This window comes from Nipponia nippon, unplaced genomic scaffold (assembly GCF_047370975.1).
Source record: "Nipponia nippon isolate SJK-2023a ecotype South Korea unplaced genomic scaffold, ASM4737097v1 scaffold_30, whole genome shotgun sequence".
NCBI classification, from domain to species: domain Eukaryota; kingdom Metazoa; phylum Chordata; class Aves; order Pelecaniformes; family Threskiornithidae; genus Nipponia; species Nipponia nippon.
Window position 1 is genome coordinate 4,099,440 of NW_028262348.1, and position 246,276 is coordinate 4,345,715.

General features: G+C 48.3%; 7 protein-coding genes across 27 annotated transcripts; 2 read left to right on the top strand and 5 right to left on the bottom strand.

The window, feature by feature from the left end:
• Positions 1 to 6,545: 6,545 nt before the first annotated feature.
• On the bottom strand, positions 6,546 to 15,011 carry SPRING1 (SREBF pathway regulator in golgi 1). 4 transcript variants are annotated; one of them, XR_015707248.1, is made up of 6 exons: positions 14,750 to 15,011; positions 13,996 to 14,152; positions 12,548 to 12,699; positions 11,915 to 12,028; positions 10,652 to 10,868; positions 6,546 to 8,878 (listed from the first exon to the last, which is right to left on the bottom strand). XR_015707248.1 is itself a non-coding variant. In XM_087768829.1 (5 exons), exons 1-5 carry the CDS (start codon positions 14,858 to 14,860, stop codon positions 8,873 to 8,875), a joined length of 540 nt encoding a protein of 179 aa, XP_087624955.1. In that variant the 5' UTR covers positions 14,861 to 15,011; the 3' UTR covers positions 6,546 to 8,872. The 4 variants fall into 4 exon arrangements, 3 of the variants coding, with proteins under 3 accessions (XP_087624955.1, XP_009460979.2, XP_087624954.1); XM_087768829.1 differs by lacking the exon at positions 10,652 to 10,868; XM_009462704.2 differs by having other exon boundaries at positions 6,546 to 10,868.
• Positions 15,012 to 15,074: 63 nt separating this feature from the next.
• On the top strand, positions 15,075 to 57,392 carry RNFT2 (ring finger protein, transmembrane 2). 6 transcript variants are annotated; one of them, XM_087768824.1, is made up of 12 exons: positions 15,075 to 15,189; positions 15,679 to 15,864; positions 18,078 to 18,290; positions 18,512 to 18,570; positions 21,465 to 21,943; positions 23,121 to 23,197; positions 24,770 to 24,870; positions 27,503 to 27,656; positions 38,942 to 39,091; positions 44,723 to 44,788; positions 45,831 to 45,932; positions 47,704 to 52,547. In XM_087768824.1, exons 4-12 carry the CDS (start codon positions 18,524 to 18,526, stop codon positions 48,085 to 48,087), a joined length of 1,560 nt encoding a protein of 519 aa, XP_087624950.1. In that variant the 5' UTR covers positions 15,075 to 15,189; positions 15,679 to 15,864; positions 18,078 to 18,290; positions 18,512 to 18,523; the 3' UTR covers positions 48,088 to 52,547. The 6 variants fall into 6 exon arrangements, with proteins under 6 accessions (XP_087624950.1, XP_087624951.1, XP_087624948.1 ...); XM_087768825.1 differs by having other exon boundaries at positions 18,078 to 18,570; positions 52,405 to 57,392; XM_087768822.1 differs by having other exon boundaries at positions 18,078 to 18,570.
• Positions 57,393 to 66,131: 8,739 nt separating this feature from the next.
• On the bottom strand, positions 66,132 to 66,395 carry HRK (harakiri, BCL2 interacting protein). The gene has a single exon (XM_087768604.1). The coding sequence runs from the start codon at positions 66,393 to 66,395 to the stop codon at positions 66,132 to 66,134; it is 264 nt and encodes an 87-aa protein (XP_087624730.1).
• Positions 66,396 to 69,637: 3,242 nt separating this feature from the next.
• On the top strand, positions 69,638 to 121,816 carry FBXW8 (F-box and WD repeat domain containing 8). Of its 6 annotated transcripts, XM_087768817.1 has the most exons (13): positions 69,644 to 69,982; positions 72,824 to 72,928; positions 79,679 to 79,843; positions 80,429 to 80,517; positions 94,385 to 94,542; positions 102,330 to 102,526; positions 104,045 to 104,254; positions 105,211 to 105,277; positions 108,848 to 108,957; positions 114,536 to 114,663; positions 118,202 to 118,375; positions 120,125 to 120,241; positions 120,952 to 121,816. In XM_087768817.1, the coding sequence occupies exons 1-13, from the start codon at positions 69,692 to 69,694 to the stop codon at positions 121,094 to 121,096; spliced, it is 1,956 nt and encodes a 651-aa protein (XP_087624943.1). In that variant the 5' UTR covers positions 69,644 to 69,691; the 3' UTR covers positions 121,097 to 121,816. The 6 variants fall into 6 exon arrangements, 5 of the variants coding, with proteins under 5 accessions (XP_087624947.1, XP_087624944.1, XP_087624943.1 ...); XR_015707245.1 differs by lacking the exon at positions 120,952 to 121,816 and having other exon boundaries at positions 69,639 to 69,982; positions 118,260 to 118,375; positions 120,125 to 120,146; XM_087768818.1 differs by lacking the exon at positions 118,202 to 118,375 and having other exon boundaries at positions 69,640 to 69,982.
• A 6,571-nt stretch (positions 121,817 to 128,387) lies between these two features.
• On the bottom strand, positions 128,388 to 135,963 carry TESC (tescalcin). Of its 2 annotated transcripts, none has more exons than XM_087768769.1 (8): positions 135,309 to 135,963; positions 131,119 to 131,188; positions 130,010 to 130,090; positions 129,624 to 129,763; positions 129,475 to 129,536; positions 129,297 to 129,404; positions 128,793 to 128,840; positions 128,388 to 128,710 (listed from the first exon to the last, which is right to left on the bottom strand). In XM_087768769.1, the coding sequence occupies exons 1-8, from the start codon at positions 135,364 to 135,366 to the stop codon at positions 128,426 to 128,428; spliced, it is 852 nt and encodes a 283-aa protein (XP_087624895.1). In that variant the 5' UTR covers positions 135,367 to 135,963; the 3' UTR covers positions 128,388 to 128,425. The 2 variants fall into 2 exon arrangements, with proteins under 2 accessions (XP_087624895.1, XP_087624894.1); XM_087768768.1 differs by having other exon boundaries at positions 128,388 to 128,667; positions 135,309 to 135,528.
• A 3,306-nt stretch (positions 135,964 to 139,269) lies between these two features.
• FBXO21 (F-box protein 21) lies at positions 139,270 to 160,004 on the bottom strand. Of its 6 annotated transcripts, none has more exons than XR_015707224.1 (13): positions 159,668 to 160,002; positions 156,706 to 156,841; positions 154,872 to 154,966; positions 152,615 to 152,736; positions 150,707 to 150,853; positions 149,703 to 149,836; positions 149,335 to 149,471; positions 148,368 to 148,544; positions 147,481 to 147,613; positions 145,108 to 145,298; positions 143,940 to 144,124; positions 140,709 to 140,958; positions 139,270 to 139,860 (listed from the first exon to the last, which is right to left on the bottom strand). XR_015707224.1 is itself a non-coding variant. In XM_087768763.1 (12 exons), exons 1-12 carry the CDS (start codon positions 159,901 to 159,903, stop codon positions 140,780 to 140,782), a joined length of 1,872 nt encoding a protein of 623 aa, XP_087624889.1. In that variant the 5' UTR covers positions 159,904 to 160,001; the 3' UTR covers positions 139,270 to 140,779. The 6 variants fall into 6 exon arrangements, 4 of the variants coding, with proteins under 4 accessions (XP_087624889.1, XP_087624890.1, XP_087624891.1 ...); XR_015707223.1 differs by having other exon boundaries at positions 140,390 to 140,958; positions 159,668 to 160,001; XM_087768763.1 differs by having other exon boundaries at positions 139,270 to 140,958; positions 159,668 to 160,001.
• A 1,595-nt stretch (positions 160,005 to 161,599) lies between these two features.
• On the bottom strand, positions 161,600 to 220,622 carry NOS1 (nitric oxide synthase 1). Of its 2 annotated transcripts, XM_087768760.1 has the most exons (29): positions 220,462 to 220,622; positions 208,642 to 209,785; positions 198,872 to 199,004; positions 193,173 to 193,310; positions 192,560 to 192,705; positions 192,161 to 192,323; positions 190,810 to 190,901; positions 190,096 to 190,237; positions 189,221 to 189,360; positions 188,610 to 188,784; positions 187,398 to 187,499; positions 186,422 to 186,616; positions 185,184 to 185,269; positions 182,105 to 182,249; positions 181,568 to 181,672; positions 181,071 to 181,129; positions 178,058 to 178,174; positions 177,655 to 177,829; positions 177,093 to 177,231; positions 176,229 to 176,307; positions 175,487 to 175,680; positions 174,677 to 174,846; positions 174,208 to 174,418; positions 173,363 to 173,450; positions 172,945 to 173,066; positions 172,246 to 172,394; positions 171,410 to 171,604; positions 170,319 to 170,437; positions 161,600 to 169,303 (listed from the first exon to the last, which is right to left on the bottom strand). In XM_087768760.1, exons 2-29 carry the CDS (start codon positions 209,367 to 209,369, stop codon positions 169,288 to 169,290), a joined length of 4,323 nt encoding a protein of 1,440 aa, XP_087624886.1. In that variant the 5' UTR covers positions 209,370 to 209,785; positions 220,462 to 220,622; the 3' UTR covers positions 161,600 to 169,287. The 2 variants fall into 2 exon arrangements, with proteins under 2 accessions (XP_087624886.1, XP_087624887.1); XM_087768761.1 differs by lacking the exon at positions 161,600 to 169,303 and having other exon boundaries at positions 170,315 to 170,437.
• Between the last annotated feature and the right edge of the window lie 25,654 nt (positions 220,623 to 246,276).

Consider the following 246,276-nt stretch of genomic DNA (forward strand, 5'->3'; position numbering starts at 1 on the left):
GGCCAGTGGTATTTTTTAGTAAGATGTATCTTCATATTTTTGAAGACAAAGGAGGTTTGTTTGTTCACAACGTTGTGTGGAGTGAACATTTTTTTTTTTTAAATAAAAGCTCTTTAAAATATGCGCAAATTTTTAGCAAGAATCATTTTGGACCTCTTCAACTACACCAGGCTCAGTCTAGTTTCATACATGAAGAGCTAACATTTAAGGACAACATCAAACCATAAGGTTGATTCAGAGGATGTATTCCTTTTAGTCAATATTACTATCTTCCGAGTTAACCTGTGTTGCTACAGCAAACAGCGGCCTCAGACAGGACTGCGGCCATATCATGGTAGCTACTTGTACGAAGATTCAGTAAAAAGAGAATTCCTATTCTCTAACCTTTCACTAACAAACAAACAAAAAACCTCACAGACAAAGGACCTCTACTGATATGGCTTCCCTAGCAGTGACCAGTAGCAAAATGACAGCTCTTATTTTAAATCCAATTTCTGATCAGTGAAAGATCTCATGAGCCTCCTTGCTTGGCACGTGCATCATGTACATTTGTTGTATCTCATTAACCTTGCTTATCTAAAATACATTTCTTCTTTCAGCTCAAAGCCTTGTTGTGTCTTCTATAAAGAATTTCCACCTCTTTCTCAATGCTTCATCTCTTTTATAGGTGTGATTACTGTTACTCTTGATAACGTCTCAAACTTCCCTACCATACCCCCTAGGACCTCCAAGTACTTTACAGATAATTTATTGTGAGAGTCAGATATGAGAAACCCTTTCCAGAACCAGCAGCAACACAGAAATTCGGGTCGTAAAGGAACTCTGTAGCAGACCAGTACATAGATCAGTGTTTAACCAATATCATTTGTCCTTGTTAATGTTGTATAATGTATTTGGATTCTTTTGCATCATCAGCTCTTAATAACAAAAGGCTTTATTTAACACTAAATTTGGTAGGTAGCTAGGTGGGGGTCAGGAAAAAAGCTAGCTAGCTTGCTTTTAAGTAGATCCACATGCATCTCCTTTTCATCATTAGAATAAATTTCCAGAGAGGTGAGCAGAGGTTTAGCTGCATGACTCTCATTAATGTTAACTTTATTTCAGTAATGAGGTGAAAGTACAATCACCGGAGCTAATATCATCAGAGTGATGAGACAAAAGTCTGCTGCTGTAAATACTGCCGAAGAAGATGACATTGACAATACTGATAGGTAAGGAAAAATAGGTGTCAGTAGCAAAATGATGCAGTGAGGGTAAAGACCTTGCCTTTAGGTATAGTAGTAAAACTTAAAACTGACAGGAACTGTTGCACTGACGTGGATGCACTGCCACTGGTCAGAGGACTGTCTGGCGAGATACTGAGCACACCAATACTCAGCTTTGCTAGTTCCTAGCAAAAACTGAGGAAGCAGGGGGCTAACAGTTCTGTGCCCTTAAAAGTCATTTAGGAAAGATAAGGAGGATCAACGTAGTAGCAAAAAAGTAATGTTGAGATAAAAGAAAACAGCAGGTATAGAAAATCAAAAGCTATTGGTGACAGCCCCAGAAGACAATCCCAGTAATATGCAAGAACGCCAGTAAAATGTGAGAGCCATCATGCCATTGCATTCCATTACTTTAGCTAATAGAATGAGCTGAACAGAAGAAGGCTGAGAAGAATTTTATAGTAATTAGCAAACCTGTTAGTGCCCATTTTTCTTCTGCACAACACACGAACAAAAGAAAAGCAGACACAGCTATTAAGGGAAGCTGACAGGAAGGAAAAATGGGAAGAAAGACAATGAGTTGGGTACCTCTGCAGAAATAAAAACAATAATTACATTTTTTTATTATAAAACCAGTATATGGGGATTTTTAGCTCTGCACTAAAAAAATACACTGCAATACTGTACTAAATATATAGCACATAATCATCCACATCCAAGTACCACTAGTAGAGAATGAACAGAGGAAACATAATGTATACATCCACTCCATATAATTCTTGCAACATTCAGTACCTCTGCAAGCAGCTCAGTATAACTTTATCCAGATACCATAAACATAGGGTTGGTTTTTTTTAAATCATGTGGAACTGATCCATTGCAAGCTGTTTGTACTGAATCCATTATTTTAACCTTATACCTATAAATGAAGTGTATTTATAATGACATGAACAAGATGTGCCCTTTTCACTTGATTTCAGTATCTTGCTGACCCTTTGAAGACTGGAGCAGAATTGCTCTGAAATTGCTGATGCTCAGCAGCAAAACTAGGTGGTAAGCCCTCTCACTTCTTGGATTAAGACAAAGCATATTTGGTTTTGCCACCCCAGCTTGCTGCATCGTCCTAGTCATTGTTATTGCAGATATCCAACCATAGCAAGAAGAGCCCTGATCAATATGTCTTTGTTGTGTAGACCTGAATTAACTACATCTCACTTTCCTTTGACAGCGACACAGATCACATGCAGCTGCTGCTTCCACTATGAGAAACACGAATTCTGGAAAGCATATTCATTATCTGGCTGTTAAAAGCAACGGAGCATGCAAGCCTCACCCTGCCTGGGTTACCTGAGAAATCAACATCTCCGTTTGATTAAATGACTGCCGGCTAGTCACGTTCTCACTCTAACCTTGATGCGGCAGGACTGTGACAAGTGCATATAGTGTAACATCACAAAATGTTTCACTGATGCTCATAAATAGATAGCTTAATTTGTTTTAATAGCCTGGTCCCTTGCAGCATTTCCACTGCAAACTCTGGTTTTGAGGACAGAATATATCAGCTATTTATATGGAACCTACCTGAAAGCCACCTGGCAGGAAGCCAGGGAGAATCCTGGTGAGGTCCAAAGCTCTCAGCCTTAACCCAACTTACAGCACTTAAATTCCAAAGGAATGCCACCCCCCACCACCACCATTTTCTTAGTTTTAGGACTCAGGACCAGAAAAATTGACTTTATAAAAATTACAGCTCCTTAACAGGTCTTCTGTAGCTGAGTATTACCTGTGTACCAAAAACAACCTGAATGAATTTCCATCTTATATACAGAAGCAACTAAGTCCTTATATGGTAAAGTTTGATTTTTATTTCACTTGTCTTGCAGAAATAACGGGGCTGTCAGTCACCAGCTCCCACAATGTTTTCATGAGTCTCATAATATTTGTTGCCTTTTTTCCAGTTGCAGCTGCTGGAGTAAGGTGGCCACATAAAAACCTCAGTTTTTACACCAGAAAGAAAAATGAAAACCCTACAGTTGTAGAGAGGAACTCAGAACCTTGAAACTTCATTAGTCCATCTTCAGATGATAAACAAGCACAGTTCTCACTTATTTTTAAATTTATTATGGTGTTAGGAGTGGACCTGGCTTGCGATTGCTGAACACTTAAGAGTTAGAACTCAGCATTCAACACCGCTGTTTGGGCTCATGTATCACCAGTAAATCATCTCATTTCCAACAGCAAAGCTTTTATAAATAGGAATATGCATGATACAGATAGAACCCAGCTTGAATTTACAAACTAGCAGGACAGGAAAAAAGCATGTTGAACACTGAGAACCAGTCTTCCTAGGTGTTACTAAGCAAAGGAGGAGATCATTGTTTATATATTATTTTAGAATTATTTTTCAGCATAGGACTCAGCTTCCATACAGTGAGATGAAGGTTCATGAGCGCAACTCATCCGGGCTCATTTTAAGGTAATAACAAAATCTTAAGTAACTACTCAAAAAAGAAAGAAGCTTAACTGATGCTGGTACTATTTTTGCATTACAACAAATTCTCAATGTAAACTTTTCACAATGAAAGATTGAGATCAGATAGCACATACACCTTTCTTTTTCATATGTCATATTTCTCCTGCAAGGAAGTCTCATCTGCTGTAGGCAGCAAGCTAGGATATCACAATTAGGAGAAATACGTTCTTTGGCAACCTAGAGGTGTTCCTAAGTTTCAAATAGATTTAGAACTGTTGTCACTGAACAAGTAAATGTATACTTATCAAAGCAAAACCCATATATTTGAGATGCATTACCTAGTGGGATCCAGGCCTAAGATCTGAGCTCTTAGGGACAAATGCAACATAAATGGGAAAATTCATACTCTGCTTCCTAGCCCAGCCGACAGCACAGGCGCTGCGAAACACTAGCTTTCTCTCCTGAAACTTTGGATGGGTATGCCTTTTAACACGCACTGCAACCATGACAGTATGAAATTTTGCATAAATACTCAAAGCAAAGGTGGACTGAGACACTGGAAAGCTACAGCTAGCACCAGATTGAAGTGGGGGTGAAGAGAAATTGAAAGGGGAGAAAAGAGTAGAGAGATGCCCTCTTATCCCAAAAGCAAGGGGGAGTGCTACACTACCTCTCTCTACTTAGAAAAGCAACATTTCCTCTAGGAGGGAGAATCAATGCTATCCTATTTCAGCTTTCAGTAACTAAAGCTGAGACAGATCCAAGGCAGAGCAGGGGAAGGGAGAAAATATACAGGGGCCTAAGGATAGCAAAGGAGGAGAAAGAAAAAAGAGCAACCAGAGCAGTCAGTGAGCTGAGAGAAGAAAAATGAAAGCAGGTTTAGGGGTGGCAGGAGGTTAAAAAGCAGAACCACAAGGCTCCGCGGCGAGAGGCTGGGAAAAGGGAGGAGAAGAGGGCTGTGAGGGGCTGAGCCGCCCCACACGGCAACCGGCCGCAGCCTCCCAGTGCCGGGGCACAGCGGGGAGGTTAAGACATAATTACATGTTAAAATAGAGCCTTATGCATGTTTGCTTTAACAAAAAACAAAACAAAAAAACCAAACCAAAACCAAACCCGCAGCAGGCTCGTTCAGCTGTAGTCAGTCAGGGGGAGCTTCTCAGCGAGTGTCAACAAAACTAGTGCTGAAACAAAGCAGCCCCTCGGCGTCGACACGCGTTAGAGCAGCGCCGAGGCGCCTCGCCGTGAGACCGCAACTGCCGAGACGCTGCCTTACCTCGTTTTTCCCTGTCAGAGCCACCACCGAGGAGCCACCGGGCGGCACCGCCCCGCAGCGGAGGAGAGGACGCTCCAGCCGAAGGCCGCGGTCGGTGACACGGTTATGGCGCTCCGTGAAGGGCAGGAGACTGGTCTGAGAGCCACGATGCCCCGTCCTGTCCGAGAGCCTCGTCCCGGGGCCCGGTTCGTTACCACAGCGGCCGCCTCAGCTCACGGTTCCCCTCTTCGCCCCGGGCCGGGCAACTGGGGGGGGGGGGGGGGGGGGGGGCGGGGGGGGAAAAAGGCGGCAAACGGGGCCGACTGGGGCGGCAGCGCAGCGGCTCACCGGGCGCGCTGCAGCCAGCCCTCCTCAGCCAGCCTCGGCCCGCAGGAGCCCCGGCCTCGACCGCAGAGCCGTCCCTTCACACCTCCAGAGCCTGACTGGGAGGGAGGAGCCTTTTTCACTGCGTTGCCAGAGCACAGCTCCCCTGTGGCGTGAGGAGAGCCGCCATGACGGACCAGCACATCGCAGCAGTCGGGCAAATCTCTCCAATTTTCCCCCCTGCTGTGAGGGTCAGGGATTTTTATTATTATTTTGGTACAACAGTTGTCAATCAGGTTGCCCCAGTACCGTGGCTGTTTTCCCACATTAGCACCCATGCCTGCCCAACAGGTTGAAAACCCAGGCAGCCCTCACAGGTGAGTTTATTTTGTGGGTTCGGTGGGCAGGCCGAAGGTGCAGCAGTAATTCCAGAGAGACCCTCCACACATTTTCCTGGAGCGATGTAATGACTTGTGTTCTGTACTTGTAGGTTTGCCTGCCTTTTGCCCAGTGAAATTCAGCTCTAAGGGCCATCTGCCAGCCTGGCTCCACGGGGAGGAGACCAGCTTTTATCCCAATGCTGTGGTAACCTCTGCTGGCTGATCCTCATTGTTACATCGGTTGAGATACGCTCCTAGAGGTAAGCTTGTAGGCTGACACAAATTAAGCAGCTAAAAAGACGTCAGAAGAGGTATATAACATTTGCTTACTCATACTTTTGTACAAGTATTTGGTTCTACAGACGATTGGGATTTTTTAGTTTAATGTGTATTTTTAAGGCATCAGCAATTTAGATAAATTAGGACCCTGTTCATCCATGTATGAACATGTTTTTTTGCTTAGATAGCACAACTTTTATTACTAAAACTGTAGTTTGCAAATAATCTACATTTTTCAGTTTGAAGATGTGGACACAGCATAGCCAGTGTCATCTTACACAGCTGACAGATGCCTTTTTATGCATATGACAATGTCAATAGCTTAGGATGCTGGAGTGATTGGGCACCTATGAGTTATACATAACCAACTTCTTCAAATAGTGATTTATATTTGTGTGTGCATGTGTGTAAGACAGGTATTATTCATATGAATAGGTACATTAAAGGCTCCAGGTGAGGCCATGGTCAGAAGTAGTAGGAACTACAAATGTAGAGTTGTCTCCTTGCTCTGAGGAGTTTAAAATCTAAAAAAATTTTGTGCAGGACAGGAACAGAATGCAGACAATTGACACGATTCCTATGGGAGTGCCTTACTCTGTAGGTGCATGCAGAGAGACAGAAAACATACTGCATAAGTGAGAGCTGGATTTTATTGGAAGCTTCCATTAAAATGGCAAGAAATCAGGTGCTAATCCTCATTTCAACCATTAATAGTAGAAACAAATTAATTGTAATCTCACAGGTGAACTAACACCTACCTCCCATTCCATTTGCAACTATAGCTTGTGGTCTTCCATCCCCTTAATTGAAATACATACTAGAAAAGCTTCTACAAGCCAAGCTTTTCAGCCAGAATTAATTTCTTACTTTTCTCTACTCTGCAACTTTGCGTTATTTCACCATAAGCGAAACAGCAGACCACCACAACAAACGTGCTTCAATCCGAAAGCATCTTGAGAATTCTTGCTTAAGACCTATACGTCTAATCTACTAAGAACCATGATTTCTAACAAAAATCTGTGGCCCTATGACTGCCTCAAAAATGGAAAACATCATGTAGACAATATGCATGTTGCTACAAGTCAGACCTTATTTGACCAAAGATATTAGATAGAACTGCCTGTTTAATTAGACACGGATCAAAAAATGAAGAACTCAGTACTTTCCCATCATTCCCTGCAGGTTTTGATGTCGGCATTTTTCCCCCCTTTGCATATAGTTAGCTGTTTGCCTCAGGTTGTAAAGAAATGCAGAGGATTTTTAATAGAGCACCAATAATTTGCTGAACTCCATAGTCTGTGAAACTTGCTGAGTTAGAGAATTCCTTTTCACCTCCTCCCCCACCTCTACTTAATTAGAATAACTGAAGAACAAATATCACACTGTGGTGCTAGGTTAAAGGAACTAGTGTGTTTGCAGTTTAAGTGACTAGCACAAGACAGAACAAATCCTAAAGCTCAAGCCTGTGCAGCTAAATGACAAGGGAAGTCAAAGAAGTGTTTGCTTTTTAAAAGCATATCAGAACAAAGACTCATGTTTAGGATTTGCTGTGCTTAGTGCTTTATATTCCAAAATTGACTACTAACGTAGTTTGGTAGAAAGTTCTCCAAATGGTTAGAGCCTGGACGCTTACGGGAGATAGAGTGAAGAATTGCAATTACAATGAGTTACTGAGAATGCAGAAACCATGATCAAAACTCATCAGCTGTTTAGTGTTGGCCTCAAGCTAGACGTTTGCTTTTGCCTTTTCAGAACTCCATCCTATCACAATAAGAATTTTTATCTGATATACTATCCCAATGGCACAGTACAGCAGGTTCTTTCAAGGCCAATGGCTCAAGTTTAAATTCAGCCAAGATGGCAATTACTGCTTTGCCCTTCTGCCATAGATTACTCTTTCCAAATTGGTACAGCCAAATAATATACCTGTTCCTCATTAGATGTCAGCTGGTACCATTTTTCACTAGCATTAATATTCTTGTAAAGTACAGAAATCGAGGAGTAGACAACCCATTCAGTTATCCCCAGCAGTGACCTCAGTGCAGATAAGCAGAGCTGGTCGCTCCATCAAAGGCTCTCATTAAATCTGCTGCCAAACACAAGTCAACAACCTGAGTCTCTTAGCTGACAAACAGAAAGGAGACGTCCGACAGCCACTGACAACCGCAGTCACCAGGCTTTTTTACAAGAGGGATGGACATCACTTAAACCACACAGAAGTATTACCAGGAAGCACAGATTTGATATGTCTCACCATATCTTCACAACATGAAGCAATCAATCAGTTGCATTCCTTTCCCTGCTCAATCCACTTTTGCAAAGGGCCAGATCTTTCTGTGCACCACAGAGAAGCACACTCTTTCCTTAGACTGAAATGAAATAGATTTCCTGTTTGCCTCTACTTGCTTGTCCTTATTACGCATATCGAAGTTAGCGTCCCTCTCTGCTCCGCTGCATTCTTCCAACTTACATTTTGGTACAGTTGCCTTGTAGTTCAAGGAAAGACATGACAACAGGCAGTATTTTGGAACACAGATAATTTTTTAATGATTTAACATATAGTATAGACACTAGTTGAACAGCTCAACAACCAGGGAGGGAGGATGCCATTTCTGTCCCACTGAATGGACAATGGTCATAATGCAGTTCTGATCACATCCCGTTTTTCTAGAAAAGAAGGGGGCCAAGAATTCCCACTAATGTTGTGTGAATTAGGTTTGTTCTTATGATTTCTTACAATTACTGCTTCAAGCGGTGGTATCACCTGCTAAGGAATTAATACCAAGTTGGAAAAGAAAGCAAGAGCAAGCCATCAGTATCCTGATCTCAGCCGTCGTGGTGCGAAGACATGAAGTGCTGGAATACATCTCAGCAGGAATGATATAACAGACCAACCTGATGGCCTTCCCTGAGGAAAACATGAAGTTATGAAGTGCTGGAACAGGGGTGAAGAATCTGTTTAACACTGAAAACAGAAATAACCTCTGTTACCCTCTGAAGACAGCATTTCACACTGCAGTTTCACACTGTATCATGCCTGCTGCAGCAAGTTGCCATAGGATGGCAGCAAAGGGGAGACAGATTTTCAGCTGGATAAACTGCTAACGCTAAAGCTTTTAAGCTTTTGGAGAAACAAGATTTTCAAGAGAATCTGCTGATGGAATCATTATCTCACTTGATGACTTCTGGGAAAGAACAATGAAAACAATGCAAGTGGATTTTATCAGATGGCTGGCAACACTACTTCTTGTTTTCTATCATAGGTAATTGCAGTAGAAATTCTACAGATCTTTTGCACCAGGATAGTCCACCACTGTGTTTGGGTTTTGGGTTTTTGTGGGTTGGGGTTTTTTTGTTTGTTTGTTTTTTGTTGTGGTTTTTTTTTTTTTTTAAAGCCTATGTAGATTGTTTTATTTCAGTCAGGGAATAGGAAATATGAGTTTAAATAAGCATACACAAAGTCAAAATCATGGAGGAGATGGACGGGGTAAAAACAAGAGAAATGAGGCTCTGCATATAGAAAAGAACCACCCAATTTTGTCTAGCGCTTGGACTTCACCCAGTGACTTGTAGAAGGGGAGCACAAATTTAGTCAGCATTTTACAGGTTGTCTATCCATCTTTTCTGTGTTGAGTGGCCTTAAGAAGGAGACAGTTTAAATTGCAACTTTAGAGAGCTAGGAGAAATTGTGGGAGAACCAACCCGGTGCTAGTGTCATTCTGATCAGACAGGAATTCCAGAGTAGCAAGTGCGTGAAACAGCAAATCAAAAACATCATGACTGTTTAACTGAACTCATGCAACACAGTTGTCCTCGGCGGAGGGCTTGCCCCATGTTCTGACATTCTAATTACTTCATGCACAAGGACATCATTAAACTGAAATCCTAGAACAACTCCACCCTTTTGCCTCCTGCACAACCAGGAGTGAAGTACATTCAAATTACCAAGGCCTGAACAAGTTCAAGCAAACAAATCTTCAGTGCTCCCTGTCAGAAAGTGGACTAGCAGACAGCTCCTTACAAGACAGACTCCTCTTCGAGGAAACTGTTGCAGAGTAACAAAGAAAGTGTTTACAGACAATAAACATCCCATCCTAGGCAGATCCCTGCTCTTCTCCTGTACCGTGGGACTTCGACAGAATAACAACTCCATTGGAGTTCTGAATGCTTTAAACTCACCAAGAGGAACATAAGCACTATAGTGACGAATCCCAGTACAATTCCTTTAGAGTAAGGAGGACAAAAACCAACCAATTTTAGTCAAGATCTAAAAATATCCTTTCTACCTGACATAACAAAACAGGGACTGAAAGGCATCAACAACCTATGCAAAGCATCAATACTTCCAGCTAGCAATCCATATAAAATGAATAAATAATTCGTAATTACATATGTAGCGTACACCATGCACGTCAAGAAGTGCTCCAGAGAGAAGCACAACAGGCATGCTTTACCCTCTAAAAGCAAAAGTCCTCCAATTAATTACTGTCATTCTGGAAAGGCTCTGGACTGCAGAGACACAACTGAATCTCCGTGTACAGCTGCAAAACTACATTAGGTATTTTTCCTATGATGTTTTATAGCCTAAATTGACTCCACGCACCCCAAAATTTGAAGGAAGTATTCAAAGAATGTACTAGTACTCTAGTACAGTACTAGTACCTAGTACTCTAAAGCAGGTGCATAACAAACTGAAGAAAGCAAGATTCAATCCCAGAGAACTTAAATCCCTGCTTACACTGTACACCTCTGGGTTTGTCCCCAGAAATAAGCCATTTACACTGAGGCTCCTGTAAAGCAGCAGCTGTTGTCTTGCTCTTTTGGATTCTAGTCTCCAGTTCCTTCCCCTCGTTGCTTAGATCATGCAGCTTTCAAACAGGCAGAAGCTCTGGGGGATATTCACCATAGCAGTATTTTGCAATTGGATCTCTATAGGTGTTTTCATGCTGCACACTCTGTCAGGAAGAGGAGGAGAAGCTTTAACAATACACACATATTGAAACAATACATCCCTTCACTGAGGGCCAAAACCCAGAGCATTTCTATGTATGCAAAAAATTTCCCAAGTTCTTCTACACGTTAGAATATCATCTGGAGTCAAACAACACGGCACTCCCAACATATGAAAGACAGTTGCTTTATTATAGCACTTTATGTTGAACCATACCCAGAACCTTCTATTCAGGAGACTACCCAAGTAGGTGAGAACAGATTCAACATTCCAAAAAAAATTATATATGCTTAAGCAGTATCGTCAAATGTCCTAAGCAAGCAAGACATAATAAAGTTGCTACTTGAGATGTGTGCATTTTTCTTGATAAAGCTAGAGTTCAGATACTATGGGTTAAAAAAACAACAACAAAAAAAACCGCACAACCAACTTTGGAGACATTTGGAATTATGTTCTTTGTTTGCAATCCATCCCTATTGCTATATTAAATACTCAAGCTGTGCGACATCTCCAACAGCACTTTCTAAGAGGGACAATACTTGCTTAGACCAAAACTTCTAATAAAATCACATGGGTAACAGCAGTTCACCTCTGTTCTTAAAAAGCAAAAAAATGACAACATACTTTTTCAGTTACTATGCAGATGATTGTCAGCATATGGTAAGTCTAAAAATGTACCATAAAGTAAATAGCATTCTGAAGCTACTGGAAACAACTCTCCCTATTCTCATCCTTACAAGATCTCCCCCAGAACTCATCCAAGATCTTCACCGGTCATTGAACTCAGCTGGTCTTTTTTTAGTTTAAGTACCTCTTTCTCTAAACTCATTCTGCTCTAAATATGCACTTTGCCCTTCATTTACTGCTGATGTTATTATTTCACCTTACAAATCAGAGGATTGCCTTCAGATCAGCTTCAGCACTTACGAAAATGCTCATGTGCATGCAAGCACAACAGACCAGCCATTCAGAGGACCAAGCCCCGTTTTCCAAGGGTGTTTTTTGGGTATTTTTCCATTTTTGAGCCCTGGACATGTACTTGTGTCTTACCTGTGATGAAGTCCTACATTTCGCCAGACACAACTCAAAGCGATCTTCCACTGCCATGAAGAGGTTTTGGAAAGCAATAGCTGCCCGGTTCAAGAAACGTTCCAGAAGATGTTGCTAAAGTGGTTAGCAAAAAAGAAGACAAAAACACAAACACCATACTTCAACAAGGAGTAATCAAAGCCCACCTTAACCTACACAACCCAAGTATCAGAGGAGTAGTAAGCAACTCCACTTAGAACTTCTAGCAAGCACTGAAAGGTTAATGCATCACGGAACCCCAGAAGTAGGAGGAGAATCTAGAGAAGCTAACAGAATACAGCAAAGTGCTAATTGCAAAACTGATACTGGCTGGAATAGCTTTTCTGCATCATTTCCCTTTCAGCAAATGCAATTCCCCTGAAGTTGAAACATTTTACAAGGCCCCCAGTATTGGAAATACTCAAAGGTGGGCAGGATAGATTTTTTTTTTTTTTTGAAGCTTTATTTACAGCTTGCCATATGGTCCTTGCAGGCTTTCCTCATCCTGCCAAGAAAAGGCACTGTCCCCTCTAAGGGAAAAGCTCCTCACAAACAAGCACTTTAAGCCACAGAGGAACCTGAGAACACCCAAAAAGGAGGAGAAAGTCTATGCACCTTGTTGGGCTGCAGGCAACAGGAAACGCAGTACTCGTACACGCTGCAGCAGCCATTGGGAAGGCAGCTGTCACAGCTGTACAGCTTTGTACTGGGCACGTTGACATTACAACAGCCATTTACCAGTAGGTCCTTTCTCTCACAGATGTAGCCTGAAAAACAAAAACGGTAGTAACAACAGGCAAAACGTACTCCTTTCTGTGTTCTATAGAAATGCTATAATAAGAATCACATGACTTAAGAACAGGTTTATTTATCATTTAGTAGATTCCGATCCCCCTCCATCTGGCTGAAGTCCTAACTAGCAATTCTTTGAAATAACACTTGAACATAGAGCTGAGTTTTACTACAACCTGGTGTTATCTGTACAACTATTATGTACCTACTCTAATATGCTGTACGTACCGTATCAGCCTTTAAATGCGGAATATTCAAGTTCTGATTTCTTTTTGGCGTAATTCATTGTTGTGATTGGAAGGGGAAAGCTGATCGGTGATGAATTTCTCCAGTTCATAGAGAAAGCTATGACATATGCTCTTTCAACTGGTCTATGTCTGGGTAACTCTCTTTATAGTTCAATATGAAGAGACTTATATTTATCCACACAGGATAACTGTAATATTAATTGTTGAGAGGAATCCTTAATAGTGTAGAACCACAGTGTACGTCCCTATGGAAACTGTACTACCACAGTGTTAGACTGTGAAAGATATCCGTGATTTTAGAGACCTTAGTGAATCAGCAGTAAGCGTAATTCAGGCAGCGCTACATTTAATATTGATGCAAAGCAGAGAAGATGTGGTGGTTTTTCTACAGCCTTGATTTCTGGTCAAGAAAGATCCAGTGCCTGTACAACAAGCATACTGGGGAAGCCTATGTGCATGGCAGGAAAGGCTCCATACACTTAAAACAAGTGGCTAATTTGAGAACCTGCAAGAGAGATCCTTGGGTTTACAAGGGTCAGATGAGCTTGTTAACTGTGACTGAGCACCGATTATCCCAGTCCTGAGCTGCCTCCATACAAGGCCCATCAGGTTTCCCCAATTACTCTCCCTGACAGCAGGAATATGCTGCAGGGAGATACAAACAGCTCTGCAAGCAACCAGACTCAATTGAGCAGGACTCGGTATTTGAGTTCTGTGCAAAGGTAACTGGGGTTCTTTGAATCTAAGGTGGTCCTGGAAACAGTACAGCCGCACTCCTATGGTACCGTGCCTGAGCCGCGTCCAGCTGGACCCAGGCCTGCTGCGCACAGAATCAGATCAGCAGCGGCTGTAGCCACGGCAAAATTAATCCAGTCTGAGGCTAAAATGCCAAGAGCTGAGGCTCTGCAGTAAGAATGCCTTAATTAAGAGCAGTTGTTACTTGGAAGTGCCATCAACGATCAGACAGGCAAAGCAGCACTCAACACTGCAATACGCAGAATAAATTCTTAGTATCAAGTATACCCAGTTCGTCTGTAATGAGGAGCTTCCCCTGCACAGAATTCCTGCACTGGTTACTCAGCTGACTGCTGTTTCCCGAACTGAACTTCACCTTCCACATGATCGGCTGCTCGTGCTCTTGCACTTGGAGGAGATTCCGATCTCTCACTGTCCTTTCTTCCTGCAAGGAAAACAGCATTGCAACCCAACATACAAGTTCCTTCTGCCATCCCAATCCATGTGCTTTTCCCACAGTTAGAAGCTCCTAGCAGTTGTAAATTCAAGTGTCAGCGGAGTAAGCAACACATTACGTGGAGTACCTTACTTTTTGCTGTACGCAGCATGAAAGCAACATAATCCGGTAAAACGGGGGTATGCGAGTTCACCACAGGATCGGCTAACACAGCCGAACGCGGTTACTACAGCCACAAAAGTAGCATATATTGTATTAAGTAACCACAGGGACACGTATTTCTCTTTAGTAAGTTCTGTGCCAGGGAATTACAGTGCACAAGAGATATTACAACTGAACAATCAAGTCCCTTTGAGATTTTTTTTTCCAGCTTTGGTTCAAAACACTATTGCTGTCAAATACAATATCAGGCATGGCTTTTTTTAACTCTCGTCTTTATTTAATAATTATAATGTAACTCTTACGGCAACACAGCCCAGGAGTTCAGTGACAGCACTTGAGGAACAAAAGTTCCCCTGGGCTGGGGGATTTTTTTACCCCGCTCCGCAGCGTGCCGGGGCCGGGGGCTGCGGGGCGGGCACTGACCTGCTTGAAGGTGCTGGTGAGGAAGTAGACGAGGGAGAGCCCGAAGACGACGCCGAGGACCCAGCGCTTCCTCAGCAGCCGCCGCCACAGCACCGCTCCCCAGGGCACCATGGCGGCGGGGCGGGCGGCCCGGCCCCGGGGCCGCGGGCTGGGCCCTCAGCCCCCCGCCGCCGCGCTCGCCTGCCGCAGGGAGGGAGAGGAACGGCGGGGGCAACGCTGATCCGGGACCGGCATCACCGGCTCGGGAGGGAGCGACCGCGGAGAGCCTCGGCGCGGCTGCCCCCGGCGCTGCCGCCGGGCCCGGCCTCCCGCCCAGGGAGCGCGGCCTAAGCGCTTCCGCCGGCCGCGGGGCGGAGGAGGCGGGAGCCACGGATGTGCGTGCGCTGAGGGGGTGCGGCCGCGCCGGGCGAGGGCGGTGCCGGGCACCGCGGCCCGCACGGGTAGGTAACGGGGGGCCGCGGCCTCCGGGGCCGCGCCGGGCCGGGCCGGGCTTGCTGCTCCCTAGACCCGGCTGGCTCCCGCCCCGCTGGGGCGTTTGGCCACATACTCCAGCGGGAATCTCCTTCCCCGACCTAACTGGAAAAAAAAGGCCTCACCTGTGTCTGTGTGTATACATATATATGTGTGTATGTATATAACTGCATTTATAGATATAGATCTGTTTATATGTGCGTGTATATATAAATACATTTATGTATAGATTTATTTATTACACGCACGCGCGTGTGTGTATACACCACAAAGGCAGAGTACAGCCCAGCAGGGCTGCACGTGCCAATCCCAGAGGAAAACGGCTGTGCTGGATCCTGCACGCATGCAGGGGTTGAAGCAGCAAGGGTTCCTGCTCCTCTCTGTCTCTTCCAAGGAGATGGAGAGGTGAAACTCACTGTGCTATGGTGAAAATGACTCTATGCATGTGCTTCTTACAGATGCGCCTGTTTGAGCACTGTGATCCAGGTGCCTTACAATCATCCAGCTGGAAGGACCTATGATGATTTTGAAATTTGGACCATCTTGGATTATCTGAAGGACTCCATGTATGAGATGTCTGCACCCTCTTGAGCTTCCCTCTCTCCCACCGCAGCACCTGGCCTCTGGTTAAACCTGTTGTTCAGGTACTGTTAAAAAATGTCCAAGTGTTGCAAGATGAAAGCCCCTAATCCAGAAAAGGCAGGACCAATCAATATTGAAGCTGAGCGCCTTTTGGAACAAAGTCCATTTAAATTCTATCTGATCTTAAATCTGTAGGACTCTGGGCAGAACAGATAATTATATTTCACGAAATCCTGCATCTTCAGTACTTAGCATTCATGTCACTGTCCCCTTCGCGGCTGATGCCAAAAGAAAAACTGTCTCCCCATAGAGCTGCATGTCATTTTGGAATGTGATTTCACCCCACATTACACTCTAGTAGACTTCTAAAAGAGAGTGAAGGATTTTCCAAGTTTCAGGCTTGTCTCTACACTGACTCTAGCTCTCAGCATGGGAAGATGGACAGATTTCTTTATAAGCAATGAGCCCGAAGTTGTTCACAGGTAGGACAGCTCTGCCTGCGTGGGTCAGCCTGTCTTGGCCTTTTCATCATATCTTAATTGCTGTTTCGGTTAAACAGAGGATGAAAGTATATATTAAGTCGACAGAGATACTGTCAGGTTAGGATTAAATAACATTTACTGCAGAGAAAGCATAAAAGATTCCTGGAGTACTAAATGTTGTTACTACAAATGCAGCTTTAAAAAATCTGGGAAAAAAAAAACTTTAATATGTATTTTTTACTGTATAAAACTTACAGATCCTTATAAGACGAATTTTGGCCCTGAAAACACAACATAAATTGAAACATATAGCTAGAGATTAAAAAACTGCTGGGAGTTACAAGACCAAAATTTGTAGTTAAGAGAGCGTTGGTAACTTAGGGTATCAAAAAACTTTGGTTAGAATTAGATTTCTGGTACTCGTGATGGCTTCCTGCGCCCCTTCCATAAAATGGTTAAAAGCTGTGTTTTTCCTGCCATATATGATTATGCCAAATTTTATTTACATAGATATGTGCATATCTATATTAACTGTGAAGGGAATGTCCAAAGTTGGCATCTCATATTAAAACCTCCATGTTCTCTGTCAGTGATGACTCAAATCCAGTGTTGTCTCAGTTCAGCCCACTTGATGGGGTTCTTCAAGACTGGGATTACAAACCAAGAGTCTTTCTCTTTTTTGTAAATGTTAACATTTGTTTTTCTCGTCTTGTTACAAGTTCAGTAGTTACCTGTGTGATTTAATTGAAATACCCTTTCTTCTTTCACTGTTTTGTAGCTTATCTTCAGGGCTGGGCAAACTACATGTACTTGTAATGCAGGTGTACATGGTAAACACAGCTGTCTGTTTATGCACTGTGAACTGCATGATTTGGGCTTTATTAAGGGATAAAATTCTAATTTAATGCAATTTTGCATGTGCTCGTGGGTCACTGAAAGTAAAGAATATGAATGAAAAGATGAAAATATTGGGGAAAAAAAAATATTCCGTATTTTCTACTTCGCAGCTTCCATACCTCTGCTTATGGACAGCTAGAAAATGTTCTCAGAGCCATTGTGCCTTTACAGAATACAGATATAGGGCTACACATTTATTTACATATGTTCATGCAGTATGAAATGTTATAAATAATGTTATAAATTTTGATATGCAAAAGTATTTAGAGCGTTTTACATTTTATTCAGTAGCTATTGTAGTCTAGGGCTGAGTAGGATCAGACTTCAATATTTAAAGGATGTCTCTAAATCTTCTATGAAATGCCTGTGGGAACCTAGACAAATCACTTGCAAAAATAGCCCATTCCTCAGGTTTTATATAACTAATATGACATGAAACAGTGTAATACTATTTGCCAGGTACTCTACTGTGCCTTGGTGATGATGATTCTGTGTTCTTCTTTGCTTTTGAATTAACTTTATTTTAAAAAAGTGTAATGTGTTTGAGGTTGTTCCCGTAAAATTAGACACTTGAAAGCAGAGATTTAAATAAGTAAATAAAGAACTTATCTCCTTGTTCTAGAAAAAGTTCCTGAAGTTAATACAATTTCAATGCCTTTTCATTTCCCACTCCAGACCTTCTTTTATTTATGCTGACAATTCCAGAATGAGTGGAGCAGGAACATGTGATCTTTTGCATATGTGCATATTATTTATGACCATTGTGCAGAGTTTGCTAATGGCATTTTTGTGGTTTAAAAGGAATGGGTTGCTTATTTAAAAGACTACTGTCATGACCTGATTGTATTTTTTCATTAAAAATGCTTATACATTTTCTTTTTTTTCCTCCCTCTCAGTTTTGCTTTACAGAGCAAGTTTCTTCAGAAGAGGAAGAAGGGATTTCATTTCCAGAGAGTGTATGTCGATTCACGTGTCACATTGAGAGCTACTTTGTTAGTTGTCCTCAAGTTCTTTATCAGAACATGTCATCGCACGGCTGTATACCCCTTGTGACTGCCACATACTGCAAAAGGCGATCTGACTAGTTCCTGCCCTGCTTGGAGACCTGTGTATGTGTGCTTCCATTTGCCAGTTGAAAGTTGGTTCTTCGCAAGCGTGCTAAGAAACAAATGCAGGCTTGAGGCGCTCTTTCAGAGAAGCAAATGATTTATGCCAGCCATGTCACTAGCTGAATGGGTTTCACAGCCCTCCAACTCTGTGGGCCTTTGTTAGTAGTCACACCGCGACTTGTTGACCTGCAACGTTAATGTTGAGCGTGTTGTGTTTTAAGGTTTTGAGGAAAATGCAGAGACGGCATAGCAGCAACACTGACAGCGTTCCTCCTGAAAGGTAAATCTTTTTCCGTCTTTTTGCCTCCATTTTTCTCTCCAGAAGGGAATGGTCTGATTTAAGCGTATGGTGTGTTTTACAAGATGAAAGCTCAAAAGTGAGAAAGGCATATACTTCCTGTGCAAGTAGTGTGGCCAGGCTTTCTGCTCGAGTTCAGAGAGATTAGAGACAGATTTACTTTTCTCCTTCCTGTCAGTTATTGCCTCCTACCAACTTTCTATTCCCTGCCAGTTGCAGGGGGGTTGGACTAGATGACCTTTAAAGGTCCCTTCCATCTCAAAGCATTCTATGATTCTACAGTGTTTCTTATTTCATGATCCAGTATGGCACTTAAGGAGACAGTTGGCTTAGCATAGGCAGGACGTTTTGGAGCTCTAGAAGCGCGATTCGTGGCGCAGTCCTGTGGGGATCCTGGGTGCTATCAATCTGAAAGGATCAGTCTGTATGAACAGAGGCTATTTATACTTCTGTTATTAAGATGTTTTAAAAGTCTGCTGGTCTGAAGCTCCCAACTCCTATGACTTAGTATTTTATAAAGATTTTGGGTGATCCTTTACATCGTCCCAGAATCTGTATCTAGCTTCATATATGTGAATATTTAGAAGTAGAATACCTCTAATTCACTTCTGTAATTATAACATCAGCAAGGGAGGCTTGCCACTGTTGTTGTTCGGGTACTAAATATTCCCTTGTGCTTTCCCAGGGTTAGAGCTTGACTCTTTCTTTTTTTCTAAAGAAGAAACTAATGTAATTACTCTAAGACAAAGATGGAACTAACGAATTTCATTGCTCTGGCTGAGCTGAGATTGTAAGTGAAAGATCGTGATCACAAGCAGTCACTAAGTATTTCTTAGTGGTTTTGCAGGTAGAGATGAAGCTTGATGTCATGACCACTTCTAGCATGGTACCATTCTTGATTTCAGGGGAAAAGAAAGCCATCTTCAACTTTTTCTGCATGATGCTGCCCAAGCCTCAGTGCAGTCTGTGGGTTTTACATCAGCAGGCAAGCCTGGGGCTTGAGAAACACATAAGATGTTGTGTGGGTCCTCTCATCTGCATTGTAGAGCTCTCTGAGTCTGTACAGACTTGTAAGGCACTTTGGGATCTGTTGGAGTGGTTAAAATATGTTCAGGATAGGTGTCTATTATTGAGTGCAAAAGATAAGCAGAGTAACGTCAATTAGTTTTTATAAATGCTTCTGTTTTTTAACAGGGTAAATAGGTATTGACAGTAACATAGGCTGAAGGTTTTCTGACTGTAGAATGAAATGCTGTTGCCACTGGTCGTCACTTTTGTTAACTTCAGCAGACTCTCAGTTCCATCCTTGTTTATTTGTTTTTAAACATGTCCCTGATTAATTCCTTCCTGCTGAAAGCAGAGTCTTGTATCCTGGTAGTATTGTTCCAGACAATACTTGTGTCTTTATCTGTAACACTGGGTTCTACCCAATTTGTTTGTTCTGTTCCCGGACATAAGTACTTACACATTATGTCCCTGTCTTCTGTATACATCCCTGGATTGTAAAGTTAGGTGTAAAATCCAAGATCTGGTTGATGAATATTTTGAACCAAGAAGAGGTGTGCAATATCTTGTTGACTTGATTCCTTGTTGGAGCCTGTGGAGAGACACTGGGAATGGGGTGTAGCTGTAGAAAGCCTTATTAGGAGTTTACTTAGTGGGAAGGTATGCCCTGAGAGGTTTGAAGCTATCTCCAGAGTGAGATGAAAGGCAGTGCTCTGTGCCCTGTAAGATGCCTGGGGAGGCTTTTGAACCCATGGGAGAGAGAGGGTTAAGGGCCCTGTATGTGCTGCATGTGCTGTCTCAGCTTGTGACCACTATTTCTAAAGTTAGAAATCTCCAAGGATTAAAATCAAGAGAGACTGAAGCTCTGCAACATGCCTTATTTGTGGGCTTTGCCTCTTGCTGAGCTTTATTTATTCTTTACTCTCCTTTTGCAAGTTAGAGATGTATTTGCTGTCTGCCAAGCGTTTACTACCTAATGATTGTTCTACTTGTTACCTGTATTGTTCCCTGTCATCTAAACTTTACATGTGTTCATTTCAGTACCACAGAACTGAGTTCAGGCGAAGAAAGCATATTTTCTTTTGGTTCTAGGATGAAGATATTAAGACTTGCTTTTTGGAATCTGGCTATAATCTAACAAGCTCAGGAGGGAATCAGTGCCAGATCTAATTCTGTCCAGTGCCCAGTAATTTGAGTACATCCATGCCCAATTTGCTGAGAATATCAAAATAAAATAATTTCTCTTGACCCATGAGCACATCCTTCACTTATAATATTTGTTGGGCCAGGGACACACAAGCAGCTCTCAACGCTTCTCTTCCCCAGTTGACTCTGTCTCTTGTTTGTGTTATTCATCAGTAGGCAAGTAGTGATCATCCCTAAAGAGAGACAGAAGATTTTGGGGGTAGGTCATTTCTTTGAGTTAGCTTGATTAATTTGGTTGTATATAATGTGACCTGTCTTGGTTGCACTGTGTAAAGTTACATGTTTTTTTGTATGTTTTTCTTTAAATATTAAACTCATTATAGAAGATATTGAATTTGGTATCGGATGGGTTATTTCTTTGGTTTCTCCAAAAGTAAAGGGGGTGTTTGGGAACTCTGTTCCTTAGATGAAGGAACTGGTGCATTTTCATGAGTTCTTTAGAATTACTCTGATCTTAGGAGTCTGATTACTGACCTCTAGTTCTGCAACTGAGACTTTCCAACAGCAAAAAGAGTGAAAAACGTCTGTCATCTGGAGATCTGTGTATTCTGATAGTGTGTGAGGAACTCTTAAATGACTACAGTCAGGATTGGGCTAAAAGACTGAGAAGTTCTGTTGCACTCGTTTTTGTTTAATCACTTTTTTCTAATCTCCATCCACTGCAGAAACCGGAGCCAAACAGTCAGTTCTGAAACCAGCGTGGATGAAAGTGGAGTTTTTGAAAGTCTGAAGGCCGAAGCTTCCTCGCCACAACAGCTGTTCTCAGGCCTGGCAGGTATCCCGTCGGGCACCATCACAGCCACGCCATTCCAGTCAGGTTTGGTTCTGGGCTCTTCAGCAGGAGGTGGGGAAGTATTCATTCAGATGCCAGCCCCAAGGGAGGAAGGGACCAGTCGTACTGAAGGAGCCCCATTTCACCACCGGCAGTCGTCCCATCATTTCCACCATGGCCATCACCGGGGTTCATCGCTACTGCACATGGCAGGAGGGGACCGCCACGGGCATGCTGAGGAAGGCAGTGACGAACAAGCTGGAACTCCAGCCCCAGCTCTTTCAGAGTTAAAAGCTGTGATCGGTTGGCTGCAGAAGGGACTTCCCTTCATCTTGATCCTCCTGGCTAAACTTTGTTTCCAGCATAAGCTTGGTAAGCATCTATCCTTCTTGGATTGTAACTGTACTAGAGGGTGGTTAGTAAGCTTTATCATGCTGTGGTGTCTGATACCTTTATCCACGTGACAGTGTCTAGAGGTAGTCTAGCATGAAGGGGACATATTCAAAAGCATGGCATAATGCATTTGATAAATTCATCCTTTCAGTCCAAGCTGTTTTCATCTCTGTCAGTCCCATCTGTTTCCTGTCCTGACCTGTGGGAGATCAGTTCTGTACCTTTTCCTAATCTCTCCTTGACGTTCCTGTAGGGGCTGCGGATGTTACCAAGGCTTCTCCCTCAGACCTCTCTCTAGGAGAGATGGGGAGAGCTTACATTAGTGATTAGCAAAAGCCTCTGTATAGTACAGAAGGGCTCAGAGGGATGAGACACTTGTATAGCTAGAAGGATGGCAGTTGTGAAATCAAGCCAAACAGCATCAACAGTTACACATTGCAGTCCTGATCTTCAGAGTTCCCTAAGAAATATGTCTATCCAGGTTTCTTTAACAGTACCTGAATTTTTCAGCCCATCAGTGGTCATGTAAAATCTATTCATCTAATCCTCCTCTTGCTACAAAATTGTATGTGTGGCATGTCTGAGGATGCTTACTCCTTCTGGGAGTAGTATGCTGAGATTATTATCCCAGGGAAGCCAGTAATGCTTGAGTTTAGTCCACTTACAGCTCTGTCAGTATTCCCAAAACCAGGAATTGATTCATGTCTGCAACATCTTGCTCTTTGGACCTGGTATCCTGTATGGTTTTGATAGTGTGTCCTGTCCTCCATGAGCTGCTGAACTGCTATTGTAATGCTGTCATCTAGCTGTGTTCTGTTTGCACAGTGCAGCCACAATTTGCAGCACTTCTTTTCTCCTTCAGCACAGAACCTGATGTTAGAACAGAGTGTTTGTATGGGGCTGGGTGGCAAGTGCTCACTGCAGTACCTTCACTTCCATTTAGCTTGAATTTGAACTTTATATGAGCTCAGACTGCCCTGTTTTAGTCACCTGTTTTAATAGGTGACTAAATAGTCACAGTCATTTTGATTCCCAGTGCATCCAGAATATCACCCAGTAATTTTTTTTCTAAGTTTGAGATGCTGACATCAAATGGCTTAGGACTGAAGATCCTCCTACCCCGCCGTATATACTTTGACAGTGTCTTTCCCTGCAGGGATTGCTGTGTGCATTGGAATGGCCAGCACATTCGCATATGCCAACTCTACACTCCGAGAACAGGTTGCTCTGAAGGTGAGTACAGCATCTTATCTTCCCAAGCAACATTGCTCCTTGTATACAAAACAATGTCTATGTTGAACCTTCTTTTGCAGTGTAGGGATGAATGCCATTATATGGATACAGAAGAAGATCTCAGAAGAAGAGTATCGTGCTGTAATCCTTACTTCCTCTTCCTGCTTCTCCCCATTGATGCTCTCCCACAGTTTCCATCCTGCTCTTTTGTGAAAGCGTGGCATAGTAAAACGAAGAGAGGAAAAGTCAGGGATTTTGTAATCTGCTTCTGGTTCTGCCACTGACTGGCAGTGCATCTTGAAGCACTTCTCTGCACCTTTCCCTATTATGTACAGCAGAGGTGCTGAAACCTATTTCACTAGTTAATGATGACATTTAATTTATTTGCATTTAGATAATGTTTTGAGATGTTCAGCTGAAGGATTTTGTAGATGTATTGCTTGTTAGTATCTTTATAATGCTTTGTTGATAATATTCTTAGAATATAAATAAAGCAGCAGATCTTTTGGGGTATTATGAACTTCAGTGTCAGCAGAATACTTCAACAGGACTAAATGCACAAGACTAGAATTGCTTTTTTGTAAAACTGACATGGGTGGCACAAGCGTATACTTATATCTACCAGCAGCAGTGGAATAAATGTGATACGATGCTGAATGAAGAGATAAATTGCACAATCGTGTAATAAATTGCTGTTGCCTTGCACTTTGCACCTCTGCCTTTCCAGCAGTGTGCCCATTAATCCGCCTGCTTTAAATCTCAACCTAACATCCCTGGCTGTTGAATAGCTACAAAGAGCTATTTTCTTAATAAATCAGCTCACAAGAAAAATGCTGGGTTTTTTTTTCCTCCCAGGAGTAAAATTTACTCACCAAAATTACACTGGGCCAAGACCCAGGACAAGGTCTTCTGCCACCCAGCTTCTTTCTATAATGTTCCTTGTCTTTTGAAATGCAAAATTTTTACTTCTTTTGATGTTTAATTATTTTTTCAGTCAAAAATGCATGTTCTAGAACCTCAATGCATTCAGATAACATTCATATCTGCTGCATGTAGTGATGGGTTTACGTTATATTTGATTTAGCTAAGCCTTCTTGTAAGTGACTTTGACTCTATTTCTAAAACACCCCTTTCATGAAGTGTCATTCCAGACAGGTGGCAGCTCAGAATTATAGTATAATATATGGAACTGACTTTTTTTTTTTAGCCTGCTTGTCAAACTGCATTTTAAATATCAGGAGAGTTTAGATGTCCCAAGAAAGATCCCAACTTTGAAAATTGTGTTCTGCAAGTAAGGCTGTCATTTTCACCAGTGTATTTCCATTAATTTCTCTGAAGTTACTTTATTTGAAAAGGTTAGGTGAGTGAGAGCCATTTCTGCTTGTGTTTATATATGTCTTTACCTAGCAGCCTATTTCTTAGTCCTATGTAAATAAACTGATTACTGAACACTTAGTTGCATATTTGTGTCCCCTGGGTTAGTCTTGCATTTTTCAGCAGTCGAAGGCTCAGCACAACCCTTAAGACTTTGAATTTATCTATCTATCTTCTCTGCTTCTTTTTCTTGCTCAGGAGAAGAGATCAGTGTTGGTTGTCTTCTGGATCCTGGCCTTTCTTACTGGAAACACCTTGTACTTGCTTTACACATTCAGCTCTCAGCAGCTGTACAACAGGTGGGCAAAACTTACACTGTACATGATGGAAGCAGGTGATAATTGCCAGGGAGGAAAAGAGGGAAGCCCACTTTTCCCCACACTTTGGGATGAAGTGTGCGTACTTAAGGTATCTGCTGTCTTTGTTACATCTTTGTAATACCTTTCGGTGGAGGAAAATAATGTGTGCGTCGCTTCTACCAGTGGACTATGCTCCTATCAATAAATGACATAACCAGGGTCTAAATGGGCCAGGGTGTGATGATATAGTACAGTGCTGCTGCTTGAAACATGTACGCTTGCAATTTTCTTATGTATCAAAGCAGGGTGGGTACTTTTTTATCGTGGGACTTCTGAATTTCTGTTTTTACCACTGCGACTGAACATAAAGGGCAGGTGTTGGAAGCAGATAAGAAACTGACCCACGGATTTTCCTCTTCCTGTAATGTTTTCTCTTCAGTCTATCAAGCTTTGAGTCCATTACAGGAGATAAACTGGAGATGAAATAGTAGTGTTTTACTTCAGTGTCCTCAGGGCTTGGAGGCATTTGGATCTGGGGTAATTAAGATTAGCCTGCACTTCCAAATTCTGACTAAAGTAGTTCTCAAATACAGAAAAGTTAGTATCCATGGATTTGGTTCAGTACTATCCGTTCTTATTATAAAGCAGGGATTAAATGACAGGTAGGAAACAAAGATACAGAACTTAAGCAAGGGGATGTTAGCAGAGTAGATAGCAAGAAACGGAGCAATATCAAACCTAGTTACTTGAGAAAGTAGTTTTGATATTAGTAGCTAAAACCATATGAATTATCTTCCCAATGACAATTTTATTTCTCCCACTGAAGGGGACTTAGAACTTCAGATTGAAAATAAAATGTGTGTAACATGCGTCAGTTGGGTTATGGCAGGATGGCTCTTGGGTATGTTTTTTCTGTCATTTATTTAATTGCTTCCCTGCTTCTTCTCACCAATGCTGTCTGTGCAGTGGAAGAGTCAAGGTCTGCCCACAACCCTGGTAGCCTTTGGAATTGCCCCTAATGTATTTGGGTTTCGTAGTTGGAAAGCTGTGTATGTAAATGCTTCTAGAAAGGGGGAGAGATGAGAAGGCTTGTATGTGTGGGTCCGAATGAGAGATGGCAAGCCAGGGGATACTCTGTATAGCGCTTGTGGGAGGGAATGGAAGACAAGGAACAGGTATGGCAGAAAGGTGTGAAAGCATGAAGAAGAAATTTGTTTGCAACACAGGGAAACAGCGTGTCTCTAAGAAGAAGGTTAAATGCATGAATGGGACTAGTTTAAAATAAAGGATAAATCATCTAAAATAAAAGGGTTTCAGCAACTTGGGGACATCCTACACGCTGTTCAGGGCGTGGTTTATTAACGGTGAACAGACTGGGCAACAGCTTCACTGAAAAGCCCGATTCCTGCGAGTGTTGTAGTGGTGCTTGGTGTGTCATGCTTGGACTAGTGTATCAGTTGCTTGCTGTGTGGGGACCTGTGACTATTCATGAGGCAGGCCTGTGAAATTAGAAATAGGTGCTTCGGTTTTGTTTCTTTCTGGCTTATTTTTCATTTCCTGATTTATTTACTTTTTGCTTGTTTCTAGTGCATGTATAGTAGTTAAGTCTCTGATTCTGTTTCTGTTTTTAGGGTGTAATTTTACCTGTTGTGCTGTGCCAATGTTGTGAGTATTTTAAATTCATGTTCAGGCTTTTCATTCTGGGTTGGTTATTTTACTTTTGCTTTTTTTTGGTTAAGTTTTTGCTTTCTACCATGAGGTTTTAGTAGATAAATATCCTGAAGAGGAATCCTGGTTTTTCAGTGTGAGTAGGGTCCAGTCCTCATTGCTGCTCAGGTCAGTAGCTCCTGCCCATTGCTAGATGAAGTACTGCTGTCCTGGACTCCCCTTCTTTAAAGAGCAAATGTTCTGCTCTGTCAATAACATAACAAAAAGGGGCACTACCTTTTTGGATCTTTGGTTCAGGTAAGAGTTGCTAATTAACAAAGCCCAGCTCTTGGTCTGCTTCAGACAGTGGCAAGCCACTGTCAGCATGACACACCTGAAGTTCTGACCTTTCTGCCATGTCTGATACAGTGCTTCCTTTGTCACCAGTTTGTTTCACATGCACAGGTAGCTTTAGAGACTGCTGCCTCTGCAGTAGTTCTACCTGTGGCAAGCCAGCCTCAGAGGAGCAAGACATAGTGGTCTTGACTTGGCCATGACTTCCCCAAGGAATCATAACTACTAATGACTTGGACTTCAAAGGATAAGCTTTTGCAGTCATATCTGATAGAGCAAGCCTGTGGACTAAGGGCACTGTCATTAGACCAAAGGCTCTTTTACAGTGTGAATTGCAGGTTATGGAGATCCCAATCTTCCAGAACAGATTTTGTACATGTTGGGTCCTGTTTTCTGATAGTGGGCAAACCCGCTGACCTCAGTAGAAATGGGCAAGAACAGACAAAGTCAAGAGGCCCAGAGGAACCACGGGACTAATTTGCATGTCTTATTCCTATTGCCCTTGAGAACTTCAGTGAAGTTCAGTGGAGTTCCTAGGCTTTCTCTGGCCAGCAGTGGATACAGCTGGTATCAAGAAGCTTAAGTGAAGTTCTTTTCATTGGTATTTGAGCCTTGTTGTCATGCCTTTCAGCCTTATATTTCTGAAACCCAACCTTGAGAGGCTGGACTTCTTCGACCTGATGTGGATTGTGGGGATTGCAGACTTTGTACTGAAGTACCTCACCATCGCGCTGAAATGCCTAATTGTTGCCCTGCCTAAGATCATCCTAGCTGTCAAGTCAAAGGTAAGAGTCTCTTTTCTTCTTGATATATGGATGTTTGTCTTTGATAATCGGATACTTTACAACATGTTTGCCGCATGAAATGTGGGTGGAAGAGTAAAAATAATAAAATCTCTGATAAAACTTTGGAAGGAAGTCAGCGAGGTAATGAGTTTTGGGTTTTGAGCCATCACAGACCTGAGCAAGGGTTTGGTAATGCCAGCAAGTAGCTGAAGTCCAGAGAGAGAGATGTAAGCATTGCTTGAGAAGGAATAGGTACTAGCAGTGGGATAACTGCTTTTCTGGTTGACTTTGTTCTAAGTTTTGTTTTCTGAGTAATCTCTGTAAATAGATATTTCTGAAGCACAAATGTCTTCATTTAATGGAAAGAAATTGCAAGTACTTGTCTCTTTGGCTTTCCACTGGCGTCAAAGAAGTAACAGTATTAAATTGAAGCTACTGATGCCACAAAAGACAGCGCCAGTTCTAACCATGGGTGAAGAAATGTTTTAACTAAATGGTTAACATACTTAAATGTTTATAAAATCATATGTGGACTAGGCCTAACTTTAGAAACTTTCTCACGACATTCTCTCTTTTGAAATACCTTTTCATATTTTTTTACTCTTACAGATCTGTCATGCTGCCCCTTCCTCCACTTAGGAGGGTCTGCATTTCAGTGGCAAATGTAGCAATGTGTATTATTTGCATTTGGTAAAAAAACTTTCTGGCAGCTGTTGGGATGAAAGGCACTATATAGATGCCAGATATTATCATTAATTGCTGAAAGTCTCAGGCAGGGCACTTAAGAGGATATCTAAACTGGGAATAGTTTTGCTTACAAATGACATGGGTGGCAAGGGAGTTGAGCAGTTTGTTCCTGCACAGCAGGGCTATTCGAGATGGTTATTAATTTATTTCTGGCAATTGTCCAGCTCTTTTTTTCCCTTCTTCTTCTATTATTATTATTTTATTTTGAGAGATTAATGTGCTAGGTCAGAGCATAATCCAGCCTGGGGAGGGAGGGAAAAGCGATGTGAATAGTCTTCCCAAGATAAATTGCAGTGTTGGAAAAGGTTCACAGCCTTTGCTTGCTTGTCTGAGAGCTATCCCAAGTACTCATTAATCCTTGTCGGGAGAGAAGAAAGAGAAGGGGTCTTTATTTGCAGCTACAGTGGGAGGCTGGTAAGATCACATCTGTCAAGGGCCTATAATGACTCAGAGCACAGATGCTTCATTTTTAATACCTTTTTCTGGATAGCAATATTTCTCACTTTTTTTAAGTCTCTTTTTGTCTTAGGATGTTGTTGATGGTCTCACTGTCCCTTGACATCTGAGACTGCTGTTACCTACCACTATGGATCTGGATTTATTTTTATCCCCCTCTCTACACTGCATCCATTAAGCCAACCAGGGATGAGATCTGGTGTAACAAATTAAGCAAGATCAAACTGGGATGGGAGAGCTCCAAGACAACCCCAGGATGCCATAGAAATTGTAATTGGTAACCACATAGCTGAGCTCTTTCCCTGAGCCTGGTGACCCAGATTACTTCCACAGGCCAGTTCAATGCTACGCATTTTATTTTTCAGATGAGTTTTTTTTAAATGGAAGCTCTTTCTGAGTTAGAACAGTTCTATTGCACTTTAGGCACATTAACTTTGACCAAATTCTTATCAAGTTATTTGCTATCTTAATACTTGCCAGAAACAACGTTATTCTCTTCCTCCCCATATGCTTATAGTAGTGTTCCTGCTTGAAGCCTTTCTTGTAGTTTATGAGTTTCTGGGTGGCTGTCACTTAATGGTAGCAGGTAGCAAGCTGCTGGAGAAATATAAGTTAAATTCACAGAGTAGAGCTAGAAGATTTTTTCAAAATATACATACTGAGAATTTTTCTGCCAATGTAACTAGTCAGAACAGCAGCCTCCAGCTCCCTATAATATAGGGCCTGAAGTGGAGATTGTTGCACTGTCAGGGACAGAGTTCAGCACAGCTGTGAATGGGATAGAGGTATTTAATCTTGAGCTTCCTTGCAGTACCTTCTGGCTGGCAGTCAGTAATAGATGATAAAACTTGCCCATGGATGGCATAGCAGGGACTTTGATCATTCTGCACCCAACCTCTGAGCAGGACCTTCAGATTTTCCTCATTTTGGAAGTTCAGAGGCACTTCCAAAGCTAGTCTGGCTTTTCATGCTGCTCCTTGAGATTCTAGTCTTCTCTGAATACTATGTGGTTTTCACTGATGCATGCGTAGCCTTTCTAGTACGAGGCATCTCCTCTGAATGTCCTTCTTTTAAGTCTCTAACCTCTTCATATCCATTGTGATTGGAGCAAGATCAGATTCTTTTCTTTTTCTTCTACATATCAAAGTCTTCATATCTTCCCTCAGTCTTCTCTGTAGACTGAACAACACCAATTTTTTGAGTCTTTTCTCAGAGATCATTCATTCCAGATTTTATTATTCTCTTCTGGACTGTCTTCAGTCCCCACTGTTTTCCACGCCATTTCTCCAGTCTGTCCAGATGAGTTTGGATTATAATCCTTCTTTCCAGTGTGTTTACAGCCTTTCCCAGTTTAGTGTCAGCTGCACATTTGATAAGCCTACTTTGTTCCATCAAGATCACTAATGAAAATAGTTAATAGTACTAAACTCTGCTTGCCTCAGATGCTTCTTTTCATTTTGACAGTAAACACATGAAAAATTTGGGCTAGAGCACTCAGTTCTTGCAGTCTAAGGTACCTGGATCATGTATTCCTAGTATGGCCCCATCACAGGAAGGGCAGCATTTGGTTTAAGATGACATCATAGAATCGTTAAGGTTGGAAAAGACCCTTAAGATCATCGAGTCCAACCTACCACTACCAAGTCCACCACTAAACCATGTCCTCGAGCACCGCATCTAACCGGCTTTTAAATACCTCCAGGGATGGAGACTCAACCCCTTCCCTGGGCAGCCTGTGCCAGTGCCTGACAACCCTTTCGGTGAAGAAGTTTTTCCTACTATCCAACCTAAACCTCCCCTGGCGCAGCTTGAGGCCATTTCCTCTTGTCCTATCGCTTGTTACTAGGGAGAAGAGACTGACCCCCACCTCGCTACAGCCTCCTTTTAGGTAGTTGTAGAGAGCAATAAGGTCTCCCCTCAGCCTCCTCTTCTCCAGGCTGAACAACCCCAGCTCCCCCAGCCGCTCCTCACAAGACTTGTGCTCCAGACCCTTCACCAACTTCGTTGCCCTTCTCTGGCCACGCTCCAGCCCCTCGATGTCCTTCTTGGGGTGAGGGGCCCAACACTGAACACAGTACCCGAGGTGCGGCCTCACCAGTGCCGAGTACAGGGGCACTATCACCTCCCTGGTCCTGCTGGCCACACTATTCCTGATACAAGCCAAGATGCCATTGGCCCTCTTGGCCACCTGAGCACACTGCTGGCTCATGTTCAGCCAGTTGTTGACCAGCACCCCCAGGTCCTTTACCGCCAGGCAGCTCTCCAGCCACTCCTCCCCAAGCCTGTAGCATTGCATGAGGTTGTTGTGACCCAAGTGCAGGACCCAGTACTGAGCCTTGTGACATCAAGAACCATCTTGGATTTATAGCATCAGTTCATGCTCTAATAACTGAGAAAAGGCAAACTAAAATTGAAATGCAGAAAAAGAGGTTTGCCTTTGCAACCTGAATAGAGAGAAGAGTGAACATGATGAGTGCTTGAAGTGTGAAGCATGAAGACTACTATATTATGGGGGTACAACTAGCCGGAGTTCTCCAAGCTTGAATACCTCAGAAACAGAATATCTCTGCAAGCAACCCCTCCAAAGAATGAGGGAAGATTGAAAATTTGACAAAATAGTCCCAGAACTTTCCCAGGTTCCAAACCAGCCTGGAAAACAGAGGTGCCAAGAGAGGCTGGAAGGCAGGGAAAGAAGAGCTTGCAAATCGGGGAGAAAACCAGAAAATGGAAGGTATCCCCAACATCAGACTCCAGTCTTGCACCTCTGCAATCAGCGGGAGTTTGCGGGAGAAGGAGCCTACCTGTGGCTAAAGATGTCCCCTCCTCCCCCATGAGCTGTAATGGGCACATCAAGCTGAGTACAAGTTTTAATAGCAGCTGGGCTCATAATTTCTTTGGAAGGGGGGCTTGGCTCCCACCCTGCATGCTGAAGGCTCTCCATTAAAAAAGGCAAATAAGATCATTTGGTTCAATATAAAATGAATTAAAGTAAATTAAACTGCAGGAGCCATGTGGCCTGCAGAGCCCTGCATTGTTGTACACACATAAATGGCAGCTTTTCATTTTCACTGCTAAGGAATGACAGCTTGAGGGGGGTGGAATTAAAAATAAGGAAATAAATAATAAAAAGACACAGTTGCCAAAGATTTCGTTTAGGAAATCCCAGGTGCCTGCAAGTCTTCCATCCCCTCCTCATGCTGTTGTCAGCAATCTAGGCTGATATCCTGGAGAATGGAGTGGAGCATGGGGGGGAACAGGGAGAAAGAAAACCAAACCGAAAGGACTGTAAGAAACTGGTATCCCAGGTTCTTTTATATATAGATATATATATATATGTCTTAATGGCTGGTATATAAGAAAGGCCCTAAGTAAGAATTCTTTTTGCATGCTCAGTACAGATGTGCAGCCAAGTTACAAGGGGCTGCATTTCCAGAAGACTGAAAATTCAAAAGGAAAGCACTAACGTTTGTTTGTTGAAAACATAGTATGAAACTACTATTGAATAAATACTTGTCAGTTTTGTTTGAAAGCTGGATCTAGACATTGCAAATGAGTTTTGTGGCAAGACTGGCGTTACTCATTTGAAGTTTTTTCTTCATGCTGTTCAAATGGTGTCAGGGGCAAATGTACAAATACTAGTCCACACTAGCACTGTGGACTCCTCATTTCATCTTTGAAAATGTTTGCTTGGGGGTTTTTTTGGTTGGATGATTTTTTTGGTGCTTTTTTTTTTAAAGTACCATCTCATCAAATCTGGTTGGAGAAAACGTGGCCTGTATGTGGCAGCCATTCTTTACACAGTTTTGCACTTGGACTTTGGACCAGATACCGTTTTCAGGTGCATACCATGCTTCCTAGCAGAGATGGCTACAACTCTGCCATGTAAACTGGCACGTTAAGGCTTCCGTATTCCTTCTGAAGCTGCACCTTGGACATGAAAGAAATATCAGAATGTCTTTTGCATGAAGCAGTATTATTTGGATCATTCAGCTGAAGCAAACTATCTTAAGGCAATGTATTACAGTGTCAGCTGATCAGTGATAACTGTGTATTCTGTGAGTCTGAAGCTAGCAAGATTTGATTTTGAGTAGCCCCAGTGCTCTTCCATGTTCTAATGGAGCACAAGCATGTCCACAGTTGCTTTGGTTATCATGTCACCACCTGTTTCTGTCTCTGTGCACAGCCACATATAATGAAGCAGTTTGTAAGGAAAATGAGCACTTACCTTACAATGATTAGAATTGTTCTGCAACCTGCCTCCATCTTGTGTCAGAGCTCAGCTCCATGGGATACCATGGGCCAAAATCCTGGTGCCCAGCCTTTCTCACTGGGCAGACTGACCCTTCCTCGATCACATGAGTAGCTGCACAAATGACTTGCATGTGCAGAAGTTTTATCCTCCTTGAGCAACAAGCTCTTCTTGCACTAGGCATTCATGTCAAATAACCCATGACGTAGAACAAAGTCCATCTTTCTGCATCGGGGGAAAGAAGGCAAGCTGGAGGAGTTCGCTGCTGCCAAAGCACTTTCTCTAGGCCACAGCCTCTTCCAGAAGGCTCACATTAGGAGTGAAGGTGCCAGAGGGAAGTTGTGTTAATTGGTGATGGCAGGAGGCCTTCTAATGTCGCTGCAGCTTCTCTTTCATCATGGGACCAGATATTTATCAATCATTTAACATGAATTTTGTGTACATTTTTTTTTGTCCTGAGAAAAACAGGGTCTCTCGGAGCATTTGAGTCTTCTAGATGCTGATCAAAAAATACAGAAGCATTAAAACAAGCACTGGGAGCAGGCACATACGTGATGTGTTACAAAAAATATCTGGGTAAAGATCTTCGTGTTCCTTGTCTGTGCTCTCTTGTACTGCACGATATGCAAGTTAATCCTGGTCTTCTCTAATAGTATGGCTAAAGTGGTGTTTCCAGATAGGTGATAGCCTATCCTCTCATTACCCTCTCCTTGATGATCTTGAATGCTGTTTGGGGGAACTGATGCAGAAATAGATTCACTCTTCTTGGACAACAGTCTGAGCTTTGATCCTCTAGAGCCACAGGAACTACATGATGGTTCTGCAGAGACTTTTCCCTATTGCAGCCTGGGACAGATGCAGTGTCCCAGAGCCAGAAACGTGGGATTTATTACTTATGAAAGAAAAAGACTCACTAAAGCATAAGACTAGGTACTGAGGAACTGGGACTCTTTCTGTCCCTCTCCTTAACACACTTTGAAAGTCACTGCTACTAAACTTTTTAAAGGAATCATTGCTCTTTGGTGCCTTCCAAGTTTAACTTTCCAGTTTAAGATAGCCAAGATGTGACTTTCAGAAGGGCTGTGCACTAACTAAAAATCTCATTTTTCCCTCTAGTCCCACCTTGGAATTACTCCTCATTAGTCTTGGATGGATTTTCACCAGCATCCTCTGTGCCACAACCCTGTTTACTGCTCCTACCCAACACTTTCTTATATTGGCAATAGGACCTGAAATCTCAGCAGAGCCTGCTCTCCTCTGATCCAAATTGCCAGCAGGTCTCAAAAGTTTTTTCTAGCATCTTCCTGTTTCAGAATATGTCCTAATGCTGCTGGCAACAGAACAAGTGAGACTTGGAACTTCCCTTGAGTGCTAATCACAACTTACAGTTGCCTCATTGCAACTTCTCTCACTTCTCTTACATCCCATTTTAATTCCGCTGGGTAAAACCTTAGCATGCCTTTCTGTTTCCTTCTGCGGAGGCACACATGCACACTTATGCAAAGCCTTATGTCAAAAGAGACCACAAAGTCAGTGCTCGGGTAGGCTATGTGGGAATTAGCATTGCTTCTGCAGCTGTAATTTGCCCCCTTTGGTGTGTATATATTGTGATTCAATTTTTAATTATGTGATTCCATGTTATCTTTCTGTAAGACTTCTTCCATCCATCAGCAGTGTATGCTGTACCCCACGGATGAAGCAAGGTGAGGTATTGAAAGAAGCTGTTGTAGAAATTGGAAAGTGCATAGAGAACGAAGAGACCATTGGAAGAAGAAGAATGTTCTACAAGTTAAAGTTGAATGCTACACGGGAGAATTAAATTCCATCCTTTTCATTGCCAAATAATTTCTCTGTGATTCTAGAAAAGCCCTGTACAGCTGCAAACTGAAGTCAGTGGTCTAGCTTTTAATGGTAATGTGGGCGATAAAATTAAGTGCTTTATAAAAAGTCTAATCCCAGACATCTCAACTTGGACACCAAAACAACCTTACCTTAACCTTAGTCTTTCCGTGTCTCATGTTTTCATTTAGAAAATGCAGAGAATAGCTGTCCCTTATGTCAGCCAGCAATGTGAAAATAAGGTGTTTTTATAAAATCTTTTACTGTAGTGGTGATGTCATAAAAAGACTGAAGAAATTTTGGTAGTTTTCTGCTCTGAGGAGTGCTCGAATAGCATGAAGTGATAGGATGCAAATCTGCTATTAGAGTAATGAGGGTATAACAAAATACTAAAGTCACGTGCTTAATGAGTACCCTCACCCTCTGTGAAACAATAGTATGTGTTCGCATCATTAGACTGTACAACACTGCATGGACAGAAGGAAAATTGCAATTGTATGAAAATCCTGCATTCTGCTCTTCCAAAATAACTGCTTGATTTAAAGTATAAAAGTGGTCTTTCTCTGTGGTGAGGGAGGTAGAGGAAAATGGAGGGTTATACTCGAGTCATTGACTTAGTTTTTAACAAAACAGTCTGGAAAAAAAAAGGAATCAAAATTTCACCATGTGGTATCACAAGGCTCATGAGCAGAGTTGCTATAATTAGATCCACAGCACAGTCCGCTGCCACTCGTGCTAATGAAGTGTTTGATAACAGTAGTAGTAGGCTGTCAGCTTTTACAGTAACTGACCCTACAGAGGAAGCAGGGTGAGCACTGTACTTCTTACATTTTAGTCAGGCTTAACTCCAGCCTGTTGCGAGGGTTTGATGAGAGCAGAGCAGGGACTCTTTTCTGGTATCTGGCTCTACGCTAACCAGGAGCTGTAATTTCAGGTAATACCCTATTTAATCTCTGCAGTCCAGCAAGGTGATATGCTTGCTCTGGAAGGCTGGCTCCTGCACAGTCCAGTCATGCATTGGGGCTGGCTCACAGGCTCACCAAAAATAGCTTGCACTGATCTTAGAGAGCTGTTCAATCTCTATAGAGTCTATTCAACAGAAGATTCCCAGATTCACATGGATTTTTATGAAACAGGAAAAGTCACCTAAGAGGCAGGCCTTGCCTTATTTCAAGCTAGTGCTCCAAGTCAGATGCACAGGAGAAATAATTGTATTTGTGCTTAATGTAACACACAGTTCTTCCTAATCTTGATGAGAAATAGCTGAAATACTTCAGGTTAGTTTTCAGGCAAAATCCAGCTTGAGACAAAGATTTGGCTTTGAAAACTTCAACCTAGATAGCCAAGATATAACAAATCTGAAAAGCAGAAGACAGAAAGGTATATTGAGTGTACTTACAAGTGATGGGTGCCGCCTGCAATAAGTTACTGCTATCAGAAGGCTAAATTTTGCTGCTGAAATTATAGGGAACAACCCTTGTTTTCTAAGCTTCTGGCTCAGAAGGAAGACTCCACTTCTGCTGCAGCCCTTTGTAGAATTACTTCTGATTTTTTAGGCACTTTTCCTAGTTTAGAAAAGGGCTGGTGTGTTGTACTGAGGACCGAGATGCCTGACAAGACTGACATTTCTGTAAGCATTTATTGTAGCACTAGTTCTCTTTTAAAAGATGCTCAGCTGTCCTTGTATTGCTTCCCTCCTCCTAGCTGTAATCACTCTAAGCTTCTCTCTTAAATGGTCAAGTGGGTGGTGTTCATGGGCTGGATGGAGAAATGCATCCATTTAAAACTTAACTGCACTCTTGTGAGGGTGTTAACAAGTATCTAGCTGCTAAGATACCCTGATACCCTGCAGTTGCCATTGAAGATTGAAGATTGGCATTAGGTAAAGGAATTGTGAAAGCTTTGTAAAGGGTGGAGATTTTGTGGTTAGAAAATTGAAATTTGTCACTTGCTGCATGTTCATTTTATAGCCATGCTTTCCCACTTCCAATTCCTGGGTGGGACCTCTAGGGCTGCCTGTGACCCATCTTTTCTTACGTCTTGCTGGGGGCTCTAGTGTTTTTAGTGCCTCAAAAGCTTCTGTTGTAGATGACTTTCAGCTCTGATGCCCCGAATGCTGATTCCAGAAGTTCCATCTGATGCAATGAGAAAGTAAGCAGTGACCTGTCCCAGCCCAGCCTGCTAGGGAAGCAAGGCTAAATAAAACAAGATGAGTGTGAGCCTGGTGGGAGGAACAAGTCAGAGAAAGCAAACAGTTTGCTGCCTTTAGCTTGCTGGTAGCTTTCATCAGAGCTGGCTGAGGAGGGGGAGGAGGAGAACTGCCTGTGTGAAGGGAAGGAAGTGACAGCGTAGTCATTAGCAGACTGCGACCCTCTGTCACAGGGGCTCCTGAAATAAACGATGATTGTATTGAAGCATGAGGCTGGATAGAGACCTCTGTGCTAATTTAATAAATTGCTTGCATTTAGGACCCCAGATTGTTGCTGTTACATTTTTGCTATGTGATGCCACCTGGGATTAGCAAGGAGGAGGGGAGGGGGGGAGAGGAAGAAAGCAGCCCAGGTCCGTTAGCAACCGCTGGTGTGACCTCACTCCTTGTCCCAGGGGGGATATGAGATCATGAGAATGCCAGAGCTCTCTGAAGGATTCGATTTGTTCAGTACAGCAGGATGGCCTGCCGAGTGATCTCATCTGAGACCCTAGGGAAGGGCGCTAGCTGCTGCTAGCCTCGTTGACTGCGGAGGACTTAATCCCCACTCCAAATCTCACCAATTAACGATTGACCTGTGATGACATCACTGATGACAAAGCTAACTGGGACAACACAGCAAAATTCCAGGGGAATTTCCCCCTTCTCCATAATCTTATCAAATAAAAGAATTTTGACATGTCAAAAACAAAGCTTTCAGTCCAGATGTCATTGCAGATTAAGCATAGTTCTGGCTCACAGCTTGCCCTGACCTAGTGCCCTGTCACCAGTTCTCCCTTTTAAACAGTGTGGGACAGGACATAAACAGGTCCTCATTAAGATGGGGGGACCCTAAATTAGATAGCCTTATTTAGCCAGCTTCTTAGCCCTAGTCTTAGGTGCTTTAAAACAGAAATCACGTGGCAAGAAAAATCCATTTCAGTTGTTGCACCTCATAGTTGTAGTAATCCAGGAGGGCATTTATGTTACCTTGCAGGTGTCCTTCAAGGAAGGAAAGCTTTCTAATTGGAGTAAACACCAGAAAGGCAAGGACAGCTTTGGTGAAGGTTTACAAAGAATGCTGCCCATTCTTTGAGTCTCTTTTGAGAGAGAAGTGTTTCAACCAGCATGCTTCCCCCCTCCTCCCCCTTTCTTTCTTAAGGTCCTCAGGAAGATTAGGTATCTGAGTTTAAAATGCCTTGAGGGTTTTTTTTCAGAGCTAGTCTTTTTATCTGTGTACTGTACAGGATCCAACACACACCTGAGTGGAAGGATGCTAGCAAATAGGTAATTAATTTGATTTCTTGGGATCATCTAGAAAGTTGTCAGGAGGACTAATGTCACCTTATATTTAAATCTCTGTACCTTCAGAAGGGGGTATAGGATCAAAGCAGCTTACCTTGTATTCCTTTTCTCATTATTAATAGTATCTACAATTTACATCATATTCATCTCTGTAAGTCTGAACCTCTGCTGTTGGCGCTCTGTAGCATTGCACAGATATGCAATAAGGTGTATATCCATAACCTGCTCTAAGAGTTTAAGATTCAAAAGTGTAGAATAGCTGGATAAATGACAGAGCAAGAGGAACACTAAGAAACAATGAAGTGATAGTTATCCTTTCTAGGCGCCAAGTTAAATGGCTGCAAGAAAGCAGCATCTCATGAATACCGGTCTTCGCACCATTTAACAGAGTGTGTAGGTGGACAGTGAACACAATTCCTATAAGGTTCAAGCCCTGCACCTGTTAAGTGCTCTTCTTTTGACTTCCTGATAGTAATCACGTATCGCTTGTTTGTTTTACAGGGAAAGTTTTACCTGGTTATTGAGGAGCTGAGCCAGCTGTTTCGCTCCCTTGTCCCCATCCAGCTATGGTATAAATACATCATGGGAGATGATCCGTCCAGCAGCTACTTCCTAGGTGGGATCCTGATCATCCTGTATAGCCTCTGCAAGGCAAGTACCACCTCATTAATAACCTCTATGAGAACTGTAGCAAGAGCAGAGAAAGAAACACAGCTGAGAGGAAAAAAATAACCTTTTGATTGTTGCTGTTGCTACCCAGGAAGGGAAGCTGCAGCAGCTGGGGACACCATGTGTTTTAGTTGCCAAAAGCATTTTGCTTCACCAGTGTGTGGGCATTAGAAGATCTGTGACTGCTTATGTAGTGTTGCATCAGGCTGATGAAGTCATTGCTGCTTTCTAATACCTCTCTATAAAGGCTAGGGGAGAATGGGAGTGGAGTCTTGGGGAACCAGTACTGGGAGAGAGGTTAGTGTCTCCAGGCTTCTAAATGCAACACTGAAAGGAAGGTTGCAGACAGTTAAATGTTTCTTAAGAGCACAAAGTCTGCCTGCACAATTGGAAATGGTGTGACTTATTTAGAAAAGTCCCAAGTCTGAAGTCTAGAAAGAGTTGTATTTCTAATTGTGTGTATTGAACCCTGCCTAGGGGCAGAGCAGTAGCTGAAGCAAACAATGATACACCTGTGTTATCCATCCCTCTGAGAAAGGCCAAGGGAGTCAAGCTTGCTGCAGCCCTGATGCTTGTCTCTGCCTAGGAGAAAGGGGCTAATGGCTTTGCAGAAGCAGACTGAAAAACAGGAGAGAATATATCTAAGCTGAAAACAGCTCAAAGGGATTAATGGATTGGTGAGCAATACAACGTCATACTATAGGTCTTATGCAAGATGTGGCTGCAGTTGCAGCTGTATGTTGTATAGGAATGGGGCAATGCAACCCTTGCTGTCAAGGAATTTACAATTTTTGTAGGCAAGATAGGCAGAGGAGGTCATGGGAAGTGAAATGACTTGGTCACAGCAGGTCTGTGATCAAGCCAGAAACAGAGCAAACAGTGCCAGAATAGAAAGCACACGAGACCAGTGTAGTTCCCTGCACACCCACCCATTCTCTCAGCTATGTGTTTCCTGCTCTTTACCCTGTGCTGTGGGAGAGGATTGTTGTCCCTTTCAAAGATGTCATTGTCTGGATCCCCTCTAGACAACAGTATCCAACCCTTCCTCACCCTTCTGCCTTGTCAGGTATACAGATCACAGGTCAGGTCAGGTATACAGATCACAATTACAAGGACAGATTTCAGGTGATCTTTCTGGTGTCCCTCCTTGCAAAAGTTACTCAACAGGGGATGCTTACCTGCAGTTCTACATGCCATTTCTTATATCTGGAGAAGTCATCATAGTGTGAAGCAGCAGTGGGGGCCATCTGCTCCTTGAAGAAAGGGGAGCCAAGCACAGAAACACAGCTGGCAGGGCAAGGGCCTCACCAGCCAGGGCCCAGCCCCACAGCACCCAAACAAGACAAGCAGAGCAGGCCTGGAGGTGACAGCCAGGTTCAAAGAGTCCAGATCTTCAGGGGGTGAGGCAGGTGCAAGATAAAGCCAGAATATCAATCCACAGGTCAGGATCAGGTCTGGTGAAGGCAGCCAGGGTCAGACACAGTCCAACAATTGCAGCACATAGCCATAGTGATGAGGCAGGCTCAAGGTGGGGGTGGGAGGTTGCTCCATGTGCTGGGGTGTCCAGATCAGTGGGACCTGTAGCTAGGCTGTGGTGGGTTGACCCTGGCTGGATACCAGGTACCCACCAAAGCCACTCTATCACTCCTCCTCCTCAGCAGGAACAAGGAGATAAAATATAACAAAAAGCTCGTGGGTTGAGATAAGGGCAGGGAGATCATTCACCAATTACTGTCACAGGCAAAAGAGACCTGACTTGGGGAAGTTAGTTTAATTTATTACTAATCAAATCAGAGAAGGGTAATGAGAAATAAAACCAAATCTTAAAACACCTTCCCCACACCCCTCCCTTCTTCCCAGGCTCAACTTTACTCCTTTATCTCCTCCCTGTCCAGTGGCACGAGGGGACAGGGAATGGGGGTTGCTGCCAGTTCATCACACGCTGTCTCTGCCGCTCCTTCCTCCTCAGGGGGAGGGCTCCTCACACTCTTCCCTTGCTCCAGCATGGGCTCCCTCCCAGGGCAGACAGTCCTCCACAAACTTCTCCAACATGAGTCCTTCCCACAGGCTGCAGTTCTTCACGAACTGCTCCAGTGTGGCTCCCTGCCACAGGGTGCAGTCCTTCAGGAACAGACTACTCCAGCATGGGTCCCTTGTGGGGTCAGAAGTCCTGCCAGCAAACCTGCTCCAGCCTGGGCTGGACGTCCACAGGTCCTGCCAGGAGCCTGCTCCAGCACAGGCTTCCCATGGGGTCACAGCCTCCTTCAGGCATCCACCTGCTCTGGTGTAGGGTTATCCACAGGCTGCAGGTGGATATCTGCTCAACTGTGGACCTCCATGGGCTGCAGGGGGACAGCCTGCCTCACCATGGTCTTCCCCACAGGCTGCAGGGGATTCTCTGCTCCAGCACCTGGAGCACCTCCTCCCCCTTCTTCTTCACTGACCTTGGTGTCTGCAGGGTTGTTGCTCTCACATATTCTCACTCCTCTCTCCAGCTGCAGTTGCTGTTGCACAGTAACTTTTTCCCCTTCTTAAATACGTTATCCCAGAGGTGCTACCACCATTGCTGATAGGCTTGGCCTTGGCCAGCAGCGGGTTCATCTTGGAGCCAGCTGGCATTGGCTCTATCAAACACAGGGGAAGCTTCGAGCAGCTTCTCACAGAAGCCACCCCTGTAGCCCCTCATTACCAAAACCTTGCCACACAAACCCAATATGTAGGCACAGGTATAGCTATGGCTTGAAACTAGCACTTGCACAGCACAGCTCAAACATGAACTGAAGCCTCCAAGGCTGAGCTTAAATAGAGCTCCTGGGCCCATGGGCAGGGATTGTGGGTGGAGACCCCAGCTGAGGCTCATCAGGGCCATGAAGGCCTATTAATGCACTTAGGGCCCTGACACATAGCTGCAAGCAGTTTGTTATGGGCTAGCTTGATGTTTCTCTACTATGGAGCCTTTATAGGTGGTGGTGCGATAATCTAGATCGGAAAAGCAACCTTATTTTGAAAAGTTCTGCTGATCTGTTATTTAGAAGCTCCATGAGGAGAGAAGGACAGCTATTTACTAGCCTTGACTATAACTTAGGACCAGGACTGGGGTTCACTTGTGTGAAAGTGCATTGGCTACAACCTATACCTTTAACATGCATGTTTCTTCCTTTAATTCATCTAGTTCATCAGAGGGAATGGATGGATAGGCCAGCTGAAGGGTGATAGGTCCAGGAATATGTCCCAGGTCATTGTGTGGCAGCTACTTAGTACCGCAGATGTGGCCAGGTTAGGATTAGACCTCTGCACGCTAGAGACATTGCTTGGAAGTGAAAGAAGAGTGGGAGCACACTCTTCCAATAGAGATCATGAAACACTAGGTGCGTGCATCCCATTTACAATCACAAGAGTTGCAGGTCTAATTCCTTGCCTGAGACACTGAAAATATACCCAAAGGAGTCCACATTAGCAAAGCCACAAACCACATTAGAAAAACCACAGAAGCCAATTTGGCACTCAGACCTTCTGTGCTCCTGGCAAAAATCCAGGGCTCAGCTAGGGTTGCATCCCCTTTCCCTACACAAAGGGCAGGCTCGACTTTCAGAAGGTTGTGTATAGTGCAGCTGATGGGAGCTGTCTTGGTGTCTCTGTCTGGACTGTGTAAACATGAAGCTCTGATTTTGACAAAGAAATCCCAGGTGTTCATCAGTAAGGGCATCCAGGTCTTATTTTTTCCCTATCCTGAACAGAAGTGCTCACTGTCTGTGAACCCAATTGTTGCACTCCTGTTGCTAGAAAGATGACTGATGCAACGTAGACTTCAGTGCATGGGGTGAAAAATAGATGCTACAGAAACTACTGAAACATGCGCCTTTTGGGGGTACAGGAAACTCCAGAGGAAAAAAAATTGAAGGGGGGAAATGGACTGGGAGAAGAGGAGACATCAGAGCCAGAGCAAAGGCATTAGAAGTCACACTGTAAGCAACGCAACCAGAAAAAGCTGTGAATTGGACTGTGGGAAAGAGCTGATCCCTACCCTTGTTAGAAGATAAAAAGTGTGTAGTAGTCAGCAGCCTCAAGTGCTAGCTGCTGACTGGAAGCATTACTGGAAGGACCCTGGGAGCCTTTTTACGTGCTGACTGGAAGCATTATTGGTGCCTTCATTTGATTCCGCATCTATTGCACGATGATCTCATTGGCATTCCCTGCAGTGAGCCCACTTAATCATGCTAACCAAAAAAAAAAAAATAGAAAGCCAACTCCAGGCATTCTGGTGCCTTTGTACTGCTAGTCCACTACAGCTCTGCATATTCTGCATCACATCTTCCCCTGCCCTCCTAGCCGCTTCTCACTCAGACAGGTTAGAAATGGAAAGGTCCTGTTACGTCATCTGGCCCTTCTCCCAGCTAATGCAGGGCTGTTCTTTGCACAATAATTTCTTCATATCTTGTCTAGTTCATAGTGTTTTTTTCCCTGTGTTCTGCCAGCAGATAGGGAAGATGAAGCTGGCATACTGGATTAGGTTTTCAAGCTGTTTTCCCTTTTATTATGTCTTCACTTTAAGAATGCTGAGTGTCTCCTCTCTTGCTCAGCCCCTTGATATTTGTAGGGAGTTTATCTTCTTTTCTCCCCACTTTTGTACTGCTCAGCCAAGCTGTAAATATTTATGTCTTTTACTCTGTTTTCAGAAATCATTTTCTGCAGGCTCATTTTCTGCCCTTCTCTGAACTGCTTTTAGTCTTTAATGAGGAGCCCAGAATGAGCGCTGCTCTCCAGATGCAGTTACATCATGTTTGCTGGGCAGTGGAGGGAGGGGGGAAGAAAAGGACCTGGTGTTGCCCCTGCTGTTGGCCATCTTTGGGCGTCTGCAAAGTACCAAGGTGCTGGAAACTCGCTCCCTTCCTGGCATTTGAAGTTTCTCACTCTTTAGGTGGATGGGAGCAACTCAACCTCAGTCCTGCTTCTCATTCCTCAGGCCATTCTTCTCTTGATAGCATTTAATCACTGCACTCCACTAAATCACTTTGCAGCAGGACAGGCAATTCCCACTCCTTCTTTCATACTATCAGCTGGGCCTTGAAGTGTCAACCTGTGTGGCAGAGCCACGCAGCCCTGGAAATCCCCCTTTTCCCCAGAGGCTGACGAAAGCAGTTTTCTGCCTCTTCCATGTGAAAAGACTGCTCTTCCTTCCTTCTTTCTCAAGCTAGTTGCAGTGTTTTCTAAGCTCACTTCTCGGCTTTTCAGGTGCTCAGTTCTCAGGGTGGGAATGGGTCCATTTTAGCCCTTTCCTACCTAGTGGAGCTGGGCAATTTACCCTACCACAACCCCCTGATGTCTGCTCCTCTTTCTGTCCTGTAATGCCCCTAATTGCAGTTCATTGTTACCAGATCTTTTTTAGCTACCCTTCTGCACTGTCAGTGCACATTTATTACATATTTCATGACCACTATGTAATCTTTTTTGACCGCTGTTTCTTAGGTTTTTTGTTCCCTCCAAGTATCCATTTGAAGAAACTGTGCCACATGTTTCCTGAGTTTCTGGGCTGCACACACGCGTGCGCAGGCACGCACACACATACACAAATGTTTTGTGAAAAGTATCTAAAATGGAATGTCTTGATTGCAGTCTTTTGACATCTGTGGTCGTGTGGGAAGTGTCCGGAAGGCGCTGAAGGTCCTTTGCACCCCGCAGGTAAGCAGTCATTTGTATTAGAGCAGTTTCACAGGAGGAACCTTGTTACTATGGAATGATGGAGTTGAAAATTGCTGTATCAGGATCACAGAATAAAACAATTTGTTGTCCCATGGCTGGATAAGCTGGTATCTCTTGTCAGGGATGTTAGGAACCTTTTCTGATATCTGCCCTGTCCCAGGTATGGTAGGAGATTGTTGCTAGTCTGGCCTCTTTTGTCTGATTGGAAGCCCTGTGTAATATGGATTAACCCAATGAGGACAAAACTGCAAGAAGCTGACAAAACTTTGTAGTGCAGAGTGTGAGAAAGACTTAAATAGAAGTATATAGTGCCTGATGTGCAGTGACGTTAAAAGAGATCCTGTAGTGCACAGAAATTATCCCGGGCATCGCATTGTACAGTACTGATATTTAGACCTGTTGCAGTGAAATACTGTGACTTATATTTTAAAATGGTAAGATCAAAGACTGTAGAGGAAAGAAACATAACATCATAGAAGTTTGTTAGAGCTTGCCTTGCTTATTCCGTGGGCTTGGGCCGGTCATTTTTCCTCAGCATGTTTCCATTTCCCCTATTACTGTTACAATAGCAGAAGCAACCTTTACCTTCCACATATTTAAAAAGAAAAGTGGGAAGCCTGTGGGTGCTGCTGCTGTTATTCTTTCTTCTATTGTCTAACTTGCTAATAATAATACCTCCCACTATCTAAACACCTCTGCAAATGATGCTGAATTAATCCTTTCGGCTCCCTGTTGAGCTCATTAAATTTCATTATCATTGCTCCACAAGTGGAGGCACTAAAAGATGGAGTCAGCTCGAGGGGAAAACAAAACAGAGAACACAGAGCTCCAGACTCCTTGTGTTCTGTGTGCCGGTGCCCAAATCTCACTTCCCCACACACAGTGACATAACACTGGTGTCCTTCCCAGGTCGTGCAGGGAATCTGGGTGTGAAAAATAGTGTCTGTGTATGCTTAGCCACAAACCAGATTATCTTCTAACCCTTTGACGTTGGGATTTTTTTTCCACCTCTCCCTAACAGACCTATGGAGTTCGTGCTACCAGCCAGCAGTGCAGTGAGGCAGGTGACATCTGTGCCATTTGCCAAGCAGAATTCAGGGAACCTTTGATCCTTATGTGCCAGGTAAGACCCCAAGATTCCCACGTCAGGTTCCCTCATTGGCATTCATTTTGTTAACTTCTGCAGCTGGGGAGAGGCACAGTTCACCTGACTACTTCTAAAATCATTTGCTGGGTCTTGATCTAGGTCCTAGTGGATGTTTATTGCCCTCTTCCTGATAGCCAGTGATTCACGATAGCTAAGCCACTCTTTAGGGGCTGATCATAGCTGTTGAGATGGAAAAGACCAGCCTTGTCATCCAGGGACTGCCAGTTGGCAGTCCAGACCTTGGATCTAGAATGCAAGACATTTTTATCTGACCCTTGGGGAGACTGGCTAGTCGATAGGCCAACCGAATTATGAGCAAGTGCTATGAGAGGGGCACAGATCCAGAATCAGCCTGATAGGATGCATGAAGACTGGTGCAGCACCATGTAATCGTGGTCTGGCCCCTGAACACCTGGCCGTAAATAAAATAATAAGCAGTTCTGCATATAGAAGTTGGGCACCGCTGCCACTACATGGGAATTGTCCTGTTTCTCATTTGGTAAACACCGGCAAAACCTAGAGCTTAAGAATGGCACGCTGAGTAGTGCAGTGGTCCTAATCTGGTGCTAGTGAAACCCTTCAAACACACCATGCTGCCGGGGGTTCTGTTAATATCTCAGAGGCCAGCTGAAGGTGTTGCCTTGTGGCAAGACTGGTGATGCTTCCCCAAGATTTTTTTACAAGTTGCTTGTAACTCGGTCAAGCTTTTTCTGTTGGGGTTGAAATTCTGCATCCTGGAGGCTGTCTCTGGCTGATGCGTGCAGGAAAACCTTAGGCAGAATGATTCAGCTGTTTCTGGGAACGGCATCGGTGGGATATATGCTGTCTCGTGATATCAAAATAAAGCTTAAGAGTCTTTTTCTGAAGAGCCTTAACATTCCCACGCTTTGTAACAGGGTTATCAAATTAAAGCAAGTAGGTCACCTGTGCATCAATAGTGCCTCTTACTATTCCTGTGAACATCTGTGCAGATGTTATCAAGCTGTGAGCCCCAGAGCAGCTATCTTTGCACGTGCTTACCAGAGTTGAGATTTTGGTGAGCAACATTTCTGCTGACTCCCCATGCGTTGAGGAGGTCTCAGCTTCTTAAGGCTTCTCATACTCCCTTCTAGCCCTAGTCCTGCTCTTCCAGTCTGGGCTCGATGGGGTTGTGTGCTGGGCCGCCGTCCCTCCTGATCTCTGTTTGTACCCAAGGCAGGCTGGAGGGAGAATCCTGTTGTGGCTCAGTGTAGAAATGAGAGAAGATAAGGAGTGAAAACTGACATTTATAGAGAACGGGAAACTGGGACTGTGAAGCGGCTGACTAGGACTGGGTGATGTGAGCAGAAAAAAGCAAGTGCAGTAAGGAGTAGGGGGAAGAAAGGGGGGCGTTTGAGCTAAGGGAAGACTTGTAAAATAACCCAGGGAATTGAGGATGGAAACATGGTAGAGACAACCCTCTCAACGACTTCGTTAGCCCAAATGTCGCAGGCCTTTTTAATATTTCTTTCTATTGCTATATTAAGAAACAGAGTAATATATCATTAGCTTTGACGAACTGATGTATTAGTAACGCCGGGATTTATTTTTCATATCATGTGAGTACTGCTAATCAGCTGCACTGTCCACCTGAACTTGAGCTGTTACTTGCTCCCGTGAGCGTGCACACTTAGTGACAAGACTGGCCCTCCTGCCCGCATCCTGATGCTGCCCTTCTGTCTCCACAGCATGTGTTTTGTGAAGAATGCCTCTGCCTCTGGTTTGACAGGGAGAAGACCTGTCCTCTTTGTCGTTCTGTCACAGTAGAAACCCTGCGTTGCTGGAAGGATGGCACCACCTCTGCTCATTTCCAGGTGTATTAAAACCAATACATACCGACAAATGGAATAACATGTGCGGAGAGAAGAAAAAGCTGGAAAATCTGGTGATCCCATGCCCCTATTTAGTTGCCTGTGGATTTGTTGTCTTAGTTTTTCTTCCAGCTCTGTCTCTCCAGGAGCCAACAGAACAATTGTTACTAGCCAGAAACTTTATCCTCAAAGGCAGGTTTATGTTATGGCAAACTCCATGGCTAAGCTACAGCCGAGATTTTTTCTTGAACGTACATGGTTATAAACTACCTGGGATGTTTCCTTTTTTTCTGTCCTTTTAGTATAGATAAATATTGTGTGTACAAGGCAAGCATACTGTGAATTGCATGTGTATAACCTGGTATACTGGAAAACAGCTGTCCTCCTCTGGCTCAGCTGTCCTGTCTCTGGCTCAAACCACTGGTGAGATTTTTCACATTAAATGGCCCTAGCTTCCCCGAATCTGTAACCTCACAGAATTACGCTGATGCTGTTATATTACCTTTGAGAACTCTTCCGAAACGGTACTTCAGAACCACGTGCCCAAAGTTTATTTGGGGTTGGAGAAACGTCATTTCCCAGCAGCCGTGTTTTTGCAATTGATTCCACATGTTATCATCTTAATAAAATCTCAAGGAACTTGGGAAAGACCGTGCTAGTGAAGCTGGAAATGACACTTGCTTTTCTTGGGAATGTTTTTCCTCTTTAATTTTCATGATCAGACTTTCTGATTTCCTAGCATATGGGGAGAACAGTGGGAGGCCAGAAGAGATTAAAGTCAAGTTTGATTTGTCTAGGTGAAAAGTTGAGGTCCTAACCAAGAGCCTCCCACAGATTCAGGTGTCTCTGCAATACTCTCCTCAGCACAGCCACTTGAGGCCAGGCTTACTGGCTTTAAAAACCAGCGCCACTCAGCATCCAGAACCCGCCTGGGTCCCAAACCAGAAAAACGTGCTCAGGCAGCCCTGGGCCCATACAGCACTGCTGGTACCAGAAATGCTGGGGCATCAGGATACAGGGCCCCCTGGAGAGACTGGGTTTAGTGAGACTTACGAGCTTGAGGGCAGAATTAGACAGAAGCAGCTGCATTGCTTCAGGAGCCAGCCTGGTTTATACACAAGCTGGATAATCCACCTGTGATGGTGGAGACTTGATTGTAACACCTCCGCTGCAGAAACAGCTCTTCGAGGAGATACCTCGTATTGTTAACAGGAGAATTAACATACTTCATATTGCTGCAATTTCCATCTCTGCTGAGGGTGCTGCAGTGGCACTTCCATACAAATGGAGTTGCTGTTTGTTCGCTGGAGCTTTCTCTTTCGCTAAACAACCTCTGCTTTTTGCTGCACGCCCGGAGAAAGTGCCTCATTAGGTAATTGTGGCATCTTCCATGCTCATTACTGTGGAAATGGCCGTAAGGTTACAATCCCGCTTGAGTGGATAATCAGGAAGAACTGTACCTGGGGGAAATGAGCCTATGTGTATGTACTGACTGCGACCTTCCCCTCCTGCTGTGAAACTCCACAGGGAGAAGAATTAAAGCAAACAGGAGCTAATGGTAACAGGATTAAGGCTCAACATTTCTTTGGAAATAATAGTTCAGTATGGCTAGAGGAGAAATGATGAGAGGCAGAGCCTGAGCAGGGAAGATAGTCCAAATCTGGCTTGAGAGATACAGGGGAGTAAAGGAGGAAAAGCTTTACTTTCCAAAACAAAGTGATTTGATTCTTGTCAAATGGATCCCATGAAAGTGGAGAGCTAAGCCGAGGAATCCAGTGGCTATCTCCAGTGGGAACAGCCTTTTGGGGAAAGAGTTCAGTAAGGAAGGAAGCAAGGTTTCCAATGAGCATAAAAATGTTGTTATGTACGATAGTCTGGTATATTCACCAAGAAAAGGGAAAATTACTGATTCTGTGGGCAGGCAATTCATGAAAGGTTTCAGCGTCAGTCTTCAGTGCAATGCCAATGTCGCGGTTTAACCCCAGCCGGCAACTAAGCCCCACCCAGCCACTCGCTCACTCCCCCGCCGTGGGATGGGGGAGAGAATTGGAAGGGTAAAAGGAAGAAAACTCGTGAGTTGAGATAAGAACAGTTTAATAATTGAAGTAGAATAAAATAGAACAGTTAAATAGGTAAAGCAAAAGCTGCGCACGCAAGCAAAGCAAAGCAAGGAATTCATTCCCTCCTTCCCATGGGCAGGCAGGTGTTCGGCCATCCCCAGGGAAGCCGGGCTCCATCACGCCTAACGGTGACTTGGGAAGACAAACGCCATCACGCCCAATGTCCCCCCCTTCCTTCTTCTTCCCCCAGTTTATATACTGGGCATGACGTCATACGGTGTGGGATAGCCCTGGGGCCAGTCTGGGTCAGCTGTCCTGGCTGTGCCCCCTCCCGCCCCCCGCCCCCGCCCCGTGCACCCCGCGGAGCAGGGGAAGCTGGAAAGTCCTTGACTGGTGTGAGCACTACTTAGCAACTATTTAGCAACAGCTTAGCACTACTCAGCAAGAACCAAACCATCAGTGTGTTACCAACATCATTCTCATCCTAAACCCAAAACACAGCACTCTCCCAGCTACTAAGAAGAAAATTAACTCTATCCTAGCTGAAACCAGGACAGCCAATTAATTAAAGGCTTGGTGGTATCTGCTTACAAAACATTTGAAAAGCCACTTCTAATTCTGATTTTTTTTCTAACTGCTCATGGAAAATGTGTTTGGAGAAGTGTATGAAAAGGTCAGTATCAGCCTGACACTACAGATAGCATCTGATACACTGTTTCAACATTACTATTTTTAATTTGGTGATGAGGAAGGCAAGCAATCAAAGGGAAAGTATGGGGGATCTTTTTTGCCATCCTTACAGTCTTTCTTTACTTCTTTTTTTCTTTACTGAATGATCTTTCCCCGTTGTCAGTGTAAGAAAGAGAGGCCTATCATCATCATACACTTTGCTACAGCCCAAGGACTCGGGAAGATCACGCAGTAAGACTTCATACTGGCACAGAGTGGAAGAATCGCCACGTGCCTCGGATGTTTTTAGTACCCACCTAAGAACCCCTGCACCAGCATCATGATTTTCTAAAGACCTTCTAATGATTTATTTTTCTTTCGCTTCATCTCAGCGATCCCTTCGTGATTTTTGCTTTCCCTCACTATTACAAGGCAGCGTTCTCGTCCCTGTGCAGAAGCCTGGCTCCTCTGGTGACGTGCTTCAGTGGTATCTGACACCTGCGCGCAGGTAACCCGTGGCAATTCTCCCTTGTCTCAACAGAAATCCAGGGAGGTGGTTGGTTGGGTAACGTTTGAGGCAGAAGGCTGCTCTTGCTATCAGATACCTCAGTGACAAAATGCAGCACCGCCATCTGGATGTCAGGCCTTCGCTGTGGGAAGAGCCGGTACCTGAGAGGACAGGGGTGCCCGAGGCTCGGTGGGCCATCCAGCGCTCCACTTCTCTGTTCAAATTAATTAGAGCTAAATAGAAGGTGAAATTTTATGCTGTGGATATTTATTCTACTGGAAGCATAAGAAAGATCAGCTTAATTCCTGCAAGATAAAGAATTTACTACAGGCCACTACTACAGAGCTGTTAAACGAACACAGCATCCTTCAGTCCCTGTTCTTCTGGGCTGGATGCTGTGGAAGAAACAGCTCCGTGCTGTTAGCAGTCTGTCAAAGCCTCCCTCCTCGGGTACGTTAGGGTGCTGGTTTTGTGAGGCAGGACGGTTCTACCCTCTCCTAGAACACGACATACGGACCAGAAAACGTAGAGGGGAAGCTTCCGTTCTAATGACAACTGATGAGAAACTTCTGTTGATGTCCATGGGAAAACAGCTAGGGTTGTGGAAGGAAATTGTTCTCTCAAATTTCAGAGAGGAAATAAAAAAACTGGAGCCTTTTTTCGCCATTGAACAGTTGTTTTTCTTTTTTTTAATAAAGTCATTATAAATATGTACAAAGAGTCTCAGCATATGAAATTCCTTTTACAAAAGAGAGAAGCCACATCCAACCATAAACAGGAGCCTTCGTGAACTCGAGTCAGCAGTGAGCACAGGCTTTGCTCTTGCTTTGGTGAGGGTGGAAACTTGCACAGTGACTCTGCAAGAGTTTACATCCAAATAGTAACGCATCAGTAATGTGCATGGAATTGTGCATTCACCACATCGCATCTGTTTTATTCTGTTAGCAATGCATCTGGGAGCAGACTGGAAAATTTGCAAATGTCCTAAGGACTAAAAATGATGGGAAGATTTTTTTTCTTGTGATAAACTGTGGTCTTCAAATTGATCGGAAAGGTTACGCTGTGAATACCCATGAAAACTAAATCCCATTGTAGCTGGTTTTGCTCTCTACTTAGGTGGCATCTGTAACGAATAACGGCTGTAACTAATAATGGCAGTTCAATACCCAGATGCTTTCAGTGAATATTTGTCAAGCTCCAAAGTCACTTTCTGTAAATATTAAAAAACTTGTGACATTCAAGTACTCAAGTATTCGTGCAGAGTGAACACTGAAGAAGTCTGATCGGAGTTACATGAAAATTCACTCCTGCATTCAAATAAATATTGTCAGAAAAAAATATTCGCTTGTTTTGTATTTTGTAGTTTTAAATTTCTCTTGCAGATGGGGAAGGGAAATTCTGCAGCTTTGGCTGGAACAGTCAGCTTTTTCCCACAACTGCTAAGGGCAGAGCTGTTGTTCGGAAGACCTGAGTTTGGGAGCGCGTTTGGGGTATCCGCCGACGGAGATTCGTGCTACGCAGATGGCGCGTGAGTCAAGCCAGCAGGATTGGCAGAGGGAAGAAGCACCGAAGTGTCGCAGGCTGGCGACAGGGATGCGTACCTGTCCGGTGGGCAAAGACAGCCTTTGAACGAAAAGGCCTTGCACATTCAGACCAGGACCGAATGAGAAGACCAAGGTAGGAGCAGCGTGCGAGGATTCCTCCCCGCCGTTCAGACTAGCTGATACACTCGTGTTTTCCTAACAAAGATCAAGTCCCACGGTATTGAGACTTCCCTAGGCTTTTGGATTTTGAATTAACACGGCCAGTGCCTCCTAACCTTTTGTACTAAGAGAGATGAGCAAGTTTAGCTCAGCAGACAGCAAGCAGTGCCTGGCCAAGTGTTCTACAAGAGCGAGGCTAGTTTTGAAGCTTGCATTCAAAAGCAAATTTGCTCTAAGAAAAGTTGTGAAGGTACTGGTCACCTGTTGTGGAGGTAGCATGCAGCCAGGAGGTTTTGACATGGACAAAAAACGTGGGTCCAGGATTTAATTTGGAGCCACAGGTAGTTTGTTATATAGATCTCAGACTTCTGTCAAGATCACGGACGGATGTTTTAAAACCATTTGTAGGAAAACTAAAATTAAATATTAAGGTAGGTGTACTATTCCGTCCTCATCATGAACCATTTTGTAGCTGGTGGTGCAGTTTTTAAAGGGAGGGATCTCCAGTTTGGCTTCCCCGTTCTCCATTGCCCCCCGCCAAAGCGCGATTCTCCTCTGCCTGCTGAACCTGCGAGGAATCCGGAGCCATCGCAGTATTCAACCAAACTGCTTCATCTTACGAGGCAGCCGGGCAAAGCGCCTCATTCCAAGGTGCGGTGGACACAGAAACTGCGCCGGTTTAACCAAATCTGTTTGTAATCCGTTGCGTTGGAAGGCACTGCTGCTGCTTCCGCAGTGGAAGTCAGACCCTTATAATTTTAGCATGATATAGAAACAAAGCAAATTCACAAATCAGATTAAACTGATTTTACAAGTGTTTGTTTCTGATTTAAGTAAATTGCTTTAGTAATGGGCTTAGGTAAATTAGGGTAATTTCTGCATGCCTACATGCTCTAAAACAGAAGCGTGATGGGTTTCTCATTCCTCATCACTGACAGCTCATTGATTTTGGTGATTTGCTGTATGTTTTTATTGGGTGATGCCTCTCCTGGGCACATGAAAGCGTACGACACAGGAGGCATTGCCGTTCCTGTACAACATCGGAGGTAGAACTGGTCCCATTCTGTATTTTTTTACCTACTGAAAATAATTCTAAGAGAGAAGAGGAAGGAATCTGGAATTAATGGGCTAAATTCTGTCCTGGGTGTAACCCAGCTGTCTGCCACCCGTGCTATCCTCGAATTAATTTGGCCAAAGGATTATTTTAACAGGCAGGGGGAGAGAAGCTGATTAGTAGCCCCCACTAGACTGCTTTTTTAACTTGAAATATGAAGTTCCAATATGTGATGGGAGCTATCTTGGTGGAGTGCTGCTTTAAAAATTAATAAAGACTTCCCTCACAGCCACATTATGCGGCGTTCTATATAGACTATGATCTCATAACCTCCTCCTCTGGCTTGCACGCGCACCGTCTGCTGAAACCTAAGATGAGGTCTTTTTTTTTTTCATTTAGAGAGCACTCCCCGGTCTTCACGGAGGCGCAACTGCGAAGCTAATCAAAATCAATGACTTCTTGGCTGCTGTAAAAAAAAAAAAGAGGAGCAAGAGAGAGGAACTGTGCTGGTTTCCTACCCATTAGTACGGTACAGAACCCCCCGCCATCTCACACAGCTGCTGCAATACAGTAAGAACAGCACTAGGGGAGTATACAGCATGCTTGCTTTTCCAATACAAACACCGACCAGGGTCAAATCAGATATTTTAAAAAGGATAAAAACACCCCTTGTCAAAAAATGGAGGCATTCAAGAATAGCAATTATACCAGAAAATGTAAGGCTTTGACAAATACGTACCCTCTAGTAAGTAATTTGATTTATGTACAGGGAATGCTGGCTATAGAGTGCTGGGAAGCTGTTTCTCTAGCAAAGCTTGCTTGACCCAGCAACTGATAGACGAAAGTCTCCAAAACTTAACCCTCGGTTCACACTAAATGTCCAATTTCGCACTACAAAAGTGAAGCAAATCAGGATTAAAGCAGGATTTGGGGTACTGGGCCTGCTCTTGTTTACACTTGGGAAGCACCATAGATGAGGTTGTTGTTTCACGAGAATAACAAGAGGCAGCACGGCTCTTCTAACATTTTTGCTGAATGTTGGGAACCACCACGGGGAGGACTGCTCCCCTGGGAGTTCGGGGGTTTGGGTTTTTTTACGGAAAAGCCTGTCTGCGGTGGGGCAGGACTGAGGGAGCTCAGCCACTCGCTTTGCTGCTGAGGCTGATCACTGATTCAAGGGGCTTTCCCAAGGTGAGGACGCTAGGATAAGGCCAGAACTTTCTTTCCTTTGCCTTTGCTGTGCTGTAGTGTTTCAGGGGAATTGCCTCTTTGGGAAAAACGCTACAAGAAGTCTCAAGGCTGCAGACCCCGACAGCCAGTGTGGCAGGAAAACCAATGGCAGTGCAAACTGTACGCACAGAAGATGCAAGGGAAAACAGAATAATGCACATTCCGGGTAAGAAGTTTATTAAACATTCAGAACTCAGGGGCTAATAATTGTTAAAGGTGAGGAATACGTGGGAGAGCCCTCTCTCTTGCACTGAGAAATGTTAAGCCAGCTCCTAGGCCGGACGGGTTGTCCCAAGGCTGCCTCCGCGTACGTGGGGTACACGCACAGGGTGAGGGAAGATTGTGTGGGGGCGGAGGGAAGACCTCCCGCAGGCTGTGTGTCCTGTACAGCAAATGACGCATTCGGTCTTCCTGATCAATCATTTTCTGTTCAAATTCGACTTGTGCAATACCGTACACACAATTTCACTTCCTCGTTTGAGTGATTTGCAGAAAGTTGTGGTTTTAAGACTATGCCCGATCCAGCAGTCACTAATCCAGCACTTGCAACACTGCTGAAATCAGCTGAGGCTCCTCCTTTTGCTAGAAGAATTATTACTTATTTCAGTAGGAGACTGAGCCGGGAAGGAGTACAGGATGCCGAGTATTACTGAGCATCAGGCCAAAAACGGTAGGCAAATGTTTTATCGGTCCCTGTGGTTCTGAGACCATCCAAACTCTATCAACAGACAAACTACACTTAGCTACACGATCCCTCCCAACACTGCACATGATATAAAGTAGGGCAAGGTTACTCATTAGGAACAATTTGCTCTTTCAGCATAGCCCTTTCTGCTGTTTGTGAATTGACTTGGATCCGTAATACCCACAAATATGTGTGCAGGGGCCCAAAACACATCGGTGAATATTTGATAAAGGGAGAATTTAGCTTTTCGATTGCTTAGAAACATTTCTCCTGCAGTAGTGAAAACTGCAAAGTTTGACTGGGACACGGTGACCGCTCAGCTTGGTCCTTGACTGGGCGAGGGTTAGGAAGTATTTTTAAAAGACAAGGAGCCAAACTTCCTTTGGCAATTGGGTTCTTAACATTCCTTTATGCCTTTGGAAATCGCCCCCTGCTATGAGAGGGACAATTTTCTGGTGCAAATATCCGAAGCTGGGAAAAATGTTTCTAAAAAACTGTGCATAATAATTGCTGTAAATAGCATCTGGAAGGTATCCTGAATCTGACAGGTAGTTTTGGCTGCAAGAAAAAAAGCGCTCAGTACTAGACTGAAAAAAGCCCTTTGACTTCTAAGGACAAGTTCTCCTGTTATCCCCTAGTCCATTGATCAGCCTGGATACAGCGCTCTCCCCTGCTTCGCAGGATTTGAGACTGCTTAAGTCACCATCCAGGAGAACACCCACCTCCGGAGCTGCAGGAGGTTCCGCACTAGCAGACTTTAACACGTACACTGCAGTGAAAAGAGCTGGTGTGTCTTTGCCACCTCAGTGCGTGCTGCTTCCCAAGCTCCGGACCGTCAAAAGAAAAAGAACTGCCCCAAAGAAAATTAGTTTTATAAAGTTCTGGGCTAGATTATTTGTTTTGTCTTAATTTATGCAGAGATTGAAAGAAAGAAAAAAATAGCACCTTCTCAACAAGTTTTTTTTTTTTTTGCTATCTTGTGTATAAATATTAATAACCAAAATAGATTTCTCCTTGTCCCATGTTTCAGAACATCCTCTTGGGGAAACTGTAGCACCACAGAGAGGCAGTTTTGCCCCAGACAAATATTAAATGTAGCACCAGAGAAACTAAAGTCATAAGAAAAGCTTATCTCACCTGGTGCTATAGCGCTTAATATATACACACACAAACGGTCTGTTGTCCAGGCTGCTAAGCACCGGTTCCCCCACCACCACGGCTAGGACATGCCCATTTTGCAGCAAGTTTGCTCTCTCAAGATATTACTTAACTCTGGATGTAGAGCTTATTTTTCATCCTGCTGCACTGAAAGGAACGTTTATGTTGCCGTAAACAAGGTGCAGTGGAGAAGATGCTAGCATGACAGCGAGGACATCACTAATCTTTTGACTCAGACTGCAGGAGCACGAATGCTCAGACCACCATCATCTACAAGGAATGTTGCTTACGTTCTCAACAAGGCATGCACGTTTTAACGTATGCATACAGGAGGGTTTACATTCTTCTATATATAAGCATGTATGTGTCTCTGTTTTGCTGCTGGGCCCTTGAACAGCTCCTTCCGTGCAAATCCTTCTTCACGTTGCCCAAAGCGCTTCCAACATCTTCCACTTCTTTCTTTATCTCCACTCTTCACAGCTGCTGCTCAGGCTCTGGATTCCCTGGAGGAAAAGGGGAAACAATTTTCTCCAAGGGCACAGGGTTTTCTCCAGCCTAAGAAAGCAAAAGAATTGTGTTTGGTTTTAATTATATTGATGCATTGGTTACAATAAAAGCTTCTTTTAAATTTATGCTTGAACCCTCCTGCTAAATTTACTGACAAGAAGAGGTATGTAATTTATGGGGATGCTGGTTTTGTGGTTCAACACAAGAGCTGACGCCTTTATCCCTGTGCTACTGCAGGATTTCTGGTGAGCTCTCGTTTTGCAAGGCTCGTTCTTTTGGGTGCTCCATCTTCATTTACATCACGTTAACAAAAATGTTAACTTTTAGGGAAGGCATTAATTTTGTTACAGGTAGGCAATGGGGTGCATTGGGTATCACAGGAGACTGGGAGAACTCACTCATTCCTGGTTCTGCCACTGATTAGATTTGTGGCCTTGGGCAAACCACTTCTTTCAGTTGTTGCTGTAAAATGAGGGCAGTAATAACTTCTCTGCCTCATAGGCGGGCTGCAAGCCTTAATTAATAAAGTGCTCAGAGAAAGGCACCTATCTAAGTGCAAATTAGCAGGAGCGGTGCCCAAGGGGCATCTACTATGAAATTCCCATTCCCCACATTTATACCTAGGTTTGTTCATACCCGCATCTGCTGGGGCAGATCCCCTCTTTCAGTCTGCGTTGTCTAGCTTGCAGAGACTGTGACAGTGAGCGATCTTATAAAAACCTCAGTGGAGAAATCTCTGCTGGCCCTCTGGATGAGGTGATTTCACCCGGGTGGGAGAAAGGAGGGGGGAGTAGCTGACTATGCAACTGCATCAGCTATGAAGTCAGAGTGTAATTAGGGCTGGCAAACAGCTTTGGGGCGGATTCTGATCGGCGTTACTCTGATGTAAACCCAGAATCACGTCCCTTCCTTCTGTAGGACTGCCCTGCTCATGCCAGTGGGAAGGCACTGCCTCTGAGATGAACTGAAACCTCCACCGTGAGGAAAGCGGGCAAATCCTGGTGCTGCGACGGACTCTGCGTAACCTAGAACGTCTCTGGTTCAGCCTCGTAAGACTTAACCCTATCTGCTTTATCCCAGTTACTGCCAGCTGCTCCAGCTGCTGCTGCGCACAGGATGTGGCAATTACAACCTCTCCCTCCCTCGGTTTACAGCCTTGCTTTCTAGTTTTGAGGAATCTGAAGCAACAGTGAAAATAGCTTAAAGGACTAAAGCCAGAATGAATCATCTAGACTTGAAGCACATTTTCATTTGTCTTGCTGCGATCAAGGCTACCAGCTAGCCACACACTTTCTACGGCTTCTGTATCTGCATGTACACAGACTTTCACACACACACCCGCTCTCTGGAAGTGCTGGAGGTATTTTAAAAGTTTTTTTTGCAAAGCTAATTAGCTTTTTTGGCAAAAGCTAAATAGGAAAGGTGTTCACTACTTGAGAAAGTATGAACACGATAATACTGGCTACACAAAAAGAGCCAACAGAGCACAGACCGTGAATAAACAGCTGTCAGTAAGTAGCCCAGAGGTTGAAACGCGTCCCCGTTCAGCCTCCTGGCCTGCATGCACGGGAGACAGCCGCTCCCGCAGCCCCACGCTCCCACACAGCCCTCCGGGATCTCAGCCTGCGCTTGCACAGCTGCACACGCAGGTCTAGGCCAATGCTGGGCACAGACAGACAGACAGACAGCACCACGGCTTGCTCTAGACTTGGGAAACGTCACAAGGAGGAGATTCTGGGCACCTGCACTTCTCACACAAGATGCGTTTGGAGAGAGGTCTTCAAAATTAACCCCGTCAGCATTGATGAGGTGGGAAAGCAGGGCACAACCCGGGCTGACCGTAGGGTCCTGAGAAGCGGGGCTGGCGATACGGAGGAAGCGCCTGTGATGCGGTTGCTTACACTCAAAGAGGGGAGATATTTACTCAAGTTACGCTGGAATAAAGGCTTCGAGAGTTGATTAAAGGATTTCCTCCAAAGCAAAACCATTTAATCCTTATTTATTATTTGTCCTGTAGTAGCACTTCCAATTGCCAGCTATGAACCCTTGTCCTGCTGTGCCATCTACGGCCTGCAACAGATCATCCTTGGTGTCATTATATTTTACAAACTGTCTCTCTGTGTCACTTAACGTATAGAAAATCTATAAAAACCTGTAAAAGTTGATAAATCCTCGAACGTCTTGAACTCCGAGTGATAAATCTGCTCTGGGGCAGGCAAAGAGCTCAGCACAATGTTTATGCATCTCACAAGCCCGATTCTAAGAGCTTAAATGGCTCTTAAGTTTTGCATCAGCCTCGTGCTGGCCTTCTGCATAAAGGTGAATTTCATGGAAAGAATCAAAAAGAACCCCAGAATCTTGGCCTTCAGCCCATCTTTCAATAAAACAATTTCGAATCTCCTAGGCTGTGTTAAAGCCATTTCTGGGTGCATATTGGCTGCATTGCCAGTATCTGACTCATTAATGGAATATACTTGGAGCCAAATTCTGATCTCATTTACAGCACTGTAAATCCAGGGCAACCCAATTGACTTCAGTGGAGTTACTCCAAATTTCCCACAATAGGCACTCAGCAGATAGATCAAAATTTGGTACTTCGGGTCTGAAAAAGGCTGAGGAAAGCCAAACTACATCCCATTTGTAATCCTGGGGTAGATAGTAAGCTGGAAAGAGTGCCAGCACATCCTCTCTGCAGAGCTGCTGAAGAATTGTTTGTGTGTCATTCGTATAGTGTTGAAACTTTGGGGGGGGATTGTCCGCTACTATCAAAATTTTTCGTTTACATATTAAAAAAAAAGGAATTCTAGCTGACTTCCTATATGAAAAATGCGGTGTCTATTGAAAACACGGATTGAAGTGACAAAGAAAAAAAACACTTGCTTTGAAATTTTTCATGGGAACCAACCTCCCCTCTGGTGACGTATCCCTCTCTTCCTGGTCATTTAGGGAGATGCAGATTCTGCTCAGAAAGTTGCTCTTGTTCATTGCACCTATCAAGCAATAAGGTTGTGAGACGACAAATCATGTTGGCTGATATTTGCAAGACCATCTCAGCCAGCCTCGACACATCCCATTGCTTTTAATAGATGCGGGCATCTCGGCTTCTCAATTACTTTGAACTCTCCAGCCTTAAATCCTACAGTTTTATCGCACAGCTTGCGAAGCTGGTGTTTACCAAAAAAAAAAAAGCAAGCTGCTCTTCTCCGGGATGCTGAGTCGGATGGGCATGAAATGACTCAGGTAGGGGGTCCCTAGTCTCATCTCAGCATTTCTTTGACTAATCTTTATTCGGAGACGGGACACAAAGCCGTGCTTGGGTACCACCTGCACAAAGCCATAGGAGAATCTGAGCTCACGTCCCCTAAAGCAGTTGGCAAAAGGAGTTCTGCTGACGGCTAACGTGTCAGCATGTAACTTCTTGATTTAAATGGATTACACGGGCCATTCAGTTGGCACGTGTTCCACTCCTAATAAACAAAATAACAGTTATTGATATAGTTAAAGAAAAAAAATATTCCAGGGCTTGGATTGCTAAGGGAAAGCTTGAGGCAGGGACAAAATGAGGCGCTCTCGTTTCCTTCCTCACCCAGCAGCAGGTTAATGAGAAAACAAGGGCTGGGCAAGAGCCCTGTCAAATTCCCAAGCAGCCTGCATCCGTGTTCACTCACACTTCATTAGCATCTCTGTGGGAGACGGAAGGGTAACTAGGAAGACCAAAAAACAATTAGGAGGGGGTTTGAGAGGTAAGAGGAACGAAGAGTAGAACTACTAGGGAAGAACTCAGAAGAATGGTGTGTCAGGCAGATCTCAGCACGGGAAGATCAAGGAACCCTGACAGGGTAAAGAAATATGTTGGGGCTCCAATCTTTCCACACAGAAGTGGCCTGCTTGGCCATATTTCCGGAAAGAGGCATTTCTGGACTCCTGTTTATTTTCGAAAACTCTGCTGCTTGTTTATCATGAAAGTTAACGTTGTAGGTTTTCCTTGTACAATTCAACTGTGAAGTTGGGGCAAGGGTGGCAGGGACCTTTGATGGTTTTTAGCAGGATGCTTGCCACTAGGAAGAGCAGGCTCCTTCCTTAGTTATCCAGGAGGATAAACAACAACGCTTGCTTCGTTGTGTCAGGGATGCATATGGGGCACAACACGCTGAATGTCTGTCCGCGTGCGAAACTGCAGCTCACTGCTGAGCTGGTCGGCTTAGTCCTGCGCTAGCTGTACTGCCTCTGGTCCTTAATTTTCTTTCCACTCCTGCACAGCTCAGTGTGACATCTCCAGAAATCTTATCAACCCAATTTTAATACAGATAATTAACTGCACTGAGACTTTGGACAGAGTGGCTCTGCATGAACCTCGCAGCAAACCGTGGGGGGAATTACTGGCAACACAGTGGGCACAGAACCAGGCTGGTGAAGCTGGCAGGGACAAGTAGGGTTTGATTTTAATACACTGCCACTTCTGAACTAATAGAGCGAAATACAAATGACATTGTATGCCAAACTGGCACATGACAACTATACTTCATGCCCTGGCTGGATATTTCAAGGTGATGTCAGATTATATATTATAAAACTGCCATTTGCAAAGCATTCATCCCCAAATCCCAAGCACGGTCCACAGATACAAGAAGCTGGTCACATGCAGCGGCCCTAATCCTGCTTTCACTGGCATCACCTGGGGGCTGTGGGAGCAGGAGAAGTTCCCTGGTACACAGGATTATTCCCTGAGCTGCACTGTTGTGTAAAGCCACAAGGACCTGAGGGAACAACTACCAACCTTCTTCCTCAGAAACAGTACGTACGCTCACAGCAGCCAATGCAAAACGCTATTACCGCTTGAAGAAGCAGGAGGGGAACTCTAGCAGTAAGCCAATCTGAAACGGGCCTTTTCCTCTAACTTCCCTGTTCCTTCTGCAACCACTAGATCACAAGATAAATGCTGACTTGGCAGCGCATTTATTAAGTGTACAAGTTACTCTCTTATGAGCTATTCCATGAAATCCCAAGATCACAAGTGCTCCGAGCCTGGACTTTCCGTCTCATTGAAGAACAATATTATCACTGCAGAGGGTCTCTGAGGACAGCGGGAAAATACCTATTTTGTTCTGAAATACTCCGCTGAGTTAATAAAACACTGCTGTCTTACCACGTCTCTAAGTCTAACCCAGCTCACTGCACTATCACTCGGGCTCTGAGGTACTGCAGATAATCAGATACCTCCACTGGTGGGAGCAAATTACTATTCAGGAAGAATAGAAAAGATTCTTAATGGCAAAAATAACACAGAAACTGAGGCGTAGATGGGACATTTAATTATTCTGGGGTTACACTGTACTTTCATCTGCAGCTTGGTCACTTGTGCCCTAGAAGATTGCCAGCAGTCGGACAGGTCAGTCTGTGGTGCATAGGGGCAACCAGGAGACTGTTACTAGCGTGTTATTCTCCCACATCTGGCCTCTTTATCCCTGAAACCGCTTCACATCACACACAAGGATCTTCTCTTCAGAGACTTACATTGGTATTTGTGCCCACGAAGCCCCAGAGCATTTGAAGGCAGCTCAGCACGTCCTGTCTGCAGCAGCCTTTGAAGCTGCGAGGAAGGACTGTGCATGCTGAAGGAGCTCGCCTCGGTTGTGTTGAGGATAATGCTTTGCTTTTGTATAGTGTCTTTATCAAAGCAATTTATAAGCAACTGGTTATTGTTGGACCTGAAATGCAGAAAACCAGATGGAGGTGAGGGCTCCACAGAGTCAACAGCAGAAGAGATTGGGAAAAAAAAAATACTATCTGCCTGACCAAAGCTATGCGAACCTTCACAAAAACTGCACATCCAAACAGCTTTTGCCTCGTGGGATTGCCAGGAAGTCTGGGCCGAGCGTGGGCACGGGTCCACGGGGCCAGTGAACAGGGTCTCTCTGCCAGCCCTTCTCACCTGCCACCTTCTCTGCACGGGATGAAGTCCCAGGTTGGGCAGAGAGGAATTTCCCCAGGCTTGTTAGAAAGAAAAGCACACTTGAGACACTAGATAAGGGAGATCACTGCAGTCCCCCTTGGATTTCAACTTTTTGTGAGCTCAGAATGGCAAGCAAGTCAGACAGGTGGGTTTCCTTCCAAACACTAGAATCAAACTTGCCACGAACTGATGGGAAGGGAAAGAAGATCTCTAAGCTCTGCTCCTGACCACAGTCCCACGTCTCTAACCCCTGCCCCTCACCACTGACACTCTCCGAGGGCTTTGCTGGGCACAGCTCTGCAGTCACCGTCCTGGATGATTCCACAGAAATTGAGGCTTTGATTCATCAAAAAAACCAGTTTTGTTCTGGTTTTGTTTCCAAAGAAAGGTTTCCAAAGGTAACCAGCTGAACCTGCTGACAGACGCAGCGGTTGTGGCACAGACAGATGACAACAATGCCCCCCCATACACCAGTGCATACACACACGCGCAGTGCAAACACACATACCTGCTGGAAAACCTTACTTCTAAACTCTTTCGAAAACCATACTTTTCCCCACGCTATACAGAAGTATCCAACTGTACTTCACGCACCTAAAAAGCAGGCAAGACGGTTTGCGATACAAGACCCGATTCCTGACAGCCAAGGTCTGGCCCAAGGGTTGCAAACAGCCCAGTTAAGCTGAAATTGTACGAGGTGAGCCCAGCATTGGTGGCATTTTTCAACTGCTTTATTTTAAGCTCTGGTCTAAACCCTATGCGAGATGGTGGGATATGAGTGTACGCTGCAAGTTAGACATGCGCTTAAGGTCTTCCCTGAATACAGACAGACATTGGGGGACATTCACAGATATAATTTAAAGTGCCCAAAACAGGACACTTTGCTCCTCACGTCTGTGGGGAGAAATCCACGTCCCAAAGAGCACTTCAGAGCAGCCCAGATTCCTGAGGTGACCCCGCATATGCTCAGATATTGCCCCAGGCTGGAGCCTTACGTTTTAAGGTACTTGGGACAATTACCACCCCCCCTTACAAGGGCTGGGAGCAGCTTTCCTCCCCAAGTCTTGATCCCTGTGAGATCCCTGGCGCTCCCAGGGCTGAGGGCGCAGAGCTGTCCCCACCAGCCCAGGAGGTGTCACTGGGATGACAACAAGGTTTACAGGACCAGGTGTGTCCCATGTCCCTGCTGCTGGTTTGCTCAGTGGCTCTGGAGCACAGTGGGGGCTCTAGGAACCAGCAGTAACTGGGCTTGGATGCTTTTCCCTGGCTGGTGACTTGGGACCCCCCTTGGGGAAAGCCTCCGGCACCGGGCAACGCATTATCCAAAACACAGAGCCAGGCATGGCCAGCCAAAGTCCCAGGCTGTCCTGCTGGACGGTCCTGTGGTGACATCCTACCACCCAGGGACCTCAGCGATGGGTGCCCCGCAGCACCCGTGGGTTCCAAGCCTACTGGGGGATGGCAGGACACAGGGGAAGCTCCTCCACTCACAAGAGGGCTGGAGGCTTGGCAGGCACAGGTATATGGGGCAAGCATCCTCCACCTCCCACGGCCAGCAGTCGGGGCAACACAGGACCCGCTCCCATCCCCCTGAGTTGCCCTGCGCTGCTGCTGCTGGCCCACTGGGGCCAACAGGCTCACTCAGCGCGGGCACGGAGCTGAAACTGCCCCATGAGAGCACGGATGACCCAGGCGGAGGGGAAGCACAGGGCTGGAGGCAGTGGAAGTTTGGGGAAGGGCAAAGGGGTCGTTTGAGGAGTCCTGGGAAAGGGGAGAGGGGAGAGAGGAGAGGAGAGAGAGGAGAGGAGAGAGGAGAGAGAGGAGAGAGAGGAGAGAGAGGAGAGAGAGAAGAGAGGAGAGGAGAGGAGGAGAGGAGAGAGGAGAGGAGAGGAGAGGAGAGAGGAGAGGAGAGGAGAGAGGAGAGGAGAGGAGAGGAGAGGAGAGGAGAGGAGAGAGGAGAGAGGAGAGGAGAGGAGAGGAGAGGAGAGGAGAGGAGAGGAGAGGAGAGGAGAGGAGAGGAGAGGAGAGGAGAGGAGAGGAGAGGAGAGGAGAGGAGAGGAGAGGAGAGGAGAGGAGAGGAGAGGAGAGGAGAGGAGAGGAGAGGAGAGGAGAGGAGAGGAGAGGAGAGGAGAGGAGAGGAGAGGAGAGGAGAGGAGAGGAGAGGAGAGGAGAGGAGAGGAGAGGAGAGGAGAGGAGAGGAGAGGAGAGGAGAGGAGAGGAGAGGAGAGGAGAGGAGAGGAGAGGAGAGGAGAGGAGAGGAGAGGAGAGGAGAGGAGAGGAGAGGAGAGGAGAGGAGAGGAGAGGAGAGGAGAGGAGAGGAGAGGAGAGGAGAGGAGAGGAGAGGAGAGGAGAGGAGAGGAGAGGAGGAGAGGAGAGGAGAGGAGAGGAGAGGAGAGGAGAGGAGAGGAGAGGAGAGGAGAGGAGAGGAGAGGAGAGGAGAGAGGTCGGTGTGATGTTAGCGCCGGTACCCGCAGCCCGGGGCTCCGTGCGCTGCCGCCATCAGCCGCCGCAGCCCAGCGGGTACCGCGGACAGCGCGCTCCGCCGGGCCGGGCCCCCCGGCCGGAGCCGGGCCGTACCGAGCCGGCCCCCCGGGGCGGGCCCTGCCGGGCCACTGCACACCGGGCCGCGGCGCACCGTGCCGGACCGACCCCTGCCCCGTCGTGCCGCACCGGGCGGCACCGTGCCCCGCCGCGCCGAGCCCCGCCGGCCGCCCAGCCCTCCCCGTCCCCGTCCCCGTCCCCGCCGCCGCCTCGCCCGGCGCCGTGCCGACCTGTTGCGCGTCCCGCCTGCTCCCCGCTCCGGCCAGCGCCCCTCTCGCCTAGAGGCTCCTCCTGCGGATCAGCCAGGCCAGCGCGGCCGCGGGCGTGAGGGCGCACAGCAGGCACACCACGGCGGCCAGGCGGCGGCCGGCCGAGGGGCCGCGGCCCCGCGCCTTGCGCCGCGCCGCCCGCTGCTCCAGCTCATCGCCCAGGCGGCGCAGGCGGGCGGCGACCAGGCGGGCGGCGGCCGAGGGCCGTGCGGCGCGGCCGGGGCTGCAGGGGCAGGGCGCGGGGGGGCCGCCGTGCAGCGCGCAGGGGCACATGGCTGCGCCGCCGCTCGCCGCCGAGTGCCGCCGCCTGTGCGGGCGGGCGGGCGGGCCGGGGCGGCGGCGGCGGCGGGCGGGGGACGGGGGGGTTACATCATCCCCCGCGGGGCGGCGCTCGGCCGCGGGGAGCGGGCGGGGGGCGGCGGGGAGCGGGGGGGGCGGCGGGGGGCGCGGGGGAATGGGGGGACAGCGTGCGGTGGGCCTGGGTACCTAGGGATGGCGTGGGAGTTTGGTGGGACAGCGTGGGATGGGGGGGGGCATGGGGGGAATGGGGGGAACAGCGTGTGTGGCAGGACATTTTGTTATCTAGGGATGGCGTGGGAGTTTGGTGGGACAGCGTGGGGATGGAGGGGACTGTGGGGGGGTGCAGGTGACAGTGTGGGATGGGGGGGCATGAGGGGAATGGGGGGGACAGCGTGTGTGGCAGGACATTTTGTTATCTAGGGATGGCGTGGGAGTTTGGTGGGACAGCGTGGGGATGGAGGGGACTGTGGGGGGTGCAGGTGACAGTGTGGGATGGGGGGGCATGAGGGGAATGGGGGGGACAGCGTGTGCATGGTGGGACATGTTGTCTAAGGATGGTGTGGGAGTTTGGTGGGACAGCGTGGGATGGGGGGACTGTGTGGGGATGGAGGGGACTGCGTGGCATGGAGGGGCATGGGGAGAATGGGGGGGACAGCGTGTGGTGGGACTGGGTATCTAGGGATGGCGTGGGAGTTTGGTGGGACAGCGTGCGATGGGGGGGACTGTGGGGATGGAGGGGACAATGTGGGAGGGGGGGCATGGGGGGGACAGCTGTGTGGTGGGACTTGTTATCTAGGGATGGCATGGGAGTTTGGTGGGACAGCGTGGGACGGAGGGGACTGTGTGGGGGGGCAGGTGACAGTGTGGGATGGGGGGGCATGAGGGGAATGGAGGGGACAGCGTGTGCATGGTGGGACATGTTGTCTAAGGATGGTGTGGGAGTTTGGTGGGACAGCGTGGGATGGGGGGACTGTGTGGCGATGGAGGGGACTGCGTGGCATGGAGGGGCATGGGGAGAATGGGGGGGACAGCGTGTGGTGGGACTGGGTATCTAGGGATGGCATGGGAGTTTGCTGGGACAGCGTGGGATGGAGGGACAGTGTGGGGATGGAGGGGACAGTGTGTGTGTGGTGGGACAATTTGTTCTCTTGGGATGGTGTGGCAGCTTGATGGGACAGCATAGGGATGGAGGGCAGAGTGGGATGGAGGGGACAGTGTGGGGCGGAGGGGACAGTGTGGGATGGAGGGGACAGCGTGTGCGTGGTGGGACATTTTGTTGTCTAAGAACGGCATGGGAGTTTGATGGGACAATGTAGGGATGGAGGGACAGCGTGGGGATGGAGGGGACAGTGTGGAGGTGCAGGGGGGGCATGGGGGGAATGGAAGGGACAGCATTTGCGTGGTGGGACATTTTGTTATCTAAGGATGGCGTGGGAGTTTGGTGGGACAGCGTAGGGATGGAGGGACGGCGTGAGGATGCAGGTGACGGTGTGGGATGGAGAGGACAGTGTGGAGATGCGAGGGGGGCAGTGAGGGGATTACACAGAGCTGGAGGGGATTTCATCACCCAAAGCGTTACTAATTCTGATCACATTTCAGGTGGCCGAGGCACGAGTGCGCAGCCCCCAGGCACTTCACCCAGGGGGATGCGGAGCCCCCCCAGCCGTCAGTGCGCAAGAGGAGGGCTGGGACCTCCCAGGCAGGAATCCCCATCACACATCAGCCCTGGCATGGCAGCGGGGGCTCCCTGCAGCTCCCTGTGGGGATGGCATCACCCCAAACCGGCCCATTTCTTTTCCGCCTGGCAGGGAGGCTGCTGCCACCTCCCTGGCAGATCACCCTGGTCTTGCAAAAGGCTCTAAGGAGACCTCCCTGGGGCTCACCTACTTCCCAACCTGTCTCCCCTCCCTGCAGCAGCCCTGCATCCCGCTACAGGGGAAGCTCCTGCTCTTCAGCCCCTCTGTTTGCATGGCTCAGCCTATGCACCCCAGGGAGATCCTCCTCCAAGTTCAAATGATTGATTGTTTTGTAGGGAAAACAAATCTTTTGTGGGGTTTCTACATACAGGAATTGCTCCTCAAAATGAGGTAGTTCAGGTTTTTCCTGGAATCCAAAATGCCTGTTTGTGTTCATTAAGCTGAGTTTTGTAAACTGCACAGGCAGCAACAAGCTGCAACGAGAAAAACCAGCAAGTGCCCGCTGAGGATGCTGAATGGCAGCAGCCGGAGGTGGACGCGAGGGCAGAGGTACATTGGCGCAAGATGCTGCCGAGAGCGAGGGCTGCGCATTTTAGCACATTCACCGGTGCCCAGCGAGGACCAGCTGCTTGACTTAAACATGGATAAGTATCGCTTACCTGTTTTATCTTCCCGAGCGCTCCATGAAAGTTATGCTGGAGACTTGAATACTTGCGGCCTTTCCACTCCTCTGGGCAGCTGGACTGGCTGAAGCAATAGCAGCTCTGTGGGCGTTTCAGCAGTTGGGTTTAGCCATCATTTGAAACGCAGCCTTTAAGCAATAAGGTGGGTTGATACTGGAGAGGTGCGGAGCAAACGTCATCTCCTCCCCAAAGCGCCGTGGAAGCGGCAGCTCTCAGGCTGCGGCGGCTGCAGGAGGCAGGCGGGATTCGGGGCGCAGTGAGCAGCGCAGCACATCTTCCCCAGGAGATGTAATGGCCGTGCTGTGGGGCAGGACCACCCCTGCCTGCAGGCTCCGGTTCAGACTTGGCCAACAAAATGGGTGGAAGAAATGGGCCGACCTGGGCCCGTCACCCGGTGGCAGAGCAACGCACCTCTCTGCCTCCTCTGTCGGCAACGGTCCACTCAGTGGCGTCGCTTCTGCTTTTCCGGGAGCGGCTTTTCCCCCGTGGGGCCGCACGGGTGGCCCTGCCTGGGAGGCAGCTGAGGGCTGCCCAGCAGACAGAGCCCAGGCCCAGGGCGCCCGCACAGGACACCGCCATCGCCCCGGCCCTCGCTCGGCTGCCAGCGGCTTTCCAAGGCCAGGCTGTGGCCGCTGGGCCAGCAGTCTGTTGGGCGAGCAGTCCCCCAGGCCTCCAGCCCGCCCCTGCCGCGCTCGACGATCGCGGGCAGCCCCAGCGCCCACGCCCGCCTCGGGCCCACAACATGGCGGCGGGCGGCCCCTGTCAGCCGGGCCCCGGCCCGCCCCGGCGGCCGTAGGAACCTTCGCGCGGCGGAACGCGCGGGCGCGGGGGGCGGTTTCCGGGCCGGGCCGGCGGGAGGCTGGGCCGGGCCCGGCCCGGCCCCGCCGCCATGGCCGAGGGCTCGGCGGAGCTGGAGCTGTTCCGCCGCCGCTGGCGGGAGGAGCTGGCGGGGGGCGCGAAGCGGCGGCGGCGGGAGGCGGCAGCGGAGCCCGCGGCGGGTCCCGAGAGCCGCCGCAGCGCGGAGCCGAGCGAGCCGGGCTACCTGGCGCTGGCCCGCGGCCTGCTGGACGGCGGCGCCCCGGCCTGCCGCAGCCCGTCGCCCGTCCGCCCGGCCGAGGAGCCCGCGGGGGATGGAGGAGGCGACGGGGACGACCTGCTGGGGCAGCTCATCCGGGACCTGGTAGGGCTGCGCGGAGCCGGGGCCGCGCTCGGCTGGCGGGGCGCCTGCGGCGGCCCTGGCGCTTTGCCCCGGGGTGGGGAGCGGGGCCGGGGCGCGGAAGGGGTCGGCGCGGGGGGAGCTGTGGAGGTTTGTAGCGGTAACGGGAGCGGAGCGCAGGGCCCGTCTGCGCCTGCCTCCGGGATGGGGTGAGAACGGGGGATGCTGAGGGTTCCTGTGAGGTTCTTTATAACCTCACCTTCTGAATGTATTTTATCTTACAAGGATTTAACCCCCAATCCACTTTTCTTTCTCTGAGACGGTATTTTTTTTCTTTTAAAAAAGATTTTGTTGCTTATTCCGGCTATTTGGTGCAGTAATTAAGGATATCCTGCTTTGTGACACAGCAGTGTAGTAGGAAAACAAGTATTAATTCTGTAAGTAAAGGAGTTAATTTGGAAATAGCCTTAAATACAGTTCCAAACCAGATAAAAGTTATTTTGGTAAACCCTCTAAATGCAATAGAGATTTTATTTACAGCGTAGGAAAACTAGGGGGGAAACCCATTTTCTTGCTTCTCACTAACCTAACTGTGACTAATTACTCTTTGCTTAAAAAAATTAAAAGGAACAGATTAAATTTCTGTCTGCAAGGCACAAATTAATCCATTTACAGAATTAGTGCTCCATTAGCACACAGGAGCCCAAATCTGTCTCAGAGGGGACGGTAGTGTTTGAGTTTTGGAGTCATTCCAGTAGACTTTTAGACAGGCTGGTGCTGACTTAACATTACCTCTTCGTTTGCAGCGGTGAGCACTGTGCAAAAGATGAGCTGCGTGCATTTTGGGGATGTAGGAAGGGAAGACCTTGTTCTGTCTCTAATGTTACGGCTGCATTAGAACGGAATTAGTATGGGCCGTTGCTTGTGCTTTGTCGCAAGCTCGTGCTTATGGTTTGATTATAAATACTCTTGCAGATTAGTTTAAAAAAATCTGTATACCTGTTTTCTATTTTTTTTTTTTTTCCCCTTTTCTGTGAGAGAGCTGTCAGTCTTGACTGTTGCATCTGTACTGGCCTGTCTGTAGGCAGTCTGTCCTTCTGATGATGTCTTTGGGTCCATTCAGACAGACCAGGTTCTGCTGGTTGGACATGATTCAACTCCAATTTGGAAGCAATATATTCCTGGTGGTGCTGTGCCTGAGCTCATAAGCCTAGAGCTAATAAGCCTTGCCGAATGGCTCATCTTATTTTTTTGGGCAGCGTGTTGCTCTAAATGGTTATGCGGTTCCTGGATCCAAGCTGGTTCACATCTGGCCAGCTTGAGGTCTATCTGCATGTGGCCATGGCGATGTGCTCTCAGAGTTCCTTTTATTTTTTCTTTTTTTGGTGTCCACTTTGGAAACAGATGCAGTTTAAATCACATGAAAGCAAACAATCTTCTTGCAAATCCACAGCAGGGAGCGGAGCCAGTGGTCCTCACGCAGAGGGGAAGGGAAGGAAAAGGAGCTGTTTGTGCAGGAGAATTGTGGACGAGCAGGAAGGTTGGCCACAGGTCTAGTTCGAGTAACTTTAGAACAAGTGCAAGGTTCCAGTGTTTATAAACCAGTGCTGTTTTGCTAAAAAGACCTAATGGGAACATTGCCCATATTTGTGCTGTCTAAACACTTATCTAGCGTAGAATACCTTTTGCATTAAAAACTTTCACACAATCATAGTTTTCCTGTGTAACTGTACTTTAAATAAACCCAACATTGCCTGGTTTTGCCACTTCATTGGCACTGCAAAGCGTCTGGGTTTAAATGAGCAAGGAGTAGTGGTAGAAGAGACCTTCAAAGAAACAAAGGTCTCGGGGCTAGAGAAGTGCTAGGAGGCAGGGGATGATCCTGATTTGGGGCCTGCCTGACTTTCTGACAGCAAACAATGGAGACAGGTTTTAGCTGAGCAGCTGATTTTGTGCATGGGGATTGATGGAGAGTGGTCAGGTGTTTGGGAGCACCTGGGGGGTACAGAAAGCGGGCAAAAACACTGGAGAGCAAAGCTTCAAATTGGGTGACACAGAAATGGTCAGAATGGGCTGATTTTGCTCGCTCTCTGTTATATAGTATAAAAATTTGGAGTATCCAGACAGAAATGAGGGAGGGGACGACTCTTGATGTGATAACTGCAGGAAGAAGATTTAATAATTATGTAGTTAAAACACACAAAAAACATCTAGGAGAAATGTATATGCTGCATTTAGCTGTTAGATTAAAATGATGGATTCTTTGGTTTTAAATTTTTGGGGAGATGATACTTAATCAGTTAAAGCAGCAACTCTTTCAGCACATTTCATATTAAAGAGGCATTTATACACTGCTAATGAAAGAAACAAACTGTAACATCATCTCCATTCAGTTTGATACCAAAATGTTTGTTCATTTTCCATCATCTGTGTTTGAAATCTTGTAAGTGAAATTGGTAATGGGCATACGTCTTCAAAGTGCTTACTTTTTTGGCCTTTTTGATGCTGAAACCTTAGACAAGCTTTTACTAGAACTTGTGTCTTGCCTTTTTCTGCCCTCTGACTATAGATAAGCCTTACAGTTCTCCTCAATTTGCTTTTTAGCTCCACTTAGCCTTCTAATATTCTTTACCTGATATGACTCGGAGAGAACAAAGAGTAGCTCGGGTGCCTTCATGCCAGCGCGGTCTGTCTGATGTTGTGCCATTATGGGGAGGAGAGGCAGAACTACTTCTGCCTTTTTTTATGGAACTGTGATGGCACTGAGGATACAACGTCCTTTTTTCGTACTATGGTAACTCTTGCTACTACCTAGCTGTGCGTTAAAGAAGCCTAACAAATTATTTTCTCTTTTTTTCTTTTCAGAATGAAATAAATGAGGTTCCTTTCTTTGATATCCAGCTGCCTTATGAACTGGCACTGAAGATATTTCAGTACCTGGGCAAGACTGAATTGGGAAGGTGTGCTCAGGTAAGTGCTGCTGACAGTTTGCTCCTCTGATACCGCGTAGAATTGGCAGAAATATTCAAGAAACAGGCACCTTGGTGCAGGGAAGATGTGTGGTAGCCCTAGTAGCTCAACTGATTGTGATTTTGCTTATTGGAAGTACCTCCAAAGCTGAATTGAAAAAATAATAGTACATGAACTGGATATATAGCTTGCAGTTGAGTAGAGTTAAATAAAACATTCGTGGCTTGGACAAAAGTGGAGCCTTAAAATTTAAAATAAATACTTGCAAAGATCCCTTGATTCAAGTGACTGTATTTAGGAACAAGTGAGCATCTTGCTGCAATATTTAGAACTTAACGCTTTGCAGTGCTAAGGGCATGGCAAAAAAGCTGTTCCCCCCCCGACTTTTCAGTGTGCGACGTGAACCATAGAAGTTGGAGTAGTAGCTTTTTGTCTGTAATAATTTAATGTCAGACTAAATTCTTAAATGACACTGATTTCCTCCCCCCAGCTCTGCCCTGGCAAGAGGTTTATATCTTTCTTTGGTGATACTTAAGATAACGCTTTCACCAGTCTGTACTCAGACATGGCCCATAATTTATGTGTAGTTGTAAACTGCCTGTCTCTTCAAGTAGCTTTACTAACTTAAACACTCACGCACACCTGACTATACTTAGGACTGTTCAGCCCACACTATTGAGCCTCTTTGTCTCCTTTCTTCACACATTGAATGATGAACCTCCTCTCTGAATGAGTCTTCAGAGCAAACTTCATTGGCAAGTGCTGATTACCTTGTGAAATAGAGTAGAATATTGTGGATATTCATTGCAAGCTTCTCCCGTGGCCACTATTTAGTGGCTCAGGCTGGTGTTCCTTAAGCTTTCATGTACGAAGCACATCTAGCAACTTCACAAAAATCCAACCAAAACCATTCTTTGTGTTACATTTGAACTGTATCCTAGACTGTAAGAGAAAGAAATGTTAACATGTAAAAACTGAAAAGTGACAGACAGGGTATAGCTTTGTTGCGAGTGGTAAACTAGACACAAGTATTAGCCAAATGGCACATGCATTGAAGTGAAATTGGGCTTTTAACATTCAGTATGAGCAAGTCATAGTGTTAAATAGCTACAGGTGGTTATGGCTTAAGTCTTTGACTTGCTAATGCCTTTTAGGAGCAAGGACTGTTAGAAGAAAAAGAATTCCTCTTGCAGGGCTTCTGTTGCAGCGGAAAAAATTCTCTAGGATTATTTTTTGGTGCTGTCCAGGAGACTGTGAAGCTTTCAGATGTGCTCGAGTTTCTGTCATTTGAGGTAGAGCTATGTCATTGGTAATGGCCACATCCTATGAAATGGAACAGGATTGCATTTTTGCAGTGGATTACTTTAAAGTTATTCTTACTGTGTCTTTTTTTTCCTCTTAGGCATGATCAGTTTACCTCATGGCATAGTAAAAAGATTGGCTGATGAAGGGCTGCTCCTTTTTTCTGCGCTTGGGCTGCACTTGATTTCTCTCTCGCTCGCTTAGAGTTTTAACTTGAACTTGTTCTCATAAGATGTGTTTAACACTGAGAACATTTTCCACATTTCTCATTCGCTTTCTAAGACTGAGTCTGTTGATCCTACGTGGCAGCTGACAGGTAGCTGAGCAAATGCCCAGTGTTTTACAACGCTTTCTGAATGAGATGAATATCCAATGCTTTTAGTGCAGATCTGGCTTCTTTTTAAGTGTTCAAATAAAAAGCAAAGCAATAAAAATAAATACCATTTTCATTTTTCTCTTGGTGATTTTGTTTTTGAAGGGGGGAAGCCCTCTTCTGTTAAATGGAAAGCCCTGCTGCTTTACGGTGTTATCGTAGAAAGGTTTTTTTATTAAGGCGCCTTGGGATTTTAGTGAAATTGGGCCAGTTAGTGGAACTGGCATCATGAACTATGTGAGTGCCTTTGGAGAAAACCTGTTTGCTTAGTTCTTTATGCCAAATTGGTAACCGACTAACAGTAAAGTAGCCTGACTGCGGAGCCTCTTTGAGATTTAATCACAGCACAGACTGCTCTGGAGAACTTTTAATTTCACCCTGATATTTCTCCCTCCCCCTCTTCCCCACAGCTTTTCTTTGATTTTTCGAATTAGTACTATAAAACGCAAACTATCCGTATGGCACTCGAAATACGAAAGCCATGTGCAGCATGTAAATTAATGATGTCATCAGTTCCTGAGCGCCGGTGGGTTCGCAGTAGTTGTGCGGTATTCAGTAGCATCCAGCAGACCAGTCGCCGTTGATACTCCATGTTTAGAATTCAAAGAGAAAGGTATCCAGGACTTAATGTGTCGGCAGAACAGTCCAGAGTAATGGCAAAATTTTCCCTCTGCTTTGCGCCAGCCCTGTGAGAACTTTTGATTCTGTTCTGACCGTTGAAAGCAATATCTATGCGACGAGCGACTCTCTTGTGGCTTCTGTGATGAGCGGGTTTGAGAACAGTCAGTCCTTCCTCCTGGCTCTGATGTCGAGGGACAAGAAAAACAATCACTTGGGACGCCACAAGTATGACAAATTGAAACGTATCAGAAGTGTTGTTTGGGGCTGATACCGCAGACATCTGCAATGAACTCCACTCATGGCCTGAGGACCTGGCCTTAAAACTCTCAGCTTTGCGATAAGGTGATGTGTCTAATCTATGAACTTCTCCGTATACTTAAGAGTTGTTACTGCGTTCTAGTAAATACCAGAGACTGCATAAACTGCATTTTGTGGTGTGAAATACTTCTTGACAGTATGTACTGAATTCTGGCAATCCTAAGGCAGTCTTATTTCTGAACGGATCGGTGGGGAATTGCCTTCAACGGTTAGCGTTTTCATCTGAGGGATGGTTTAGAAATGTTTACCAACACGACAATTGTGTATGTATCTAGGACAAGGGAGACTGTTTCTAGGAATTTAAGAATGAATTGTCTGGCATAAATCAAGAATTTCAGGTGCTTGCCTCTAGAGCTTCTGGAATTGTCAAGCTGTTAGGCTTTTAGTGTCTAGACATTAAAAAAAAAAAAATCTCCTATATTCTTTGAGCATACTTTTGCATCAGGGTTGTATATAGGTAAAAGTCATCATCCGTCCTCCTCCTAGTTTAGAGAGAGAGCAGAGAAATGGATGGATAAGGTTATACTGGGCTCAGGATGAGGCTTAAAATAACATTATGGCTGTGAATTGAAAAGATGAGCAGCTTCCACCTGGTAAATGTGCATCTGAATGGCTTTGGATTAAATACTGTTTGGCGCTACGTATTGTACTGAATTGAAAGTCCAGATATTTCTAATTGAGGCCCCCTGGCTTCAGCCAATGGACCTTGAATATCTCTTTGTGCGACTAGGGAAGAAAATAAACCTAATGAAACAAAGACAGTTATCAGATGGAGAGGGATGAATAAACCTTCATTAGGATTTGAGCCAGTTGATTTAGACAGGATTAGAAGAAATTTAGGATTTGATGGAAGAGGTGGGGTTTTTTTAGGGTTTTTTTTTTCTGGGGGGAAAAAAAAATCCCCCAAAGGCAAAACCAAATAGCAAAACCTATGTCAGCGAAAGCCTTTGAAGTCCTTCAGAACATTATTACTTGCTGAACTATAAGATATAAAACTGTTCCTGTGTGGAGCTCAGGGGAAACCAAAGTTTCTTTGCTGAGAACAGTTGAGAACTGTAGTAAAAAGAGAATAGGAACACTAAAGACAAAATTGAATTGGGGACTCTAAATCTATAAACAACTCTCTAAGATGTTGTCATTGGTCGTTGTTGGAGTTTCTATGCAGTGTAGATTTGGAAATAATTATGTTCGTAGTTTAGTAAGAGCTTTGCGTGTCTCAGCTACTCTCCAACAAGCAGAATGTATGGGTGCATATAAATAAAGCCGTAATGCTCTGGCTTTCGGGGCCTCACCTGAAACTCTAAGTCAAGCAGATCTAATAAAGCTGACTTCAAGCCAATGGCTGGTTTTAATGCGGCAGCTCACAGTGGTGCTGTAAAGTGAAATGCTTGAGACGCTTTTATTAGAGATTTCTTGCAGCTGAGGCTCGCTCAGTGGGGCTTTTACAAGGGATTGTCATGCCAGTTTTGGTGCATTAAGAAAAGGCTGCGTTAGGGACCCTTTGGAAATTCATGCTTGTAAAGCAGCAGGGTTCGATGTAATTTGATTTAAAAAAAAAAAAAATCATAATAGGATAGAATCTTTATTCTCCTTGAATGTTTGTTCCTGAAAGTTGAAAAGGCAGTCTAAATTTTATGTGGCCCCCCTGCCCCCCCTTTGGTTTTTTTTACTGTCTTTATAAAATGCTTTTAAGACCTTGAAACTAGAAAGGTCTGTGCAATATTGTCTATTTTGGCAAACTCCAAAGGTGCGTGTGTGGGTTTTTTTTCTTCAAGGCAAGGCAAAAGTTGGCATAGCCTGGCTTTGTTTGCTCCTGCTTGCGCGTTGGCCTGTCCCCTCTATGTCAGCAGAAACGTGCTGCTGGGACGGGAGGGGGCAGAGGTGCCGTTACTGTCGACCGGGCTTGGCCGGGGTGCTCAACTCCTGCAGAACAGCTGCTTTTTTGTGTGTGTCAGCAAAAAGCTGGGTGGTTTTTTCTTTTTCTTTTTTTTTTTTTTTTTTTTGAGCAATAATGTATGGATTTATATGACTTTAAAATCAAATTGAGAACAAATTCCCCACTAAACTGTAATGGTTTGAAATTTGTATTGCTTTTTTGCTTTTTTTTTTTTTTTTTTTTTTGCTTTTGAACTTCCTGAGTCTGTCCCTATAGGGACAGGAGCATTAAGCACTACTTTTTTATTACAGGATGATGTATAATGCTAGAGAAGACTCGGTGCTGTTTCTGTCATTTGTAAGGCGGTTATGATTGCCCTATCCAGGTTGTTTTCTTTGTCTGATGATGGAAGGGGATTGTATGTCTGCTAGTTTGAATTGAGGTCTTTTGGTGAATAACTAGAACATTAGCTCTGCTGAACGTGGATATTCCTGTTTGAGAGCTGCTCTTATATGTAGGTATCAAATCTTAAAAACATATTCAGGTTACTTAGTCCACCCCCCTTTTTTCTCTCATGTTAATTTTTTTTTTTCCCTTGGAAGAAACCGGTCATGAGATCTCTTATGATGCAGTTCTTGATTCCTAGTGAGACGTTGGTGTTTGAGAGCAGTAATGACATATGCGTGTCTTTACAGCAAGACCAACAGCAAGGCAGTGTAAACAAGATGGCTAGAAGCTTCATAAAGTTTTCAAGGGGAGATCTGTGCTGTTCACTGCCGAGCATACTGTCCCACTGTTTGGGGACTATATAGTACGCAAGGAGGTTTGGGACCATGTGTGCAAGATGTTCTTGCCCTTACTGTGACCCCAGGAGCCCTGTAAGACACAGGGTCGTGTTTATTGAGTGCTTTCTGGACCTCACCTGCTATCTCCCTGCGATGCGGTGGGTGTTCTGGTTGGGCTGACTGGTCAGTCTTGGCCTGATGCTGCATTTAATACGGCAGACCAAGGCACGCTCTTCCAAGTCATCACATGTAAAATTTTACAGAGCACATTATAAACGCCGAGATTGCTTGACTTATTTAAGGTGGTGTTTTCCTAACCTCGCTGTGAGCCTCACTGCACGCACTGTTGCTCCAATGGCTTGCGTTCTGCAGGGACTTCTATACCAGCCAAAGGGATCTCATACTTTCAATATTCCTCATGATATATCATTTTGTGAAGCTATGCTTTGTATTTGAAAGCTGTGGTTTTAACAAGTCTGAAGCATGGTGTGCACGATAATGATAAAATACAAAGGTGATTAATCTGATAAAATAGAAATAGTTCATCTTCCACCCCACAGTGCCGTGGTGTGTCTGTGTAAACGTGGAACGAATGGCAAGTAAACACGAAGACGTGGTCCTGTGAGAGTTTGTATCAATGGGAGACCTAGATTCTTGGTGTGATCTTGGGACTGAAACGGACATTAGATGCTTAATTCTGAGTTGCTAAAAATGATGTCAGTCTGAAAAGGGGTTTTTTTTAATCTTTTGGAAACAGCGTACAATTGATTATTGCCTTCACCAGCAGCAGTTTTCATGGGTTACATCTGGTTTTTTTTAAATTAAGAATTACAGAGAACAAATGCTACTTAAGTTGGCTCTTACCTCTTGAATCTTTCATTCTGAGCCCACAATTGATTATGATGAAGCTGTTCTCTCCGAAATGGACAGCAACTTGAGGCTACTTGAAAAACTTAATAATTCATTCCTGTTTATGCATACTGTAATACAATAGGTTATAAATCACTAATGTCATACACCTAATCAGGCATTGTCAGTAGGATTTGAGAGATGTGATGATCTGAGAGGTTTTCTTAGCTACAAAAATGAAAATAAATTCATATTTTTGCTCTAAACTTACAATGCTGTCTTAATTGTTTTCTTGCTGCTTTTTCCTTCAAAATTTTCTAATACGTTGACATTTCAGGTTGGCAGTGTGGCCGCTAAACACTGGTATCCATGTTGCATGGCGTCTTAGTGGAGTAGGAACTCGATTATGTTCAGAAGAATGCACAGAAAACAAGCATTTTGTTAAAGGTGGATTTTTTTTTTCCCCCGTACTGTCAGCAGTGTATTTGTTTAGATAAGAACTTAGTCTCAGTGCAGGCCTATATTGGTTTATAGGTGTATATTTCAGGTGTTATTTAAATAATTCTATATGAAATTTAATTTTTGGTTATAACTTTATGCTATATATATAAAAATTTGATTTCTAGGTCAGCAGGACATGGAAAGTACTTGCAGAAGACGAAGTGTTGTGGTACCGGTTGTGCCAACAGGAAGGGTATCTGTTAGATACAAGCATCTCTGATCATTCCTGCTGGAAGCTCGCCCTCAAGGACTGCCGTGTCAGGGAGCGCACTTTGAAAACCAACTGGAAGGTAAAAGGGAATTTCTTTAATGGGATCCAGATGCTGTAGAAAAATGGGAACCTGGTTCAAGCAAGTGGTAGTGAAGAGTTGGTCTTTTGTAGTGCAGCTTCTTTCTGCCATTTAAAAGGGGAAAGCTGCTGAAGGATTTATGAGACTGCTCTAGCTGTAATACTGTTTTTTTTTTTTTCCCAATGACTGATTACTTCTGGGAGCGAGTCTGTTTGCTATGCTACTCCACTGACTTTGGTGAAAGAGAGATGTTTATACTTCAACCACCCCTTGATAATGAGAATCAGCCTTTAAGATGAAGGTTCCTTCCCCTGCTCATTACATATCCTGGCTAAAAGAAAGCTATCTTGTTGTTGTTGTGATAGTTGTTTCTCTACCTAAGGATTATGAAGGATAATGAAGAGCGATAGCTGCTTTCTCCTTCATTTCTGCCTGTAAAAATTCCAGGAGATAAGCATAAAATAGAGGGTCTTCCCTCTCAGCTGCGCTGTCAGTAGCAATAGCAAAGCTTGGAGTTTTCCAAGAAGCAACAAATGAACTTGGTCACTTCATGTACTGCAATTCCAACACCATCTTTCTGTGCAGAACCGCATTGGTGCTGTGAGCCAGCTGCAATATGAGGTGGGAAAAATTCTTTGTGATGTACATTCTTGCGATGGAGTTGTTATTGCTGGGTGAGTATGAGGTTGCTTAATGCTCATTTAATCTTCACTGTTTGAGATCTCATTGTACTGCTTTTTAACAAATTCAGAAGAAGTATCCATTGAAGGCAACAAGAATGAATTTTTCTGACTGCAGTTCCTTTGTGGGTGAGGTATATTGTCCTTAAAGTGACTGATAGTGATGATTATTAACAAGTCACTTCAGCGGTGCAACTTTTTATTGTACTATTCAAAAAGCTATCTCACGTACTTACAGTCCTTGTAAAAACTACAGTACTTTCTGATGAACTGTATCTGTATCTATTGTTTTGCTGTGGAAATACTGTATTAAATATTGTACACGTCTACTGAAAAATGCTCTTTTTATTATTTTTTGCATAAAAATCTCTTGATCACAAGGATATTTTTGTCTTCTGTGGCAAGATAACTTTAGAAGGACTGTTACTTTTCTCCATTGTTATTTAAAAGACAATGTGGGGGGGAAAAAACCACCCACCTAAACCCCAGAGAAACTCAAGCTTCTCTTTTCCTATTATAAAGCTTTGTCAGGACCTTGATTTAATGTTAGCTATTCATTTGGTTTACACTCTTAAATACAACTTTAAGAACCTCCCGCACTCCTGGAAGAGGTGACCATGACTGTCTCAGTAGGTGCAAGGCTTTACTGTATCCTGCTTGAATTTTATGGGTTCAGTAATTAGTAGCCCTCCAGAAGTCATCACACGAGTAAATAAAAATTATATCATCCTGGGGGCAGTCAGAGGACGCTGTCCTTAACATACCAGAGTTCCGTATTTTATGGCAGCACTTCATGTGAGTGGTATGCTTAGGCATTGTGGGATTAGAGAAAACTACTCATAAAATAGTGTAAAATCCACACACTGGTTATGAGAAAGGTGCCTTGAATATATTGCGTGTGGATAACTTATATACATTGAAATGCTTTTGAATGCTGTTGGGCAACTGAGAGCAGAAATCTCAACTAGCAGACGGCAAGAGGGAAAGGGGAATTTTAATCTTTGACAATGAGTTTGCTGGTTGTTTTGTGATTTGTGGGTTTTTCACTTCTGCGTTTGGAGGTCTCCCTTTCTATTCCCTTCCATCCTGTTCATCGACTATTGCTTCTCTTTCTCTGCTTTTCATACAACGTCTTTGCTGCTGTAATCAGTTGCGTTATAGCCATGAAAATGCTTCTGCTGATGAACTGTGTAGTCTGTGACCTCTAGAGGGGCAGTGCCACACAGCGGTTAACCTAAACAGTGGCCGTGGGAAGAGGCTTGAAGAATTTGTGTGGCTGGAGCACCGCAGATCTCGCACTCGCTCCCACCTGACGTTGAGACTTCTTGGGCCACCGATCGGATGCCGCAGCTCCCAGCCTGCTGCGGTCCGCAGCTGGGATCCAGCTCTGCGGATAGCAACCTGACTGCTTTTGTGCCCTGCAGCTTGGGCAGCGTGTTTCCTGGCCTTGGCTAGGGATCTCCACTACTGTATCTGTTCCACTGTATCTAATGAAACCTCCTGTACTATTTTGGGAGCCAGAAACCCCAGTTGTCTCCACGCTGGTGCCAAAGCCTCCAGCTCTTCTTTTTCTTCATTTTCTCCACTGGGTTTATATCCAAACAGGCAGTGTGTAGAAGGTAGGCAGAATAAATTTGATTTCTAAAGAATTAATGAACAAAGGAGATTAATCCTCTATATTAAACTCAAATAGTCCATATTTTAGCTGGATGTATTACAGAAGCCGGGTTTATGCAGTTTCACACAGTCTTTTCGTATTGATTCCCTAGTTCCTCTAGTATCTCTTGATTCTTCTGGTGAGTTTGCCTCAGTTGGCATGGTGAAGGGAGGTGGTGCTCTTAAAGAATTTAGGTTCCTGTAAGGTTCATGAGAATAGGTAAGGAGGTAAGAGACCACAAAGGGAGAAGCTGCACGTGCGTATCCATTAGGAAAAGCAATTTTAAGGGTTTCACTCAAATTTCTTTTCAGTAATTTCCCTTCTCTGAGAAAATGAATTTTAGTAATGAAGTATCTCTTTATGAAGCTGTGAGCATATGTTTGATAAAACAACATGGGGAAATCAGCCTTTACCTCGTCAGTAAATGAAATGCTTAGAATATTAGAACACAAAAATTACATTACTTCCTCTGTCATTTACTACTTGCCCTTCACTCTGCTTTGGTAGCTTTAGATCTCTGAAAGCATCTCTTAAATTGCTGCAAGCAGAAAACTGTTCTGTGAATCTTGCCCAAAAGAAGAAGAATTTGTTGTTCTGCCAGTGATGATCGAAGTCTGCGAGACAGTAGCACGCTGCTCCTCCCCTCAATAATGTCTCGTAGTAAGTAGTAAATATCAAACAAGACAGACAAAGTTATAACCAGAACTTCCGAGGACATTAGCAGATTTTGCAGGGAAATACTTTGTTCATGACATGCATTTGATAAGTATTTAGGATAGGTAGATTGAGGAATTTGTTGGGGTTTTGTTTTGTTTTTTTTAAATCCAAACATAAGCCTCCCCTTTCTCTCCCAGCCTATAGTATTGTACTTAATGGCATTGTGCTTTCAAATTTGTCATAAAAGTGTAATGAATCTGGTGATCAATAGCGAGCTGTTGCATTCTTTCAGTACTGAAGAAGTAATTTAATAGCTGAGGTTAACAGACGTCAATTTTCTTCTCGGTATAAATATCAATTATCTGTTACATCTAATGATTATATCTCTGCTTTCGCAAACACTTATGTGCTTAGCTTTATACGTGAATAATCGTAGATTACAGCGATACTTGCCACGTGCATAAAGCTAAACAGACGTGTAACTTTGCAAGACTTGAGAAGTTGGTGATGATCTTAAAGCTAGTTTTGCATGTGGCGTTTCCCAGGGTTTTCTAAGCAGTTTCTTGTGGCATAATTTACCTTTTTTCTGTAGTCAAGTTGCTGCACTGGAGAAAAATAGGACCACTCTGTTTTTAGCAGGTTTTTTGATGTCTGACTTTGGGGAGCAGCTGCGGCGCTCTGGCTCAGCTCGGTCAGGCCAGCCAGGCATTATTCTCTGTCTTTATAGCTGGAAACTGTGGCAGTGTATAGCAGCTGCTCCCTGGTTTCAGGAGGTTCAACTCAGGATCTTGGGAGATCAGAGAATGGTTATAAAAATTAAAAAAGGGGTGGAGAGAGAGGTTCTCCAGCAGAAATGCTGGGGCTGTTGTGTATTTGGGGTCTTGGAGGAAGGCTGGGAAAAATCTGATTGGATTTGAACCTGTGCTGTGATAGACCATGGTTAGTCAACGTAACATCTGCGGTAGATCTAGCGTGCTTCATTAGACTGCTTCAAACTCTGCTGGAAAGTGCAATAACTTTTATTTTAGTTGCTGTAGAGCTTTTTTTTAAATCTGTCTGAAAATGAAGTTGTACAGGTTGTGAGCAGAGTGACTTACAACAGCAGCTACAAGTACAATACGTAGAGGCATAGTTTGCCTGAACTGGTTCAGGAGCGGATCTCTTTGTTAACTTTGTGTAAGGAAGCAAAGAGAAACTATACAGGGCTAGCTCTCCCGTAGAGAAACGTACCTGTTTTCTTGCACTCTCCTCTATTTTCTCTGCGCTGCTGCCAAAGCTCAAGCCAGAAGATGGCAGAATATCAAGGATTGATTAACTGCAACCTGAGCTGCGAGTTGAAGGTGGCTGCTCGCAGCTCCTCTTTCTCAGAGCGCCTTGCATTTACTGGCTGACATCAGATAATTCAATCTGGCCTGCATGCAGAGCATCTTGTGTTTATCATTAAAATTTCATCCCAGCGGTTACGATGCTTGTTTTCTGGGTCAGACCTTGAATCCCTTTTCATTTGAGACAGCGGTGTTTGTGGTTACCTCACTCCCAATCAATGTTGTATTCGCCAGCCTTTCTACAGTTACATGTCTCGAAGGATCTTCTTTAAAGGGATGTTGTCCTCCCCCCGCCCCCATATTCAATTCAAATGTAGTTTCTACTTTAAGTCGGAGTTTACTTAAAGCAATTATATGTCTGCTTGCTTGGCTTTTACAAATTACTACTAATGATTAGGTTCACTGTACCTAATGCTGTCGCGTGTTTGGTTTCGGTATGGAATGCCTGGATTTCTTCAGCTTCTTTTAATAAAATCTTAAACAAATCTCTTTCTTTTTCCCTTTTTTTCTTTTAAGCAGGCACATGTTCAGACAATAAAATTGCTACTTTTTCTTTTCCTTCTTGGCGGTGTTGACAGCCACACTGATGGGCATTTGTAGTCAGTCAGAGGTGAGGTCCTCCTGGAGATACCGATCTCGGAGCATGCCCCTGGTCCTTGTTTGAACTGTGTTGCATTACGCAGCGGATCCTGTGGCGTAACATGTCCCTAACATGTTGTGAGACTGGTTTGCTGTCTGCCCGGCTCTGTGTGAAATACTTAATTTGTGGCCGTCCTTGAAACCGTGCGGTAAACTTGCCTTGTGTCGGTGGTGATCATCTCACCCCGTAAAACCACACCAAGTCTGCTGTGAGTCAGGGTGATGTTTTATTGTGCATTGTGTTAACTTTTTTATGCTTATGGAAAGGGCGCTGTGGCTTTATTGCTGCTGTTTGTAGCCCTGAAAGCTTCCCAAATGAGTAAAGACCACCCTTCCAAAGACCCAGAAATATAAAGGTATCTGATGCTTTTTCGTTCTTCAGTTTTCTTTGACTGAAGGAGGAGTGGTAGGCTGTTAGTTAAGAGCTTGCATAAATGGGAGATTTAAGGGCATGCCTCTGCTGTGCCACAGACACCGGTCTAGCGGATGCTGCGTGGAGTCCTGCACCCCTTACAGACTCGGCTAGGAATCAGCCCTGGGTTCTTCTCTTTGTATTTTAACTGCAGAGGTTTTCCTCCTTCCCCCAGTGAGTACTATCTTGTTTCCTAGAGATTTTATTTTCTTGAGTTAGGGCTAGTGAGATTCGTGTGCGCCGAGTGCCTCAAATTTGCAGATTAAGACTCCCTCCCTTCTCAGGGTGGAGCACGCCTGGCACGGGTGGTATTTCTCCAAGTGGTGCTTGTAAAGGGAATGAGAAGCAAAAGAAGAACTTTGTGTGGTTAGAGGAATCATCTGTTTTAGAGGTAGTGATACGTTTTGATTCGCTCATGCTGAGAAAGTAAATGCACTGAAATAATTTTCGTATCGTTGTCTTCGTTCTGAAGGAGCCTTACGGGAGTTACAGTTTAAACACTGCAGCACTTTGGAACAATTTGGGCCTTTCAGTTTAAGTCATGGTGAGCAACATACAGAGGTAGAAGTAGCTGCTACTATATGGTAGATTTCTTTGTTCTCTACGATCACCTCCCACTCTGCTTTCCTCTTGCTCAAAGGTGACCTGCAAATGACTTTAAAAAAAAAAAAAATGGGCTTGCCACTCTTTTTAGCTTCATAATGATGTGTGAAACTAGCCCGAAAGGCTTGAAAACACTTTTCTGCACTTTCTGAAACTTCATGTCAACTCTCATCTAATTTGGTTTTTTTGCTATAGGGCTTGTGGGCTATTCTCAAGGTATTTATTATTAGCTCTTGCATCTTAATTCAGTGTGCAGACCTGAGGAAACTAAAATATTAATTAGTAATGAAAATGAATAAAAGTTAACAAACTGAAGTCTTAAACAGCATGAATAAACCCCTGCCTTATTTAATTGCTTAAATTTCCCTTGTATAATGGCACAACTTTGATAGTTTTCTCCCTCCCCTCCCTGTGACTGAGAGCCTGGATGTAAAACAAAGCAGTAAGGCAGAAGGTAAAAATACTTGCTTTTTTCCTTCAACCTTCCCCAAACCCTTTTTGTTCTTTTCACTCATTCTCATCATTGTTAAGAAGTAATAAGTGTCAGACCTTCTTTTTTTTTTTTTTTTTTTTTTTCTCAAGTGAGTCACCTTTAGGAGGGTTGAAAAGAGGATGACATCATGAGTTCAGAGGGGTCGGATGACAAACTACAGGAGTTAGGTAAGGTTGTGTTAAGTGACAAACGCGTTGGCTTCTCTGTCATCTTGTGAAAAAGAGCCTTTCAGGTGAAACCAATAGTAGAAGCTTGATACTGACTCTTTGTGAAAGCTGCTTTTCCAGCCTGCCCAACCATTACGCTATTGGTTTACCTATAGGTTTTGCTGGATGCAGAGGAGCACGCTGCTGCAGGGAGATGTGCTGTGTGCATAGTGATGCCCAGTATTCTGAAGTCACGGTAGTTATTTTTGAGCTTGTAAAGCCTGGTTTTCTGCTGAGGCCAGACAAACCCATCCTTCTTTCTAGTAAACTTCTTGAACACTTCATTTTCGCTGTTTCCACAACCTAAGCAGCCTCTGGGCTGTTGCCATCAGTGCCTAGAGTTCAGGTGATGCTTTTCCTCTCTGCTGTTTGCAGTGTATTGCAGTTTGTGTTCCTTCCAACACGTAAACATATCAATTTACATCATCTTCAAATGGTGTTTTCTTGCCCGTATCTGAAACTGGAGCCATTGGTTTATTTGTTGCATTATGTGTTTGTCCTTTGTGAAATAGTAGGGCTGATGGACCAGATCCTTCCCAAATTGCATCATAATTCCTCTTGAATTCTTTTGAAAAAGGTTTTTTGGTTTGGGTTTTTTTTTTTCCTCTCCAGCCATGGCAGTAGCCTTAGGCAGTACCCACAGTCATACGTTTCCTTGGTCAGATCAGCTGGTTTAATCAATGGGCCTGGGCTGATGCAAGCCGCTGAAACCTTGATCTAAATGATGGGAGGTTCTTGGCCTTAAAAAAGAAATTACTAGAGACAGTTTGGCTTTCTCTAACTTCTGCTTTTGTAAGTGTTCATTAAAATGTTTTGCCTATCATATAACCCTTTGGCTTGTTTCTGTTCCCTTGGTATGACATTTGCATGCATTTAAAATTAATAAGAAAGTGAGGCACGCAGAAGTACTTAGGATGGCGCAATGTTAATTTTGTTACAGAGAACAATGATAAGCTGCAGCACTGCACACTATCTCCAGCAGCTTAACCCGCTTTCTAGAGCTATGATTTCCGAAGCGAGGCCTTAAGAACGAAGGTATAAACTTTCCACAGCTCAGTTTCTGGGAGTGTGGTCCACAGATGGATGTGGGTTGATGAACTGGAAAGTCAGGTTCCCAGCAGAAGAGTTTGGGAACTGAATGCGGGGATGCTCAGAATGTATTTCTGACATGTTAAATCTTAAAGCGGTTCCCGATCCATTTTGGTACAAGTTAGTCACTTGTTTTCACAGCTGCACTCATATATCAAGCAACCCAAAATAATGTTTGGATGGAATCAGGGACATTACTTTTCTACTTCACGTTCTTCTGTCAGTGTTAGGATTGCTTCAAATGCTGGTTTTCGTTTACCCCCATCTGTTTTTTCTTGTATTTTATGGCGTAGATTTCTGCCATGCTATGTAATAGCAGAAAGCTTTCTCTTTTCTGTTCCATTTGTATTTCATTTTTTTTTGTCCTTGTGTTCTATTTATATTCCCTTCTGCCATACAAAGTAGTTATTTACTCCATTGTTGCTACTAGACTCTTTTTCCTGATTCCTTCCCTTAAGGAATCCCTTAGCCAAGCTACCTGTTGGCAAAATCAATGTCTGTAAATAAACTGTAAATGAGAACACAGGAAGGCTTGGGAACTTTTACTTCTGTCATCCAGCCTCACTCTGTGAGGCCTCTAACACTGTGGTAAGCGTATCAAAGCTCTCCGTTATCCCTCACTTAAGAGAAAAGTTGTGGGTCTTAAAGTTGAGTATAAAGACGGTAACAGCATCCATTTAGTTTCAGTATTGTCTGTTGTGATTGAGGTGTCTTCCAACTTGCGGTGTTTTTGATGAAGAGGGTTTTTTTGAAATTGAACACTACGAATTACCACTGTCTTACTTGAGCCTTATAGAGAAGATGAAGCTTAGGAGCAATGTGAACCAATTTACAAAGGCGTTTGGGCTTGGGTTTGCATGTTTAATTGGACCTTATTCTTAAGCTTACGGAGGGGGTCTCTGACTAGATACCTTAATTAACGACATGAAGGACTGGGTAGTTGCTGTTGGTGGAATAAGGATGAAAGGTCTGAGATGCTTGTTGCAGCAAGACAATGCAAAATACTCATTATTTTACTTGCTTATCAACAGGCATCCATTTAAACAGAGCTGTAGCTAGAGATTGTTACTTGAGCAAAATTCCTACTGACTTCAATAAAATGCATTGACATTGTAAGGACTTCATAATAAGATCTTTTGAGTATTAACAGATGGTCACCGACTGCCTGAAACAAAGTTGTTGGGGTTTTTTTGTTTTGTTGATCACCACAGGTATCTGGAAACTGAACAGACTTTGCCTTCTGGAAATCAAACTTGACTGTGAAACAAAGGTTTTTCTTTCTCCTTCCTTTTTGTTTTCTCGCTACAATTCTTTAGAGAAAATATGGAAAATGCAAACTGATTTCTGAAGTGTCTTAGCAAAAGTCTGTGGTGTTCAGACCAACTTAGTGTAGCAAGACTTGCCCTGGAGAGGTGTCCTTGAGGCAGCCTACAAAGTGGACTGATACCAGCATCCTGTTTTAGCAGAAACCCAGCGACGGTCTAGTTGACCCGCTTGTTTGAAGTGAAATTATGCAGTGCCAGCAGTAAGTAAGCCATGAAAGAAAGCAGTTTGTCTTTGCTGCTGCCATGGACTGAATGAGTAGAGTCTCGACTGTTTTGAAAATGTTCCTGTTAACAGTTTTTCTTTTGTGTATTTGTCAGTTTATATATTAGTTGCAGTTGTACTTTGCACAAACACTAATTAGACAGCCATCAACACTCAGGGCCAAAGGCTTACTAACAATGCAACTGTGATAGCAGTGTCTTAATTGGTTGAGTATAATTGTCATTAGGCAACGATAAAGACATCTGGGGCTCTGGAGAGAGATCAGCCTCCCCCTCCTCCTCTTCCCCAAATTTGTTCTGGCTATTGCTATCCAACACAGTTGAGCTTTTTCAGATGAGGTTCTGTGTTTTGACCAGTTTCCTGATGTTTTTCTCCTTATGAAATCGTCTGCCTCTTCAGCACCACTTCATTAGAGCAGTGCCCAGCCTCCATCTCTGCTTCCTCCCACATGTGCTCTGCACTTCACCACCTGCTTCCCAGCCATCGTGGGACATCAGCAGCTTTTCACCCCAGCTCCTTCTACTCCAGTCTTATGCTTTCACTCATGTGAGAGGGCACGAGGAAATCGTTCGTCTCATTGTGACATCGCTGCCAATAAAAAGTAGTTGAAATGCTTTTGATTAGCAACTAGGTATTTTTATTATGGTACGTTTGTAGATACCATATGAATTTAATTTTTTTCAGTTTCTCTATACTATATGCCTATTGTTGCTCCATTTCAGCAAGTTTTTTATGCGTATCTGTAAAGCTTAAGCTTTAATTTGCAGACTGATTTTTACAGATATATACATATCTGTCCAGAATTATAGAACTGGCTTGTCAAGGAGGAGTATAGTTAGAAAAATACAGTTCTTGTCTTTCTTCTGCTGCTACTTCTCATGTGTACGCACTGAAATGTTCAGAAGAACAAGAGCAAAATGAAGTGTAAGTCCGTTAAAGAAGCTGAGTTACTTGGGTGGAGAGTGGCTGTTGAACACTAAGAGAAGGATGACTGTGTCTAGTGACTAGAGAGAGAAGCACGCAGACCCAGAGCTGAAAGCCAGGCACTGCGTGGATGAAACACCTTGGAAGGCATCGGGGCAGGGGATATCTGGAGAGGGGGAAACTTGGGGTTGTAAGCAACAGTCGTTGTTGTCGTTTGCTCCCTGTTGTGCTTGGAAAGCAAGACTTTGAACAGCCTTTCTAAATGAAGTAAATCAGGTATGGTCTCTAATGTGTTTTTGTTTCTTTTTTCTTAGAACTTGAGAACTCAGAATTTGTAGGTTTTGGGGTTGGTGTGGTGTTTTCTGGTTTTGGGTTTGGTGGTTTGTTTTTTTTTTTTTAATTTCTTTTGCTAGTGGCTTATATGACATGTTGGAGTATTTACTTGCCACTGTAATAATCATCTCTTTACACCCACTGGGGAAAAAAGAAGGTTTAGGTTGGATAGTAGGAAAAACTTCTTCACCAAAAGGGCAGTCAGGCACTGGAACGGGCTGCCCAGGGAAGTGGTTGAGTCCCCATCCCTGAAGGTATTTAAAAGACTGGTAGATGTGGTGCTTAGGGACATGGTTTAGTGGTGGACCTGGCAGCGGTAGGTTAATGGTTGGACTTGATGATCTTAAAGGTCTTTTCCAACCTAAACGATTCTATGAATGAGTTTGGAGGACTGTGCTTGTTCTGGGGCAGACGACTTAAATATAGGATTCTTTCATTCAGTAGCTGGTAATCCAAACTAAATTTTCATGGCGAAGTGTAAAAGCTGTTGTGGTAGGAAATGAACAGAAATACTGAAATTATCTAGAAATAGGTTCTGTAAAGTGCAGCGTGTTCTTCTCTTCAGCCACCTATATTGATGTGGCAGATTTGCCAATTATCTGCAATAAAGCAGCCTTTTTATTTTTTTTACAGCAAGGCAATGCTTTAATAGTTTAAAAGCCTTTTGTTGTGGTTACAAATTGAAAGTGTGTTGCTCTTTACAACAGCATTAAAAGCGGGGAGTTGAACCATTAAATTTTTTAGTTCTGAATTGGATTCATCTGTGTTTGAAATTCTTCCAGTTCTGTTCTGGTACAGGCCCAGTGTATGCTGGAAATGGGCATGTGGTGGTGATGGCCAACGGAGCATGTTGTCAGCTGAGGGGATGGTTTATATCTCCCATTTCCCCGTGCTGGTTCCCTGCCCAAACGTAGACCTCCACTTATGTTTCCAGCATGGTCTTGTAACATCTCTCCAAATCCTTTAGGTTTGCCGCACGGGACTGACGTGCTGTCGTGCTGCACTGGGAAGGATGTGAGTGGTGTTGCTGAGTGAGAAATGGGGGTAGGAGGGATACAGGAGGGATGGGGGCAGAGATGCCTTACTGCCCTCCTCCTTCCTCGTCCTGATGGCCGTAAAGCACTTGTCCTGTCTTGCCGTGCACTGGTGGGATTTCTGAACAGACACACGTGAAGGTAGGGTTTGGTGGGCACTTGCAGGGTTCTCCTGGAACAATATAGCGCTCCCCGTTCTCTGTCATGACAGAACTGGAATGAGCGCTATGGCCGGGATCCTCTTAGGGATTGTTCCATACTATCTGTCTGAACCCACGAGAGCATACCTGAGGTACACGTAACAAGCTCTTGTGTACAACAGGTCCTTGCTAGGGGTGGGAGAGCAGCATGGCTTCATGGTATAGAAGTGAAAGCTCTTCAGCATGTACTTATTCGTCACTGGAGAGGAAGGGGGTGAGGATGAGGAGGCTGCAGGGTGGTCTGATGCAGAGCCTACCAAGCAGAGACAGTTCCTGCACTTAACAAGTCCCAGCATAGACACATTAGAATTTGGGTCAAGTTTATTTCAAACTGATAGTCAGAAATGTTTGGTGGTTCTGTTCCAGTTTGAGCTTAGCTGTAGAGGTGGTTCAGGTTCTTCCTCAAGAAGAAAGAGTGGTTCAAACTAAATTTTGACTTCATTGAATTCTCAGAAAAAAATTAAAGCACTTATTGTGATGCTGGATCTTTAATTCCAAGAGTGCAGTCCATGTTTATTTTTTATGGATGGTAGCGTGTCTTTTGCGTTGTATGCTACGTAGAAAAACCAGAAGCAACACGCTCAGAGAATTAAGCCAGCCCCGTGTCTCTTTATTCCTGTCATTCTGTTTTCTTCATCTGTTGGTCTTTCCTTTTACATTCCTAGACTGGAGTATGTGAGAGCGAGTATGTATATGCACTAGGAGGTGATGCTGTTCTTCCTTGCTTATTTGGGGACGAAAATTAATATTCTGTCACGTAGTTCTATCAATTCTGCTAGTATTTTATGTCTCCCTTGAAACATACTTTTCAGGGTTACATAGTGACAAGAGAATTTTGGCTTCCCCCTTGAGAATAATCTGCTACTCTTTGCAGTTAGGACAAGTTTGAAAACGTGTCCCCAGCCAACCCAGGCATAAAGGGAAATGAAAAGCAGCTCAAAATTAAAACGCATCTGAAATGTTATGTGTGTGTCTTGTTGAATGGGACTGCAACAGATCTGTGCAGTTAGCTGTCCCATTGTGTTTTATCTCCAAATTTTAAAATGTATCTGAAATGAGCACTTCTCAGTTTTGTAAACTGAAGATGTTTGTTGTGGGCTACTCTGGACTGCTTGCTTGGTCCAACATGAAACGTTTAGCTTTGCTTTGGGGAAGTTTCTTTCTTGATCTATTCTTTTCCAATTTACAGCAGCACTATTTAAAATGAAAGCAAGATTCACAGAGGGATTTGGGCCTTATTTGTAGAAGGAGGAAAAGGGAGAAGTGCTATCCCACCCTATTCTCTTATTTTCTTCTGTCTTCCCGTGTAAAGCGCTGAAGAGGAAGCCAGGTGACAAGGACCCAGTTCTCCTCTCTTCCCAATTCAGTGCAGAGAATTAATGTGCATCTCTTTCTGCTTAACAGATTTCACCATCCCCTCAGGCACTTTAATTAGTTGTATAAAGCGGAGCATTTTCACTCGGAGATATTGGAAGTAATCTGCTCCAGAGTACCTGTAGTCCCGTTGCATGGTTCTCCCCAAAGACCTGGGTAACCTGAGTCGAAGTCCAACATCTTCTAAGCCTTTATTAAGCACCTCTCTTCACCTCCTTTGTAAATAACTATTTTCTTATTTTCCTCATAAACATACACAGCCAGATTTCTAACCAGTAGACCTTTGAGGCTTTTGAGAATGATTCTTTTGAAATATTTTTCCCCCCCAAACATATAACAACAAAGCTGACGGAGCAGGAAGCACCCTTCATTTTCCAACAGAATCCAAGTCTTGGATATGGCAGAGAAAGACATCTGAGACTGTTTGACAGTGTTAATTGTCACAGTTCTGTCAAAGCTTACTTTATTTGTTGAACAGTTCCAAGTAACCGTTGAACTGTGTTCTTTGACCAGTCATAGAGGGAGCTTCTCCTCTACTTTGCCTGCAGTGTTCTTTTCCTTTAATAATATGTTGTGTTCCACAGCACAGATGGCACAGAGCAGTTTCTGCGTTGCTCGCTGTGTTACAACCTTCCTTCATTCAGATATATTCAGTATTCTCTGAGAAGTTTAGTTCTATTTTTTTTATTTTCTCATTGGCAAACTAGAGTTTGATGTTAAACCATGGTTTTTCTGATGTTTCAGCGAGAGAGCCTTCTGCAAAGAAGGCAGCACTGCCTTAATTCTGAAGACAACGCTTAGTTATACTAATAAATTAATTAGTCTTCAGAGACGTAGGCAAATCTGATCAGTTGATGAGGCATTAAGAAGTTTCTATGAAGAGCAGTGAGCTGGATAGGTGTATGCGCACGCGTGCTTGTAGGTATGTACATAATGCTCTGATTAAACAGCCTTTCCTTGGCACGACCACAGTCACAAATTTTTAAAGACCAAAAGGAAAGAGTTTGAAGTTTTGCCATGCTGTAGTTGAGGTTTGTTACTGATTACCTTTTTTCCCTTGAGCTCGGGCCTCCTTGCATTCTGTATGTAAAGCTAATATCAATACTTGGTAACCTGTGGTAGCTCGGTCATGTCGTTCTTGTGGCTCCAGTATACCTGCCTGTCTTAGACTTGATGCTGCATTCGGTAAATGGGAATAAAACGAGCAAAGTTGATGGGCTTGTACACAGAGTGTGTAAACGGGAGGAGAATCAGGCTAGGAGCTGTAAAAGGCATTGGGCTTTAAGACACTTCTTGTTTCTTCCTCCCTTCTCCTGCAGCTACCTCTTTTCAGATGTTTTGGGGTGAATAATAGCCTTCTTTTCCAGATATACGTCAGGAGAAGTGAGGTTGTGGGACACTCGCACCTGGGACTACACAGCCCCCATCCTGGAACCAGTGCACGGTCCTGGTGATGCTGGACCTCAGCCACATGTCTCCTTTGTGAGGATAAACAGCTCTCTGGCTGTAGCAGCTTACGAGGACGGTAAGTAACCGCAACTCTCCTCCCTATTTAAAAAAAAAAAAAAAAAAAAAAGGCTTTACAAAAATGAAGCAGCTGTGCTCAGCTTTTTGTGTGTCTGTAATCCTGTATATACACACACATGCACACACTTGCTTTTATGTGAGAAAGTTGGCCAATAACCCTAAATGCATTAGGACGCATTGGAACATAGCACCCATTAAAACTGATGTTTAATTCCTACTGGAACTGCTACACAAAGCTTGAGTGCCAGGCTGTAGTCCAGCCAAACTATCTTAAGCAAATAACTTGTTTTGCTATAAAAATATTAAATATTCTTCCACCAGCCTTCTCTTCTGCCCAAAACTCCCTTGGGGTGCTGTGAGGCTTTGTTATGGGAATACTGGTAAACTTGCATGTCTGATTAATCTGCGTCCTCTCTTGCTCTTGGCATAGCGTATGGATGCACGTTTTCTTAACTGAAGTATCGGTTTGCAATGGTGGGTTATTATATACTTTGATGTAGAGAAATAAAAACTGTGACCTAGTATTTAATGAAACCATAATAAAATCCTGGTTATATGCATTGTTTTAAATATACTTAGATGTCTATATAATGGGCAATGAGAGCCAGAGACCAACCGTACATCTACTGGACGTGGGAACAGCAATTAAAAAAAGTCAGGTTTGGACAGTGCTAGCCAGTTGGGACGCTAGGCTGAGTTGCTCAGGCAGATCTCGCTATCATCTTTCTTTAAAATGTATGATTTGACACTTGAAAACCTCTTCTCAGGTGTGAATAAAGAGTATTTTTAAAGTTAGGGAGCTTTGTAGACATATTATCTTTGATCCTGGCATTTCTGCATGTGGAAACAAAACCAAAGATGGGTAATCCAAACAAAATCTCTAATCCATGTATTTTATTTTAGAAGTAAATTAAATGTTTTATATGTGAAAACAACGGTTTTAAAATTATCAACATTCTTAGCTGTTTTTCTAGCATGGATCATGCTAGAACAGTTTTCTGTGGCTAAAAATTGTTGATAGGCAACGTTTTCTGACAACAGCAAGTCTGGTATTACAGAATACTCATTAATATTACTTACTCGAGTCATAGGAAATTATAACACAGTATAGTTTTAAGTGTTGGCTCTCTGTCCAGCGTGCCAAACGATGACTAGCAGAGGGTCTTTTGTTTGTTTTCTAGTCTCCCACTGACTAATCTAATGATTTGTCTAGGTTGTTGGTTTTTTTTTGTCATATTCCTTGTCGTCAGTCCTGTGTGTGCTGTGACTAAACTAGTTTGCATAAAGCTCGGCGTCTTTTATTCTTGTGGGTAGAAATTTTAATGGGCTCTGTGATATGGCAGCTACTCTGATTTGAGAAGCCTGGTCAGAATAGATTAGTTTCTATGTGAATAGGGAATTATAAAGACTGTTTTTAGAAATGTTTACTAACTGGAATCTGAAAGTGTATATTTACAGTTTGGTGGAGAGAATTATTTTAAACTTGGGGAGGGGGAGGACGACTTTGAAGATAATGTGTTTGATTGTTCTTTGTTGTACTTTTCCAGCTCCCTTTTCTCTTTGTTTGTAAGTTTGACTAACACAGAGAAACCATCTGCTAGTGTTGGAGGTGGTGCTGTCAGGCAAAGAGTCTAGACTTCTCTGTCGAATCCCTGGCTAGCAGACTCGTTCAGATAACATCAGTTTCTCCCAGTTCAACAGAGCTCACGCAGCGATGTCCTTGGCATCCGATCACAGGGAAGAACTAACAGGCAGATTCTGCTCACGCCGTGCCTGCCTTACAGCGCTGTTTTGCTGGTTTGGTAGTAGCAAACGCTTCCCGAGGCATGTGAAATATAGCAAGGAAAAAGATTTGTCTTACTGGGATGCCTGCATCCAAAGTGAATTGTAACTGCATGATGGCACTAAAGAAAAATTGGATTGTAACTTCTGGTGAATGTTTCTGACGGTGTCAGCCTCTGAGAAACAAGCTGCGAAGAGAAGTAAATGAGAGAAAAATGTATGGGGAGAAAATGAAGTTCCCTCCGCCCATGCCAGTGCTCAGTGGGGGCACTGTATGTACACCTGGGGCAACGGGACTTGGCAACTTGATCCACAGTTGTGATTTTTGAATTCCAACCCACTGGCCTCATATTTCTTCTGCCTTGTTTCCTATTGTCAGCACTGGCAGTCCTCCAGTTTGATTTTACCACTAATTGTGTTGCACGTTACCGAATTGAAATGAATCAAATCAAAATGCTTTTCCTGGAGCATTAGATAAAGCAGGCGAGGGTTCTGGGTAATGAGCAGATGCTGCTAATGCAGGGACAGTAGAGGCCTTGCCAGGACTCCATCTGCTCCATGCTTGCCTGACTTTGGCTGTGAGCCACAGCTTTTGGGAAACAGCAGTCTACTTTAGCCATCACCCTCCCCCCTGCCCTCCGGAGTCTCGTAGTTTGACTTGAAAACAATGTGCTGCAACAAGAGAACGTACTTCTTTTTAAATGCTGTGCTTCAGACTCATGTACGCCTGGCGGGGAGACGCCACGCTGCTCCCGTTCATGGTGGTGCTTTGAGACCCATTGGCAGGAGTTAGTGGTACTTCACAAGTTGCGAAGTAGCAATGTGGAGCAAAGGAAGGTGGTTTCTGCAGGGATCAGAAGTGTTCTTGCTTGTTGGCAGGCTCCAGGAAGGGAATTCTGGCAGCGCTACTTTCTGGGCCTGGAAATCTGCTGTCTTGTCCATTCTGATGCCCTTAAAGCCGCTTGCGGGTATTGTCCCTTCTGTACCCTCTTTGCAAAGACAGAAATGGAGTAATGTGTTTGGAGTCTTCCCCTCAGTGCCAGGACATGCTGTAAGACAGCAAGAGCAGGGAAACAGGCTGGATTGAATAAAGGAAAAAGTTGTTTGTTTTTTTTTTTTTTAAGAAAACTGCATGTAGCATGTGGTAGCGTGTTTATTCCCATCAGATACATACAGGTGGCTGTGGATGCAAAACTCTTGGTTTGGGTAAATGGTGTGTGATTACACATCACGGTCAGGAAAATCTGCCTCTTGAGTGCCCAAGTTGGGAACGAAATAGAGTTTCTCATCTCTGCCTTTTCTGAGGGGACTGTACAGGGATGGTGGCATTTGGAAATCTCTGTAAGAGCAGCGGCGGAGATAAAACCTGACAACATTTGGTGGAAACTGATGTGGTAATGGTAACGTAAAGGCACCGCTCTTGTGACTGAGGTCTAATCTCTTGCTCTTTAGTACAGTAAGTAGCTTGCTGTACCCGCTGAAAGTTGAGAAATAGCATTGCTGTGAAAATAAAATGTAAAATTTTAGTTAATAAACACCAAGCATCGCCTAGGGTCAAGTTGGCGGTGTGTTGGTGGTCCCTCTGACTAGAAATGTTTTTGGGAGAAACTCAAAGTTCAAGATAAGCAGCTTTGCGACTTCAGACTGGTGCTCTTTTCCACCTGTGTGTTTTGTTAACTTTATAGAAGTGTGATGTTATCTGAAAATTATAAGGAAATCCATTAATGTTCCCAGCTTAGAGGAAAAAATTACATGTAAGGAGTGTTTTCAAAACGTGAAGAAGAATTTTATTTTGTTGAAATCAAGAAAGGAAGTAGCAGGACTGACCCACAAACAAGAAGAATATCATGTAGGTGATGTGAATTAAGCAGCTTCTGGCCTTTCCAAGCAGCTGTGTTTAGAAGCCGAAGTGAATGAGCATGAAGACCATGAGCATGTTCAGATTCCCTGCTCTAGCATATACAAAATTCTGTCTTTGCTTTTATTTTTTGCAGATAATGCGCATGTAGATCGCTCTACATCTTTTCTAAAGCTGACAGCAACTGCTAGCCCTGTCGTCTTAACGTGGAAGAGCTGATGTAATGGGTCATTAGGATCTGTGCGTAGGATCTTCTGCACCGAACCCAGCCCTCCCTCCGCTTAGCCCAAGGGTCTGGTCGCAGGTAGCACTAGCGGGCAGCTGTCCTCCGCTGTGGCTAGCTCTTAGAAGGAGCTGTGACATGCCGTATTACGCAGGCGAACACAGCCATTATAGTATTTACAAGTGTGATTTAATGTTTTTTGCCTCTGCTGCCTTTCCCTGTTACAGGATTAGAGTATTTTGTATGAAAACAGATAATATTTTTTTTTTGTGGCAAAAGTGTTGCCTTTTATACCAGAGGCACCTATGTGAAAAACAGATGTAAAACCAGCTGCTTTTGCAGGATGTCTTTTGTGCTTCCAGCTGCAAAGAGGGGAATATACTGGAGACAGGCACTGTTAATGGAGAACAGCTTCCAGCCATGCCATTCACCTTTGATATAGCAAGAGGTGTGTAAGACTGGCTGATGCTTACTAAAATTGGAGCACAGTCAGGATCAGCAGCGCACTGTGTAAGGCACAATAGACTCATAATGAAATGTTTTATCCAAATACCTTCTAATCCAGAGTGAATTGCAATAAATGGACCTTTCATCAGGCCACATTTCGACAATAGGAGTTACAAACCGAAAGTCTTTGTACAATGTGGGCCAAGTGATAAACAAGAAGACTGGTACAGTGATTGTAATGTCAAGTGTCAGCAGTTATACCATCTTCATCAGCTTCCTGCACTTAACTGATTTCCTTGAGCCAAGATCAAATATAAGCAAGCTGTAAAGTCTAAATCGGTTTGAGGAGTTATTGTTAGAGTTCAATTGGAATAATAAAAATTGTGGTGCAGATTTTAGCATGCTGTGAAAGTATTGCGTATAATTTTGATTTAATGACTTTGTAACACTTCTAAGATTACAGTATTCCCCCAAAAAAAAGACTCTGTATGCTTGGAACCTTAACTTCACCTTAGCAAAGATATTGTACCAGATAGTACTGGTCACTGCTGGAGGCAGCAAGATAGACTGTGGCAAGCAGTGATCTCATCTGCACTGGTAAATCTTATGCCTAATTTTTTCTTTTATGTTGCCGTACTAATAACTTCAACTGTAATGGTGGCGCTTTTTTTTGATCTTACACAAACATGATTGACTGTTGCAAAGGCTTGCACTCTAATAAATTCATTTTGCTGTTTCTGCAATGAAATACAGAATATTCTGAGTAGCACTTTTAGGCCCAGTAATAGCTTTACCTATTGATAAATACAGTGGAGTGTTTGCTTTTTCTATGTAGAACTTGATAATGTTTTCCAGCTGTCATGCATGAATGCATACACCTGTTTTGACAATAGTGCATTTCCACAGAAGGTCCTTGCACGCAGTGATTGCGGCTTCGGACTGGTAGCAAGTAGCAGATGATGGAGGATGTACGTACGGAATCGGACACCCTTTTGGAGGAGGGGAGGAGCAAGGGCAACAAGCAGTCCTTTTCAAGCAAATAATCGTTCATCCTAATGAAAGAAAACAGCATTTCTCTTGCTCATTATGTTCCTTTTCAACTCTCCTTTTTACTCCTTACGGTGTGCTGCTTCGTTACACAGATGTTAACTGGTCACCTTACAAGTCACTTGTGTTTTGGATATTACCAGGGATGTTTTCACACCGTATTGTGCATCAGGTGTTGCACACACTGTATTTGCCTGATAAAATTTTTAGATGTTTTGAACAGATTTTGCTATTGAACATCTGGTTAGGAAAAAAAACATAGCTGTCTCAAACTGATTATATTATTGCGTGAGCCATTTTCCCTGTCTTCTCTTTTTGTGATGTTTATAGTACATGATAATAATAATGGCTTTGTTGCCAAATTTGGAGAGCAGAACTCTGAATTCTGGGTTTCCCAATTTGTTCGCGTGGTCAGAAGAGGGTTGTTTGACTTGAATATTTTTTTGTATTTTGCAGAACTTTCATACGATAATACACTCTGTTAAAAACAGTGAAATGCTCATCACGGAGATGTGTGAACAAAAGACTTCACTGAAAGCAAATCAGCTTCTTTTTCCTCTTCACAAAAGTGGTCTTTAATAGGGATAAATGTTCTGCAAAAAAAAGTTGAAAATACTCCTGCCTGGAGGAGCTTGGCAGCAATATTCATCGTCTGATGAAAAAGTCCGTTCTAACATCCGTGATCTGATATCCCTACAGTCCTTTATCATTGATGTTTGTTTGTTTGTTTGCTTGGTTAAATCAGCTGTCCTTCACCCGTTCCCTTTGTTGTAGTTCGGAGCCGAGGACTCGCTGTGAAGGCACAAAAGTGCCGCTGCTAAGCCTTCGCGTGGGGCGGACCAGGCTGCAGAGGGAATTGTAGCCATTGCTGTCCATTTGTATTTGTTAACTTGTTCTAAGCATAAATGTGTGTTGCAAGCTATCATTCTGTTTTTCAAAACCAGTTCAGCAGTTATTTACCTTTCAAGCAATTAACATAATTACCATTATGCTAAGAAGTAATTTTGGGAAGTTCTGCTCTGAGCCCTTATGACTCCATCGGGACAGTTTTAGTCGGGACTTATCTTTTTGATGGAAGCCTAATTGCAGTTTTGGCTTTGTGTAAACAAACAGAGGCAGCTAATTGTTTAGGCAAATAGCAGATTAATTTAAATATGCATCCCTAATAAAACAAAAATGGTCCCCATTATGGTACTCATTCCCATGGCGAGGAATATAAATATTCAGTGGGAGTGCCATTAGACAGGGATCTTAAGGATTATCTGCATTATTTCACATGGGTAGCACTTTCCAGATACCAAATAATCTTTACAAAAGCAAACATAAATCAATTTAAACTCATTTAGATACCATTTCACTATGTGCAGTTTCATTACCACACTCTTGCTTCACCTCCTTTGGGAGATGGGAGGAGTGTTTGCAGACTGGCATTGGTGCCCGTCCACAGCTGTCTGTCAGAGCTTTTATGTCTCCTTTTGAAGGAATAGCTACCATTAATCATTTCATCATTAATGGCCACGCTCAAGTAGAAGGAAGGCTTCTCCAGCCGTGTCTATCACGTCTGAAGATTGCTTCTCCGTTAATTCAGTGCAAAGGTGGCCCAGAAGTCTCCGATTCCGTCTGGCCCTTCTGTTCTGTAATACACTCCTGATTGCTTCAGGTTGCTCTTATTCAGATTATCGCTTTAATGTACCATGCTTTTAAATGGAGTATCGGTGATCTGTGCCAGAAAAAATAGGAAATTGCATTGCTTTTTTGCGATTTTACTTTTGATTTGTACTCCTGTGTTCTTTAGGGTTTGTATTCTTCAGTTTTCTGAAAGCGTTGAACTCTTTTTTTTTTTTTTTTTTTTTTTGGATTTTCTGTTTTTCCAGAGCATCGGGATTAGGAGCTGTGCTGCTGGTGGTAAACTGTTAAGAATGGTATAAAAGTCCCCGGCCTGATGGGTGTGTGCAGAGCTTCAGATTTTTTACTTTAAAAGCTTTTCTGTGTGCAGCAGAGTGACTTAAATTTGAGTGTCGTTTCTTCCTCCCTGTTTTTAGTGGTAATTGAGGGCAAGTATATAATAGAATAAAAATTTAGGTGTCTGTTTAAGTCTGATCTTCTCCAAATGTGGATAAGTGGGAGAATGCAAGCGTTCTTCCTCCAAGTAGGTAACGATGTTATCAAAAAGTAAAAAATTGGGAATTACTTAGAGAGCAACGAGCCCCTAATGCCAGAGCCCATAATTTTGGGAAGCTTCCTCTGAACCTGTGATGCGGTGCTATGCAGTGTCCTGAAGTTCTGGTTTCCTGCCCTACACTCTCTTCTCTGTATGTTAACCTTTTCTGTTAGAACGCTTATAAGCTTACATCTTTAAATGATCTTTTAAAGTTTTGTTAAATTCGAAGGTAAAGCATAGTTGGTTTCTGTTCTGTTTTGTTTACAGGAACCGTTAGTGTGTGGAGCCTGATGTTTGGGCGGGAGCCAATCCATCGCTACCAGCACAATCAGAGGATACAGGCTTTAGCTCTGGGTTCAGAGGGTGCAACGGTAGCAACGGCGTCTGGCTTCGAGGTCAAAGTGGAAAGCCCTAATGACAGAGGATTCTGGCAAACTACAGAAACGTTTGAAATCCAGAAATTGGTGAGTCTCCAGGCTATTCAGCTTCATTCCAGGAGCTGTTTATCCACTAATTATTTTTGGTACAGTTAAGAGGGATCTTATAAAAATCTTACAAGAGTGTTGCCTGAACTAGATAACAGCATTATCAGCTAGAGGCTGTGATTTTGCAGCAGGTTAATGGACAAGCCTTTCATCGCTGAAGAGCAAGGGTGAAACGCTGGCTTAAGCTACAAGTGAAAAATGAATAGAAGTCCATATGGTGCAGGAGGTTGGCTGGTTTTAATTATTTTTTTGTCAACATCAAACTAAGTTGGCTCATTTTGTAAATCAGTTTTCTCGCATAGAATTGGAGCTAAAACTCAAGGTCTCATTCCAGATCAACACTATCTGATTAATTCTGAGGCAGGATATTGCAGACGAGCTAATAGTATCGCTTGTGAAGCTGTAACTAGTTGTGCAGCTTCTTTAGGTTGCACCTTCTGTCACTGAAGTTTTGACACTGTTTTAATTAAAAATCAAAAGCTGTCCCATTCTCTGAAGTTTTATTATGTCTCAGAGTATCGACATTTTTTTGAAAGGGGAAGGAAGTGCATAGGAATAAATTGAGTCTTGCAGCTTCAGCTTCTCTCCTATTGCAAGAAGCAACTGTGCGCCTAGTGGGTATGAAGTTGTGATTTTAACCACTCCTGTTTAACCCCCTCTTTCAAAGCTAAGTCAGTCTTACAATACTTAAAACGTTTGGGGGTTTTGTTTATTTTTAAGAGGTTTCCCAATGAAACTGTTAACATGCCACCACCCGCTCCATTGTAGTTGGATCCATTTTACTCCTGCATCCTGCTTGCTGTGAAATGTCAGTTTGCCACATGCGAAAGGCAGACACTCAGGACACCGCGCTCCCTTCTAAGGTTGGGTTAGAAATGCTGTTAAGGAGTTTAAACCCTTCCCGTGGTGAGACTTCTCAGCGATGTGTTAACTATTTGCTGAAATGGGAAGAGCAATGTCATTCTGGTCTTGTGACAGAAGATAGGGGAGCTGATACTTGGGGTGTCCTAGAGTCACGGGATGACTTTTCTGTTGATTTAGGGTATATAGACATGATTTCAGGGGGAGCATCAACTGTTCCATGTTAGTTGCATGAATGTGGTGCCTCTTCTGGAGCACTGTATTCACATTCTAGCCACGATATTTGCTTTGTATGCTTTAACCTTATGGCTTTCTGTCCTTCATCTGAACGAGTCCAGTAAGTCTTGCTCCTTTCTTCGATGTGACATTTTGGTGTGTTCCGTTGTAATGTGTTCTGATTAGTTTTTTAAATGGGCTCATTCTAAAGACTGTGAGCTAGATTTCATCATAGGAGCTAAACTTGCAAAAGTTCAGAAATAAAATTGATGCTTGGTCTCTGTCTGAAATTAATCCGTAATTGGATGATTCAAGGTAGTCAATAACCACATGTCAGTGGTTTGTTCAGTTTAGTGTGTAGCAGGAGTGATCTAAAAGAATTTTTGGCTGTAATAAAAATTAAAAGTCTGCTCTTTTTAGGTGAACTTCCTTAATCTGGTTCCAGATGTTACGGGGAGTCCAGTGACAGTAGCAGCTGCAGAAGACATTGTCTATCTCCTGAAAGCAGAAGATCCTGGCAAAATCCTCCATTCTGTCTATGGTCAGCCTGTCACGTGTCTCGATGTGTCTGCTCATGAAGCAGCCTTTGGGGTCAAAACCTTTGGCTGGTTATTGAATGAGCCCAACCAGGTATTTAAACTCTTTTTTTTAATAAGATTTTTATACCTTCATAATTAACAAAGGAAAAAAAGAGTTCGCGCTACTGACCATTTCCTTCCCTGCTATTCAGCTTTTGACAGTAGAGGGAAGACATTTTTTTTAATGCAAAAATCTGGTGCTTCTATTAGTTTTCTTCTAGTGGGCTGAAAAAGGGATTATTGTTCAGCTGACTGGGTTCACTGTAAATACTTTGTGCTCTCTGCTCCTCAGCGAGTCCCAGCTTATTCAGCTGTAAGCTGCATCAGTGGTCCTCTAGGGGGAACTCGTCTCAAAAAAAAAAAAAAAAAAAGCAAAAAAACCCCAATAAACAACCCCACCCCAAAAAGCCAAAACATCCCTCAGCCTTTCTGATGAGAGCATCCTGAGCAGCGTGTCAAGCCCTGTACATGCGAATGTGCAGTCTTAGGAGGGTGCTTCTTTTTTTTTTTTTTTTGTGCACTTGAGTATTTGAACTAAGTTACTTCCAATTTGGTGAGAATGGTGTGACTGTTGTATTAAAGGAAGCTAAATCGTAATCATAAGTTTGAAGCCCCCTGTGACACAGCCTGCTTCTTTTATCAGCAGATCTTAGGAGTGGCAAGGTAGATCAAAACCAGACTGTTTTTGTAACCCTGCTGAAGCCTCATGGCTGAGGCATGCGTCTAATGCAGCTATTCTCAAACTCCTCTGCTTGCAGGAGGGGCTATTTTGGGCTTGCAGACCCAAATAGGTAGCATAAATAATTGTATTTTGCAGGGGGCTCAGAATCCTACCCGAGATCCTAGGTAGCTGGTGGCTTCTGGACGCAGCCCCACTCCAGGGCAGGGACCAAGCTGTGGAACGACCTGTTTCCAGATGCCTTGAGAAGAGTTTCTGTCCCTTTCCTGTATCTTGCTTAACTTTTCCATTCCTTAATGTCATTCTGTTTTTTTGTGGTTATACTTCAGGCATGGGATGGGCTATCAGCAAAGAGGGAAGGAGAGTGCTTCAGGCAGGTGGAGAAAGAAGCAGGAGGTGAGCAACCAGACGAAAGGAGCTGTGGTCTGTAGCGTACAAATGCAGCGTTTTCTTTGGCAAGCGACTAGAACAGGAAAGCTTTATTTAGGACTACCTCTGTGTTAGGAATAAATGTGTCCAGCTGCATCTAATTTCCCCTTAAAATTCACGTTCACTAGGGAAATGCTGAGGCCACCATAAATACCTCTAGGGTTGAGAGATGCTGCGAGGCCATGCTGTCATTATTAATTCCTTTGCTGTCCTAATCCAATTCTTTTCCCTACAGAGGTGGGAGGTTAGAAGGTAAAATTGCCTCATTCAGGAGCATTACATCGGTGATCACCTTTGTGCCTCGTAAAGGAATAGAGAAATCTACTTAGGCCCCCGAGCGTCACTCTGTAAAGCCGGACGTATTTCCTAATTTAGTTCTGAAGTATTTGGCATTTGATGGCAGATTGTATTAAGCAGTGCATCAGCGCGCATCCTAATCAGGGAGATGGGACTGAAGTCGTCCAGACGGCTGGGGTGTGTTTGACAAGGACGCTTGCTTGGCATTGCCGCACCAGCTGACATCACGCCGGAAATTAATTACTAATGTCTATTACGATAATTATTCGCCTCGCGCAGACGTGAAGGGACTTCACATTGGCTGATTACGCTGGTCACAAGTTGACAATCTGTCTTTAGGAGAGTTTTTGGTCTCGGAAACGTAATGATGAAGAACTCCAGCCCCATTTGCTGCTGGCTGTGTTGCTGTAGTGGGGAAGCTGTGTTTCTTCTCAGTTTGGGGTTTTCTTTGTTTTTCCTGAGGGGTATTTTTTTTCTTTAGTGCTCATAATCCTGATGCTACTGCCTAGTCATCTGCTTCCTGATGAAAATATAGTTAGGGAAACCATCTTTTTCCCTCTCTCTTTTTTAATCCTTGTCTAATTTTAACCAAATTTGACAGCAGAGTAGAGATCTGAGGCATAAATTTTGTAGGAACTTTTATGTCAGAGAGGAGAAAAATATAAAATCTGTGGCATAGACTTGCCTACTGTTAGATGACAGGTATCCGTGCAGAAGAGATGGGAGAATATAAATGCTTCATCTGTGAGAAGTTTGACTTCAATAAGCATCAGACAACCCAAGTATGATGCTGTTTCTTGAAAATTTGTCTGTTTAGTGCTCCTGGAGCTCTTTGTTCTATGTTAAGCTAAGAGAAATGTCTTTAGTAACGGTTATTTCAGCTGTATTAACTCAACGTGGAATGTAGTATTTCGAGAATTTGGAATTTAAGGAAAATAGTAAGATCTGTGTTTCCATCTAGGCTCATACGTGGCTAATAACATAGACCAGATAATGAACCAAAGGGAAAACCCTGACCCTGGCTTTCCCTTTCAACCTGAAGTGGTGCTCATGACATCCAGTGGACATGCCTTGAAGGATGGTGTCTAGCGAATAACATATTACCTTGTGTCATGTAGTTTGGAGACCTGTGATCTCAATGCTGCAACAACATGACAAAGTCTTGGCATTCACTTGTTTTGAATTTTGGGTTTGAGCATTGTATATCAAATTAAAACCACAGACTTAAAGTGGAGCTGGCTTTGGTCCTTTCCATGTCAGGTTATAAACCTCTTAAACAGGTAGCACTATAACTGCCAGGATTAACAGCATCTGATTTCTGATGCAATTATCTCGCTGAATTGTAGGATCTGACTGAAGCTTTTCTCATAGTTGATATAAGCTTCCCTGAGTGGACCGTCTGCTGTTCAAGTAAGTCTGGTCTCATACTGTAGCTTCAGGTGAGCTCTCTCCTGCTTGTGGATTATTTCTATGAAATTTGTAGGTGCTTTATTTTCTTGGGGGAGCGCGGGGCACGGACACTAAACCCAACTTCCTCCTGTATTTAAAATTTAGTTGAAATTTTTTGACGTATTCAACAGTTCTTGGTGATAGAAGGTAGTCAACATGGGAGGATTTGGGGTTTTTTTCCATCAAAGAAACTTCATGTAGCATGAAAGAGAATTTTATTTTAAACTCATGCAGCTGAAGAACTCCTTTTTATGTTACATCCGTGTTAAGGCAGGGTTCAGAGTATGTCTGTGGTTTTGGTTGCTTTGTGCGCAAACTTGAACCTTATTGCAGAACAGATAGATGGGGAAGAGAGGAGTGAAGGGAGGACAGTAATGATTTTAGAGCCTCCAACTTAGGAACAGAAGGCTAGATATGTTGAGATCAGATGTCTTGGGAGTTGTTTGTTCTGCTGTCGCTTTTTCATCTGTTTCGAGCTGGTGATTGGCTTGTACTTGATGAACGGCATTCAACATCACCTGTCTCTTTTCAGCAGCCATTGAAATACTGCCTAGTTTTGCTCCTGTATTTAATGTTGCCACAGAGTTCTTCAACTGCTTGCTAATGCGAGTGTATTCAGTAGAATTAACCACTCTGAAATGGATGTTATGAACTAATAGTAAGTGAAAAGCAAATTTTAAATAATCCTTTAAATTGAATTTCATACTCTACAGTCTCTCTTGGATGATGTATTTAGGTCATAGCTGCTTTATATAAGCCATGACATCTTTCTTGCACCTTATTTTAACTAAAATCCTCCTCTTTGTTACTGGTAAGCTTGCATTGTCTTTTCTGATGTTGTGTTGTATCCTGTTCTCGTGGAGTTCCAAAGACTTCAAATATTTTTTTATCTTGATTTTGTCTTGTTTAAAAAAATAGGGGTTTTTTTTCAGTTTTGTTGACCACTGTGGCCCTTGTAAATAGTCCAGTTTTCAATAAATTGATCTTTATGAACTCTTGTTTTCATACCAGTAGAAGGGCAGGTCTTACTAGTGACTGAATTTGAACATATGGGACTTGCCCAAACATTTCTCTTTGGGGAGCTGTAGGACTGTAGAGCGTTAGCAGATCTTTGAAGGTGAAAAGTGTTTTAAATACCTTTTTCTTTATAAACTCTTTGGTACCATACAGGCAAGACAGAACTCCTTCCAAGGATCTGAACTGTGTAACTTTTTGAGTCAGGCACTGCAAGAAATACAGTCCAGCAGAGAGACTAGAAGTTTTCCTTGCTTAAATTTTGCATGACGTATCGATTAACCCCTCTCTTGCTGAAAAGTAACAATCATCCATCTTGTTTTTCCTGTGTTTGTAAATGACCAGAAATAATTTTGCAAGTTAAAAAAAAAAAAAAATCCTTTTTGTCTTGGCTGATGTTAATGACATTCTGTAGTGGTTTTGTTTTGATTTTTTTTTTCCCCCCTATTTGTACATTAATGTGAATACCTCGAAATTGGCACAGCTGCTTAGGTAAGCATCTCAGGTATTGAAGATATAGCTGCTAGGATGTGCCATGAGTATTCAAGGTGGTAATCTATGAAACCAAGAGAGTTCATTCAGTTTTTGAGAATTACCTTGCCTTCCTTTTCCCTGTCCTATCCTTAGGTTAGGGAAAATGTGTTTCTGGGCTAGGGCTTGTCTTTTAGCGAGTGGGTGGTTCAGTGGGTAAACATAATATCCTTTCATCTCTGGGTACCTGAACTCTTACATCAATCTTCAGCCACAAGTCAAATGAGTCTGGTGACCTCATTCCAGGTCCTAGCAGACATCTGTCCACATCACAAACCCATCAAGGCTGGCAGAGCCCCGGCCGCTGGCAGCCCAGGCTCCGGCAGTGTCCAGTGCTGGAACATCAAGGGTTGCAGGTGCGTTGGCAGAGTCACGATGCCGAAGCTTGCGCGCTGCCTGCCTGCACAATACTTGGCTCTACTTCTTGCTACCAGCTTGCAGTCTTACTTTTTAACTCCAGTCAGATGAAAACTTAAAAGGAAAAACCAAACTACGCTTGTCTTTGGCTTTAGTGTAACTTTTACGGCAGGTGTAGATGTTTGGAGGACCGGGTAGTGTGAATGGCTGGCTCTTTTTTGCTGCTAGATTTGCTGCAAGCTGATTAGACTCTGTTATTTTTTTGCAGTCCTCTGTGTGGGTCTTTAAGCATTGCTTGAGGCTGCCTGGTACAGCTCAGCGCATGCGAAATAAAGAGTTCTCGTTTGCCAACATAAAGTCACCTTTAGGATGGCATGAAAGTCAATTTTCCACATGCTCAGAGAAACGGTTGTGTTACCGGCTTTACACAATGACTTATATCTGGCAAGAGCTTGCAAAATAGTCTCTCTGGCTGATTGTCAAAAATTACATCATATTGGAGTAAACTGCTTTTAAATCAAGCATCCATTATTCATGTATATTAACTGCTTTTTAAATTTTTTTTTTTACTGGCTGTTTTGTGTATGATTTACTCTTTTTCTTTCTCTCTGATTGTCTGTCTGTCTCCCTCAGCTGCTCCTTTTAAATCTTAGCTCATCTTTCAATTTATGGAGCCAGAACACTTACCTCTGTGTACAAGTATCAATATGCTGACCTTGCATTTGTTAATAGTCAAATTTGTTGTTGTTGTTGTTGCAGTGTTATGTGCCATATTTACAGTAGGCAACTCAATACATTTGTACTGGGAAACTGTGCCCCTGAGGCTTGTAAACTTTGAAAATATTCTTTTTCCACATCCCTTTAGAAATAAAATTCAAACTTGCAGCAGCGTGTACCATATGTTGTACTTAATTTGATGACTTCTGCGGCAAATGCATATGAAATAGCCTTGTCGCTTTTGTTAGGTACCCTTTGAATTGAATGGTTTTGACCTGAGGAAAAACCAGATCCCTTTTTGTTCATGATGGACTTGAAATTTCACGACCCTTTCTTTCGTTGGCAATATTTGTGTGTATTCAGGCAGTGTTTTTTCTGGTTGGCAGAGGGATGGGCAGAAGGAAAGGAGGAGAAACATAATCTGAAAATAAATGCAAATTCTGTTCCCAATCTTGCTGCTTGTTCCTCTGCCTCTTTGAGCAACTCAGTTGGGGTTTTTTTTGTTTGTTTGTTTTATTTTGATCCTCTGTCTCTAAAATGACAGGTAGAAACCTCTATCCTCGACAGTTCTTTCTGAGAAAGTGGTTCTTTAATGTATCCTGTGTGTTATTTAGTAAGGAAAAGGATGTAGGGTTTGAATGTGGTTTTACAGTATACTTTTTGCTGATATTTATGAGACTTGGTTCAATACTTCATCTAAATAAGAAGTAAATATATATGGAGTGCTTCGCCCAATTCCGAGAGACAGCTCAGTTTTCACTCGCCGTGCGATGTGGTAACTTTTGACAAGAAGCAGAAATGCGATTGCGGAGGGAAACTAGCTATTTCACAAAGCAGTTGTCGGCTGGCTTTCGGCCAGGACAGTGGGTTGAACACCCCTGCTCTTGTTGAAAGTACCACAGGCTTTTTGATAACAAGTGCTTGGGGATTTGTTGTTTTAATGTTCCATCCAAAAAAGACATCTCCAACAACACAGGATCCCAAAACACCTGCTGGGGTATTGGACGTGCATGGAAGAGTTCCATCAACAGCATTTCCTTCAATTCCTTGGTTTTTCTTGGAAGTATCTCAACCAGAGTACATCGACCACGTTTGACCTCACTTAGCTGCAAGATGTAACAAAGCTCACGGCTTAGCTATTCTGGCTACAGAGACTTTAATTCTTTGTGAATTAACTTCATCGTCTTTCCTGAGTTCTTGGACAGCATTTAAAGAGACTTCCCCATACCCACTGCAGTTTCATGAAGTACAGTAACTTTTCCTTTCTTCCTCTGCCTGGTCTCATGAATTTGCCAGCTTCTCGGCGCATCTATCTGGGAACAGTGGCCACAGGTTGAGACTTGCCCAACTCGCCCAGTAAAGAGGGAAATTAGTCTAATGCACTGCCTTAACAAAAGAGAGAGTATGAGCATGAATAATTAATACCACTAGTCTGTGGCAATCGGATAAAATGAAGTCCCATTTGCTCAGCCTTATTAAAAGAGAGAGAGAGAGAGGGAGAGATGGTAAAGGTCGTTAAGGGACTTGTAACATGGAAAGAATCGCCTCTGAGATGGATAATGTGTTTTCTAATCTCTGTGGTCTTTAACTAAACATAATGGTAAAGGTACTCTGGCTATTTCTGGCTTGTTGAATTATTAAGCATTCTGGGAGATTGCTTGGCTCTTATCCAATAACTCAGACTTTTTCATTTGAACAATGTTAATAGGTAACACTTTTTTTATTTTGTGCGTTCATCCTGATACATCTGCACAGAGTATTTAATGCTTTTCCTCCCTTGTGTCCCCCAAGTCCCGCTGGGGGAAGGGATGCTCGTTAGCGTGTTATCCCAGGGTACTTCATTTCACACCCAAATGCTCTTGGTTCACTTACCTTCAGTTTGGTACCTATTAGGTCACTGGTCTTGGGTGTCCATTATAGGATTATAAATATCTTTAAAAGGGTAATCCCTTTGCAGTGTGCATTATAAGATTATAAACCTTCTAAAGATCTTATGCTTTATCTGCCCTTTAACATACAGGCCCTTATTTCAAGTCCCTATTGACCAAGTATTTTGTTTCTTTCTCCTTGGCCTTTGTAAAGAAAATCCTTGTTGCCTTGGGATATTACAGGAGAGCTCATGAGAAGTGTTCTAACGACTTCAAAATTGTCATCAGTACGCTTTTAAAATCCCTGTCTTCAAGAAATTATTATTCAGACTTAAAAAAGCATTCAGAGTTCTTTTTGTTTCTTTACCTGTTGGTTTATCAGGATAAGGCTTTGAAATTCATTTGCAGACCATAAAATTGCTCAAGACAGAAGTTGAATTTAAAGCCAGGTAAAACCTGGATACCAAAAATCACAAAGAGAATCTTTCTTCCAATGATAGGGCTAATTGGCTAGAAATACACATGTGCATTATAAAATTAAACAAAAACAAAATCAAAACCAAAAAACACCAACCCAAGTCTTTAAAAGAATGGAGACTGACGTGAGAAGAGAAGGAATTGGAGGGGGTAGGAGAAGATGATGAGACAAAAGCTTTTCTTCCAGTTTTGTGGATCTGAACCTTTATTTTTTTACAGATTCTCTTTCTTAGATGCAAACACTTTTAAATTGGTGGCTGTCTACAAGTTACGTGAGGACAAATAAATAATTTTTTGACTGGTGCTACCTACATATGAGGATTGCCTTGGGGGTCTAAAATTGAGACTGCAAGCAGAAGACTATGTAATATTTGCTCTGGTGTAAAACAGGGGAATCTTTAAATGCTATGTGGAAGCAATTTTTCATTATAGTCTTTTATGGCCATAACTGAATTTTCAAGTATGTATCATATGTTTATAGGATAGATGGGAGCTATGGTCATTTAGATAAATTAATAGTTTATGGATGTTCACTTTAAGTATTAGCCCCAGGGGACTTTGAGGAAGCAGCGTTTGGCCCTCTCCTCTCCAGAGTTTTTAACGTGCAGCTGGGAAGGGCTGGTTCAGGGGCTCAACTGGGAGCTGGAATACATCGCTGTTGACCTGATGGTTTATTGTTCCTAAGTTGAATTCAGCAGTCTGTTGACTTTGTCTTTTGTTCAAAAACTTTCCAAGGAGAAATTTGGTTGCCAGGCACAGATATTAATTTTCTTTGCACTGAAAACTGTGCAAAGTACCTTTGCCAGGATGTCATTATCTCTGGTTTTGGTTCGTGAGCTGTTGGAAGCTGTGCTGCAAGTGAGAACAGGCTGTAAATTGGTCTTTACCTCGAAGACTAACGCTTTCATGCAGTTTGTGGCAACTTTTTGTAGGTATGGAAGCTAAAATTCATTTTTTAGCAACTTTTATGTCCTAAGTCTCCCTGCAAAGGTAGGGTCTTCCTTGCTTTACAGAGCTTGGGTAAAATTGCTTTGGTTTTTTGGGTCTTAAGGATGAAAAATTACATGCTAAAGATTGGTATTTGAGGCAGGTAGCTTCACAAAGAGAAGGGAAGGGGAACTGGCTGGGAGATTATAAATATTATAAGCAACTGGGGAAGTCAGGTATGAATGTGTTGATCCTAATAGGAAGCTGATAACATGGCTGAATAAAACCATGCCTGCTCTTTAGTTGGGAGAAATGGCAGATGGAGGAAACCTGCAAATTCTCTGCCTTTCTTTGCAGTATTCCTAGAGATTTTTAAAGCTTCACTTTTGTTGCCTAGAGGCATCCATCACAAAATGATCCCCTCCTGCTCTCTTAATTCGACCTTTCAGATGCTTACTAAAATTGCACAGATAGGAAGTAAAAGGCCAGGCAGCATCACCATGGCTGTTCTGGCAAATGTTGAAATAATATGTACAGATAGTGTAATATTTATTAAGCTGCATGTGGATATAATCAGAAAAGCAGAAATTAAGAATATTGATGTGATGTTGACATAGCCGTGCTGATGTTGCCATGGAAGCCATAAGTTTTTTCTGATGTTTTAACTACCGTTATTCTTTTTATGGCCATTGGTTTCTTTTAAATTAAGGAGCATCACCATGAAATTTAATAATGTTTATCAAGTTATGTAAGACCAGGTGCTGTGCTGAGCTCCACTGGGCTTTGACCAGTACATTTTTCTGTTTCTAAAAATACTTGCTCTCCTAAATTGAAAGGGCCAACTAGATAAATCTCATCTGGCCCCATAGGAAAGGCAGCGAACGTGATAAAACTGATGGCTGCGCAAAGGAGAGGAGGGTGAACAGACGGAAAACAACTCGTACCTCTCTTCCAGTCTGTGGTCGAATCATCTTGGATGTTGCTTAGAATCAGAGTTGTTTTTATTCTTTTCCCATCTGAACTGCCGCTTCAGATGTAATATTTCTCTTAATCTGTTCCTGCCGCGTGATCTGTACAAAAGCCATCAGCAGGGCCTGTCAGCGCTGAGTCAGTGTTCAGTTCTGCTCTTCAATTTTTGCTGTATTTGATTGAATCTTTCTTGCACAGTCCATCTGTCTGAACCTTCTAAATGTTGATTCTGTTTACTTTTACTACTCTTTCAAATATTAAAATTGATGAAGAAACTATTTGCTTTTCCACGTAAGCCTTAAAAACTTGACCTGGAGAAAATCTGTATGGCTTGCTTTGCCTGCCTGAGAGCCATACCCATCTGATACTGGTTGGCAAGAGCCTCGCATCCCTGCTTCTTGATGGATTCCATTGTGAAACTTGATTTCCTCATTTCTGGGGGTGTTGTTGCCCTTCTTAATAGGGGTAGATCTGTATCTTGGTTATGTATTAGCACATTGAGAAATGAGTCCTGCGAACCATCTCTGATGGTAGTAACTCTGCTCTACTTTATGCTGCAGCAAAATGTAGTTGTTGTGCTCATGCTACATTTAGCCGGTGTTTGTTCTCTTTCTGCCAGATTCTTCTTTACAATCTGGAAACAAGTCAGTGTTTGAAGAAGATGGGCAACTCGATAGGTGACTTTACATGTGTCAACCTCCAGAACAGTCCTCCAAACATGCTTGTTACAGGCAATAAGGACAGAAGGTAGGTACTACCGAGAGCTGTAACCCATCTCAAATTAGCTTACTTCCTGTCCTGCTGTCCTACATCTGGACCTGCTCGAATTTGTTTCTCCTCTAATGTTTCAAATGCAGCCTGCGTGAACTTCAGGAACAAAATATTAGGTAATAGTTGGATGTGGCTGCCAGTTTGCTTTGTTTGAGAAAGCACCATGGGAAGACTTTCTTTTTAAGCCATTTGGTGGACGCAGTTGGTGTACAGCCCAGCGAGACCACTTGGAATATCTTCCACTTCCCCACCACCACCCGCAAAATTAGTTTGGCATTTAAAAGCTCACTTTCTGATATTAAAAAAATAACCTAAGGGATGAATCATGTAGGATGAGATGGGGTCCGTCTGCCAAATGATGTCAAGAGTGTATTTCGGAGCACTGTGATGTCCCTCAGGTGACAAAAAAAAGAGACTTTCATATGAACAGATTCCAGCTTCTATTTAGCTGATTAGCAGCTTTCTCTTTAACTCCTTGGCTTGGGGAGCAGGATTTTCCCAGCACAATATCTGGTGCCAGGAATGGACGCGCTGGGAGCAGTCAGTGCGAAAGGATTAAAGTGCTTAAAAGGACCCTTTGAGTCCAATTTTTACATTTTCTTTTTTTGGCTAGTTATTTGTGGGGTCTGATCCAGTGCACCAAAGGAGATGTGGGATGGCGAGGAGCCAGTGTCTAATGGCTCCCTGTTCCTTCCCTCCTCCTTTCTGCACTGGGCATCGGGCTGCAGGTGGTGGTCTGGTGTGGTGGTGGGTATCAGATTGTAAGGCGGATGCTTCCCTTTGCCAAATCCCAGACCTCTGTCCCGCCAGTGCAGCAGCTTGCAAAAATGATTATTTTGTCAAACAGCTTTTTTTTCCTTCTCAGTGAATAGGCAGTGCGAGCAAACCTCGCACTTTCTCAGCAAAGAGGATAAAGGAAATATCTGAAGTTTGACATGTGTAATTGAATCCTTGGGAGTTGTTTTTCCTTAAAAGCAGATAATTGATTTTCCAAAGCACCCCAGTAAAACTACCTCTAATTTTGATTTCTTGCACAATGATGGGAGAGTAGATAAAGTTGATAACCCTTAAGTGAGATGGAAATTTATTCCCTTTGTACTAGAGTAGATGTCTGCGCGCTTTCCCCTCCAGAAAGCTTTTCAGGTTTTCAGCTCGAGCATTGACCGAGTTCAGGGGTTGGCCATCACTAAAATAGCAAGAAGTTGGAAATCAATAGTTCAGCAAATAAGACTGGCATCCAGGAGACGAGACCATGTGCGTCTCGGAGGTCAGTTCCTCATGTGGTGCTGCGTGAAGGGTATTAATAGGCGCTGGGCATCCGCAGGTGGGATGTGGCTTGAACCTCCATAGCCCTATTACGGAGCTGGAATTAAATATAGCACTTTCACAATTTTACTAGTATATGCTGTTCTTTTATTCAAAGCCATGATTTTGAAAAGTAACACAGACCACCCTGTTGAAATGAAGTGTTTTTGGTGGGGCCTATAAAATCTCTTTCCATCAAAAAATACTCCTGAAGCATTGTTGATGTATTTGATTACTTAGCTGCGCTTCACACTGGCAAGAGGTCTGATAACAGGGAGCGAGTGCTGATGCACTGCACAACAGCAGTCGCCGCCTTGGTGGAACCGAAGACGGAATAGCATTGGGAAAGCAAACATATGGCAAGCCCATTGTGTACTGCTGCTGAAAGTGTGGGTCAAAACACGTATTCCATACTCTCTAAAGGCAAGTGAGCTTACTTCTAAGATAGTCAAAGCCTGGTGACGAGAACACCTTCCTTACAGCTCCCTTGAACTCAGATGAATCTGATGTGCTCCCACTGAGCCCAGCTGTTGAGGCAGGAGATGGAGGGCCGTGCCAAGTCTGCATTAGAGCATCACATTGGATTTGCAAAATGCTTTTCCTTTTTTTGTGGTTTGTTTTGTTTTTGGTTTTTTTTTAAGCACATCTGAACAACTCAAGGAGTGCCTCTGATTCTTCCAAGGGTGTGCCAGAATGGACACCTGCCTGAAACCTGGGCCCTTGCTAATGAAATAACCAGGATACAATCAATCTTTGTTTCCAACTGTGCTTACCAAACAGAAGAAGCTTTGATTGCCATGCAGAACACATGCAGTAAGACAGGGACAGCGCTGGGTGTGAACACTTCCAAAATACCCCATCCTAACCCAAAGCATAGCTCTAATATGTAGCCAAAGCTTCTCTCCGCTGGAGTTGGAGAAAGCAAGGAGTCCTTTTCACCATCAGCAACTGTTGTGATGGGGTTTTCCTAAGGGTGACTGCGGAGCCACACAAAGCGTAGCGTGCTCCTCGCTCTGTTCCAGCGTGTTTGTCTGCATGTCAGATGGATGTTGCTCTGTTGGAGCTTTGGACTGTTCTGTTGCCTTTTATTTCAGTTGCTGAAATGTGTTATTTGTAAAAGCATGTGATGCAATCTCCATTTGAGAAAGGGAAAGGAAAGACTTGCAATGCCATTAGGATCATAGCAGGGGTATGGAATAAAGTACAGTTAATGTGTTGGAACAAGTGTGTTTTGGCCTTTTCTGGAATTAATGCGTACCTGATGGTTTCGTTCTTGATAGCCATCAGCTGGGAGGAACTTTCTCTGGCTTGTTTTCAAATCTGAGATCAGTATTTCCCTTTTACTTCTGTTTTCACTCACTGCAATTTTTTATTCGCTTATGTACTTTGCTTTATCTTTTAATCTTGATATATAAGGATCAAAAAACATACTCCTTTGTTACGTGCTGGATTTAAAACTTAACACCATTAGCTTTAACTGGTTTTGTGGACTTGTTGCAGCGGTTGAAATCCTAAGCTCTTTTTCTATAGTTCTGCTTCTAGCCGAGTCTTTGGTACATTTCTCTTCAAAATGCCTTGTCTGAGCGATCAATAACTTCTGAAAACCAGATGTACCTAAAAGCTGCCCGCAGTCAGTAGCTGTGTTTCTGAAATCGGAAGAGATGCTGATTGCTGGGTGCTTGTGGATAGCTTCGTTTCAAGACTGGTGGTGAACTCAAGCGTACAAACCCCTTGACTTGTCTTTTGAATTGCCACACGTTTCGTCTCTTCCTAAATCTTTGTCATAATAGCCCTTTCCTTGGTCGTCATAATAATATTATCTCTCGGCCATAGTGGACATGGCTTAGGTACCAAGGGGTAGGATGTGTTAGCAGTATGCCCAAAACACAGTACGCAATGCCTCACGGCATTGCTAACATTTGGGGAGGTACAGATAGAGGAGATTTCTCCAAATTTAACTTACATTTTGTATCACCTAGGACTTGTAAAGTGACAGAGAGGTCCTGTGTGGTGGGAGAAGTCTGCCTCAAAAAATCTTTGATAATAGAAGTCAGAGTAAAAATTCAGTGGTAAAAAGTGTCAACTGTATTGCATTTTGGCCCTGTCCTAGACATATTTTCATAACCCCAAAAGTACTTGTGCTCTCAGAACCCACAGGCTGCAGCTCCACAGCTGTTTTTATCTCTGCTCGTTATTTGCTTTCGTTTAGGGTCAGGGTATTCGATCTCCGCAAAAGCGAATCTTTGTGCTCCCTCTATGCCCACCAGTTAGGAGTGTCTGCGGTCCAGATGGATGACTGGAAGATCGTCAGTGGAGGAGAAGAGGGCCTGGTCTGTGTGTGGGACCAACGGATGGGCACCAAACTCTGGGAAATGCACGCTAGGTAACTTTGTCTGCGCGGGGTCCTATTGCAAGGGTGTTTATCGGATTTGACTGACAGGAGGAATGTGGGAAGGGGATGATCCAGGACCAAAATGATAACAAGCCCATGTCTAAAGCTTCTGAGAGTTCTATTTAGTTTTCATGTGATTTGGGAACAGATTGCCTCCCCACCTGGAGTCTTGTGCGTGTTTCTGTGTGTGCCCTTTAGCTGTCGTAGGCTTTTTACTCATTAGTTAAAAAGAGTGCTTCAGTCGGCATAAGGGAGCATGGAAGTTGTTTCCTCTGGATTTTCCGTGAAGCTCGGTTAGCGTCTTCTCCCTGCCCCATCCCCAACCAGTATTTACTGAACCTTGGATTTAAAATGCTGGACTAGTGGCTGTTGTCTTCAGAGTGACTGGTTCTGGCTATCTCTGTCCACTATATCCTTACACTGTACCTGTGTTTCTGTGCACCTCATTCACACATTCCCTTAGCGGTAACGATCAAAGCTAGGCTGGTATTGAAACTCATTTAAATACTAAAATACCAGTTTGTACTGAAAGCACAAGAAGTACAGTACTGAAAGTACAAGCAGAGATCAGTATCCTGGAGTTGACAGAAGACTGTTAGTTGCTACAGCCAAATTACGGTATCCCGATCAAGGCACAATTCCCAGGGAGTTAGCTTTGTCTGAATGAAGACCTCAAGGATTTAGCCCGTTGTAAGTCTGAGTGATACCCTTAATAAAATGAACAGATAAATCCTGATCTTTTTTTTTTTTTTTTAATGCATCTTCCCCAAAGAGGCACTAGATGAGGTATTTACAGTCAGAGAAGTTCACATTGAAGTTGTCATTGATTAATAGCAGGTATCTCCTTCTCTTTTGACCCTGTGAATTATAAAGCCCGTTGTGATGCGGCTGATGCATTAAGGACAATATTGCATTGATTGTCTCCTGGAGCAGCACTAATGAACACGCCAAGAAGGAGGGCAGGCAGTGCAGATCTGAGCTTTGGGGGGGTACTAAAACTGAAACCATTAGATTAAACATGTAATAAACTGTTTATATAGGAATCAGAGGGGATCACTTCAGTCAAAAAGGCCTTCATAGATAAGAAGGTGTGTGTGGTGTTATCCATGCCTACAGCCCGGTGTCATGAATGGAAAGCAAGGGCAGAGGCTAAGGGAGATGACAAGAGACACGATAGGGTCGTGGAGACGAGCCATCTTAATTTGAGAAGATAAGTTCTTCCTACTTGAACAGTAAATGCTGTTACAATGGTTCAGGGCTAGTTTATTCACCAGTGAGAGGAAAAGGAATGAAGACTAGACCTCTTAGCTTGTGCCACACAGTGCATTTCTAAATCAGCCATAGCTCAGTGCTTGGGGGTGTGGGGCTCCTGGGTGTCCCCGTCCTTCATTTTGGGAAGCATCCTGCTCTTCCCAGGAGTGTGCTGCTGCAGTCCTTAAAGCAGCAAAGCAAGCAGGCAGCCCAGATCCCCTGCAGCCTGTGTGCTGCCAAGTGTCTAAAATACTTTCTGGCCTCCACGTGTGTTCTGGTAACAGCCCACTAGATGGGGATAAAAGCTGTGTTTATCTGCTCCAGACAGGAGGAGAAGAGCCAAAGGTGCAGGTTCCCAGCCTCTGGCCACAGAGAGAGCACTGATGTAAATGAATTCTTGTTTAATCCAGAGCGATTTCTTTACTGAACTTGGATTTTAGGAGTCTAATGCAGGTGGCATCTCACCCAGTGCTGTGGGTTATTTTTCAGACATCCAGTCCGCCACGTGTGGTTTAATTCTCATAGCCTCATCACTGCAAACATCCCTGATGAGAAAACTCCCCGAGGCACCAGCATCACAGACGATGAACTTACTGTGCACCGCAAGTGAGTAAGCCAGCTCTGAAGGGTAGCGTTTTTGGCACTGCAAAGATCTGCTTTATTATATATTTTTAAATGGCACACTAAGCACCTGAGTCATGATCCAGAGCAGGAATAGAGAAGGTATAGCATCTAAAAAATAAAATAAAAAAAGTTTAAAGAGAAGGCTTTCAAAACCATTGATGAATTGGCTCTTCATTTACTTCTGAGCACAAGAAAATGCATTTCTTTTTCAGCAGGGGAATGTAAAAGCCACTGAAGCCAGACAGGGAACGCAGCCCTTTCCTTGCTCTAAATATTAGTAACGATATCTTCTCCTGAAGGAAAACTACTGGTATTTAAACTCCAGGTTTTGGTATTTGCATCTCAGATGGCTGTTAGCATATCTAATTGAACTATCAAACTACAATGTACTTATCTTCCCCCTTCCTGCATAGATTAGAAATGTTTCGGCAAATGACAGTTGTGTCTCTGCAGTACTAAAGTGAATGATTCACCGTTCGTTTGCAGAGCTTGGTGGGGTCCCTGGAAGGAGGCAGGAAGGAGTTTTCTCTGTTAAAACTGCACAGACAGCCCTAGTGCAGAAGGGATGGGTTTTTGTATTCAGCTTCTGAAGCACTGAATTTTGATCCTTTATGGCCTCTAACTTTGTTCGTTTCCCCTGTTGAAATATATAGCGAAGGTTAAATGGTGTGTCCTGGTTGTGTTTTGTACAGGCATCGAGGAATCATTTATGCCTATGAGTTCTCAGGGGACCAGCTGGCCGTAGAAAGCGTCCTTCCTATTTGTCGCTCTTCCTACGATGAAGTGACTGGCTACAACTACAACATTGGCCTTGCAGTTCCCTATGATAACATTTAGGTAACTCACTTTACTTGGCTTCTGTGGTCCAGCCCTCTGCCAAGTACGTGGCCAAAGGCAAAAAGGAGATCCACGTGGGACAAGCGCCAAAAAGATGGCGTTGGCTGCAGGCACATCAAATGGGCTGAGCATTTGCCGAAAACTTGGGGATATGAACCAGAACAGAGAGTATGGCTGCCCTCGAGCATATCACTAAACTATGTTTCTGTGCAAATGTTCAAAGGTCCACTGTGGTGGAACGGAGAGACTGAAGAGTGAAGGGGAACATTTCAGTGTAAACAAAAATGTTCCTTCCTGCTGCTTGTGGGGAAAAACGCTGCTGATCCCATCTTGGCAGAGGGCATGGTCAGGAAGCGAGAGCCCCAAGCGGCAAACTGCTGAAGTGGTGGGAGGCTGGGAGCGCACCGAGGAGTTCATGGCTATCCTGAGAAGGAGGGGGGGAACAAAAAAAAAACCAAAAACACCAAGGACTTGGAAAAAGCATCTTGCTGAGGCACATTTTTGAAATTTCTTTCCTTGTAATGAGCTGCTCATTCTTCTTTTCCTTGGAGCGCATTGGAATGTGTCTAGGAACAGGACCGTGCACAAAAGGTTACGGTGGCTGGGAGAGGGGAGTATGATGGGGAGGGTTGGCCTTGGCTAGGCTGGATGCTTGGAAACTCAGCAGGCCACACACATCAAAATGATTTCAAAATAAATTATTTTTTTAAGTCTCTCAAACTCTGGATTAAATGTTTTCTAATTGTGTATGTACATGTGGTTTTGTTCATGAGTCTTTTAGGGTGAACTAACCCCTGTGCACTGGAACAAAAGGCTGTCGTGTCTCAGGTTAGTTGTCAGGTCTGTTCTTTGCTGGATCGTCCCCTTCCACAGCACCGGGAGGTTTTCCCCAGGGGTCTGGGACTTGGGTTTCTGACACCGTCCTTGCTTCTGAGCTGGGAATTGATCATGTTGGTGTGATGAAACAGAAGGGGTGAACTGGCCGCAGTCCCTCTGCATGGGTAATTAGCACTAGTGCTGTGGAGAAGCATCCAGGCTGAAGGGTGAGATGCGGTACCTCAGGGGAAAATGAGGAGTAAGGCTTTATCTTAAACCCAGGTGGCACTGACAGAGGTAGAACCAGTTTGGCGAACGAGAGTCCTGCATGGATATGTTTTACTGTTTTAAAACTTATTTTATGGTTGTGATTTGCCCTTGTAAACTTACTGGTGCAAGCCAAAGCCATGTAAATTAAGTTTAAATGGAGGTTAAGTTTTAACTTAACACCTTTTTGCTGGCTTAATGGAATCAATTTAAAAGTACAGTGCTGGGAGGGGTGCGGGAAATGTGCCTGAAGCTGCAGGAGAGGGGCTGGCTGGACTGTCACTTCAGCCCTTCGCCAGTCACTGAGGCAGCCCCTGAGGCTTTGTGCTGCCCTCCTCCTGCCCCGAGAGAGACCTGTTTCACAGCTCTTCATCGTCTTGGACTTGGGGTGGTTTTCGATGACTCCTAGGCCAACTTTCACATGCGTGTGTGGTTTTTAAGGGTTAGCTTTTTCCTTGTGATGGACTGGTACAAGAAGTGCAAGGGGCAAAGTCAATAAATTTTATCTTTTATAAAGCTTTGGTCTTCCCCCCCCCCCTTCCTCTGCCCTTCTGGGAAGGCAGCTTCCTTCCTTCGTTCCTGGAAGAGCAAGAAGTGTGACAGATATGTAGTTTGGACAAGAGCTCAGCTGAAACCTGTCAAGTAAATTGTTTCTGTAGCACAAACGATTTTGTGGGTTGCTCTAGCCCTGTGTCTTCTGATGTGGCTGAATAAAGAGAGCTTCTGCCATCATCGTTCTCTTCCCCTCTGCGCTGTGACCTGCTGCCCCGTCTCACATAATACACCCTTGGCTTGTTCCGCCTTCAATTCTCCTTATCTTGCCTCATTCTCTCAGGACAGCTTTGTTCTTTCTTCATCTCCCTGCTGCAAGTAGCAGATTAGTTTGCCTTGTGCCCGTATGTGTTGAGCCCCTTTCCTTGAGTCCACCTCTGTGCTTCCCCTCTCCTTCTGCGCTGCCTGCGGCAAGGCTGCCTCCGTATTGTATTGCTCCTTGACCGTGGTAGTCACTGAACTGCTAGAAAATAGATGCTTTGCAGCACCTGCATTTGTAGTGGTGTTTGCTTTCTTATGCAGAGAAGACCTACACGTCATCACTTCACTGGGGACCAAACATCAACCCCTCCAGGCTCGCATCACCTCCACTGGAGAAAGAAACTCTCTGTCCCCACAGCTGCCATTTGGTTGGCTCGCAGTCTGGATGCAGCTCCTCCGTGTGGATTGCAGGGGGGTCCTTTTGGTCTGTTTTTCCTATCACTGGAATTCATTTAGGAAGGTTGTACCATAGCGGAAGATTGTGTATGTATTTAACTAGCATTCATAATGCAAATGAGGGTACTTAGGCTGTTGGAGAGTACCCACGTTGGGAGATTCATTTTTGTTTCTGAAAAAGGATGTTGTCCTACTTCACCGGGTAGTCATTAATACTGTGCTGAAGTGGGTGCTGGAGTAGAGCAAACGCAATCGTGACTGTTTACATCTTTGCCAGGGTTAGGTGACATTTAAATGGAGCCTCTTCCCTAATAACTTCAAGAGCAAGAATGGAGTCACCATCCAATCTTTACTGGAGATAGGTGTCGCCTTTGGGTTTCCCATCTGGGGACTCCCTAGGACTTAGTGCTACCAGTTTGTGGTGGGTAGGGGTAAAGGTGGGCTCTTGTCTCGGCAGACCTCTGTTGTACCCCACAGGCAAAGCTTACCACTCAAGAAGGGGGCATCTCTTCTGTGTTGGGTGTTGTCCAGGGCTGATGACGGGTTTGAGTTGAGGAGCTGCAGTCGGGACATGTTGGACCGGTGTTGTGGATCGACCAGGCAGAGGTTAGACTGAAGGTGAAGGCTCACGCTGTGTGAGAGCATGGTGCGATGTGCCAGGCTGGTGACCATCAGGTGGGCTGGGTAGTTGGGGACAGCTAAAGAACCAGAAGGCATCAAAGGGGGAAGTAGTTTGGGGTAAAGAGCCTCAAGAACGACTTCTGTTGATGACAGTGATCCTTAGCAAAAAAGAGGTGTCCCTTGTCTTCTTGAGAAGGATCCCTGGACATAATTTTCTTCCCTACTCTTCTCCAAAGAGAAGACAGGATCAAAGGGGGAGGCTGGCTGTGTCACAGCCTCCAGCTGCTACCGGGCACCGGAGCTCTGACTTCGGTGAAAAGCGCTGGATGGTGCATAGCAAAACAGTCATGGTGCAAAGGACGTGGCAGGGTGCCCTCAGCTACAGTGCCGTACTGGAAAAACTCCAGCTGTCCCTCCACATATTTTGGGTGCAAGCCAACAGCAAAGGCCCCAAGAAAGTGCCTTTTGCCTCTGTTTTGTGTCCTTGACCACCTTGGCAGTGGGGGAAGAGCGATTCCAGCATTTTGTGGTCTGCTGTCCCTCTCTTGATGCTGAGGAGCGGTGGGAGGAGGAACAGCGGGTGCTCTTTGTGCAGAGGGACGATGGGGGGCTCTGACTCCTCTCCCCTTCCCTGTAGCTCAGCTCCGCAGAGCAGCGCCTTCCCCTCCCACCCTGCGGCCTTTCCTGCTCTCAGCCTCTGCCTTTGTGCCCCTGTCCGGAGGGGAAGGTTCCCCTGCCATTCCCCATCCGGATTGCTGTCAGAGAGGGGTGAGCACGTATCGATGAGCCACGGCGGTGCGGAAAAAATACTTCTTTATGCCTTCTCTGCCCCCTCTTTTCTTTCAGCGTCATTTGGCCACTCATTTCCCTCTTCCGCAGATGGTCCTAAAACCTTCAGCTACATTTTGGCCAGTGCTGGCGTCCTCCCAGTCCCTACCAGTCGCTTGTGCCTCTGAGACCATTCCCTGCTGCTGAAGGGGAAGATGAGGCAGTGGTTGGAGACCTCGTAAGAACCAATGGATTAAGCAGTAGAAACTAGGGGGGAAAACGCCTGTTCCAGGTCAGGATTCGTGCCATTGGCAGATTTCTGGCCAGAAACGTGGACCTTCAGCCCCTGGGCCAAATGCACCTTCGTGGAGGCAGTTGCTGGCTTCGTTGATGGGGGGCTTCCTGCGTCACCTCTGCATCAGACGGTGCCATTTGAAGGAAGGGGGAGCTCTGCAAAATTTAGCTTTCAAGTATCGGCTGTAACTGGCTGCCCTGGCTCCATCCTTGCACGGTCCTGTGCTGCCCTCCTGCGCCTCCCCCGCTTCCTGGGCAGGCGTCCCCTCTGCTTCAGTCTCTCCTGCCTTTCCCAAGCTCCACTGTGGCTGAGAGATGGGTGGGGATGCTGAGATGGGTGTCACTGGTGCGGAGCTGGATCAAACTGTCTGTTCCCTCTGTGCCAAAAAAACCTCCAAAGCTGCCTGGGGCACCTGCCCTGCAGCCGTCCGGGTCGCTGGGTCCCACTCTTCCAGACCCGCGAGTCCCTGCTCTCTCCGATAAGCTGCTCGGCCTTCAACAGCCTGCCCTGAGTTTTCTGACACGCAGCAAAGCTGCTTCAATTTTCCAATTACCCTCTGCTGACACCGCCGGGGCCTGCAACGGAGCTGTGTGCCACATCACAGGTCTCAGCATCTTGGCAGCTCTCGCCGTGCCCCGTAACAGAACTATTATCCTTTATCGAACGCTCTGGGCTTTGCAGGATTTTGCTGTGGTCTGCAACAGAAATGTTACCCTTGCCAAATTTCCCAGTGCTCTGCCAGTTTTTCCTGCCCTTTACAGAATTATTATCCTCCATCTCGCTGGGCTTTGCTGTGCATAAAGTCAACGTTGGCGTTACACAGCCCTGGCTTTCCGCTGGCCGTGGGAGTGATGCTCCTGCCCATCTGGAGGAACCATTACGGGGGCAGGGCCGTACGCAGCCTTGGGGCTCCTGGCCTTTATCATCAGCCCTTTGCTGGGGTGAGGATCGGGCTTATCTTCCCCGTTCCCTCCCGTTCCGCTCTCCCTTTCATCTGCTCCGTGCAACCCTCCCTCCCGCTCTCGACTTCATCCCATTTCCCACAGAGAGGACAAACATAAGCGAAGGCAAAACATGCTGCAACCAGTTTGCTTTGGGTCCTGCCTCCGGTTCCCCGCAGCCCCTGCTCCCACGCTTTCCTCGCCACCTAACAAAATAGCTGGGGGACAGCTAATTAGCTCAAGGGACAATAGTTACCCTCATGGATACCCTTCAGTCCTCCTGCCCTCTATTTCCCTGCCTTGCATGATGTATCCAGCCCTTGCTGGCTGCAAGAAGCACTGAGGTCTCTCCAAGAAAACCACGGTATGGAGTGGGAGCGGGACCACGATCTTATGTCAACCCACTGCAGCAGCAGCAAGGGCTTTGCTCGGGAGGGGCAGCCCCGCTGGGTGATTCACGGGTGGAAAAGGGCCTTTCAGACACAGGCGACTGCTGTCGGGAGCAGGGTGAGGGCGGCAGCACGGAGCCTGCAGCCGGGCTGGGGAGCGGGACGGTTCTGCAGCAGCTGTATGGTAATTCCTGTGAGAAGACGGGAAAAGGAGCCTGGGTCAGCTCCTGAAGCCGGGGGATTTCAGGAGAAGCTGGATGTTGTGCTCTTGTGTGCGTGGGGAGGGAAGGGACCACCGCGGGTATGGCACAGGGAGGAGGAAGATGAGGAGGTTCAGGAGGAGGAGGAGGTTCAGTCCCAGCCGGGAGGTCAGGCTCTGACCCTCTGCACTGGATGGTGCCATTGCAGTGCAGCCAGGGATGAGCCCGGGTGATGGAGGTGTTGGGAGAAGAACAGGACTGAAGGGTCCCAGAGCCCTGCAAATGCAGATGGGGCTGTGGCTGCCATCGGGCAGCACCGGGAGACCCTCAGGGTCCGAAAGGCTGCACTGGAAAATCTGGGAGCTCCATCGCCACCATCCCCTCCCCAGCCCTGGCACTCGGCCCTGCCTGCAACACCGGCACCAGCCCTGGTTCTCACCACCCAGCCCAGGTTGAGCACCGCGTGCCAGTGCCGCAACGGCTCAACCTACGCCACGGGCGGCCGCAGCGCTGTCCCGCGGCTTTGCGGCACATCCAGCCTCCATGTGGTGGCATCCCCATGCGTGGAGCTGCGAGATGGGATCGGCTCCATCCCTGCGGCTCCATCCAAAGCCGGGTCAGCCCCAGCATGTCCTCGGTGCCGCTGAACAGCACAGGTCTCTCCAGGACAGGACTGCATTGCAGGGAAGGGCTGTCCTTCGCTGGGTTAGCGCGGCTGCTCTCCGGCTGCTGGCTCTGAAGAGCTGCTCGGTGCAGGGGCTGTGGGCCAGCAGCCGTGAGCGGGGAGCAGGGGCCTCGTGGTGGCTGCACACCCCTCACCGATGGGCAAGACGGGGTTTTTCGGAGGGTAAAGCTGCAAAAGCCTGCGGGGCCGAGTCCTTATCTGTGCCCTCAGCACAGGGATGCCTGGGCAGTGCAGAAACCCCTGCTAACGCGGAGCAGGAGAAATTGTTCGTGCCCTGAGCCGGGGAGATGGCGGGTGCTTGCTGCCCCCAGGGGATGGAGGGGGCTGGCGCCGGGGCTGTGCACGGTGTGCCTCCATCGCTCCCCGCAGCCTTCGCTCACGCACTGCCGGCTGCTTGCTGTGCTGGGGGATATTCTTCCGTTGAGCATACATGTCACCAGGGGAAGCTATTTTTGATAAAACAAACAAATCTTTCCAGCTTTTCTAAAAATAACCATTGCCCTTTTTTCTCCCCCTCCCTTCCCAGCTCAGGCTGCCTTAGAGACAGAAATCCGCCTCGAGCCATCCAGTTATTAATACCAGTAAACAAACCCTTATCTCCGCTGCCTTGTTCTATCGGGAACATGTGGGGGTGGAAGCCACCCGGCTGCCAGGAGCCCACCTCCCCATGTGCCCGCATCCCTGCTGCCTGCCGCGGCGTGGTCCCACGCTGCCCCTCCTGCCTGGCTCCGGCCGGCACATGCAGCCAAGGTGGCTGCTTTGGGTTTGATTTGGGGTTATTCCTTGTGCTGCTGCCCCCTTTGCTGGCTTGAGCGGCTCATGGTATGCAGAGAGGGATGCGATTGCCCTTGCAGGTGCTCAGGACGCTGCCTTCACCTGCTGCCCCTCAGCATCCCCATCCCTGCCTGCATACGGTCCCCATGGCATGGGGATCGGGGGGCTCACAGCACAAAGGGGGCAGCTCTTCCCCACAGCAGCACATGGCAGAGGCTAAAAATTCAGGTTTAAGGGAAGACCAGGATTTGCAGAGGCTTTCTGCACAGGGAGAGACCCCGCCAGGCCCTGTGTGATGGATGGACGGAGTATTTCTCAGCAAGGAGTAAAAAGAGAAATACCTTTTATTACAGATAAAAGCCTCTTATGTTTCTAGAGAGCAGAAGGCAGCCCCACTACGGGACAGGCACGCAGGCAGGTACAAAGCGCTTGGTGCCAGGAACATGGAACTGCTGCAGAGTCGTCTTCCTTCTCTTCCTCCTCCTCTTCTTCCTCCTCCTCCTCTGGCTCCCAGGAGGCAGCCGGAGGTCAGTAGCAGTGCGCGATGGGCTCCATGTTGAGGAAGCGGACGTGCATCTTTGTTTCGATGTCGATCCCCTGCCACATCTGCAAGGGGAAGGGGGTGAGCGGGGCCAGCACGGGGGCTCGGCTCGGCGCCCACACCGAACGCCCAGGTCCCTGCGATCGCCCGGCGCCCTTCTCCTGGGGAGCCGAGCGGAGATGCCACCAACCTTAAGGAAGTCTTCAAAGGTGATGCCCTCATACACCTGGTCTGGCCCCTGGGTGCAGCAAGAGAGAAAACATTACGGCTGCCCCACACCAACGGGGCAGGGGCCTCGGGGCACTGGGTCACCAGGGGGTGGGTCCCTTGGGGCTACGGGACGTCTCCCATGGGTGCACAGTGCTGGCCCCGCAATGTGCCCCATGGCTAGCCCAAAATTGTTCCCCAGAACCACCATGGCTTCAAGGAGATGGCTTTTTTACAAGCACTGAAGCCCCAAGCACCAAGGATGGTGCTTTATGGGGTGCTGTTTGCTTATCCCCCTTGGGCTTTTATAATGAAAAACAAACAAACAAACAAACACTGAAAGCTGCTGCCTGCAAAAAAATTTTCTCTGGCCAAAGCAGCCCAGGGAGAGGGGAGATGCCCCGGGCAGGACGGACACCTTCCAGCCCCATTTTCGCTACCATCACAGTGCCTCTGTGCTGCGGTACGGCAAGGAACCGGCTCCCACCATTTGTCCCACACAGATGCTGGCCGCCTCCATCATGGCCCCATCGGCGATGGACCGCGCCGACTCCTTCTCCAGGTGGGGGTTTCCCGACAGCAGCTCCTCCACCACCTATGAGGCAGCGGGTCAAAGCCGGGGCCAGGAATTTGGTGGTGATGGGGCAGGAGGGACCATACATTACATTTCTGTACTCCTGCAGCGTGATCTTCCCGTCGTGGTCGGAGTCGTACATGTGGAAGAGGACTGGGAGGGATGAGAGGAGCGCGGCAGGGTCAGGGGAGCCCCGTCCCGCCATCCCCCCGCCGTCCCTGGGCTTTGGGCAAGCCTCACATTTGAGTTTCTCTTTCCGGAAGCGATCGAGCTGCTCCTCGTCCATGTTCATCTCAATGGGTCTGAAGTAGGACATGATGGTCAGGAAGTCTTCGAAGTTTATCTCATCCGCCAGGCCGTCCGACTCCTGCCGCAGGTTCCTGCCGAGAGCAGAGACGCTGGTGACAGGCAGCAGGGACCCCCCCGGCCGCCCGCTCCCGCAGAGCCCAGTGCGTCCCTCAGCAAAGCTTTAGGACTGGTTTTTCCCTAAGACTTAGCTTAGTCTGTAATTTTCACCCTGGCTCCATCCCAGCCTTTAGGAAGAAGATCTTTGCCCAGCCACATCCCGCTTTCGGAGGATAAACCCATCACCCCGACCCTCCTCGCGGTGCCAGGGATGTTCTTACCGCTTGTCGAAAAAGGCATGGACGATTTTCCCCCTAATTGGGTTGAACTCCAGATCGGGGATGCTGTCAAAATTCTCCTTGCTGCAAAAGAAACAGAGACAGCCCAAAGCGTGAGGGAGCCACAGAGGAGGGAGATGCTGTGAGAGTCGCTGAAGGGCTGGGGCAGAAGCCCCCAACCCCGTTCTTTCAAAGCAATCATGGAAAAGAAAGAGGTTTTTGCACGAAAACCCCTATTTGCCTCAATTCAGACTGAAAGCAAGCCATGCTGCCACATCGGTCTGTGCTTGGTGCAGCTACGGGGGACTTTTGTCCCCACTAAAATGGGTCTTTGGGAAGCTCTGGGACACAGCAGCTCAGGGCCGATGCTGGGGCCCTTTGCACGGCTCAACCTGCAGGGTTTTGAGAGAGTTTTCCCAGGAATAAGGTCCTGAATGGGTCTCAATGAGGTGAGGGAAAGAGCTTCTGCCATCCATCCTCCCCTCGGCTTCTTCTGCCCTGCACCGTCCCGCTGCATCTCGCTGCCGCCCCGTGCTCAGCACCAGGTTGAGCCTGTGCTGGTCGTTTGCTATTGACTTTTTATAAAGCAAATGAGCCAAGAAATGATCTCCGGGGGAGGGGAAGGAAGCAGAAGGCAGCCGGGCTCCCCGGCCAACGCTGGCTCCTCGCGTGGCTGGTGAAGCTGCCAGAGCTTTCCTGAGGAAGCGGAGTCGTGGCTTTGGTGCACAACTGCCTGCACAGACGCCGAGGAGAGGGAACAGGGCAACTGCAAGCCCTGCCTTAGCTGCTGTGTAGGGATTTCTCGCTTCCCTCCCCAAAACTGATTTTAAAGCTGGGGGGAAAAAACGGGATGCTTGGCAGGAGGCTGCTCTCAGGCCACTGCTTTGCCACTCGTTTTTCTGCATATGATTTGCAATGCCACACTGCAGAGAGCCAGCTCAGCACGGCCGTGGGATGACCGGGAGGGACACGCTCGTCCTCACAGCGCGGGGAGCCAGGTGTCTCAGCTAGGCAGCCTTCGCCAGCCTGGGGAAGGCAGGCGCCGGGACGATGCTGGGGCCAGCCCCGGCGGGGCAGGTATCGCCCTGGCAGTGGAAATGGAAGCGCCGTACCGGATCGTCAGCTGGTCCCGGCTCAGCTGCTTGAATCGCCGGTGCAGGTGCTCGATCTGTTCAGAGGTGACTGTCAGGGGAAAAGAGAGAGGTGACGGGGGTGAGCTGCCTGGGCACAGCGCAGCCCCCAGGGGACCCTGGGACACCCATCTGCAGAGCTCATGTCCTGCCCAGGACACGAGGAGACTGGTGGGCACCAGAACCTGCCGCAAAGCTTGTTCCCTGGGGACACCACCGAAGCCCACCCAGTCTGGCAATAGCCAAAAGGCTGCCTGCTCCCGCACCCCCCCATCAGCAGGGCAGGGCCTTGGGCACTTCTTGGCACAGTTGTCCCCATCCCCATTTCCCTTTGGTGGCTTTATGCAGCCCTGTAAGGCCCATCTTGTTGCCTCCGTCCGTGTGTGCTCTGTCCCTTGCTCACTGCAGGGGGGTGACAGGGTGACGCCAAGGCCTGGCTTATCACCAGTCCTGGTTTGCAGAAACTCCCCTGGCCCAGACTGCACGGCACGGCATGGCATGACATGGCATGGCACGGCACGGCAGGATCCCACCCCCCCCCAGTTTAGGCTCCTCGGTAGCAGAGCCTTCAGACAGGCTTGACCATTTCATTTGGGGTTTGTTGGCACCGTGGGCAGGAGCCATGCCCAGGGAGCACGTCTCGACCTGCCCCAGGACATCTCTGCGTGCGGCCGGGAGCGCTCATGCCCACAGCCATGCCGGGTGACAGAAAGTAACACTAAAAGAAAAAAGAAAACCCCAAAGCTGACAGCAGCCACCTGTGTCTTGCCAGGGGCAAGGAAAGGCTGAACATGGAGGAGACGCATCGGCACCCCAAAAGCAAAGCCGGGCTTTGAAATAGCTGCTGCTGCTCGGGGGAGCCGGGGCACCGGGAAGCCCTGAACCCAGGCGGGTGCTGCCTCCCCCAGGGATGCACCAGCACCCGGGCAGCATCAGCCTGGGGTAGGGGCTGGAAGCGGGGCGCCCGGCAGCCTTGCTTTGAGTGCTGAGCTTACAGCGTGAGGCTCAGCCACATCTTTTCACCTCCTTAATGCCATGACACAGGTTATTTTATTTTTTTTCCCAGCTATTCTCTACAGGCTGTAACCAAGCTCTACAAATGCTCAAAGACACACAGAGCCTGATTCTCTTGTGTAAATATTGACGGTAGCCATTCCCAGGAGCCAGGGAAGCGGCTTTCAGCTCTGTTTGCAGGAGCTGGTGGCGTCTGTCTGGGTGCCAGCCGGACCCGCACGCTCGCTGCGGCCCCGGCCGGAGCCGGGCACAGGGCAAGGCAACCGCTCAGCAGCCTTTCCCGGCGGTGCGGAGAAAGGTAAAAGCATGTTAAAGTATAATTGAGGGGTTGCAAATGGTTAACTGCTGCGGCTGAAAGACAACAGGTCAATGCTGAGCTCGCCTGCTGGCTGGCTCACTGCCTCTCTTTTATTATGTTTAAATAATGTCCACTGCTCCCTTTCTGATTGTTGTTTCACAGCCTTGAAATAGAAACGGTATTGATCAGTAAGGCTGAGCATTTACAGACCTCTAGCAATGGACTGGAAAACCCATCTGTGCTTGTCGCTGGGGCCCTGTGCCTGCCCCGGATCTCTGCCCACGCTGGCAGCTGCCAGCCCCTTTGCAGGATGAGGCCACTAAGGGCCCTTGGCCTGGCTTTGGGGGGTCCCCCCTCCCAACCCGCTGCCTCTCAGGCGGTGATGCCTGCACCAATTCACCCATATGATGTTTTTCCCCCTAATCCCTCTCTGGCTGGTGCTCTGCTGCTGTCCACACACAGCCAGAAACTTTCTCTGGATTTTGCTTTCCAATTTTGGCCACAGAGACGTGACCTTTCACTTTCTCCCTTGACAACATCGCCCTCATCGTGGGAGCAGCTGGGCCACCAAGCCTTCAGCATCTGTGACTTGGTCACACACCAAAACCTTTGATCTCTCAGAAAAATGTCCCAGACACCGACACGACAAAAAAAACCCCGGGGTCACTGGCTGGGTGCTCATGGTTGGTCCAGCCCTGCTCCCCATCCAGCCCACAGCTGCAAGGCAAAAAAAGGAGGGCTCTTCCTCCCTCTTTCCCCAAACCCAGGTCTCCCTCGCCCGGCTCCGAGCTGCAGCACAGGGCTGCGGTGCAGGGAGGTCTCCGAGGACCTCACGGGTCCTGCAAAGGGCGGCAGCAACTCGGCTGCTTTCCAGAAAAAAAAAGCTGCACCTGCACAAAGGGCAAAGGCTTTCCTGCAAGAAGGACTGGCTCAAGGGCAGCAGAGGCTGCTCCTATTGCTGAGAAACAGCCTCAGCGCTCTGATGCTGCAGGCCCGTGTCCAAGCACAGCAAGCTACACTAAAAGGGAAAAAAAAAAAGGTATTTAAACCGAAGGGTGCTGGGTTTGCTGTTTCCCAGCCTGCGGCGGTTTGTGCTGCTTGAGCAAGAGCATCCCCTGGGGAAGGGATGCACTGGAGGGGCTCAGCCCTGGGCTGCCCTCCCTGTGCCGTGCTTCACCTCACTGGACCGGCCTGGGTGCAGGAAAAGCTCGCATCGTCCCGGGAAGAGCCACTTTGGTGCCAGGCAGATGCCGCTGCTGCAGCTTCGTGATCGGGCACACGGCAGCAGGGATGGGAACCGACCCCGAGCAGGCAGCTGTGGGTGCCCCTGCGGCTTGTGGGGTTTAAAGCACTGGGGAAGAAGGCAAAGGACTGTGCCCCGGGCACGTCCTGGGGACCTGCAGGGAGCTCTGCCCTGTCCCTGCTCCTCCCAAGGGACCAAGGGTGACTGCGATGCCCTCCACGAGGTTGTACGGCAGCAGCAAACCTGTAAAAAAACCCCTTGCATTCCCCAGGTTTTTCTAGCAGCAGCCGCAGCGTGGTGGGAGCCCTGTGAGTCCTGCGGGCAGCGTACTGCATGCACCCCGGTTGTGGCACGGGGTCATCGCACACCCCTGCCCCGACCGCTGGTTTCGATGAGACTTTTTTGGGTGCTGCCTGTGTAAACCCTTCTCTGGAACTGACTCACAGGGGCACTCGGGCGTGAGGCAGGTGCCTGCCATGGGCAGGTGCTAGAGAAAGGCTCACGGGCAGCGCTGCCTGCGCGGGAGGTGCCCGCTGCAGGCAGCCTGGCAGCGCTGGCGTGGCAGGAGCCCCAGGCCAAGGCGTTCCCCAAAAACCTCGTCCCCCCCTGGGCTGCCACGCTCACACCCCGGTGGCTCCCCAGGCTGCTGCCTGCGGGGAGGGCTGAGTTCACCCCGGGGCGCCCAGTGGCACTGGTGCTCAGCCCTCACTGGGGGGAGGAGGAGCGAGAGGGGAGGAAGGGCGATGCGACCGTAGGGTCAGTGGGAGCGGTGCTGGAGCCCCCCGAACCCTGGCACATCCTTTGGCTGTGGGCAGAGCTGCCTCCCTCCAGTCCTCCCTCCATCACAGCCTGCTCTGGGCACGGCGGGAGCTGGAGGAACCCGTCGGGAGCACCCTGATCTCTGTGCCCAGAGCTGGCCACATCCCGGGACATCCTGGAGGGATGTCATTTCCCAGGAGGGACACAACCACCCCGTCCTATGCACCGACCCCAGCCTGGAGCCCTAGGCCACATCCCTGCTGCAAACCCCTGTCCCCCACACTGCCGGGCATTACGCACCGTAACCGGCCACGAGAGCATCACCGAACGGCAGCGGAGCCGGTGGCTCCCGGGTGAAACGGCGGCGTGGGGACAATGTCTCTTGCACTGCCGGCGTGGGAGGGCAAAGCGCTGCTGGGGCTCACACGTGTGCACGCTCGACGTCCCGGCTGGCGGCAGTGCGGCACCCGGGGGGTGCGTGGGTGCATCCCTGTGGGTGATGTGGCTGCACCCCCGCCCCCGGTGACAGGCCAGCACCCCAGGTGACATGCCTTCATCCCCCCCTTCACCCCTCCATCCCCCGGTGACATGACAGCACCCCAGGTGACATGCCTTCATCCCCCCCTTCACCCCTCCATCCCCCGGTGACATGCCTGCATCCCCCCCCCGGCGACACGTCCTGCACCCCCGGGTGCCCTGTCCCCTGCGGGGCCGGACAGCCCGTGTCCCCCTCCGGGGGTGCCCGGCGGTGGGGCAGAGGGGCTCCGGGGGTGGGGGGGGGGCAGCGGGCAGGGCCCGGCCGGTGCCCCCCCTCCCCGGGCCGGGCCGCTCCGGGGAGCCGCGGCGGGCGATACTCACAGCCGGTCCTGTCGGCCAGCTCCCGCATCTCGGCGGGCACGGAGTGCGCGGAGCCCATGCCGGGCCGTGCCGGGCCGTGCCGGGCCGGGAGGCGCCGCGCCGCGGGCCGCTGCACCGGGCTCCGCCGCCGCTGCTGCCGCTTATATGGGCGGGCGCGGCGAGCAGGGAGGCGGTGGCGGAGCGGCTCCCCCGGGTCCCTGAGCTCCCCGCCGCCGCGTCGTCGTTAGGTTCCAGAGTTAACAGCCCCCTCGCAGCCGGGGCAGCTCCCCCCTGCGCTGGTGGCACTCGAAGCCACTCGTGGCTCTGGGCACTGCGTGGCCCTGCAGCCCCCAGCAGAAGGGCAGGGAGAAGCCCCCATGCCCCCCACAGGCACTTGGGCCGGGGGGCTCCCCCGCAGCAGCAGGAACCCTGGCTCCTACGTGAGCCCCTTCAGCTTCCCCCATCCCTGGCGCTGCCCAGGGCCGCACAGAGACCCGGGAGGATGGGAAGAGAAAAAGGGGGGATAGAGGGGGTGGGAGCAACACAGGGTCCCCACTAAAGAGAGGAACCCACCCCCCTTCGGGCCAGAGGCACCAGCTGCGACCCCCGGCAGGGCAGGGGCAGCGGGCAGGCAGCAGCAGGCAGGTCTGGCAGGGCCCGGTGCAGAGGTGGGGGTTTCTGTCACTGTCTCTCTGGCTGCCAGACTGGGCTCCGGCGCTGGCAGCGACACGTCAGCCTCCCACGGGTGCAGGGGAAGAGCAAACCGCTTTCAAGAGAGAAGGCAGCGGTTTTAAGAGAGATAGGCAGCTCAGAAAGCACAGCACCCTACGGCAGTAGGTAGCAAGTCAGTGTGGTTTATTTTTTCAAAGCCAAATATAAACAGGACAGGAACCAAATAATTTCCAGACTCCACCTGTCCCAGATGCAATAAAATACCTGGTTTAAAAAAAAAAATGAGAAAGGAGAGATGTCCCCATCTTGCAACCTCAGCTGTCAGTGTCGGGGGACCCTGGGGCTCAGGGGTCCTCACCCTTCAGGCCTGGGGCAGCCAATTTTTCATCTAACGTCTTTTTGCCCAGCCCCGGCATCTCCAGCCGAAAGGAGAAGGGTAGGAGACAGGGGTAACACATGCACCACTCCATCCTTGCCTACACGGGCACGCGGGGGAAGAGCCACCAGCCAGGCAGGTAGGGCCCACGGAGCTGTGACATCCCTTGGAGATGCCCAAAACGCGTTAGGACAGGGCCCTGAGCCACCCAGGGTGAAGGCGGCCTGGAGGGGAGCAGCAGATGCTCCTCCAGCCCAAAGCAGCCCTTTCCTCCCCTCACCCTCCGTACTCAGCGGCAGAGCCCCAGAGGCTGCAGCCCTCCACCAGCCGGAGGCAGGGCTGGCTGGTCCGTAGGGTCCCACAGCCTGTTTTTCCTGGAAAGGTTGGTGACAAACTGCCATCGGTTCGTCAGAGAGGCCACACGCCATGCCCTTGGCTCTGGGGGCTGTCAGGGCACGCTGCAGTGTGTCCCCGCCAGCCCTGCATGTCGGGATGGGTCCAAAGGGATTGGGAGGGATTCCCAAGAGGATGCTGCACCCTTTGCTGGCCCTCCCCGGCCCCAGGGAACACCGCTTGCTGGTGGAGGGTGGCGAGCAGCTCTGCAGCCTCTCCCACAGGCTGCAGCACAGCAAGACAGCGGCCTGTGAGGGAGGACAAACCTCCCCAAGGAGGCTGCTGCGACAGCCCTCGCTCCCTGCAGACAGCACTACCTTCATAACCTACCTGAGCCCCAAGACCCAGAGGCACCGCTCAAAACCAGCCCGTGACTGCTGCTCAGTCCTCCGTGCTGTTTTCCTAACGATCCAGACAGCGATTACTACTTGATTACTCCTTGCTTCTTGCCCCCTCCCAGCCTCCTCTTTCCCCCCCGCTCCATATTTCCTTCACCCTTCAGAGAGCCATTTTAACATGATAGCACCCTGGCTGCTCCGTCCACAGGACAGACGGCTGGCGACACAGAAAGAAAAGGGAGAAGGATGGTATCAGCTGCAGGAAATCCACCCCTCTGTCCCCAGGGACTCGGGACCAGGAGACTTTGGTACGGCACCGGTCCACCCAGGACAGTCCTTCTGCTCGGTGGGATGGTGGGTGAGTGAAGTCAGAGAAGGGTGGCAATTCCACCTTCTCCAGCAAGCGAAACATCCCTTTTCCCAAGTGAACCCTGCACAGACACGACAGGAGAAATCGCAATGTGTATGCATAATGTATAATCTTTAACACACGTACATTCACGCGGACCCAGACATTACTCACGGACACAAGGAACGTTTGGGATCCACTGCTGTCTTCTTGGGGAAATGGTGACTGCAAAGATGCCTGTGCTGCCAGGAGGGAAGGGGGGGACAGAAGAGCTGCCTGAGGCACAGGGAAACACCTAACGTGACCTCCATCGACCTGACGAGGTGTTTCCCGGCTGTGCTGGGCCTCGGATACTCGGCCTGTGGGAACTGATGGGCATTTCAAGAGGCTGCTCAAGCCGGGACAGAGAGATAGCCTTGCGGTTTTTTTCAGTTTTCCCTGGCCACCCTGGATGCTTGGGCTGAGGTCTCCCATGGTTGCAAATACTTACGTGGGAATTCCTCCTCGCTAAAACCAAAGACTCAACCCATAGCACGCAACACGGCCTACCCACCGGCAGCAGGACGGCAGACCGAGGCATGGGGCATGCCTACCCAAACAGGATAAAACGGAGAAGCCTTTACACACCGTTTCCTTCAGTTTTGTCTGAAGTCCCAAAATCAGACTTGGACCCTCCGCTGACGTTGTGCAGTGCCTACTGAAATACCTGCAGTCTCTTTCGAATTTGGCACGTACAAGGCTGCGTTGGCGCTCCCGGACGACGCAAACACCCACGTAACCATGCACTGACATGGTCTGCACAGCAGAGCAGACAGGTAGGCCTGCCCGAGGACACAGTTTCTCTACAAAATGTTTGCCAAAGGGATGAGAAGTTTTAGTTATAGGGCTGGGTTGCCCTGTGTACGTAAGTCACTTGCAGTGCATCTGTCCCCTATTGCACAGCAACACTCCCGTTTTGCACCCCGTGCAAAACCAGAAGTGGTTAAGAGACTGTGGGTGGGGGAAGTGTGCATGAACCGCGTGAAGAGCAGCTCCCACGCTTCCTCCATGTCCAGACTCTTTTCAGAGTGTAGGTATAGGGTGGTCCCAGAAAGATGAGTATAATGGGCTCTGCCGGCTACTCTGGGACCCCCGTCGTAAAGTACACAGCGTGTTTTCAAGTGGGTTAGATATGCATTGTCCAGCACCAGTGTTCAGAGAAGCTTTGGGCAGCTTTCTGGTGACTCCTGTGGCTTTTTTATGGCACGATTCTACCTGGCATTCAGGCAGCACCTCTTGCCGAGGACTCCTGTGAGCTCAGGATGTGGTAATTCTCTCGACGCACTTGAGAGGGGCAGGGTGTCAACAGAGTGCCCGTTTGGCAGAGGGGAGCATGAAGCCCCAGGAAACTCACAGATATCTACGCTGCCGCAGAGCTAGCCTCATCAAAGCTGAGGCTGGGAATGGGGAGCCCAAGCCTTGCTCCTGCACGCCTCTTCTCAGCTACCAGCATCAACCTTGTGACTCAGCAATCCCATTCCCAACCTTGCATCCCTGCTAGGAATCTTTTGGGATCTGCTTTCAACCCTCAAAAAGGGTTGGAGGGTTGGGGTCTACTCCAACCCTCAAAAACAAGAGATGGCTTTAAAGATTTTGCCTAATGATTCGCTACCCTGCTTTCAGTTGGATCCCTTCTGCTTCCGTAGAAATTCTTCAGTCCCTTCCTCCTTCCCGCCCTCCGAGTTCATTTCAGTACAGACTTCTTTAAAGTCATAGTTCGCCTTGGAGTACAGCACCTTCGCCATTCCTCAGCGCTAACCACACAGGGCTGTTCCTCCTAAAGCACCAAGACTCCTGCAGACCACCACCACTCCGCTGGCAAAAGCGCTGGGCTTTCAGTATTTATTTCTCATATTTAATCAGTGCTCAATATTTCAATAGGATGGCATGCAGTTCAAGCATTCTTTTAAGAGGAGGGCTGTGTGATTTCACGTGGCGATACCTGAAGTGCTATAATAGACTAAGAGCACCCACCTAACTCTACAGGGCACAGTACCTAATTCTCGTCTCTGACATAACTACTGTATTGCAACTGGACAGTGACAGGAGACACTAGCTGCAGCTAGTCTATAGACGTCGCTTCAGAAACCACAAAGATACGCAGGCTCTGTGTATGCACAAACACTGTGTCGCTCTGCACCCCATAATACCCGAACCCAGAGGAAAACCTTTTCTCCAGTGGTTCTGTCTGGGCCTTTAAGTCATGTTGAAATTCATGTGCCTTGAGCTGCTAAAGCTCTTCCTGTCTGGGCAGCGGAGCACGCACTCCCCCAAAATCCGTTCTCTTTTGGCAAAAAGGAAGAAGGCCTCAAGCTGCAGGAATTAACATCTCTCTTCCATACACGGTTGGGCTGACTCCAGGGTTGGCCAGTTTCCAGTCACGATCCCACTGTATTGCATAAATACCTATAGATTGGAAACAGCAGTGAGTGGAAGCTCCCCATACATCAAAGTCATTCTGGCACTGACCTCAAGGCTTCCATGAAACAGTGCCACGAGGTTCAAAATCGTCCTGGGAGCACTCACGGCTGTGCTGCAGATCCTGCCTTGGACAGACACGATGAACAGACCAAAAAACAAGGTAAGAACACGGACTGGGGTTGTTTAGCAGGCATGAAAAATGGCTAGAAGCTCATCTTCTGCATTAGGAGAGTTTGTATCATCAGCGAGGTGGCCAACTGGACCTCAGCGTTACCACTGTGCTTGCCACTCCCGGAAGCCTAGCTGCGTCTGGTTTTGTTGCTGGGACTTTCCCAGGCCCACAAGGATATTCAGAATCGGAATGGTAGCTCTGTGAACAATCAGACTACGGAGGTGAAGCAAAATCTGACCAAAAATTCAGACTGGAGAAGACAACAGTGAAACGTAAGAGACATTAAAAACTACCACCTGCATGAGATATACATTAAAAAAAAAAAACAATCAAAAAACCTACAACGCTGCAAGGACAAGCAGCTTCCTTCTCTGGAAGAGGGGGTTCTTCCGTATTCCACACCAGGGATCTCACTGCGTTGACCTTCTAGGCAAGACAATTACAGAACAACTAGTATGCGCAAATCCTTCCGAAGGACAACGTGCTTCCTACCACGACTGTCTCTGCAAGATGACACTTGTCCTCTCTACACTTGGCCAACGTGTCCCTGTGCCTTTGGGCCAGAATGGGCAGGCAGGCAACGGAAAGATGCTATAGCACCAGTTACAAAGTTCAATGCAGTTTTCAATGCATTAAGCCAAAGGATTGTCACCAAACTTGCCTTCCACGCAAGTTTTGCAAAGAGGGTAAAGCTACACTCCAGCTGCTTCTGTCCGCATGGTGCCTTTGCACTCACTCCTTGCCTGAACTGTAGATCTTCTGAACTGTGGCACGTGTGAGCTCCAAATCCTCCGGGTACCGAATTTCTAGCTCAGTATTTGCTAGGTAGTAAATGCCGGTAAACTCTGAAAAATAGCGGCCAATGTCAGGGTGAGGGATCTCCCGAGGCTCAGAGTTATATTCCAGGTTCTCTGTTAGGAAAAGAAAGAATCAGTTATCACCACATGAAATGGCCTGCTACGAGGCAATAAATCCTGCGCCTCTCTCAAGTCTTGTTTCTGTCTCTAGAAATACCACCTCCTGATGCTTTAAAGAAAAAAAACCCTGATCCAGGAAAACATGCACGTACGCCAGTACGACTGCTCACTGAGCCTTATCTCCTAAGTGATGCTGACCCCATTTCCTAGTGGCAGGAAAACTATTTTATGCCTGAGACCACACTGTCTGACATCAGGTTAGGGTAGCAGGATGCTGACCTGTTCCCACTCTGTTGGTCACAGGTCTTGGTTGTAAGCGCAGGGAGAAGCTGCGGCACTGAGCTCTGATCCCTGAAGTCCCATGGGAGATCGGTTTCTAGGAGAGATCCTTCTCAAATGCTCCAAGGGTGAGGCCGACTGCACAAGGTTGTCCTGGTAGAGAAGCCAAGTGCTTTCTTGCTCTAAGTCACCAGCCTGTGTTTCAACCATGCCAGGTCACCAGCCTGGTTTTCAAGCATGTCTCGCACAGCAAAATTAACTTTTCTAAATCCAAACTTCCCAAAGTTAAGAGAAAGTCCCCAAGAAGAGCACATCGATTCATTCCCAGAGCACCCTACTTCCTCCTTTGTACTAAAAGATAACCTGATGAAGCACAACAGTTAAACAACACAGAAGCACTGTGGCTTCTGTGTTGTTTAGCACAGAAGCTGAGGGCCCCTTTGCTCCTGCAGTATTTGTATAAAGCGGTGTGACTGGGAGGCAGCCCAGCAGTAAATCACATGCGCAGGTGCCCTGCAGCAGTCCCCAGATGATGTCATTTTTTCCAGCACAGTGCCAGATAGGCAGCTTTTGTTTCTACCTGTGTAAGTCCCAAAGTCTGACTTATCTGCAAGGCAGGGCGGGAACAAGATGGGATGCAGAGAACATCATTCAGGAATAACTAATCTGTCTCTGAAACTATTCCATTCACTACAGAGAGCACATCCAAGTCATATTAATCCATACAGGCTCTTTGAAGCTACTGTACGTCACCGTGTGCAGCTGAAAGCACAAGAGCTTTCTACACCTCAGCGGGCTGGTGCAGTCCTACGGGCTTGCAAAGTACCTTTTTCGTATACTGCACCACTGCAGAAAACAATTTACACTCCAATATGCTCTGCAGAAGCATGGCTGAGCAGCGAGCTGTGTACAAAGGGAAAAACACAGTGATGAAATAGAAGCTGGCAGGGGGGAAGAGACTAAGACAAGCAAGTTCAGCACTAGGTGGGGAGCCTGAGAAACATGCTGACTAGAAGTTTTTGAACCACAGATATCTGGCCTGTGCTGCCACAAAGCAAAAAGAAAGACAAGAACGGATAGGTAGATACCAAACTCACTGTACGAAACAGGTGTTTTGGAATTGGCTACAGCTCAACCTACGGATTTACAGGAAGGCTTCAAACTGAGGTACAATTACCTATAATAACCTGGTGTATTCCTGAGCTGGTTAGATAAAACTCTGCATGCAGACTTGTTTAAGGTTCTTTCAGCAAAAAACTACCATCCCCTCCCCAAAGTCAGGTCAGTAAGTTATGAAATACTGCCTTCCCAAATGATCTGAGGATGTACTTCAGAGGGGATACTCAATAGCCAGGCAGCAAGATTTCAGCAAACAAGGACAAACCCTTCAATTTTCCCTAGCAATATCAAAACACTCGGATGCCACAGAGATGACGCTGTCAACCTACAGCTTGGCTAAAATACGCTGCGCTCTGGAACCAGCCAGCATTATACTTGTTTATAAACAATTAGACAAAGGATATGAGAGATGACTCAGCCCCAGAAGCACTGGGGACAATTATCTGATTAGTTTTCACTCAGATGCGTATTTTAATATCAATCCATTGCACACAAGAATTTTTTGGTTTTTAAGACTCTCTCAGAGGCCGAGTACATGAGCCATAAGGCCGAGCTGCAATATTCCTGGTCCCCACTTCATCTTTTTGGATTACTGCATATAAAATAACTCTCAGGACAGTGAGAAACACCTGCACTTTAAACTACAAAGGCAGGAGTGTCCCCTCCTGTAAAACCACCTCTTGCTTACGCGTAGGGGACCAGAACATGCTAGGGAGCACCCCCTAGTGAAAGAGCTGGACTGCATTTTGTTCAGCATTTCCCCTCCAGCAGCTTCCACGTCTTCCCTTAGCAAAATACAGTCAGGCTGTGCAGCTGCCCTGCCAGCTGGACGGGATGCCTCCGTACCACAGGGAGAACAAACACGAGGCAAAGAAACACTCTGTTTACAATGTACAGAGTTACAGACATATAGACATATATGTATAGGGGTTGTTTTCCCTTTTGAACCTCAGTTCAACATTTCTTGTATCCTAACCTCATATTCTGACCATCAGACAAGAATTTCCGTTCTTATGGTATGTTGCATAAAGAATGGGTGATAGAGATTTCACAGATGCAAAGAGGTTTAAAAGAGGCATTCACTTTTGTCCCATTCTTATCAGAGGTGGCACCAAAAGCCATGCTACCCATGTTCTCTGGGATCTTGGCACACAGTCTCTTGATGACAGCTGCTCAGAACCGTGCCCTGAGAAGCAAAGTTTGTGTGCTCTCTCACCAGATCCTATTTTGAGGTCCTGCCCAAAGCACAGCTATAATTTCAAAGAACGAGAGCTGCTGACAGAACTTCAGCAAAACTTGAATTACCTCTTTTAAAAGCAACCATCATGGTTTACACTGTAAAACCAATCACGTCCAAAACACATTTTTAAGGCAAAAGAAGATTACACCAGAGTGGTCCTTAACGTTCCTAGCAGTACTGATTTCATGGAGAGCAAACAATGCAGGCCATGAATTCAAGATCATTTTCCTTCCTAATAAAAGTTTATGTTTCATACTTAAAACAGTTAATCACTTAAGCGTCCCTTTCTCCTAATGTACTTCTAAACAGATAATAAACACAAGAGACTCCTGCTCACCTTGAGCAGCATATCTGCAAGAGCCATCTTCCACTAGCACGTTGTAGAAAGGCTGGTGGGGGCCATGCGGAAGGCTGTGGACGTTCATATTCCGGATCCATTCACGCCCCATCATGCAGGCGGGATCCCAGCCATAAATCACGCAGTTATAGCCGTATCTAATTAAAAAAATTGCACACCAAAGACTGTGAAAATTCCAGAGCCAGCTCTTTTTCCCAAGCTTAATATAGCACAAACAGGATAGGAGCCTCCTGTGAGTTGGCACAAGGAGGAGAAGACAAGAGAGGAAAAAAAATAAATTCAAAAAGATTATGCGCGTACGTGTGTGTATTTTGAGGTAGGGGGAAATGACTAGGAGTGACGGGACCAATAGACAGGAACAAACAGCTGAGGACAAAGGAAAACCAAACGTGAGCAAGAAATGAAAATGGCAAAAGACTGGAAATCAGCAACCAGGAGAACAGGAACAAGAAATAGAGGAGAATCAACCTTCCTACTGTGTTGCACAATTACTTCTGTGCCCATCACACAGATGTGGTAATCCCAACACTGAACTCCCAGAAAGAGCGCCATCATTATTTTCAGATTATTTATGCAATTAATCGCAAGGTATTATAACTGTCACTGCTGACGCCCTTAAAATATACTCCAGATGTCTTGTTGAGTTGGAGGAGTGGCCGAAGCAACACAGTGCTGGCATGTCCTTCTGGCAGAGTAGCACAGACAGGAACATAAAGCCTCTGTGCAATGCAGGAAAAGCGGGTAATAATAGCACAGGGAAAGATTCATAAGCTGTCTTAGGAATCTTACAATCTTTTTTGAAGGCAATTCTGTTCTATGGTCCCTCATTAACTGATTACTGATGTTCTTTGAGAGCTCTGGGCTCTGGGAATTTTAGCTGTGTGATATATGATGACTTGGACAAGTCACTTCACAAACTTCTCTCTGCAAGCAAACAGCAGTGAATACACTCGTTCTCTCAAAGGACAGACAGAGCTGCTCCCATTTTTCTATGAGGTACATGACATAGATGCACATGCCTGGCATTTTCCATTCCAGGTACCTCCTTGGTAGATAAAACCACATCTCATTACTGTCAGAACAAACACTTCTGCACTCGTCGTTACAGTACAGCCTGCTAATGTGGGGGAGGCTTTGAGGAGCTCACCTCTTGTGTTTCATAATCAGCCCGATCGAAAAGCAGACCTCTTTGTGCTTCTCATCTGAACGGTGCTTCACCTCAGGTCCCACCTCCTCCTTCCGGCGCTCAATATGCTCTAGGGTATGTTGAACTAAGTACCCGACGGCCCCATGCTGGGATGGGTCCAAAGCCTGAATATGCTGCAAGATGTCCAGAACCTTCAGCAACCAAACCAAAAAGACAGATTCAGAACAAGTCTCTACAGCAGTCCAATACTTACAAATACATACAGATATATTTCTTGAGTTAGCTGAGTCTAAGTACCCAGGTCTAGAGGTCCACCACATGAGTTTTCCACACAGGACTGAGAACCTTTGCTCTAACTACACACACCCAAGGAGTTGTTCACACTTGCTTAGCCTGCAGAAATTCTAAACAGTCCTCTCCTTTTCTATTTGTAAATCTCCCTGCTTCCAAGGAAGGGGACTGTTGAGCACAGTAACTGCTTAAAACTAAGTCACACAAGCTAATCGTGTCACATTTTGCAACCACAGGGCATTGACGAGACCGTTCCAAGGTTTCTGAAATGTTAAGAGAATACTGTTGCTAGTCCCCCAAACTGCCGCTGTGAAGCGATTCCAGATGACTTCTGCTGTACTTGAGAACAAACATTTTCGTTTCAAAGAGTTCCTCAGCATGTCTGTAGAGGAAAAATAGGGCAGCACAGAAGGAAACACAAATAACCTCTATGATGCTATACCATGTAATAGTGAACAAGAGACAGAGAACCTTCGTGTCTCAGGATGACTAAAGAACGCTAACTATAAAAGTGCTCTCAAAGCAGCAAACCCTGCAGATCCAGAATACCAGCCTACCAACACCCTCTGGCACACTATCAGAGCATCTGCTGCCAAGTTGTTTGGGGGTTTTTTGTTTGTTTGTTTTTCTCTTAAAAAAACTATTGTCTAAACAGGTTGAGAAAAGACAGATACATCTGTCCCATCAAATACCTCATTTTGTACCACTTTCCATACATCTGGCAGACCTCTATTAAATCTGGTATCTTCTGTTCTATCAGACATAGAGCATTCTCTCTGGCTAGCTACAATCCTACCCAACAGCCTGGAATGACTGGATGCATATGAGGATGCAGTACTGCAAAGTCCAAATTTGCACATTTTCACTATGTCTGGCAACGCGGTGCAGAGAAACAATGTGTAAAACTCAACCACGGAGTGGGATTATTTGTTCTGAGGGGCAGCAAAACACAAGTATGCAAAGCCTTGGTGCTTTACAAACACATTGCTGAGTGCCAGAAAGAGGAAGGAAGATCTTCCAGTGTTCCACTTGGCAATCCCCTATTTACGTGCGGTTGCCGTTTCAGCTCAGCGAGTTCCCCCAGTACACAATTTCTTAGTTTGTGCTGGTTTTTCTGTGGTGACCCTAAAACTTGCCACCATAAGAAAGGAATGGCAAGCTTCAAACAGTTTGCTCTTCAAAAGCAAGGCAGCTTCTCCAGCAGTCCTATGCTTCAGCTAATCTGGTGGAAAGAGCTCTGTTTTCTGCTCAGCTGTCCAGCCAATACTTCTGCCCCCCTCACCCAAACCTCACATTTGGAAACGGCACAGGCATTGCCCAAGTGTGTGAGCTTCACTAAAGTAGTACAGGAAATTTTGACTAGGGAACACTTTGCTGTAGTGACACACTAAAGAAATAATAGTGTTTTGAGTTACATGCTTCTTCCCTGTGCCTTCCCCTGATTCAGTGAAAGACATGGATGATCAGACAACTTAAACGACTTGTAAGTCTCCGCACCTTCTTTCCCACATTCACAAGACAGCAGGACTCAAGTTGCTACGCTAAAGGTGATATTAAAAAAGAATCCCAAGGACAGGAATATTAAGTTGTTTTTTCACAGGAGCCACTGATTGTGTGGCTAAGGTTTCAGAGAACAGCTTTGGTTGTATTTGTAAGAGATAACTTCCGACAAGTTTTCTGATAAGGCAATTGCTCCTTTTACATGAGTCCAGCAAGAGTTTTACCACCACTACAACAATCTAGGCATAAACCAAACAGAATGCTCTTATAACTTACAGCTAGAAGTCCACAGTGCTGGTTGCAAGACAAGCTGTCAGACTCGGGCAGTAAATCATAAATTATGACTCAGACTCGAGGCTGCTCACAAGTCTCCCCTAGGGCAAGCAAGCAAGACTCATCCCCTTTTCCCTGCTTCATATAGTAGAAATTGATTCTCTGAAATGTGATAACTCGTTCAATTGCATTTATTACAGAAACAACTTGTGGCAGACTGTAACGCAAGCTGACGTAGTCCAAAAATCAATAGACCAGTGTTAACAGCGCTTAGCCTATCAGAAAACATATGACCGAGTGGCGAGGTACCTTTTCTGGCCAGATTCCCAGGTGGAAGTATAACCTAGCCTGGAGCATTAGGTGCTGCACATTGTCCGGATACATGGCCAGGTATAGATCCAACGAGTCTCTCAAGAGTTGGTAAGACTGATCAGTGCTTTCTCTGCCAGCAAAAAAGAAACTCAGTTGTAAGGCTAGCTCTTCAACACCTACCTGCAGTACTCTGATGTGCAGGGGTAGTTACCAAAAATGACGCTACAGGCATGCTCATTCAATAAGAGTGACTCTGGCACTGGCTGTCACTCAACACATCCAACAGCCTGCTCAGAAGGAAAAACGCTACACAACTGATGATTGGACTCTACCCTCCCAGTTCACTGGTATTCTACTTGGTCAAATAATCCTACATAGAGAATTCACTCTCCAAGGCATTTCCTTTTGAAATCTGCTTTTGTTCCCCTAGCTTAATTACACCTAAAGCAATCACTCTGTGATTTCTGTCTATGGCTACTTGGGAAAGTGATTTTCCGATTTTCTACAAACCAACAGTACCTTTGAAACTGCTCATATGAGCATGTGGGTTGTGCTTACCAGATCGTAACAAAGTCTCTGCTCTTAAGGGAACGGTGGACAGTCCCTATCAGCTTTTCACAAAGAAAAAAAAAAAGATCTGTCCATTTTTTTGAGAGGAACTAGTTTTACTAAATATTCTTGTTTGCACACCATACTGCTGCAGGTGATTAAAAGCAACTAGACAATGCAACATGACGTACAGAATTTTCAAGATCCCCTGGGGTGACTTACACCTTTTTAAAGCACTGCTCAAATACTGTGAAGGAGCAGTATCAGATATGCAGACAGTATACTCTGGGCCCTTTTTTCCACAGGCCTTACAGGCCAGATGATCCTCAACTTACCGCTTGCCAAGGTTTAAGAGATTTCCCACCATACGCTGCAAGACCTCTTTTGAAGTCACCACTCCATAGAACTCCTCTGTCACGTGGTGGCCAATAAGGTACTCGCACTCCTTCACCGTCAGCTGCTTCCCCTTCCCAAAGGCGTCAATGTAGGTGTAGTCAAAAATATCCGTGCTTCTAATGAAACAACGAGGAAACTGAATTGCGATGATGGGTCTCATGGTCAAGCAAGATTACCTATTTTTGTTCTTCCCTCAGCACTTTCAAGCTTGTTTTTAAAAGAAGTGTCATTCATACCTCAGCTCCCTCCTAAAAAGAGATACCTGCTACCTTCTCTCTCCTCCTAGCTTCTTCAGATAAACATATATGGGAAAAGACAGAGAAACTACGGGGACACGTTCATTCCATCATGCAAGTTCTTTCCTTCAGATATTTTCAGGTTTGCTGTATCTGTCACTAGATTATATTATGACACTGCACTGGAGAGTGTCACAGAGCCCACGCACATGGCATCTGAAGCCAAAAGGGGTATATATAGACAAAACCATTGCTCTGAATTGGACTGCTGATGTCATTCACAAAATACAGATTTCTGTAAATTGATCGTGACCCGGTCAAAGACATATCCTGCACTGACTCAGAGAATTAAATAAGTGCACAGAAGAACAGCAATGGTCTCTAGCAACTGTTCTGTATGGAAGGTTAAATGAAATCAGCACCTTTTTTCTTAAATAAAAGAAACATTACCTCATAGTTACTATTATTTTACACTCAGAAAATCTGTTACCATTCATCAACAGCAGAGCTGAATTCTGGGAAAACTTCTTTAGAGATCTGATATTTTCCTTCATAAGGTTGTAATTAAGGATGGAAAATAATCAAACATTCTAGTATAGGTCTGGAGCTGTAAATGCTTTCTGGTTTTCATTACTGCGGACACAACTTCAAAATTCAGCAGATCACTTACCCTTCTTTTCCTTGACACCATCGCAGCAGAAAATGGCTAGGGAAGTTGACTGGTTCAAGCTTGACTCCTAGCTGCCTGGCAATTGTTAAATAAAGTACAGACAAACTGATGGGAATTCCTGTCCTGCGGATCAAAACCTGGGGGATAAAAACATGATAAACACATGTGGGATATGAAAAAAAAAACCACAAAACCCCAAGGTTTGACTTCACAAATGAAAATACAGCAACTTGACAGAATACACACTAAAAGAAGACATCATATTGACTTTACAGCAGAGAGAGTTGACTACTTTCAGACAAATAAACACCACAAATAGAATGTCTCAAGCCTTGCAGCCTCCTAGTTTTTGCCTAACACACACATACCTGGTGAATGTATGAATTCAGGGAGTTATAGTAATCCAGCTCATTTCCTTTGTATTTTAACTGCTCATACAGGACGCAATTCATAGCATCGAGTACCTGCCGCTGAAGCTCCACTTCTGGAATCAGGATCTCTTCTAAAAAACACATGCAATGAAATAAAGACTGAGAAAACAAAGTGTACTTAACCTTTACGCAATGAACCTTATACCAAAATTCTTCATATGGACTAAGAACACAAGAGATTTGTCTCGACTCAGATAGTCAAGAGACTGGCTGGAGTTGACCATGGCAGTGCCCTAGTGCTCCACTCACAACGTGGCCTGGCTCAGTGGATTGCCTTGCACCTGAGTTGTGCAACAGCGATGCCTCGCTTCCTTCTGTGGCTGGAGGACTGGATCCTAACCAACCTGTGCCAGCACAGCACTGCAGCTGGACATGTCACGCTGCCCAGGCATGGCAAGCGTGCTTTCACTGCTTGAGAGTCCCAGCTTCGCCACTCCAGATATACAGATACAGGCAGACAGCTCATTCTCTCTTTGAAAGACAGCAAACATTAGACAGTGCTTATAAAAAACAAGGAGCAAGATGCTGCCTGACCTTTGGAGATGTTAAAGCACGTACCTTTTCTATTGCTGCTGACTTTCTGAGACTTGCAGAGGAAAAGAGGTTGATCCCCTGTCCCACAGCTCTGCTACAGATATCAGGACTACTTAAGACTTCAGGGACAAATGGGAAAAAAAAGAATAAAGAATAATTCCCCTCCCAATTCTTTTTGCTTAGACAGCATCAGATGGGACTGACAAGCCCGGGCTATTGAGTCCCTGTGGCTGAACAAATGTCTGTCTCCTGAACGATGGTTTAAGCAAATGTCAAAATATGCTTGCCAAGGGATAAAGAACAGCAGCTCTTTAAGCTGCAATAATTCAACAGCTGTTTCACCTTGTCTGCCTCTATCTAGACCTGCAGAAATGCTCTTCAGTAAAGCACACACTTCTGTACAGTACCTGCCTTGGAAGCCAAGCTGGGGTGCCTTGGATTTTTCGTCTGCAGGACTTTGCGCACTTTATCTGTGATATCATCCACCTGTGCCTGGACACTTTTTAAGCAGATGTCTGACAGCGGGTTACAGTATTGATCAATTAAAACAGCACCTGGAAAAAACAAACTATATAAGAAACAGGACTTCAGTTTTTTCTTTGCTTAGTTTTACCTACTCTAAATTCCAGGCATGCAGCAAGCAATTGCAGGAGAACACAAGCGCTTTCCCTTTAAAATTCGCAGTCATATATTGGATTTATCACATAAAATGCAAAGAGTAAGCTGACATGATAAATACCAATTAAATCCAGTATTCCCTTCTTCACCATCTTGAAAGGTATGCTGCTAGACGAGGCTTAACCCACCAACTCTCTGGTCACGTTGCATCTCCTGGCATCCTCCCAAACAATGTTTTTTATTCAGAGCCTGAAACAATCTCAACTTCACTTCTGCTTCAGTTCTGATTTCTTCTTGCCATATCCTCCATAGCTATCGCTCTTGCTCATCATTCCCTCTTCTGCTACATTCATCTTTCTCTTCCACGCCTGCTCTCCATCTTCCTGTCAGAAACCCACTATAGCAGAATAGATTTTCTTTTTCCTTTTGCCCAAGCCTCTTCTGTCAAACTTCTGCAGGAAAAAAAATAGCCCTTTTTCAGAGTCTTCTCCTTGTCATCTTGTCACCACTGCTCTTTCCAAAGCCTCCATATTGTTCAACCTTTGAAATCAACTATATTCACCTGCAAGAATTTTGCATGAATCATACTTCTTCCAGCTTCCCACATTGCTTCATTAGCCACATCCATGACAGGCCTATATTCAAGGACTTCAGCAGGGCCCAAAGCCGTCTTCTTGCCCCCCTGCGAAGTGTTCCCCGTGCTGACCAGGTGAAACTTCACAAATGACTACCTGTTGGCGCTCTAATAGTACCTCCATAGCAGACAAATGCGTCTGTGTGATTAAGTCACATAATCAACTGTCTCAGTTGTTTCCAGAAAAAGCCGCTTCTGGCTCTCCCTTCTTGCCCTAACACAGTTCCTTCTTCAAAGTCTACTGCCACTAACAAGAACCAGCTTTGCTGTTGGAGACTCTTTCATATGACATTTTTGAGGCATATATCAAGAGTAAGGGACTCTTCTACAGACACTGGCAGCTTTTGATTGATTCGGAAGACTATCTTCTCCATAGGAAGCTTGAGGAAGAGAATAATCCACCAGACTGAGGACATGAATTGCAGAAGAGCCTTTTCCTTCTTCGTATCAGGTGCAGGTACCTTTCCACCACGTGACTGGACTTCCATCCATTCCCCAGCTCTACATTGCACAGCTTCAACGGTCCAGCAGTCAGACAGCTCTCGAGAGAAAGCCACAGCGCACAGGCTATGAGCTGCAACAACAATTCCCCCTGCCTGCAGTTTGCTCCTTGCCCTTATCAGAGAAGCTCTTGGGAAAGGAGACAGTAGGGAGCTGACTCAAAATCAGATCAGTTGGTCTGTTAGGTCGTATTCAGCCCATGGGCCACAGTTAAAATGCTTCTGCAATGTCAGCTAATTAGGACACTGAGCTACTGCTGACTTCTTCAATGCACTGTTCAAGACTGAAATGCAAGTGTTTTTTTCAGCTCATCTGTCCACAGGCAATTATTCAAGCATACAGCACTGACAGAAGCTAATGCAATCCTGACATTCTGATGCAACACTATGCAACCACTGCAAAATTTTAAGGATTTCAGGTACCTCAAAAATCCAGACTTAATTTTGAGTCGTTGTCCGAGGGCTAGTTGAAATACAAGCAAGGAAGGCTCTTTCCAAGTAAAACAACAATGATGGAAAGCTGTCATTACGTACTCTACATGGGATTTCTGCCAAAGACTTACCCTCCAAAAATGACTGCCGATCAGTCGGGCGTTGAAGATACTCCTTCAGATTTTTTAATATATTCTGTTGCCGTAGGAAGTATAGAATTTTCTTTGCATAGTATTTCCAGGTGAGACCCTTCCTGCACATTTAAATACAAAAAGTAGTGTTGCCCTAAACAAGCACTTTAAGGGTGAACATTTAACTTCTCCAATGAATACAGGTTTACAATTTAGACTATTCCTTTTCTAAACGAGTCTGACAACACCACTATCACTGAAGAGTCAACCAAAAAGGTAAATGTGAAGAGGAATTTCTCCATCAAAAATCCACAATATAAGATGCTTGCGAAACATTGCTCCTATCATCTCCAATTTTTATCCTACCACCAATACATAATTTTGAGAAGATACGGTATCATGGGAAACAACACTGATCCTAATTAAAGCAGCTCAGGAATATCTGATTAAAATCCTGTATTTTATTCATAAAACATTACCCTCTATCTGACTGGATCCCTCCAGAATCAGACTTAAAGTATCCTCTCACCATTAAAAAGAAATTGATGAGGGCCATGAATGTAGGTCCAATAGTATTCAGAAGGAAAAAAAAAAAAAATCCCCAGAGGAAAAACACCTCTGTTGCTCTGGAAAGGCAGGAACAGATCAACAGCTGGTCTGTAAATCACACAATCCAAAACCTTACAGCTTTTATAGTAAAGCCCCTTCACTTTCTAAATTAACAAGTGAAGGCAGAGCGCACAAGAAGCAGTAACAGAGAGCTGGTTACTATCCAGGTCAGGTTTGAAGAGATCACCTGAAATACGACAGACCAACTCAGAGGCATTCAAATCACGTGCATCTAAGCAAGCCCCGGCCTTTAGCAATGGGTTACCCCCCAGTGCCTCACCGAGCACTTTTACACCAAATAGTTAGGAATGGCACAAAGCCCTGGCCCCAAAAACACCCAAAGGGAGAATTCTACTGATTCCCAGGCTCTGCCCTTGCCATGTGTTTAAAACAAGTCCAGTTTCCTTCTTCAGAAAACCCCCTCTTTCCCTGCTTACATCTCCTCTCCTCCAGACTGCAGGTTAAATCAGCCTTCTCCATCCTACTGGACAGGAGAACAATCAAACCTCATAACACTTTATCCTCTTCTTCCAATAAATTGGGATGCTCAATAGGGACAACTGCTTTATTGGGATATCTGCCAGGGAAATGATTTAGCCTAATGCTCCTGAATGGCAATGGCTACAGTTTAATCAGGGTGTAATTAGCATCAATTCTGCTTTATGGGGAGGCATTTGGCCAGTGCAAAGGCTCAAAAGCTTTTTAACCAGTTGTCAAATGAGAGATGGTTAGTCCCAGTTCAAATAGGGAAGGTAATAAAACGGATGTGAAAAAGCAAAAATGAGATGATTGCCATTCCAGTTATGTTTTTTCAAGCTCTACTAACAGCCCCTTTAATCAAGGCTATTAGATTCCATTAAGAGCAATCTATCGCTGCTTCGTATCACAGCAAAATCAGCATGGATTATATGCTACCAGCAGAAAAACCTTCAAGTAAAGCAGCGACTTATTCATCTTGCCCAGTGTTAACCATGGTGATGAGAATACCTAGGCAGATGCAAACCAGAAGTTTTATTTACCTGCTTGGCATTTCACCTGTCCGAGTCATTTACAGAACGACAAATTTTGCAGTGTCTGAATTAAACTCAGTTGCTTATTTGGGGACAAAAATTGTACCAACCTACTACAGCTAAGAAAAGCAACAAGAGGGGGGGAAAAAAAAAAAAAAGCTGTAGTTTCATGATACAAGGATTCGTGGTGGCAATCCTCCCCGAGTATTCCTGCTTCCCTCCAGTGCTGCAGGCCCATCCTGCAAATCAGTTCAGCAAACTGATGCAGGTTTAAATAAAAAAGGAACATGAGGACGAGAACTCCTTCAGCCAAAACTATTGCGGAGAAGAGGGTATGTGAAACATGTCCCGAGAGATGTCATGAACTGGCAAGGAGTCAAGCAACAAACAGCAACACGAAGCCAGAAGACCTCCTTCTCATAGAATAGTTTACATGTTTTTTTTTTTCGGGAATATTAAATTTGTTCTGAAGTTAAACACACAGCAATACTTTCCAGCCTTGGTAAGCCTGGGGAGGTTGTTTTATGAGAGTGACAAAAGGACAGAAGTTGAGGTCAGGCGTTCACCACAGTACTGTTCTCCTTTAACTGGTGAAAGGGAAAAATCTCTTCCATTTCAAACCCCTCACTCTTTCTTACCTTCCTTCCATGTTAAGGATACACATCAGCTCATCCTCAAAAAAATGACTGGGGCACCTGAGAGTCTCAATGTCACTGAATCCATCGCAGGGGACCTGTCAAACCAGACGATGAATTATGCAGAGCACAACAGATTCTTTCCAAAAGAACACAGTTTCATAAAAAGTCTCAAAACTAATTTTGTTCTATTTTTTTTTAAAGATCTTAAAAATGTCCAGCTCACCAAGTACTCACAGTCTCTACTCCATCGATTTATTACAAGGATCCATTGAGAACGCCAGTAGCACCCTACAGCAACTTGAGCTAACTACTACAGCAGTCAGGGCTCCTACAGAGGGTGTATGGACCAGCACAAGCATACCAGACCTTATGCAGGCTGGGCCCAAGCTGACAGTAATTTTAAGGCATAATCAACTTTTGCCTGTGGTTGACTGAACCTCTACAAATCCTCCCTAGTGTAGCAAATTGCTCCTGGGGGAAGGAACGAAGGAGCAGGAGTCTTCATTTCAGCCTCAAACTTATGCTTAAAAACCTCATCTGATTAATGATGAACTCAGAGTTACCAGCTTGTTGACAGAACAGCATTTTTTGAAACAATCACTTAGGTATCTATATTCAGAAGAGTTATTTTCTTCCAGAATTCGGAATTCTTTTTTAAGCTTTGATTGAACTGTAACAAATCTTTTTGCTTTCAAGCTTTTCAGCACAGGACTTGGGCTAATAGAGTAAGGAAAAAGCAATTCCCATTATACTGTATCTTAGCAGGCACTCCGCAGGACCTAGTGGAACTGGGTTGAAAGTCTCTTCCCCTCAATTCTAAGCAGGGAATCAAGCCGCAGTTTTGAGCCTCACAGGAGATGGTCCTAACTATTAGGCCTTTGGGTATCACTGAATGGTCTCTCGGTAGCCTTTGCATACGTGATTAAAACAGTAGGAATCCAAGAGCCTCTGTCCCCGGTTAATGCCATGACACACATTTCTCCGTGGTCAAACGTCCATCTGCTGCAACTACAGCGGAACAGCTCAAGAAGAACATCTAAGAGATATGCATCTCCAGATACCCTACTCGCCCCACGCACGTCTTCTCCAGGGGTGAAGACCTAGATGCCAACCCTTGCTTAAAATCAGATCAGAGGATTTCAACACTGGTCTCCTGTATCTTAGGGGAGTTCTCTACTGGACCACAACATATTAGCAAAGGAGCCACAGAGCAGTGACCGTTCAGTGGCTCTTGTGTGAACTTTTTAATTCAGCCAAAGTTTCAGGCAGCATTTATGCCTATTTCACAGAATTTCAGGTTGACCCAAATTGTACAGCTAGCCAAAGCCCACAGCCGTCCACTAAGCAAACAGTCAATGAAATAACTGTTGTTCCACATGCAAGTAAGTCTTTCTGAGAGATTCAGTGAACCTATTGCACCTTGGTCCTGTTTTCAACTGACTTCTGACAACTCACAGAATGTACCCTTGCACAAGGTCTGCAGTGAGATAAATTCATAGGCTGTGGTACGTGTCAACAAACTAACAGTCCTTCAGAAGTTCCCAGAGTCAGGTCTGAACACGTAGTGATGAGCAAAAAGCTTTTAAAGCTGCAGCAGCAACAGCTGAATGGGATATGCAGAGTGCGCTTTGGACTCTATGCAGTTTGCACCTTTGGATTTTGAACGCGCTCTCTCCCTTTTTGGCTGGTGATCTAGCATTTTCACACAAAGCGAGGAAATATGAATTTTCTGACTGCATGGTTGAAAAGATGTGAAGAGAGAGGAAACACAAACTAATAAAAAGTACTAAACAAGGAGCTAAGCTGTTGCACATACATAGAGAAGACGACTTACATGTTCTGAAAAGAACCTTTTGGAGAAGGAAGCTACAATTCTCTGGGCTTCTAGACCAGCATTGTGCCGTGCTTTGTATTCTTCAAGCCAGCTAACACCGTCTGTGTGGCTATAGTATTTCAGCAGTGATGGCCATCTACACAACGAGACATAAGTGAACAGGTTCGTTAGTATTTCAACATCACCGACAACCTCCAGAACCATAAAATGTTGCTTACTGTAACTGCATGACTTGAGGAGCTGAAACACTGCCAAGACACAGTACAACTTTAAATGTAATTGTATAAACTAATACAATGACTGACTCAAGCATCAAAGCATAAATCCAGCTGGTTTCATCCGCATCTTAATAGTTATTTAGAAGCAAGCTCTCCTGAAGCCTGCCAACAGGAAACCTTCAAAAGGTTCATACTGCAGGTATTTCAATATCTAAATACCCTAAACACTCTGGAGATTTCCTCTAGAGCTTTGCAACATAAACACAGGTATCACATTAGTAGAAGTGATGCAGAGTTTTATAATAATTAAAAAAAAAGTTTGCTGTTCTGAAGATGTATCACATTTAAGCTAACTTGTCATCTAATAGAATGAGAATTCATTGTCCTGTGTTCTCCCTACCACCTTGTGGGCCTAATTAAAAGGATGCACAAAACAGAGCTCCCTCTATTGCCCTTGCTGGTGGCAACATCTACTGGAGGAAAACAGAATTCTGAAGTCAGATTGTGACAGCTAAATGCTTTTGCAGTTAATTTTTAATACAAGAAATAATTATTTTTAACCCCCTCCCCCCCTTTTCTTGTAAAAGAAAGCTGTACCTGCTTTATTGAGTCTAAAAGTCCAAAAGCTAAATCACATTCCACAGCTTACTAAGAAGCATTTCAAGGTTCAACTGAAAACCTAACTTCAGGTAATGTTTTGGGGGCTAGTAGCAGCAGCACTTTTTCTAGTAAAGTGGGCATGTGCTGCCACAACGCAGCCCTGTGCAATAAAATACATGCCAGCGCAGCAATACCCATGGCTGTTCTGAAGACACAAAGATCATTTGTGTATGAAACACAAAGAGGAATCGGCGCAGATGGAAATAATTTGGACAGAATGGGAAAGAAAGCTGAGAGAAAGGCCTCTTGTAGTTTACAGGGGAGTTTATTTCACATTTTGAAATTCTGTTAATTATTACTGGTTTTTACAAAACATTTTCCTTCAAATACATGGCTTGCCTTAGGTTCTTTTCAGGTTATATATATGATACATAATTTTTAGATATATATATATATTTTTTTTTTTTTACCTTTAAAAATAGAGAACGCCAAATGTTTAAATCACTACTTCTGTATAAAAATTATTACCAACTGACCAAAAGGCACAGCTGTGCCCATCCACATGTGGAAGATACTTTACTACCAGTTAATAATAAAACCACACTGCAACTGCAGTTACAAAATAAAGTCAAAGACTAACCAAATAACTTCACATGATAGAACAACCTCTCTCCTGATGGATCCCTAGCCATTTATCTACCACTGAAATGTAGCCACGTCGTAATAACAATTACAGTCATTTATTTTAGGATGAGAAAGAATAATTTCTTGGGTTGAAATTATATTGAAAATTTCAGGAAGATAAAGTGCAATTACTCACAATGGAATCCAGCCACGATGACAAGGTCAATGTGCAAACTCCTGCCAACAGTTCTATTATCAAAGACAGAGGAGGGCAGCAGCATGTGCTAATCACCTACCACATTCAATTTCGGCTGTTGGATCTAAACCATTTTTAAACTTTCAGGTTCACTCCAACAATTAGAGCCACTGAATTGGTGAAAGGATCTGGCCAGCCATCCCAAGCCACAGCTCGGTGAATCAGGGAAGCTGTAATTGTTCAGTAGCCCTTTCAACTGGCGGAAAGAGAATAATCCTCTCATTTGAGCTATGCTAAATTTTAGAAGCCAACTGGCAATTAGAGAAAGCAGTATTGCTACTTTTCCTGTGCCAAAACACAGACAAAAGCAGGTAGCAGATGAGCGTGCCCTATTCTAGATATGTTAGCGGCCCCAGTGAAGGAGTGGTGTTTCTAGAACTACTGAAACCACCGTGGCATAAGCAGTATAAACAGTAACGCTTGTGCTTTATTGCCAGCTCAAGTATTGACAGTTTCACTGGTTACAACACAGCTATGCCCTCATCAGGTACCCTGTGACTGCCTTTGGGGGAAACTAAACTCACAAGCAGCAAAAGCCAGTCAAAGGATTTCGGTTTCTGTGAAAACCGTTCTCCCGAAAGCACTACAAATAAAGACCTCTTTGCTATGAAGCATTAGTCCTGTGACAGGACAGGCTTTGGCAGTTTTGGACGATGCCAGCTAACACTGCCTACCTTAGCGGGATGAGGGAGGCCAACTGACAAGCCCAGCATGCATGTGGCCCTATGTCTGCATCGCTGCCGGACCCCAGGTTGGATCTGGGGCCTGCAGGTAATCCAAGTGCCTGGCTGTGGAAGGGGCCGCAAGCACTGCTCTCCTCTGACTGGCAGGCTCAGCCTGGTCCCATCCCGTGGGATTCAGGAGGGGAAGCAGCCTTGCAACAGCCCCTGCCCGGGAAGGACACCCCATCTCCCCACCCGTTAGATACACGGCAGAAAGCCGCAGGGCTCGTCCCACCCGTGCGGGGCTCAGCACGCACCCTGCGGAGCCGGGAAGAGAAGAGAGACAAAGATGGGGTGTGTGGGGTGCACTTCCACCGCCCCAGGAGCACCCAGGCCCTCCCAGGCCAAGGGGACCGAGGGCACCGTCCCCGCCGCCAGCCGAACCCCGCCGGCTGGGTCCCGGCCTGGCTGACAGGGCCCGCCCGGCCCCGGGGCGCTGAGGAGACGCTCGGGCACCCCTCGCCAAGCCTCGTCCAGCCAGCGCAGCCCCCCGCGGGCCGTGCCGGGCCGGTCCGTGCCGTACCGGGCTCGGCGGTGCCCACCTGAGGCGAAAGCGCTCCCGCCACACCTTGCCGCGGGGCTGGCACGCCTCACGCAGCCGGCGGCAGGTGCACGACACCCGCCCGATGTCGGCGGCTCCCAGGACGTCGCAACAGAGGATCAGCTCCAGCAGCTCGCCGGGCAGGTCCGTCAGGCCCATCCCGTCGGCGTCGGCCTCCGCCGCGCCCCGCGGCCCCCCCGGCCCCGCCGCCGGGCCCGGGCTCTCCGCCGCCGCCATCTTGGATGTTTACCTGGGCGACCCCCCCGCGGGCGGGGTTAGGGAGCGTCTCCCGCTTCCGGCGCAGAGCGAAGGCGGAGGAACGGCCCGGGGAGCGTCTGCCAAGTGCTGCCGCCCCGCGAAGCGCAGAGCGTAGCGGCGCCTTCCCCATGGAGGCGCTAGGGAGCGTCTCCCAAGTGCCGAGGCGCGGAGCGGAGCGCGCCGCCTCGCCGGGGCAAGGGCAGCGGCGGGGCCTAGGGAGCGTCTGCAAAGTGCCGATCCCCTCCCCCCCCCCTCCCAGGAGAGGCGTCAGCCCCCAGGGCCGGTGGGGAGGCGGGCCTGGGGACCCCCAGTCCCTCCAAACCCCGTCTGCTCCGCCGGCCGCCGCGGGTCCCCGGTGGAGCCGGGGCTGTCAGAGACCAAGGCCGACCCTGCCTCATGGGGAGGCTGCAGGGAGCCCGGGGGATGCAAGTGGTTTGTGCCCTGGGCTAACGGGGCCTGGGGGGCAGAGGTGAAGCATCCACTGAGGTAACGCTGCCACCATATCCGTGGCAGCACCCGAGGTAATGCCGCCTCTGTGTCTGTGGTAACACCTGAGGTAATGCCACCTTCATGTCCGTGGCAGCACCCGAGGTAATGCCGCCTCTGTGTCTGTGGTAACACCTGAGGTAATGCCACCTTCATGTCTGCAGTAACACCTGAGGTAATGCCGCCGCCATGTCCATGGTAGCACCACTGTGGGGACTGAGGTAACACCAGTGTGGCGTGTGAGGTGACACCAAGGTGTTTGCTGCCGTGTCTGAGGTCACACCGCTGCCGTATCTGAGGTAACACTGCTGCCATGCCTCAGGTAACATCACGGCAGTCTCTGAGGTCACACCACTGCCATGTCTGAGGTCACACCATGACAGTCTCAGGTCACACTGCCGCTGCCTCTGAGGGTGTAACGGCAGCAATGCCTGAGGTAAAACCACTGCCACATATGAGGTAACACCACCGCCACATTCCCCTCGCGCCGGCCTGGCTTGCCGGGGAGCAGCCCTTCGCTCCTGCACAGGGATGGGTGCCTTTCATCCCCTCACCTGCTCCTTGCAGACAGCCTAGGGTCTTTCTGCCCTGGCCACATCCATGTCCTGCTGCTCTTCAGGGAGCGCTAAGCAGTGATCTATTTAAATAAAGGCAGATTAGTACCCCCTTGCCACAGCATACTACCTTCCCATGTAAAAAGCCATGTCCGTGCTTCGGGCTCATTCGCCTGGCCACATGCAGCCATTCTTTTTGCTCAGGTCTCTCAGGTCCTGCCTGGAGTACTGCTGCCGTGCTCCTGAGGCTCCAGCATCAAAAGTTGCCCTGGATTGTGTGCGAACAGCCCTCCTTGCTTGACTGTGGCATTTTCCTGGTGGACATGGTAAAAATGATGTGAAAGATGTAATGCTGTGACTCAAGCAACCTTACAAGAAAGTGTTTCTGTTTTGGAGATAAATAGGTATTGCTGATTGACGCCACCATCCTATTTACAGTGCTCTGGCATTACAGGTAGCGAACCAGAGCAAGGCCAAGATATCAGGAGAGGCCTTTCAGCATTAAAAACCCAGAGATAAGAGAAGAACAAGGTCCACTAGATTTTAGTTCACCTTTTTATTTTGACTGTAATGCAAACAGGCATAAGTATTCCATAAAATCAGAAGATTGGAACTATACAGAAAGAGGTGCATGCTTTAGAACAATGTGGATATCTTGCAAACAGAGCCAGAGGCGGTCTGAGAGAGGGGGCTGGAGTACATTGTACGAATGGCAGAGATTTTAGCAGCATTGAGAGCTCAGAGGTAGGGGAAAACCATGTTTCTGACCGCTTAAAGCACTGGTATGACCAAATACAACACCGGCTCATCCCTGCTCCCACTGTCCCCACCCCTTTACTCCTCAGAATAAACCTACCTTAGGATCACACAAAAAGCTACAAAATAAGCTACCCCCCCCCTCCACACATACCTGTCTTATGGGATGCAAAGTGAGAGTAAAGACAATGTGCCAGTCTTAAATCATGGTATCATTTTATAAACCAAATGAAGGCACAGTGACATGAGGAGGTGCTGAGGGGCAGGAGGAAGGAGCAGGAGGACCAGAGAGCAGCGAGAGGTTGGAGTCCCACCTGGCAGAGCAGAATTTACCCACATCTGAAGAGTTTAGAAAACCTCTGCAATGGAAAGTTTGGGAGTTGCCTGCCCCAACGCTGCTACCCTTCACAGACCCCCTTTCTCATCTCGGCACTGCTGCTCTTCAGGAAAAAGGCCACCAGAAAAAAAAAAAATCCAAACCAACCTTTGAGGCTTACACTTTTCAAAGGTGCCTAAGGGAACCAAGGGAAGAAATCCCTGTTCCTATTACAAAAATTAATTGGCACTGAGTATCAAATTCCCTGGGCGGCTGGCAGAACTCATGTTTCTAACTACATGCAATCTAAAAAGCAATGAGTCTTGGCTGAAAGTCATCTTACTCTGTTCATCTACTGCCTGGGGAATTGTGTACGCTCTAGCAGAGCTGGGGATATTGCTGCAGACCAGGGAAGCTATTCTCAAGCTCTTTTCAGCATACAGATCCCAGGGTTTTTTGAAGGCATCTCAAGGCAGCAGAGCACGTTTAACCTTGGGAATTGTGGACATTTGCCTGTTTTGTAGAATTCTAATAAAGCAGAAATTTTGCATTGAATTTCATTGGCTTCAAAGCCATCACTTCAATGCTCGGCACGGGGAGATTCTGAACCACTGTCTTCTGTTTCTGGACATCCTGTTGAGTAGTGTAAAGAGTATTTTGTTAAGACATGATTCCATGCCACGATCACACGGAGAGAAAAATAAAAAAGCGGGTTCAGAAGTGAGTAGTGCTAATGCCTCTTGTTGGAGTTGAATACATATTAAGGCAGTCTTGTTGCTCTTGGAAAATTTTAAAATCTCCATTACCAGTTATTGTGGGGACAAAATATTCGATTTTGTCCAAAACGATTTGATATAATTTTTTTTTTTTGCTTTCCCCACCCAAAGCCATGAAAACAAAGCAACAAAAAGAAGCCCCAAATCAGTTGCTCTTTTAGCTCAACTTTCTCAGTATTTAGTCTTTACATTTTTAAAGTGTTAAGAAGGCCCCCAGAAGAAATATACTTTGCCCAGTGTTATTCACCAGCAGATTTCGGAACCAGCCCTACAGAGCTGCGTGCAAATACTGCAGTCGGGCGGTGCAGGAGCCTGCCCGCAGCCCAGCTCCACGCTCCCGCTTTTCCACAGCCCCAGAACAGCTCCTGCAATCTTAGACCCGCGGATACAAGCCCCCGCTGTCTTGCCCGCTTCCCCGCCGTGGCAACGAGGAGTAGCTGCAAAGCCTTGGCCTGTAGGCTCCTGTTCAACGAGGGATTCTCAGGGCAAGGCTCACAGCTTCGATTTTCTTGCTTTTGAAGTGTTTCCTCCCTCCCTGAAATCTGGCCAGGTAGGTACATGAATGAGTAAGGCAGGAAAGCAGCAGCCCTCGCAGTGAGGCTCTCTCACTGCTAAACAAGCTGCAGCTGCTCGGCAATGAACTCACAATCTGTTTTTTTCCTGTGATTTCGATGGCTCAAACCTCCATCACAGCCAAACGTCTGTAGGGGTGGAGGCCAAGAGTTTCTAGTCTGCTTCATTCCCGGCACAGCAGGAAAAAAGTATATCTGCATTACAATACTTCAGTATTTCATGAGTTGCTCGTGTACCCATGCTAGAATCAAGCCGATTTCGACCTCTGGTAAGATCTGTTTTACTTCTGGAACCAAGTGCTTTAAAGCAGCAATCTCATTAGCTTTCTCCAGCTCCCCTGGTTTCCTATTAAACACACGCGGCCATATGGAAGAAGCTAGCGCTCAGATCTCCCTGTCGAGGGTAGATTTCAAATGGATTACTAGAGTCATGCATTGCAGGCAAGTGCAGATTGACACATGCAAAAATACTGCCGTCATGAAATTGCTGCTGCTGCTGTGAAAGCCTGATCCTGCAAGCTGCTGAAATCCCCAACACCACTGAAACCGGCGGGTGTGGAAGGCATTTCTGTCTGGGAGGACTCGGATTCTAGACTCGTTTTGTCCCAGTTCAGGAATACAGTTTTCAAGAGCGTTCAGCACTGGCTAAATTTTGCTCCTCCTGTTACAGCAGAAGAAACTGTTATAACAAAGACAGAGTTACAGCAAAGTTGAATGGTCCTGAAAAATGTGGCTCCATCTGTTCTGTAAAGGGACTGCACTCCCCTCTGGAACTATCAAAGCAATTCCAAAGTTATCAGAGCGATTCTGAAGCTGAAAACTGGTCCCCAGTGAAAGCAGGCATAAAATTTAGTTTTGGGCATAAAATTCTCCTTCCGAAAAACGCCGGGAACTCTCTGTGGCTTCCGCACAGGTACAAATCAGAGGACTGTAATGGCTTCAGTGGTCGTAAGTCGGGAGGCAGCAGCTTTGGCTTGGGCTTGGTGCAAGTCCACAAGGCTTCAAGCACAAACACACCCTCTCCCCGCACCCCCAGCTTAATAAAAACGTGGTCTCCAGTACGTGGTAGGTGTTCCCAGACCCATGGTGCTTGCAGAAGGTGGTGTCCAGTTTGCACCCACACTCTAACCCTGCATCGCCTCCATACCTCTCTAAAACCCCATCGCTGGGAGATTAATTGCAGAGCACGGCTGAGCAGGGCTATAAGTTTGCTCTCAGCTATCCCAGGGGGAATTTGCCCACCAAGAATTTCCCTTGTAAAATGAAGTCATCTGTTCCCCTCACCCCCCAGTCTCTGTGTGCCAGGAGCATCTCTGGAGAGAGCAGGACCGGGAGGGTGACCCTGATGCAATAGTCTCTTCCCAGCACAAGGCACTGTGGGTCCGTTGCCACCCCCAGGACCCACCCTCGCTGAGCAGCTCGTTGTACTGTTTGGCTGGACAGACAGGGCTGAGAAGGAGAAAGGGGGGATCTCCAGAGGGAAGCAGCGGAGGGAGCCTGGGTTACAGCTGGGGACGGGGCGAGAGGCGTCGTATAGTAACAGTGAAGGAACTAACGGAGAGATCACAGTTAGACTGGACACAGGTTCATGCAGCTCCTGTCTCTTCCCATCTCCTCTTCTGCATGGGTGCAATCGCGTTCTCTCAGGACACAGCTGTAAGTTCACTGGTCGTGCACGGACACGTTGGCTCACACCGCTCTGGGTGTGAACAGAGTCCCCTGCTCGCCCCTGGGGACGTGTAGGCACAGGACAGGGGACAGGGCACGTGGACAGCCCAAATTCAAACCCCCATTTCTCCGGCCAGTGTGAATGCGACTGGCTCAGTTCCTCTAGTGCAACAAGCTCAAGCCTACCCAGCAACGATCGTGGAGGTGTCATCTTTGCGAGTCTACTCCTGATGGCAGAAGTCTCATTATTTTCCCGCTGTCTCTCATAAATAGAAGAACAACAAACTCCCAGGCAGTCCTTCTGGGGAGATGAAACCTTTGAAGTCATCAACAACACAGGCAGTAGATACCCTTGCACTGAATGAACAACTTGTTTTTCCCTGCTAGTGGACACAGCAGGTTGGTAAAACAGACAACCATTTCCCATGAGTTTTCAAGTTCGTATACAACTTTCTGTGGACATTTGAAAAACCTACGAATTAAAATCTTTGAGAAAAAACCCCTCACTTCATGGTGTCTTGAAAATCAAATCTCCTGTTTAGAGAAAAGCCTCTTTATGTTTAATCCCTGGGGAGCAAAAAGGAGCTGAGCTGCTGAAAAACAGGCAGTGGTGAATGTCCTCCAGGAGAGGGACTGGGACGTTGGATCAGGCTGGGTGTCCATCAGGTCCAGTATCCCCTTGCTGCAGGAGCTGCGTGGGGCTGTGCAGGAGCCTGGACGGGCAGCAGGGACCCAGAGGTGACAGATTTGTGAACCAAGTGCCCGAGAGGCACAACCCCTCCAGGCATGACACCCCTGAGCAGGTCACAGCACCGGTCTGCAGCAGACCCCACCTCGCTATCTGCCGTTTATGCATGCCGGAGATATTGTAGCTACAGCCACGCGTCAGAAATGTCACACCGAGATGAGCAGAGTCCAGACAACTGGTGGAAGAGCCGCATTTGTGGAATGATAAAGCAGATCCACTAGTTTATATTTCCCCTCTTTGCTGTGGGAGAAAATTAAGCTGGAGGGGAGTGCAAAGCCCCTGCAGGTAAGAGGGACGAATGGAAAGTTAAGACATCTGAGACTGACTCAACAAAAAATAATGAATCAAAATTCCCAGTGGTGCGGCTTGTGAGGAGCGAACGGTCCTGCTGAGGCAGAGGGAGCAGAGAGGCAGCCCGGAGCCCTGGGGGACATATCAACTGCATGGACCTTCACGGCAGGAAGGGTGTTTCTTCTCCAGGGCCAGGCAGGCAGGCTGGCCTTAAACCAGCATTTCCCTTCTGAAGGGCTCTGAAGGACTCACCTACCCCATGCCTGTTGAACTTGAGATGGCTTTGGCTGCCTGCCCTGCACAAACCCCTTTGGAGATCCCACCGCAAGGCCAGGCACACACCCCGTTCCCTTCTCCACTGTGCTTCCCCCCTGTTTTCAGGTGGAAGGGGGAGATGGAGGTGGTGTGCTTTGGGGTGCAGGAAAAGCAAGCCAATTCATCTCAGACACAGACTGCAGCAGCAACATGACTTCCAGATGGGAGATGTTATACCGATACAGGCAGAAGGCAGGACAGGAGAAAACTAATTGCCGGCAACACAGGATGAGCTGGAAAGAGGACGAAGACAAGGACATTTCTTTGGGCACTACCTCCTCTTCAGGTTGCATCGCTCCTTCTACTAAAAGGAGGACCAGAGCACAAAGTCTAGAGCCAGAATCCAATTTCCCAAAAGGACGGGATGAGTTTAATTTTTTTTCTTTAACTCTGTTTCTGCAGCCATAGGATTGGGGGTTAGGGCCAGGCTTGCTGTGTGTTCACAGCTCTCGGGTCAGGGAGCTGGCTCCCACAGACAGGACCTCTGCCCAAATTCACACATCCCAGCAGCAAAGGGACCCAGCTCCCCCATCCAGCTGCCTGCTCTGGGATCAGGGCACCACCCACAGAGGTGGACCAGGGGCTGCCCTTTTTCCTGGCCTGTCCTGCTTTCACCTCCAGGTTGTGAAGTCCCCAGGCAGTGACACAAACCTGGCCTTGAACCTGACTCCAAACCCTTCTCCAGCCACCCTGCCAGCCCAGCGAGCTCGGCTCTGGCCACACCGTGGCAGCATTCATTCGCAATGTACGCCGCGCTAGATGCTCTGCTGGGACCAGCAAAACTGAGACCTGGATCTCAAATTCTCCCAGTGCCTGGAGGCCTTTTGCTCCTGGATTTTGGGCTGGAGCTGCTTCAAGCATTCAGGGAGTCGACGTTGCAGAAGGTGGTCACGGCACATGGAGAGGTGGCCAGCCAAGCAGCAGGAAAGGGCAGGAGATCCCGGCTGAGGGTGGGGATAACTGCCCAGCCTGGGGCCAGGGGAGCCAGCGCAGCTTGTGCCATGGGCTGTGAGAGCAGCAAACCTCCTGCAGCTCTTTTTGTTCCGACTTTGGCTTGGGGCAGCTAATCTTAGCCCTCTGAAAGCAAAGCTCACCACTGCAGCTCCTGGACAAAGCCTCTGCTGCCACCAGTGCAGGTGCTTTGCTCCATACCAGCATCAGCTCAGCAGGGCACAGGCAGGAGGAAAGGACCAGCATCTACCGGCTCAAAATGTCAACCCCATATTCCTGCCTCCACCAAGAGCTGCAACTATGCCCTGCTGTCCTCGTCCTGGCAGTGAGGGAGGACAAACCTTCTTCAGGGTGAGGAAGGGAGGAGAAGGAGGAAGGACGCACAAGGTCGCACACGCTTTACCTTGCAGACAGCTTTTCTCTGTTAAAGGGACTGATACCTTTCTGTGATCATGTTAACAGATTGCTTTTGGGGCCAGATTTTTGCAGCAGGGCTGAAGTGTGAGCGTGTCAGAGCCCAGAATCACGCAGCATTTTTGCAGCCGATCTCACCTCCCTTCTCACATGAGATATCCCGGCAGAGACAGCTCGTGCCGCTGGCAGGTGGCGCAGAGTCTACAGAGAGGGCTGGCTTGCCACCGAGATGCCACATCTATTTCTTTTGGCAGGCAGGTCACTCCATGCTGGCACTTTCTGCTCCCGAAGGTGTGGAAGTGGCTGGGGTCTGCTGTCCTAGAACTGCTTACAAGACTGCACTAAGATGGAGCCGATGCTCTCTGGGCTTCCAAGAGTTCTTGGTCAGCACATCCTCACCAAGGACCAGGAGCCTCCGTAACCCTCTGAGTGCTGCCTTCCAAATAGGCTTTGTTACCAGAAGGTGCCTCTTGCAGCCAGGGTTGGAGCCGCTTCTCTCCCATCCTCGTGGCTTTCCAGTCTCACCTGGGAGAGGGTTCACACATTCACAGCATGCAAAGCTCTGGGATGCAGCCGGTCCCTGAATTTCTCCCACCAGCATCATGGCTGCAGATCACATATCTCCTGTAAAGCCTTCTGGAGGACAGCCTGGCCAAGCAGCAGTCATTGCCATGAGTTTTTCCCTAGCATACACATCAGCCCGTGTGTTCGGTGCTTGCTCCTCTGTGGGAGGACTTTCATGCCAGCAAAAGTGGGGACTGAGCAAAAGGAGAGGCTCATGGGGAACAGGGAGCAGAGAAGGAGGCAAACATAGCGCAGAGTCCATTTAGGAGAAATCACGACACGTGAATCGGAGACATCCTGCCCTTTGGATCAAAACAGACACATTTGTACCCAGGCTGCTTGGGGATGAACAGAGTTCATAGGCACGAGGGCATTGCACATCATCTGCCCCCAGCCTCGGGCATGTGCCCAGGTCTGTACAAGTCGAAAGAAAAGCCAAGAAAATGCAAGGATTCAGCCAAGCCCCAAGCTGGGGAAAGGGGGAGCCTGGGGGAAACAACCCCCAGCTCTGGTCAAGCGACAAGACCTAGGCCATTGCCCAGCCCCTGCCGCCTCTGCTCTCCCCCAAAACACCAAAAATGCGGATGATCACAAAGGTGGCGATTTCATGCAGCTGCAAAATGCCCTCATGAGAAGGAGAAATGTGAAGTTCTGTTAAGAGCCACTGCAGATTATAAAGCCATCGTACTTCAGTGGGGAAATCCAGGGAAAGGGGGTGAAAAGAAACGGCCACAGGACAAGAGCAAGAGAAAGAGGAAGAAAAGGAAATAAAAATCATCATCATCATCATCAGGACACAACAACAGGACGAGAGACAGAGCGCTTTCCATGGGCAGTTCCCCACGGAAAAGGAGCCACCGTGTCCGTGAAATACAAAACCCAGTGCCCTCCGGCTGGAGGGGGCAGCAGGTGCTGGGACTGGTTTGGCATCCCCTTGGGGCGAAGGGTCCAGTTAGGAGCAGAAAACCCTGCAAGGGAAAAGGGGAGAAAGACTGGCCTTAGAAGGAGCGGTGAGGAGCATCTAGGACTAAGGACTTCCCAAGGGACCATGTTGTAGACAGGAATTTACAGAACCCTGTGCAGGTGGGTGAGGTGGGCAGGTAGGTAACCCTTATCCCTACCTAGAGATGGGAAACTGAGGCACTCTGCATAGAGTGCAGACCCCACAGTATGTGCTGTGTTGGAGAAAAATTCCTACCAAACCTCAGGGATGTTGGGAAACCAGCTCCGGGTCAGCCGGGCAGTACACGGCACAGGAGTGCAGGGAAGGGATCGCACCCCAAGCTGCTGAGGTCCAGGACAAGGAGCAAGATCCATGCAGCTGCTCATCCTTTATCCTCAGTAATCCTTCTGCTCAGCCAGGGAAAATCCCACCGAGACAGAGCTGAGCAAATGGCAGGACATGGTGGAGCAGAAACAAACACAGCAAATGTCAAGGTTTTTTACTTCTTATGGTTGTTTTTTCAACAGTGGAAAGAAAAGTCTCCAGATCTTTCCAAACTGGGCATGCAGCAGCCTGGAGACCTCCCCATGCTGTGGGTACCAGCCGCCTGCACCCCTGGAGCCAGCCAGGGACCCCGCCAGCTGGCCCTGGAGCTGGGAAGAGCCACCCCTCGCCACGGATCCTGCAAACCTTCCAGCCCGTCATCCACCGGCTCGCTGGCAGGGGCGCAGAGGCAGGTAGCGGGCAGGACTTTTGCTTTGCGTCACCATTTGGATGGGATTGTCAGGTCTGAGGACGTTGGTGCGACAGGTGCAATAACCCAGGAAGGCTGGGGGGGATTTGTCCTAACGAGGTGACAGCTATTTCAGAGACCCTGCCCGGCAGCAGCCTCTGCTTCCAGTACAAAAATCAAATGTCTTTTCTCAGCCTCTGCTATAAGAAGGACCACACGTGTGCAAAAGTTAAAGCTCCTTTCCCCATCCCACAGCCCACGCACTTGGGAGACCATCCCAGGGGTTAAAATAAACATGTCAACTCACTCATCCGTATCTTTTTTGCTCTCCTCAATGAATGCAATAGACTCAGATCTAAGGCGGTTAGTCACTTCGTACGTACGCAGGGTGACTCCAAAAATATCCTCATGGTACCGGCTGTCATCCTGAAACAGAGAATGGGAGAGGGGCAGAAGGGGGGAAAAAAATATTTACCAATGGTTGGTATTGGACGAAGAAGTTTTCGTGTCATGGGTAGGTACCAAATACACAGCAAATGTTCTGGGGCCTGTCACAAGAGCTGGTGGGACAGGCAGGGCAGAGGGGCAGGCACAAGCAGGGAGGTGAAATGACCTTCCCAAGGTCACACCGTGGGGCAGTGGCAGAGCTGCTCAGTGCATTAGACCTCCTTGACTGCTGGCAACCCAGGGACTGCTTGGCCGTCAGGGGGACAAGTACCCCGAGGCCAGCCCACGTACAAGAGCTTTTGCTTGCAAACCAGCTAAAAACGCAGCTCTGGGCTCCCTTGGCTCCTGGATGGAGTGTGGGGACATGGTTCGGAAGGGGTAGTCCTGCAAGAATCGGATTGAGTTATCCTCCTGGGCAGAAGCAGAGCCATTCAAGCATCTGTTCTTGGGCCTGTGTCCCAAACTGAGCTCACTTCTGCTTCAGTTGCAACATCTGCAGCAACGTGTTTGTCCATGTGGCTGGCTTGCTGCTGCCCCTGGGAGATTTGGGGAGGGGGACCCACAAACTGCCCTGTTAGCTTGCTGCAATGATGGAGGGACAGCGGGGACTTAACCAGGTGAATAAGCCCCATCTGGGCTACCAAGGGTTCCCAAAAGAGCTTGTGTCAGTGCTCAGCGCAGCACCAGGCTCATCGCAGGAGCCCAGCGCAGGCTGAGGGGGCTGCAGCCTGGAGCAGAGCTCCTGCAAAGCAAGGTCACTTCCACTGCGCACCCAAAGCTTTGGAAGATCATGCTCCTGACCTTGCCCAGGTGCAGGCAGCGTGGGCAGGAGCCGCAATCTCCCCCGCAGCACCCGTCTCCTCGGTGCTGCCCGTTCTGCAGGAGGAGGCACCAGGTGCAGCGCCCGTGGCAGGAGCTCGCGTGGTGTCTCGTGCTGCAGACGCTACTCACCCGCAGCTTGCTGATGAAAGCGCCTGCCTCCTCCACCGACAGCTGGCCCTGCTGCCTCACAATGCGCTGAATGGTCTTGAGGACGTCTCTGGCCATGGTGACATCCCCGCAGACGTAGATGTGGCCTCCCTGCTCCTTCAGTGCTTTGAACACGGTTTGGGCCAGCTGCTCCTGTAACACGTCCTGCACGTATTTCTGAGGGAGGAGGAGGTGGGAGCTGAGATGAACTACAGCTTCTCAGCCCTATCCACCTGCACGCTCCAGCCAGCGCTGTGTGCACCAGCTGCCGTCGAGGCAGCAGTGCAATGCACCCACCTCTTTGGGGGAGCATGCCGGCACCTCACAGCACCCACAACAATAGAAAAGAGATGGGGAAAGCAACAAAGCATCGTCTGCTCTTGCATTTTCACACTGTCACCATATACCTCATTGCCAGGCCTGCTGAGGTGGTAGTGGGGATTTAGACCAGATGTTTGCACTGGCTCTGGGCCACCCCACCGGGTCACCCCACCGGGTGACATCCCTCCTTGCCCACCTGCTTGGGAAGACGTGCCTTTCCCCTCCTGATCTGCTCCCACCTGGTGAGGATGGCTGCAGCCCTCCAGGGCAAAGCGTGAGCAATGTGGGCACACATTCAGGCTGGCGCAGGGATGGGGATGTGCCCTAGGAACGGGGCTGCACTGGGAAGGGCACGATCCTGCACACTTATGCAACCAGAGCGCCGCAGGGCATAACCCACTGTGGCTGTGCCAGGGAACCAGCATCTCCATGCCGTGCCGGCTGGCCACGGCCGCCTGAGGCTGCACACCAGGACAGGAGCAGTGCCTGCCACGCACCTTTGGTTTGTCCGGTTCCCGGGAGTAGGCTGTGTACAGCTCTCTGAAGACACCTTGGGTTTTGGCAAAGAGCGTCTCCTCTTTGTAAATGTGGTCGATCCTGGACTGCCGGCAGCCAAATACCAGGACCATAGGACAAGGCTTCAGACCTGGGGGAGAGATGGGGGAAGCAGGTAGCCCAGGGACTACGGATACCTGCTTTCTGCAAGACACCACCCTCCAGATCTGTCAGCAGCCCCAGCACTCAGCACGAGACTGCCAGGAGCTTTCCCTGGCCAAACTGGGAGGGAGGAAAAACCAGCAAGGAGAAAGTAATGCACTGCCTGAGCCAGTGCATGGCCGAGGATCACATCAGGGGCACTTGTGCCAGGTTTTGGGGAGAAATTAAACTTTCTTTTTTTCCTGAATGGTCTAAATGATCAGTGGAAAATGCGTAGTTTAGATAAATTTGCATTAAATGTTCTTTAAAAAAAACAACTCCAGCACTATAGTTCTGCCATAGAAACTTGCAAAGTTTTACAGGAGGGTTTTCATGGAGTTTGTTTTGGGAGTTTGGGCTGACCTCCAAGCCCGCACTTGGCTCAGCTGCTGCTTCAAGAAGCCCTTTGCCTCTGCTGGGGCAGCCCAGGCAGGAGACTGGACCCCCATCCCCACACTACCAGTCTGGGTGAGAAACAGGAGGAACAAGTGTCGACCCACCTTTGTGCTGGATTTCAAAAAGCCGCTGCTGCCAGAAGCTCCGGAAAGGGGCGATGCCGGTGCCGGGGCCGATGAGGATGCAGGGCACCTGGGGATCCTGGGGCAGGTGGAATCCAGGCGCACTGCACACATCAAAGACGCCGGTTAAACCCAAGCAGGGTGCTCCCTCCCTCACCTCTGCCCACAGCAAGCTGAGACACCACCCACAGAGGGAAGGGTAGAAAAGGAGGTGAAATCCCAAAAAGTGGCATTTTAGGGTAGAAGAACTGCACCTGAGAGGGACCCATTTGCTCACAAATCCAGCCCTGTTTTCTCCTCACCCTTAGTGCTTTGCAAAGAAGAACTGAGGACAAAGAGCTCATCCTGCAAGGGGGCTCACCCCATCTTTTTCATCCCTTGCCTTGTGTGAACCACTTACCCTCTTACAAAACAGGGCACTATTTCATCGGTCTGTATCTGGTTGAGCCAAGAGGAGCAGACTCCGTGGTGGATTGGTCCTTCTCCGTCTAGGAGGGGAGAAAAGGACGTCTGTACTTGACACACCAGCCAACTACTCCAGTTGCTTTCCTTTCTGAAACCCTCCCTGCTACTTTCCACACGAACACCTTACTGAAACCTTTACTGTCTCTGCATCCATCCCCCATGAACTTGGTAGAATTTTGGCGCTGGGATCCCTCTGTGGAGTTACACAAGTTCACCCAGGACCCAGCCCTGGGATAGTTGGACCTCCGCAATACCTAGGAAGCACCCAATTTCTCTTTGGTCCTTTTTGGCAGAAGCAGCATCATGTTGTAGTGCTTCCAGACATGAGCCCTCCATGGCAGCCCTAGATGAATGGCCAGTGTGTCCTGCCTGCTGCAGGGGTGACGGGGCTGTGTCCGTCTACACCATAACCAGGGCTGCTTGGACACATCACTGTTTGCACAGGTACAGAGATCTGGCTAGTTGTGGCAATGTGGACTTTGGTGTGGGCAAGCAAATGATCCCACGTGGAGCTTGGAGCCACTGTGACTGGTCTGTTGCTGGTACCTGACCCAGATCTTGGCATCTCTGCAATACACTGCCCTTTGATGGACGGCCATTCTCCATAACATGGGACAGCAGTGTCATGGGTTGAAGGAATCTAGTCACTGCAGCAGGTAGAAAGGCTTTAAAACAACATCTCTCTGCCAAATTCCTTGTGGTGTTGCCCATGTGCTAATGCTTTTTCCCTGCTCTCCACACCAAGCCTGTCTCCACTGACCCCCTGCATAAGCATGGTACCTCTCGTGCGATAGGAGACCACTGCCACGGTGAGGTGGACCTCGCCTGGGTACATCTCTGGGGAGGAACTGATGGAGTAGTAGCGCGGTTGGAGGAGGGGGAGCTGTGTGAGCAGCAGCGTGGAGGGCATCTGCACTGAGGGGAACTCCTCCAGCACCTCCACAATGGTAGGGTTCTTGGACCACTTCCATTCCTCGTACTCCTGCAAGCCCTGCAGCCAGGGAAAGAGGGAGGGAGGGAGGGAGGGAGGAGAGCGCTGCAGCATCGACCTCTTCCAAGCCAGGTGCCTCTACCGATATCCCACCAGGCCTACGGCAAAGCTGGGGTGGGTGGCAGTGAAGGCAGGCAGGAGGAGCTCTGCTGTCACAGGTAGAGACTCAGCCTAACCACAGTGTGGGATGAAAATGCCCTGGGGTTGTGGTTGTCCTCAGAGCCTTGAGGAACCTGGGCTTGGGGTCTGAGGCTTTACCTTGCTAAGGACCTGCAGACGTTTCTTCTCCTTGTCACTGGTGGCCAACAAAGCAAACTGCTGCAGCAGCAGGGGTGTGGGAGGGGTGGTGATGTCCAAATAGTACTTAAACGCCTGGAAGATGGTGCATGGTGGGACACGGTTCTCGTCTGTCCAGTTACTGATGACACCTGCCAGGAGGGAATTCAGCACAACCATGGGATCAGCTGAGCATAGGAGCCAAGGTGGACAAATCCTTGCTTTCATTCCCTCTTATCAGCTCTGGGACAGTGAATGATGAAGAGCTGGAAAGAAGAGTCAATGAGATATCCTCATGCTACAAGTGAGATGCTGTACAATGAGCACAAATATGAGTCTGATACACCACTACCTTCAGCCCCAGTCACTCTGAGTTAATACTGTTTTCCATCTCCTGTTACACTGTGCATGGCAGTAGGGTACCAGACTTATCCCGAAATACAGTCTTGGGATGGTCCATCAAGATCCCTTAACTCTTCTTTCCAGTCCTAGACATTGCTCTTTCCATGACAATATAAACACCTTTAATTTTTCTGAAAAACAAGGAAACGTCTTCTCCCCAGGGCCCTGCTCATCCTTCAAACCCTTGCTCTACACCTCAGATGCAGATAAGCAATGGCTCTGGGCAGAGGAAGGTTGAAGGAGGTGCTCCGAATCCAGGCAAATGCACCACTGAGATGGGAAATTATTTCTCCTGGGGGCCACCTACCTCCCCAAGGAGCTACAAGAACTGCTCCAAGGGATGGGTGAGGAGGAGAGAGGCCACCTCTACGTAGAGGTGGCCCTGGTTACCTAGAGCTGTGTTCCTCTCCTCCAGGAGCTCCACCTTCACCAGCTGGTTGGCCGGAGGGGCATCTTCAAGCCTGTCGATCAGGGCATTGACCAAGTCTTCATGGTTCCCTGGAAAAACGCCCAAGTGGTCCCCAGGCAGGTACTGCAGTTCCTGGTGCCCGTTGGTGTGGAGGCGCAGGAAAATTGTCGAGCGGCTATAGGGAAAGGAGAAAAAGCACCGTGTGTTTTGGGGGATTCCCTCAGGGAGTTGCTGAGCTCTGGCCTCAAGAGCCGCTGGGTGTGCTGGGCAGTGGTGGCATGTCCAGGCCCTGGTGCCCTGCTGAGCATGTCGCCAAAGTCGCAGCAGGGAGCTAGAAAGGACACGGCAGTGTCCACCGCCCCTCACTGCTGACTCACCCTCAGGGACTTTTTAAAAGGGAAAATCAGTTTAACCTCTTGCTTCAGCAATTTTATCCTTTCTTTGCATGCACCCTGCCACTCCACAAGCGCTGCCACCCATCTTCTCATCCTTACAGGCAGCAGGTTAAGTTATGTAGCGGCAGAGATTTCAGTGTATAAGAAGGCAGGAAACACCCTTCACTGGGTTCACATGGCTTCCAGCCTTGGCGATGATTTGCACAAAGCTGGTATCCATGGGACGTTCAGGGGTCAAGGGATATTTGCAGCACTGCGTGCATGGATGCTTGGGTGCACCACGAGTACATGCAGCTCCCACAGGTCCCGGGGCAGCTGCATCTCCTACCTGGACTTTGGGCTCTGCAGGTTCTGGCGTGTGATAAGCCGGGCTGCATAGACGCGTTTTTTGTGGATGCTGTACAATCCTGCGGAGGAGAAGAGCCAGTGAAGCAACGCAGCAGAGTGCGGCCAAGGCAGACAGCTTCTGGCTTTTGCAGGGCTGTAAGCTGCCATGGTGGGTTCAGCCCTTTGGACTGGAGCTGGCTGATGCCAGCTGCAGCAAGCAGACCATCAGCTTGATCACCCTCCTGCCCCCATCTCCTTCAAAGCTTCAGCGAGCCTGGGGCATCAGAAACCCCATGGGGGAATCAAACACGTGTCCCTTTTGTTAGTGACTGAGGAGGGCCCCAAAACCACCCGCACGAGGCGCGGGGACGTGCCCTCACGTGCAGGCATGCACCTCTCGCTGCCAGTACCACCTGGCTGGTAGCAAAGAGCCTGAATTTGGGAAGAGCTAAGCCAGTGCGGCAGATCATCAGCTGCAGGAGCCGTGCTGAGGGGCCAGGTGTCGGTGGGCTGGACCTGCCATTGCACCGCAACGCTCAGCGGAGCAGCATTTGGACAAAGCAAGCTTGGAAAGCTCCCAGGTTTCCAGCTCTTTGCTTCAAAAAATGGGGTCAGGAGGAGGGAGATCAGATCATATACCAACATCTCTGTTACAGATACAGACAGGGACCAGCCAGAGGGGCCTGAGACCATCACAAACTGCTCCTTGGGCATGTGATGGCGGGGAAAGGCAAGATGAAATGCTGGGAATTTAACACAGAATAAGGAAGGAGATTTGACCCCTTTGCCCCCACTTGAGCCCGCTATGTCTTCTCCTCCACCTGCCCCACGCCTGGAGCCCTCTGGGGTGACCCCGTCTTAATACCTTGTGTGAGTTCCGGGGCTTCAGCCACGTAGGTCAGGCGAAACTTGCTCCTCTTCCAGCTCCGGTCGTTGCTGATGAGGGAGTTGTTTGCTTTCTCGATGTTGACGTCGTCCCCCACACAGAACACGTCGCACGCTGCCTGCAGCACGCACCAGGCTCTCAGGCATCTCCCTGCTGCCCCTGGGCTTTCCGACCAAGCCCCATGACTCCCCTTGTCCCACCCACCTCAGCCAATACATGGAGGACATACACATGCACACCCCAATGGTGGAGGGCTGTACCGGTGGCCAGGGGCATATCTCGTGGTGCCCTCCTCCCCCAGGCATCTGGGATAATGCAGGAATTCAATGTAGCGTTCACTCTTTGGCAGTCAGCACAAACCAGAGTGTCAGCTCCACCAAAATGTGGACAACGTCTTTATTGTGGGCCAGGGTGATGGATGGGTGTCCCAGTGTAGGGAAGGAGAAGCTGGGTTTTGAGCCAGCTCTAACCAGCAGCTTTGCTCTGTCCCTGTGTCCTTCTACCCCCTGCTCCTCCCTGGAGCACAAGGGAAGCGGGTTACCTTGAAGACCTTCTTGGCCCAGGTCCTGAAGGACTCCTCTTGGCCACAGAGCTCATCCCCTTCTCCCATGCGGAGGATCCGCTCTCCACCCAGCTCCTCCAGGAGAGTGTCCACCGCCCGGGCAAAGGCGCAGAAATGGGGGTAAGCACGGGACCCCAGCCCAAACACGGAGAACCTACGGAGATGTGACACAGCTGTGGCTACCGAGCTGGGAGGGACACCGATATCTCCCCCTGCCACACCACCATGGACAACATCAGCATGAGGGAGCGTGGAGGGATCTGCGCATTGCAAAAATACATCATGTGTTAGGTAAGAGCTGCGGCAGGAGAAAGAGGCTCTCTGCAGCACCAGCTCCAGCTCTGTCCCAAGAAACTGCTGCCTCCCACCCTGTCCTATTTACCTGACATTAGCCAGGGGCCCCGTGCTTTCAAAGTTGTCCCTGGAGTCAGGGCCATCGCTTGAGGATTTCCGTGCATCCGAGTAAGAGGAGACGCTGTTGAAACGGACCTTGTAGCTCCTGCAAACAGCAACAACATCAAGTACTAGAGTGGTGATAAATGTGCGTGTGGTTCCCACCAGGCTGCGTGCTCAGAGGGGACTGGATTGTGAAGGAGACCAAACCAGAGCAGGGTCAAGCTCAGGGCTCAATATTTCATGAGCAGGCACCATGATCAGTGGCTAGAGCAGAGAAATGTGCTCCTATATGCCATAGCAGCCCATATGTTTCATCCCCCCAGCTGGACCTGGTCTGCTCCATGGGGTCCTCCAGTCACATCCCAGTGGGTTGACTCAGGTGTTGGCCACCACATTGTCCCCAGCGGTGCAGAGCTGACAGGACCTTCAGCTTTACCTGTCCTTCCCTGGTTGCACACAAGGTCGGGTATATGTCTGAACAGATATTCTGAAGGTTTTTTCATTCATGGGAAATAAAACAAAAAAAAAAGCAGTGAGAGAAGAGGGGATGAGGAGGGGGAGGGGGAGTGGAGAAAAAAATCTGACAACAGCAGAAGTATTTCTGAATTGAACCATCTTCAAAAATTGCTCTACACAAGAGTTTCTAAATATACTGCCAGAGCAATGAAGCAGTAGTGTGTGGATGAGTCACAGCAGACCTCCTGCACCCAGCACACCACGCAGAGGAGACAACCCTTGAGCAAAATAACTGCCAGGGTCGTAGAGCCCTGTGCTCCACCTCTGCTCCGGAGCCTCCTCTTTTCTGCCCAGACCTCTCATGCTATTCTGCTTCCCTCCATCTGGATGGACCCACTTTTTTCTCTGCTGTCCCTGGGCCATGTCCTCACCCCGGGTTACGTGGTGAAGGCAGGGCAGCACAGCCCACCAGTTTAGATGGGCATGAAGCTCACATTCCCCACTTGGGTGCTGGGCCCAGGGTCGGGGCACCAGCAGCTTTTGCTGAAATGAATAGGTCCTTGTGGCAGGGGAATGACTGTTGAAGGATGGGCTGCATTTGAACAGTGGGTCCTTAAATAGGAATGGCTTATGAATGCTTCTGAAAACCCTTGGAAAGCCCTTGCTGTAAGACAGAAGGAACCAAACATACAACCATAGCAAAACCCCTGGGCTGTGGTCTGAGAGCTACGACCGCAGTGCCTTGGCAGGCTCCTTGAGACACTGTGCCTTAGAGAGGCCACCGATCCCCACCCTGCGGGGTCTCAGCCACCCTCAGCATCCCCAGGTGGACACAGAGCTGGGAGTCCATGGGGTGCGTGGGCAGAAGCTGCTGTATCCAGCCCTTTCCTACAGACGCCAGGCTGACCCTGCCCTTCTTCCCCAGATGGTTTCTTCCAGGCCATTTTTTCTCATTCCAAAAGCTTTTTTTCATGCTTAACGTCAGCATCTCTTCCTACCATCCAGAGCCATGACCTCTTGGCCTGTCCCGGGGGGGCCACGGGGAGTAATTTATTCCCTCTGCCTCTGCAGTCACCTTTTTTGTATGTGAAGTCTGCTACCGCACTGCATTTCTGTCTCTTCTCCAGATAAAATAGCTCTCACCCTTTTGATCTGTCCTCGCAGGTCACTGTTTCCAGCACTCTGACCACTTTTGCTGTCAGGTAACCAAGCCACAAGCTGTCCTGCCTCTTAGAAACTCCTGCCAGTCCCTTAAATTACATTTAGAGGAGACTGGGACAGCCAGCACTGAGCTCAGATGCTTTTGATCTCATCAAATCTGCCTGGCTTGCCACAGGTGGCACCTCTGCACCCAACCCAACATTGTACCAACCCAGTCCCAAAAAGTGAAGATCTTTGGAGTAAGAACCACATGCAAAATGGCCCTTCTCCATCCAGACACCTCCAGGACAGCCTGCACGTCCCATTTTGTCAGCTGTCCCCATTAAGGCACGAGGCCATTAGAAACCTAATGGGTTTTCGGCTCGTGAGCCCTGCAGGGATCCATCAGATGACTTGGCTGCACAGCAAGGAGACCACTTCAGGGCTGCTGCGTTGCCAGCAGCGGAGGGGTACAAATCAGTCCCTGCCCTGCCCGGCGGTGTTCACCACCACTCTGCAGCCCCGCCGGCACTGCTCTGCGCTGCCCAAGCAGAAAGTCGGGGCGGTTAAATTGCACTGCATCATTGGCCGGTGCTAATTCTGCCTTAATTAAGGAGCAGCCTTTTGGCAGTTGCGAGCATCGCTGTGTTAACTCAGGAGAGACTCCAGAGCAGAGCAGTGTCCCAGTTAAGTGAAATATATTGTACTTAATAGCTAAAATAATAGGAGGCCCCAAGTGATTAACACTTTGCTGGCTGCCCTCACTTCCCAGCCTCTGGGATGTGCACTGAGATGCTCCAGACTCATCTTCCACCAATGGGGGATTTTCTAAAATCCCAGACCCTGTCTTCAAGCTACCAGTTCCAGACTCACTGTTATAAACATCACAGCCGGAATTTATAACAGCTCTTATTTTCCCTAGAAATATTTTCACATGATGCAAGAAGTTAAATCTGGTTCTCAAGTCCTCCCCCACCTACAACCACATAGCTGGGAATTCCTTTCTACCTCCAAGTCTTACTATTTTCGTGTCTCCTGGACAGCCCCAGCTCTCAGATTTGATGATTTTGGGGGAATTTCTGCTTTTATTTGTTTTTTTCATAGATGCCTGCCTCTTACAGCTGAAGAGAGAAGCTTTAAAATGCCAGCCCAGGGAATGACAAGCTGGAGTCCACAGGCATGCCTGACTCAGTGCTTTTGTCCTCCCTGGGACCTCTACCCGCTCCATCCCCTGGTTCTCCAGGCAGGTCCCATCCCTTGGACCTTTGCAAACTTGAAACCTGCATAGGGATTTCACATTCCCTTCTGAGAGGAGGAAAGCAGAGAAGCAGGCTGTCCCGGCTGCAGGGCTGCCTGCTTGCTGGGGTTGTGATGGGGAGGGGAGGGTTTTGGGGTGCTCTTACTTCCTCTCCTCCAGGTTGGAGTTGGGATTCTTCATCTCCATCAATGCGCAGCCAAATTTCTACAGAGAAGAAATAAAAAAAGGCCGTCAGTTTTGCCAGTCTCTGCAGGAAACGAAGCTGTGACCAAAGCCTGGGCTGCGGCTCTGCTCTCTGCTTGCTGTTCCCAGCAGCCTGCAACGCTGTTGTACAGGGCTGGATGAGGTCGTAGCTCCCCAGCCAAGGGGCTGGCACCTTTTGCGTGACCCTGACATGAGTTGTACAGGATGAATTTAGCAACAGGTTAGTTACTTGTCTCACAGCAGGGAATAAGTAGATATCCCTATTTCAGAGCAGGCTGGAGGCAGGCAAGCACAGCAGCAGGTTATCACCCAGAACCTGGACCTGTTTTGGGATTCCAGCTCAGGCTGAGCAAAAAGAGGACGCTCTTCCCTGTTCCCCACCATCTCTCTTCCGCCCGTGTCCCTGCCGTAGGCACCCGTCCCTGTGCTCTGTCCTACCTCTCCATTCTCGGGTGGGTCTCCATTGCCAAATGTGCTTGTGACCACCAGGACCATGGTTTCATGCTCTAGGTGCACAATGTCATACTCGTCCATGGACATCACCTGGGAGCAACAGAGACATTAGCAAGAGGCCCTTGGTGGGGAGCTCTACCACCAGCCAGTCTGCTGGGATGGACCCCAGTCCTCCTGGGGATGGGAGCAGCATCTCCTCGCTGACTCCATGCCAGTGCACTGGCAGAGATCTCCGCACAGGGAGGATGAGAATAAGAGCCTCAAGGGACATGGACAAACCATGGGGCTACCAGCTGAGAGGCAGAAGACAAATGTATGCCACAATGCAGGAGCATTAACTGGAAATGCTATTCGTGTGCAGGCTTCAATCCAGACCCAGAAGGATTCTGGGAGCTTCTGAAGACCCTTGGCAGCTGGGAAGCTCCACATGCGTTGAGCCATGTGTTTTCCAACAGCCACGTATTTCCTTGGGCCACCCAGACGCACACATAATCTTGCAGAGGCTGGGAGCTAGTACAATACCTTGGCATCGAAAGCGTGCTTGAAGATTTCACACAGAGTTTTTGCATAGACCTGCGACTTCCCTGTTTCAGTGGCGTACAGGATGGTCGCTTTGACCCTCTTGGCCATGGCCTGTCCCATCAGCTTGGCTGAGAACTTCACAGCCCTAGGAAGCAAGAATAAGTCCTGGTAAGAGAGCTTGCTTCCTTGTCAGTGCCTCTAGCCCGGACTATTCACACCATTTTATTTATTATTAAATGAACAGCCTGTCTTAAAAACTTGCAGCGTCACTTTTTTTGTTGTTATATGCCAAACAGGGAAGCTATGGAAGAGCGTGCTTGTCTTAACTTGTCAGAGAGGAAGACTGGACGGGGAAGTTTGAAAACAGAGCTGAAATACCTGAATGGGTGTAAGGAGGAAAATGTTAAACCAGGTGTGGAGGTGGTCTTTCTGCAGGGACAGAGAAGCAGAAGAAGAATCAGGGGCAGCAGTCGCTGAAAGCAGCAATGGGATAACCTCAAAGGAAAAGCTGGAGACCAACCAGAGCCCAAGCCACGGGAGGAATGGTGGCTTGTCCATGTCTTCATGTCTTTAAATCCTATCTGGCTGCCTTTCTGCAGGAGGTGTCCTCGCCAAGCAGAAGCGCCTGAGCTCTGCACATCACACACAAAGCCCCGAGACACTGAGAAGGTCAGACGAGGTTGTCTGTAGTCCCTTTGATTTGCACTCCAGCAATGCTATGAACTTTACTCAGAGGAACAGCCCTCCTGAGGCTGAGAGGTTGCACATTTATTTGAGCGTTTGCAGGGCTGCGTCTAGCCGGCTGCCTCCTGTGGCTGCAATCGTGACTGGATGCATTTGCTCCAGTTTTCCCCACTGGCTCTGCTCTGACAGCAGGGCAGAGGGGCCCTGAGAGGTCACTGGCCTCAGTGATGCAGCACTAGAAACACTGGCTCCTTGTCCATGCTAACACTGCTGGATGGGTTGGCATCAGTGGGAGCACAGCGATGGGGGACAAGGGAGGCTATCATCAGCCAGCTTTGGGTTGCACGGTGGGGCAGCAAGCCCAGTGTGACAAGTTTATTATTTTAAGGCCATTCGTGATCACGGAATTTGGACATCAACATTATTTTTCCTAAGTGCAGAATATTTTCACCTTTTCTAAATGGACCATCGAGCCTTTAAGTGGGGCCACCAGAAAGGCAGGTTTGGATTTAGCTTGATGTATTGCGATAGGGAAGGGGCAGTTTTCGAGGGGCTGAGAGAGCACAAAGCACCTCTGTGGCCTTTGCAAGCACAAGGGCTGCTTGACTCACTTTGACGGGGTGATCAGCCCCTGCCCCAGGTGATCAAGTTCAGCAGGACTCCTGCACCCCCTTCAGATGAGCTATGGGGAACAGAGATTGCAGCTGGACTGGTTACACTGGCAGGAGAAGGGAAGCCCAGCTCCCCCCTGCTCCTCCTGCCAGGGAGGGAAGAAATGCTTTAGGTTTGGAAAATCACTTGGGGAAAAAAAAAGGGGGGGGGCAAGAAGAAGTTGAAACCCCAGCAGGCTGGTATGTCCTGGCTCCTCCGGGCAGCTCCCTCCATGTTGAAGTCAGCTTCAGGAGCATTTATATTTGCTGCTATACAATCACTCCTCAGCATTGTTCTGCATATTAAAGTTTCGCCTTTGCTTTCCCATGACAGTAGTGTCTCCTGGCCCCCGGGGAGGGAAGGGGCAGGATGGGCAGGGGCTGCAGGTTTGAATGCTCTGATTTGGCCAGAACCAGCACAGCCTGTCTGAGCAGGCAGCAAGATCGTGCTGCGACCAGTACCAAGTGCAACACTCAGGACTGCTGGGCTCAGTCTGCCACTTGTTCAGCTGATTATCTCAGATCCAGGCAGGATTAATGGTGAATTAGAAAAAAAATTCCTCCCCCCTACATCAGGAACAATGGAGATTTTTTTTTTTTAAATTACCCACCATGCTCACATTTTTATAAAATCATTTATCAATTGCGCACACACAAATAAAAGCATTGTTTCTTCTAACTCAATGGCTCAATTAATCTTCCTGCACTCTCCACCAGCCCCGGGCTGCAGCCCAGACCCGGGCAGCAGTGTCAGCCTAAGGAGCACATTCATCAGCTGCTGATCGCGTTTATGGATGCACCATGGAAAATAGCTTACAGAAGCTGACAGCTGAAGAGTGGGAGCAAACTGATAGTAGGGACTCAAGGAAACTGAAGCGTGGGGAGATGCTGTGAACAACACAAGGCCACCTGGCAGCCTGGCCATGGATACCAGGGCAGCCCCAGCCCTCCCCAGTCCTGGTCCAGGGCTCTGCTGCCACAGAGCCAGCAACTCCTACAAGAACCTCTCTGCCAACAGCCCACGGGGGAGGCGTTCAGGCCAGCATCAGCCAAAGGGTCCAAATTACACTTCATTCCTACACCCCTGCTGTCTAGGAGCTTTGGCAGGGGAGAAGGACTTACGTGGCCCATTACTAGGGGTCAAGTGGCCATGAAATGCAAACCTCCACTCGGCCCTGATCCATCTGCTACCTGTAGGGAGATTCCTCATTCCTGTCTCCCTCCTCCTTATAAAGTGGGTGTTTGGAGGTTTAGACACGCGCTGGAGACAAATGCTCCTCAAGCAGCTAAAGAGTCAGTAAGAGACAGAGAAATATGGAGACAAGTTTCATCTCACTTATGCCAGCATGGCCCTGAACAGTGATGAGTGATCTCTCTGCCCCAGGAGGCTGTGAAAGCAGAAAGAGGCGATGTGTCCCCAAGAAGTGAGAAAGCCATTCCTGAGCATTGAAGACCACCTTACTGAAGAATGAACCAGCTTGGGTGAAGACACTATATGCAACATCCAGTATTCACCTGCTCACACACCTTTTGGTGGTCTAATGGGGTGTTCAAAGGACTGCCTGTTTCTCCAAATGTCCCTCTTGGCAGCTAAAGCCTTCAGTGGCCTGAGATCCAGGCTCGCAACCCATCAGTTTGCACACATCCATAGCGTAGCACTATCAAACAGCACAGCAAACAGAGCTGCCCAAAGTCAGGACCAGCCCCAGGCGCTCCAGGGCTTTTCAGAGCCCGCCAGTACTTACTTTGCTAACTTCTTAAAGCCAATGGCCCTCTTCTTGGTAGGCGTCCCATTGACTCCTTTCCAGACGTGGGTGTTCCAGGGGTCCGGCTAGGAGAGAGAAGAGCAGCAGCGACTAATGGGCAGTGCTCAGAGCTTCGAGAAATGCTCTATCCACAGCACTGAGCATTGAATTCCCCTAGTCGCAATGGGGAGGACTAGCTGACCTCTTGGCAGCTCTTGATCTCTTGTATAGGTCCCTGATCCTTGGAGCCCCGTGGGTTTCTTGGGGCAGTTGGGCAATGGAGTATGCAAAGAAAAATTGCAATGTAATAAACCTTGCTGGCTTGTAACAGCACCTGGCCAAATGCCTTCTCACCTCTGAGATGGGCATTACTAGAGCATGGGCAAAAAGAAGGCAGGCAACAGTGGAAGGGGAGAGGTGATGGAAACGCATCCTTCCCCCTCCCCAGCCCACAGGTTTTTTATTTCCTAAGAGGTCCTTTGGGAAGGGGAGGCAGCTGAAGCAAGGAACAAGCACGCAGAAGCTAACTCAGTGCCCTCGCAGGCGGCTGTCTGTAATCATGGCCAGGAACCATCGGGGTTCCTGGTGGATTGGTTATAGAAATGAACAGACTGCTCCTGTTTTGTGATTGTTCCTTAAGGGCTCTTGACTAAAGGTCACATTGTGTGAAAACCAACAGAGCAGGGATGGTTGGCTAACGAGGACGTGTTTGCTTAGGGCCTTTTTTCCCATGGTCTGAAGTGTTAAATACTCCAGCACCAGCGTTTAAGCCCACTACTTGGCCTGCTGGGCAGGAGCCCCCCCCATCAAACTGTTGGATCCCCAAGCTGGCAGGACCCATCCACTCAAACTGCAGGCTGGAGGGATATGGTGACTACCAGGTCATTTCCTCACCTACCCATCAAAGTGCAAAATTAGGCACTTCCAAAGGGAGGAGCTCTGCTTAGTTCCACTTCCAAGAGTAAAAGCTGGAGTCTCAGCTTGTCCCATGTTCCCATGGAGGGGCAAAAAGCCATTGCCCTGGGGAAAGGTGTAACATCCAGGGGTTTATTACACCACATTAGGGGGAATCATGAATTGTACTTGTTCATGGACTTCACTGCCTCAAGGGACAGCTTCTTGATGGGATGAGATGGTGTCCCTCTCCTTCCTGCATCTTCTGAGCTCCAGCTCCCACCCTGCTCTTGGCTATACCTTTGGGCATGCAGCACTGGTGGAAGGTAAGGTGCAGACAGTACCTGGTACTCAAAGGAGGGTGTGAGACGGTAGTTGAGCATTTCCTGATGGAAAACTGGGGTGATGCTGCCAGACATTGGCGGGACAATCCACACCCAGTCAGCAGGACAGCCTCCCCGGCATCGGTACTCGTTCTCCATGTGCTTGATAAAGGACTCGGTGGCTGAGTGGTGATCCACAATGGTCACCTTGTCGCTCTGATGGAGGGAGAAGAGAGCAGAGCCAGCAGTGGTGGGTTAATACTGCCCAGAAGGTGAAAGCCGAGATTTTACATTTGCAGCTGTTTGACTCAAATATGCCTCACTCCCATGGTCTGACAGGACTGTAGCTTTGGAGATGACACCGGGTGGCTGCTGACCCTGGTCTTCCCAAGGAGCACAGGCACCAAGCAATGCCATTTTCCAGGGCTGAGAAGCTGCCCTTGTCCTTCCTGAGTAGATGCGCTATGGGATGGCTGTTCCTCCTGTTATTTGTCATGGGCCAAGCAAAGACTAAGATGGTATGAATGGGATGGAGCATCCCCTGCTCAGCCCCTTGGGGAACTCTTCCATGGCTTGCACAACTCAAGGAGCAGTTCTGATCCAGCTCTGGATCCCAGCTTCCATCCTCTGAAGTTGGGATGCCAAGGACTAGTTTTGCTACTCAACCTTTAAATGCAAGTGAGAGGAGAACCTGGGCCAATTTTTGCCTCATGGATGGCACAGAAGGGCTGGGTCTTGCCCCCTTGGTGCACTCCCTCTGGACCAGCAGAGCTCAGAGGCTGGTACCGATGTCTTTGCAACACCCAGGGCACAGAGATTATTAAATTTCACTGCAGGCTCCTGGAACAGCCCAAAACTAGGAATGCACAGCACAATTTCAGCTGGGTGTATCAGCTGCTGCCATTGTCCTTGGGCAGATATCTCCATCCTTGTCCTATCCAATTCTTGTGTCCCTCAAGCCTGACCCAAACTCAACAGAGTCCTGCTACTCAGGTACCTGGAAGCTGTACAGCACAGCAATGTTGATCTCCACCAGGGCCTGGTCCTTCCACAGCGAAGATGTTTTCCTCATATCCAGATTCATTTTCTTGGCCACTTGCTGTAACAAAACATGGTAGAAGGTGAACACTTTTAATGGCCAAGAACCAAGGACTGAAGATCTCTGCTTGGGGAGGGGAAGCCAGAGCAGGGACCCAGGCTGACACAAGGCACCCGCAGGGCAGGGCAGCACACTTGCAACGAAGGGCTGATGTTTTGCCTTCCTCTGAGAAGATGTGGTCCTGCCTTTTCCTTTCCATGACAGGAGCAAGGCCAGTCTGCCCTCCCTTCCTCCCCCGGGGCACAGGAAGATGACTAAATGCTGCTGAAAAGGGCCATCAAGAGCAATTGCTCTTTGTGGGAGGAGAGGAGATGGGTGGGCCCGTGGGACAGCAGGAGATGGTGGTGATCCATGTCCTGGGAGAAGCAGACCCCCTGCACCCCTTCCCATGCCAGATCCCCTGCTGCTCCCAAATTCTGTTCTTTCTCAGACCATTTCTTCTACCTGGAGTCCTTCCTCCAGACACTATCACAGATGGACACATACACACACACACACTCGCTCTCGCCCCTTTGGTTTTCAAGTGACTGGGGAGGGATGCAGCCCCTCCAAGTAACACAGCATGCCTCTTGGAAGGGCAAAGGAGTCACCCTTGTTGGGTGCAGATCCCCTGCACCAGCACCTCCCCATGGCTTGGCTTTGTCTCTGACTCACCCTGTCTCCAGCGTGGGAAGTCCCTGAGCCATGGCAGAGTGCTCCAGAGGGGCCAGCTGGAGGGTCCCCATGAGCAGGCGTGCCCCTGAGGAGTCACCAAGTGCCTCAGCACCCTCTCAGCCCCTCTACGTCTTCGCACTTGACCTCAATCAAGCACATGACCAGGTGCCTGCTGATCCATAAGATGCATTGAGAAGTCTATGGGGAGCTCAAAAGGCATCGCGCTCACTGATAGAGATACAGCTGGCCCCACTGGACACAAAACTTGCCAGTCCATCACACCCTTGGCCATGTGGCTCCAGGAGAACATAACTGCTCTGTCTAAGGGAGACTTGGATATCCCGTACTCTCCCACCCAAGGCAACACTCTCCCAGTGTCCTGCCTGCTCCCCAGTAACTTCACACACAGCCACTGCACCCCAGGAGTGCCCAGCCTCCTCAAGGAGGGCGAATTACCTCCAGTATGTTGTAGCGAGAGTTGTCACAATAGTCCCGGACCCCAATCTCTGTGCCCATGTACCAGCCGCTGAAGGGGCAGGCAGAAAACTCCAAGCCACCAATCTCGAGGAGCATGTTGGAAACTGCTGGCAAACCATACCACTTCAGGCCCAGGTCCTTAAACCATTCAAACCTGCCAGGATACAACAGGGTTAGGCAACCAGCTGGTCTTCCCCTGCCCAATACAGGCAGGGGAATGGAGGAGGTTACTTTGCTACCAGCCACCAGGCTGAAGGACATGTGAGCAGAATGGTTCCTGGAGGCAATATCTCCCTTAGGGGCTGTTTATGGGGAGAAAGTGATATATCATGAGTGTTACAGAGTGGTGTAAGTCCTGGGAGACTTCAAGGAAAGGGAAACCAGCCCTGAGACAAGCATACAACTTGCTTTGCACCTCCAGGCTTTGCCAGCTTTACATCAGAGTGGAAGGAAGACCTGAAAGAGGGTCTTGGGTAAAGCACCCAAGCCACAACAAGGAAAGGCCAAGCACAGGAGATGGCTTAGGGTGCAACCAGAGGAGCTGAGTCCTGCTGATCCCCTCGAGCAGTTTCAGGCTTACTCTGACTTACTTGGGATGCCGGATGGGCACTTCCAGCACAAGCTCTGGGGGGATTTCGAAGAGCTCTGGGTCATTGCCGTTGGCTTGGAGAAGCAGAGGCAGGATATCGAAACGCCCGTGCGGTGCCTTCCACCCTTGCTGAATGCAAATCTACAGGCAAAACAAAGGTGGGGTTTAGAAGTCCCAGCAGATCACCTGCTCTTCAAGCATTTCAGGCAGGGAGTTGCATGGCACTGAGCAGCATCTCCTGACAGCATCTCTGCTCAGCCCTTACGGTCGAGTAATAACCTCCATCCAAGGGAGCTATGACATGCGGCTGCCTGTCACAGCCAACCCATGGCCATGTAAGGGGGATTTGGGCTGAAAATGAGCCTAGAACTAGATCCCCAGGTAGGATCACAGCTCTGAAAAAGCTTCTTACCCTATTTGTGCCTGTAATGGTGAAGGAGAAAATGGGTGAGAAAAGCAGAGGAGTTTGGGAAGAGCTGAGCAGAGCACTGGCGCTGTGCGGGCAGTGCCAACAGGCAGTGGCAAAAGGCAAATCTCATTTCTGATTCCCACTGGCTCAGGTCAGCAGTAGGCACACATGTCCTCCGGCAGCAATTCCCTCAGCACCACTAAGTGACCCCTTCGCAGCAAAAGCAAAATGAGATAAGAGTCTTTTGGTGCAGCTATGGCCAACTCCTGCATGCATGGCAACAGCTTTTATTCCTGGGAAAATATCCGAGGGCAGGGCAAATCCAGCTTCACTTTGTGGCACTGCAGTGGGTGCAATAAACCCTGCTTGACCCAGCGTGCTCCTCACTCCTGGGATGATCAGAGCTTCTGCATGCCCCCACCAGCCCCATGCCCATAGTGCCCAGGAAGGACGGCTTCAGCTGGTACCTCCGTCAGCTCCACGTTTGCGGGGTCGCCCAGGATAGTGCCGTCAGGCTGCTTGTAGCCAGCGTAGCGGATGAGCTGGGCATTCCAGATGCGGAAGTCGTGCTTGCTGTCCGTCCGCTGCGGGAAGATGGTAATAGCAGATCTGGAAGGAAGAGGCAGCGCTGGTGAATGCTGAGGATGTTGCAAGGACACAGGACAGGGATCAGAGGAATGGCAAAGTGTTGTGGTGGAAAGGTGCTGCCCCTGCCTGCCACCACCCTGTGCACCACCTCTGCTTGTGCCTTGGACAAGCCCCAAACATTTATTATATTTCCTTCACCAGAAGAAGTCATGGCCAGGTGCACTCCAGCTGTGGAATTTGGGGTGTTTCCAGCAATTCAGCTCCAGGCAGAAGCTGGCTGCTAACACAGGGTTTGAGATAGATATGAAGAGCAGTCCGTGCTCTGCATTTAAAGCAGAATATAGCAAAGGAGAAATAATTGGAAAATCTGCCCTTTGAGGTCCCACAGAGAGCAAGAAGAGATATACTTGGACCAGCAGGATGCCTTCCCCTGATATCAGGTCCCTCTAACTCTCCCCAGGACAGGTGCTGGCTACAACCATCCTGTTGTGCAGCGGCTGCTAAAGGAGGCAATGTCAGCAGGGCCCAGAGCTGGGTGGACACACATCCAGAGGCCTTTGGATATAAACCCTGCTGACTCCTTGGTGGCTCACCTGAGGTTTCCTTTGTTGGTGGCATATTTGATGTGGTTGCAGATATAATTGAACATCCCGTGGGCTGTGGTGCAATCCCGGGCATCAAACACCTGAAAGAGTGGAAGCAATTGTGGTGATGCTACAGGATGCTCCAACTCCTAGGGCAGAGCCAAGCAGAAGAAACACAGCACGGGGAAAGCCCTAGAGGCCACCGTGAGTTGTTAGGTATCTAAAGTTCCATCATTATGTGTTCCCTGCCTTTACAACACGTGGATGCCTAATCCAACTGCCCCTTCTGCTTTGGAGAGGTGAGTCATCTGCTGCTCAGGCAAAAACCTCCTCAATCCAGTGCTCTCAACCTGCTGCTGTTCCTGGCTTATCCACCAACAGTTTTGGTTTCTACTCTTTGCCTCTCGTAGATCAAGACTCAAAGCTGAAATAGGACAGGTATCAGTCAGGCCTGAGATCCACTGAGAGGATGGGGAACCATAGAATCCTAAAATGGTTTAACTTGGAAGGAACCTTTAAAGGTCATCTAGTCCAACCCTCCTGCAATCAGCAGGGACATCTTCAACTAGACCAGGTTGCTCAGAGCCTCATCCAACCTGACCTTGAATGTTTCCAGGGATGGGGCATCTACAAAAGGATGGGGAAACCAGGAAAGAGGGTCAACAGGAGCTTTGAAGATAACTTCTTGCAGAAATGGCTCCTCCCAAGTTTCAGATATGCCAAAAGAAACAGTAGAAGAGAAGAGCTGAAGGCTGAGCTGGGAGTGAAGGAGGCCAAGCCTCCTGGCCCCAGGCAGTGCCTATACCCTGTGTGAAGCAGCCACAAGAATTGCTCAGCAGCACTTGAGCTGTGCTCCAGGTTACAGAGGGAGACATCATCTCCGTACCAAGGGATTCCACTAGAGATCACTAATTCAGATCCTACCCTACACTTCCAGCTAGTCAAAAGGGCACTGAGCCAAATCTTCTTCTGCCATAGCATCTCTGTACCAAGGATGAGTGTGTCCTGCTGCCGCTCTCCAGGCAGAGCAACAGTTTTGGAAGCAGCATGTAAGATATTGGAGCAGTATCTGATTTTGGAAAATCTTCCCTAGAGCGCTGCCTTCCAGTTGGCCCCGTTTCAGACACAGACACCTCAACTACACCTACCCCACAGATGTTTTTCCAGCTCCTGCTGACTTCCCAGCCTGTGCATCCCCAAAGCTGTCAAGGAGAGCGTAGCTGCTCTATGCTGAACACCCCCAACTGTACCTGTGCCGTGCTTTCCTGGGTATTTGAAGAGCAAGTTTTGCCTCTCCAAAACTCCAGTGCATCCTTTGGCAAGCAACCTGCCAGCTGTCTCCAGCTGTGCTGGTGCTCACCTGCAGCTTGGACCACTGAATCCTGCCCACACAGCGGGCTGCATTTCTCCAGGCATGCTTGGCTCCATAGATCAGCTCTGTGTCCCGCAGCTGGTAGGTATCAGTGGCTTCAATCTCCTTGGTCACTTCCTCCAGCCTTTCCATGTGGGCCTTGGAGCCAGATCTGCATGTGTGGGGAACGGAGGAGATGGCAGTCACCAACCCAGGTGGAGAGCAGGGAATCCTGCTGCTCTCCACCTGGGCACGAGTTCTTTCTTTCTTAAGCATGCGTGTGCAGCTGAATGTGGAGCACCACAGTCTCATCCTGCTTTGTCTTGCAAGTGTGAAAGATCAGATCATATGTGACATCTCAGCATAAGCAGCAGCCAGGGCCTGCAACCTTCTACAGCCAATACTTACCTCTTTATGGAGGAGTAGTACTGGTCAATGAAGTCCTTAGCCAAGAGGAGCACCTCCTCTTTTGTCCTGGTATCTTCTGACTTGCGGATGTGCTGGCTAGGGGTCATTACTGAGCCCATGCAGATCTGCTCGGTGCATGCGGTGGCCTGATGAGACAGAAGGAGACAAGCGTGTCTTGGGTTACTGCAGCACTTCTGGTTACATGAGCTGGGCTGGGGGAAGTCAACAATTAGCTATGCAGAAGTTGGTGGCACATTTGACAAACATGGACATTTCCAGCTTATTTGTTTTCACGCCTATTGGTAAAGTTGTGCGAGACAGCTCAAGCATATGCAGTCATCTCTTGTACCACCTGATACGGACAATTGGGGGTCACTAGATTCTTGCCCCAGCTTGGCATAAAGTCATGTGCTTTTCCTGATTTATCCCAGATGGGCTTCCCTCTCACCCAGCTTATTGCATCAGAGGTTTGAAATTCAGATACCACCGGAGACAAGAAGACTGGCCTGAATACATCCAGTTCTGCATTTCTAGGTCAAGCCATCTTGGAAACACTGTGATCCACTCAATTACACTCGGATAACTTTTGGCCAGTCCTATCAACTCTACTCACCATCGCCGTCTTGAGGTGCAGAGTGTCGTGAAGCACGGAGCCTGTCTCCCAGTTCTTGATTTTGACAAACCGCGGGCATTTGGAAGGACTTCCATTCACTGTGTTCTTAGTTGGGGACTGCCGCCCGGATGGCGGTGGCTGGACAACAGTGAAGACCAGGCACAAGGTTAGTATTCATCAACAAGATACAGGAAAAAGACCACAGCAACAAGAAGCATCCTGTGTTAGTGGATGCCTGTGCTTAAATCCTAGTGATAATATAGCGAGACAAGTATGTGATCCAAACATTGGCAGTATTTGGGATCCTACAATGGAGCAACCAACTCTCAATGCAATTGAGAAGTCATCTCTGTTTACAGAACAGGCAAACCTGTAGAAGAGGAGTTAAAAAACAGAGGCAGAAGTGACTTAGGAGAACACTGTGTTCAGGTTTCCCAGTGGAAGACTTACCTCTCTAATATATATTAGATGTTTCTCTTTAAGGAGCATCATCTACTCAGGTTTTACACGTGCCAAGCTCTGCATCACTAATACGAGCACTGTGAGATAGAGCTAACAGCTGATCGTTCCTCCGAGCAAGCCAAAGGCACGTCTCCTTTGATATCAGTGCTGGAAGATCGTAGGAATACGGATGGATAAATTATGCAAGTGGGAGGGCTGCTGAATTATGCATAGTTGGATTATTTCAGTCTCAGCTCTGAATCTCAGCCTTCCCTGGTACTCTGCATCAGGGTGTGCTCATCCAGCACACCTTGAGTTATATGCCAGCATAAGGAAGAGCCTCAGCCGGCACAGAGCTTGTAACGAGAAGCGCTGGCTGCAAGTGCTTGTGTTTGCCCATGTTTTCACAGATAATATCTAGTATTTCTACTGTGCGGCTTATTCGCCCCAAGCACTCAAAAACTTAAAGAGCGATCAGTGTCTGCCAGCATATCATGGGACAGTGAGATCCGCACTGGCCCTGGAAAGCAGAGACGTTTCTTCTAGGAATCGGATCTTATAGCAGAGTGTAATTCAGTCACTGCAACCGCAATGGTGTTGCTGCAGGTTTCAGGGTGAGACCTGGCTGCACACCAGCGCGTCCTGTCAAAACCTGCTTATATTTGGCACCGCTTAAAGGCTTGCATCTCTGCCAGGTAGATCTGGGCTCGGGCCGAGTTTTGATGTAGCCTTCCTACATGAATCCTGTAGCTTGTATCCCTTTCTAATCCATCTGCAAGGTTTTTTAAAGATGGCACTGCCTTCAGCAGAGCTGTGCAGAGTCTGACCCTCCTTTTTGGTGGTTCTGGGCTCATGTCACTGTTGCAGCTCATGGACTAGCAGCAATAATACAAATCCAGCATTACAGCCTGAAGGACCAACTGAAGAAAAGCCGGCACGTGGTGGAAGAAGCTCTTGTTTCAGAACAAGCACTTTTGCTAATGAGCAAACCCAGGAAGGAAAGCAACAGGGGCCACAAGGATGACAAAAGCAGATGAGGCTCCAGATTTGAGTTGTTCTTACTTTGCCAGACAGAGGATTGCTCTGCTTTTCCGAAGCAGAGAGAGATTGATGCCTGATTGATTGTGAGACTGATGCCTGGGCTGAGCAGACACCACTGCATTGCCCTGGTGGCAATGCTGGCCATATTTTTTCTCCGGTCCTTGTTTTTACCATATGCTCCACACTTTTTTTCCTGGAAAACAGGGATTTTGCTATCAAGCAGCCTGAGGCTCACAGCATAATACCATGCACTGAAAGCATATACAGGGAGCAAAAGACAGAGGATGGAGGGGAAGGGAGAGCTTTATAACCTGACCCCTCGGGAGGACCCTCTTTGGTCCTCACAGTTTCCGAAAGCCGCTTTCTGCACGCCCTCAGACCATGCTCTCACGGGTCTCTGTGACGTTCCTCATGTCACAAATCCTGTGATCTTCCCCAGGAGCATTTTGAAGTCCTAGCCCCTGAAGCCAGATGACCACACAGTGGATCTCAGCTTCCCCTTTCCATGCTGCAGAAAACAAACATAAGACTTCATACAGAGCTCAAAACCAGCAGTAAATAAAAAGAACCTCCTAAATATAGTCCTGGAAAAGCATTATTTTTAAGTTAATTTTTTTCAGTTTTGGGGAATCTGACCTGAATTATGGCAGTGGCAGTTCTTCGTCATTTTTTTTATGCTTGTTTTACTCTTTCAAGAGAATTAAACCATTCCTGAGCTACTAACAGCATCCTGAGCTCTCTGAACCAACCTGGGCCACTTTTAGGACCAAGGGGGATAATCTGCCACCTTCCTTCTGTGTGTGATTTCTCCGAGCAGCTCTGTGAGACTGCTAAAACATAGCTGAAAACTGCTGCTCAAAAATGCAAACAAAACCACTCCTCACCTGCACCTCCACCTGCCAGGTAGAAATTAGAAGTACCAAGCAGAAAGCGTTGGTTGTATCCAGCACCGCTTTTTTATTCTGAGTTAGTTTTGGTTTGCTGATGGGGCTGCAGTGCAGCTTGGGAGGAGTGCTGCTAAACACCATCTTGCTAGAGCAGGCGTGGCCCAAGAGCGTGTTATAAATGCAGATGTAGCAAAGACCCCATCCTTGGAGCAAGCAAGCTCATGGTCCAAGCTGGTGGACATTGGCTGCTTAACATCTACCTACAGACGTTCTACCTTAAACCTCTCTCAAAGTTGCTCCATTTCTTTTTTGTCTTTTCCCTGCAGGAACTGGCAAAGTTTGAATCTTTGCTGAAAGAGAGCCACGGTGCAGAGGCATGCCGAATCCCTGGGATGCCAGCCGGGCTGGAACAGCCGAAGCGACACCACCTACAAGAAGCAGAGGTCCCAGGTCTGGCAACCGCATCGCAGAGCAGCTGTGGAGAGAGCAACACCCAGAAGAGACTGGGAAAGAGCTCTGTGTGTATGTGTGTATGCCTTCCCTGCGTGGCAAAGCTGAAGCCAAATATTACCCCTGGTTCTGTCAGGGAGGTTGTGTGAGATCCTTTCATGTTTTAATTAGGCAGCTGTGATATTAGTGACTCAAGAGTGGGACAAACGGAGAGACTAACGTAGCAGTTGGGCTGCACATGCATTATGCAAACATCTTTTACAAGGGAGCATGTTGGCACTTATCGTCAGCGTGCAGCTTGCGAGCTGTCTGCAGCTCTTACAGACGCAGGGGAGAGACGCACCCAGCCCCAGGCGCTTCTTGGGGCCAGAACGGCAGGGACCATCTCCCTTTTTGCAGACCCGAGTGGGTTCTACAGGTCCTCAGCCTTCCTCCTGCGTCCCAGCTGGGCTTCAGGAGTCCCTGCGATGATGGCAAATATTACCCTGCCGAAATGCATCGACTATGGGAGGACGAGGTCTGCAGCATTAGCCCAGGTCATAGATATATTGGCATGCTGACATTTCCTTCCAGACTGCATTAACCCCGCTAGCTGAAAGTGTGTTTTTCACTTTTATAAAGCTGTAAATCATCCTTACAAGCATGGCGCTGACATGACTCCCTTCCCCTGCTAGCTACATGGGCACACGCTCCCCCCATTTACCCTGGAGCTCCTAACAAATCAGCCTGTACGGACTGAAATACGACTCAGGCAGGACCTGGGCTGGTGCAGTCACAGCATCTTTCCATCAGTCAGGTTTAGGGCAGGGGGATTGGGCTCCGGGGAAACAAGCAAAACACACTGCATGATTTTGCAAAATCGATGCCCAATGAGTCTTTCAGCACCTTTTTACAAGCCTCAGTGAGCATTCCCCACCTGGCCAAGTGAATCTACCAAATCCTGCTTTAAAGAACAACATGTATAAAAAGCTCACACTCGGCTTGACTTGCCCCTGTGTTAACAGCATTTATTGCAGCTTGCAAGTTCAGTTGCCTTGACCGCATGCAAGCCCAGGGGAACGGCTGCAGGGAGCATGGGGGGAAACCAAACTGCCTCCAGGAAAGCAGGCATACCTATTTGGGGATAAGAAGGATAAAAAGAAAGCTGCACATCTAGAGAAAAAAAACAGTAAAGAGTTTAATAGCAGCTTAAGACTGGGGGTTTTGGCAGCCCTAACACGGAGAGAAATTAAGCTCTGAACATGGAAGTTTATAAAGTGCTTATAGTAACAGGCACGTACAAGCAAGAAGCTTAGCAAAGGAGGCAGAAAGACAATGTCTTTCCAGAGCTGGGGCAAAGGGACCAGAGCAGAGACCTGTCCTTGGGCGAGACGGGCTCGTGATACCTGCCACAGTGCATTAACCGCGTGGCAGGACATGGGGCTGCCCAGGGACGTCTGTCCAGCAGCTGAACAAAGTGTGTTGCAGCTCTTGGATGCACCCATTTGTGTGTGCCAATGTAGGATGATACCCACCGTAACGCTGTGTATGCTGCTGGGAGATCTGGTTGCAATCCTGAGCTGCAGCCAGGCAAGGGGAGGATGGAAATCACTCCCAACAGCGTCTAAGCACCCAACCAGGTTGGTTAAAACCATGCAGCAAGTCTGGCATGGTCAGCAGTATCTCAGCCACCCTGTGTGTGCATCAGCACCCACACAGCACATCTCACGTGTCTCATGAGACTCCAACACTGGGCGTGCTGCAAAAGTGCACGTGAACATGATTCTGCTCAGGAGTCCCAGGAGAAACAGCGGTGCTCCTGGCAAAGGGGGAATGAAGGTGTGGGCAGAGTTAAACCACCGCAGCCAAGACCATGTCACCTCCATGGCCATGGAGGGACCATGTCACCTCATGTGACCTCACCCCCTGCTTCTGGCTTTGCTTCTTGCAAAACGCCCATGAAATGGGAAAAGGTCCACTGGCAGAGCCATGGCCTGGGAGGTGCTGCTGGGCGCTGCTGTCAACCACACCACAAGCGGCACCCACCCTGTGGTGGTTCACACAAGGCACGTCAGCGAGGAGCGTTGCATTGCAGCTCGCTGGAGCTGGGAAGAGGCATCAACCAGAGGTATCTGCTGAGGACACTCCTGAGCTGAGGAAATACTGATCTTCTCAGAAGTCTTCACGTGACCACTAAATCACTTTTCTCCCCTCCCTTGGAAAACAGTCCTTACTATGTCACCCTGAGAAATACGGTGGGGCAAAGAGAGCAAATGGTCCCCAAACTGGTCCTCCGTATCCTGCCCTGCTGCTGGTTAATCCCATCAGGGAGACACGTTTGCCCAAACAGGCTTGGCAGTGCTCACGCACATCATGTTTTCCCCGAGGTGATCTTTCTGGCCTGGCAGGGCCTTTCTTACGTCTCTGGCTTTGCTACAAGTGTGGAGTTAATCCACTTTTGACAAGGAAGCCTGAGAATTTATGTCCATGGAGTGTGACGACATGAAAAGGCACATATTATCTGAAGTGCTCTATTGAATTACCGTCATATGAATCAGAACAACTTTAACAATGCAACTCGACTTTTTGCCACGAAAAGGGACGACAGTCTCGAGGGAGATTTCAGAGTCCTGGTCCCTGGCTGCGCTCACGTCCCACTCTGGCCCCTTGGATGAAGAGCATCGTTCTCCAGTGACCTATACCCTGCCCGAACCACAGGGAATTCGGCTTCTGGACCAAATGGGCTCTATGCTCCATCAACCCCAGCTCTCGTGATCAAAGGTCTTCAGGGTAGTGCACGTAGTCCTTGCAGGTTCTCGGTGGTGTGAGAGCCCATCAGGATGGGTTACGTACCCCCAAAACCCCTTCCTGCCCAAAGCAACATGAGCCATGGGCTCTTACCTGCTCCGCTTCGGAGTAGGGATTGTTCAGGACGACGGGCACGTTGCTCTTCCCCCACAGGTCACCGAAGACACGGTCGTTCTCCATCCGAGCCGGTAAGGTTTTCTGTGGCTTGTTTTCCCCTTCCCTGAAACTGAAGGGTTAAAAACCATTTGGGTCAGCGGGCTGGAGGGTGGCTGAGCGCTGGGACCACGGGGCCAGGTCCCAGAGCGATGTCTCCAGGACCTGCTCCAAGCAAAAACTTGTGCATCGCCCTGCGGGAGGGGAGGAAACGCTCTGCCTCGGCCAAGGCAATGAATCACAACGGTGAGGACAACCCAAACACAACAGAAATTTCACTGCGTGGGTGAGTGCAGTGCCTGCAAAACAACAGGAAACCCCTGCCCCGACGCTGGCTCTAGCGGGGTTACATGCCAGACCCTCTGCACCCCAAAAACCAAACTGGAGCCCTGTGAAAGCAAGCATGGAGCTGGGGAAAGAACTGCATGCGCTTCCAGCTGCAAAATCTCATAGCAAAACCTTATAGCAAAACCTCATAGCAAAACCAGCTGGGTTTGCAGAGCAGCTTGGTGTTTATGAGCGGAGGAGTGGGAAAAAAAACCCCAAGAAAAAATAGGTGGCTCCCAGGAGGGAGAAACAGCTCGCTCTCCTCTTCCTGACCTTTACAGGTGCTGCAAATGCCGGCAAGCGCAAGCAATTTTACTCAAGCAAACTGACAGATTGCCTCCATGGAGCTGGTGATGTTGATGAGGCTGGGGGACTGAGGACATCCCCAGCGCTGGCTGCCCTCGCCTGTGCGGCGAAACTGGTGTAACTCACGGTGCACACAGTGTACTGCGCACGTTTTGCCTGGGGAATGTACCGCAGGATGTCAGTGAGGCTGTTAAATGCCATCCAAACAGGTGATGGAAAACCACTGCCATATGAGCCCTCAGGAAGGAGAAAAACAAATGGGGTTTAGAGACGTGGTATTCAAAGAAGGCAGGCTGCGGCATCCGCACCGAAGGCGCCGACCGCCCTGGTGAGGCCACGTGTGGGAAGGAACTCCATGGGTTGAGCTGCACGGGGCCACGGGCCAGGACCGGCACAGCCCCACGGCTCGCAGCCACACTGCCTTCGCCCATGTTCAATAGACCATCGAGGTAATGCACTCTGGCAATTGTTTTGCTCCTGCTGTCAGTTCTTAAAACTCTTCCAGATGCCCGCTAAAGTCAATAATGAGCCTTCCCATTAATGACGGCAGGCTTTGGGCACCGACCAAAGTAGGACACTCGCACTCAGGACATAGTTCACACCAATGTGGTGCTCTTGACACCGTCTTGGGAAAATGCATACCTACAAATAAATTCAGTTTCACAACCCTCCTTGCTTCCCCAGCTCATATCTTCAGGTACAGCTTAAGGAAAACACTTCACTTAAAGATGATCTCCCTGTGCTCTAGGTTTTCTGTAATTTTTCCACCTTTACAGAGCAATGTTCAGCTGCCAAAATATTGCACTAGGCTCCTGGACACCTTCCAAACATTGGCTGCCTTAGGGTGAAAGTGGCCAGCTTGGTGCAAGCGAGGAGGTACAGGTGCTATAGGGGCAGTTTTTACTGGGTTTTCTATGCCCCCCTCCCCCGGAAAAGAAAGCTGTTCTTTTGTGACTTGGCTCCTACCAGTACATGAAAGGGTTTCAATCAGATAAAACAGAAGAAACCCCACCCACCACACTGCACAGCAGCAGCCAAAGACAACAGGTCCCGGCTCTCTGCTACACGGTGGCAGTGCTGCCGGGAGCACCCAGCAGCCACGGAGGTCCCAGGGCTGGGGACAACCACGAACCATATAGTACCCACTCTGCCCTCTACCAACCCATCCAAAAGGGAAGCTCTTGACACATCCAGCCTACCTCCATCTAGAGGATTCCCAGCAGCAAGACAGAGAATTAGCAGGATGAAAATCCAGCAAATCAGGCTCTTTCCCCTAAGTCAAGGCCAGCTATTAAACCTCCTGGAGAAAACACATTTCCACAGCTGCACATCCCTGCCCTCTTGCCCTGAGCCCCATCATATCAGGGAGAGTGGAGGCAGGTCAACACAGAGCCACTGAGCACATGAAATGATGGGCATACATGAGCCATCTCTTGTAGCTGATGAGCCCCAACGTGCTGCTCCCCATAACTGGCCCAAAATCAAGACGCAAGCACTAAATCCATAAGGCGATGGAAGAAATCCCTTGGCTTTACTGGTGCCTGGGACTTAGCAGAGGGAGCCTGCCTCCTGGGGGACCACGGTGCCTCTCCAGGGGCACAGAGTTTGCCTCTATGCAGACAGGAGAGGCTTGGGCAGACAGACCCCAGCGTGCCAGATATCCCACAGGCGCCTCCAAAATGGCACTGAGCATATGCCTGCAGGCACCTGGCATGACCCGCTGTTTCCAGGAAGGTGTTTGCAAGCCCGTCTAAACGGGTGTCTGTTGGCATGAGGGAACCTCGGAGAGGAATCCATCAATCGGCAGCAGCAGCCGGAGGTCTCAGCCGGGAGGCTGCACACGTAATCTCATTGTCTGCACACCAGCAAAGCCATAAATGCTCGTACCTATGCCAACGGCATGGAAAAAGACCAGATGCTTGAATTAAGTCATCGCCGTAGTTGGCTACTTTATGTATTACAAGTACTGCTGGAGCGGGGCCCTGCTGCTGTTCACTGGCCTTGAGCATCACCCGACAGCGAGAGGCACCGTCCTGAGGAACAGTGAAGTCCAGGTGGGCATTAAGGGTTGGATGCTCAGGAGCAAATGCTCCACATCCCACTGCATGTTTGCAACTGGGGCAGAAACGGGTTGCGTATTGCTATTCCTGATGGACTTACGGCTCTGCATGAACAAGGCAGCAAGGTGCTGCCCTCACCCTTAGTCTCTGCTATAAAAGCACAGTCAAGCGTAGCTGCAACAAAGCCATTAGACTGAAAGCGTTGTATCTCTCGCGTCCGTGCTGGTGTTGTGCTACAGTTTGCTCAGTGTCGGGCGAGGAGGTCCGTCCCTCGCAGGGCTGTGGGTGCGTGCCCCTGCGCTGAGCTAGTGCAGACCTCTCCCGGATGAGGCTGCCCAGAAGTATCCGGCTCTGTCTTTTAGAGACAGACAGGGAGAGAAAAGCCCATTCAGAGCAGCCACAGCCTCACCCCAGATGGGGGAAAAAAGATTTAAAAAAAAGAAAAAAAAAAACAATTGCTTCATTTTACAAATATTTCCTGCCCATTTCTTGTAACTGCCTTGTTTGCGAGCTCAGACAGGAACAGGGTCTTTTGGGTCAGTTATTTTCCTCTCTTGGCTTGGCTTCTGCATACACCAGCAGAGACGCAGGGTGACCTGCCACATTCATACGAGGATGCCACTCACACACTCAAGGAGACTGGCAGGATGGCCAAAACACCGCGCCCGAGCTCAGCCTCCGGATAATGTTTCCAAAAGCACTTTATCGACAGGAAAGCCCAAAGGGCTGTTCTCATGGGTTCCCGGTGGGCGATGGGGAGGGCGCAGTTTCCCCAAGGGGTGTTTCGAGGCAGCCAGGTTGGGCACCTCCGGGGAGCTGCTGTGGGAGCAGCCCGGTCTGCAGCTACGCAGGGGAGAGGGGGGCTTGCCCTCGGCTCCCAGCAGCTTTTGGAGAAATCCTCCCAACTCACTGTCAGACCTGACCTGGGCGCTTTGGGGCATTGAAGAGGATTTTTAAAATCACCACTTTAGTGTCTTTGAGGCACTGGAAGCAATGCTGAAGATCTGTCCTCAGAGGCACTTGTTTGGCTGAACTCTCCCAAAGGCCAGATCCAGGATCCAGAGATCCCTTCTGACCTGAGTCCCACTGCCGTATCCATTCAATACTATTTCAGCATTAACAAAATCTTTTGGATCCAGAGCAAGTTTTGGGGAAGGGACCCCATTTGAGGTCATCTTTTTTTCTGAAAGCAAAATTTGTTGCTTAAAAAAAGAAAGAGGAATCCTGCCCTCCCCCACTGGTGCACAGGCAGAGCCTCGGATGCTGCCTCACCTCGGAAAGAGCATCTGGCTGTTTGGAGAAATGAGAGGCACCACTGTTTTCTTTTGACTAATTTGATGATGTTGCAGTGCTCAGAGTGATGAAGCAGAAGGGAAGTTGCTGAGACAGCCCTTTGAGAAATTTCTCCAAAGCTTTTCCAAAAAGAAAGAAAAAAAAAAAATGAGCAAAAAGAAATTTTGTCACTTTGCTCCTTTGAATTTGCTTGGCAGAAGAATCTTTCTGATTTCCCGGGCAGAGATGAGAGATACCACTAGCTGCTGCAATCCCCAGAGGCCAATTTGGATGAACCGATAAGGACATGGATGTCCACGTTCCCAATGATGGCTCTCATGCCGTGATGCCGATAGCAGCGCCTCGTGCTGTGACCGCAGGGGATGAAATCTTTCCAGGCCTTTGTCCCAGTAACCGGAAAACTCTATGCTTGAGCTTGGGACTGTGTGGGAAGCTCACACATGCACACCTCACTTGCTCTGAGCTTCGGGAGAGAAATACCTTCTTTTTACTTTCTTCCCCTCTCCTGGTGTGTCCTCGGAGGCGGCTGCAAGGCTCCGCTGCACATTACTCCTCCTTCCAGTGCTAGAGGCCAGGGTAAATGGCTCTCGCCTCACCTTTTTATTGCCCCATGGAAAACCATATTCCAGAGGACATGGCATCCTCAGAAGTTAATATTTCCTTGCTATCATGCCCCTGGGGCAGCTCACAATCTGCAACATTGGAAAATATGTCGGCTGCAGACTCCTCACCTCGAGGGTTAAGGCAAAGCCTGGCACAACAGCACATGTTTGAGGGAGAAGCAGGAGAAGGGATCGGGCAGGATCTGGAATTTGCAGGGTCCAGAGGCTGGAGCAGAGCTCAGGAAGGAAACGGAAATGTTGGAAGCAGAAGGAATAACTCCAAAAGGTGGGATGTGCTCCCTGGAGAGGCAGCAGGGCCAATGTGCCCGGAGCCGGGGACTGCAGGACGACCAATGCAAGAAACCACTTCCTAAATGAGAAAGGGGAACTTGAACGGTACTGAATGAAGAGGACAAAAGCCTCACGAACAAGCATGCGGCATGGCTTGAAGGTCTTGCCCCCTCAGAAGGTCAGATCATTGCTGGGCTGTGCCCAGTGCTGGGATTAGGGACTAATGAGCTGAGCAAGATGCACAGAGTGGCTTCGGAGACGGGGCTATGAAATACGAGGCTGGTAAATGCCATTGAGTAGGCATTGACGGATAAAGACCTGGGAACAGATCCAAGTGATCCCAAAGTCCCACCAGCATTGTTCAAGATTCAGCCAGCATCAGATGCAACCTGCAACCACCACACTCGTTCCTTCCCAGCCGTGCCCAAAAAGCACCCGGCAGATTCCAGCCTCAGCATCTTATTCAGAAACCAAACGCAGTTCAGGTCTGCTGGGAGATCACAGCCTCGTACGTGGGCCATGAGTTTGTCTGCTGGGACCACGTACAAGGAGAACGGCCTTCCCGTGCGATGCAAGAAGCAGCACCAGTACGGGGGGGCTGAGCAGGTGAAGGATACTTTGGAGACTGGTCTGAGAGGGCTCCACGGGGGTATATTTGGGTGGAATATGTTATCTGCAGGCACAAAATGCCTCTCTGGATTAGACTGATGTAGTCAGAGTGACAAGGAAGAAGAATCCGCCGAGGGAGAAGGGGAGGGTTATTCACTGCCAAAGCTTCCTACTTCACCATTTTGCAGAACAGCAGTAACATGATAGTTTCAGGGAACCTTTTCATTTCAGAGGTTTTAAAGTTTCGTGTCCAAGTGCGGAATAATGAAGACATCAGAAATGCAAATGAAATGTTTTGAGCAACACAAAGAGATTTTGGCGGCAGCAAAGGAGGTGGGAGGAAGAGAATTTTCTCTTCGAGAACTGCAAAATTATGGGGTTTGTTCCAAGGCAGGATGGAGCCTGAAACCTTGAAACCCTTCATAAACAGAATTCCTGCTCTCAGCACACTTCTCCCTCCAAGGGCTGCTGATGCTGCTTTTTGGACCGAAACTGCCATGTTTCCATCATGCTGTTCATGTTATGGAATAGACCTGAGAAGAAAAATAAATACTGGCAACTCGGGGCGGGGGGGAGAGGGAGGGAAGATGGGACATGACAATCTCCTTAGAGCTCAGAGGGAAAAACAGACCTAGGTTAGCTGGAAGAGAGTGAACCAAACTCTATTTTTGTTTTCTAGCCCACGGTGAGCCTCATGGCAGAAATGCCAGCTCTCATCATACCTTGCACCCCACTTCCATGCTCTGTTTTATGATCGACTTCATCGCAGATGGCTTGAGCCAAGTAGCAGACATTCAGCCGTGGTCGCAGCCCATCCCACGGGCACGCACCGTGGACCCAGGGCACCTTACAGCTGGAAATCAGCGGGGAGCAAAAGCCAGGTCATTGCAGGAGCAACTCCCCTGGGGAGTGCAGACCATGGGTGCAAGGGATGAAGATGAACTGATATTTTTTCCCAACGCATACTTAACAGTTTCCAGTTTTCCTTGCAAGAAACATTAGAGATACGAGCTGGAAGCCCAAAGCATCAGGTGTAATTTGAATCACTTTTGGCAAAGCCCACCTTGAACAAGAAGTGTTTGGTTCCTTGTGAATAACCTCAAACTTGTACCATTCCTTTCTGCTCTAGGAAAACTGTCACAGCTCTGCGAGCCGGACCGGCTTTGACAAAGTGCTGCAGGCTGTGAAAGTCAGCACCAGATGAAGACAGAGACAGAATAGGATTGGTCCCGAGACCAGCATCTCCAGCTGGATTGATGGTCAAGTGGTCCAGGTTGTAGGTGTCAAGCTCAACCTTGAGCGAGGTTTTGCACCCTCCTGGGGTCTAGGTAGAGCTCTATTCCTGTTTTGACTAATGCCAGCTTTGCTTGCTCCCCCTCCAAGCCTGGAGAAGTCACAGCCTACAGTGTTAGATCTGCATCAATCTGATAAAGCTTGCTTATTTTGGGGGGCATTTCTTTGGCACCGACCAACACAGTCTCCACGGTTATCCGCTCCCCATTGCTCCCTGACTTTTCTGCGCTTCTCTTATGGACCAAGCAAACTCTCACTGTAGAAGACCTTCACGATGCCCCAGCTCTGTCTGAGACCAAGCAGAGGAGATGAATCATCTCCAGCACGTCGCAGGAGGCGGAGGAGAGGCGGCTGAGAAATGCCCTTTACCCTGCAGAGCAGCTCTCGACAAGTTTTCCCTGCAGTATATCTCCTTTCTCACTTCTCTGCTCGAGCCCAAGGCTTCTCACTCATACAGAGTCCTACTGCAAGAGCAACGCTGCAGCTTTTCATCAAGCAGAAGACTGAAGACTAGTTTTGACCGAAAAGTGGATTTTCAGTCCCAAGGTACATAGATTATGTAGAATATTTTTAAAGGATATTGAAAAATAAAGTGAGTGGAGTTTTGGTGAAGTACCCGCTTCACTAATATTCTTGCTGGTTTGAGGTCCTTCAGTTTAAGTGAATTCAAAGTGTTTCGGTTTAATCTCTTCAGGAGTAGAAGAGAGTCCTCAAAGAAAAAAAATCACATTTTTCATCCTTTCCTGCAGCCGGAGCAGAATTTCCTTGGAGAACCTGCAGCTGGTGGGACAGGATGGGGACACTGGGCGACACGGTTTGAAGGGTGAGGCTGTACCTTGTATCAATGCTTGGGATTGTGCCCTCCAGGGGCTTCACCAGATCATGACCCCCCACTCCATCGCAGCAGTCTTAGCAAAAACAGAGGAACAGACAGGATTTTTAAGCACCCCTGCATATATTGTTGGACCTGTAGTCAAGCACAAGCCCTTCAAGATCTCAATTCTTTGGTTGCTTAAACTAGGTTCCCCCAGGGGTGAGTTGGTGCTGGATTAAAGGACGTACAGTCTGGGTGGGTAGCCCTCAGCCTTCCAGGGAGAGTGCCGGGCTCAGGGGGTTAAATTGCCTCCTATTGCACAGCAGAGACAAAACCCAAAGATTTTTGAAAGCAGCCAAACAAAAAAGCAGTGTGCCGAGACCTGGGGGAGTATGTGACGGGAGGGGACGGCAGGGAAGGATGTCCCCGAGCGCGCCCTGTCCCACTGCTCTTCCCCAGACATCTGCCACCCGCCGCCGGCGCCGAGCTGAGCTGATTTTTTTCCTCTGACTCAGTGTGACCACCCTAATGGGCTTTGAGTAACCGTGTCCTCCGCAGAAAAAAATGCACAGTTTGGGAGAGAGCAGAAATGACGGCACAAAACCAAGTGAAAATTAAAAAAAAAAAAAATAAATATGGAAAACACGCAGTGTGGGTGTTGGCTTGTGATGGGAGCAATCAGGAGCTCAGCCTGGGCTCTGCCGCCGAGCCGGGCAGGGAACCCACCACAGGGATCCCGCTCCTCTGCAGCCAACAGCTCTGCCTTTCATCTCTCATTGTTTGTGATAAAAAAAAAAAACCAAACCATTTTTTCCCCCTCCCTAAGAAAGCAGGTGCAGCAAGGGAACCTGAAGTTCTAAATCCCTCTGTCGCTGAACCGAGATCACCAGCTTCAGTGAACCCTCCTGAAAAAGCCTCCTGGCTTTTACAGCCAGTCAATAACCGAGGGCAGCCACAACCTGCTGCGGCACTTGACACTGCTAAAATGTGTTCGGGGACTTGGGGAAAGGCAACAGGAAAAGGCAACCCATCATTGCTAATAAATGGCCAGGAGGCGAGAGAGCTGGTACCAAAAAAAAAAAAAAATAGCTACTAACAACACTCTTGCAAAGCGTGAAGGGCCACAGGGAGCTGCTTTGGCTCCGGAGCGATGTTCTACATCTCAGGGAAATGCGAGGAAGATCAGGAGGGCAACAGCACACACTTGGCCCCTTGCAGAAGCAGATATCAGAAATGAAGCAGTTCCACCCATGTGAGGGGACTTCACCCTCCTCAAGAGGCCATGGGGCAAGCGGCCGTATGTCCCCACCCTTGTTATACATGCATACACATATTGAAATAATTAGCTTGATCTAGAAAGAGCGGAGGGGATGAACAGGCAGCTCTGCTGTTGCATTTCAACAAGGGATGGCCATTTCTGAGCTCTTGACGGGAAATATTTTCCCCCTTCCCAGAAGACAGGAGCACCCAAGGCAGGTCCCACTGCCCTTGCACTGAGGTCCCCTTGGCTTCAGCTGGAGCTGGACCAGGGCTCCCCTCTCCCCTCCCCAAAGCCTGACTGCCAAAAGCACAGAAGGTTTCGGAACTCATTTCTCCTGGGAAGCATCGTACTCTGCCGGTCTGACCTTCCTTCTCCCTCTCCGGCAGTTCATCAATAGCAGATTTCAAGGGGAGAGCTCCAAAGCAGAATAACAAGGACAGACAAAACCATAAATCTGATTTGGCAGGTGGGGAAACTGAGGCACAGGATTTTGTTTAAAACTTAAAACAAATGAGACTGAAAACACATAACAGAAAAATATCCTAGCCTAGCCTACGATCCACCACGTCGCATAGCTCAGCTTTCCATGAGACGTTACTTCTGCTGTCTCCCTGGTTTCCCACGCTTACATCTTTCTCTGTCTCCCACCATCTACTCCCAATTTTTCATTCCTTTCATCTTCCCCTCATCAGCCGCTTTCCCCTTATTTTGCATCCCTTCCTCTCCATCTCCATCCCGCTGCATGAGACAGCAGCCGTTTCTGGAGACGTGCCCACCAACACCTAAACCAGCCGCGTTGGGTAGCCAAAACCAGCACATTTCACCAAATGTAAAAAATGTATTTAGGGACCTACCAGTCCACCTGGACTTCTATATCTCTTGTCTCTACCTTGGAGGGTGCATTTCCATCGCTGTCCTTACTGCTGCTCTTCAGGAGATCCAGGACAGGCTCGATTTCTTTGAGCAGTTCATTGTCTTCCACGCCGCCGTTGAGGCAAGGGTGACCACAAGCACCCTCCTTCCCCTTCCCAGCGTCCTGTCCTTTGCTGCCGGTAACGATGCCGTTAACGTGGACCATCGGCTCCACCTTCTGCCCGATCTCTCTTGTCCACAGGGAGCCCATGGTGCGGTCGGCTGCTGGCAGCGGCTGCTCTTTGCCGTGCAGGCTTGGGTTGGACAAGTCAACCACCTTCGAAGTTGGGCAGAGGGGTCTGGTGACACGGATGGTTTTCGGTGTCCCGTCACCTGCAAAAGTGGTCTCCAGGTGAGTGGTGAAGCCCTCGGGGCCCCGCAGGATGAGGACCACGTAGGTCTCGGAGGCGATGCTTCTCAGTATCTCCAGCGCGGTCTCATAGCTCATGTCCACCAGGGGCCTGCCATTGACGGCTAAGATGATGTCCCCAGCCTGGATGAGGCCACTCTGCTCTGCAGCCCCTCCGCGGATCAGGTCCGAGATGATGACGGGTGGCTTGCTGACGCGCTCCTTCACCAGGAACCCGAGGCCGCCCACCTTGCGCTTGAAGAGCCTCACTGAGATGACGTTGGGCTGTATCTGCTGCACGCTGAACACATTCTCTTCCATGGCAACCCCCCTCTTTGAGCCTGCAGATCAGGACCTTGACACACGTTCAGCGCAGAGAAATTCGCTGTCCGAGATGATTAGCCACGCCGGGGCGGGGAAGGGGCAACTCTTTGGCTTTTAAGCAACTGGCCTCACTGCAAAATTCCTCCGGACTTCAGCTGCAGGCTGCCTTTCTGCAGCATACTCGCTGACACCTCTCTCCCAAAGCGATGTCCTGGGGAAAGCAGGGTGTATCACCGGTGGAAAGCAAAGCTAGGGGCAGGGCGGGCAGGGCTGGGCATCGCGTGGCCAAGCGGGGGCTGGAGGGGGCAACATGCCAGCTTCCAGTCAGCCTCTGGTCCTGTGCTGGGCAGAGGGGGGGAGGCAGCCCGCTCGCTTCACTGACATCCCTGCAAATGGTCCACGAGGTTCTTTATCTAGAAAGGAAGAAAAAACAACAAAGGAGAAAGAAAATTGAGATAGGGCAGGCGTAAGTGCAGGCTGAGCACGGGGCTCGGCACGCCACAGACACCCACATGCATCAGCCCGTCCCCACAGATGTCATCCCCCGGGCTGCGTTTGGGAGACAGGCTGCAGTCTCCCATCGCTCTGGGCTTTGTTTCCTCCGCTCCCCCTGTGAAAATCGGCACCATCTGTTTGGCAGGGGCTGGGAAAGCATGGGGGGAGCGGGGGAGCCCTGGGAGGGGGGTGCTGCCTTGCTCGGACCCCCCCACTTTGCCCATGGGTTGCAAGCGAAAACCGTGCAAGTCTGGCAAATGGGTAGGGCTGCATGGAGCTCAGCGGCATTTTCTGCCAGCTGAGGATCTTGTCTCCATGTGTTTTCCAGAGTATCCAACAACCTGATGGCTGAGATGGATCAGGGTGACCAGACAGGGGACGTACGTCCCTGCCCAGGATGAAACCTGTTCCATAGGTGCTGTCACACCGAGAGTGTTTCGGTGCTTCAGGAGAAGGAGTAGCAGCCACAAGCAAAACGAGGCAGCAGAAGAAGACATTCAGCTCCCCTTACCCTGAGTTACAGCCAAGCACTTACAATGGCAAGTGCTTTTAAGCCTGGCTACAGGGATCACAGCCTCAGCCTGGCTCAGCTCCTCCTCTCCCCATATTTCAAGCCTGGCACGGGGATGCAGGAGGCAAAGCTAGCACTCCCCCGTGCCCAGCCCTGCCATCCAGTTCTGAACAGTTCCCAAACAAACTGCTTTAGCTGATGGAAAACCATCTAGAGGAGAACACGCAATGAGTTTATCCAGCTCTCAGGGGAACCTCTTGCAGCTGGGCATGACTTTCTACAGCCCTCGCGTGGCTTGGGGAGCCATGTCTCATTGACTTCTGATGGGGCCCTGGTTCTCACATGCCTACGCTTGCATTCAATAACTTCAGCTCCCAAATCCTCTCTGCGTTCCCCTCCCATTTTTTAGATGCTCTGGAGAACATTTGTCTCCGTGACAGTGTCCTGACATTTAGCAGCAAGCTGAAATGCAGATGCCTTCTTCTCTTTTTGAAATCTGAATTTGGGGGAGAGAACAGAGGGCACTAGATCTTCAGGCTGGAGGCACCGACGTGCCAAGGAAAACACTCTCCTGTCTCCCAAAGGCAGCACATTCAGGGCAGCGTTTGCAACTTCAGGCATCTCACACCGAGCCCCCCCTCTGCCAGGAGCTCCCGCCAACACCCCGATGGGAAAAAACAGGGATCTGAGGAGCAGGGCAGTGACACCAGCCCCGGCATTAATTCACTTGAGCATTTTAATCCTCCTGTGACGAAGAAGGCTGCTGACCCCAGACTGGCTCTTGACAGGCGAGTAAAAAATAAAGCAATTAGAGCCCGATAAACCGAGCCAATGGATTTAACCCCTATTGCCCTTCTCCTGCCATTACTCAGCCCTGCAGAGCAGTAGCAGCATACAAAGGGTTAAATGCCACCTGAGTAGGTCGGTGGAGAGTCACCTCCTCAAGGGCTAATTAGCCCGGGTGACATAAGCCCTAATTGCTGGGTGACTTCCCACAAGTGGCCCTGGCCAGAGGTCACTGGAACAGGACCTCTGCCAGCCGTGATGGGCTGTGCCGCCTCGTAGGGCTCAGGGCAGCAGAGCAGGACATCTCCTCGAGATCCTCGGGCCATCTGGGGAGGGGAGGTCACATATTTGGGGAGGAAGGAGGGAGGCAGACATGTGCTTGGACAGGGAAGGTCCTGCCCCTCTCCCTTCCCCAGCCAGAGCCCGCTTTCACTGGCGGCACCAGACACAGGCAGGACCCCAGCCAATTCTTCCCCTTTTTCACAGGCAAGAGCCCTCGAGCTCTTTGATGCCAATGCCAAAGCACAGGACCAGCTTCCTTCTCCCTGCCCAGGGTCTGTCTTTTCCTTCCCCAGCTCCCAGCAGCCCACCAGCACAGTCCCTGCATCCCCCAGCCCCTCCACTGGTCCCCCCTGCCAACAAGGTCACTGTCATCCTGACAGCTGGGCAAGCCACTGATTCACACAAGACTCATTTCTAATGTATTAGCTGACACCGTAAAGACGAATGAGGCTTTGAAAGCAGTGTAAGTACCACATGAGTGCGGGACTGTCAGCTTCCCTGCCCAGGGGACAACCGTGTTATTTGCTCTGAATTAGTCACAGGCTACGTGGTGCTCATGAACTCTTCACAGTCGGTGAAGTCCGTGTTTGCATTGTGCCCATCTCAGTGGGGCCAAGGCCATCTTGGCGACTGGCCAGCATGAGCCCCTGTCACCACCGGGCTGGCAGGCATCCCCAGCAGCTCCTGCGGGCAGATGCTCAAAAGCCAGAGGAGACGATGCCGTTCAGCCCGGCTCAACCGCTTACTGCGGCAGAGCTCACTGGAAAGGGCCCTCATCTGCCCCGAGAAGCCAAGAAACCCCAAAGTGTTTACAGTCCCTCACTCTTCTCCCACCAGGCCCATTTCCAGTTCTTTCCTCCAAAAAAATTAGAGCAAAGCTTATAGTTTGTTACATATGTGCAGCTCCAGCCTCCCAGAGAACGACATTATTGCTGGGTGCACATCGTTCCCCATCCCCGAAACCCGCTGGCATCTCAGCATTCCCTACAAGAGGGAAGAGAAGAAAAAAATAGATTCTAGGCAATACTCAAGCACCCAGCCAGGGATTTCTCCAAGATGGCAGTGAGCACCAGCGCGTCCCCCTTACAAGAGGGTAACTCGCTCCTGGACCTTGCATGTTCTCGCCCGTGGGCAATCGGTGGCCAGTATCTTCCAGCAGCCGGGGACTGGCTGGAAGACAGGGAATAACATTATTTACCTGTTCAGGATTTTTTTCTCCTCCCTCAAACTCAAGCCTTTTCTTTCCTATTACTCAGCTGCTCTGCAGAGTAAGGAAGGTCAGAAAAAAGCCAGAAGCAGAGGGGCAGGCAAGGAGATTAAGGCAACCTGTCTCTAAGCCCCTGACCCTTCTGCTGCTTTGGAGAAGATTTGGGCAAGTGTTTTCATAGAACCATAGAATCATTTGGGTTGGAAAATAACCTTAAGATCGTCAAGTCCAACCATTTTCCAGCTACAAAATCTTGCACAAACTCAGAGTGAAGATGGGAGGGACAGGGAGATGTTCAGGGCATGAGAAGGCAGCAGGAGACACCTGGGAGCACAGGGGAGACTTCCCCAGCCACCCAGCATGGGTCAGGGCTTCCCCCACACCCAGCTCCCAGGGTGTCCTGGGACATCTGCAGGTCTGTTCCCAGAGGGGACACATTTCAGATGAAACCTGAAGCATTCAACCCTATGCGAAGCGATGGAGAGGTGCTGACTGTTTGCAGCGCAGGTGGCTGAGCTGTGCTCAGCTCTGCCGAGTTCAGTTCTCCCTACGAGTGTTATTAAGAGTCTGATTTATGAACCCAAGAGCAGTAGTACGTTTGCCAGGTCGTACATTTAAAGCTGCTGGAGGTGTCAACGTCTAACTCCTTAAAACCAGCGAGAGCAGTGCAGTGAGCAGGGTTTCACTGGGGGAAGTGCTATTCGGGTACAAACACTTATTTCACCCCTGAAAGACAGCCGAGAGATGGTCGATGCTATAGGCAAAGCCGGGCTTAGCTCCCTGCTGAGCCACCTCACTTGAATAAATGTCCACAGACGGTGCTGTCTCATTCCCTGCCTCAGTTTCCCTCCCCTTTCCAAAGCATAAAACCAACTCAAATTACAGAAGAGCAACAAACCCTGCAGCGCTGCAAACTTGTAGCACCCCAGACAAGCGTTACGAAAAGCGTTAACTCCGATCTCGACACCGATCCACGCTGACATTGCTTGTTTGGAGGCTTTAATCAGCGTAGGGAAGAGCAGCAGAACAGGCTCCCCTACGGCAGCGACAAAGGCATTTGCTTAACAAACAAGCCCTCTGAAAACCAATAACAAAAAGCTTTTAGAGTCGCCAGATAACATTTCAAGCAACAAACTCCAGCACATATGTTAATTGGATGATTTGATTTAGAAAGCAAAGTAGAGGAGAAATCAATCTTAGGAGCTTAGCGCAATCTCTTAACTCTCCCAGCCAGGAACTGCAGGCTACGGTGAGCTAGGATGTACCCAACACCAGCCCTTCGGCGTGGGTACTTGGGTTGCCCTTGCCCTCACAAATCAATTTTGAGTCTTGTCTTTGCTGCGGTAATGGCTTACATTTCTACGTGCCAGCTTTAAATGGATACCATTGTCCTATTTAATTAGTTTTCGCGGGATTTATAGCGTTCAATGAAGAACCCCAGGGCTGATGGATTTATGCCCGTTTAATTTTTATGACCCATGGAGCATCAGTGAATCTGATGAGGAGCAATGAGATGCAACATATGCACAGTTACTGTAAACCTGCGTGTTTGTGCATCTGAAAATGGAGCATTAAAGTGATTCACTGGCAGCCAGCTCGCTCGTGCCAGCAGTTCTACGCTCAACTCCTATTTGGCTCAGACTGACGCTGTAGTGTATCTATGTACGTGGCCTTAATTCTAAGAATACACAGACAATGTTCCCCCAGCTATCTCTAGTTATCCACCTCCCACCAACCTTGCCAAAGCCTGCCCGGGAAGGAGTGAGCCCTTTTTCCTTCACAGCCAAACGACACGCTCCGCTTCTCACTTCCCATCCCCAGTGCATGAGGCTGGGAAGCGGCTATTTCACCTGGGCCATGACATTTTCTTCACCCCAATAAACCTGATTTACACATAGGAGTGAATAAAATAAGAGGCACTTTGCCATCTGTACAACACCATGCCAGTGCCCGGTGTCCAGTGATGCTGCAGAAACCAGCGGGCTTGGGAAGGATGCTGACGAAGGGATGAAGTGCCGAGGTCTCAGCCCTGGAGACCCACTCGCCTCCCCCCGTCAGCTGGGCATGGGTGTTTGCACTGAGAACATGCCTATCACTGGTAAAAGAACAGTTAATAAAATAAATACTTGCTTTCTGATATAAATAAATCTATATGATATAATAAATCTATATGTCCATTCCCTGAGAGGGTTCATTTGCCCCTAATCAGGGGGTTGTTTTCTGGAAAGCAAAACAATACACATTTGCCCATGGCCATATCGTTGGGCTGAAGCTGCCCCAAAGCCCTGTGACCTGCACATTTATCCAACTCCTGGCACTTGCTTTTGTGTTCATCCCAACCGCCCCTCTCTGGGGAATTAAACAGCCGAGAAAGCCTGGTCTTGCCGGCACAAGCAGCCACTGGCACGCCTTCTAGGCAGTTGGTCTAGATGATCATTGTAGGTCCTTTCCAACTGAAATATTCTCTTCTCTTCTATCCTGTTCTATCCTATTCTATCCTATTCTATCCTACCTACCCTACTCTATCCGGGTCAGCGTCCTGCACACTGCTAATCACAGAGCAGCAACGCTGGAGGAGGCAGAACCACAGAGAAACATTGCTGTAATTTAATGAAGTCCCTCGTCCCTCTCCCCTTCGCCCCATCTGATACGAACCGCACCTCTCCAAGCAGACCACAGGCAATACATTTTAATGTTGCCAAGACAACTCTGTTGACAAAATTCCCTTCTTTTTAGATGACAGAAACAAGGTTTTGGTTTAATTTGGAGTTCAAAGCTTAGAATATTTCAGTAACGCGCCTGCCATTTCTCTTTTACTGTTTCGTACAATATTTTCTTGGCGCCTGTGGTGTGCAGCTGAAATACAGTTTAGATGAAACCGTCAATTCCACCACTAACCCCATCTAAAACTGATGTTCTTATTAGGGCTCAGCCCATCTGTAAAACATAAATTTCACCACCATCAATTTGCCAAGAGGATTGGAATTACACCAGCGACTCCAGTTTGACAAATGGGACCCATGTTAACACAACACTGCTTTGTCCTAAATGACAGAATAGGTAGATAGGAAATAAATGAGCAAATGCCACTTGATGGATGGTCTCGAAATCCAATCGCAGCACGAGAGGGGAATCGTGGCTCCTTTTAGAAAAAAAGAAAAAAGGAATTTAAAAATCGCAGCAGGTTGGCTGGAGCTGTAATAGCTCCAGAGCCACCAGCCAGCATCAATAAAGTCAGCGGCAGAGCTCTTGGCTCAGAGTCAGTCCAGGAATTAAACTCCCGGCTTGTTTCAGTGGCTCACGTTCTCATCCCCTCCTTTGCTGCTGACTCCCCAAAATCCTTCTAGCATAGCATTAAATTTTCCTACTCTAACAAGCCAGTGGGAGAAGTAGCCCAATTAAGACACTAAATAGCAATAAACCTTATTGTCACTGACTTTCATAAAGAGTGACTCATATCACTATTTAAAAACCTCGGGAAAACATCAGGCTCCTCACAGCACAAGCCTGGATTCCTCGGTCTGGAGGCACGAGCCTCCTGCCAGGTCCCTGTGAAAGCCTGCCGCTGAAAAGGCTGCAGGATTTTCTCTGTCCCCTGAGCATTGCTACCACCTCTCTTCAACATCGAAAGGTGCAGGAGGACTAGAGGTGCGATTCGCCACCGATTAATCCAGTACGTGGAGTCAAAGCAGAGCTCTCGCCCTTTTTGCACCAGCATCCTCGGTGACTGCGCAAGGCAAAAAGCAAAGATAATTTGTTCCCCTGAGTTTCTGTCTGCGCTTTTCTTAGGGTTTTGCATTAGCACTTGTTGCCATAGTATCAACGGTGGTGGCAAAGTTCTCTGGGGGCCTCCTGGGACCTGTTCCTTGTCCCACTGAGGGCTCTGGCTCTAATTCGGGCAGGATTGGGGTAGGGGGGTGCGGAATTTTCTGCTTCCTAATTTTTGCTAAAGGTGCTGCCAGCAAGAGCGAGGCCGTTCCTTCGAAGCAGCATCAGCCACATCATCCTCACTTCGCCAACATCCTTGAACATGGGGCTGGGCAAGAAAGCCATGAGTGCCTGAGAGAGAGGAGTGGAAATAGGCCCTGATGCTCATCGGTTCCTAGGGCTTTTTCCCTTCCCCTGTGGGACAGTCCCATGCTGATGATGCTACCTTCGGCTGAAGCAGCCCCAGTCCCTATATTGAAAACAGAGTTTTTTCCCCGGGGATTTTGGCTTCCCAAGACCCTGCTCCTCAATACTGGCATCATGGGGAGATGCAGCAGTGGGGCAGGCCGTCACACAAGGGCCACGGTCCCGCTGCACTGCAGCAGGACTGAAGCCCTTGACCGAAACGTGCCAGGGATGCTTCCAAGGACGTGTTCATTTTGATGGCGTTTGGGGATGAAGGATGGGTCCTGCTCTGAAAAGACTGAGCTTTCGTGACTTTCAAGGCAAGGAAGAACTGCACATTTTCAGCATGTCTGAAAACATAAGCCCGAGACTCTGCAAAATGGGATTAAGACAAGCCTACCCTAGAAGGGCATTGCAAGATCTCGTTAAGCATTTCTGAATTGTCATGTAAAAGAGAGGCTATGGAAAGTGTTGCCTTAGCATAAATACCTCTGGTTTTGTATATACACACACAGTACTTGCAAGTTTCCACGCTCTGAGTATAGAACCAACATACTGATAACATCTGGGCTTTCCAGACCACGTGTTTCTTGTGCCCACAGCCAGATCCCGAGCACTTGCTTGGCATCATATCAGTACTTCGCTCCGCTTGCTTTCCAGCTGCCGTGTAGGGTGGCAATCGGGGGTGCATTGGGTCAGGTATCGCACACAGCCCATCGCAGAGTTAATTTGGAACAAGCGGATGGAAGTAAACACGCTTTCATCCGGCTTCAGCCAGACAGTGGCTTACAGAGCCTTCCCTCTTCGGGACACAATATGTTTATTTTTGGCTATGTACGAGAGATCAGATCGCGTATATAGATTTGATTTAATGCACAGATGCAATCAGAACAGCGTGAGTAGAGCAAAGGCATTTTAGCTTCACTTGGAGCCTCCTGTCAAAACCAGTCTCTTGCTATCGGGGTTGTATCTCTTTAGTAAAAATTGATGGTATCAACAAGTATCAAACAATATTCTCATTACCCAGGAAAGGTAAATGCTAATCTATGCAAGCCGAGCTCATGTGACTTATCAGTTACTATATATAGTTGTTTTCAGGCACTGATTTAGGCAATCTGGCAGATTTCCTAAGCCTTTGTTCAGATACACTACGGAAATGGAAAATACAAAATACACGAGCAAAGCAGAGGGAAAGAAAAATCCGACAGGGCCAAAATGTCCCTGAGAGTCAGGGAGGACCGAGCCCTCCCCATCAGCAGGCACACAACATTAATTGCAAGTGAGGATTCAGCCCCAACCCCTCTGCCTAAGATGGCCTCTCCGGTACTCGCTCACGATTGCCACACTGACAGAGGGAATAAACAGAATTCAAAGGGCACAAGGACTTGTCACTCTCCTTTGCTCATAAGGGAAGGCAATGCTTCTCCCAGCGCAGGTGTCTGATTAGAGATATATCCCCCCCAAACCCCACGTCTGTGTAAGGAGAGACTCCGTAGTGGGAGTTTGTTTGCAAACATACGCACGTTTTAAAACTGGAGAGTACGTGGCTGAGTTTGTAGCATCTTTAAGAAAATATTTTGGGTAATACAAGCTAGAAGAAAATAGGGGGAGGAAGAAATCGCTGATGCAAACCTGAACTCTTTAAAATAAGACTTCCCCACCTGAGACCTTTAACAGAAAAGGCATAGCCAGCCAAGATGAGCAGGTAGACATCTCCGGGAGAGTGCTATTTTGAACAGCCCCCTGCCCCCAAAGCCTCCCCACAGCTCTCCGGTGATCGTCCCTGTAGATCCTGTTCTGCCATCTGCCTGAGCCATCAGCATTTGGGGATGTAGAAGAAGAAGAGAAGCTGGCATTTAAAGCATTTAAAGCGGTTGAGTGCTTGACCACTGCAACTGCCCCCTGCAATCCCCCACGTCTCCCACTCCAGACAGCCCGTGCTCCTGCGGGAAGGAAGGAGACACTTCCCCTCCATTTCAGTGAGAGGCGGATCAGCTCCTCGGGGACTCAAGCAGATAATTGTCAAGTTGCCTGCCAGAATTTCCTCCTGACAGTCATAACTTGAAAGCGTTGGAAGAAAATGTCTGCACCTGGGCTGTGGAGTCAGCGCGCTCGGGGAGCGCAGAGCTGAGGCAGGGAAAGGCTCTGCGGGACTGGAGCTGGATGGGGTGATGCACACCCACCCCAGCACCAGATGCTCCAGATGTGCGCGTACAGAGGTCCTCTTCCTCTGCTTTGCCAGTAAAAAAACAAAAGCTTTCTACTATTTACTGCAAACCAAGCCGAAAGCGAGACCACAGGCAGGGTTCATCTCCTTTGATCCCTGCGACAACAGCTCCCTTTGGCATTTCAAGCCCATCCGGAGGGGACTGTCGCGGTCGCTGGTGGGGAGAGGGAAGGGGCAGGATCCGGAGTGACCCCCGGCTCTCCCTGAAGGACGGGAGCCAGCCGTGAGCGGGACATCCCAGGGCTTCACTCGGGGGCTGGAGCCGCATCGGGGTGTCCCTTCCCCCACCCCGAGCTGGATGGGGATCTCGCTCCCTCCCCATCCCGGTGCCCCGGGGATGGCGGGGACATCCCGGGAACGGCGGGCACATCCCGACCCCGTGGGACAGGGGAAACAGCAGGGACAGGACCCGGCGTGGGTCACCCTCAGCTTTAGGGGGGTGGTGGCACCTCCTGCAGCCCCGAGCCCCCGCGGCGGGGGGGGGACGGTGTCCAGGGCTCCGGTCGGGCCGCAGATTTCAGCACCCGGGACAGCTCCGGCACCGCCCGCCGCGGGGGGGGGGCAGAGCCCGGGCCCTGCCCCCCCCCCCCCCCCGGGAAACTGCCCCCTCCCCCGGGAAAAACTGCCCCCTTGCCCTCCCCAAAAACCATCCCCTCCCCGGGCAAACCGGCCCCCCCCCCCTCCCCTGCCGTCCCCTGGCCCCTCTCCCCTCCCTCCCCGGGCAAACTGCCGGCTGTCCCGGGCACGCTGCCCGCCTGCCTTCCCCAGCCAAATTGGCCCCCTGCCCTCCCCACGCACACCGTCCACCTGCCTTCCCTCCCCGAGCAAACCGCTCCCCCCCTCCCCGGTAAACCGCCCGCCCGGGCAAGCGGCCCCCCTCGCCCCATCCAAACTTGCTGCAAAGAGTTGCGGGGGAGGGAGATAGCAGCCAGCTTCGCTCCGTTCCCGCAGCTGGTTCAGCCCCCCCCGAGCCCGAGGGACGCGGGGGGGAGCCGAGCACGGAGGCGGTGGAGGAAGTTTGCAGCGGAGCCCCGGGGTACGGAGCGGAGCCGGGGCGGGGGAGGACACGACACCGACCGCGGCAGCACGGCGTGGGGGGGCCCGGGTGGGAGCCGCGTCTCGGCGCGGCCACCCACGGCCTCGCTCGCCGGGCCAGCAAAGCGGCTTTAGCCGGGCAGATCCCACGCGTGCCCGCCGCGGCGCCCGGGGGCGGCTCAGGCGCCTCCGCCGAGTCCCAGGTTCCTGCAGCCGGAGGCAGAGCCCGGCTGACCCGCACCGGCGGGGCTGGGGACCCGCTGCTGCCCACCCCCCCGCCCCGCACCCCCTACCCGGCCGGGGGCACGGCGGAGCGGCGCAGCCCCGGTGCGGGGAGCGCTTCCGACGGGCGCCCGGTCCCGTACCCCCTGCCCCGCCGCAAAGTTTCCCGGAGAAGCGGGGCTGGGGGCAGCCCGCCCGCCGCCCCACCTACCGTGCGGCGGAGAGGAGAGGAGCCGTCCCTGTCCCTGTCCCCGTCCCCGCCCGGTGCATCCCTCCCGGCGGCTCCGGGCGCGGCGGAGGGACGGAGCCCGGAGCGGCGCTGGGCTCGGCTGGGCTGGCAGGGAGGGAGCCAGTCCTCGCTGCGCCCCTTTATCCCAGCATCACCGAAACGAATCCGCTTTGACGTCCAACCAGGGTTTTTATGGGTGTGGAGCGAGCCGGTGCAGCCCTCATTAGGAGACACTCTGCTCTCCAAATCATACATCTTTTATATAACCTCATTTCCAGCGTGGCTTTTCTTCCCCCTCCCTCCCCTTGCCGGGGAGTATCGCCCCCCTTCCCCCCAGTTCCCCCACCAATTAAAGAGCCGAGAGACACCCCCGGCCCCCACTTGTTGCCTGGAAGCTCCACTCCTCAGCCCGCGGGCCGCTTCAGCCTGCCCCGGTGCCCCTGCCCAGCCCTGCTGCCTCCCTGCCCCTGGAAAGCCTCAGCCCCTCGCCTTCCTGCTCCCGGCTGGGTTGTGCTCTGGGGGCTGCAGGAAAGGCCCCTCTTTCCCTGACAGCAGGCAGCCCCCTCCTGCCAGGTCTGTCCCTGCCCTCTCTGTGCCCAGAGCAGATGGCATCAGCCCCACCAGGATCCCCCAGTGCCCCCAGCCCTGAGCTGGGCCATGCTGCAGGCTGGGGCAGCCCTGCCCCTCTCTCAGCTGCCTGTACCTCTGCTGCCAGAGGCGAGCCTGGGCTGCACACAGGGGAGCGAGCAAAGGGGTTCCTCCTCACCCCGTTTCCCCTTTACCTGCCCCCAGTAAGGCCCAGTGCAGACCGAGGCTTGACATCAGTCTCCAGGCTTTGCAATTGTGCGCATTCCCATGGCAACAACAAACACACAATTATAGATATATAATATTATATAAACCCAAGCGGGCTCTCGGGCAGGAGTGCAAGGTTCACCTGCTTGCAGCCTCCTCCCCAGCCCAGCAGGCAGCTCCCACCAGAGCACGGAGAAGTGGCTTCAGCCTGGTGAAGACGCACAGCCCGTGGGTGCCCGGTGGCTCCCGGAGCAGCCCCAGCCTGCCTGCCCAGAGGCAGGCAAATAAAGCTCAGCGCAGCAGGTGATTCAATTACAAAACTTCCCACAGGGAAGAGGAAACAGAGCAGCCCTGTTCCTCCCCAGCACATGGGGAGTTTTGCAGAGGTGGCGAAGGGGAGAGGACAGGCAACCTCAGCAGCACAACTGAGGCTGGGGCTGCTTTCCCCATAGCCCTCCCTCCTCACACTACTCATACATCAAGCTCTAAGGCACTGTCTGGGGCTAATGAAAACGTAATTATGCCTATTTAGACGCAGGAGGACTAATCTAATAGTAAGCTACCTAAAGACATCTGCTCTGATCAATTGGGCAGGGAAACCTGCCCCGTGGAGGGATGAGTAGGTGCACACCAGCAAAGAAGGGCTTTGTGACCCTGTTGCAGGTTGAAAATTGTCAGCTTCAGCCCAGGCTAAGAAAAGTCCCAAACCTTCTCCTTTCAGGGCTCACATCTTTGAGCACGGCCTTAGTGCTGCAGGGCTGTGTGTTAGTGATTATCAGGGGAACTGGAGCGGTCCCCCTCGGATGGGAGTGCAGACAGGGATGAGCGTGGCACGGCTGGAGGTCCGGCTCACGCAAGGCTGATGGGTGTGATAGTGGTGTTCGAGGGGACTCTGCGCTGCCAAAGCCACCCTGACACACGACATGAGCTCCAGCCACCAGCACCTTGCTGCTCTTCTGCCCTCCTGTCAGTGAGGCAGAGCTGCAGGAGGCAAAACCCTGCTGGGGAAGCAAAGCCCTGACTGCTGGGGTGCTCGGATCCAGGCAAGCAGGGCTCCGTGTGCCACTCCGGGACATGGTTTTGGCAGCGCATCTTGCCCACCCCACCATCACGCCCTGCCGCTGCACCCGTGGCAGGATCCCAGCCCTCTCCAGTAGCCCAAAGCTTAAGGGAACCAAATGAGCTGGGCTCATCCATGGTCCACGTCCTCCCCAGGGCAGGGCAGCACTTTCTGCAGGTGAAGACCTGCAGAAAACTTAATGGGACAATGCTCATTTTTGTGTCATCTGGAGCTTTGCTGAAGCCCATAAATCAGGGCAAGCCAGGAGCAAAGTGTCAGTACAAGAAGGGAGCTGCTGACCTGTGCATGTCCTGTGCATCTCCCTGAGCCAGGGAGGAGCCCCAGGTAGCCTTTCCCTCCAGCTGGTAGCCATGAGTCAGCCCGGAAAGGAATGCTCAGAAGTTCATAAAAACTAATGAGGCCTGGGATGGAGATGGTGGAGAGAGACCCTCTCCGGCCCATCTGCACCCAGCGAGCCTGCTCCCACACAGCTCTTGGTGTGACAGCAAACGTTTGCATCTTCCTTCCTCCAGCAAAGAGCATTTGTGGACAGGATTTCTCCGCAGGGAGCATGTTCCTGTAATCCTGCCTCATCTTACTTGGGTAGCCGAGAGCCCCGGAGAAGAGACCCCAGCTCTGGAGAAGCCCCCCCCATGCCCAGCCAGCCTCATCCATGGAAGTTGCTTTCCCCCCTTCTCACAACAGGGAGCAAATGCAAGTGGTGCTACCGAGCAGGTTATCCCCCAAAACTGCTGGGAAGAGGGAATAGCCACCTCCCTGCCCCTCGCACAGCTGCTCCCCAGTTTTCCCTCTCCTCTGAAATCAGCTCAGCGCTGCTTGCTTCTGGCCATATGCTGCCAGTGGTTAGAGAAGCCAAATATAAACAGCAGCTAATGCTCACCCAAGTTTCCTTTCCCTCCCCCCACCAAATCTGAGCTCTTTCCCCTCTCCCGCTGCCATTCATCCTCACCCACCTCTCTTTCGGGAGCCGGTGGCGGCTGTGGGCTCCAGCGGGGAGGTTGGGTGCGTGCCAAGGAGCTGGCGATGGGTCTCTCTCGAGGGGTGGGTGGCCGGCAGCTGGCTCTGCTGCCGGGGCTCGCAGCCCACCGGCGGGAATGTGCCGCTGAGGATGCTCGGCTCTCTAAGATCCTTAGGAAACCGTGGCCTCGGCACAGATCACACACACAATATCCCCGGCAGCCGTGGCTCTGGAGTTATTCGGCTGCTATTTCTATGCAACTCGAAATGTGTTCGAGGGATTACTGCCCAGGGAATAAAGAAACGGCTAAACATATTTATACTAAAGCTTAAGGAGCCTGTGTAACTGCACACACACACAGACACACACACATGCCAGCTGATAGGGGGGTCTGGCACAGAGACTGCAGTGATTTGGGACAAATCCCAGGATTGTCTGTCTGTGCTCTAGTTTAGAGCAAGTGCCTATGCTGGTGCTTGCCTAGAGGTGGCAGTGAGCCTTCGCTCTTGTCCTCTCCCCGAGCAGAGCAGAGCAGCACAGGAGGGCCTGGGAAGTCCTCAGCTGAGCTGGAGCTTTGTGCTTTCTGCTGGGTTGGCCGCAGGGGAAGCGGTTGCGGTGGGCATAAACACAGGTTGCCCACATGGCACACGCAGATCCCAGGCGGGCCCTGCCAGGAGCAGCCCCGCTGCCTCCTTCCTCTGTCCTCCGTGTGTGTAACGCACACCCACGCCACGGGCTCGGGGGGATTCTTTGGCATCCTCCCCTCTGCAAGGCGCATGGGGAAAAGACAGGGGTTTGATCAAATCCAGGCTGACTTTAAAACCTGGGAGGACACGGCCAAGAGTGCTCACTTTTAGAAATACCCCTGTGCCAGCTCCCAGCTCCACCAGCCCACAAGCTGCAGGACGCGTTTGGGGGGAAACTCTTTGCTCCCCACTTTCAGGAGTTGTAACAAGTCCTGAGCAACCAGGCAGAGATGCGGCAACGTGAAGTCTTCCAGCACAAACACCAGCATCAGCTTTTCCCCAAAACTGCCCTCCCTTCCAACAAGACACATGTAAATCCCACCAAAAGTCAAATATATATCTTAAACCTCCCTGCACTGGGGGTTACAGCTCAAAACATGCTGCTGGAAAGATTCTTTTGGAGTACATCTCTCAGCCTCCGAGGGTATAAAGTGGGTTATAAAGGGTGATCTCTCTCTCACACGTACGCGTGGGCACGCGCACACACACAAAATCTAATAAAAAGATATTAGTTGAAGAGTATTTGGCTTCTGGCATTCAACTAACTCAAGCTTCATACAGACACCAAAGAAATGAAATTACGGGAGCACACAAACAAGAAATTCCAGGAGGGTGAATTAATGTTTCATCACTATTACAGGGCAGAGAAGTACCTGTCTGTCTTCCCTTGCATTTCTTTCTCTTGTACTTCAAAATGTGAGCCCCCTACCTTTAAGAGTCACAGTAGCATGTTTCCTTCAGCCCAAGCCCTACCGCCCTTCCATCAAAATCAAAATTGCTTTCATTATCATTTTAAGGACACGTTGGAGGGCTAGCAAACGCACCAAAGTTCAAGGACTTCTTGTAAATCCAGGGTCTAATTTAGACAGATTAAAAAACCTGCTTTAAGACCTTGCTTCACAAGCTGAAAGGGGTTTGAGTTACTTCTGGGTTATTCAGATGCAAACACTGTTTTGAAGCACAAGTGCCTGAGCCATCCACCAGCAGCTGTAAGTTTGGGGGCAGATGCTCGGCAGCGGCAGAGCTCCACGACTCCACTGGAATCAGCAGAATCGAGATTATTAAAGCCAGCTAAAACCAGCCAGTTCTCGGTATTTTCTGCCATCTGAGCCCCCATTTCAAGCCTGCTCTTTTCTACCGGGATCGGGCCCCCAAATGGTACCTTTTAACCTTTGGCTCAATTATTGGGGTAATTACAAGCTAGAAAAATCACTTTTGTGTCCACCTTAAACAGCATATTTAGGAGATTTTTTTTTTCCTATTAAGTGACACACTTCAGAGGACTGTAGGTTAAAGACTCTTTCGGAAAGACTCAAATCCCTAATCTTAAATAAAAAGTTATCACCGGAGGACCTTGGGGTGGGTGGTGACAAACACAGGAAAGGGCCCTGCGTCAGCCAGTGCCCTGGGTAAATAGGGACAGGGAGGAGAGCGGAGGGCTTGGAGCAGGCTGACAAGCCTGATAAGCCAAATCTGCAAAGCATTCATTGCAAAAAAGAACACAAAGCAAACCCAAAAGCAGAGAAACAGCTGCTGTTGAGTTCTTAATTTCTAAAAAAGAGCAAGAAAAAAAAAAAAAAAACCACCAGAAATACTCTGCTACCCACCAGCAAAGCCCCTTGCGTGCCTCGCCACAGGGTGGGTGGGGAGGGAGGCTCCAGCATCCCTGGTCCCCCCCAGCCCCACTTAAGCAAAGCAGCATTTTTGGGGCACCCCACGAGCTGTGCAGCCCCTCCAGCACATCGACCCCAGCTTCTTCCAGCCCGGAGGGAGCAACAAAGCCACGCAGCCCCAGCTGCAAAGACCAAGGGGAAGGCAATAACATGGAAGGCTGATCCCAGCCCCCAAATCACTCACAGCCTCAGCTCCCTGGGGGATGTGCAAGCGTAGGGGGACACAAAGATGTTGGTCACCCACCTCTGAATCAGCACTGTTTGGCCACAGCCAAACAGCGACCAAGGATCTCTCCCAGCCCAAACGCGTGAGTCAGCAGCTCCCCAAAAAAAGGGAGAAAAACAAGAAGTCGAGAGGCAGAGCTGTGTTTTTTTCCCCCCTTTTCTTCCACAAACCAAACAAAAGAAAGACCACGCTCAGCCTTCCCACCAACTGGGGAGAAGTTTGCAGAAGCTATGCCAGGAATTTAGATTTATTTCTGGAATGACTTTAATGGGATATTGAAACGCTGCTGTAATTTAAAGGTATTAAACAGCTTCTCCTGGTTAAACCACGATGAAGCCAACCCTTCCACAAACCACTTTACTTTGAGCCGACGAGCATGGCCGCAGACAGGAAAGCTCAGCAGCCGGATGCGAAGCCCCGGCAGCAGGATTGAACATGCCAGGCCCTGAGTTCACAGCTTTTTTTTTTTCTTTAAAAAAAAAAAAAAAAAAAAGCAATTCACAGCTTTTTTGCTACCTCTAGACACAGCTCGGCCTCAGTGATTCACCTACCTCCAGGCTGCGAGAGGCTCCCCACGGCCAAATCCTGGCTCACATGCAGCCCCTCTGGTTTCAGGCTCCTGGAAGCAGGGCTGACCCCACTAATGAGGGAACTGGGGCTGAGCAGCTCACCAGCATCACCTGCGAGAGCTTCATTAGCACCAGGGACCCCATCCCCAAGCGGGGCTGACGCTTATTTCTTATAAGGTTGACAGAGACTTTGCCTGCAGTCAAAAACGTCCCTGACGTTTCCTTGTGAGATCACTGGTGCCACTCGGATTTCAGCCCAAATCCCAGCCCCCTGCTCGGCAGCCCGCTCATTTCAGCCACCTGGGAACCATTTTCATGCAACTCACAAAAACATCCTATTTTTGAGGTATCAACCCTCCCATTAACTTTGGTCAAAATTAGCTGGATTTGTTAGGACGAGGCGGATGGATAAACCAGAGCACAGCTGGATGAACCCTGGTTCCTTAGGAAAGTGGTTCCAAAGGTACCCCCAAAAAGAAAACCAACCCCCCAAACCTTCCTGTGTTTTGGTGCTGTTGGAGAAGGGAAACTGTGCCTGTGTTTAAAAGCTGGAGGATTTCCACTTCTCGATACCTTCAGCGGGTGATGGTAACTCCACCAACAGTGGCATCGCTGCCCACAAAACCCAAACCAGCAGCTTTGGAGGCTAAAATATGTTTTCCTTGCTCTCCAGCTGGAGCTACCTTCCCAGGCTGGGCCATGGTTAAGTCCCAGGCAAGGAGAGGTTTCCTAATGGGCACACACAGACCTTCCTAGTCCCACCGCCCGCACCCGGGATCCTGCCCAGTTTATAGAGGAAAGAGGTGGAATCCCAGGAAATCCTGGCTCTCCATGCCAGGAAAACACTGGAGGGGCCCCAACTGCTTTTATTTCCAGGCTCCTGCATTCCCTGCTGCATCTTAACACACTTTGGCTCTCATGAGACAACTCGGCTAAGTCTGGATTAAATTGATTGCTGTGACATTAACACCTGACCTAGGGTTTTTCCTACCGCCAGCCGTAGCTGTGCGCTTTTGGGCTTTGCCTAACAAGCCTGTGGATATCCTCGTCTCTCCGTAATGCTTTGTGCAGAGCTGGTTGGTAATCTGTCTGCCGGCCCAGGGATCACGGCTGTAGGACTCGCTGCTCCACGGCTCTCCAGCTCCATCTGGTTGAGCTTCTGCTCCCAGCCCAGCTCTGGACCTGCGGGTGATGGGTCCCACCTTGCCCTCAAAGCAGGGGAAGCGAGGTCCCAGCAGGAGCAGCACTGCCATCACCCTCGGGCTCCTTCAACGGCCACTTCAGCACAGGGGATGGTCCCTTTGCCATTAGGCCACTGGCAGAAGCCCTTTGGCAATGGAAGTTGGATTGTGGCTGCAACTCGTCTAGACTTCATCAGTGTCCCCAGACAAGGCTGTCACCACTGCATGCGAGATGTGTTCAATCCCCCTCTCACCCCACCACGAAGTACTGGAGAAGAGCCCAGGCAGGAGGACGGAGACCCACGGGCTTTGCCCCGACGCTGGCCAAGCACCACAGCTGGTGGAGCAGGACAGACCCAGCCCCATTGCACCCATCTCCAGCCCAGCAAAGTTTTCTGCCCTGCTGAGACCAGCAGGTCTCAAATGGTTGTGGGCCAGGAGGAAGGAGAGGTGCTCAGAAGATACCAGGAGAGCTGGCATCCAAAACACTCAGATTTTTATTTTATTTTTAGCAATGTTATTTTCCCATCCTCATTTGAGGGTTTTTTGCAGCAAGAGCAGCTGATGGCCTGGAAACAGGCTCTGAGTTAGGAGCGGGAGGCACCCATCCACACAGCCCAAGGGAGAGCTTTGAGGCTAAAAACATAGTAAACAGGAAAAACAGCCTGAAAAATAAAAAGGCCACCTTGGACCTGTGAAACACTACCCCGTGAATCACTGGAAAATAACTACCGCTCTCACCAATCCCCATTTTACAAATGGGGAAACTGAGGCACAGAAGGGGCCAGGGTCAGCCAACATGTTTGCAGCACCCCTGGGACCAAATTTCAAAGCAAAAAAAAAAAAAAAATCAAAGCAGTATTCTTTTTCCTCACCTGCCTGCTGGATGAGAGACAGGGCTCAGGGATTTCACTGTGAGGTTAAAGGACCATCAGGAATCCCTGGAGCAGGGGAAGGCTGGAAAATGCTCACCCCAAAGCACTGGCCACGGCCAGAGAAACCCAGCCCAGCACTTGGCAAACCAAAAGCTTCTGTTTGCCATTTAGACAGAAATAAATCAGAGAGTCAGACGCTCAAAAAGAAAGACCAGAAAGAAAAGACAAAACCCCAAGCAAGATCAAGATCAGCAAGAAAAGAGCTGTTGCAAAACACCAAGTCACAGCAGGCAGATCTCTCCCTGCTCTTTGGGCTGCATCAAAAGCTCCCAGCCCCAAACCGCTCCCCAGCAGAGACCACGCTGGAGCAAGCAATGGAGCAAAGAGCCCAGCCCTTCCCCAGGGAGGCTGGCTTCTCATCCCGGGGTGAAATGAGGCCAATTTGGGAAGTCAGAAACACCTGCAGGCAAGCCGATGGAGGAGGAGGAGAGGGATGCGGTGTTAGCGGAGGGTGCGATTGCACTGGGTGCGTTATCGGTGGCTGACCCTGTGACCGAGGTGGCACCGGCCCTGTAGCCAGGCATGTCCCCTGTGTGACCCAAATGTCACTCCTGCCACCAGTGCCACCCCTCGGGGCTGAGCAGCTGGGACTCCTGCCTTGTTGGGGAGCACGGAGTCACGCCGGTGCCTGCCGGAGCCCCTCACCAGGAGCAAGAGGAGCTGTTTGAATCAGAAACATGTTGTCTTACGGATTTGTGGGGCACACTCTTCCTGGATGAGGAGGTGTTTAACGCAGCCATCCCTGCCAGGCTGAGTGCGTGCCCTTGCTGCTCCGGGGTGAGCAGCCATCCCCATCCACTGCCGGCAGAGCATGGGGCCAACGGTCCAGCACGAACAGTGGGTGGTCTTTGAGCTAACGCCAGCCTCCGCTGTGGGTTTTCAGCTAAAGAACCCCTCTGTTTGCAAAGACCATAGGTCAAATTCATCTCTGCCCTGACTTCACCCCAGCCAAATCACTGGGGCCACAACAGCATGGGTGTCCCACTGCCAAACTGGGACAGGACCGGCACTGAGCTGCCCCAGCCCAAAGCATCCCTCCCCTGCAGACTCTGCCTGCAATCATACTCTAGAGACCTCCTGGGGAAGAGCAGGAGGCTGCTAGCTTTTCCCCGTTGCAGCTAGAAGTCAGAATAAAACACACCTTGGACGTTTCTTGGTGTAATTCAGTTTTCCTACAAAGAAATCACTGTCTTTCTAGGGTATGTTTTCTCCTCGCTAGCCCCGCAGCCTGTTTCCCCTTTCCTCTCCAGCATCCTGCTGGTTCGTAAAGTCTCTCTCACCTTCTCTGAATTTTGGAGTGATATCACAACCTCAAATGTATTTTTCTTGCTCTCAGGGTCCTATCAACCCCCTGCAGAGGAGGCCAGGGCAGCCTGTTGCCCTAAGCTGCACTCACGGGGCGCAGAATTGAGCTGCAATAACCAGGCACATCTGAGAGCTCTTCAAATCTTTGATACAATCGAGATAGACGGAGCCTGAGACAGGCTTCCCCCTCCCCTTTTTCTTTCTCTCTCTTTCTTTTTTCTTCCCACCCGACCTTTTATTCCCAGTGGCCAAGAACATTTAGTCTGGCCGGGAAAAGGAAATCTCATTACAGAATTATGGTTCATTTAGCAGGTCCCACTGGAAGCCCTGCAATAACCACTGGCTTCCTAACAGGATTAGCCAATGTCTGAACCTCCCGATCTCACTGCAGTCGTCTCCACTCCCCACAACAGGCTCAAGGACCCCAGAAAACCCCAAGCAACCACAGAAACCCAAGCTGCAGGTGGACACGGAAAAGGAAAGATTGAAGGGAGCCAAAGATTGAGGCTTCGTTGGTTGTGAACGTGGGCACTGCTAGCAGAGGTTTGAGCAGAGGTTATCCCAGGCTCTCCAGCTACAAATCCCACTTCATTTTGCTGTCTTGGCCTCTTCCAGCCTGACGGCTCATTCTCACTCAACGGTGCCTGTTGGTTCCCACAAGGGGACTGGGGATATTAACTTCAGAAACACAAGCAAGACGCTGGAGTAGTGCAAGTTCTGCTACAGCGTTAAATATGACATACCCTGTCTGCTGCACCTGAACCAGTACCAAGATGCTCATGTAAGTTGGTTGAGGGTCCTCCTGACATCAGCCTTGGAGTCTACATGAACATGAAGGTTTTTGGTTGGTATCGCATTGCATGGTAACATGTTTTCTGGGATCAGCTCTCTATCATTAAGAGGGTAGGAGGGCTTAGGAAAAAGTAATTCAGAGGAGCAGAAGATCAAGAAAGAAGCCAAATTACATGGGGCCTCCAGAACAGCCAAGACCAGGTTTTGCCTTCAGGGATGCTGAAATCTCTTTGCTTCTCTCATTCCTGTTCCCACTCAATACAAGGAAGAGGTGGTGAAAGAGCAATAAATTGGGTGTAGCACTGCGTATGAAACCACCTCTGTGATTTCACAGGCGTGAACACCTACCTCTCATCACAAATCTGCTCCCAGTGTTTCATTACCACACCAGTTTACACACGGAGAGAACGCAAACCTCCCCAGCAGCAGCCAGCAGAGATGTCAGGCTGGGGATGGCAAAGCCTGCTTGGCACAGCAGCCCGGCCCCGGGCAGGGAGACAGCAGCAGGAGCATTGCAAAATACTTCTGCCTACAACAACTGATGAAGATGACAGGAATTGTCTCAATGGCATCCCTCCAGGTGTCACCTCGGAAAGAAGGGGGGCAAAATATGGGCAGGATTTGCCTGGTTTGCCTTCCCTTAGAGCAGGCAGAGGTGGCACAGCTTTGGTTTAACCAAAAGCAAAAAGCAGGAAACTTGGTTAACCAAGTTTGCCGAGACCGTGCTGTCACCACTACCTTACTCCATCACACATCTACTCAACCTTACTCCATCACGCATCTGCTATAGGGAGCTTTTGCCATGGCAGAGTCCACACCAACCACCGTAGAGTGCAGCCTTGCAGACGTCTAGGTCCCCTGTGGTCCCCTGGGACCATAGCCTGCTATGGTCCTTCTCCAGTGAGGGGTGGGAGCCCTGGAAGGTGTTGGAGCCCACCTCCAGACAGGCCTCTCCTCTCTGACAACAAGAGGAGCCCAGAGTGTTGGCTCCCAACTTTGATGCTCCGAATGAGCTGGGGCGGCTGAGAAACATTATTAGTGCTGGAGGAAATAAAAGGCCAGGTAGGGTTGTTTTTTTCAAGACAGAGCACTGCATCCCTGCCCCGCAGCTCCCATGCCGTTCCAGCTCCGCCAGCAGATGTTTCCATCATTAGCAAGACTTTTGTGTGGAGGTGCAGGGATGTGGTGGCCTTCACACTGCTGCTAACGAAGCTGCGTGGGCAGGGGTTAAGTGCTGGGGGTCAGCCCGGCGCTCAGATAGCAGCTGCAAGCGGGGGTTTGTGCTCACAGGGTGAGAGCGAAGACGGTGGGGACCTCATGGGTTTTGCACGACCAGTCCGGGGGACAAAGCACGGGCTGAAGACAGAAGCTGTGGGAAGAGAAGAGGGAGAGATGATGCAGAGCTGAGAGGAGGAAAAGTTTCGCTCATGCACGTAGTGTATAATTCAGTTTGCAGCATCTCACTGAAGCCAAGAACTGAGTAAGAGGCCAAAAGGGATGAGGCGTTTATGCAGCTAATGAGAACACACGGGCTGTAATCATCCCTGCTGGCGAGAGCACCCCAGGAGGGTGTAAGCCCCCACTCCTGGCCTTCCACCAACCTCAGATCACTGGGAACACAAGGGGATCCTCCCTGGGGAGGGGGATGACAGATGACGTCTGTCTGTCTTGGGTACCGGCAGCGAGGTGCAGAGGATGGGCAGGGGAAGGGACGGCCTGCGCCTTGTGGGAGCACCAGGGCAAGGATGCTCTCACTCTCTCAGTGCAGAAATTGCTGTTGTACCAGTCGCCTTGGCCTTTGGGATGATTTTTAAGCCCCTTTTGGCTGCAGACTGAGGTGGCACAGAGGTGCGAGTGCCCTGCCTTCCTCTGGCCCTTCTGCAGGGACCCCTGAGCACTGCCCCCCTTCCCAGCATTGCTCCCTACCACCGCTGTGCAGGACAGAAACGTTACTTGGCAAGCTGGGAAGGAACAAATCTGACCTAGCGTAGCCACGTACAACATCCAAGAGCATCAACTACCGCAAAGGAGGGGATACAGGGCTTGACCTGGCTGGCAGCAAGTCTTGGTACAACTACACACCATACACTGCCCAAAGCGGCCGCACAGCTTCCCCCCACCCTCTTTTCCATTTTCTCTCTCTTCTTGTTTGTTTGTTTGGCCATCCAAGCATTTATCAGCAGCAACAGGGTCTGGCAACCCAAAACTTTCCCTAGGGAAGAAGTTCTGGCATCCAGCGGCCAGGTCAGGAGACTCTGGAAAGTTGCTCTGAGCCTGTCTCATCTCACGACTTGACATATCACCGCTGTCCATTTCCCTTCCCAAGGAAATCTGATTTGTTCCAAAGTTTATAGTTTCAGTGACCTAATCCCAGCATAGTTGTTCCTGTTTCCCTTTAATTTACTGCCGCAGCTTGTATTAATTGATGTATTGCAGAGGGCTTGAGCCAAGCTAATTGTTTTAGAAAAAGAAAAAAAGAAGAAAGAAAGGGAGATGTGAGGTCCCTTAGTGGATTACGAAGGTATTTGAATGGGGAACTGGCAGCCACCAGAAAATAGCAATAGCTCCAAACAGAGGCAACTGTCCAGAGAGGTGGAGGCTCTCCAGGCTGCCGTTCACAAGGTGCTGTCATGCTCCCTGCAAACAGAAATATCTTCCCTGGGATGACCTTGAGGAGAAAGACAAGGTGGGGAGAGGAGGACTGTGATGGCCTCTCTACTCTGCCGGGACTGCCTTCACCCCTCTGGCTCTGTCCTCGCCCAAGGCTGCTTCTGTCGCTGAATGGTAGTGAGGATCAGGGGAGTTTCCTGAGGACAGGAAAAAGGTAGATGTCACCCATCATCCAGCAAGGATGATTTAGGGAACCACAGGCTGCTCAGCTTGCCTGAGAAGGTGATGAAGCAAATCCTTCTGGAAGCTGTTTCCACCCATGATGGACAAGAAAGTCATTGGGAACTGCCAGCAGGGATTTATCAGGCGTAAATCATGGCCAATGGACCTGATCACCTTCCACGGTGAGATGATTGGCTCTGTGGACCAGGGCAGAGCAGTGCAAGCTGTATAACTTCACTTTAGCAAGGCCTTTGACAGAGTCTCCTGTAATATCCTTGTGGCCAAATTTTGGATAAGCAGATAAATTGGGGACAGGGTGCACTCTCAGCTCATTTTCAGATGATACCAAATAAGGGGGAGCAGTTGACATGCTGGAAGGTGGAGCTGCTATCCAGAGGGACCACGATGGGCTGGAGAAACAGCCCAATAGGAGCTCAGGGAATTCAAAGGCAAACACCAAATCCTGGCCCTGAAATGGGATAACCCCAAGTAACAGGACAGGCTGGGTCCAAATGGCTGGAAAGCAGCTTTGGAGAAAAGGATCTGGAGATCCTGGTGGACAAGAAGAACGATGGTTCAGCTTGGTCAAAACCAACTGCTTCCCTGGGCTCTATTATTCCCCTTTATTTACTACTTGCAGGTCTGGACAGTGTCCAGTTCTGGACTCCCCAGGATAAGACAGACATGGACACACTGGAAGAAGTCCAGTGGAAACCACCAACCTGATCAAGGTCTGGAGCAGGAGCACGCAATGCACAAGGGGAGGCTGCAGGATTTGGGCTCCTTCTCCCCAAAGAAGAGGAGGGGAAGAAGAGCCCTAATGGGCTGTCTGCAACCAACTAAGTGAAAGCTGGAGAGAAGACAGCTGGAGGTCCCCAGAGGCAGGATGAGATGCAATAGCACAAGTTGTAACATGAGAAACATGACTTGCTATTGGGGGGGGGGGGGGGGAATGTTCCCCATGAAGGTGGTCAAACACATGGGATTGTCATCCTTGGAGTTATATGAAACTAGGTTGGGTCATGGCCCTGAGCAACCACCTGTGGCCCTGCCTTGAGCAAGGACACCCACAGTGCAGGCAGAGGAGGCAGGGTGCAAGGCAGAGCAGAGAGATTGCTTGTACAGGCTAGGTTTGGAGACCTCACACACACTTTCAGTGGCTGGTTTTGAGCAGAAGCCAACAGAGAACAAGAAAGAGGAGGAAGAGGCTCCACCTGATGGGACCACACAGTGTTTCTAGGACCTGACGCGCAATGCGATGCTCCTGGCAGATGTGAGCCAGGTCCGATCCCATGGGAGCGTGCAGCAAGGGAGGAAGCGGGGGTCTCCTCTGCCCTCCCCCGTCCCCCTGTCTTTCCCATCCCTCCTCCGTCTCCCCTGGGAGAGACAAGGCCAGAAGCAAAACCCCAGCGCCGGATCGAACCGCGACCTTTGCAGGGAGCACCGCAGGGCTGTGCACGGTTGCTGGCAGAGAAGCATTTCGGAGATGGGGATGCCTGGAGGGGCACCCCACCATGCTGGCAGACCCCAGGAGCAAAGCCCGGCTCCCACAAGTCCCCAACACCCTCTGAATCACAGCACCATCAAAGTATTAAAGTTTTCCAGGCAAGACACTTGCTCCTTGTTGTTTTCCTGGCCGAAAGCCCCTCCTTTACATAAATCAGCCCAGGCTCTTTCAGCATGGCTCTCACGGAGAGGTTGATTTATTCGGGAGCAACACAGGGAGTTTCCAGATTAACACTAATTGCTCTCCCAAATTACTTAATAGTTTAAATTGCAGTCCTCTCTTTGGAAATCATCTCAGACAGTTCAATAAAAAACTATCATCGAAGAGACAACTGCAAATTGATAAAGTCTTTGAGACGAGGTTAATATCATTGCTGTCTGGCAAATTTATTCATCTGAAACAAAATGAGGAGGATAAACACCCTCGCTCGGTGAGGAAGACACCGCCTGCTACCGAGTTGCTCAATTTTGTCTTCCAGAGATGCTCTTATTACTTGGAGAGAGCCGCAACACTGCTGAAACAAGGCAGCCGACTGCAACGCCTGTGAATAAATAGCACCAGCCTTTTCCTCGCAGAGAAAAAATAAAATAAAATAAAATAAAATAAAAGTGTAATAATATTAATACAGCGAATGCTTGTGCTAGTTATGACGGGAGGCAGGGCTGGTGCTCCCCTCCAGGGGGGCTGCTGGAGGCCAGTGTGGATGAAGGAGCCGGCTGGTGGCCACCAAGCTCCTGCAGGGTTGAAATTGTCACCCAGGAGGGGAGGGGAAAACTTGTTTCATTTTGGCCATTTCCCAATTTCTCAGCCCCTCCGGGAGCAGGAGATGTGATGTGGCTGGCAGGGGAGGGCAAGGAAGGGCGGAGGGGAGGCCAGGGCAGGGCTGGAAGGTACACGAGGGAGAGCCAGATGTGGGTGCAGGAGGCTCAGCATCCTCCCACTGCAGGGAAAGGGGGGACTGCTGGAGACCCCAGCGGGTCACAACCCCAGCAAGGAGGTTTAAAACAGCCTAAAGGTGCAGGACCAAGAGTACGGGTGCAAAGGAAGCACCAGGGTGGCTTGGGGAGATGCTGACCAGGACAGACACTGCCGGCACACTGGGAGCATCCCCTCTGCTGTGCAATATTTTGGGGTGATGGTGCTGCCCATGAAGGCGCATACCTAAGGTCAGGGAGGACCTCAGGCCCACCATTCTGAGGTGGCTCCACTTGCTGACAGCCCCCCCAGGACCCCACATGCCCTGCTCCCACCCAGCCAAGTCCCCGCTCCTCCCCACAGCACCCTCCGCTCCCTGGTGCCAAGCGAGTTGCTCATTTCCTCTGTTTTTAAAACCATTTTTGGAAGGTTTGGCTGGAGGGTGTTGGGGGATCAGGGCATTTGCTGACACCAGCTGATGGGCAGCAGCTCAGACCCATCTGCCTGTAACACAAACACCATCCACGCCAGGTCCCCTCTGGCCCCTGAAACAAGGCATCACACCAAAAACCACAGCGAGAAGCTCCTTGGCGGGTCGGGGAGGGAGCTTAGATGCAATGTGCTCAAAGAAGAGGCAAAAAACCCTCAGCTCCTTCCCCGGAGAGCAGTACGGGAGTGAGGGGGTTACTGGGAGCCACTGCCCAGCGCGGTGCCAGGAGCCATGGGGATTTGAGAGAAAGCCCGGCGGATGGCTGCCATCTGCTCCTGGTACCTCATGCCACTGCCGGAGCCTGAAAGCACGCGAGTGCATGGAGAAAACAAACCGCAGCCAGCCCTCCTCCCTGCCGCGGCCGGCCGAAAGCAGCCGGCAGCCCTGCAAGCCTGTGCCGGTGGGCTCGGTGTAGGCAGTGGGGAGTTGCAGGCAGCTGGGGCATGGCTGGGCAGCGAAGAGCAATGTCACGGTCTGCTCTGGCTCCAAACACCTTTGGGGTGTTTAAAGGGCTGCGAAATGCTGCCTGCATTGGTGGCTTCACAGCTGGGGACATGTCCCCCTGTCCCTTGTGGGATGTCTGGTGGTGAAGCTGGGGGAGGCAGCAAGAGGGATGGGGAGCAGCTGGGGGGATGCTGTGGGGTCCCTATGCGGGGGCTGCTCAGCACCCCCACTTCTGCTACCCAAGGATGCACTGATAGCATCAGTTCTCTGCACCACGGCGGCAGAAACACCGATGCCAAAAGATAACCTCGGGCAGGGGCTCATCCTCCCGAGGACGTGCGGAAGCTCCTGGGGCTGCAGCCAAGGGAGGGAAGCGGCGGCAGAGCCTGCGCTAAAGGGCACTCGCACGGCGACCCGCGGGGCTGCGGCTTTGATGCCCCCCCAGCCATGGGGAACAACGGCGTGGAGATCCATCCCTCTGGAAAGGCGTCCAAGGGAGCCAGCTTGGCAAAGCAGCCAATTAAAGCAAGAAACGGGCAAACGGCGAGCGCCGGCACGCAGCCTCGGCTGCCGCGGCCGGGTGGCCTCCGAGCCACAGGGGAGAGCGGCTGAGTTTCCTGACCCACATTCCAACCCCCCCTCGGGGCTCAGAGAAAGAAAAACCCTTTTTTAAAAAAAAAAAAAAAAAAAAAGTCTCATTCATCATTCAGCCTCTGTTTGTTTTCTGCACTCCACTAAGCTCAAACAAGCAAAACAGATTAGCTGGGCTCATTTGTTTCCTACTTAATTACACCTCTTTGGTGCTGATGTAATATTTCAAGATTTGGGTTGCTAAGGCTGAAAATCCACCTGCCCCCCTCCCACACCCACCTTGGCTTTTCATTCCCATAATGAAAAAGCCCAGATGGGTTTTTTTGCAAAAAACCCTCTAATTATTGAGGAATTCAACGCTCTGAATTCAGAAGCTGCCAGCGAGCGCTCAGGTTGTCAGAAGCAGATGGACGGCGGCTCCAGCTTTTGATCACGGTCTCCGAACCCCTCCCGAAAAACGGGGTGGAGGGGGGGGGTAAGGACCCTGCATCTGCAGCCGCACGCGGCCCCGGATAACTTTAGTCATTCCCCCCCCGCCCAGGATTGCTTTGGCATCAATAGGACTTCCCAGGAAGCCGGAGCAGCTGCGTGCCGACGTGCCGACGCAGTTTGCAGGATGAGGTCCTTGCCGGAGGAAGGAGCGCACGCCTCCCCGCAGAAGCCGCTGCGCAGGCTGGAGGTGCCTCCCCTCCCCTTCGGCTGCTTTGCTTCCTCCCTTCCCCAGGCCCCGTGGCCGCCCCTCCGTGCCCCACATTGCTTTGCCCGTGCTAACATGTGCCCAAAATTTGCTGTGGTTAAGCAAGGCAGAGCACGCCTTGCCAGCCCATGGCACATAGGAGAAGCTAAAGGTCCCAAAAGAGCAGCGAGATGGACACACGAGGGATTTTTTAAGGCTTCCAGTGCATGAAATCGTCCTGCTGACCCCAGCCCATCGGCTCACTGATCTGGGAGGGAGCTGCCAAGCTCCTGCTCCAGCCAAAGGGATGCTGACGGCAGCACCAGCCCCCAGCCCACCACGCAAAGGCCAAGTTTGCACCCAAGGGGTCTAACAAGTGAAACACCTGGAGGGTTGGAGACGAGAAGTGATCCCCCTGCAATTCCCAGGCTAAGGGACCAGCAGGGGACAGGGAGGTGGGGGAGAGCCAAACCTCACAATCCCATCCCGAATAAACTGTGGTGCTCCCACACCTGGAAACCTCCCAGTTGGGACGGACCCAAAGACATTCGCACCCCCGCAGCCAAGCAACGCCACCCAGAGCCTCCCCCCTGCCAGACCCGCCAGGGGCCCCCGCTGCCTTACTTGTGTCTGGAGAGAGCCAGGCATCGGGCATCGCACCCCACTCGCTCCCACCGCAGATGCCGCTTGGCTGGGGCCCCGCTCCCCCCGCCCACACCCCGGCTTGCGGGATTTCAGCCCCAAAAGAAAGAACAAACAAAAGGCACAGACCGACTCCATCGCTCCGGAGCCGTCCGAGAGGCAGGGGGCTGGCAGGAGCACGGGGAGAAAAAGGGCTTTGCTTGCAGCGGAGCAGGCGGAGGGGACGGTGGAGCAGCGGGAGGGCTGCGTGCGCGATGCCGAGCCGGCTGCGCAGCCCCAGCCAGCTTTCCCACGGTGGCATTCGTCCTCGCTGGGGCCCAGCAGTGTCCTCGTCCCCTCCCCAGGCCATGCCCAGCACCATGCAGCTCTCCCAGGACCCACTTTGCCCATCAGCCCAGCCAGGGCACCCCCTTGGGCTCCCCAGTGTTGGGATGGGGGGGAAATTGCTTAAGGTTTTGGGTGACCAAAATACCAGCAGGGCACCCAGCACCAGCGCAGCCGCAGAGTCCCCAGCAGTGACCGGCGGCTGACGGAGGAGTTTAGTTATTCAGTAACTTTTAACCTCCCCACATGGAAACTGCTCTAAGCCTGCCTAATCACACAAGCTGCTTTTTCCAGCTCATTTTCCAGCATTTAGTGGTTTAGGATCTGTCTCCCTCTTGTACCAACTGGTCGAGCTGGGAGTAAGGAGGGCAAGGATGAGAGAAACAAAACACCCAACTAATGGGAAAAATTAGAAGGAGAAAGCCCAGCAGACCCTCACTGCTGCAGAGACAGGCTGCAGAGGGTTGTCCCCTGCTTCTCGGGGACACACACACAGGGGATCAGGACCTTCCCCTCTACAAAATGCTTTTTCCAAAGTAGAACAAGGTACAGATGCAGGGAAAAGGCTGTTTCCACACCACAGCCAGAGCAAAAGAGCCTTTTTTTGCCTTAAACACAGGGAATTACATATGTCTATGAAGGAGTTGTTTTTTTAACCCACTCCCAGAAGAGCACACAAGGAGCTCTAGTCCTTGACGCAGTGGTGAGGTTTTGTTTAAACTTCACCTCCCCAGCTTGATCGGGAGATAATGGGTCTTTCCAGGCATCTTGAAGGGTTTTGCATCGATTTTTCTCAGCTACAAAGTAAGGGAGAGCAGAAAGGCGCGTGCAGGCTCCTCACCACAACTTCAGCCCCCACATGCTGCAAAGTCAGGTGTGCCCGGAGAATTAGGATGCATCCAAGGGCTGCTGCATTAATTAAACCAGTGCTTCGAGATTAAATCATCACCAGGGACCCTGTTGTCTCCTGTCCCCTCCAATCGCCCCATCCAGCATCCGCTCAGCGATGGGAGAGCCGCACCTCAATTCAGCATCTGGTTCGGCTGCTGCAAAGCCCCTGAACTTCCCCAGGCAATTTGCTTCTTTAAATTTCAGAGACTTTAACCCCAAGCGAGAGCCCTCCAGCCCCAAGCAGGGAGGGATGTGCTTGATCCACATATTGCACTGGCATGGATGTGGCTCTCTTGCCCACAAGCCTCAGCTCAACCCCAAGGAACCCAAACCTTGTAAAATAAAAATAGTTTTCAAAAGTCACATCCCACCCTGATTGCTGTCAACGCCTATAGATCAGATCCCTGCTATACTTCACAGGAGCCCTTCCCATCCCAAGGGAACTCGGATGCTGCTCACGGGAGCAGGAACGTTGTCCCGTGTGCCATCCAGTCGCTCACCGTTTGCCTGCAAAACCCCACTTTTATCCAGCTGTGAGCAGTTTAACCTGGCATTTTCCTCTTCCTAAGCCACAGTCAGTCCCCACTGCTCTGCACCAGGGCTGTGTGACCAACAAGTCTCCATGAGGAAGACTTTTGAGCAGCCACCTCGCAGCGGAGGCATCGGGGCAGTTCAGTGTTTCTGCCTTTAAACTCCCAGTTGCAGCTTCCCAGCTCGGGCTGGGGGAGAAGCAGAATCCGTCCCTGCACATCAACCAGCTTCATGGGAAAAAGGAGGAGGCAGGTGAAAAAGGTGCTGCGCACTGATTTAGGGAAAAATTTTTTATAATTGACTACAGGTATTTAGAGAAGGGGCTTGGACATCTCCAGCAGCGCAGGAGGAAGCCCCAGGGCTGCAGCTGGACAGGAACAGGCAGCAGATCCCACTGGGGCAATTGCTACTTTATCAGCTTCCCAAGCGTTTGAAGGCAAGCCCTTTGCCTTCCCCCCCTTATTCCCACAGGCAAGAGTGTTTTGAGCCTCCACAACAGTATTCACCTGCCCCATTAGGATCTGAGCACAACTTTCCCAGCCACTCAGCCCCCAGATTCCCCCACCACCAAGCATGACAGCCACCCCAGCACATAGCTGACGGCACAGGTCCCCATCCAGCATCGCCCCAAGCTCCTGTGCCAGCCCTGGCACACAGGGACCCAGCCCAGGGTCTCGACCCACCAGCCCCAGCACAGCCCAGGTCTCGCTCACCACTGGGTCTGGGGATGGCCGCAGTGTTGTTCCTCTGGGAAAAACAGTCCCACAGGTGCTCCCTGGGAGGCCGTGGCTGAGCTGCTCGCCCACACCTGGTGGGTGCGGGCGAGCAGCACCCAGGGGCCCCTCTCCTGCCAGGTGCATTGTATTTAAGGTGTGGGAGAAAGAACTGATAATGGGGCAATTCATTTTCCTCCCAGCACCCCAGGCAGGTTTGCTCCGAGCCAAGCCCAGGGGCAGGACCTGGGGGAAGCCACTGAGAGTGTTTGCCCAGCCACAGAGCAAGGGATCCCCACCGCCAAAACCTTCCCCCCTTCCCTCCCCAGAGCCTCCCCACATCCCTGAAGATGCAAACAGGATTCATGATGTGTAGGCTGCAGAGCCAATGCTACCTGGCAGAGTCATGGTTTAGTCACTCCACCAGCATGGATGCACTGCTGTAAATGGAAAACGAACTTGGAAACAGCCCAACCCGTTGGTTTTTGGTGGGCTCTGGGTAGGGAGCAGGGGCCGATCACCGCATGGTAGCATGCTATGGGCTAATCTGAGCAGCAAACCTCCCCGTGCAAGGGTTAAGCAAGGACCCATCCCCACCCAGGATGCTGAAAAGGGGTTTGCATAGAGCAAGCAGCTGAAAAATACAAATATATTCGATCCTAAAAAAGAAAGCAGCATGGCCAGGCTGAGGAAGGATCCATTGCTCCGAGGACGACTTTACCACACACATAGTCACAAGCGCTATCACCCATGGGATTTGCAGGCCTGAAAATAGCCACCAGGGAGTGAAACCCAACCCGGGGCTCAGCGACCACAGCGTCACTGCTCTAGTCTCAGCGTCCATGAGCTTGGGGGTGGCTATCCCCTCCCGCATCCCCCCAGTCACGGGGCAACAGCCAAGGTCACGAGAGCCCGTTGGTGCAATGTCAGCTCGACGGTGCCAGCAGACACAGCAGGACAGCCGGTCCCCAAGCTTGGGGCATCCCCAAGCACCTGCGGCCACAACAGCCAGCAAACCAAGTGCTGCAAAAGTCCCTGAGATAAATAGGTATTTACGGAGCATGATTTTCCAAGAGACCTTCACAAATCCCCCTGGGAGCTTCTAGAGCTGCTGCAAGACTGAGTGCAATCATGGCAGGACCGGTGCAGAAGGAGTCATGTTCCTTCTACAGAAGGCAGGAGAGGCCGAAGGCTCACCCACGGTACCTAGTACCAACCAGGTTGCTGGACTGTTTCTCTCCACCAGCTGGAAATGGGGATGTGGAGCCAGCGGGTACCACAGAGCATCCCTACCCCACGGCTGCCACTGGGATGGCAGGGGCACAGAGTCTTCCTCGTGCCCTCTGGAGACCCATGGTTATGCCTGGAACCCCAACGCACCCAAAAAGGTTAGCCTGTGCCCCGGTGGGATGACCTCTCCTCCAGCTCTCCCGGTACCGGCAGCCCAAACGCCGCCCGGGTGAGCGCAGCCCTCTGGGTGCCTAGGCACAAACCCTGAGCTGCAGATTTATTTTCAGAGGGGACCTTCAGCACCACAGTCCCATCTCCGCACCACAGGGACCCCACAGGATGCCCAACGGCAAGGGGGTGCCCTCACCCCCACCCAGGTCCAGGGTTTGCCACACAGACACAGAAAGCCACCCTATCCCAAAAAAACACGGAACAAGTAAATAGCTGCAAGGCATGGGAAAGCCTTCAGCCAGTTTTTCTACCTGGTGCTGCTGAGCGAAGGGCTCTTTAACCCTCAGAGGAAGCTGCAGGTGTGAAGTTCGGCAAAATGCTGGGAATTAGGAATTGCTGCTCCTTCCCAGGGCTGCCAGGAGGAAAGGGTCCTGCGCTGGGAGCCAAGTGGAAGCTCACGTAACGTCTCTGGGTACAGGGCAAGGCGGCCGGGGGTCAGGTTTCTGTCCCAGAGGACAGCATAAAAATAGAGGTAGGGAAAGGGAATCTGCTGAGCAATGGGACAGCAGGACCATGGGGACATCAGCCAGGGCAGCCCCTTCCCCAGCAGGCAGGGAGGGGAGGATGGAAACCCCAGGGCAAAGCACAAGGGAGAAGCCGGGCAGCTCTCTTATATTTCCCTGGCTGGGGTTAATCCCACTAACGAGCCAAGTCTTTCTGCAAAGCTGGATCAGCTCTGCTCCGGCTCAGAGCAGCAATCCTGTTAAAGGGCTGGTGGCCATGACAGAAGCGGCCAATTAGTCCATGCATCATCAGCCGCCTGCCTGGGGCTCCCTACAGCCCCCACGATGCTCTCCAGGACATCCATGGCGGAGCAGGCTTGGGCTGTCCCAGCGTGTCCTGCTCCTGGGGCAGGACAGCCCTTGATGAGCTAAGCAAGCCCTAACGAAGGGCTGGAGCTAGGCTTTATTCCCCCAGCCCATGTGTGCATCACCTGGGCAGGACCCCCCCAGTCACTGCTGGGGTGGCTGCGGGGGGCTCAGCCCACCCCTGTCCCCCCAGAAGGGACCAGCCCTGTGCTCCAGGAGCGAGGGCTCATTGAGGCTCCTGAGAAAGCCCAGGCAAGCCTGGGGAGGAAACATAAATTACAGCGGCTGAACAATACCCCATTGTCTGGCAATGCCACAACCCCAGCCCATGCCGGGGCTGTGCCCGTGCCAGGGCTGTGCCCATCCCGGGGAGGACCGGCACCAGCAGGATGGTCCAGGCCTGGTTCAGCGGTGCAGGACCCCCCACTAGCCGCATCCTGGCTGCGGCTACAGCGCAAGCGTTGCGTTAATCTGCAGCATTTTTCTTGCTCTGCAAACTCTGTGCAGCTCCGGCCCCCCCGTCGAGACCCCCCCGGCACTGGGCTGGGACTGGTGAGAGCGCTGGCTGAGGCCACTGCTGGTTCTCACCCTCCACACTCAGGGCTCAGCTCCCTGCCAGCCTTTTTTTCTCCCATTTTTCTGGGGATACAGAGCAGAAAGGGGAACCCAAACCCACCGGTAGCAGACACAGTGCCTAGAGCTCTCCCTGTGGTGACAGCGCGGTCCCCACGGTGAGCGGAGGCTTGTGGCCGGCATCCAGGTCTACCAGCCGGGTGCACCATCTTGGTGCCCATGTATCTGATTTTTTTTAAGTTCAGATCAGTAAAAAGCTTCAGCTTATGCTTAATTTTGGGGGCAGTCAAGGAAGATACGTGTGTATAATAAGCCCCCGTGTGTCTGGAGGGAGGGTGGGTCACCCAAGCAGCACCCGGGACACACGGGGACATCTCTGAAGCCACCCTTCCTGGTGAAAATACCGATACCCTCTGCTCTCCTTCTCCACCAACATAGCTGACCCCCAAAAGTGTTACTAGCCCAAAGCAAACAGCCCCATTTGATGCTGGTACCCTCTCACACCAGCCAGGCTGGCTGCACCCGCACTGTGCCAATGCTACTAGCACCCAGCACCCAAGTGGGAGTGATGCCCACCCTGAGCCCCAACCCATGGTCCCACACCGTTGCCATGGGCTTGCCTGGGAGCGACAGCAGGAGGGCTAGAGCCGGCATCCTGGGGGTTTCGCTCCTCTTTCACTCCCTGCATTTATTCTTTGCCTGTGAAATATTAATGGCTTGTGATTCATCAACAGCAAGAAGGAGATTACGGACACGTGTGCGTTTTCATGTGGCTCTCCGATACTCACGCACACACGCGTATATATGCAGATATGTATTCAGCGACGCTTCTAATCCGCCAACGCCATTGTTAAGGGTGTTTCGGGGATATATTGCACATTTATCCCCATCCTGGTGCTGCCATCTCATTAGCCACAAGCCAGGAGTGAGCTCAGCATCCCTGCGTTGGGCTCTGCAGGGGCTCGGCGCTGCCGCAGGCATTTCAATTAGCAGCTCTGTCCCTGGAGCACTGGAGCCACCAGGGCTCTGGCTGCCCAGTTACACACCAGTGCCAACCAGTTACGTTCCATACTGGTGGGAGCCCTCCAGATTTACACCAGGGGAACCACCAGCAGGGTTTAAACCCCTATTTATTGCGTATATGCAAGAGACAGTGACACTGCAATGCAGCCAGCATCCTATTTAGCCTGCAAGGGAGCCTGAGGGGTGGCAAAGTCCCCGGCATGGTGAGGGCATCAAGTGGTGGCTCTTTACCCCCAGATCCCCTGTTTCTCTCTCCTCTGGGACATCCATGCCTGATCACAGCAGCCCCCTTCCTCCTGGCCTCACCTTCCCCATCCTTGTTAGTAAAATCCCCCCGGCCGTCCCCACCGCCACTCCCCACCCGGGATGTGCCCGGTCTAATTGGTTAGCAGCTCCTGCAGGCTTTGAAAGATGAAAAGCCCTCAACAGGAAAAGTGTTGAGTGTTCATGGTTTATTAATGGTGAGCCATCATTATTTTACCTTTCAAGCACTTGGGCGATAGCAAGGAGGGAAGGAGAGAGGGGAAACAACACAAACCCTCTGTGATTTTCTTCTCCATCTCCTACCATCGGGTACCGCCTGCATCAGCCCCACAAGCGAATGCCGCCACTGCTTTCCGCCGGGCTGTTTTGCAGATTTATGGTGGCCTCCCAGTAAAACAGCATGGGAGAAGCAAACAAACAAAGCAGCAGATGCAAAGAGCCTCCAGCACTTCATCACTGGGCTCAGCTGTCCCTGCGGGGGATCCGGCTGGGGAGGAGCATCCCCCCGGCACACACCCCACCCAGCCCCTCCACCGAGCAGAGCCGTGCAGAGATTTATCTGCTGCCTGCCCCATAATTTGCCCAACTCCTATGTTTTCGGCTGCCGCGTCTCCCTGCGGCTCCCATCCAAACGTTTGCCGTGAATTATCATCCCCAAAGGGCTGGGCTGTGAGCCTACACGGTGGGAGAGAGGAAAAGGGGGGTCTGGCAGCGCTGTTTATCCCCCCGAGCATTACTGGACCAGAGCTTGGCACCGAGATGCTCCCGGAGGTCTGATGGAGGAGAGTGGTCCAGACCCCACCACGGACAAATACTCCCACCCCATCACCGGGATGCGATGCCGCTGTGG

Coding starts and splice junctions, on each gene's coding strand:
- TESC (XM_087768769.1), bottom strand. CDS start 135,366: ATGGGCTCCGCGCACTCCGTGCCCGCCGAGATGCGGGAGCTGGCCGAC. Junction 129,405..129,474: donor CGCTGCAGGAGTACAGAAAT/GTAATGTATGGT, acceptor GCTGCCTCATAG/GTGGTGGAGGAGCTGCTGTC. Junction 128,711..128,792: donor CCTTTGAAGACTTCCTTAAG/GTTGGTGGCATC, acceptor GTGGGCGCCGAG/CCGAGCCCCCGTGCTGGCCC.
- NOS1 (XM_087768760.1), bottom strand. CDS start 209,369: ATGGAAGAGAATGTGTTCAGCGTGCAGCAGATACAGCCCAACGTCATC. Junction 190,238..190,809: donor ACCAACAAAGGAAACCTCAG/GTGAGCCACCAA, acceptor TCTTCCTTCCAG/ATCTGCTATTACCATCTTCC. Junction 173,067..173,362: donor GTGCCCTGTTTTGTAAGAGG/GTAAGTGGTTCA, acceptor TGATGTGTGCAG/TGCGCCTGGATTCCACCTGC.
- RNFT2 (XM_087768822.1), top strand. CDS start 18,488: ATGTTGAGCGTGTTGTGTTTTAAGGTTTTGAGGAAAATGCAGAGACGG. Junction 27,657..38,941: donor TCCTAGCTGTCAAGTCAAAG/GTAAGAGTCTCT, acceptor TTTGTTTTACAG/GGAAAGTTTTACCTGGTTAT. Junction 44,789..45,830: donor AGGTCCTTTGCACCCCGCAG/GTAAGCAGTCAT, acceptor TCTCCCTAACAG/ACCTATGGAGTTCGTGCTAC.
- SPRING1 (XM_009462704.2), bottom strand. CDS start 14,860: ATGGTGCCCTGGGGAGCGGTGCTGTGGCGGCGGCTGCTGAGGAAGCGC. Junction 14,153..14,749: donor TCACCAGCACCTTCAAGCAG/GTCAGTGCCCGC, acceptor TTTTCCTTGCAG/GAAGAAAGGACAGTGAGAGA. Junction 12,700..13,995: donor CCTCATTACAGACGAACTGG/GTATACTTGATA, acceptor TTTGTTTTTCAG/GCTACATCTGTGAGAGAAAG.
- HRK (XM_087768604.1), bottom strand. CDS start 66,395: ATGTGCCCCTGCGCGCTGCACGGCGGCCCCCCCGCGCCCTGCCCCTGC.
- FBXW8 (XM_087768817.1), top strand. CDS start 69,692: ATGGCCGAGGGCTCGGCGGAGCTGGAGCTGTTCCGCCGCCGCTGGCGG. Junction 104,255..105,210: donor TATTGAATGAGCCCAACCAG/GTATTTAAACTC, acceptor GTTATACTTCAG/GCATGGGATGGGCTATCAGC. Junction 114,664..118,201: donor ACAGGCAATAAGGACAGAAG/GTAGGTACTACC, acceptor GCTTTCGTTTAG/GGTCAGGGTATTCGATCTCC.
- FBXO21 (XM_087768763.1), bottom strand. CDS start 159,903: ATGGCGGCGGCGGAGAGCCCGGGCCCGGCGGCGGGGCCGGGGGGGCCG. Junction 149,837..150,706: donor CAGCTTGGCTTCCAAGGCAG/GTACTGTACAGA, acceptor TGTGTTTTTTAG/AAGAGATCCTGATTCCAGAA. Junction 148,545..149,334: donor TGGTGTCAAGGAAAAGAAGG/GTAAGTGATCTG, acceptor TTGTTTCATTAG/AAGCACGGATATTTTTGACT.